This window comes from Gouania willdenowi, chromosome 1, assembly GCF_900634775.1.
Source record: "Gouania willdenowi chromosome 1, fGouWil2.1, whole genome shotgun sequence".
NCBI classification, from domain to species: domain Eukaryota; kingdom Metazoa; phylum Chordata; class Actinopteri; order Blenniiformes; family Gobiesocidae; genus Gouania; species Gouania willdenowi.
Window position 1 is genome coordinate 11,758,487 of NC_041044.1, and position 288,358 is coordinate 12,046,844.

At 39.6% G+C, this 288,358-nt stretch overlaps 7 protein-coding genes and 1 pseudogene across 13 annotated transcripts in view; 2 read left to right on the top strand and 6 right to left on the bottom strand.

The window, feature by feature from the left end:
* The window catches only part of LOC114464557 (uncharacterized), a 21,484-nt gene extending 11,957 nt beyond the window's left edge, over window positions 1-9,527 (bottom strand). Inside the window, exons 1-3 of the mRNA XM_028448902.1 lie at window positions 9,403-9,527; window positions 6,759-7,028; window positions 4,719-5,119 (exon numbers count right to left, since the gene is read on the bottom strand). Of these exons, the coding sequence (XP_028304703.1) occupies window positions 4,719-5,119; window positions 6,759-7,028; window positions 9,403-9,511 (780 nt within the window). The 5' untranslated portion in view covers window positions 9,512-9,527. The remainder of the gene's footprint in view (window positions 1-4,718; window positions 5,120-6,758; window positions 7,029-9,402) is intronic.
* A 9,811-nt stretch (window positions 9,528-19,338) lies between these two features.
* gtf3c1 (general transcription factor IIIC subunit 1) lies at window positions 19,339-59,036 on the bottom strand. 3 transcript variants are annotated; one of them, XM_028451244.1, is made up of 41 exons: window positions 58,949-59,036; window positions 58,617-58,860; window positions 55,950-56,153; window positions 55,687-55,863; window positions 55,457-55,600; window positions 55,250-55,346; window positions 54,840-54,963; window positions 52,953-53,120; window positions 50,758-50,873; window positions 50,632-50,684; window positions 50,210-50,544; window positions 50,041-50,109; window positions 45,793-45,911; window positions 45,566-45,696; window positions 45,317-45,470; window positions 44,833-44,936; window positions 42,197-42,330; window positions 41,562-41,867; window positions 41,336-41,481; window positions 40,353-40,450; window positions 40,167-40,263; window positions 39,891-40,074; window positions 39,699-39,795; window positions 38,171-38,303; window positions 37,981-38,068; window positions 37,816-37,877; window positions 35,787-35,898; window positions 35,527-35,669; window positions 34,311-34,453; window positions 34,147-34,231; window positions 33,948-34,060; window positions 33,791-33,850; window positions 33,620-33,713; window positions 33,307-33,479; window positions 27,864-28,424; window positions 26,412-26,557; window positions 25,943-26,047; window positions 25,094-25,380; window positions 22,845-23,359; window positions 22,581-22,767; window positions 19,540-19,749 (listed from the first exon to the last, which is right to left on the bottom strand). In XM_028451244.1, the coding sequence occupies exons 2-41, from the start codon at window positions 58,835-58,837 to the stop codon at window positions 19,540-19,542; spliced, it is 6,495 nt and encodes a 2,164-aa protein (XP_028307045.1). In that variant the 5' UTR covers window positions 58,838-58,860; window positions 58,949-59,036. The 3 variants fall into 3 exon arrangements, with proteins under 3 accessions (XP_028307052.1, XP_028307045.1, XP_028307059.1); XM_028451258.1 differs by having other exon boundaries at window positions 58,617-58,872; window positions 58,949-59,022; XM_028451251.1 differs by having other exon boundaries at window positions 19,339-19,749; window positions 58,617-59,009.
* A 9,976-nt stretch (window positions 59,037-69,012) lies between these two features.
* Window positions 69,013-140,359, bottom strand: LOC114464611 (axin-1-like; annotated as a pseudogene).
* Window positions 140,360-141,381: 1,022 nt separating this feature from the next.
* Window positions 141,382-182,557, bottom strand: LOC114472237 (axin-1-like). The gene is made up of 13 exons (XM_028461432.1): window positions 182,334-182,557; window positions 179,748-180,435; window positions 170,181-170,374; window positions 169,823-169,981; window positions 163,342-163,476; window positions 163,167-163,263; window positions 158,368-158,505; window positions 157,881-158,259; window positions 153,117-153,294; window positions 152,858-153,034; window positions 152,242-152,541; window positions 151,988-152,137; window positions 141,382-144,382 (listed from the first exon to the last, which is right to left on the bottom strand). The coding sequence occupies exons 2-13, from the start codon at window positions 180,363-180,365 to the stop codon at window positions 144,256-144,258; spliced, it is 2,652 nt and encodes an 883-aa protein (XP_028317233.1). The 5' UTR covers window positions 180,366-180,435; window positions 182,334-182,557; the 3' UTR covers window positions 141,382-144,255.
* A 37,669-nt stretch (window positions 182,558-220,226) lies between these two features.
* On the top strand, window positions 220,227-225,737 carry LOC114464677 (kelch-like protein 10). The gene is made up of 5 exons (XM_028449160.1): window positions 220,227-220,417; window positions 222,304-222,787; window positions 224,132-224,746; window positions 225,121-225,270; window positions 225,405-225,737. The coding sequence occupies exons 1-5, from the start codon at window positions 220,263-220,265 to the stop codon at window positions 225,735-225,737; spliced, it is 1,737 nt and encodes a 578-aa protein (XP_028304961.1). The 5' UTR covers window positions 220,227-220,262.
* Window positions 225,738-229,660: 3,923 nt separating this feature from the next.
* On the bottom strand, window positions 229,661-236,647 carry thumpd1 (THUMP domain containing 1). Of its 2 annotated transcripts, none has more exons than XM_028459582.1 (5): window positions 236,197-236,647; window positions 234,080-234,224; window positions 233,905-233,990; window positions 230,385-230,547; window positions 229,661-230,296 (listed from the first exon to the last, which is right to left on the bottom strand). In XM_028459582.1, exons 1-5 carry the CDS (start codon window positions 236,401-236,403, stop codon window positions 229,893-229,895), a joined length of 1,005 nt encoding a protein of 334 aa, XP_028315383.1. In that variant the 5' UTR covers window positions 236,404-236,647; the 3' UTR covers window positions 229,661-229,892. The 2 variants fall into 2 exon arrangements, with proteins under 2 accessions (XP_028315383.1, XP_028315375.1); XM_028459574.1 differs by having other exon boundaries at window positions 234,080-234,230.
* Window positions 236,648-238,656: 2,009 nt separating this feature from the next.
* On the bottom strand, window positions 238,657-249,881 carry eri2 (ERI1 exoribonuclease family member 2). The gene is made up of 10 exons (XM_028455695.1): window positions 249,746-249,881; window positions 248,619-248,683; window positions 248,438-248,518; window positions 248,228-248,355; window positions 247,977-248,139; window positions 246,808-246,908; window positions 243,993-244,074; window positions 243,813-243,901; window positions 242,081-242,219; window positions 238,657-238,787 (listed from the first exon to the last, which is right to left on the bottom strand). Exons 1-10 carry the CDS (start codon window positions 249,766-249,768, stop codon window positions 238,717-238,719), a joined length of 942 nt encoding a protein of 313 aa, XP_028311496.1. The 5' UTR covers window positions 249,769-249,881; the 3' UTR covers window positions 238,657-238,716.
* A 764-nt stretch (window positions 249,882-250,645) lies between these two features.
* On the top strand, window positions 250,646-259,827 carry rexo5 (RNA exonuclease 5). 4 transcript variants are annotated; one of them, XM_028452506.1, is made up of 19 exons: window positions 250,646-250,713; window positions 252,082-252,408; window positions 252,504-252,630; window positions 252,714-252,825; window positions 253,824-253,952; window positions 254,444-254,532; window positions 255,465-255,580; window positions 255,705-255,843; window positions 255,931-256,025; window positions 256,238-256,340; window positions 256,422-256,513; window positions 257,748-257,856; window positions 257,950-258,063; window positions 258,140-258,268; window positions 258,748-258,840; window positions 258,916-259,246; window positions 259,317-259,483; window positions 259,564-259,667; window positions 259,749-259,827. In XM_028452506.1, the coding sequence occupies exons 2-19, from the start codon at window positions 252,101-252,103 to the stop codon at window positions 259,801-259,803; spliced, it is 2,412 nt and encodes an 803-aa protein (XP_028308307.1). In that variant the 5' UTR covers window positions 250,646-250,713; window positions 252,082-252,100; the 3' UTR covers window positions 259,804-259,827. The 4 variants fall into 4 exon arrangements, with proteins under 4 accessions (XP_028308307.1, XP_028308334.1, XP_028308316.1 ...); XM_028452533.1 differs by having other exon boundaries at window positions 253,845-253,952; XM_028452515.1 differs by lacking the exon at window positions 250,646-250,713 and adding an exon at window positions 250,726-250,896.
* The last annotated feature ends 28,531 nt before the right edge of the window (window positions 259,828-288,358 follow it).

Genomic DNA, 288,358 nt, shown 5'->3' on the forward strand with positions numbered 1-288,358 from the left:
AAAACTTGAAAATGTTAACCATAAAACTACCTGTCTAACAGAAAAAAGCTCAAACTACCAACATTTTTCATTAACCCTCAAAAGAATCATGTTCTCCAGGTTCCTGGAATGAGGCGTGCCCTTTTTGGTCTGAAAATGAGTCATGGTTGTTGGCTAAAGTCTTTTTTCATCATGACGTCATCTTCGAAGGTCCTAAAAGTAATGAGTTCATTTTTAAAATGTAAGGAGTATAAAGTATAGATACTTGTTTAAAAGAGTAAGGAGTAAAAGTAAAAAGTCACCAAAAAATAAATACTCAAGTAAAGTACAGATACAAGAAAAAAGTGATTCATTGGAAGTCTGCGGGGGCATTTTGAACCATATGGCAATCCTATGGAGCCTCGCAATAGTTTTATTTTTAATTTTTCATCCTTTAATTTTTTTTGCATGTCCCATAAGGCACATGTGTCAAACTCAAGGCCCTGGGCCCAAATCCGGCCCTTTAGAGAATCAAATTCGACCCACTTGAGATATTAAAAGTGATAGAAAGAAAATAAAAACTTTTGTAATTTACCAACTAATTCAGTTTGCAGATATCTCAGGCCAAATACAACAAATCAATTTAATCCACAATATTTGCAGAGCTCAGTTTTCCAGTTGTTATATAACATGACGGCAGTCATTTTTAATCTCAAATTGTTGAAAGAATTCTAGATTTCTCCCAAAATCTGGCTTTCAATAAAGGTCCAGTAATATGCTATTTTTCACCCATCTTCATTTGCTCTAAGAACCCCAACAACATAGTATTTGAGGTTTATTTTTCCAAACTCACCTGTTTTCTCGAGTTTTAGCCTCTGAAAAGTCACTTTAATGACGCTTCTAAAAACAGGCTGTTTTGGGGCCTTCATTCATATGTATGAGTAGACGCAGACTTCATGCCTCGTTCTATTAGTGATCACTATAGCAATTGTCTTTTCTATCCACACACTCATGTTATTATTTTCAGCCATTATAGTAAAACACATGGCTATTTAAGCGGCTATTGTGATTGTGAGTCCGACAACTGTGCCTTTTCAATGGTCTGGTATAAATCTTACCTGTCTGATAAATCATTCTCCGTGCAGATGGGGCAGTGGGGTACCACAAGGATCAGTTCTGGGTCCCCTACTGTTTGGCTTGTATATGTTACCCCTTGGGGCGACTTTTAGGAAATATGGTGTTCCCTTTCACTGCTTTGTTGACTATATACAGGTTTACTTGCTATTTAAGGGCTTGAATGGATTTTAACTTTTTAATCACTGAATAAAAATAAAACTGAGGTGGTCCTATTTGGTCATCCTGACTACCTGCCCCCTGGGCTCTCTAGTGCCCTACACTGGCCCCCAGGCTAGGAACCTTGGTTTTTATCATGGATGGTGCTTTTAAATTAGTGAGGCAGGTCAGCTCAGTGGTAAAGTCCAGCTTCTTTCAGCTAAGGCTGCAGGTAAAAGTGAAACCGTATCTGGCCCATGGGGACCTTGAAAAGGTGATTCATGCTCACTGTGGGATGTTGATCAGTCCCTTATGTTAACCCCGACTTCTCCCCAGGCGCTACACCGTAGCTGCCCACTGCTCCTCAGGGAGGGGTTAAAGGCAGAGAACACATTTTGTGTATGTAGCTTTACTTATATGACAATAAATTATGACATATATTCTATATTAAACTACAATGTTAGTTTTACCTGAGAGGTAGTTTGAGAAGGAGGAGCTCCCATTCTTATAGGGTAGGAGGAGCCAGGATTGTCAGGAGGAGGAGTTTCCACCTTATGACGTAATATTGGGGAATAAATCCAACTCGACTGTTAGGAGCTAACTTTTTACAAAATGTGGAATAACAAGGGAAGGAGGAAACCGCACTTTTGAAACTTTTGGCCCTGTGAATGAGGCTAAAGGAATGTATATAAAAATAGCAAAACCATTATATAGCGATTTTTTTCATAAAACTGCCCCTTTAAATTATTCCACGAAATTTCTCCAATTTCCTAAAGTCGGAAATATAAGTGAAGATCCTGTAAGGACTGATATACTCACATATTTTATCATTTTTACGTGGAAGTGCAAACCAGGCCACATTAATGTGGAATTTGCTCTTTTTTTCGCCTAAAATCTGTGCTCCACTTAAGGTCTATGAGTTTAACACCCCTGCTTTAGGGGCTCCTTACCATTCCTATTTTACCACTAGAATAATTATTAAAATGCTGGCCCAGGCTGTACGGCACCATTGAGGACCAATAATTACAGTGATATGATCATTACAAATTATGATGTAAGTCTGTGAACTCTAACCAAATAAAGCTCACAACACAGGATTTAAAGTATTTGGTATGCTTTAGTGAACAAAATTAATATACAACCTTTTGTAACTTGGAAACCATAATTTGAGTTTTCTACTTTTAAAAAGGTTTGCCAATACTTGTTTAAAAATAAATAGGGTTATTAAAGTATTAAAGTAGTATTAGTCATTTGTTGTGTGAAAGGACATGACTTATAGGAACATGTGAGAAACACGTCAATTTTTTCGCTGACGGAAACAGACTTCCTCCTTCGTTTTCCTGTGAACATTTGCTTCTTCTCATTCTAGTATCAGACCCACTCAGTGATTGGTCACTTTCAGCCTCTGAACTCACACTCATGTTTTAAATCCTTTTATTCTTCAGCGTTAAAGTTGTTTCTATCTGACCCTGTTCCTCTTGGGATAATGTGAGAGGAAGCAGATCTGGGGTCAGGGGACATCATAATCTCTATCAACACAGACCAAAACCAAAGATTGGCCTGTGGCTTGTTTCCTACTAACTGTCATGAGTTAGTCTCATTGAAAGGAAGTAACAACAGGAACACTGTCAATTTTTTAAGACATTTTTATTTATTTTTTTTACCAAAATCAAAACAGATTAGTGATAAACACGCAGGTAGAAAAATGTAGGCAGATTTGCATTAGGGATAGCACTTCCAACATTAAAATATGAATAACAGACACTCTTTGAAATAGCAAACTCTATTTACCAAATGTTTATATGTTTATAATGAATAAAATGAGTTTAAAAGCTTTAATCATCATGTAGATCATGGGTGTCAAACTCATATTAGTTCAGGGGCCAAATACAAAGCAGTTTGATCTGAAGTGGGCCACAGATTTTATGCAGGAAAATTAGTATTTTCAACATTATTATGCCCTAGTTTGCACAGATATCGTAATGTTACAGATATCAGTCCCAATAGGGGTTTGACTTAAAGTTTCCTAGATTTTGAGACCAATTTCTATTACATTTTTTATATGGCCAACAATATTGTAATAAATTACAAGTTTCAGGACTTCTATTATGTTATTGGCCATTATTATGTTATTGCTATTATTACATTATTGGCTTCTACATATGGGAAATAGGCATACATAAATAAGTAAATGAAAATATTAAATTTGCATAATAAAACATTCATATAATCAAGCAACAGAGTATCTAGATTGTAATTACTGTTATATTTAGAGCCGGTTTTCATGTTTGTGTAGATTGTGATCAGGTCAAACTGACAGATGATATACGTATATACTGTATTTAACACAATTGTCATTCATGCTGCAGTCTGAGCTGCTGCATGAATGACTGGTAATATGTATTTTACAGTGATTTCAGTTCTATAGGCTTTCATAAAATTCTGTTAAATGAGCAGTGGTACAGATGAATAAAAAACCGAGAATAAAACACACACACACAGGGAATTACAACTGTAAGGAAACATTGATTAAAGCAGGCCAAACAAAAGCATAACTTTCCTGGTAACACATTCATCTCTGACTGAATGTGTATTGCATAACATTCACGGGAATTTTATTAGGAAAAAAAGCAAAGAGCAGCTGCAGATTCTATCTCAGCCTGACAGGAAACACTGAGCTCTTTAAAGCACTGTTTTTGTTTTTTCCCTCTGTTGTTTTCATTTAAGGTTTACACTCTAAGAATTAAACCCATGACCTTCTTAATGTGAGGAAGATGCACTAACAACTGCCACTCAATTTAATTGAAAATGTACGTTTATCACCAGAACATAGACATACTGTAAGGTATGTACTGTTCATACCAGAGATTATCTGTTTAAGGAATCTGTCAGAAACAAATAAAACATCTTAACTCATGCAGCTTATGCCTGGGATCAGCCTGTCCACTTACTTTTAATAAAACCACTCAATTTCCAGAAACCAACCCCCTACTTACAGCAAACAGGAAAGCTGCTTGACCTTTGACCTGGCAGTGTCAACACAATGCGTAACTGTCCACTTGTGATAAAGCAGCAGGATTACATGTCTGTGCCCTGCTTTGAATGGCTTATATGACTTATATGAAGTGATTTGTGTTATTGATAGTATTCAGCCACAGTAAAATAATCAAAGACAGAAAAAAACTGTTCACCAATGATACACATTCACCCATTACTCACAACAATAGAGAGCAAAATGCATAAATGTCTGTGTATCAGTTGTTGATGTCATGGAATTTTTATTTATTAGTGATATGAGAAGTTCAAAGTTAAAACAAACAGGCAAACACATCCTACTTTAAACTTCACAAAATCACAATGATGGATATCAGTGTTACAGTATTACTTATGATTATGATAAAGTTAAAGTAATCTCTGATTATTAATATTCCATGTATATAGAGCACGGCTAAAATCAGACTTGTGATTTTCTAAATAAGAAAAGAAACCAAAAGCATGAGGCACAAATTCAAGCTGTACATCATTCTGCATCCAGCAGCAGTGACCTCTATGTATCTGCTTTCTTTGAATCCAGAAGCATGTGTTATAGAGAAATCTGATCCCTGAAGCACTAAGTCCATCGTAGCTTCACACCAGTACTGGTTTTCATCATCTTCTTCAATTGTTTCCACCTTCAGTTCAAAGGTCTTGGTCACTGGTGTCTTGTCTGTAATGGTGGACGTTAGTTGTCCCACTGTCTGAATGAGGTCACCCTTTCTTTTGTAGAAAGTCACAGTGACGTTTTCAATCGGTGCCACATCATGAACTCCACATTGCAGAAAATACTGGTCCTTCTCCAGTGTTGTGTCGATTTTTTTCTCCAGGTAAATGAACACGAATGCTGGAGGTTCTGTGGAGATGCAACAAGAAAATAGGTATCGTGCTTGTGTAAGACTTGCCTGGCCATAAGAGCCGTACAGCAATAATGCCATATCTCCTGTGCCAAGCAGTGTCAAAACAAAGATTATGGGCGGGGCTCCTGGAGCAGTTAAGACACGCCTAGTCTATTCTATAAAATCTGCAATGTTAACTAGCCACTCATTACTCAATGTACCTCTCTATTTACTCTTCTCTCAATCCAACCTAGTCACCACAGATTTTATAGCCCACAGGAGCTAGTTTTTATAAAAGGCCAATTGCAAAACTCAATTGTAACCCATAGAGGGTAGTCACTCTGACATTTTACAACAAAATATGCCAAATTTAAATACTTTGACTAAAATGTTGAAAGTTGGACCAGGATCAATCAACAGTTTAAAATACCTGGATATATTGTTGAAACATGAACAAGAGGGGGCTTTAAAAGCACAAGTCTGTACCGTATTACACGTCTACCTACACTTGTCGTATTGTCGTCATGTCCGCTCTTAGTTTGACTGATTCGTCTTCACGTGTTTGTCCTGCCCTGCTCAGCCCCCCAGAACTCAAACACCTTTTGAGCGCTTCCTGACTAATGGCCTGTATTAAACATTGAATAATACAATGAGATTAGGGTGGATTCTAGGCTAGTGGAGGCAGGGATCAACACTGCGACCAAAATAGTAGCATATGCGACGATATTTTCAGTGTGTGCGAGTGAAAATTTCATCTGGTCGCATCCATGCGTGAATGACCTTATTTTGAACGGAACGGCTGAGCGCTTCATCACGTCCCACAGAGTGCGCCTCTCTCTCTCTCTCTCTCTTTCGCTCTGCGCTGCAGGTGATGAGAAGGTGCGTGCTCACGCAACTTGGCTGTGGGTAATGCAACGGTGAATGCGCCAAGTATAAACACCCATGTGCTTCTTTGGAGTGCGCGCGCGGTCCGCGAACAAAGCCAGGCATAACAAGCCCTTATCTGAGTGCGCGCTCAGATTGAGGGCAGCAGTAAAAAGGAAGAACGTGCTGAGCGCAGCGATAGAGCGTACACACTCATCAGAATCAGCATGGAGGGGCCAGAACTGATGGACTATGATGCCAGGCCAGATGTTCAGCTGTGCTTCTCCCAGTCCAGGGGAAGAGGGATAGGAGATCCCACTATAAGAGCTGGACCCTCTGAAAAGAATTCCATGGGGTGAAGCAATGCAGATGCTACGTTGGTTATGCTACTGTTAAGTTAATTCAAGTACAGCATTTATTTATTTATTTTTTTTAAATAAAAAAACATGTAACCTGTTGTTATGCTTTTCGCTTTTCTGTTATTTAATTTTGTTTTGTTAGGTCTTTTAAAATTATATAAAAGAAATGTTATTTCAGCCACTGCCTGTTGCAGAAAAACTTATATTATATATATTATAAATAATAGTGACACTAAAACCTGAAAACATTTAGCAAATACTGTATATCTGGAGTCATTTTCAATCTTTACTTCATACAAAACTACGGTACGCCATTTAAGTCAACTATTTATCAGCATGCGTGGCTATGCTGTACTATGCCAATTGTGGAATAAACACTCCAGAATAATACATTGGATTGGATGATGATATATCCTGGCCCATAGTCACTTACTGTACAAAGTCCCAGGCAGGTGGGCACAGCAGTGACTCCCATCATCTTTGGTGTAATAACATGTGGGAGACAGATCCCAATCTGTCATGTTGTTATTTTTCCATAAAATCATGTTTCCATCTTTTTTATAACCCCCTGAAGACACAGTCAAACCAGTTTGCTCATACTGGCAGTCATGCTGACAGGTGGTGCAGCGGAAAGAGGCCGGATCACCATACTCCACCAGCATTCCGGATGGGCTGAACACAGGTTTGTCTGCACAGTCTTCATCTGCAAGAAAGGAAACTGGACTTCAACTGATTGACTATATCAGCGGTTCTCAAACCTTTTAGGCTCAAGTACCCCCTTTCTCTTATTTCTGAATATAAGTACCCCCTTTGTCTGACTACAACAGTTTGCTTAGAAAAGTATTTAAAAACAATGATAAAGCATAATGATGGAATGAATTTTATTTATTTATTCAGTTTATTTCCGACATGGTTACATTCACTTTTTTTTTTTTTTTTTTTTTGGACATGCCGAAAAAGGAGACGAGAGAAGCAGTTTGCTCATCTAGGTCCCGTCCTGTTTTGTACATCGAAAATTTACATGGGTTTACATGTCTCTCTGGTCAAACATTCTTAGGTTGTTCTGAACAGTCCTTTTTTGTGTAGGATTTATTCTCATCTGTAGTCAGTGTTGTCTTTTTTTATTTTTATTCCTCCTCCTCTCTATCGTTGTTTGTGTTGGCCTTGTACCCTGCCAGACGTTGTTTGCATTCCTCCAGTTCAAGAAAAGTTCATCCTCTTTCGAATGAGTGATACACATTTTAAAGAATCTCATTTTGTAAATAAGTAGAATGAAACAGTGTTTTGTGCTGTGGTTCCCAACCTTTTTTGGATCATGACCCTATTTTGATTTCAAGAATTTCTGATCATTTACTTTTTTTTTTTACAGCATTTTAGTTGAACTATATTTAGATTATTTATTTTTTTTTTTAATAAAAGGATTACATTTAAAACACTTTTTCAGAAATTTCAGGGTTGAAAAATCCTGATTTAGTGGCTACTGAATAGATTTATTTATTTTTTAATAGTTTTTATCATTTTCAGTCATCTCACGCCCGGGGTGGGACTAAGAATGACACTTTTTTCGTTAATTTTCCACACTCTCTGTCTCTCATGTACCCCCCGTAGTGCCATCACGTACCCATAGGGGTACAAGTACCCCCATTTGAGAAACACTGCTAAATTCATCAATCAGTTGAAGAAAGAAGAGAAAACATGATCCTTAAATACACAATCTTTATATTGAAGAGGCAATTTAATACCAAACGTAATCGTGATCATTTTTAAGTTTTGAGGAGGCTGGATAAGAAGGGTAATATCTACAGACAAATGTTTGTTTGGTCTACAGGCTTTTCTGTGCAAACCATGACATCACATATGTCTTCATGCATCAGTCCACTTTAACTGCTTTGGTCTTTGAAGAAACTGTGAATTACAGCAAGGAATGCATAATAAACCTTTGTTTTTAGCTTCTAAAATAATGTTTTAATGCTAATGATTCAGGAATAGTTGTGATGACATGAGCAAAATAATCTTTGTGTGTTTGTGTATCTCAGTGGGATGTTTGTATCTTAATGGGTGTCAGCTGAGGGAGTTTCCTCTGTGTGTGTGTTTGACAGGATATGCTCAGTTCCTGAAGGTGTGATGTTGCTCTCAGTTCACATTGGCTACATTTACGTGCAGGGTTTTAAATTAACTTTTTAGATCACCAGTCAGCATGGCTAGTAGATTTTTAAAGTTTTATTCACTTTAATTATCTTCACTTTAAGTGTGGAAAAAGTAATTCAGAATTGAGGTTTACATGAAAAACCGGTTTATTTGGCTTTATTCAATTCCGCTTTAGGTCTGGGCATTGGGAAGAGTTCTGATTGGACAGGGGGCAAACGTGGGGTATTTACGTCTATCAGGAAAAAACACACAACAAACCTTTTCTTTTCACTTTCATCCGCGGAGCAGAAGAGATAGAAGTCCGTACTTTGGTCAATCAAAGCCAGCGGTAATGCAACAGCTGTTCTAACTCCACTATACAGGACGTTGAGTAAAAAATGTACTTTATAATGATCCGCGCATCATTAGTGAAGCTCTGGAGTGGTCAAGATGTGCAGAGCCGTGTAGAGCCGATACCGCCAATGGAAATGTGCCATAAGCAAACACTGTGCACAGCATTACAACTGGCTGCATGATTTCTTAAAAATAGCAGTTTTTCATTGTTCAAGTACTTTACAGGTACTCAGCCAGTGTTTGATGTCACTTTTTAACGTATTAGCTTTTCACAAGTATGATGTAATAACCTAAGATCTTCGATCTTCAAAACCATGTAAACTGAGCTAAGGATGCTGTCTCCATGACCCGAGCACGGATAAGCAGCAGAAGATGGATAGAAACTGAAGAATACCTTAGTTTGGATGATCTCTTTACATAGGACCTACAACTTTTTCCCCTGATGATTAAGAAACCACATTTACTGACCTTTACAACTTTTTCCAAGATTTACTAAACAAGTAGGCATTGCATTACACATATGAAGACAACAGGAGAAATAACAGTGAAAATGTTATTGATGAATAGATGGGTTTGTGAAAATTAATATTACTCACCACAATGAAACACTTCTGAGCTGCTCATTAGTGTTGTAATGGAGGCCATCAAGCAAAGAACTTGGACAGAAATCATCTTCAGTCGCCCTTGTGAAGCAAATAAAGCCATTTGGTTTCAAAGCTGTGGAACTCCAAACTGATCAGACAGGGAGGTTCCCTTGTTTTTGTTACTTAGCTTAAAAAAAAAACTGGGGTTGCGTCATTTTAAAACAGTGAGAACCCAGTGTGAATGAAGATATTTGAGCCTGGTTCATGGTGATAGGCTGAAGGTCCATAACAGAGTGAGAACCCCCACTCACCATACACTTACAGCTTTGTAATGTATGAGAGATTAAGACAAAACACACACATTCTTAGCTTGTGAGCATGAAGAGAGGTCCATTTTGTTACTGTATACACCATTTCCTGATGTGCTCTGAGGCCTGAGACATGACAGATGTAACAGAAAAAAAGAGGGAAGCTAAACTAAAAGCCTGATCAAAACATGATCCTTATAGCTATTTGCAAAAGTTCAATATTTATCAATGAAACAGTTTATCAACACTGTGAAGTTCACTCTACACTTGCATTATATCATCATATACATTTAGTTGACTGACTGAATATACATAGTTTCTTCTTAATCTTTTTTTTTTAAAATCTAGGGACCACGTAACAAACCCGTGCCTTACAAAAATAACTTTAATGTCTGTAATTGTGGCCCAACAGGACAGCTTTATTATCTGCCCATGCACTCATTTGTGTCTTACTTTGCCTTCCCAAAGAGAGGATTAATGCTAGCTGTTCTCAATCAATCAATCAATCAATCAATCTTTATTTGTATAGCGCCAAATCATAACCAATGGTATCTCAAGGCACTTTACAGTAGAGCAGTCTTAAGGACGGACTCTTCATTTTATGGATACACACATATGCATATATACGTATATACACATACATATGTATCCCACACCCAACATGAATTCATCATGGCGGCAAGGAAAACCTTCTGTTAAGCAGCAGGAACCTTGTGTGGATCCCATTCCTATGATGAACAGCCATCCACGTTATGCTGTGTTGGGTGTGTGCAGAGGAAAGGGTGGAGACAGAGTTGTTGAGACTCTGTAACTCCACACTGAAGATCCCACGGACCTGCAAGACAAAAGCCAGAAGGAGTACAGGAGCAAACACACAAGGGAAGAAGCAGACATAGAGGGAGTGTTTGAGAGAGGAATGGGACCCTCTCCGGTCCCTCTCTAACCTAAATGACCTCTCTCTTAACGCCCTCTCCAACCTCTCTCCAACCGAGCATGCCAGACCCCCCCCCCCGGCAGTCTATGCCTATTGCATCTTAATTATGAGCTATGAGCTGGTTCCTAACTAAAAGCTTTATCAAAGAGGAATGTTTTGAGCCTAACCTTAAAGGTAGAGAGGGTGTCTCCCCCCCAAACCGTGGTTGGTGGATGGTTCCAGAGAAGTGGGGCCTGATAACTGAAAGCTCTTCCTCCTATACTACTTTTAGAGATGAATGGAACAACGAGTAGTCCAGCATTTTGAGAGCGTAGTGTTCTGGGGGGATTGTATGGCACTACAAGCTCCTTGAGATAGACTGGTGCCTGTCCATTTAGGGCTTTATAAGTGAGAAGAAGAATCTTGAATTCTATTCTATATTTTATGGGAAGCCAATGCAGAGAGGCTAATACAGGAGTAATGTGATCTCTTCTCCTAGTTTTAGTCAGTACACGTGCTGCAGCATTTTGAACCAGCTGAAGTATCTTAAGCGACTTGCTCGGGCAGCCTGCTAAAAGAGAATTACAATAATCCAGTCTAGAGGTAACAAAAGCATGGACTAGTTTTTCGGCGTCGCCCTGAGACAGGATAGATCTGATTTTAGCAATGTTACGGAGATGAAAGAAGGCAGTTCTTGAAGTTTGTTTTATGTGAGAGTTGAAGGATAAGTCCTGATCAAATAGAACCCCAAGGTTTCTAACAGTTGTGCTTTGTGCCAGAGTAATGCCATCTAGGGCAGTTAGGCTAGCATAGGTTTCTCTAAGGTGTCGTGGGCCCAGTACAATGACCTCAGTCTTGTCTGAGTTGAGAAGAAGAAAATTTTGGTCCATCCAGGCCCTAATGTCCTTTAGACAGGCCTCAAGTTTAGATAGCTGATTTGTCTCACCTGGCTTCATTGATACATACAGTTGGGTATCATCAGCATAGCAGTGGAAGTTAACAGAGTATTTTCTCATAACATTACCAAGGGGGATCATATAGATACAGAAGAGGATTGGACCTAGCACAGAGCCCTGAGGAACCCCGTAGCTTACTTTAGTGTACACAGAAGACTTATTATTCACGTGTACAAACTGGTACCTATCAGATAGGTAGGACTTAAACCAGTTTAGGGCAGTCCCTGTGATTCCAAGTAATTTCTCTAATCTCTCTAGTAGAATATAGTGATCTATAGTGTCAAAAGCTGCACTAAGATCTAATAAAACCAGCACTGAGAGTCGTCCTTCATCTGAAGCCCAGAGTAGATCATTAGTTACTTTAACTAAAGCAGTCTCTGTGCTGTGTTGAGCTCTAAAACCTGACTGGAAGTCCTCGAACAGGTTGTTGTTTTGAAGAAATTCACAGAGCTGAGCTGCCACAACTTTCTCAAGAATCTTTGAAATAAAAGGAAGATTAGATATAGGCCTGTAGTTTGCTAAAGTGCTGGAATCAAGAGTAGGTTTTTTGAGAAGGGGTTTGATTACAGCTACTTTAAAGGACTGTGGCACGTAGCCTATTGATAGGGATATATTTATTGTCTCCAACAAAGATGGGCAGACTAGGGGAATAACTTCTTTAAACAGCTTAGTTGGGATCGGATCTGAAAGGCAGGTCGATGGTTTGGAGGATGAAATAATAGAGTTAAGTTCCTGAAGTCCTATATGTGTGAAACAGTTTAGGTTAGGCCTATTTACATTTAATGGTACAGCAGGCCCAGGTGAAGGCAGGGAGTGGCTAATTTTATCTCTAATCTTGTGAATTTTATCGTTAAAAAATGTCATAAAGTCCTCACAGCTGAGGGCTAGAGGAATCATGGGCTCAATAGAGCTCTGACTTTGTGTTAGCCTGGCTACAGTGCTGAAAAGGTACCTCGGATTATTTTTATTTTCTTCAATTAGTGAGGAGTAGTATGTAGATCGACTATGTCGTAAGGCTGTCATGTATTTACTATGGCTTTCTTGCCAGAGTATTCGTGACTCCTCTGTTTTATTGGAGCGCCACATTCTCTCTAATTTACGGGTTGTTTGTTTGAGTGTGTGAGTTTCAGAGCTAAACCACGGAGCTTTCCTCTGACGTTTAATAGTTTTTTCCCTCAATGGGGCAATTGAGTCCAAGGTGGATTTTAGTAGACTAGCAGAGCTATCGACAAGCAGATCCAGTTGAGAGGGGTTATAATTAATGTTATAGTTATTTATTGGATGGTGCACTGAGTTTAAGGCAGCAGGAATGGCCTCTTTAAATTTAGCCACAGCACTGTTGGATAGATTTCTACTTGTAACTATTTTATTGCACAGTGCGAGATCCTCTAGGATAATGTTAAAAGATATTAAAACGTGATCTGATAGCAGAGGATTTTCAGGGTAGACTTTTAGTTCATTAATATCAAGGCCATATGTTAGAACAAGATCAAGAGTATGATTTAAACGATGAGTAGCTTCATTAATAGTTTGAAAAAAGCCAACTGAGTCTATTAGGGACATAAAGGCTGAGCTCAGGCTATCACTATCTTTGTCCACATGGATATTAAAATCTCCTACTATCAGTATTTTATCAGAACTGAGGACTAAGTTTGATATAAACTCAGAGAATTCTGATAGAAATTCAGAATAAGGGCCTGGAGGACGGTAAATTATCGCAAATAAGACTGGCTGGCAGGTTTTTGATTCGATATGAGATAAATTTAGAACCAGGCTTTCAAAGGAAGTGTAGTTGGCCTTTGGTTTAGGATAAATTAGGAGAGAGGAATGATAAATAGCTGCTACACCACCTCCACGGCCTATGTCTCGTGGCATATGAGTATTTAAATGACTGGGAGGAGTGGCTTCATTTAAACTAACATATTCATCTTGATACAGCCATGTTTCAGTTAAACAGAATAAATCAAAGTTATTTTCTGAGATAAGGTCATTTACTAGTAGAGATTTGGATCTCAGTGATCTAATATTTAATAGAGCACATCTAATGGTTTTATGTTTTGGTGTTTCTAGATTTGAGATTTTAATTTTTTTCAGATTTTTATAATTGATAGCTCTTTTATTTGATTTTATGTTAAAATCATTGTGAAATATGGGTCGAGGGACAGACACCGTCTCCATAAAATAATATTCACCACCATCACAACAGTTGCCATGGCGATGAACACAGCTATCATAATAGCAATGGGAGGGAAACTGTCCTAAGGCAAGCGCAGAGGGGCGTGGAGGACTCCACCTCTGTAACATGGTCTCATTCATGAGATGTCATAAATGTGCCATGTTTTCTGATAGTAGAGATGCTCCCTCCAAAGTAGGATGGATTCCATCTCTTCCTATCAGGTTCGGTTTTCCCCAGAAGGATCTCCAATTATCAATGAAGCCCACCTCGTTTTCTGGACACCACCTCGATAGCCAGCGGTTAAATGATGACATGCGGCTATACATGTCATCACTGGTCAGATTTGGTAAAGGACCAGAGAAAATTACGGAGTCCGACATTGTTTTAGCATAAGCACAAACTGATTCAATGTTCACTTTGGTTGCTTCCGACTGGCGACGTCGGGAGTCATTAGTGCCGACATGGAGGACTATCCTATCAAACTTACGATTACTCTTTGCCAGCAACTTCAGATTTGATTCTATGTCGCCCGCTCTGTTCTGCCTCATATTATAGTCCACACTGATCTGGTTGCAACATTTGTTTGGCTGACAACAAACAGAAGCATGATTGCACTGGCTTACATTGAATTAATTAAAGATTTTTACAAATGTGCAGAAAATATTTAAGACACGACAAATAAGACTATCAGCACAGATGATAAGAATGATATAAAATGCTACCCCACCCCTTCAGCACTCTCTCCTTGTTCTTTTGAGTTATTGTGATAAAACAATAGGTGTATATCCTTGAACTTCTGAGTATGAAAATAAAAAGTTTTAGTGGCAAACTATTATTTACAAAGTTACAGTTGTAAATAATAGTTACATTTACCCAACCTGAGGCTCAAATTCATTAGATTCTTATTCTCAAAAAGAAAAATACAAAGGAAACAATTTTCATTGCGTAAATCACCATATATATATATATATACACAGTATATGTGTTTGTGTGTGTGTGTGTGTATGTGTATATAGATCAGTTGTGGTTGTCTGCTTTACACCTTTGGAAAAATATACCATATGTGTGCTGCTGTTAGAATATTGGATAGTACCTAAAAAGGGCAATATGGTAGCAGTATTGTTGAAGGGTGTGACTTTTGTGAATATTAAAGGGTGGTGTTGTGATTTTTATATGTAAGCTCTATCAAAACATCATATATAATACTAAAGGTTTAGTGCAGTGGTTCATAAACTTTTTGTGCCCAAGACACACTAACAGACAAGTAAAAATCTGAAGACACACCTATTGTACAAAATAGCCGTTATAACACGTGTTATCACTCATATCATGTACAATATCATGGGTGACTGTTCAAGAAAGCGCCCCATTTTCCCTCTCGCTGTTTCTCTGTTTTAATGTTGCCCTACAGCCTTTGTCACAGTCTTATAATTCCCACCTGTGGAACCGTGGGAACAGCGAAATATTGCGTTCTCTATTTTTCTTTTTAAAGAATTATTTTTAGGTATGCATCTGTATTATGAAATTAGTGCATACAAAGTAGTAAATTATAATGTAATTATTTTTGTGTAGTCATGTGTCACGTGTCTTTATAACGTCATGGCTTCCCACACTTGAAAAAGGAAGGACTTAACCAGACTCAGGATTTCACTTACTTTTATACTTTCCAGTGACAAGAAAGAACCTATGAACATAAAACACATTGCAAATAAGTTCATAATTTTTCATCAAACAAAGTAAGTACAAATAAACACAATTTCAGGTAAGTACATTTAATTTGGTAAAAGTATATTTTAAACTTTTTTTTATTAAATCAATGCAGGTAAGTAAGGCAAGGCAAATGTATTTGTATAGCGCATTTCATACACAAGGCAACTCAATGTGCTTTACATGATCAAAAAGTGCAACAAAAAACATTCAACAGCTTAAAATCAATAAGAACATTAAAGTCAGCAAAAAAATAACAAAAAAAAAACCCATTTAAAATCATCAACAAACACATTACATCAACAACAACATGACCAAAAATCTCTCTCTCTCTCTCAATCATACGCAGTAGAGAAAAAAAGTGCCTTTAACTTTGATTTAAAAATGTTCACATTAGATGCTGATTTCAGCTCTGCTGGCAGTTTGTTCCACTTTGCAGCATAACAACTAAAAGCAGCATCACCATGTTTACAGTGAGCTCTGAGCTCACTGATGGATTCTGGACCAAAACCATTTACAGATTTATACACCAGCAGCAGAACTTTAAAGTCTATTCTGAGGCTGACTGGTAGAAAGTGTAAAGACTTTAAAACTGGAGTAATGTGTTCTGACCTCTTTGTTCTGGTTAAGACCCGAGCTGCAGCGTTCTGAACCAGCTGTAGATTTTTGATGATCTTTTGGGGGATTCCTGTCAGACCATTACAATAGTCCAGTCTGCTGGAGATAAAAGCATGGACCAGTTTCTCCTGATCTTTCTGAGTCATCAAACCTTTCATTCTGGAGATGTTCTTTAGGTGGTAGAAGCTGTTTTTGTGATAGATTTGATCTGATGCTGAATGTATGATCTGAGTCAATCAGAACACCAAGGTTTTTGACTTGATCTTTAGCTTTTAAAGATCGAGACTCAAGATACTCGCTGACAGCAGTCCTCTTTTCTTTGTTACCAATGACACCTAAATCTTTTCATGATTTAGTTGAAGGAACTTTTCACTCATCCAGCAGTTCACCTTTTTCTAAGCAGTCACACAACATCTCAATAGGACCATAGTCATCTGGGTTCAGTGATAGATATAGTTGTATGTCATCTGTAAAATTTGTCCTAAAGGAAGTATATAAAGGCTAAGCAGAAGGGGTCCAAGAACAGAGACCTGAGGAACCCCACAGGACAATGGTAATATGTCAGATTCAAAGTTTCCAATGCTTACAAAAAACTTTTCTCTAAATAGGACTTAAACCATTGCATTACTTTTCCATTTAGTCCAACCCATGTGTGGAACAAAATTGTATGATCTACAGTGTCAAATGCAGCACTGAGATCCAATAGAATGAGAACAGATACTTTTCCTGAATCAGTGTTCAACCTTATGTCATCAATCACTTTGATAAGAGCAGTTTCTGTGCTGTAATGAGAACTGAAATTTATCATATTTTGTTGAATGTTAAGTAATCTGTAAAATTGGGGGGTGGGACCAAAACTGGGCCTCCCCTGGGGTCGTGCTGGGTGTGTGTGTGGGGGTGCGGCCTGTGGCTCCTAGCCTGGCGGATCTGCCTCGGGGGTGGTTGATCTGCTGGCCGGGGGTGTCAAGCCCCATGGGCGCCGTGTCTGGTTTGGGCGTCTCGGAGCGCCCTCCCCCGCCGTCTGCCCGAGGACTGGTCGCAGATCGTGTGGCACCGCGCTGCCTTGGGCGGGGTGTGGCTGGTGGCTTGGGGCCCGCTGTCCTCTGGGCTCTGCTGGCATCGGGGGGTGTCTCGTGTCGGCGTGTGGGTGATCGGGGGTGGGGCTCTGCTGGCGGTATTGATGTGGGGTGGCGGTGCCCGGCTGGGGGTGCTTAGGTTTGCCTGCCTATCGGTCCATGGCTGGCAGGATGGCCCTGCTTGGGCGGTTGGTAGCACCCTTTCTCGTCGGGAGGGCCGAGGCCGCTTCCCTGTGGAGGGTGTTGTATCGTGATGCTGTGCGGGCTTGTGCTGGCCCTAGTGCGGGCGCTAACCGCTCTACTGGAAGGCTGGGGGATGTGGCTGGTGTCCGGCTGCGCCTGGGGGGTCCCGCCGTGCTCCGTGTGGCTGGCATGGTTCGGTGGCCATTTACCCTCTCCGGTGGCCCACCATGTGGACGGGCCGGGCTCATACCAGACAGGCCTCCTACATGGACACTTCACTTCACTCACTCCCAGCTGGTCTGGCTCACCCACTTGGTGCACCACACACATATACCCAACCCTTGGGAGGCTGGATGGTGGGGCTGGGGGTGGAGGGGGCCGCCGCCTGTGCTACTAAGTAGTGGCGCGGGGGCCTTGGGGTTGGGGTCGGTGGCGGGATGCGCTGGGTACTCAGCTCTTTCTCGGATATGTATGCGGGGGGCGGTGGCTGCTTCTCGGCCTGGGATCTTTCTATTTCCTGCCTTGCGTCTCTCCTCAGTGCTCCCTTCCCCCTCCCCATCACCTCGATGTAACACTGCTCTCCCTTTTTATATCCTCCCTATAATAAAATGTTTCTTACCCTTCCTTAGGGAGGGCTGGTGATGGTCACAATTAAGCAATAAAATTAATTAATTTATTTAATTGCAACAACAAAACATGCAATGCTGTCTCATGATTGTACTTCTTGTAGTGTTGACCTTTGACAGCATGTGCAGACAAGTGAAAAAAAAAAAAAGCCTGGTATATGCTTGCCTAGTGCAGGACAATGTGAGGTGCGCGCGCCAAAAATAACCTTACCTCGCGCCCGGAGCACTCAGGCAGATTGTCGCAACAGTATGGTTGTCACAAAACCCTACGGCACACCTGGACATGCCTCACAGCGCACTAATGTGCTGCGACACTGGCTTAGTGTGGTTACTTTCTTTGAAAGTAGGTATAGAGCAGTCAGGAGTTAATTGAACCTGCCATTTACTCAGACATGCTCATCGCCATTGTTGCATATAAGAGTCATATGAGGTGTTAAAGGTAAAACATCTCCTTGGGATACTGCATGTTGTCCATCCATTCTTTTTACTTCTCGTCATTTTCGTCTGCTGCTTGACTCCACTTGTATTGCCTCTGCTGTATTTGGCGAAAGTAACAGTTCGAATAGATTTGACAGCTGTCTGGGAGTCTCTCTTACAATATTATTAGTATGTGTGGCATAGATTGTAAATGCATCCAAACTTCAAATGTATGGTCAGATATAACATTTTGCTGGACTTATTCCAGCTTGAGACGCGCTAAGGGAGAAACGCATTGGGCCAGATTTCACAGATAATGCCCACATTTGAGCATCGCCACTGCTCCACCCAGATCGTGCATCTGGACAGACAGCACTAGAATCCGCCAAAACCTTCTGTGTGTAAAAAATACTGTGCCTGAAAATGTAAATCCTACACACAAGCAAAAAGCCACAGTTTTGCAAGTACAGATCACATCACAAGTACGAGTTTTGGAAGTGTTTTACCTGCTCAGATAGCCAGCCAATCAGCACTTCGCTCATTGATTCACTAAACATCAATCAGGCAATCACTTCCTTCTCGCTAGCACCGCCCTTCCTCTTCAGTCATCCAGCATCTAGACTACCAGCGGATCTGCAAATTTTATTTTTCAGTGTTGTATGTGGTTATATTTGTTGATATAGAAAACTATGTACACACTTTTCTTTTGATTTATTTCATTAAATTACTTTTGAAACCTAGATGTAAAAGAGGGTTATTGAACCTCAAAGAAATATTCTGTTGTTCCAGGTTTATTTAATTTAATAAGTTTTTGTTTCTCCCTGAGTTTTGTTTTAAGAAAAATTACTTGTTAAGATCACAGGCATCTATTTACTTTATTTCATTCAGTCAAATTGTGTGTAAAGCACCCTTTGTAAACTTTGTGTGATTGTTCAAACCAAAATACAGAAAAATTTTTAAAAATGGTATAAAAGGAATCAAGATTTTATTTATTTTTTAAAGTTTCAGCACAAGTAAACACCACACAAACAAAATGCAAAAAAAAATATGAATGAACAAAGAAAACCCTGAGAACGTTAGTCTTTAATACAAATAATCTTTGCATCCAAACCATCCAATGGCTGTTATAACCTTCTTCTTCCACACACGCAGGACTCCAGCGATGATGCTCATGGTGTGGTGTTCCAGTGTCGTTCATTGGGTAAAATGTGGCACAGTCGCAGACAGCAACTGATAGTGGGCTCATAATAAATGGTGTCCGGCTCTGGGACGCTCACTTCAGGCCCGCCCGTCGTTTGTTGCACTTGGTGGCCGAACAGCGAAGGTTTGGGACTTTTAACCATCGTCTTCATCTTCACACAGCCCAGCTGTATCAGTGCCTGTGGAAAAGACACAAGATTTGATTCACACAATAGTTTCTAAACCACTAACCCCACAAAAAACTAAAACTACAACAAACAAAAACAGGTTTAACTCATGAAAACATTTCATCCATATTTTTTTTTAATTCCAGCATTGCATTTGATTTCTGTAAAAAAGCTGCTTTCATGATGACCTCAGACCAGACAATTCAAATCCACGACATAGGATGTTTATTTATCACAATAATCAACCTAAGTTGGAGACTTGTGTGTGATTAGCATATGCAAATAATTACTAGGGCTGTCGTCAACCAAGAAAATGGTGATGTAGCGATTAGTCCACCAAAAAAACAAAAAAAAACGGAGAATGAATGAGCAGCTGCAGAGGAGGATGAGGAGAAAGAAAAAGAGAGACAAATTTTTTGTTTTGGTGTTTTGTGGTGCCATTTATGATGTGAAACTGAAACCTACAGGTCCGATAGACATTAGGCATTTTACCTATGTTTTCCTTATATAAATGACACATTTATGTTTCTTTTAGTGGTAAGCCTGCTTTTATTAAAAAACTGTTAATATCAACATCAGATCAGCCCACGGAGAAACAAACAGACACGTCAAACACAGGTGCGCACCACCGCGCCAAAGTCAGGATCTATTAACATAATCCATGTATCAAATATAAGGATAATCCATGTTCTTCTGCAGAAAAGGAATTGATTCAATCATGGATGCTTGTGCTTCAAGCCTGTCTTAATTTATTCTCTCTCTGCTCCGAGGACAGTACACTGCACTGACGCAGAGCTGTTGCTGTACATAGAAACATGTTCAGGCATTAAATAAATAATATTTGATATTTAATCCTTATCACCTATACAGTATAAGTGCATTGCATTTTTTTTTAGTATTGCTGGTCGACCAATGAAAATCTTGGTTGACCAATTAGTCAACTAAACAACCAAGGTTGGCAGCCCTGATAATGACTGTTTTATTGAAGTTAATTTAAGTGAACAAAAACCAAAAAACGTTAATTAATATGATACCAATATTAATTCAAACATATTTCATAATCCACGTTCCTCTTCCATCAAACCTTTGGCAAATCTAGACATTTTCAACATCACACTTTTAATGTATTCATATTCAGAAAAACTATAAACATCCAGTTTTGGCTAAATTTTAGCAGTAATGGCTAAATATTTATTGTATAATACGACCAACTACAATCGATCTCATATCTTGTAACCATTATCACATTAAAAAAGAGTTCTTAAACACAGGAAGACCTAATGCAAGATTCCTTATTAATACAATTATTTTCTTTTTAAAATAATGTTATAAATCAGTTCATCTGTCAACAGCTATCCGCATTTTCTTTAAGAAATTACCTTTTCTCAGTACTTTATAAAGGTGCAGTTAGGATTGACACATCAAAGCTTTTAAATTACAAAACGGCTAAAAGTTAGTTATAGTTTAAAAATAATCTTGGTGACAACCAAGCCTCCTGCCCACTAAAGGTGTATGTGCAGTTGAATTGAACTCTAAACACATTCTCGATGGATTTATAACCTAATTAAATGTAGAACATTCCCACCTTTGAGTAAATAGAAAGTACCTTATGTTAAAAGATTCACCACTAATGGGTATGTGCTAGGGATGGGCGATATAGACTTAAAAAATTATGCTGATCATTTCTGGTATTTATCACGGTAACGATAAAAAGTAAAAACTATAAATATACAAAACAATTCCCAACTTGAAGTGTAAACAGGTTCCTCACAAACTCAAATTAAATTGAATACATAAACACTAGACACATGATTAACAAAGGCTACAATAGCTGCTGACTCAAAGACCTCATGGGCTGATATTTTATAGAATATATTAGTGCATGTGGGTCACTATTAGTGTTATTTCCTCATTTATAATGAAATTATATGATAAAAACACACACATGAAAAGCATAAATAACTGCAATAGTGTTTTTACTGCTGCTGAATCGTGTTTATTTTATATCTGATAATGAGTTACATAAAGTTATGATTGATAAATATCACTGATTTCCCCATAATTAAACCAGATCAAGCTGATAATTTAATAATTCAGTATATTCTGGTGTAATAATCTCAATAGTTACATTAATGTCTAATATAATGGGACTAGCTTTGTCTTGCGAACACGTGAAATATAATTATAAATATTGCATTTCAAAAGTTGGGACGGATGAATAGTGACGCAAGTATTTATGCTAACATTTATTTCACACAAATGGTGTTAAATCTGACCATAAACAAATCTTTGTGGTTTTATGACAGTCGGCCCTGTTCTTTTTACTGGTCTCTTCCTCTTATGAAGTGGTTAGCATTAGCTCAGTCTGTGTTTCGGTAGCTTAGCTTAGCTTAGTTAATTTTAGTTGAGTTTCCAGTTCATAAGTGTTGTGGGAACTTTGGATGGATCTGACGGAGGAACTTGAATTGGTTCACTTTTTGGATGGTTGTCTGGTCTTAACCAAGTAGTGGTCCATGATATATCACTGCACGGCCGTGACAAGCAACGCAGTTTGTGCGTGTGTGTGTGTCCCGTCCCGGGTGGTGAAGCTCCCGTGAACAGCGCTCCGCTCTAGAGAATAATCAGCTGTTGACTAAAAACTTGGGGGCAATTTTGGCCCGTGGAACAAAGTTTTTAGGGGCATTCTTGGCTAAATTGTGGGACAAATGGCTCGTGGCCCTCGCTAATTTTCGACATGAGAATTTATCATTTCTATTGTGGGATAACATACTCTTACCAGTGAGAATGTTTTTGACGATATATCATAAACGATAACATCTTGCACGTTCTTAGCGTGTCCTCACCTGCACAAGATCCATCACCACCATTGGCTGCAGTGTTCTTTTGTAATGTTTCACAAGCATGTGCTGTGTGATCCCAGGCTTAGACATGATGTGGAACATGACGGCCTCCAGCATGCCTTTACACATCGAACGGTTCAGCTTGCCATCGACCATTCTCCAAGGCCGGCTGATGAAGCTCAGAGCTTCACTGCAAAAAAATGGACACGCATTAAACTCTGAACTAACCAACCATCACACAATCAGTTCCTGGCAGGTGCCACTTACTCGTCCTCAGCATAGTGTAAAGAAGAAGCTGCTTCTTCGTCTCTTTTGTCCTCCATCAAAGTCTGTCCATCCTTCTGCTCTGTGGTTTTGTCCATCCTCTCCTCTGTGTCCTCCTCCTCTTTAGATTCTGTCTGCATGGCTGCCTCCTTTTCAGACCCCAGAGGGGTTTCATCACCACTCTCACTGATTACCTGCTTTGGCTCTTCCTCAATCACTTCATTATTTATTTTGTGACTCAAACCATCAGTGTTCCCTGCCTCAGAGACCCTATCCTGGTCCAGAGCAAGTTTTTTAGCCATTGGTTCCTCTGCCTGACAGCGAGTCCCTCTGCAGCGTCTCTTGCGCATGAAGGGTACCCTGTGGTGTTTCAGGTAATCCATGTTTTCTGAGTTTAAATGTGTGCCAGACCATTTCTTGGAGTTTAGCGTTAGTAACCATGGATTAGCATGCTGCATGAGCACCCAGCGACAGCTTAGACCCCCAACACGCACCACCAGGCCTTCCTCTGCCAAGTCCTGGAACACACAGAGGCACATTCTCATTCAGTAGAAACAAGAAGCTTTCACTTAAAGGTCCAGTATTATGCTATTTTTCACCCATTTCAAATTGTTCAAAGAACCCCAACAACATAGTATTTGAGGCTTATTTTCCCAAACTCACCTGTTATCTAGAGTTTACGCCCTCTGAAAAGTCACTTTCAGAGCGCTCCTAAAAGCAGGCTGTGTTTTGGATGCATGCATATGTATGAGTAGGCGTAAACACACAGGCTGCTGCTTTAGCGCTGCTCCAGCGTGTGCATTTATCGCAGCAGCAGTAAATCATTGAGGGGCAAATTCACTAAGATCTGAAATAAAGGGTGGTAAATCAGGCGCGTCCCTAAATCCTTTGGTGGCGCCGTTTCCTCACCTGCTGTGAGGAATTCACTAACATTGCGTCACTAATTGGTGTGCGTGTAGATGTGGTTGAGACCGCCATATTTAAATGAACATTTTGCTCATTCAACATGGAGAGGTGAGGACACAGAAGCACACAATGACATTTGAAGAAGTTGGAGGTGGGTAGACTTCTCTGTCTGTTGCACAAATATTGAATAAACAACTTTAAAACCTAATTATATTTTTCCACCTTAATTTAATGTGGCTGCTCCATCAGATCCTGTAACTTTGCTCTTATCAGTGCATGAAAAACAGGCAGATTTGGACAGAAACCATCCTATTGATCTGTTGATGCCATTGATCTGAGTTAATGCAGCAACAGAGTCTGTCAAATCAGTCGGTCTGAGCTCCTGAGCAGCGATTATCACTCACACTTTCATATGTGAACATTGTGCCATCGTCTCTGCAGAAATTAAGCAGCAGCTCAGCTGTTTCTGGCCTGACTCCTGCCATCAACGCGACAAGAGTTTTATAGTCACAACATAGAGAGAAAGACACAGGAGATCCATGCACCGCATCCACACCAAACTCCACACACGCCGCCTCGGGTGCCCAGCTTTTTCTCTCCCACACACTCTGCATTTTCTTATTCAGTGGCTCTTAATATTGACTATTGTTTTATTTAAATTATTTTCTCATACTAGAAAGGTTAACTGGAGTCTTTTTTACCATCCCCGCTGTGTTTTGTGTAAACATTTACTGTAGCTGATCTTTGCATGTGTGTTTGCTAAAAAAGTCACCGCAAACTGTTCCTGGTTAGATGCACCTACTGCATTAATTTATTTACATGGCACATGAAATAAATAACCTCATAAAACATAACCTTCCTCATGTTAGCTTTCTGTTAGCATCTCTTATTATAACGGGTCAGTTTTGACCCATGCCTTAAATCAGCTGTAAAATACACTACAAAAATTATCATCCAATGAGTTTTTCAGGCTTCCTTATCCATGAAAATATTGGTATTCATATTTTTGGTGTGGTCAGTATACCCCTAGATTAATTTTTAAAAAACTAGTAAAATGATTTCCAAGAGAACTACGTACTGTATGTATAAGCCATAGAACTGTAACACGTTTCCACGGTTTTGCGTTTAATTAATTTGTAATAGACAATTTTTATATAATTTCCATGGCAATTACAATTTCAAAGTCAATTATCTAAATTCAATTATGATTACGACAGCAATATATTTTTTCAATTGTAATTAATTATCAATTACATGACTACAATTATAACTGACCAAAAACCCTGGCTACCACTGTTCCAGAGATTCTTAACTCTGTTCAATAGTTAATATGTAACTAAGTTTACCTTCATGTAGTCGGGCAGGCTCCTGGTTTTCCCACACTGTGGCTTCATCAGGTCAATGTGAGCCTTGTACAGCTCCTGTTCTTCCAGCCCTCCCTCACCAGCTTCATCTAAACTCTTTCTGATCTGTGCACATGCTTCAATGTCCTGCAGGCTGTATTCCTTCTCCTCAATTAAAAACTGCTCACAATCTTTTAGAACAGGTGGTGCAGAGGGGGATGAATGGATGGAGTAAGTGAGGACAGAGGGCAGCAGTAGACCACATTTGTTCAGGTTCAGTGGTGAGGAGTCTGTAAACACATGAACACGTCGTTACACACACAAAAAGCAAAGGCGGTTTGACTGAAGGTGCGTTCAGACCTAAGGCAACTAAAGCGACAGGGAACAGTGTGTGTCTGCGGAGTCGCTGTTGCATCGAGAGGGCTGATCACTTCTTTTCCGGCCGTACGTTTACAGCACTTATCATAGACAGCACCGCTTTTATGGTTTAAATGACAAACTTACGGAGTTACTAAAGGATGAGTTCACTCAGAATGTAGGCTTATTCAAGCGTTTAAATGTTTTAATTTTGCCCCGGGACATTTAGGAAGTGCCCCTCCTGCTGCAGCCTTCTCTCTGGAGCGGGAGGGAGGGGCTGCTGCCTTGGCTCTACAGACAGTGACAGCCGGGGGAGTTGTTGCTTGAAAAGTTCAAATTTTTCAACTTTCAGTGACTAGTCTAGTCGCCAAAATTGCGCAAGTCTTATCGCTTGAAGGGAAGTTGCCTCATTTCCATTGATTTTGAATGTAATCTAGTCTCTTCAGTCGTGTTTGGTGTGAACGCAACTTTAGTCTTGGCTGTGCTGATACTTACCGTCCTCTGTGAACCATTGGTGAACTGGTGTGTTTCTCAGCTGGATGCTCAAAATGCACGACTCTACCACAATGTTATCATTTGGGTTCAGGTTACGTCTGTTGACTGGATACAAGAGGAGAAAAAAATACATTGGGATTAAATGACAAAAATACAAGTGGACCAGAACACACTGACTTAATACTGCAAGTTATCATCTAAATGAAACCTAAAAACTTAAGTTCCTATATTGTTCTTTACAAATGAAGTACCTTGAGTTCACAACTTTGTGTGAATATAATCAATGTGATACAAATTTATTTCTAAAAGATTTTGAGCCCCAAATGCTGACAAAGAGTTTGTAAAACAAAGTTACACATCCAGAACATCATTAGTATTAGTAGTAGTAGAATTAGCAGATTAGTAATCATTAGTATCAGAGCGCACCATTTAGGCAAAGCAATTTTAAAATGAGAAGTAAAGGTTTTACTGATGCCAGGAGAGCAGTAGCCTCGCATTATCAGGTAGTTGGTGTGAGACGCCTGCGTTGCCTTCACTTCCAACTTCTTTCTCACTTCGCAATCATCATCATCATCATCATCATCTTCATCTTCTTCTTCTTCAAGAGCAGCCATACTGGAAAAAAAACATACAAAATAAGCAAAGTTTTGCTAATCTAGCTTTTATCTGTTATTACCGTAGCCTCTAGAGAATAAAACAAACAAAGCATAAAAAAGGAGATTGTATATATATATATATATATATATATTTTTTTTACAAGTACATATCTACACATCCAACTTGTATTCCCTAAAGAAAGGACTACAACAAATCCACTTTGTCAGAAATGACAAGAAATTGTCGTAACACTTTAGTTTAGGAAACACCTATTAACCATTAATTATTTGATTCTTAGTATGCAAATTAGTAACATATTGACTCTTAAATAAGTACTTATTATTGCTTATTCTGCATGGCCTTATTATACAACCAGTAAGCCATTAACTAAGAGTTTTCCCTCAATAACCTTAGAATTATTACTAGTAGTAAGTAAGGAAGTTGTTGTATATGAATTACTATCTCAACATGCTAGAGTTAGGTTTAACATTAACCCTAATCCTAATCCTGTTTGAACTGTGAGACTGCCATTGAGTGTATAATAAGGCACTAATAAGAATAAGGCATTAATAAGTACTTAATAGGCATTGGCATAGGCAAATACTGTCTTGAAAGCTGGTGCTACTAATCTAATTTTTTTCCCTATTGATTGGTTATCTTGTTATGCTTCCTAATCAATGAATATATAGGTTTTAATATTTTTGCTGTTGGCGTTTGAGCCTCCTTTGTGTCGTATACCCCTCGATTTGAATTTTTTTAAATGGTAAAATGTGAGAAAGCTTGATATGATACATATTGTAATAATTGTTAACTACATACTGTATGTGTAGAACTGTACATAAAAAACTGTTTTGCGTTAAATTATAATTCACAATTTTTATCGAATTTTCATGGCAATTACAATTACAGTAAATTAACTGAACTTAATTACAATTTAATTATGATTATGACAGCAAAAGACATTTTAATAAACAATTAAAATTATAAACATAAAATGTAATTAATGATCAATTACGCAATTACAATTATAATTGACCCCAACCCTGACTAACAGTGTGAGATAGAAACCCCTACAGCAGGGGTAAACCCAGTCCTTGAGGACCATTGATCCAGCAGGTTTAACATGTGTCTCTGCTCCAGCATGGCTGAGGGCCAAAATGTCACAATGACAACTAAAACATCAGAATCAGAGTGGCCCTAAAGGACCAAGTTTGGACAACTCTGCTTCAGTCTTTTTTTAGGAATCACACGCTGATACTCTGAAGTCTCTTTGTAGTTAAATTAAATAGTTCATTAAATAGTCATCTTTATATTCACAGCTCACCTCTTCACAACATCGTTGTCCACCAAAGTAGAGTCCACCACCACCACCTGGTTAGGAATGGACACATGTACACTCAGAAGTCCCAGTGACATCAGGCTGAGGGAGACTGCACAAGAGCCCCCAGGAGTGTTCATGCAGATCTCCATCATGTCAGGCACATCTGTCGGAACATCTGCAGCTTCCAGCGGCGCATCCTCTGAGATTTTCTGTGCATCTGATTGACTTGTGAGTTCAGTGTTGTTTTCTACGTCACCTTCTCCCTTCAAATTATCTTCTTCAACCTGACTGAGGGCATTGTCTTGTTCTTTTGGGGAGTCACTTTCAGCCATCTCTGGCTGTTCTTTGGTTCCCCTCAATGTTTCGTCTTCTCCTTTACTTTGCTTTGCTTTTTGTTTTGAAGGCTTTTTGATTTCCAACCCCTGCTCTCCACTATTGGGCCTTTTGTCTGTTTCATGGTATAAAATCACTGAGGAGTTGTCTCCTCTTCCGTTATTAATCAGACTTCGAAGAAAGCAGAGGGAATCTCTGCACAGGGAGGGAGGAAAACGCCATGAAAAGCACCTGTAAGAAGGAGAGTGTGGTCAAGGAATCAGACATTGTTGGTGACGTGGGAAAACATAGAAATCTGTGGAACAACATTTTATTTTACAAAGTTCTTTTTTTATTTATTTTTTATTTAAGTTTTATGACCACAAAAACAACATCAAAAACCTTGCTTGGGTAACAAACACTTCATTTACATCATTAATCAATTGTTCTGCCATTCCGTATTTTGTATTCAGCCCATTTGTACCATTTCTTGTCCATGTGAGCTTCTTGGAGTCACAGTTTGTGAGTTAGTTTTTCCGCTGTGTAGATTTCTTCAACAATTGTCAGTCATTGGTCCTTTGTTGGTGGTTCTGTCTTTCCAGTTTACAAACTTGGTTTTAATGTTTTTTATTATATAATCAGATCCAGGATTTTGTTTATCAAACCTTAAAACAATAAGAGATTACGTAGAAACCAAAAACCTACACTGGTTTCCCCAAGTTTATAAATAGATGTTTTTGTGTGTATTGTTTTTTTTTTTTCTTTGCCAATTTCAACATTAGCCAAACAGCTGCCGAAAACATCATTCCCATGCATTTTTAATCTATGGCCTTGCAAAGATTACATTGTGGTCATGTTGAAATGAAAATTCTAGATGTGTTGCACTAACAGGATGTCACCTTAGCTGTTTTTCTTACTGTAAACTCTAATACTTGAATTGAGATCTTATCCAGCATTGTTTTTGTCTTGGGTGTTGGCCCAAAGGCATCGGCACTGTGATCAGTTATGTAACGAGAACATTTAATGTTAACTCTCTTTTTTGGCTGTTTTATCTCATTGAGATTTTAAGAGTTAGATTCACACATCAAACACAAAACATTCTAAATTAATACCAAATTATATTGAAACTGTTTTTTTTTTTTTTTATTAACTGTAAACACTGACATCATGAGAATGAGACTTGATTTCTGGTTTTTAAAATTCTTAAATTTGGGGTGTTTTAACCAAGCTGCTTTATTTTAAATTAAAATATAAACGCAACAGTATTGTTTTTGCTCCCATTTTTCATCAGCTGAACTAAAAAATCTAAAACATTTTCTATAAACACAAAACACATATTTCTCACAAATATTGTTCACAAATGTGTCTAAATCTGAGTTAGTGAGCACTTCTCCTTTGCAGAGATAATACATCCCACCTCACAGGTGTGGCATATCAAGATGCTGATTAGACAGCATGATTCATGCACAGGTGTGCCTCAGGGTGGCCACCCTGAAATGTGCAGTTTTGCTTTATTAGAGGGTGTAGGGGGGTTGGGGAGGTCGGACGTTGACATCAGCAAACCACTCACCCACACGACGCCACACACACTGTCTGCCATCTGCCCTGAACAGTGAAAACCCAAATTCATCCGTGAAAAGAAAACCTCTCCAACAAGCCAGACATCATCAAATGTGAGCATTTGCCCACTGAAGTTGGTTACAACGATTTACTACAGTCAGGTCGATGAGGACGACGAGCAAGCAGATGAGCTTCCCTGAGATGGTTTCTGGCAGTGTGTGCAGAAATTCTTTAGTTAGGGACACCAATTGTTGCAGCAGCTGTCTGGGTGGCTGGTCTCAAACAATCATGGAAGTGAACACGCTGGATGTGGAGGTCCTGGACTGGTGTAGTTACACGTGGTCTGCGGTTGTGAGGCCAGTTGGATGTACTGTCAAATTCTCTGAAACGCCTTTGGAGACGTCTTATTGTAGAAAAATGAACATTCAATTCACGGGCAACAGTTCTGATGGACATTCCAGCAGTCAGCATGCCAATTGCTAAGGTTGTGAACGATAAACCGATGCGACTGGATATCCGGTTCAACCAGTGAGAGATATGGCTGCATTGGTAGCAGCCTCCTCAATCGATAGGAATTAGCCATGAATTCCAAGATAAATTGGTTGTAGAGTCATGGATCGGGTATCGCAGGTGTGCACTGTAGCTGTTTCCACTCAACGTTTTTGAAGCCAAAATACGGCGCATAGGGGCGCTTCCATCTTGCAAATTTGACATCATTTGGAGCCAAACTCTGCGCAGTAAGATTCGGCGCGAGGAGCCCTGGTAACACGCTTCTGCCCATTTAGAGTACTGCCCTGATGAGACACGCAGCCCAGCTATGCCACAAAATTAAGTATCTTTCCCACTGAAAATTCTACCAACATCTTGTTCGGATATCAGATCATAGAGGTTAGTACAAGTATTAGTAGCTCAAAAAAACTGAGCGGAAAAGTTCAATGGCATGTCGGCTTTCCTTAATGACGCTTATGCTATTCACAAAGAGAGCTACGCAAGACCCGCGGCTGTCAATAATCGTCATATATGATGTAAAATCCTGTTTTTCAACCTCAAAAAACTTATTTAAAACAAACTTCCCAGAAAAATGAGCACTTGAACACAATCTACAGTGATAATAACTAATAATCACAGCAGAGTTTAGGTTTGGAAAAAAATATCTGACGAGTATTTTAGGCATTGTTTAGATAAGAAAGTGGTTGCTGCTTTGTCCTTCCACTCTAGCTCCCAGGCCTGAGGCCACATTTTGAGAAGACCACCAGGTGTCATCATTATAAGGTTATTGTTACACGGTTTGTTTATAGGTGTGTAACTTGTCTACAATGAAATGCTGCATCTTTGTTACCTACCTCTCATGCTCAAAACACTATGCTCAGGCTGAAATATTGCACTTTGTTGTTACTATTCTGTGCTACATTTACCTCTGGGGTTTCCATCTAATGAGTCAGCCAGACTTTTTTTTTTGGTCCTCGTCTAAAAATAAATACAATGACATGTGATTTTGTTGTTCTGTTTTTGTTTTGCCAGTGCCATAAAGCCACAATGCTTGGGGATATGTGGTCTTTACAATATTTTCTTTTCAAATATGTAACTGTCACTTTAGAATTGGCTTCTTTATTTTATAAAATATCTACAACAAATGTTTATTATTATTATTATACATCAATTTTATATAGTGTTGGGGGTCAGTGCCGTGCTCAAGGGCACCTTGGCAGTGCTTGAGAAGTGCCCTGGTACCTCTCCAGCTACCAGAACAACTTCTGTTCTTTTGGTCCATACTGGGACTTGAACCAGCGACCTTCCGGTTCCCAACCCATGTCCCTACGGACTAAGCCACTGGCGCTCAATTTATCGTAGAAACAAATCGTATAGTTCCTACACTGTAGGTCAGTATTAAAAGGATATCTTAACCTGTGTACACATCACATTATCAGATGTGCAACCCTACCAAGTGCACGCTTTTAGACTGATTTGTGAACAATATTTGTGAGAAATAGGTCTTTTGTGTATATAAAAAATGTTTTAGATCTTTGAGTTCAGCTCAAGAAAAATGGGAGCAAAAACAAGTGTTACGTTTATACTTTTGTTCAGTGTAGAATCTAAAACTTCTTCATGGGCTGCACAAATATTCACTAAGCTCCCAAAATTTCAATAACCCACTTATATGTGACACTCTCTCCTTTTTGCATCATCACATTTTACCTGCATGTCACTAGTGTTGGAGAAAATAGTCGCTCAGTGTTAACTGAACCCTAGTAGACAGGAAGTCTTGCAAGGTGTAATTACCAAAATATGAACAATGGTTTGGCACCATTGTAATTACATTGTATAGAAAAGTGTAATGGAAAAGACTGGGTAACTAAGCAATGTTTAGCCAAGAGTGTCCGGGAAAGGAAATGCACATGCACACAGTGTATGCTGAACTATAAGAGAGAACTTTGCAACATACGGTGAACTGTGTCTGTATTCTGACTGTTGTCAAAGCGTCTGAGTAAATTTCTCTGCTGCAAAATAAAATTAAAGTTGTCTGCCTCGTTTTGTTTCTGCATCTTGAACTTACATTTCTTCCACAACACTAATCTAAGAAAAATGTATCGTTTTCTTCTCGAGAGAAGGATAGAATAACGAACAGAGAAACGGTTGACATTAATATTGGAATGGGGTGTGGATGTTCTACAACAATTTAAGATGCAATTTCATTCTAAATCTTTGTCCTCATATCGTGTGTGTTCCATGGTGTTTGAACTTTAACTTTAACCCTCTGGGCAGTGTGGGCACCTTTTAAAAATGTTACACTCTTTGAGCTTAGGTACCAAAACGATACCCTTCATAAACCTGTCATAAAATTGTTGTATACAATTCCCTCCCCCAATTTTTTCACATCAGATGTTTTCAACAACTCCAGACCTAACCATAGATATAAAATGTTCATTATATTTCTGTATTTTTTATGTTTTTTTGTCCTTTCTGTCATAAAAACAAAAATAAATAATATTTAAAAATATTTCAAAAATAAGGTACAAAGTGGAACATTTGATATGAAGTTATTACAGACTTAAGTAGGTCAATATAGGAACATTGATTTTGAGGCATTATTACTCATTGAGTTCTGAACATTCTTTGAGATTAGCTACCAAAAACAGTACCCTTCATAAAAGTGTCTTCAAAATGTCATCTATAAATGTTTTTTCCCCAGTTTTTGCACATCAGATCTTTTCAACAACTTCCGTCCTCAACAGAAATATAAAGTTTTTCATTATATTTGTATGCCTTTTTGTAATAATTTAATGTCTAAAACATAAAATGTGCATTTGAAAAAAAATGCCATCCCACCTAAAACTTGTTTTCCCTTTATTTTAAAAGTAGGGGTTTACATTTATTAGGTATTTTGGGAAAACCACTTTTATAAAGAGTGTCGGTACATTTTATATCTCCTGATCTATACATTTTGCAATAAATATGAACATGACAATATAAGAAAACTCATGTCCAAACTTCATACAATTAGCCTTTACACTGAATGAGATATTGAAAGTTTGGTCCCCAAAGGTGACCCAAGGATTAAAGAAAGACAAACTACCTGTAGAAGGACTGGGACAGCTGGAAGGACATGGGCAGGATGGGCAGAGATCTATTCTTTTTGGGCCCAAACGGCTGACTGACACGGCGTCGGTTGACCAAACCATGCTTCCTGCACTGCAGAAATACCCGACAAAGCAGTTCCTGGTCATACTTGCTGTAAGCGTAGAATGTCTGCAGAAGAAGAAACAACATGAAATAAAAAGACTGTGGGACAGTCCTGAAGGAAAACAGCAGCTTTGAAATCAGAGGTCAACACTGATTGCAACTTTGTAAAATAAATCTATCCTCAATCTCAAAGTACACGTCAGTACCTGAAATGACCTGGTGGACTTCATCTGACTGTTGGTCATGGCCAGAGTGCTCTGGATCAAGTTATGCAACACAACTGAGTGAATGTCTGCCGTGCTGCAATGGAGACACAAGCAGCACATAAACACTCAAATTAAGCATCAGAAAACAAAAACAGCTGCACCAATCCTCACCAACTGAGAGAGTCCTTGGGTGAGATCTGGTTTTCAGTATAGATGGCAGACACACTGAACCTGTAGAAGCCACACACAGTACTTTTAACATCATGCTTGTACAGATCAACCCCCTCCTACCCGTTTTTCCTCCTCTGGTTCATCGTCTTCTAATTACCGTGAAAAAAGCTCCTGTTTGGTGTCTGGTATGACCAGATTACAAGAGCTCATCACAGAACTGAACTTCTGTCTGAGCAGTCGGATGTACTCCAAGAATGCTTTGACACAGTCCTGAAACGAGCAGAGATGCAATTAGTCTATACTTTATCAAAAGCTAAAACAGGAAACTTTATCAGGCCCAAACAAAAACAACATGCTTCCGATTTCTCAGGATCAGCAGGATGGAATTCCTCCAACTGTTTCATCAGGGACTTGTCCTGTGATACTTCAGCCAAGCAGACCCTATAACAGATGTTTAATGAGTCAACATCTCACACTAAATCACAACTGTTGACCATTGTATTCAATAGTTTGTACCAACCTGTAGTTCTGAAGTGTTTGTGGGTTTTTGAAAATGAACCGCGAGCGTCGCCCGACAGCAATAGAGGTTTTATCCAAAGAAGTCTTAAACTCAGCGTGAAGCAGATCTCTCACCACACAGTGAGGTACAAAAGGCCGTGGTAACTACAACAAAATAGAACCCAGAAAGCAATTCTTCAGAGAGCATGACTTTCTCTAGGTTTGTTACCACATTGACATTAATGTGATACTGAACCTATTCTACGGATTAGATTTAAATGTTTGTTTTGGTAAAACAACGCAGACAGGAAATGCTTATGATTTCAAAGATTTGTTTACTCATCAGGATGTAACAACTACTGTCATCATTTTTATTTTACAGTCATGTCATTAATGTAACATTTTATGTTCTCTTATATAAACAAACTGTGGGTGACCGAAATGTCCTTGCATGGTGGCCCACACCAAAAAAAAATATAATGGCATATCTACCAATTAATAACGAATTTTTCACCCTTGTTTTAGTGTACATGATATTAAAAGAAAAGAAAAAAAAAAAAAATATATATATATATATACACACACACACAACACTACTACTTCTAGTTTTTTACTGAAAATTATTCAGTTTATTGTGTCACTGCACTCTGAAATGAGTCTGATATTGACTCATCAAAGTACAGTATTCCAACGCTGCTTTTATGCAGACAGAAGGGGTTGTAAGTAAATAAGAAAAGTTGGAACACCTGTAGGAATTAGTAGCACCAGCTTTCAAGGCTGATTCAACCTTCATTGCTGCAGAACAGCTTTAAATTGTTAACCCACTTCATGTTCCCTGAAAAAGGCCTATTTGTATAATTCTGAAATGTACATTAATTTTCTAGTTTTGAGTAACCAAACCTTTCATTATTTTAACCTCTGGCTGTTCAGTACTTATCTTTGTACCATTCCAAGCTATTCATTGGACTGACACGACTTGAATTGCAATAATTAGGGTGTTCTTAAACCATTTGACCTGTAGTGTGTGTGTGTGTGTGTGTGTGTGTGTGTATATATATATATATATATATATATATATATAAATTTATATATATATATATTGAACCTGATCATGACAATAAAACTGTTTGTACTGAAATATGAAAAATGTAAAAAGGTAAATCAGTAAAACAACAAGTCAAGACTCACTGTGAGAAAAGACTGCTCTTAATGTCCTTTAAACGTGTTTGTGTGTGTACCTTGCTGTTCAGCAGGTGTGAAGCCACACAGCAGAGCATCATTAGCGAGTCTTCCTGCACAGAAAACTGCACACGCTGTCTCTTCATCCTTTTCAAAGCTCTGTGATCAGCCTCGTCATGGGCCTGAGTGCGTTTCATTGGCTCTTCAATGTCCGTTCGCGTGCACACATAAACACACACACAAGCACAGGCACACGCACGCACACACCTTTATTAACTGGAACCTATTGGACTTGATTTGCAAAGCTGTTTTTATTTACCTGCTCTCTTTCTTTTGCGCGTTGCCTTCACAATTTCCTTTTTGGCTCTCTTCGTTTTTTGCCTCTTTCCTTTATATATTTGCTGATTCCTGGTGGCAGGTTCAATTCCCACCTGGTTTAAATGTAAAGACAAAAAAATTTAAATAAAAGAGAAACAGGTGCTTGTAGTATTTTCGAGAATTCAACTTAAAACTTGTTTGAAGAGTAATTAAATTCCCAAACCACATTTTTTATGCTGAAAACAAATGTATTTAATGGAGTAGTTTTGTTAATTGATTCTTGTCCAACTCTTGACATTTCAGTATTTCAATTCAGCCTATTTTGTTGTAAAATTGTAAGAGTGACTGCTGTTGGAGCAGAATTGTGCGTCAAGCTTTTAAACTCATCACTGAACATAAGGCACGAAGAAGTTGTGCTTTTGTCTGCAAGTCTCCAAGTAAACCCCCATCTCTACAGCCTTAATACACATTGAACAGGCCATCAAAGAGCACCCACAAGTAAGATAAGATACGAATATCCGTCCGATATCAGCGAAAGAATGAGTAGCAAATTATATCACCCTGCATAATTTCTGATATAAATTACATTGTTTTTATTGGATTTATTTAAGCTATTTTTCAAGGATCTTCTAATTTATTATTTTTATTAATTTGTAATAAAACTATGTATGATGCATGCTGATATCGTATCGATAGCAGTCGGCCAAGACTGAAAGCTACAATATCCTATCGGAAGTGAAAAAGTGGTGTCAGGACACTCCTACCCACTAAAACTGGGTTTAAAAAAAATCACTCAATGGATTTGAATCGATTCTCCTTTGTATAGCCCGATATTGATTCATCAAAACCTGGAATCAAACTTTTTATTACATCTTGCTGCGTGTAGATTAGTCGTGCGGCGCTTCACACTGCTAGGGGGGAGGGGGTGGGGAGGGCACGTACCGCAGCTCTGCCCAAAAGGTTTTGTAAGGACGTGATTGGTGCTGTTATCACAGCTTTACAGGCTTTAATGGAGGCCGTAGTAACCTGTAGACATTAGTCGATGCTAAAGATAAACAATCATACACACACAGAACCATCTAACACCGTCATTCATTCACACATCCCTGTGTGAACGGAATGTGTTGACACACTGTTACTCTTTTCCTGCTTATGCCCGCCTATTCACCAGCCTTCCAGCCAATCAACACTCAGAACACATGTAAACAAGACGCACATTGTCAGAGAAAGCTGTACGTAAACATGATGCCTTCATGGCCATGGATAGTTGTTCAAGTTTACTGTTCACAGGAATTTAAAAGTATTTTCTTACATTTACCAAAGACCTGACTTATTACACTTTAAGACAAATCAGAATCGTTTTCATTTCTGGATGTTTGCTTTTATTTACAATCATTTATTTATTTTTATGGTTGTGTCTCTTATTACAGTTAGATTTGTTGTGAAGCCACTGGAACATTAGCACAAAACCTTTGTGAAACTCAAAGGAATGAGAATGTCTTGAGTTTACAATGTGTCTGTTGCCACTTTATTTACACAGCCTACCCTGTGCTTTAAATTGATTTAAGTCATTGCAATTTTGTTCTGCTCAGGTCATGTTTAAACGTAAATGATTAATGTAGCATGAGGTTCAATTATTAATGTAAATATTCATAGATTTACTAATGCACCAAGATACAGCTGTAGTTTCTACTATTTGCATCATTAGTTCTAATAAGAATGTCTTCCATATCCAAGTAAACTTGGCACTGTGTGATATCCCTAACTCAATCGAAAATCAATCAAAAGTGAATCGTAAATTGAATCAAGAATCAATTCGAGCCCATTGTGAATCGAATGGATTTGGGAAATTTGAATCGATAACCAGCCCTACTACCCACACACATTAACTAAGATCCTTTTAGAAATTTCAATTCATATCATACTTCATTTTGGACTGTAGTGGATACAAAACATGTAGCAGGTAAAACACACACTCAAGCAGGGGGTCAGCATCTCATCCCAAACCATAAGGAGCTTTCTGGACATACCTCAACATTTCCTAGTAGCAGTGTTTTTTTGGGTGTCACAAAGCGAGGCTTAGCTGATCCTCCTGTAGTTAAAAAAAAAAAATAATAATACATTTTGCCAATAAATCTAACTTTATTTGTAGAAGAGTCTCAAATGTGTCATAGCAGTAAATGTGTGCAGCTTACCAGCAGTCAGTGCAAGCCTGAGAGCATTTTTACTCAGCAGACTTTTCAGCCTGATTTTAGTCTCTAGTGCCTCTGATCCAGTTGGAGCCTTAAAAAAAACAACAAAAACAAAAGCACACAACCCTCAGTTTTCAATTTGTTTCTATCTGTACATGACATGCATGTATTAAGTCTATGTTTGTGTACATACCTTTTTAACAGAGAGTAGGTGACTGGTCCACAGCCAATTACGTTTAAGATGACCAAAGAAATTAGAGTCCAGACCTCCGGCTCCTTTACCATCCCCTGGTATTGACCCGTCATCGCACACTTCACGACTGCCCCTGTGTGAACACACAAACAGGACGTTAATTCAAAAATATGGAAATAAAGGGAAAAAAAACAGCAGAAAAAAATACAAATGTTTCTTAAATCACAGCATTGGGATTCATTATATTTCCCACTTCTTAGAAAAATAAAGTAAATTCAAATTGAAATCCACCTTACCCAACTTATTAACTTTTTAACTTGTGATGTCCTTCTTACTGTGCGACAGCTACAAGGAAACCTATGGAGACTATAATGTAGCCCTGGCCTTCTATAGAGGTGCTTTAATGACTAAAGCAAAGCTAATTGTAAGGGTCACGCCTTGAAGGCAGGGAGAAAAAAAGACTATGTTTTGCTAATTGCTTAAAGAGTTATTAAAACCCAAACCTACTTTTTTCTGCTGAATACATGTGTATTTGGGTACTAAGTAGTGCTGCTGATTTGATCGTATTCAAACTTTTAACATCCTAGTAAAAGTATTTTAATTTTGCATTTTTAGTTGTAAAATGTCAGTCACTGGCCTCTATGGGTTGAACGCCCGCCACTACAATTGAATTTTGCTATTGGCTGAGACAGATTATCGTAACCATCGAGCGTCACCAACTTTCACTGTTTGCACCGCCTCTCTTATAAAAGCTGGGAGGAGGGAGGAAGGTTTCCTCCAATCACAGCTCAACAATGCTCTCTGAGCATCTGAGCAGCTTGTTCCATCCTCTGCTGCGGAGAGGTTCTCCAAAGAACAGATTACACGCTCAAGGTTCATCAAGCTATGTGTGTATGCACAGACATCATGTGTGTATTCCCGTCTGTCTCTGCGTTTACGCGGATGTGCGTGTAGTTCTTGTTGTGCATGTGTATCTTCCTGTGTGTGTAGTGTGAGGTGGTGTTCCAGCCCCTGCTTAGCCATGAGCAGGGGCTGGAACGCCAGTGAAAATAGAGTTGTGGGTGTAGTAGTTGATAACAGCTGTGTAGTTGATAACAGATGCAGTGCTACCTAAGTGGGCATGTCTTACTTGGCGTAAGGAGTAATGCCCATAATCAATGCAGTTTTTAAATTAACCCACTAGTGGCAGGTCAGCAGAAAGTAGGGGTTTAGTTACTCCTTAACGAAACAACAGTGCCTCCCTAACTTTACCCTCCACTAAGGATTGGCTTTTTATGAGATGAACACGTAGACATAACAATGGAAAAGTACAAAGATTGTAAAACATGGTCATTTTAAAGAAAGCTTAGTTTACTTTAAACTATTAAAGAACAAACACATTTACTTTTTCAACATGTTCAGATCTTTGAAGGACGGCCTTATTGGTAATATTCAGACCAAGATTGTGCTCCTTCTTTGATTAGGTACAGTTATTGTTAATTGGATTAATACAATCATATTTTTCCAATAAGATATCCTCTCCACCTACTTGAGCAGGTGTGCTATTCCCACAAAGACGTTGCGTTCCTTAACAAAGGAAGGAGCAGGTTCATCTTCTGAGACATTTCTCTTGCCACGAATTACACCTACAAAAAAACCCCAGAAAAACAAATCCATTTTGGCACTTTGTCAGATAATGAAATGGTGCTGTATGTGTGAGTGAGTGCAGGGTTGTGTTTACCAAGTGGAGTATTCAGGCAGACACACATTAGGTCGAACCAAAAGTTTTCTACATCCTCTGTTGTTCTCAGTGTGTAGTGACGCCGCTCGAACGGTTTGTCCGGTAACTCTGTGATTAGCCAGTAGTGTGGCTCAGCGTTGGTCGTGTCAACAATAGTGGTTTTTTGTTTGACGTACACACAGGTCTGCAACAATGAAGAAAAAAATTGATTGACATAAAACCCCAAATGTCGTACACTAGCAATGCCACAAGAGGACATCAAAGGTTTGACTGTACCTGCTCCTTATCCATGAACTTCTCTCGAGGACTAAACTGCAGAAGACCCATATAAGCCAACCTCATCAGGTTTTCATGAAATGAATATATGTATCTTCTACAAAACACACACAGTCACAAAAATAAGGTTACAGGCTGGGGCTATATTGAGAAGCACAAGCACACGTGTGACGACAAGAAAATCACCGTTTATAAAGCAACTGTCTTCTCATTTTTGCAGGCAGAGTTCGAAGGAGATAATGTTGCTTCAGAGGGTCGTCAAGATATTGCTGCAGTCCATCAACCTGTAGAGTTTAAGCCCACATAAGACTTTTCCTTTTTAAAGTGCAAAAACTTGTGCCAATCTGAAACTAGCAATTATTAGTCATTATCATCATGGCATTCTTTTTTAAAAAATTAACAGTCTATGCTACACCACACACACACATCTTTTGCTGATATGTAGGAGGAAAGAACATCCCTTTGCTGCATCTAGTCTACTGGAAGAAGAACTACAGCAATGAAGAGCAAAGAGTGTGTCAGCATCTGAAAGGAAAAACAACTTTACGTAGCAAAATCACCTTCATGAATAACAATGCAGCATCTCGTGCTGCAAATAATACCTCTCTATCATTGGCTGCTTTGGGGCCTAAAAGGAGGGAAACTCATTGGGGGGGGCATCGTCGCCTAATGTCAACCCTATTGAGAACCTTTGATAATCCTAAAGCATAAGATCTATAAGGATGGGAGGCAGTTAACATCAACACAGATGCTCTGTGAGCTTATTTAGGCCTTGTGCATGAACAAGCATAAAAATCTCCAAAAAAAACTCCCACAGTCCATGGATATAAGGGATTATGAAGGTTATATCAAAGAGGCATGTTAAAAATATTTTTTAAATATGAACTTCTAATGCTGCAAATTCATCAAATGACCAATCAGTTCAAAATCGATAATATAGTAAGAAATCCATTGTGTAATTTTTATTTTTGAAAAAAAAAAAATGGTTATCATTGGGAGGTTTGTTCAATTATACGCAAACTTGACGACTTGTAATATAAACAGAATCACTTGCATTGACCATATAGTAAAATCAGAGACAAATATGATTTGCATACTATTTTGAAAAAGGTGTATGGTATGTAAATCTTGTTTTCAGACTCTCATTAACTGAATGACATGAGGTTCACCTTGTAGTTGATCTGTATGATCTGAATGAAGACAGAGAGAGGCATGCAGAGCAGCAAGTCTCCCACCATAGCCCAGCCTCTACCATAGTCCTTGACTACACGAACTGGAGGGACAAATCTCTTCCAAGAGTCATCATCTGTGAACACTGAGGAAAAAGGAGAAGGAACAATGCAGTCAAACACAGGAACAGTGTTTTCTGTTGCTAAATGAACATCTATTTCTTACCCTGTGAATTTTTGGGTGTTGACTCATATATTGATTTGTTCTCATCCTCCAAAAGGGCATACAAGTCTGTGTGAGGTTTCTGGTCCACGAAGCCACTGCTGCTATTGTCAGGGGATGGAGTTTCTACAGACGTGGAGGCATCTGTATTTTTCGGACTCTGTTCAGCTGGTGTTGGACTGGCAGACTTTGACTTGGTGCATTTTTGCAAGAGTGGGTGCCCGTAGATGATGTACCAGAGGAAGGTGTGAATAACGCGCAGACGATGCATCTTGGGTTGGTAGCCAAGGTTTCTGCTCATTCCTGGGACTGTCAGAGTAGCCACAAAACACCACAGCAAAGTAAAAAGACCAGATGTTTAAAGACAACAAAAAGATGACACATTTTTGATTTTGTCACTGAGATTACAACATTAATTTAAATTGATCAAATAATTCAATTAAGTTGTTTTGCCTTAGGCATTAGAAAACAGCAGCATATAAATGATATGTGATCTCTTTCATGAAACATGAAGCACATAATTTGATTGCTGTTACTCCTTATTTAACTGAAGTCTTCATCAGTCATGCTAGAGAAAATTAAACTACTGATGAGACTTAATGGCTCTTTATCATCTTTGTATGGGGAGGTAATTGCACCTTTCACAGGCTTGAAGTTGTCCTCTTTAAAGAATGCTTTCCTTCTCTCGGCCCTGCTCCTTTGTGTTTTTGCAGTGATCACATCCTCTGATTCTTTTTCTTGTTCTGTGTGTTTCTCCTCAATGGGCTGCTGACTGAGTGATTGAAGAGCAAGGCAGAAGTAAGAGAAACAGAGAATACAGCAGCAGTTAAAATACATTGCTTAGTATTGGTAAAGTCCTCCAAACAAGCAGATTCAGCAGTTCTGTTAATCTGTTGATTTGCAAAGAATTAAACGGCTGATTATTCATTAGCTAAATGCACTCAGAAACGGAGCTTCACTGAATGGGTTTCCATGGTCCAACACCTGCAATCAAACCTTACATCGCCAAATGTGACAAAACCATTGGATGCAGTGGTGTAAAGCCTCAGGCACCAGAAAAAAATTAGGCCATGTTCACTGGGAAAAAAAAAGCTTCCTAGTTTGGCTATCCAACTGTCAGGGATTGGTGCTAAATCATGAGCCTAAAGTTTTGTCAGGACACATATGTTGTGAGTAGTGATGCACCAATACGTGCTCGTCAGGATACGGGCCAGCAACCTCACCGGAGCGGCCGTATCACGATACATTGATTGGTACTAATAACTGGCATAATCATTTCTTTTAGTGTTTTGGTTTTCAATCGTGGTGTTCTCATCCTCAGATTTAGGTTTCGGCCAAAATTTTTCATTTCAGTGCATGATGTGCATAATTGTGATGTTTATTTTCATTGGTTTTCTTTTGTTCCTGAAAGTCCAGTGAAAAAGCTCTTATTGCTTCATGGTAACCATTGTATTTTGGAACATTTGAAAACTTTTGTAAAAGATTTGTACTTTGTGCAGAGGTGCAAAAGACAAAGATGACATATAGAAGAGCAGTGATGTTGATTGTCAAAAAATAAATTAACACCATAATAAGACCAGAATCTTCTTTTCTGAAGATCAACTAAATCAAATTAACTGAGACAATCACTATGAAACTTAAAGCACAAAAATTTAACTTAACTAACACAGTGCAAAATCTGTTGAGAAAAATAAAATGATGCAGATATGTTTGTGGTGTATTGTAAGCAGTTAGTTAACTGGCTAGTTGTTGTTGTAGCAGCAAAACTAGCATTTACTCAAGGGGATCATGGCTGCGCTGAGTCAATGCGTAAAGGGGTCCGCTGACGGCTAGGTTTCTTTTGCTAGTTACCGTGATTTTAAACACAAGTTGTTGATCACAATGTATTGTACCTAACAACATCACTGTGTACTACTAAGAAGTTTGTATCTTTGACCTAGGGCCATATAAAATCTGTTTTATTTTTTCCCAAATTTCGTTTTATTTTTTCCCAAATTCTGTTTTCCACATAAATTTTTTTAATTCCATTTTTAAAGAAACATTTATAATTTTTTAAAGAAAAGATTAGTTTTTAAATCCTATGAGAAAACAAAATAAATACCAATAAAAAAAATAAAAAAAATCATAATAAACAAAAAATTATGCCAAAAATTAAGGGAGACACAATTAAAAGGTAGATATAAATTGTAGTGACATGGATTATTCTGACTGCTCCTTTTTAATTATTTATATGTCATATAAAGATGTATGAGAACAGCATTAATGTCACCCAATTTCTTCTCAGGGATCAATGGTTTACTGAATCTGAGCAAGTTTAATGATTAAGTTTTGATCAACTTAGTTTAAATAAACCTAATTTCAATTATCCTACCTTCTGTAGCTCTGATGAGATGTTGTTAGAATGTAACATTCTAATAACGTTGTTCCAACAAACTTTTATTTTGTAAACCGGAAGTTCCCATAGAAACTATTGTACTTGAGGTAGCTTGCTGACTGTTAATGTGTACCTATAGACACGGACAAATGGCTGGAATAAAAAGAATTAAAGGACAACACGGACTGAGTTATTCTTAGTTAGCCAGTTAACAGTTCAAACACTTAGCAGGGGAAGATGATTTAAGCTGATCACGTTCTCACGGAGTCCCGCGGCGCTACACAAAAAATGAATGGAGCTTTTGGGGGGAGGGCGGTGCACTTAATAAGCGGTCCCAGGAAACATTTTGAAATGAAATCCACGTTAACTGGCTAGTTGTTGTTGTAGCGGCTAAACTAGCATGTACACAAGGGGATCATGTCTGCGCTAAGTTAATGCATAAAGGGGTCCACTGACGGCTTGTTTTTTTTTGCTAGTTACTGTGATTTTAAACATAAGTTGTGTTTCACAATGTGTCGTTTTTCATGGGAAAAATGAGGTGCGTCCCTGGGATGCACGGATAGTGGATTTAGTGAGTCCTTTCAGATTTTTATGCATCAGGGACACAGGACGCGTACCTAGCAACATCACTGGAAGAGTGAAAGAATGGTTTGGATTAATTTAACAAGAACCCGCAGATCTGTAGGCCAGGCTTTAACAGATATCTAAGAATATACTCCACAACAAACTGAATACCTTGGCTCACATTTAGCAGAGGAAGGGTTCAGAAGTGCAGATTTTTCTCTTTTTTTAAAAAAAATAAACAAACTTAAATCTCAATGATTAATCAATGATCATCAATCAGAAAGTGTGATTAAAATCTAGGTAATTGATTATTATATTTTAATATTTTCTACTCACTGAACAACTGAGGAGGAAGTGGTGATCTTGAACCGAACCTGCTCAATAACCTGGGCGACCAAGTCATCATTTGGCTTAATAGAGGGATGAGTTATCATCTCAACCTGTGTGTATAAAGCAACACAATAATGAGAAAGTGGAAAAACTTTGAAGGTTCACAGAAGTACTAAATATTTTTGTTAATGAGTAAAAACCAAAAACATATTCAGAAAACAAAGGAGGGATTAAAATGTCCCAGAGATGCATGTTTTGTTTGTTTTATAAAAGAAAAACTTCAGGGGTACTAAAACGATCAAATAATATTGAATTGCAGTTAGCTAAGGTCTGTGATCCAGCCTCACATTGATAAAGAAACCTCATGACAGTGTTTTTATATTCGATTTCCATAAATCACTTAAGTTCTGTTAACAACTAAATTTCCTCTGTCTGTGTGACATGCGGACTTATATATAGCATATAAAGTGTAAGTTTACTGTGAACACACCTTCTTGCTGATCCCATCCTGAATGACGGTGGTCGTGTAAATCTTAAGCAAGCCTTCCCTGCACAGAGACTGGACGATGCGTGTTAAAGTCTTTTTGCAGCACCTCGTACTAAATCCATACTGCTTCTCCTCATCGTGGATCAGCTTCTGTAGACTTTTTGGAAAAAAGAAAAAACATAATAAAACTTCCCTCCACTTTCAAAGTGTGTTGAAGTTGTTTAAGAATATCAATGTTAAAGACAAACTGACGGAAAGATACTCTCAAGGACTTTCTGGCTGTGGACGGCCTCAACTATCAGGTTCTTCCTTCTCAGCAGGCGATACGTCTCATGGGAGCGCTCCGTGACCTTGTGATACTTTGGGAAATTACCGGTGGGTGACTGAAGGAGAAGAACAGAGCCATTACCTTCACTTCTTATTATTATGATTTACTCTGATCACGAGACAACCAAAACCATTGATCTCGTCACACCCACCGTAAATTCTTCAACTTTTTCAACAATGACAAGCTGATTTTCTCTTGGGTCTTCAGTTGCATTTGATACTTCAGATGAAGGTAAAGATGTAGAACAAGTTGAGCTGGGCTGTTCCTTTTCTTCACAAGGAAGAAGGTTCAATGCAGAGAATGAAAGCAAAACAAAAAAGAACAGCGTGAATGGAACAAATAAACCAAACAATATATTGTAATGAAACGACACATGAGCAATTGGTCGCATTTGTAAGCACAAAAAACAAGTTAAAAATGTTTTAAATATTTAAAGCTAATCAATTAATTAAACACACTCAAAAAAAGGATAGTATGGTAGTAGTTGTAGTTGTAATGTAGCATACAATATTAATAAAAATATAATTAATGGGGGATTATTATTTAGGATTGAAAGCACATGTGTATGTGTACATTTGGGATTAAATTGACCTTAAAAGTGCTTAAAAACAATACTATGTATGAGTTTAACTTCTGCAGATTTTTCAATATTTTTAAAAGAACATGTAAAATATGCAATTTTCCAATAGACCCATTTCAATGTGTACAAACATAAGACATGTGACTGACGTGGGCACGCATACTCGATGGAGAAACCATTTTGTTTACATATGTGATGCTTGAAAAATTGAAAAATGGCAACGAATGAACCGCTGTTAAGGCCCCAAAATTGTTCGAAGTATGTAGAAAGCTTGTCACGCAGCTGCTTATTTAAGGAAACTCACTTTAAGTCACAGGTGAACGATTGCAGGACCCATACAGCATTCCTGAAAACAAGTGGTCATCTGATGTGCGCTCCTGGCCCAATGTTCAATGGCCAGACATTTGTACATATCTGATAGAAAAACCCAGTGTATAGACTAAAAACAACCTAAAAGCATTAAGTCTCTAGATGCTTATAATTTAGGGTGTAACAATACATGTATTTGTATTGAACTGTTTTGGTACAAGATGAGAAAACAGAGCTGGAGGACCCTACCCTGTCGATAAAGTTCCCTGCTTAGGAACACTTCGGCTTCCTGGTGAAATACTGCAACGGAGAAAGACCAGTGGATAAAATGAGGGCAGTGTGCCGACATTGTTCAGCTGAGATCGGGTATGTTTTTTCTGGGAACACGACGAACATGCTAACTCACTTGAAACGGCACCACCCAAGTGCGAATATCACTGCGACAAGAAAGAAAACGACCTTAGTGCAAACGCAGCTGACTTCGGCATTCAAGCAGCCTCTGCCTAGCAATTCAGATCTGGCCAAAGATATAACAACTGCCATCAGAGTCTTTATAGCAGCGGATAAAAGCTGTTAACAAGTTGTGAGCAGCTTATCGTTTTTAAATCATATTTTATGTATTTTTTGTTTGAGAATATTATTATTACCAGGCAGCACTTTACAACAGTACATTATTATTATTATTTTTTTTTTTTACTTTATTTTCATATTCTGTATAATGTTAAATACATTGTTGGTTTACAAAAGTTTTTAATGAACAAGCAAATTTATGTTTTGCATTTGCAACGGTCAGCAGATCTGCACTTACTGCAGACAATGTGGACAAGTAAATTTTTCTGGCATAAAATATGAAGGTCTAAACCAAGGGCTACATGCTGGATCTGTGCTGTACTTTTTGTTTGTTAAAAGCCATTAACAAGCTGTGAGCTTATTTCTACAATATTTGATGTATTCTTTGTTTGAGAATATTATTATCAGGCAGCACTTTACAAGTATTGTATTTTTTTAAACTTTATTTTCATATTCTGTATAATGTTAAATACATTGTTGGTTTACTAAAGTTTCGAATAAACAAGTAAATTTATGTTTTGCATTTTGTTCCATACTGAACCGAAAATGAACCGAACCATGACCTCATTTTTGTGTATCGTTACACTCCTACGTATATTTCCGCGTATTCTGATCAATTTCAATGGATCTCTACATTAAGTCTCGTCCTCACTGTCTCACGTCTGCATATCAGTCCATTTACAGCTTTGTATGGTCACTGTATAACCAGCTGGTCTCTGACAGGTGTAACAATTCTAAAACCAATTGAGAGGCTTTATAAAAAAAGCTTTGAAAATTCTAGACAAAAAACCATCTACATACCACCATTGCAGTATTCTTTCAAAGTATAATCTACTGAGCTTTGAGAACTTCATAAAATTCAAAAATGTAAGTTTTATTTATAAGAGCTTACATGGGTTGGCTCCACCGCCTCTTAATAATTACATTAAATACATGAAGACTGCCTCGAGGACCACTAGGGCCATAAGCAGGGGTGACTGTCAGGTGCCTGCGAGAAAAACTACCTTTGGTCAAAACGTCTTGTCCTACAAAGGCAGCGTTCAGTGGAACAGTTTACCAACCACAGTGAGGGAAGCCCCCAGCTTTAACACTTTTAAAAGTCATTTAAAGGAGTGGCTCGGATCAACCCAGACTTGTGACCACAAGTGATTTGAACTAATATTTATATGGTACATCTTAGGGCTACGTGCAATGCACTGTTGCACTTTAAGTACAGATATTGGAGAAAGAGGCACCTTGGGGCTATGTGCAATACACTGTAGCACTTTAAATTAAAAAAAAAAAGAATAATGATAATTGGAGAAAGAAGCAAATTAGGGCTGTGTGCAATACACTATAGCACTTTAAATTAAAAAAAAAAAAAATCTTAGAAAGAAGCACCTTAGGGCTGTGTGCAATGCACTATAGCACTTCAAATAAATAAACAAATATGAGACAAAGCACATTAGGGCTGTGTGCAATGCACTACAGCACTCTAAATATATATATTTTTTTATTATTATAACTATTTATTTTTTTAATTTCTTTTATTAAAAGGCAATTCAGGGCTCTTTGCAATGCACAGTGGCACTTTAAATAAATTATTATGATAATGTAAATTTATTGTTGCACTCCTGTGACTGACCAACCCTGACTATGTGGAAGTGAACTGCTTTTCTTTCCCCTGTACATTTCTTGGCCCCACGGCATCCTGTCTTTTCTCTTGTGTGTAGTTGTTCTGGTCCCAGTGTTCCATTTACATGAAATGTTACTGTATTCTATGATCCCTATGTTTTTTTTTTTTTTTTTTTGTCCTGTATGTAATCTTTTTATATATTGTTTTGTGTCTTGCCATGTCTTATTGTTAAGTGTAACATTTTATTACATCAGCCTGTCTAGGGACAGCAGATGGAAATTAGCCGTTGGCTACAATCTGGCATATTTACATTTTTTGGAATGTTCATTAATATGTATTGTCCCTACTTAAATAAAGAAATTAATTAATCCAAAAAAACTTTTTACTGGACCCAGAAGGTGATAGCGCTCCGTTCCCTCCCGTTCACCATCGCCTCAGCAGCGATTACGTTGACACGATCGCTTCTGAGCAAACGTAATGTGGTTATTTGGCAACTTTATGTCATTTATTTCTATCTAAACCAGCTGATTTTTACTTTTTCCGGAATGTTTCAGCGCTCTCTCTCTCTCTGTGTGTTTGTGTGTGTGTGTCAGATACGTCAGCTGTCAGCCTCTGTTTGATAGCACGCAAAAATAAGTCTCGGCTATTCCTCTGGAAAGGGTGCCCACCAGCCAGTATGTTGTAAAGTTTAAGTCCTGGATTGTTTGTACTCCTATTTGTGCAATCAACAACGCAACACGATGGCATTATGTTGTTTTTAGAAGAAAAGAAAAGTGTTTCAATCGTTTGCCTAGTACAATACAGTTCTCCGGTTGTTTTGCCCCAAGTCTGCGCGTGCATGCACCTAATTTAGTATGCATGCGTCACATGAAATGGGTCTCTACTGAATAGAAATTGTACTTTAGTGATAAACTACAGTTATTTGCAGACAATAATGAGATGAACTGTGATTTCAGAGCAATCATTAACTCTTGGGTGCTATTTCAGCAGCGTACAGTGCGGCCTAGTGCTCATTGTAGGATGCACGGCACACTATGCGCTACCATGTAAGGCAGCAGAAAACTTTTTCTTTTTTTTTTTTTTTAAATCAGAATTAGGTTCTGGCACAGATTGCAGACCCATTGCCAGTTAAGATGTTTGTATCAGACAGAGGGCCTGTAGCACAAAATCTAAAATTCATATTGGCGTTTTTAGTTTGCAGGCCATGTGAATGCCAACACAGGGATGACTATAGTTGTCTTCATATGAATTTGTGTTGCCTACTGCATGTTAAAGGCTGTGAGCAGTGTGGACTGTCAGTGTGTGGATGTCCCTGTGTGAATTACCTAATGCAGATTTTAACACAGGCTCTTGGGTGTTCTGGGAGATGGAAATGCTGCAGGGTGGGGGTTCATCTGGGAAACACAACACAGCGCTGTAAAAAACTAATAAACTTCCAACTTTGTAAAGCAGCTGAGAAAGTTGTGTCTATTCAAGATTCTGAATAGTACTCACATTCTACTTGTGTGACAACTGGGACAGGAGTGTCAGGATTTGCCTCATTGTCATTTTCAGCTTTCTTTCCTCTTGTATTTATTTTTTTCCCTTCCAACACAACGTCCTCATCCGTTTGCATCTCCTCCTTTCCTTCATTGTTAATTGAATTTGACTTTTTCCTCTTTTTGGCAGCTGGAGATTTCACTTTCCTCCTATCTTTCGGTTTTGAAGTTTGTGGTGTTGAAGGGAGAGGGGGTTGGGCTTTGATCATTTGTGGTGTAGAGGTGTACAGCAGCTTGTTCCGCTCCTGCTCTTTAACAAAAAGCTGGAGTTTATCGCTGGTACCTACCCACCTGTTAAATCAAACAAGAAAATAATAGGTAAAAACCAATGGAATGATGGGAGCTCAAGGTCGTGTATTCTCATTTTCAAGTCCAAACCTGTGGCTGATATATTTAGCAGTTCTTTGTCGACCCTCATCCTCCATAAAGCACTGGAGAAGAAAAACAAACATCACATATAAAAATGACATTTGTGACTAATTATAAATATAAAACCTGATGTACCTTGATCATGCCATCATTCATCAGCTTTCGACACAGCATGCGAGATTCCAGTTTGTCAACGTTCATCCTTAATGAGATATCCCTCTGAGCAATGCCCTTTGGACCAGCAGACAAAACTGAAATTCAAGAAAATGTAAAGACAAAAATCAATGCAATGTTCCACTGTTACCTATTGCCTGCACAGTAGTGCATTAGCTTCAAGGAACCCACTTTTATTGGACAAAAACTTTAAATTATGAGGGTTTTTTCGCCATGAATAATTTTGCCCTAACCTTCACAAATACAATTCACAATACAGTCATATAACTTATCTATTGTAACAAAATTACATTATATTTACAGAATGAGAAGGGTCTGTCTGCGGCTGGGCGTTCCCAATTTAACTCAAGAATGCCCCCATGGGCATTCCTGTTAGTTTTTTATCAACCAATCAGAGGAAGTTATGTGGGAACGACATCGAGGGGGGCAGCATTGCGCAACCTAGCGTACAGCCTGCCGGAAAGCATTAAAGAAGAAGGAATGACATCACTTCCGTAACTTCGGTAAAAGTGAAATGGATTATCACTGCTTATTACAATAATCAATGAACACAGCTTACTCCATACATGTCACTCATCTCTGTAGTAAATATTGTGCAATACTGTAGTAATGTTTCCAAGGACAATTCACGAGTCACTTGACCTGCTGTTTATTCTGTCCATGTCCTTATGCTGCTAATACACAAACAGTCTGCATCACTGTAAACACTTAAGTCTGAACCTACTGCTAATGGCATACTGTACTCTTGGTACTCATATACTTAAGCGCAATTATAGTTTTATAGCCTATACCTCAGGTAACATATTTAAGCACAAAGAGTCAATATATTCCTAATATTTCATGTTTATATTATTATCTTAATTATCTTGTTTATCCTGTTTGAGTGCTCCTTTTTTTATTCCTCTTCTGTACTCTATGCGCTGCAACATTGAAATTTCCCCACTGTGGGATGAATAAGGGTTCTCTATCTACGGACTCTGTACTTGTCATTAATCAGTAGTAATAATGTGAAATACTGTAGTAACTGTAAAATGTGCCCACTCACTTCACTAGTCACTATCTGCTATTTATTTTGTCCATATCTTTCGAAGCCTTCACTGAAAATATTACACTGGAACCCCGATAGGCGGAGTGTAGGGCATATACAATTAGGGCAATTTTATTGTACTTTTTTTTTTTTTTAAATTGAAAACTGTTCAATGCAATATTTAAGTGTTTTAATGTTTTTTCATCCGCCTTAAAAGTGTCAACTTGTTCATTAAAACGACCTTTGTTTTATATCTTCAAATTATATTGTGTTCATTTGTATTTTACTGTTTAGACATTCAGTACATTTGTTTGTTTGTAATGTTTTTATATTTGGTAAATTTATAACTCAAAGCAGTCTCAAAACTGTGTAGGAAGTTATTGTCCACTTTAAACTGGACACATATTGTTCTTACATCAACTTTGTATTATTATTTCCTCTGCTATATATATTAAAAAATACATCCACAGTGACAGGAGGTGTCGCCACCTTGTTTTCTTTACGTATCTGGCAGCCGAACAAGCGGTGGGCGTTCTCGTTCCGTAAACGCCCATTTTTGGCCGCAGACGGACAATATTGGTACAGCTTCACGGGGGCTGATGGTGTCTAACCCAGAGGTGAATATCACTTTATAGAGATTTATTCACATTTATACCACAAAAAGTAAAATTGACCTTGAAAATTATAATCAGTATGAAGAAATTAATTTCACATTTTTTAATTAAAATGATGTCATGTTTAGTTAATTATTTTTGCTATTAAGCCCATTTTTGGAACATTTATGATTTATGATCAAATTTGTTGAGTGATAACAAGTGATGTCATCACAGAAGGAAGAATGAAAAAGATGTCCTGAAGCGTGACAAAAAAAAAAAGAAAGTAGGACTAAAAACCCAAAAAAAAGTAAAACCTCGAGACTTAAATAAAGCGTTCTCCAGTTCTGACTTTAAAGTCAGAATTCAGAGATTCTTCAGTGGCCCCAAGCCATGACTGACCCATATGTACAGAGCAATGCCTCAGAGAGAGGTGTAGATAAGCTTTCATTTGTTTGGACTCATCAGCTCTTTCTTTACCTTAAAAAGACAAAGCACAATGGAGTGTGGACAAAACCAAAAAGCATCACACGTACCAAGGTGGTAGGCCTGTGACATGATATCCCTCTCAATGAAGCGACCATCTGAAGGGACAGTTTTTCTGTCAAGCTCTTCATCCTCATCATCGTCATCGTCATCCTCTGTGACGCCTTTCCTTGTGCATGGCTTTAACAGTTTTATACAGGGCACAAGGACTTTACTGCCTGAAACAAAGTTAAAAAAAATGGATCAGTAAGACTATTATCCTAAAATATACACAGTAGGGTAGGGCATCGAGTATCGATCCCCCCCGGAATCATTCACATTTTTCAAATTCGATTTCTACTTTTGATACGCAGTCCGCAGACCAGAAGCGGCTGCCGAACACCAACAAAGAAGAATCCAAAAGCAGTGGTCTAAAGCAGTGGTTCCCAAACTTTTTGTGTCCAATGCATACCAAAAGAGGCACACCAAAAGACAAGTAAAAATCTGAGGGCACACCTATTATGCAAAATAGCCGTTATAACACAAGTTATCACTCATATGATGTACAATTTCACGGGCGACCATGCAAGAAATCGCTCAATTTTCCCTCTTGCTGTTTGTCTGTTTTAATGTTGTCCTACAGCCTTTGTCACAGTCTTATAATTCCCACCTGTGCAACCGCGGGAGCAGCAAAATATAGCATTCTCTCTCTTTTTTTAAAGAATTGTTTTTTTTTTTTGTTTTTTTTTAAGAATTGAGTTTTCCTCTGTATTATGAAATGAGTGCATACAAAGTAGTAAATTAAAATATAATTATTTTTGTGTAGTCGTATATTGCAATAATAATGTATGTGTCAAGCGTCTTTATAACGTCATGGCTTCTCACACTTGAAAAAGGAAGGACTTAACCAGACTCAAGATTTCACTCGTTCTCACTTTAATTTTTTCTAGTGACAAGAAAGGTGAAAAACCTTTGAACATAAAACACAATGCAAATAAGTTCATCATTTTTCATCAAACAATATAAGGTAAGTACAAATAAATACAATTTCAGGTAAGTACATTTACTTTAAAAGTACATTTTCAACTTTTTTTTTACTAAATCAAATGCAGGTAAGTAATCTGTAAAATTAGGCATTAAGCAAACATAAAACTAGGTCTACTTTTATAACCTGAAACCATTTTCCTTATGTTTAAGTCAAATATGAAAATTACAATTTCAATTTTAATTTAACAATTTCTCAACAGAAATACTTTTATATTATACTTTTTAATACATAAATTAAATATTTTCACTCTGAATTTTATTTGAAAATTGCTATAATTTAAATACCAACTTATTTTAGCCCTTAAGTACATAAACAAGGTTTTAAGCAATTTTTTTTTTTTTTTTCACCATTTTCCTCTTCTCATATAAACAACTTAATGAACCCAGCAAATGAATTGAGCAAATGAATTATACAATGATGTACTGTATTCATATTTTAACAGTCCAGTCATTATGAGCTCACCAGTAACCCTTTGGTTTCAGTCCTTTTCCCATGTGTATTGTGCAGTGCACGTTTCTGCTGTTCTCAGCGCCGTTGTGCATTTATAGGATGACTTTCTCATCAGAGCGATTGCGCTCAACTCTTGAGGTGCGCTGTGAGGTCTTTTTTGGCACGCGCACCTCAAGAGTTGAGCACTCGGAGCTCGGCGCTCGGAGCACTCAGTCAGATCACCGCAACAGTATGGTTGTCACAAAATATGCGATACTGTAATTTTCTATATCAAAATCAAACAGTGCTCAACCCTAACTCACAGTAACTATATATCATTTGTTTTCTTTTTCTGTGGTCCTGTGGCTTTAGAGATTAGATTTAGATTATTGTTGTGTATTGTCCTCAGTGTAACCTATTAATCTTAAAAAATTGCACAATGTTTATTTCTACAAACATAAGTCCTTCTGTGGCACCTTACCATTTTTGTTAGTGCAGGGTCCAGCACCCGGATCCAAATCCTCCAAAGGAACTTTAAATGACTCAATCATCTTGGCCAATCTCAGGTTTCTCAGTGAACGCTTAAAGGCGCCATCCGATATATTCTGAATACAAAAAAAAAATCAAAGCCAAAAACAATAACTCAAAATCATCAGGAGAATGTCAAAGACAGCGTATAAGGCAGGGGTGCCGGACTCCAGTCCTCAAGGGCCGGATTCCTGAGACTTTTAGATGTGTCCACTGCTCCAACACACCTGAATCAACTGAATGGCTCGTTATCATGCTTCTACAGAGCTTCATGACAACACATTGGTTTCAACCAGGTGTGCTGGAGCAGGGAGACATCTAAAAGTCTCAGGAGTCCGGCACCCCTGGTGTAAGGACACTCACGAGTTGATCCTTAAGCGCCATGAATGGGATTGAGTTCCCAGGCATTTGCTGCAGGATGCCGCAGATGTTCTCTATCAACAGGACAGATTTAGTAAGCCTGAAAAAGCAGAGGAAGAAGATCAAAACTGAATTAAGTTCATCACTTTCTTGTATTACTTGTATTAGTTTCAAAGAGAATACAAAAGAATATACAAATAACTATCAAACCTGTTGTTATGGAATCGTTTCAGCAGCAGGAGGAGAGAGTACTGCTCATGCCCAAACTTCCTCTGTCTACAATGACGCTGCATGGTGATCAGCTTGTGTCGAACCAAAGACTTTCTCAAATAGTGAAACTTACGAGGGTCCACTCTGTTCAAAGAGAACAAAAGGTGTTACACACTACAATCAACAAAGCGGTAAGATCACAACTCAGCATTCAGATTTCTGTGTCATACTTGAAGGACGACCCGTGCAGATCCCCTTGTATTTCTCCATGCCAGCGTGACCGGCCCACTTTTTCCAAAATGCAGTAGGAGTCATCTCCAAGTTTCAATTCGGGGTCATTCTCACTGCCAATCAGGGCACGAAAACGCATCATCTGAGAGGCCACAACTACAAGCTTTCGACCATATCTGGAAATGAATGGGTAGGATTGGGAAAAGATTGTGCATCGTGTTGATAAAAAAATTAATAAAGACTTTTGAAAACCCCCACTAACCTTTCCAAAACCTCCTCTAAGTTCAGCAAAGGGACAAGGTTTTTGGAACGAACATGCTTAGTGATGTCTATCCTCTCTTTAAAGAAGACACATGAACCCTGGAGCCCATCCTTGTTTTCTGGAATGATTTTGATGGGATAGATGTCTACTCCCACAGTGGGCTCTTCTATTTCCACATTAGAATCTTGGTCCACGACTTTGTACCTAAAACCACACAGAAAAAAATGTAATTTCTCTATGCAGGGTTCTCACAGTTTTTCACAGTATAGGGGGCATGGAACATTTTGAAATGTATAACCCTTTAAGGGTTACATTTTGTGAAGTAAAGCGAAAGTTGTTTTTTTAATATCTTTGTTACTGCCTTACTTTAAAGCCAAAAGTTATATATATAACATCGTTATATAAAACAATCCTTCTGCTTTGAGGAATTCCCGGCATGAACAACAATTAAAAGTCTTAAACAATCAGTAATGTCCCAAAATAAATGTTTAAAAATCCAAAGAAAAGATTAAAATACATCCTGTATTGTGTTACAAATATCATGTTTATATTGCATATACAGATTAACATAGATTGTATGAGTTAAACTTAGCTTTTAAATGGTATTTGGTTTACTGTGACTGTTTTTTTTTCTGTTCGACTTGCACATGTGGACCAGGGGTTCTCAACCTTGGGGTCGGGACCCCATTTGGGGTCACGAGACACTGGGAGGGGTTTGCCAGATGTCTTTCAGAAAGTAAGAATATTTTTTTTTAACAATTTGAGCCAATTTTTTGCTTATTTTTATCCTATTTCTGCACCGACACCAAACTTGGCATATTGTAACCTAATTATAAGCATTTTTGCTAAATTGCTCCCATTTTTTAGTTCTCCATCAAATTTCAATGTCTTTTCTGCACATTTTTTTCCACTTTCAAGAAATTTTCGGCACTTATTAGCCTTTTCCACCACTTTTCCCACTAAATGTTGACTCATTATTGTCACATATTTCATGCTTTGTCACATTATTTGCCAGTTAAAACTAATTGTTCCTAATTTTTTCTGCCACTTTTAAGCCAATATTAACAGTTTGAATCTCTTTTTTTTTTTTACCACATTTTCTGTCTGTTTTTGGCCACTCTAATTTGTAACTTTTAACCAATTTCTGTGGTTTTTAAAATTTGATTTCACCACATTTTCCACCATTTTTGGTCACTTTAAAACCAAAATTTTTTCTGATTAAAACAAGGACTTAGATCTTTAATATGGCTATATACTATGGTGCAAATAATAATAATAATTAAAGCTGCAAGCAGCGTTGAACGGGCTCTCGCAACCACATGCATGTCGGGAAGTGGGGCATGATGAGGTGTGTTGCATGTCAGGGTGTGGCAGACATTTTAAAGGTTTGAGACGGAGCTGACCATTTTCAAGGATTATACCACAAACAAACTTTCCTGCAATGTTCTGTGAAAATATAATGCCTATGATTGACGATTGGGTTAAACATAACTCATTTTTTGGCATACAAATGAAAGCTGCTATAATTAATAAGCATCTACTGAGCTCTACAAACTCTTAATAACTTCCATAAGAATAGCACATCATCCAAGTGAACAGGCTGCTAAGGAATATTTGAATCTATAAAGATTCAACTTCATGGTCGAGATTGTTTTATAACACAACCAAATAAACATGTATGTTTAATAGGGATGTAACTAGGGATGTAACGATTCACTCAACTCCGATACGATTCGATTCACGATACTGGGTTCACGATACGATTCTCTCACGATTTATTTTACAAAATGGGACTGTAGACAAATGATTGAAAAATATTCCTTTATTTTTTTGGGGGGAAAAAAAACTAGAAAATACTATACTATTTTTCTTTTATTTTTCATTGTCAAAAGAATCTTGAATGAAATAAATAAAGGAATAATACAAATGAAGAAGAAGTCTATTATTTAAATTCTGGTTTTGCAGTAAACAATGCAAAACTGCATAATAGTTCTTTTTCTTTTTAAAAGTGCAACTGAAAATGTATTTTGTGCCTTAACAATTGGACTTTAAAAAAAAAAACAAAAAACATTACAATAGGGTCCCACGCACCGTTGTTGCTCGGGCCCTTGTAAACTAAATGTGGTTATCACAGATTCTTATACCAATGAACTATCATTTTGCAGACTTTATAAATGGACTCCAAAAAGCTCTCCTTTATTGCCCCTTATAGATGGCCCTGTCTCCACATGACTGTTCTTCAATGTTCATGTCTGTGTTTACTGTTCAACCAACTTCAGTTATAGTGGGGGGTTCCCCAGTCTCGGGAACCTTTATTTTGAGGGTCACATGCTGAAAAGGTTGAGAACCACTGTAGACAATAGCACTGTGTGTGAATGGGAAATGGAACCATTTGGTCATGTATGTAGGAGAGATAAATAATAGTCAGAAATAAAAGGTAAATAAAGATGGCGTTGCCAGGCAAGAAGAAAAGCAGGATAGGGAGGAGGTTGATGGATGCAGTGAAGGAAGACATGCAGGCCATTGTTGTGAGAAAGGAGATCACGGGAGATTATTAGAGCAAACATGCAGAAATGAGATAAAAACAAAGTTTAAAGTGTAACAGAGCTGTGCAGACTTTGCATAGCTTCACATTGTGTGCTCTTAACCTGGAAGTATAAAGCTCACCTGTCAACCAACACCACATCCTCTCTGTCTGTAGGCAGCTCGTAGAAGCTCAGGTCGGTGTGGGTGGATAGAAACCTCCATATGAGCCCCTTGGTGCTGTCGTCCAGCTTCAGAGGAAACTTGGGATGTTTGTTTTCCAGTCGTATCCACAGAGTGGGAATAGTTATCCCGTCCAGACCCTCCAACGCCACCTCGTCAGCAATCTCGCTCCATGAATCCATCTGCCGCTTTCATTAGAGTAGCGCTAACATGCTAACTGATTAACATTTGGGGCTTAAGTTAAAGAAAACTTGCTGTCAATGGATGTTTACGAAATGAATAATGTGTCCTACCTTGTTTTATATTTACATCCACGTCTCAACACACAGAAAGGCATTCATTTTTTCAACGCATGCGCGTAGACTACGTCACTTCCTTCACTCGCAATCCTTACGACAGAGCTGCTGGGACTTGATATTTGAATGTAAACCAACCAAACGACTTTTTTTATTTTATTTATTTATTTATTTTATATTCTAATTGTACACATTTAAATGTGTGACTGTTTTGTGGCGTTTTTAATTGTTAATTTAAAAAAAAAAAAAAACAACAATACACAACATTGACAATCAAAAAATAAGATCAATAACAAAACTAATCGTAATTCACTCAAAACATACATTTCCGTAAAATAGGTCGTCCGGATGGAGAAGCGTTGCGCGCATGCGTACGCATATTCATCATAGACATGATATACGTAGAGACTCCTGCAGCACAACAGAGGAATGATGTGCTACACAATTAAAGTTGTCATAAATCGCTCAATTCTCAAGCAATTTTCACGGAGTTTGTTTGTAACAAACGTCAGACATGATAGATAGATAGATAGATAGATAGATAGATAGATAGATAGATAGATAGATAGATAGATAGATAGATAGATAGATAGATAGATACTGTAGATAGATAGAACAAAAGAAACCCAGAAAACGTTCAGATGTGCTCAGGTTTTTATTGACAACATTGCTTAAGGCTAAACATTGCATTTTTTTCAATTATTATTATTGTACACTTGTACTACTACTGAATTATTGTCATTGCTATTCTCATCACGATCATTATATTCTCATACTAGCGTATTATTATTATTATTATTATTATTATTATTATTATTATTAATAATAATAATAATAATATATCATAGTTACTGGTATTCTCATTGTTATTGCTATATTATTATTATATAATAATAAGGTAATGTATATTAATACATTACCTTATTATTATTATTATTATTAGCACCACCTGCAGTCTTGGGGTGTGTGTGAAAAGTAACCAGTCGTCAGTGTCTCATGCCTCCTCATCGATCGCCACATTATTATTATTATTATAACCATTACTATTATTACTGACACTATTCATATTATATCCCGAACATCATCTTTATTATTATTGTAGCCAAAGAACTGAACAAGGAACAACAACATAAACAATAATCATAGAAAACTATATCTACAAGAGTATTTAGTATTTGACTCCCTGTCTCAGTCGGACAATTTGCCCTGTCCCGTCAAAGTCATCTGTTGCCATAAAACCTTCCCGTTTCACTGCCAGTTCCCATTGTCTCCATAAACTACCATCTTTGGGAAACCTTAAACATGTGAGCAATGTAGCCAGAGATAAAGAATTGTCTACAACAAAAATAATTCCATCATTAATTAGGCCTATTATTAGCTCTAATAGATGCTGTATTCTTTCTAATCCATCAATTACTGCAGTGAGTCTGTTCTTTTCTGTGTAGCAGGCTATTGCTAGGGACACTAGATTCATAACATCGATGGTTCTGTCCGTCCTGTCGTTGTTTATTTCACTATAGCCATAGAAACAACCTGCTAACAATATATTAATCCTTACATGACCATGCACCGTTCTCTCCAACAGCACCGTTTCAAGATGGCGGCGCTGCAGACGCGGCCATGTGTCCGGGCTGTCAGATTAGTCCGGGATCCGGCGCGCATGCGCGAACCGCGCAGGAGAAAGTCAGAAATGGGGTACTTAGACCAAAGAAGTATGAGAATCACTGAATTTATTATATAAATGGTTCAAAAGGGAAAAATTATTTTCACTGCATGACATTTCATAAAAATAGCATCAAGTTTGCATGATTATTCTGATATAAATAAAAACATAAATACTTTTAAATGTTATATAGGACTGTGACGAAGTGAGTCTTAAACTCCACTTGTCCCTGTAGTTGAACAGCACACACTCTGTTCCACATACACATTTGCAAAACTACATTCATCCTTACCTGCTCCATGTGGCACCTAAAAGGGGAGTGCTGTCAACATTTCCTGGTTTTATACTCCAGACTGGTGAGGTCATTGTGACCTCACCAGGAGCTACGCCCAGTAAGGGGATGGGCCAATGGGTGGGCCTGAGAATAAATGGCAGGTGTGTGCTTTGTTCAGGGTTGGTCCATTTGTGCTTGGTCTTTGGAGGAAGACACATCATGGTACCAGCACTCTGTAAATGTTTGGGAGGCACTGTAAATAAAATGGACACAGATTTTGCAACTTCCTGCCTGAGATGTCTCTTCATTCACTTTGAATAGCCACTGAAAGCCACACTACCTCACAAATGGTGACAGTGGTGGGATCCAGTTACTGAAGAAGATGCCACCAAAACGCAATCCACATGTGAGTAAACTTAATGAAGTGCCAGAAGAAGACCATGCAGATGGGAGTCAGGAAGGAGCATTGGGAGCAGAGCTACTGACTGAGCATGCCCCACAGCCAACTCCAAGCATGGCTGATATTGCAAACCTGCTCCACAGCCTGGTGAGGAAGCAAAATGAGCATGATGCTAGATGGGAGCAGGACAAGTTGCAGCAGGAGAACCGGTGGCAGTCCATGGAGCGCCGGGTGGACCAGCTCCAGCAGGAGGTGAAAGCAGAGCATCCAGTACAGCAGCCTGTGGTGGAAGGAGCAGCAGCTCAGGCAGGGCCCCCCGTTTTGCCAGCTTTGGTGAGGATCCCCAGCGGGAAAGGTCCTAAAATGCAGCCATATCAAAATGATGAAGACATTGATCATTATTTAACAACGTTCGAGAGAATTGCCACAGCCTGCCAATGGCCAAAGGGAGAGTGGGCTTTGTACTTGGCCCCACTTCTAAATGGCAAGGCACGAGCTGCATATGTGGCTATGGACGTCACAGAAACAATGGACTATGTCAAAGTGAAGAAAGCGGTGCTGGAGAAGTTTGAAATAAGTGCAGAGACCTACAGGATGCAGTTCCGATCTACAGAGGTGAATGAGGATGAAACGCCCAGGGAGCTGCAGTCCCGGCTGAAAGATCTCTACGACAAGTGGATGACACCAAGAGAAAGAACGAGGGAGCAGATCGGAGATGCTATTGTGCAGAATCAGAATCAGAATCAGAATCTTTATTGACCAGGTACAGTTTAGAACAATACGAGGAATTTGACTTGGTAGTTGCAGTGAAAGAAGACACATCAACACACCGGAGCAGCCTTTTGCGGCGCCCACATATTTAGGTGAAGAAGGGATCAACAACAGGAGGAGAGGAGGGGTGAGGGGAAAAAAACTGCCAGTTTGAAACTGATTTCCTTAAACAGAGAAAGCAGTGTGAAACCAGGAAAAAAACCGCCTCTGCAAACATAAATGTAAGCATGACACAGTCAAACAACTCGAGACAAGGCATGTGGGAAGGGTTGGGTGGGAGGTTGGCTGGGGGAGGGGGTCAGGTGGGAAGAACAGCAGGATTCCAGCTATTTGGGGACATGGGCGTGCTGCCAATGGGCGCTGCAACCACGCCTCCATGCAGCTGCGGATGGGAGGTGGGGAAAGATGGCCAACGAGGCATTTGAAGTTGAAGACCTGTAGCTGCGTTACTGACAACCAGATGACGTGTGGAAAAGTTCAGCATCAACAGTTCCAGGTGGGAATGTAGGGAAGGAGCGGGGGTAAGAGCCGCCGTCTGCAGAAACTTCCTGGTGATAAGAGATGAGACAACCTTGGCTTTAGCCTTGGCTAGCTGGGGAGCCGAAAGGGAGATAAGCAATGTGATTTGATACAGGCTATGTCAATTTCAATAGCCTTCTGTCCTGGGTCTCTCTGCTGTAATCCAATGAATGGCCTAGTTTCCACTTCCAAGCCAGGTCTCCAACTTCTCCCAGTTGTTATCCATAACGCGTAGACGATCCAAAAGCAGCTTGCTTTTGATATCGATCAACACATGAGTCTGAGTGTTCAGAGCCCTGCTACATCCTTCAGAAATCACTGGCAGCTTTTCCAAAACAGTCGCCAGCGTAGTACGGACTTTTCGATAGATGAGGAAGCCACCAGCTCCGATCAGCAGCATGCCTACTATCATTATTCCAATCATGTAGATGTCCTCCACGTCTTCCACGGAAAGGATGGACAGACACACAACTCGCCACTTGTTCCAAGGGTCGAGGGTGTATCCAGCCGCAAACGTCCCGCTTGGACATGCGGGTTCACCACCCCCGGTTCTTTTTGTCGAAAAAATCTGATCGATAGCACTGAGAGACCAACTAATTAATTCCATTATTCCGGTTTTGGATGAGTTACAGAGAGAGGCTCTTGTTAGGCTCACAAGACCAGACAAAGCAGCAGCTGGGAGAGAGATAAGAAGGAAGGAGGGAGAAACAGAGAGTGCGACTGTCCTCGTTGAGAGAAGCAAGAAGAAGCCTTGAGAGAAGCAAGAAGAAGCATCCAGGAGCAGGAGCAGTTTCTGAGAATGCTCAACCCAGAGTTGCGCACATGGATCAAGGAGCGCAACCCTCCAACATCAAGAGAAGCTGCAGAGTTGGCAGAAGCATTTCTGTCTGCACGGCGCTCTTTCAAAACTTCTATTTCTACTAGAACCAGTCTATCTCCTCCGTCTCCAGGAGTGAGTAAACCTATGGGTGGGAGTGGGTTTAGAAGTAAAACCCCTAGACCTCAGTTTTCAAACCCCAACCCTAGATTTAGAGAGTTTAAAGACAAAAGCCCTCTGGTCTGTCACTCCTGTGGTCACATTGGTCATTTTAGGTCAGTTGTTTGGGCCCGCAACCTCAGTGTGTCCTAGAAGAGATGTCTCCACCAATTATTGATGAGGAAAGAACTGTCTGTGTTTTTATAGATGACAAACCACATGTTGCGCTGTTAGACTCATGCCGCACCCTCATTAGAGAAGACTGTCTGCCTAAAGATGTCACTTTTAGGGGTAAAATGAAAATTTGGTGTGTTCATGGAGACAATGTGGACTATCCTATTGCTAATGTTAACATCCAAGTTGGGGACCAGCAGTATTTACTCTCAGTGGGTGTTATGTCCAAACTGCCCTACCCAGTTATACTGGGGCGGGACCTGCCCATTTTGCGTGAATTAATAGCAAAAGACAGAGCATCTTCATTGCAGCTATGGGCTAGGTCAGTGGCTGAAGAAGAGGAATGTCAGGAGCTGTTCTTCCCTTCATTAAAGGAAGACCAGTCACTACCAGATCTCGGCCACCTCTCGTCAGACCGGAAGGAGGAGCTACACCAAATCATGGATCCAGCTCTGTTCAGCACAAAACCAGGCTGCACAGATCTCATCCAGCATGACATCAGGCTCCGGGACCCCAATCAGCAGCCCATCAGAGACACCTCATCCAGGATCCCGGCTAAGCTGCTGCCTGCTGTAAAGCAAGAGGTGGAAGATATGCTGGCCATGGGAGTCATTGAACATTCAAAAAGTGAGTGGTGTAGTCCTGTTGTTTTAGTCCCAAAGAAAAATGACCCAAGACAAAGATTCTGTGTTAATTTTTCTAAGCTAAATGCAGTTTCAGCCTTTGATGCATATCCAATGCCCAGAGTCGAAGACTTAATTGAGCGTTTGGGCAATGCTAAATTTCTCACTACTCTTGATTTATGCAAAGGCTATTGGCAAGTGCCATTATCTGACACTTGCAAAGACTTAACAGCCTTCAGAGTCCCAAGTGGGCTTTATCGTTTCAGGACAATGCCTTTTGGACTCCACGGAGCGCCAGCTACATTTCAACGGCTGGTAGATGAAGTCCTTAGAGGTGCAGATGGCCACACGGCGGCTTACATCGATGACATTGTGGTATTTAGTGAAAGTTGGGAAGATCACATGGAACACTTGAGTGATGTTTTTCACAGAATCCAAAGGACCGGACTGGTGATGAATGCCCGAAAGTGCCACATTGCTAAGACTGAAGTGGAGTATTTGGGGTACATCATCGGGGGTGGTGTCATACGACCTCAGGTTAGTAAAATTGAAGCACTCCTGTCCTACCCACCTCCAACAACCAAACGCAGAGTTAGATCCTTCCTGGGATTAGCTGGCTGGTATCGCCGCTTTATTCCGGATTTTTCTACAAGATCAGCCATCCTTAGTGATTTGACGCTCAAGTCAAGTCCAAACAAGATAAAGTGGACCCCTGAATGTGATTCTGCATTTAGAGACCTCAAAAACTGTTTATGTAATGAGCCTGTTCTTCAATGTCCAGATTTCTCCCGTCCTTTCATTGTGCAGACAGATGCATCTGGAGTAGGACTGGGAGCTGTATTGCTGCAGGGTGATGGAGAGTACCAAAGACCTGTGCAGTACATAAGTCGTAAGCTCTTTCCCAGAGAGACAAGGTATTCCACGGTGGAGAAGGAGGCCTTGGCGGTGAAATGGTCACTAGACACTTTAAAATATTACTTGATGGGAGATGAGTTTATCTTAGAAACGGACCATCGAGCGTTACAGTGGATGAACAAAATGAGGGACAGTAATGCAAGAATAACCCGATGGTATTTGTCTTTGCAGCCCTTTTGTTACAGGATCCGATACAGGCCTGGAAATAAGAATGGTGTGGCTGATTTCTTGTCTCGTTCCTATGAGGTCTGAATTTTGTAAGGGGGGGGGTGTGTGACGAAGTGAGTCTTAAACTCCACTTGTCCCTGTAGTTGAACAGCACACACTCTGTTCCACATACACATTTACAAAACTACATTCATCCTTACCTGCTCCATGTGGCACCTAAAAGGGGAGTGCTGTCAACATTTCCTGGTTTTATACTCCAGACTGGTGAGGTCATTGGTGACCTCACCAGGAGCTACGCCCAGTAAGGGGATGGGCCTGAGAATAAATGGCAGGTGTGTGCTTTGTTCAGGGTTGGTCCATTTGTGCTTGGTCTTTGGAGGAAGACACATCATGGTACCAGCACTCTGTAAATGTTTGGGAGGCACTGTAAATAAAATGGACACAGATTTTGCAACTTCCTGCCTGAGATGTCTCTTCATTCACTTTGAATAGCCACTGAAAGCCACACTACCTCACAAGGACTAAAAAACAATACAAAAATAATTTCAATAGACTAAGTAATTTTAAAGATGTTTTTGAAACAGCAGTCGAAGCTGGACAGTCACACCACATAATATTTGGAAATGTTAAATAAAATGTATTACATTGGTGATGTTTTTGTTTTGAATTCGAAGTGAGTGCATATACTGTATATCAACAATAGAAATCCCAGAATGTGTATGCAGAACTACAAATCTATACGGTGCTGCAGAGTGACCTTAGAATTAAGCGTATTAATAATTTACCATTACTAAAATATTGTACAATTAGTCTTCACTGTCCTGTTTCTCCAGCCTAAAAGCTCTACCCATATTCATCCAAGTGCATCCCTACAGCGCTATCCTATATGGACCAGAAGTAGAAGAGGAATAAATTAATATTTGGTTGTTAATTCATTGCAGTAGAGTTTTCCAGTTTTTAGAGAACCTGAAAACTTTATGGAAGTAAAGAACTGTGAATGTATATTGAGTTTCCATTATGTCCTGAACTGTCTGGATGATGAGCATATACTGTATTGCCTAAAATACATCTAAATTTGTCAGTTGTTACCAAAATAATTCAAATAGCAGTCGTACGTAGTCTCACTATAACCTGTTCACTACCAGCTACAATAATGCAAGAGGCATCAGGGCATGAAAAATATTTATAGAACTTTCAATTGGTTTACTCATTCTTTAGATTTTATTTATACTATAGACAAAGAGGTACATCATGCAGATTTCCACACCGTGTGGTACAGAAGGTTTGTACTACATTCAACATTCAAACCTTTGTCCTTATAACTTTAAGTTTATGATGGTACTTTCCTAAAGTCGGGGATTTTAGACTTCATATTGAGCAAGTCACATTTGCAATGTGTGGAATTAAATCAAAACCAGATCAAATGTTTTATTCAACGTCTTTATTATGAAGTACCTTTTTAAAAGAAATGTACAAGTGGAACCAGAACAGTGACATCTTGGCATTGAAAAAACAAAAAACAGAAACACCGTGGACATATGGTGCAGGTCTGAAGACGAGTATGAAATGATAATGTACATATTTACAGCAGAGGGTAGTTCAGAACGGAAAAATGAAAACATTGACTGTAGCTAAAAAAAACAAAAAAAAAACAAACTGAAAACACAAACTTAGATTACAAAGCAAAAGACTGGTTCAATAAACTTAAAAAAGAAAAAAAGATAAAACATGATAAAGGCACTGTTTCACACAAAACAAAGCAGCCGATGTAGTTTGTTTTGTCCATCAAATCTTAATCACAAAGTAAAACGATAAACAAATGCCGTCATTCCACTGTCTCTGGGTGTTCGCACTAAACAAAGACTGACAGTATAATCCAAGGGCTATAGCTGTTTTCACAAAAACATCTCAACAAAATAGATAATTCAACTCATCCGGGGAAAAAAAACCCATTCCTTATAAAGAACATGCTCGGCGGTTTTGATAAAAATTACACTTTGTTTATATAAACAAATACATATCTAAATTTTTTATTTCATATTCAAGGCATAATGGGCTGGAGTTGTGATCCAATCGAAGTTCAACTGTTCTCCATGATCCTAAAAGACGCTTTAGTTTGACCGACACATTCAGTTCCTCCCAGCAAAGAAAAGTCAAAGCTCCATCAGGTCAACAGCTTGAGATCAATAACAACAAAAACAAAACTCTGGCATGATATGTGATTCATTTCTGTTGTTCCTTTGAGGATACAGCCAGCAGACGGGGAACATGAAATTACATTCAGCTTACATAGCTGGTGTGTTAGCAGTGCAACATCTGCACTGCACTTGTTTTTCTAGTTGCAAGGCTATATTACTGCGGTGTGGTACTGATGAAGACAGTTTAACAGACAAGCTTGATGCATTAAATATGGAAAAAAGAAAAGTTCAGGGCTTCACATGTTCTATTTAGCCTGGACTCCGGCTGTGTTCACACCTGTGGAGCAGTTTACAATTTAGTTGCTTAACCCGTGAAACTCTAGAGTGACATAGTTAGGTAAAGAAAAACTAAACTTTCAATGTAAACAATATTAGTTTCAGCTTATTGTGATATTATAATGTGAGTTCACCTCGTGCTTATAGGGGATATAATTAACTTTAAACTGCGTAGGATTCTCTCACCTCAGGGAGACAACATCTCACCTCTGACTGGTCTGTGTTGGATTAAGTTATGATCAGTGCTTAGTTTAAATTAAATGTGAACTCCCCCTAAATCCTCAAAGCTTCCTAGTGAATGTATTCTATATCGAATCCAAAACTGACCATTGATTGGTCAGCCTTTCAACAACTGTGATGAGACATCTTAAAGATCCAACAAATGTATGTAATAAGAAAACCAGGTAAGGTGCTGATTCCCAGGCTTTTAAACTATTAGTTAAACTGACAGCTGCTGATTTCACCTTTAAGATACACTAATTGGAGTGCATTTACTTAACATATCAAACTATTTCATTCATGTAAACTGTAGATTCCTCAACTGCCTACAGCATTTGTGATCAGTGAAGGTGCATGATTCCCTTCAGCTCCTAATGATAAATATTCCATGTGATGCTTGTGAGCGCGCGCGCATTAGACATCAACACACATACGCACACAATATACTCTTTGGCTGAGTTTAGGCATTCACATGAAATTCCGATGAAGAGCAGAGGGGGAAAAGGCAGCTCAACTCCCAACAGGAACAAAACAGCTTTCTTTGTCCCCAGCACCAATTGAAGAGTTTCCGTGGTAATGTAGCAGCATCATAATGGTCTGCGGAGGATAGACTCCTCCAGAGCAGAAGTGGAAGACTACTAGATACTCTCTCATTCTCCCCTCTCCCACCCTTCTCCATCATCACAGTTTAAGTGGAAAACAGGTCAGACATATTTGACCAGCTCTGGTTTACGATCCCCTGTGGTAACACCTGTGTCCTCTGGCCAAGCTTTGTTGCTATATGTGATCCAAGTGTTGACGTAGGTATCCCATGGAAAATAAACATCTTAAAAGTGGGACTGGGCGGGAGCAGCCTCAGCCCGGCCTCCCTTCGGTCACATACTTTTTCCAACTGTCCACTTCATTTCATTTCTTGCAGGTAAAATTCCAATTTATCTCTTCGAACAGCGCTTTTGTTTCTATGCCCATATTTCAGTCAACTTTCTCCACTTTCCCGACAATCTTCTCCTCAAAGATAGGCAGGATGGCATCATCATCACGAACCTCTTCGAACACTACTCCACAGTCAAACTCGTCGCTCACCTTCTTAAAGTAGAACCTGTAGAGGAGAAAAACATTTATTAGGTATTTTTCCCTTTAGTAAAACACTTACAAAAAACAAAAAATACATAATGATGCACTTTTTTACTGGAATCATCTTGTATTTTGATATTGTGTAGTTGAAATTCAGTTGTTTAATTTTAAGGCGTTCACATTTGGTTACAAAAAGCAGCATGTGTCAAAATGTCTTGTAGTTAAATTGTTTTCTTATCAGCAACACAAAAAAAAAAAAAAAAACAAAGGATTAAAGGATAACAGTATCACAAATTGAAGATACATACAAGATGGATCATTTATGAACATTTAGATGGCTTCATTCTACTGAAAAATCTTTTACCAGTCAGATGCTCAATTAAACCAAATGACGTAGTCAACTTAATCTAGTGATATAAAAATAATAGTTAGGCAATTTGGATGTCAGATATATTCCTCTTCATAGATCAAATTGTAGAGACACAGTGAACTTAAAGACTCACACTACGACTGTTGTACACAAACATATGAAGAAAAAAAAATCTAAAATGAATAACTGTTGGAGAATACTTTGTATTAGGATGGAAATGAACTTTTTTGTTCACCTGTGCTTTTGGCTGTTAAATTATAAAATCTAACAGCCAGGGTTGGGGTCAATTATATTTGTAATTGCGTAATTGATAATTCATTACAATTATGACATAATTATAATCGTAACTGTAATTAAAAAATCTGATGTCATAATCAATTAAATTGTAATTGAGTTAACACATGCAGTGCCTCTCAAAAGTACCAATACACCTTGAACTTTTGCACATTTTGTCATGTTTACAACCATAAACATAAAGATTTTATTTTGAATTTTTTTACTGAAAGTTCACACACAAGTAACAAACAACTGTGAAGTGAAAACATAGTTAATACTTTGTGGAACCCCCTTTTGCTGCAATAACAGCAGCAAGTCTTTTGGGTTATGACTCTACAAGATTTGCAGATCTAGAGATAGGAAGTTTAGCCCATTCCTCTGAGCGTTTGTGAACAGCAGTTTTCAGGTCTTTCCACAGATTTTCTATTGGATTTAGGTCTGGACTTTGACTGGGCCATTCTAACATGAATATGTTTTGTTTTAAACCATTCCATTGTAGATTTAGCTTTGTGTTTAGGGTCACTGTCCTGCTGAAAGGTGAATCTTTGCCCCAGCCTCAATTCTCTTGCTAACTCTAGCAGGTTTTCCTCCAAAATGTCCCTGTATTTGGCTCCATCCATCTTCCCAGCTATTCTTACAATCTTCCCAGTCCCTGCTGAAGAAAAGCAGTCCCATAGCATGATGCTCCCCCCACCATATATGACACTGGGGATGGTGCACTCAGGACGATGAGCAGTGTTACCCAGGGTTTCCACTGGATACGTCTCCGCTGCACCACGGCACCGATCCGGTATTTCACCGCCGTCCGGTAATTCACACCGGTTGCGTTTTGAGTGCGCCGCGGTGCGCTCCGGTTGAACGAGTGTGATGTCACGAGACAGAGCAGTTCTCACAATATTTATATAATCGCGCGAGAACGCGGTTAAATGTATTGTGTTATAAACACAACAATGAACAGATAAACAGCTCAGTGTTCCTAACGAAGGAGAACAAGAAGGTTAGACTCTGGATTTGTCATAGACACATTTTTTTAGCAACAGCCAACAGAGAAGAGATAAAACTACATTAAAACATGAACTAAATCAAAGTTGCTGCAGTTTACAGTGCAGTTACAGTATGAGAGGAATCAATATAGTGGATGTGAATTTGTTTTTACACATGACGTTTTGGTGATGTATTTACTTGAAATATAATCTGAAGTGTTTTATTTTGAAAAGTAACCCAATATTTTATTGCGGAGTACGTGCTTAATTTCCCGTTTAGCTTCATTTGCTCTGTGCTGATTGATGCGTCATGCTCCGGTGTCCGCCAGAAATAGAAGCCCTGCGTATATCTGGCGGAGGGCACCGGACTAACGCATCTGGGAAGGAGCTGACACGCACCGCAGCGGACCCGGTGGAAATTAACACATTGACTAAAATGGAAACCTATCAGCTCCGGTGACGTGGCGGTGACGTTCCGCAGCGAAGCCGCATCCAGTGGAAATTGGGGGTCAGGTTTGCGCCAAAGGACCTTCTTCCACATGGTAGCTGTGTCCCCCATATGACTTCTGGCTAACTCCAAACGGGATTACTTATGGCCTCCTTTCAATAATGGCTTTCTTCTTGCCACTCGTCCATAAAGGCCAGATTTGTGTAGAGGACGACTGATAGTTGTCCCATGTACAGATTCCCCCAGCTCAGCAGCAGTACTTTGCAGCTCCTCCAGAGTCATCTTGGGGTAGGGCTGGGCGATATGGCCTTTTAGAAATACCGCGATATTTTTAGGCCATGTCACGATACACGATATATATCTCAATATTTTGCATTACCCTTGAATTAACACTTTGATGCACAAAATCACACCAGTATGATGATTCTATTTGTCTACATTAAAACATTCTTGATCATACTGCATTAATATATGCCAATTTTAAACTTTCATGCAAAAAAGGGGATATCACAACTAAGTCAAAGTTGACATAACTGTATTTATTAAACAGTGAGTGGCTCAAACATAAAATTGTCAACAGAAAGTGCACGTTTTGTGCAAAATTGTCACAGAGACATTTCAAAACAAGACATTAGTGCAGGATGCAACTCACATGGCATTTCAAAACACAAAATTAAAGTGCACCTTTTGTACATAATGCCACTACAATATTTTAAAACAAATAGTGCCCTTTTGTGCATGTTGTCATTAAGATGACATTTCAAAACAACACTAAATTTAAGTGCACCTTTTGTGCATAATGCCACTAAGATATTAAAAAAAAATAAAAAAATAAAAATAAAAAAAAAAGTCCGCGAGTTTAACGGTATGTCATTTTCAACACCGCACAGACTACAAGTTGCGATATATCGAGTATATTCGATATATCGCCCAGCCCTATCTTGGGGCACTTGGTTCCCTTTCTGACCAGTGCTCTTCTTGTTCGATCTGTTAGTTTAGGTGGACGGCCGTGTCTTGGTAAGTTCGCAGTGGTGCCATACTCTTTCCATTTCCGAATGATGGATTGAACAGTGCTCCGTAAGATGTTCAAATCTTGGGAAATCTTAAAATAATTTAACGCTGCTTTAAACTTCTCCACAACTTTATCCCTGACCTCTCTGGTGTGCTCCTTGGCCTTCATGAAGTTGTTTAGTGACCAATACACTCCGACCATAGTTCTGAGGCCCTCACAGAACAGCTGTATATAAACTGAGAGTAGATTACACACAGGTGGCCTCTATTTAATCATTAGGGCAAGGTGAGAACATTCAGCAGTCATTGGGAATGTTTTAAAGGCAATTTAATGCACTCAGAAAAAAGCTGCATGAATACTTGTGCACACCCTACTTTTCACTTTGCTATTTTTAAAATAACTAGTACGGTGCCCGTCGGAAGTATGCATTTATGTGGGAGCATAAGGGGTATATTTGCGGGTGCAAAATGTGGGTGCAATTTTCCTGATTTAATTGTATGGGATATGAGCATGATAAATGTGTTTTTTTATTTTTACTCACTTTTATATTTTTTTGTTTGGTGTATTTTTCTGTATTGTATGTTTTTTGGAGTCATGTGTATTTTTGTATCTTTCTGTTGTGTTTTTGTGCATTATTTGTATAATTACTGTTTTTGTTGCCATTGTTGTGATTCTGGAATCATTTTGTGTATTTTTTTTGTATAAATATTGTTTTAGTATATTTAGTATATTTTTATTATAAATACTGTGTGTGTGTGTACATCCATCTCCTCCGTATGTCTACATCCATCTCCTCCGTGCACGTGCATCAGCTGTGTGTGTGTCTACATCCGACTCCGTGAACGCGCATCAAATAAATAAATACCTTGTGTGTTCCCGTGAATGTTTGAGACGCTGATAATAAAACTCCATAGAAATTGTAGCGCCAATAAGAAAAGTAACAAAACTGCGCAAAACAAAACATAAAGCTCCAAACTACATGAGTGAGTAAGTAAATTAAAGTATTATCTACAATTCGGCTGTCTTTTTTAAAAAAACAAAAATAATTTTTTACCTTTGAACCAAGTGGTCAGAGCTTAGCTTCCATGCACGGCACCACAAAGAATCTGCAGTTTTCCAGATGGAGAATTGAACGGGTCTCTGAAAGACTCACCAGTGGCTGACAGTTTCAAACGATCTATTCAGAGAGCTCCGTGTCTCTGTCTAAACTATCTTCTTCTCTATCGCTCGTGTGTTTACAGCTGCCTAGCAGTGTGTGCAGCGATTGGCTCTGGCCGCACACACGACTCTTGCTCTTACTCTTGAGCTGTGCAGTGAAGATGGTGCGCTAGTGCCCCCTCACACCCTGAGGTCAAAAGCTGAATAGGTATCATTTTGGGGCCGTTCAGAAGTGAAATAAAATTAAAATAAACATTTTGAACTGACCAAATTACTCCAAAATAACAGATACACACACTCAGGGTATTTGGAACCCGTCGACCAAGTTTCAGGTCCAACTCACACCGCGTCGGGGAGATATTTGCTCCACACACATCCACACAGACGTCACTTGCTTTTTATTTAGATTACATTTTACTTTCACTTCACAGTTGTCTGTTACTTGTGTGTGAACTTTCAGTAAAAAATTCAAAATAAAATCTTTATGGTTGTAAACCTGACAAAATGAGCATAAGTATTAGTACTTTCGAGAGGCACTGTATGTAGTTAACAATTAATAAAATATATATCTAAACTGACACAAAAAAGCTCAGACACCCATACCAAAAATAGCAAAATCTATATTTTGGTGTGCTTATCAACAAATATAGATTAATTAGAAGCCTAACAAGGTAACCAATAAGCCTTTTCACACTCTGGAAGTGTGCACACAAGAGAGATAGGAAAGAAATTAGATGATAGATATTTGTTTTTAGTGTATTTTACAGCTGGTTTAGGACCCGTTGTCATAAGAGATGCTAACAGAAAGCTAACACAAGAGAAAGGTTAACTTTTATGAGGTAATTTATTTCAGGGCTATTTCAAAAAATGTCACTTCAATGTCACTGTAATCGTATGCTAACATGGGTAATTGAAAATATAATTGTAACTGAAAAATGTAATTGACACCAACCCTGCTACCAGTCACACTTTTACCAGCCACTATAATATTTAAGCGTTGATGTTTACAGTTACAGTACAATGCATAGACACATATTTTTCATGCTTACGACAAGCATATAGTATTTTCTAATTAGTGTCACGGGTAGCAGACAGGACCCAATTGCAGGACTCAGAGGCAGGATTGTGTTACAAAGTCTTTATTTTAACCACATATAGCACCGACTGACGTGATGAACAGGGCGATCCTCAACCTGGGGTGTGCGGCCGACCTGGACTCCAGACTGACGAGTAGGACGGACCAGACGTGAAAGACTAACAGACCAACAAGGAAGATACACACAGACAGGATATATATAGGTGACGTGATTATAGCAGATTGACTACAGGTGTGGTGCTGACAGGAACGCCCAGAACATGTGACCCTCCCACTAGCTGAAGGTGATCCTCAGCCTAGTCCCTGACAATTAGTAGTTGTTAGCAGAACTGATTATTCAATAATGGGTGTGATACCAATGAATGATTAGAGGGTGAAATTATCCAAAGGTCATCTACTATGAACTAGGTTGTGAGATAACAGGAGATGAAGCCTGAACAGACAAAGTAGTTTAAATTGAAGGATAGAAATCTATAGCAATATCTCCCTGAAACTAAACATGCATTTAAAGTAAAACCACTTCAAATTATTTCACGTTTAACTGCATTATGCAACAAAAATGAAGTGGAAATTGTCCTAGCAAACTCTGCTAAAAATAAGGAAAGAAGTTAGCACAGTTAACTATTAAACACCAAGTCTTTACCAGTGTACATAACAAAAACCTCAATGTCCCATTTCCAAACGTTGCACTATACTACAGATGAAAAACAATACAGGAGGAGCTACCATGTTAAATAAGGTTTATTCACTATTTAATTTATTTTCATTAAATGTATATATTAGTAATCCAGGAATGTTCAACACTTATGGAGAGAATAAATATGTGAAGGCTGACTCTTTGGTAGAGGTGTCCCGATCGAATATCGATGTCATATATTGGTCCGATATTAGCCTGAAAACAAATTTTGGATTCAAATTTCTGGATTTACAGATATTTCATTATTTATTCCAATTCATTTTTTAAATTCAATTGTAGAATACTGTAGATATTATGTTTAAGGTTAACTCATTAATTTGTTTCTTTATTCTGTAATCAGCAGTTGAATAGAGTCATGTTGCACACAAATCGCCAGTTTGTGACAAAAAGCTGAGAAAAACGTCTTTTCTTGCAAAAAACCTATTAGTTATTTTGAAGCAATTTTTTTGCCTTGGGGACACCTCAACATTGTTTCCTTATTTAAAACTACAAAAACAACACAGAGATCGGGCTTTTGATGGCAACATTATTATTATTTTGCTATCTGGGTCAGAGTTCAATGGATTTGTTACTGTATTTAAGGCATTCCTCCAAGTTTCTCCTTTCGTCAGTCTGCACACACGCAACTTCCTCCTCATCCTGGACATGCCAAGTGTCACCGCTCGCCCCGTTTTTTGATCGTTTTCTCTCACCATCGCCACACTCTCCAATACTCGACCAAATTCCACACATGCTCTGGTCGAGTGTGAGCTGCTGGGAACTTCAGCATAAACTCTTGTAGCGTCATTTTATGTCTCATAAACTCATTTCCTCTCCCTCTGAGCTCTGCCCATCACAAATGATCTCTCATCCAAACGTGTGCTGCTATCTGGCTCACAGTTGAATGTTTTGCTGACTGCCTCCCCCGTCAATCACCCCGGTTAGTTGATGGTTTTATCTCACAATAGCAACATTATCAATAATCCACTCAGGTCCAAACATGTTCTGTATTAGTATGTGGAGCTGTGAGCTGCTGGATACTTCACAATATCACTCCGTAGCACCATAATATCCCTCATCCCTGCTTCTTCCTCCTTAGCTAATGGTAGCATCAGTAACTAATCTCACATCTAAAGGTAAGCTGCTGCCACCTTCAGGGCACAGTTGGTTACCACATCACCCCACAGCTTAGATATTGATGAGGGACCTACGCCAGGGTGTATTCTAGTAATCCCCGTGAAAAAACGTAATTGACGTAAAAGTACGTCAATGGCACTGAGTGTATGGATTTGAAATGACGTAAAAGTACGTCAATACATAAATTGTATGTAACCAATTGGTTAATAATCCAGTGGGTCAGTTATTCTCTCCACACTAAAAATTAATAAGTAATTATTATTTTAATGTATGATTCATGCTGATATCGGATCAATGTTGGAATCGGCTGATACGCAAGGCTGCAATATTAGTATCATATTAGAAATGAAATAGTTGTATCGGGATATCCCTCCTCTTTGGTCCAATCAAAAACCTTTAATGTGACTGGATCCAACTATGGAGATGTGGAAAGCTCACTGATATGCCTTAAATATATCGGTGTCATCTGGAAACTATGATTCAAATATTGCAGTTTCCATGTCTTCCTGTTTGTCTCCCTGTTCCCTCATCTGTCTCCATCTCCAGGTGTGTGTCTGTGTGCGCACGTGCAGTGGCACGTAAGTCCAGTGCATTCAGCTGATTTATGAGTAGTAGGGTCGGTCGGGTCAGTCATGTCTTGTCCCAGGGGGTTTATGGTCAGTTTGAGTTTTAGTAGTGTGTTCCTGTCGATTGTCCTATTGAACCACATGCTCTCACCTGTAGTGGCCCTTTTTGGTAAGCAGCTCCTTAAACTGGCCCAAAGTCACGACACGGCCTTTCACTGATGTCCGGTATGGGATTGGCTCTCCACAGAAGTAGTAAGCGACAGTCATGTTCTCACACACTTCAGACTTGTGTCTGAAGGACAAAGAGAGCACCCAGTCAAAACTCATGCACACAAATGATTGCTCAGCTACTTACACATTTAAAACCATACACAAGGAAATGGACTAAATGTGCACCTCTGCTTGGCTTGCTGTAATGCCGTCCTCCTCCTCTCCTCTTCCAGCCTCCTTCTAGCCTCCTCCAGCTGAGTGAGGGGGTTGGGGGCTGGGTTAGGGGGCATAGCTGGGTCCTGGATAAAAGGATGCGAGGGTTGGACCTGGGTGGATGAGGTGCCCGGTAAGGCGGTGGACATGGAGGAGGGGTTGTTGCGCAGCTGGGCAGAGACCCAAGGGTGTACAGCTCCAGGTCGCTCCACAGAGGTCGGACGGGGAGATTCGCTGCTAGTTCCTGTCCTTCTGGAGCTGCTAGTGCTGCCACTGGAAGAACAACAATATTTCAATCGGAGGGTATTTTTGGAATTGGAGACATGCAAAGTAAAAAAGTGGGTAATGTTCATATTATTACATTGTTTTAAAAAGCACCAAACTCAAAGCAATTTTTTTTACAATTATTGCATTATATTTTGAAAAATGTCAACAATGCACCTACAATTTATTTTTGCTTTTTTTTGGCAACAATGCCATCAATTCTGTGTAAATAACAAAAAATCTTGTAATTAGTTTGAATTAAATTTCTAATAATTTCCTAGCATTAGCTAAAATAGGGTTATGGTTACGGCATGTTTACTTATTTATTTATTTTTACCCGTGTGTGGTCTTCCTTTGTCTGTCTCCATCCATCATCCATTGAAGGATCTTCTGGTTTCTTTCCAGATCTTCCAGTGGCACCTGTGTCTCAACGCCACGCCCACTGTCCTCAGCTTTGCCTGATGACTCCAAAGTCTTCTTACAACCTCTTCGTGACAGCGTACTGCCTTTGCTACTGCAGAATGAATCAACACCATGAACACATCTGGTGATCACATCTGCACACAGATTGCTGCAAACCAAACACACATGCTTACCTGTAGCCCATTCCCTCGGCCGTGCTGGCTCCAGCAACCCTCAGCGTAGTTGCGGCTTCTCCCCGTGTACTGGCTGGCTGGATCTCCGTTCCACAGGAAGTTAGCTTGAGACCTACCAACTGCTTCCTCTTGACCGTCTCTTCCTCTGTGGTGGTACAGCGGTTTGTGGTGATGATTACCTAAAGGAGAAATCAGAAAGACTATAATTACTACCATTATAACTGGTTGGTCTAAATTAGGGCACTTAAAAATGTCTGGAAAGAAAAAAAAATTTAAACCTATTTTTTTTAAACTCGATTTTGCAATTTAAAAATAGTTTTTATATACAAATTTTAAATTTCTATTGAATCAAATTTTTACCCAGCCCTAGTCTAAATCATATACATCCATTCCACACACCTTAAAAAACAACCTCTGAAAATAACTTTATACCAACTGCTCACAAAACACCTTTTAATGGAAATCTCTCAATTCATCTATCACTCAAAATACTTTAAAATCTGTCAAAAGACCATAGGTGTCAAACTCAATGTGAAAATGGACAGAACTCTGAAATCGTAGTGTGTTTACAAGGAGCTGCTCCTGCTAACACATTCTTTTACTCTGTAGGGCAGCCTTCACATCTTTAGTGTGTGTTTAGCTTAGAAAGTGGGAATTGGCTGTACATCATGCCAGTGTTGTGCTAATTGGCTGTTACGGGGATTCTGACAATTTCTACATCTGCAAGTTTTTGGCTTAGCTCACCCCCCTGTCCTCTCTAGCTGTGCATGAGCATTATTTGCTCCATGTCTGTAGGAATCCTCTGGTAAATGGGATGAAGAGTTTGTTACAGCAGAACTCTAAATTGGTATTTGAAGATCTCATATTGATACTTTGCTACCAGTGGAAGGCCTAGATGGGGTAAAACCGACCTGTTCAACGTTCATTGGGATAGACTTTAATGTTGCTGGAGATTACATTTTTTATTAAAATCAGATAAAGACATAGAATAAACTTCATAAATTAAAAAATTTCAAATCATTTGCTCGAAATCAAAGGTTGAAATTGGTGCTCGAAAGTTTGTTTTCATCTCCATCGTAAACGCTTATTGACATTTTCAGCATCATAGCACCGCTACACACACACCTCCTCCCAGCTACACATGCACGCCAAAAGACTGACCATCAGCATTTCTTATAATTTACCAGTTTTAGACAAAACAAAATGTGTTACATTTAATTATATTTCTTCTTTGCTGTCCACTCCTTTTCTTGAAAGGATGGTGGCTGCTGTGTCTGTGCGTCAGCTGTGTGCCGCGGTGTGCACGTCAGCTGCAGCTTGTGAAATATAACGTAATTTTGACATCTGAGTCTTTTGGAGCAGATGTCAGCATGTTGACCAGCTCCTGTTCCTACACAAAAACCTAGACACTCCAAAGCCCTAGCTTGATGAACATTAAAAGTTTCAGTTCACTAACTTCAAAAAGTTATGTACAAATTAGGTTTTTTCACATGTTTTTAAACCTCCTTTCTGATGGAGGTTTTATTCCATTTATTTCAGTATAAATAATAATAAATCACTAAATAAATAATGATAAATCAGTGAATGACTGAATGTGATGTGCATTGGTTTTTGGAACTGTGACATATTTTTAGACGTTTAGGATTGAACGTATGTGTTTGGATAATCATGATAATCGTCACTTTAGAATCTCAATACTTGTAAAATCGAATCTTCACCCAAGAATCAGGATTAATTTAAAATCAAATTGGGATAAAAGGGTATCGTCCCAGCCCTAATAAACTACTCCAGGTGCGCTCGAGTATGAAAGCTCTGAGGAGTGCAGACAGTCAGCACGGAGTCTGCTTCGCCTACATTCCACCTGAGTATGTTTGGGCCTTAAAGTAAAAACATTCCTTTGCATCCGTTTTCGGGACCCCACATCCCAATGCAAAAAAAAAAAAATTGTGTTTACACTGCTTACACTCCCAGAGTGGCTCCGTATGAACAAAGGCGATTGCCAGCATTTGTGATCTTGTCTTAGCGAAAGTAATGTTTGGATTTGTTGAAGCATGCTTAATGTATACCAGAAATATAATGTACCACAGCAGTGGAAGTGCGTTACAGCCAGATTGTGGCCTTGTATAATATACTGTATATCAAATGGAAATGCAGGTTGTCCGACGGGCACTAGAAACACTGCAGGGAGAGGCACAACTTTCGCCATCCTAATCGCCAATTTGTTGTGGGCTGGTGTAATCAGCAGCAGAAGTAATATTTAAATGAAACTGCAAACTCATGCTCATGTATTTTGCTGCTTAAATTCTTCACTCTTCTCCACACACACATCAGTCAATACAGCATTACTGATCTACAGCCACTCCTAGGCAGTGAAGGAACAACTGCACATAAAACAAACCGAAACTTAAGAAATAATGAACATCTTGAATGCAGCTTGTTTGACTTCTCATGTCGGGAAACTCGGGTGTAATGAGAACTTGCCCGACTACAGTTTTTGCTTGCCTGTGACAAGTGGAAAAGCATTAATGTCGAGTCTTGACACTATCAAGCACATTACACCACAATAGGTTCTTCTTGGCCACGTTTACATGGGAGATTGAATTCCTCTTTAATAAAAAAAAAAAGTTAAATTCTCTTTAAAGTTTAAGCTGACCTTGTAAACACTTAATTCCAAATGCAAATGTAATTCCGAATTAAACTTAAATCTGAATTAGGTGGCTGGTTTATTCTTATTTTAAATACAAATTAAATAATTCCTCTATTTTGTAAACGTTAAAAGTTAATTCAAGTCGTTTTACGTATGCTCAGCTAGTCTATTTACTTAGAGCCTTAGAATACATGGATTATGGATATAATGAAGAGAGTGGAACATGCAGACATTCACACGGACACAGTACACACGGACACATTACAGGCAATACTAAAACCCGGAGACGGCGTAACTGCGGCCTCGTACTGCATTCCCATGCTGTAATATCACAAAGTTTATTATTGTACCAGTTGTTAGAGCTACTATCTTTACCAAATAGTTATTCCTGGTTATTGTTTTCTGGAGTTTTACTGGGCTATATTTACCGGTAATCAGCGGACCAAAATGAAACAGTATGTTATTGTTGAGCTGCCGCTTCAATCAAAATAAAAGTGAAGACAGTTATCATGTGTGGTCTTCGTTGTTGTAGCTGAAAATAAAAGGTTTGTTGTGTTTTTTTTCCCGGAAGATGTGAATACGTCACGATCACGCCCTGTCCAATCAGAACCCATCCCAACCCACATGCCTAAAGCGGAAATCAATGAAACCTGTTTTCCATGTAAACCTCAATTCGGAAATACCATTTCCATGTAAACACGAAGCAGAAGACTTTAATTCAGAATAACTCATTCCAAATTAAAAACCATCATGTAACCGTGGCCACTGTGGAAACTACTGCTACTCACTGACATGGTGAAGGGATTACCGTAAAACCGTCTATAAACAGGCACTGCAAATTAGCTGGCTGCAAGGTTGACCGAGGATTTCGGAGAGGAGGCTTGACCGCAGTGCTGCGGATGATGAGACAGTGCACGCTCACGGATCTTGGCTGCGGGTAATGCAACAATGAATGCAACAAGTATAAACATCAATGAGCTCCTTTGGAGTGTGCGCGGTCCGCTATGAATGAAGCCATGCATAACGAGTCCTTCACTGAGTACGTGCTCACATTGAGAGCAGCAATAAGACGGAAAAACGTGCCGAGCTCCGTGATAAGAGCGTACACACTCATCAGAATCTGTCTGGAGGGTCCAGAACTCATGGACTATGATGCCAGGCCAGATGTTCAGCTGTGGTTCTCCCAGGGAAGGGGTCTGCAAGCTGCGTCTCTGGGGCCTTATGTGGCCCTTTGACTCTCGCAATGGCTCCCTATAGCTTTAAAACTATTGAAATAGTTATTTTTACAGAGGCTATTAATCATAAATGACAAATAAAATCAAGATATAACAATTTGTTAACCTAAAATAAATCACGTTATGCTATGACTGAGTTTTAACTCCCTGGTAAGATAACTCAACCAACAAAAACACTATTCTGGAAGAAAATATAGATTTTATTTGTGTGGGAACAGATTAATTTAAACTCCAATGTGCCGGTTAAATATGCTTTGTGTGTGGAAAGAAATGAGCAATTAGCATGTGTTGATCACATGGTCATGTATTATCAAATTCAAGTTACTTTTTGTAGCCTTCCAAATACATTAACTAAAAAAAAATTTATATAACATTGTGTTAATGTTCCTTGTAGAGTAAAGGTTGTAAACCCCTGAAAAGGGAAAGAGGGTTACGAGACCCCACTATAAGAGCTGGACCCTCTGAATTTAATTCCATGGGGTGAAGCAATGCAGATACAATGTTGGTTATGCAACTGTTAAGTTAATTCAAGTACAGCCTTTCTACAAAATAAAAATAATCAGAATAAATGTAACCTGTTATGCTTTGCTGTTATTTAAAAAAAAAATGTTACTTCTTTTGAAATTATGTAGAAGAAATGACCTGTTATTTCAGCCACTGTTTGTTGGAGAAAAACATAATATTGACACTAAAACATTTAGCAAATATATCTTGAGTCATTGTCAATCTTTACTTCATACAAAACTACGATATGCCAGTTAAGTCAACTATTCATGAGCATGCATGACTATGCTGTACACTCTCTCCACCCCCGCTCAAAAAAAAGGTGCGACCAAATTCTGTGCTGGTGCGACCAACTGAAAAAGTTAGTAGCACCAGTGCCACCACTGGAAAAGTTAGTGTAGAGACTTGTACCTTTGACCCCAACAGCAGGTAAACCGTGTCCTCCTCTGTGTGGTGGGTAGTGAGGTGGTCCAATTCCTCCATCAGGTGAACGTGAAGATTTGGGAGGAGAGTGTCGACCCCCAACTCCCCCGATGGGATTGTTGGTTGCCCCTGGTGACTGGCACCCTGGCGTCTTCATTACCCGTTGTACATGTTCATCCAAGATAGACTCAGGATCATCATCCAGGGAATCCTCCATGGCAACCAGGCCTCCGTAAGTGTTAGCAGTGGCGTTGGCAGTGGTCTCTGAATAGCGGGCGCCATAGAGAGGAGGAAATGACGATGGGAGGGGGAGTGGTATGCTATGAGAAGACATAGAGGTTGTCATGGAAACATCAGCATCATCCCCCTCTTCTTCCTGTTGAGTAAAGAGAAGATGTTTCGTAGCCAGGAATGCAAAAAATTAGGTCTTTAAACATACTGGAAATAACATCTAGAAAATCTAAGCTGAGGCTATGCACTCACCAGTCTTACTCTTTTAAGCCGCTCTTCAAGTCTTTCCTGAGCCTCTCGCTCTCTGACAACCGTTTCAAGCCTGCTGATGAGCTCTGCTGCAAACCTCTCGGGCTCTACATGGATGTCCTTTGGCATGCGATATGTGCGCTGTGTGAAGGCGAGCAAAAAGTAAGTTATATTCAATAAATTCTAACCTGCAGCTTCAGGTAAAATAATAATGATAAAGTGGCTCACTACCACTGATTATATAATATGTACAATGATAGGAAAATTCAATAAATAAAAATTTAAAGCGTAGAACTAGTAGCATCTCACACATTTTTCACAATAATTTCATATTTTCCCAAATCTTTTATTTTTATTTTTTTTATTTATTTATTCAGTTTATTTCCAACATGGTTGCATTCACAGAAGTTTTGTTGTTTCTTTTTCCATGACTTAGTTCTGAACTGCTAATATCTATTCAAGAACATTAGAATTAAAAAATGAGTGTATTTAATTTAATTTACGGGACATGGGAGAGTTACACGGAAATCACTCGAGATTACGTCTCAATAGGTCCATTAGCATCAATGCTAGCAATCCCACATATTCTATGGCATATTAACTCATTGAGTGCCATTCACATCTATGGACGTGGATTGTGTTTTCACGGCTGGGGTTGCTAGGAGACAGTGTGACGAAGCTCTCCGGTGAATAACGAACTTGTACAATGATGTAGTGACCAACTGGTGATATGTAGGTGGCAGCAGTGCATCTTTGGATGAGAGATCACCCGTGATAGGCAGAGCTCAGGGGGAAGAGGAAAGGAGTTTACAAGACCAAAAATGGTGCTACAAGAGTTGATGCTAAAGTTCCCAGCAGCTCACACTCAACCAGAGGTTGTGTGGAACCTAAGTGGACTATTGAGAGTGTCGCGACGATGAGATAAAACGATCAAAAAACGGGGCAAGCGGTGACACTTGGCCTGTCCGGGAGGAGGAGGAAATTGCGTGTGGGGAGAATGACGGGGGAGAGACTTGGAGGACAGCCATCAGTAAGAAAACCATTCAAGTCTGACCCAGAGAACAAAATAATAATAATGTTGCCATCAAAAGCCTGGTCTCAGTGTTGTTTTTGTAGTTTTATAGTAGGAAACCAATGTTGAGGTGTCCCTAGAGCAAAAAATAAATAAATTGCCTCAAAGTCGCTAATAGGTTTTTTCGGAAAAAAGCCATTTCTCTCGGCTTTTTGTCACAAACTGGCGATTTGTGTGAAACTTGCCTCTACTCAACTGCAGATTACAGAAGAAAAAAACAAGCTAGAAACAAAATTATTGTTTCAGATGAAAGTAGAGACTTTAATCTTTCAGATTCTGGTTCAGATGTCAGATTGTTATAGGACAAAATATTCTGTGGGTCTTTAAAAATCAGTCAAAATGTTACTACATTTCAAAAACTTTATACACCTTCAATCACACATTTTCTGGTTAAAAAAAGCAAGTAACTGAGTAATATTGTACCAATCCACGCAATAACATATTTAGGACACACATTACTTATTTGCAGCCACGTTGCATTGAATGCACATTTTCAGGCATTTCTAAAAGCTTGATACTGATGCTCCCAGACTCGTATCAGCAGCATGCGAACTAACTTACCTAGAGAGTGAAGCACTTTCAATTTGAGATAGCGCTTAACATATTTGAGATCAATATATTTTAAAATTTAAATACAGTAGTCCCTCATTTATCGCGGGGGTTACGTTCTAAAAATAACCCGCAATAGGCGAAATAGTCAACTTTATTTTTTACAATTATTATACGTTTTAAGGCTATAAAACCCCTCACCACACATTTTATACACTTTTCTCAAACAGGGATTAACATTTAGATGTTGTTTAAACACACTAACTTCAAACCTTTGTAGATTTTAAAACATAAACCTGTTTTCAAACCTACAGCACTTCAGTCACACTGCTAGCGATCAGATATTGATGCCGAACGCATTCAGAGTCTTTGTTGACGATGACATCAAGCCAACACGGACACTGGTCTGTTCACCCATTCAACCATGGAGTAGAAGCTGTGTGTGACCACCTGGAGCTGTATGACACGGCCTTTATAACCGGGACTGGACTAGAAAGGATTTGGCGTTGAGGAGAATCAGCGAGGAGGTGGTAGTAGCAGGTAAAAGTTCTCTCTGTAGCACTGAGCTAGGATAGCATTAGCCGCTAATCACTCCGGCTATTTTCACTGGTGGATTATGTTTGTGAAAGGAGAAAAAAGAAGCACAGCTCCTCACTTCAGCAGGCAGTGAAACTCACCGAGTTGGATGTGTCGCTGGTGGTTAGCCAATAAAGGACGCAGAACACAATGCGCGTTCATGCACCGCAATATAGCGACGGACTACTGTAAAACAGGCTGTACTTCCAAAACAGTAAAAGTATTCCATGACTTTTCAAAACTGGAAAACCAGTTTTTCAAATTCCATAACTCTTACAGGAATTTCATGACCGTGGGGACCCTGCTAACTAAAAAAATAAAAAATAAATAACGGCATTCCTTTAAAAAAAGTGAGTGAAATTGCTGCAGTTGTTAGCTGGCTCCCGATTGGCTGATGAGCACAGAAACTGTACTTGAATCTGATTGGCTGAAAGCACATGAAAGGACCTAAAGAACATTGCAGCCACTTCTTTTGACTTTCATTGTTGTAGAACAGAAGCCAAGATGCAGGATCATGAAAATTATCACAAGGCTAGTAGGGTGGTCAATGAGGGAATGATGAATTCAACAATGCAAGACTCACAATGCCCTTCACAAAATCATTACGTTCAGTATCGACGAGTACAGACCCATGAGCAACTGAATGCTTTTAACAGGGAGGCCCCTGCTCATCTACCAAGAACCAATGATGGTTTAGTCTATTACAGCCAGCAACACCAACTGGTGAAGGCACAGCCAACGGCACCACAGGAAGTAGGTCAGCAACCGTCAGTGCTTCAGTTGTTCCTACGTCCTGACCGACCTGTAATCCTGGCACCAGAAGCTCAAGCTTCACGAGATAATGAAACCCCAAGAATTGTGTATCCAGGCTCTGTGACCACCCAACCAGTGGCCGCCCCGCCAGTGGCCGCCCAGCCAGTGGCCGCCCCACCTGTAGCTGCTCTGCCTGTGACCGCCCCACCTGTAGCCGCTCCGCCTGTGACCGCCCAACCAGTGGCCACTCCACCTGAAGCTGGGCAGGCTGACACGATGCAGCATCTCCGTAAACGGAAACGAAAAGAGAAGTGCCACCACAGCTTGACGGAGGATGAATCGGAGAAAAAGAAACGTCGCTTACAGAAAAACAAGGAGGCTGCCCATGTGTATCGAAAAAAGCAGAAAGACTTATTCAAATACTTGACAGATCGTGCTGCCATGCTGGAAAAGGAAAACAATACTATGATGGAGGAGATTCAAGCCCTGAAAGCAGTCTTAACAGCAAATACTAAAGTATAAATGCTTTACAAAAAAAATGACAGAAAGAGGGCACATGGTGGCTTAGTGGTTAGCACATCTGCCTCACAGAAAGAAGGTCCTGGGTCCACCCTCCTCCGGCTGTGGCAGGAATGACAGATTCAACCTTTGATTACCTTTATATTTTTTTATTCCAGTTGCAGACATTGGGCGCACATGGAGCGGTGGTTAGCATAACTGCCTCAGCGAGAAGGTCCTGGATTCAAGCCCTGTGGTGGACACTTGGGTTCTTTCTGTGCGGAATTTGCATGTTCTCCCAGTATATTGTACCATTGATTAAAGAGTCTAGATTGCCCTTCGGAGTGAATTGCTTTGTTGACCACAAGTTTTTGGTTATTTTTGCAGCAAAAAGCCTCAGGCAATGTGCTCTTTGACTGCTGCGTTCCCACTTGAGTCACATTTGAAAAACATCAAAAAACACAAACCCATCGGAATTTTTATTTTTTAATGCACAGATTGTTCATTGTTCCCAGCCCTCAGCTCAGACTATCATGTTTTGCTGCTCCTAATCATGGTACCATGATCATTCACACTTTAAAGGCTTGGAAGAAATTTGGATCCTAATTAATAACGATACAGTAGGTGTAAATGTTTGGGCATCCCCATTTCATTTTTATTTTTTTTAAATCAAGATTAAAAGGCAATCCGGATCCAATCCAGATGAAACTCAAGTGTGGTAATTGATATGATACATTTTGCCAACAAGAGACAAGGATTTTCTCATTTTTGAAAAATCCAGAATCACTATAATACATTTCTAAAAGCTTGATATACCATTCCGACCATTGACGCTCCCATTCTCGTCTCAGAAGCGTGCAAACAAACTTACCTGGAGAGTGAATTTGTGAGCTCTCGTGATTCCCGCTCAATGATGCTGCCGGTACGCAGCACTTTCAATTTGAGATAACATTTAACATCTTTGGGTCAATATATTTCAAACATTCAAATAAAATAGGCTATATTTCCAAAACAAATTATTCCATGACTTTTCAAGACTGGAAAATCGCTTTTTAAAATTCCAGAACTCTTCCAGGAATTTCATGACCGTGAGGACCCAGTCATAGCTGAAAAATTTAAAATCAGTGTTTGCATATATTAAAAAGTTTAAATCGTATGAAACATTTTATCTGCACCTAAAAATGCCAACCAACCGACACTGCAAGGGACATCAATGTACAAAACTTAGTCTGAATGCATCTTAACAGAAAAGTTATCTCATTGGAAGGTTGGATAAAAGAGGTAAATACAGGTACATCTAAAAAAAAAAAAATTGAATATCATGAAAACTCATCAAAATTTCAAGAAATAAAGGCTTGAAATATTTCACTCTGTGTCATGAGCCTATATCATATCTGGGTTTGACTTTCTGAAATGAGTGACCAAAAAGATGAAACTTTTTCATAATATCCTAATTTTTTTTAGATGTACCTTTACTACAATATTGCAAAATTATGTTGCATTATTAAATTATATTAACATAAATTCTACATGTAGAAACTTATTTTTTGAACAAAATGGTGGTAGTAGCAGGCAAAAGTTCTCCCTGTAGCGCTGAGCTAGGATAGCATTAGCCGCTAATCACTCCGGCTATTTTCACTGGTGGATTATGTTTGTGAGAGGAGAAAAAGGAGCACAGCTCCTCACTTCAGCAGGCAGTGAAACTCACCGAGTTGGATGTGTCGCTGGTGGTTAGCCAATAAAGGACGCAGAACACAATGCGCGTTCATGCACCGCAATATAGCGACGGACTACTGTAAAACAGGCTGTACTTCCAAAAAAGTAAAAGTATTCCATGACTTTTCAGAACTGTGTGGTGGCAAAATTGATTAATTATGTATACTCATATATTTTCTTTTTGATCTCATTCAACTTAATACCCCAATTTGTAACTTTCCACGCCTGTCTGATGTCTTTTCCTCCTCCTGCAAAGTCAGTGGACCCATACTCCCATGATACAGCTTCTCTAAAGGAATGTCAGTTGGCCTCAGTTTAATCTCGAAGGCCAGAGCACGTCCAAACCCACCCCAGACATCACATACACACACACACACATCATATACACACACACTCACTCACCTACACACACACTCACTCACACACCCACACACATCTAACTTTCACCCCGACATCGGAGGTGTCACCTCCGGCAGACTGACCTCCCCCCCCCCCAATCTCTTCTTTGTTGTCTGTGGAAGGGGGGAGGTGGGACAGTGGGGTATAAATGTGTGTGAAAGGAACTTTTGGGCCCTTCTCCTTCTTCTTCTTCTTTGCGCCCTCTCCTTTGGCCAGAGGAGATCACTGCTTTGTCTATCCCGCTTTGTACCTTTTTATTTAGTTTAGATTAAATCATTTTTTTTATTGCTTCATCATCTCTCCTGACTGGTCTTCATCATTTATCACCACAGAGTGTGTTTTCAAGTCAAAGACGAGGTAACCGTAAATTTCACCGTAACAACTGGAAAACCAGTTTTTCAAATTCCATAACTCTTACAGGAATTTCATGACCGTGGGGACCCTGCTAACTAAAAAAATAAAAAATAAATAACGGCATTCCTTTAAAAAAAGTAAGTGAAATTGCTGCAGTTGTTAGCTGGCTCCTGATTGGCTGATGAGCACAGAAACTGTACTTGAATCTGATTGGCTGAAAGCACATGAAAGGACCTAAAGAATATTGCAGCCACTTCTTTTGACTTTCATTGTTGTAGAACAGAAGCCAAGATGCAGGATCATGAAAATTATCACAAGGCTAGTAGGGTGGTCAATGAGGGAATGATGAATTCAACAATGCAAGACTCACAATGCCCTTCACAAAATCATTACGTTCAGTATGGACGAGTACAGACCCATGAGCAACTGAATGCTTTTAACAGGGAGGCCCCTGCTCATCTACCAAGAACCAATGATGGTTTAGTCTATTACAGCCAGCAACACCAACTGGTGAAGGCACAGCCAACGGCACCACAGGAAGTAGGTCAGCAACCGTCAGTGCTTCAGTTGTTCCTACGTCCTGACCGACCTGTAATCCTGGCACCAGAAGCTCAAGCTTCACTAGATAATGAAACCCCAAGAATTGTGTATCCAGGCTCTGTGACCACCCAACCAGTGGCCGCCCCGCCAGTGGCCGCCCAGCCAGTGGCCGCCCCACCTGTAGCTGCTCTGCCTGTGACCGCCCCACCTGTGGCCGCTCCGCCTGTGACCGCCCAACCAGTGGCCACTCCACCTGAAGCTGGGCAGGCTGACACGATGCAGCATCTCCGTAAACGGAAACGAAAAGAGAAGTGCCACCACAGCTTGACGGAGGATGAATCGGAGAAAAAGAAACGTCGCTTACAGAAAAACAAGGAGGCTGCCCATGTGTATCGAAAAAAGCAGAAAGACTTATTCAAATACTTGACAGATCGTGCTGCCATGCTGGAAAAGGAAAACAATACTATGATGGAGGAGATTCAAGCCCTGAAAGCAGTCTCAACAGCAAAAACTAAAGTATAAATGCTTTACAAAAAAAATGACAGAAAGAGGGCACATGGTGGCTTAGTGGTTAGCACATCTGCCTCACAGAAAGAAGGTCCTGGGTCCACCCTCCTCCGGCTGTGGCAGGAATGACAGATTCAACCTTTGATTACCTTTATATTTTTTTATTCCAGTTGCAGACATTGGGCGCACATGGAGCGGTGGTTAGCATAACTGCCTCAGCGAAAAGGTCCTGGATTCAAGCCCTGTGGTGGACACTTGGGTTCTTTCTGTGCGGAATTTGCATGTTCTCCCAGTATATTGTACCATTGATTAAAGAGTCTAGATTGCCCTTCGGAGTGAATTGCTTTGTTGACCACAAGTTTTTGGTTATTTTTGCAGCAAAAAGCCTCAGGCAATGTGCTCTTTGACTGCTGCGTTCCCACTTGAGTCACATTTGAAAAACATCAAAAAACACAAACCCATCGGAATTTTTATTTTTTAATGCACAGATTGTTCATTGTTCCCAGCCCTCAGCTCAGACTATCATGTTTTGCTGCTCCTAATCATGGTACCATGATCATTCACACTTTAAAGGCTTGGAAGAAATTTGGATCCTAATTAATATCGACAGTAGGTGTAAATGTTTGGGCATCCCCATTTCATTTTTATTTTTTTTAAATCAAGATTAAAAGGCAATCCGGATCCAATCCAGATGAAACTCAAGTGTGGTAATTGATATGATACATTTTGCCAACAAGAGACAAGGGTTTTCACATTTTTGAAAAATCCAGAATCACTATAATACATTTCTAAAAGCTTGATATACCATTCCGACCATTGACGCTCCCATTCTCGTCTCAGAAGCGGGCAAACAAACTTACCTGGAGAGTGAATTTGTGAGCTCTCGTGATTCCCGCTCAATGATGCTGCCGGTACGCAGCACTTTCAATTTGAGATAACATTTAACATCTTTGGGTCAATATATTTTAAGCATTCAAATAAAATAGGCTATAATTCCAAAACAAATTATTCCATGACTTTTCAAGACTGGAAAATCGCTTTTTAAAATTCCAGAACTCTTCCAGGAATTTCATGACCGTGAGGACCCAGTCATAGCTGAAAAATTTAAAATCAGTGTTTGCATATATTAAAAAGTTTAAATCGTATGAAACATTTTATCTGCTCCTAAAAATGCCAACCAACCGACACTGCAAGGGACAGCAATGTACAAAACTTAGTCTGAATGCATCTTAACAGAAACTTTATCTCATTGGAAGGTTGGATAAAAGAGGTAAATACAGGTACATCTAAAAAAAAAAAAAAAATTGAATATCATGAAAAGTCATCAAAATTTCAAGAAATAAAGGCTTGAAATATTTCACTCTGTGTCATGAGCCTATATCATATCTGGGTTTGACTTTCTGAAATGAGTGACCAAAAAGATGAAACTTTTTCATAATATCCTAATTTTTTTTAGATGTACCTTTACTACAATATTGCAAAATTATGTTGCATTATTAAATTATATTAACATAAATTCTACATGTAGAAACTTATTTTTTGAACAAAATGGTGGTAGTAGCAGGTAAAAGTTCTCCCTGTAGCGCGGAGCTAGGATAGCATTAGCCGCTAATCACTCCGGCTATTTTCACTGGTGGATTATGTTTGTGAGAGGAGAAAAAGGAGCACAGCTCCTCACTTCAGCAGGCAGTGAAACTCACCGAGTTGGATGTGTCGCTGGTGGTTAGCCAATAAAGGACGCAGAACACAATGCGCGTTCATGCACCGCAATATAGTGATGGACTACTGTAAAACAGGCTGTACTTCCAAAACAGTAAAAGTATTCCATGACTTTTCAAAACTGTGTGGTGGCAAAATTGATTAATTATGTATACTCATATATTTGCTTTTTGATCTCATTCAACTTAATACCCCAATTTGTAACTTTCCACGCCTGTCTGATGTCTTTTCCTCCTCCTGCAAAGTCAGTGGACCCATACTCCCATGATACAGCTTCTCTAAAGGAATGTCAGTTGGCCTCAGTTTAATCTCGAAGGCCAGAGCACGTCCAAACCCACCCCAGACATCACATACACACACACACACATCATATACACATACACACACTCACTCACCTACACACTGTGGGGGGCGAAATTATTAGTTAGGCTTAATAATATATTTACTCATATATTTTAATCATTAAGCCTTGGGTAACTTTCCATTGTGTGATTTTCATGTCTTCAACTTTGCCGGGTCAGACTGCCTTGTCCAAAGCACATGATATCTCCCCAAAACAATAATCGCACAAGGACGCATAGGCACTCTGTGTGCGCACTCACATGCTCACACAGTCACATGTCACACATACACACGCCATACACATCCATTCACACACACAAACACACACACACACACCTCCGTCTCTATGACAACCGGCAGATACCATAACTGGTTGTTTAGACCCAAAGAAGAAACTGTCTTTCTTTTTCACCCTCTGTCCTCACCTCCTCCCTCTCCCTCTATCTCTATGTCCTGGGGGGAGGAGGGAGGGGGACTGAGGGGAATATACGTGTTGGATTAGAACTGTGGGTCACTCGATCATCGGACCTCCGGCCGGGACGGTCACTTCTTTTGTTCCATCTTGTACTTTTTTACTTAGCTTTATAATAAACTTTTTCATAAAATCATCAATGCTCCGACTGGACTCCATCATTCAACCAGAGCAATAAATCATGTCTCCAAATGAGGTCAACCGCAAATTTTGCCGTAACAATTGGCGATCACGAACAGATCCATCTTCTGACTGGACCACGAACCATCGGTTGAACCTCAAACACCAATTTGGACTATTAAGGTAAAGCTTCCTATATATATATATATATATATATATATATATATATATATATATATATATATATATATATATATATATATATATATATAAATTTTCATTTACATATATATTCGCTCTGTGTTGACAGAAAGGTAACCAGTCAAGCATTGTATTGATTTTCAGCTTTGATCTTGATCCTCAGCTGTTCTGTGTTTTGACAGTGAATAGACTGCCATGAGAAAGGCTCAAATGGTTGAAGTTCTTTGCTTTATAATGCTGTGGGTTCCCTCTGTTTTTCTTCGGGCTTGGATATTTTGCTTAGGCATCAAATACGGCTGGTCATTATTTACTTTGGTTTTGTTCAGGCACCCACGGACAGCCTGTGAGGTCCTGACCATAAGATAGACAGGCAACCAAGGTTTCCAAAACACCCCGCTGCCATGTATTGAGTTCACCTCTGTACCGAAAGCAAAATAGATTAAAACCCCGAACCTAACCTAAATTGTGTTTCTGTGAATCAAACAGATGAAGAATCCAATAAACAAATAATATATGCATACGCATATACAATCTTGGTATGATGTGAACTCAGATCATGCTTTCGGTGAGTTTTACTTCTTTTTTATCTTTGTTTTTATTTTGTTTGAACGTGTGAATGGTTGTTTGGCTTTAATGCTTTCATTTGGACGAGTGTCAGCTTTTGGCTTCAGTGCGCCTTGGGTTTTTTTTTTTTTTGGTTTTTCTCTCTCGCAGAGAGAGTCTCTCACACACACACACACACACACACACACACACACACACACACACACGCACAAGAGAGAGAGAGGGAAGCACGCACGCACGCACGAGAGAGAGAGAGGCAAGAGAGAGGGAGAAGTCACACACACACACACACACTCAAAGGAAAGAGAGAGGTAGCGCCCCTCACTGGCCAGTTTAGTGCACTACACACTTGTGACACAACATTGTGATTTCTCACTTCTCCCCCTGCCTACAGAATAGTGCCATTACACACAGACACTATTTTTATTTTTATTTTAAATTTTATTTTGATTTCATGTTTGATGGGTTCACTCTAGAATGACCATGAGCAACACACACTCAAACACACACACAGATGAATACAGTATTTCATTTTATTTTATTTTAATATTACTGTTATCATCATTATCATTTTTTTTTATTATTCTATTGTTAGTTTCTGTTGGCTTTGCGGTTGTCCCTCTGAAACGACATCTTCAATGAAAGAAATCACCTTCAACTCTTATGCAAATAGACCAAGCATCAGAAGAGGACCAAGCATCAGAAGGAAATGGACAATCAAAGAACTCAACTCCCATTCAGCAAAGCAATGCTGAAATAACTCGCTCAGTCCCAAGTCAACTCTTCATCGTCTATGAATGGGCCGCATGCCAATGCTGGGATTAACACATCCTGCCCCATCATCAAAGACTGAGAACCTGTGGGCGTCGGAGTGGACACTCCCCCACCAATGAGTTGCGAGTTAAACGCCACGATTACTGCCTGAATGATGGGCAGCAACTGCAGACTGGTCACACGTCTGCTGGAATATCTTCACCAAAAAAAGACACTGTTTCAAAAGCCACAAGGATACCAAGCAACAAGAAGTCCACCACAGCCTTTGGTGGTAGTGCTATATCACCTTAGCCTTGAACTTTGGCATGGAGGGGGACAACTAGCAAATAGCCAACAAGCTTCTCCTTCGATAGGACAATACTAACCCCTCTATCTTCTGACTGTGCACTAGATTATTTTGTTTTCATTTATTCTCTCACACGCAGACAGACCAGACATACAGTCACACACCCACATTCATAACTATGAGAAACACAGGACCACCAGAACTTCACACAGAACCCTTCTGTTTGCCACATGAGACCATGTGTGCCCATCATTTATCTTTGCTTTTATTCATTATGTTGCTCATTTATTTACACTGCTTTTGCCTTTATGAGAAAAGAACAAACAAAAGGGAAGAAAATAATGTTACTGATAAGGTTGTTTTTGTTTGCTTTTCTTTCATTTTATTTTCTTGTTGAGGGGAGGCCCCCCACAATGCAAGTTATGGTTACATCCGCTGAAGAAAGAGCCCTCTGTTGCCTCAGCTTTTGGAGCTGAAGTTTTAATTTTTTATTCTTTTATTGGCCATGATTTTTTTTTGAGCTCACACGTTTTTCTCCTTTGTTATTTCTGAACGATTCTTCTTTTTCTCTTTTGTTTTTACTCAATTTCAGGAAAATTGAGACAGAGATTGAGGACTGCAGCCTCAACCAAGTTTACATTTTGACATTTTTGACCGATACCCTTGTAAACAATCTGTACCTTACTCTTTTGAAGCTGCTTGCGACAGACAGCCTAGTTCAACATTCATTGTTTTCATTTTGCGCGCCTCCTCCTTACCGCGTCGGACTGTCTTGCCGGCCCAAAGCCACTCGACAGCAAGGGGGGGTACCAAATTTTTCCTGAGAAAAAAATGTCCTATTAGTTGCTATGAGTACATAGGCAATTACTTTTCAAGCAAGAAGTCCTGGTTTAATGTGCAGAAAAAGGATAAACCTTGCTAGGGAAAGCGCTCTTCGGGGGATAGTGGTCCACCTGATTTGATACATGCTTGGTAACCGAATACCGTTCTGAACAAATTTCTACGTTCCCTTAGAGTGAGGGTTATTAGAGGTTGCGTGCTCCGTTGAATAATCTTAGAGGCGCCCAAAAAGTCCTGACAGTTCTGCGTTGGTGGTGTTTATAATTCTCCTGCTAATTCGGAGGGTTTTTATATCTCCGGAGTAACGAGTGGTCGAGTTTGAAATTCTCCCAGCTTTATATTTTAAATAAAGTCACAGGTTGAGAGGTTACCCTTCCCCCATACTCCTCCCAGCTTTATATTTTTCTTAAAGTCAGAAGTTGGAAGGTTCCCCTGGAAATTCTCCCAGTTTTATATTTTCATAAGGCCAGGTTGAGAGGGTCTCCGGCTAATTCAGATATTTGTTTTAAGTTTCTGGAATTTGCAGCTGTTGAGAGTTTTCCCCAGGTTTGGTACCGGGGTTGAGTTTGTTGAGTTAGACACGGCCGTGCCATTTCTGCCTGATCAGCAGCTAGTAGACTGTCAGTACTGCAACGGGCAATACTCTAAGTGTAGACTCCGCCAGGGCGGAAGTAAAAAGGAGCGTACCTCTTAGTAATCAGATGATACCAGTAAAAAGCAATTAATTAACACTAAAAGGTTGCCAAGCAAGGGGGGCAATAGGAGCTCATTGACCCCGAGAGACGAGGTGGACGGGCTATCACCGCTGGTGGGTTAGATGAGACCTATATTCTACTTAGACACTATGCAGCAAAACCTTGTGAATGCATGGACGTGAAAATTGAGGCATGAACATGTGCGGTGCATGAATGACTGAATGATGACACGTTACGTATGCCTGAGAGAACCGCGTTGTGAGTGCGAATGTGCAGTGGACGTGTCATTGAGTGATTGACCGATGAATGGCTGTTCGACTACACATCTTCCTCTGTTTCGCCTTCCTTTCCTCCTGGGTTTTGATGCACTAGATCTTCTCCCTGTTTTTGCCAATTATGTAGTGGGGTGTTCAGAAAACACTGCTGCTTGTTAAAAGAACTATGGTTTTAGGCCTTGGGCCTTCTAAAAAGTTTACCAGGTTTTAAAGGTTATTTTTCTGGGTGTTTAAAAACACCAAACGACGTTTTTTTATATATGATACCACTTTCAGTGGAATGACTGGTTTTGACCTTGACTGACCTTACTGTTCATGTTCAGTGTCCATGTTTTTGTTGTTATATGTGTATACTCATTGTTGTGTGCACTTGTCTATGTCTTCGTCTTAGTTGTTGTTATTGTGTAGTTTTTTCCAATATACAGGTCGCTGGCTGTATACTCAAAGGAGACGAATCAAATCCAACTAAAGAAAAGAGATATTTTAAATTATTCATTTAAGTCTTAATGTTTTCCTCTCTTTTTGTTTTTGAGTGTTTCCGAATAGAAAATGCCACCGCCTTCTCGACTCCGATCCTTCCTCCCCCAGCCGCCATGCCTGATCACTGCTTCTTATGATGAAGGATGAGAATTAAAGGGAAGTATTGTCCATAACTATAACTGGGAAACAAAGGGGAAATAGATTGAAATAGACACGTGACAATATGACATATTGTGGATGTTCTAACATAATATCTATTCCAGAGACTACAGAGACTTCCAATCCAACTGCGGAAGTGGGGACAGATCTTCAAATTTCCAAAAGGAGCGTACAGTTGACCCAGGCTTTGACCTTTTAAGGCTGAGGAGGAGGAGGTCGAGGAGGCTGGAGGGCACAAAGGCAGGCGGACACAAGAGAGAGGAAAACAGAGACACATCCAAAATGATCAGATAAGTAATTTTCCAATGATATTTATCATATGGTTTTAAGAATCCAAATGCATTCTTATGTAAAAAAAGGGAAGGGAGGGGCCAACGTCCCTCTGATTTATATTTTATCATAGAAAATAATATACCCCAAAACCCTCCAACCATTTTCTTCTTGTTCCACCAGCACTTAGCGTGCAAGACCATAAAACACCTTCACTGGGTTTAGACACTTTTAAGGGAAAAATTAAGTGTTCTCAACATTGGGTTGGTGGCCCAATCTGGGTCGCCTGAGATTTAAAAAGGGTCCTCCTGAAATTCTTGATAATTGATTGATATAAGAGATAGTTTAAAGTTAAGTAACTTCCAAGCATTTAAGGAAGCTCTCCAAACCGTGCTGGGGCTCGTCACTCCTACGAATGGGATAAATACAGAGAGCAAAAGACAATATTGATTGTTCGACTCAACTTAACTTTAATTCTGTCTAACCTTAAAGGGCCAATAGTCTTGCTAAACTCTGGTTCAGACACAGAATAGGAGACACTTTTGCCACCAATTGACCTTCAAAATTAAGTAAATTACATCTCAAATAATAATTATGAGGGAAAATAATGAAATAAATGAACTGACAAATTCAGCTCTATAAAAGAATTAGGCTATGTAATCAGGTGTGGAGTGTTAACATTATTCAGAATAAATAAAGGATAGAATAAGATTTCTCCTTCACAAATTAGAGATAGCAAAGAAAAATAAACAAACAATTTAAATAAATAAATAACATTATTTATTTATTTGGTTAAACTTATTTAGCTTTCTCACATCTCCATGTCTCCCAATTGTATGTATTCATCTTGAGAAGACATGTAATCACACTCCACACTTCTCCGTCCGACTTGCATGTCCTTGTAAGCAGTGGTTCTCAAATTGTTGCTTCTCACCAGGTAAGTAGACATACCACAGTTTGAGAATCACTGCAACTCCAGCTCTGCTTCTTCTTGCTCCAGGAAAAGAGAATCGAATTAATACTTCCTGCTTTTCTTTCAGCCTCATATTTTCCCACTCGCGTGCGAATGCTACAGATAACATTGAGCTAGCTCACTAACCCACACCTAACCATTGTGTGATTGTGCAGCAGCACCTTTTAGGATCTGAAAATCTCTCAGATCCTGACCTCTGACCTGTCTCTGCCTTCCTGGCCATACTAACTATTCATTTAGTTAGTTAACTAAACCTAACACCCCTAAACTTTTATTTTATTTTATTTTATTTTATTTTATTTATTTTATTTTATTTTATATTTTATTTTATATTTTATATTTTATATTTTATATTTTATTTTATTTTATTTTATTTTATTTTATTTTATTTTGTTTTGTTTTGTTTTGTTTTGGTGTTTTCCCCCCCCCTTCTGTTCAGGTACCAGCTAAAGCCTACCAGGTACCAGGTACCAGCTAAAGCCTCAGTAGTGGGATCGCGCCTGTGTTCAGGTACCAGCCAATCCCAAGAGTTTTGTTTTGGTGTTTTCCCACCCCCTTCTGTTCAGGTACCAGCCGATCCCAAGAGAGGTTGCCAGGTGTGTGGAGACTACCCTTCCTCAGACAACAACCAATCATCTACAACGCCGACCGGAAATGAACGACCCACACGGCAGTGAAGGTCGCGGAGCGAGCCACGTGGATTCACGCATCACACTCCAGGAAGGTGCCAACATCACCACTGATCGTGGAACCGCAGTAAGGAGCGTTTCCTCTTTTCTGGATTAGGAGCAGTGTTTTGAGGAGCCTTTGTTTGCCTTGAAAGTTGCAACGAAAGGCAGAAAAAAAAGACCCCGGGGTTACAAGCTAATCTTTCTAACGGGGCATATGGTCTGTTGAAACCTTTGAAATCTAACCTTGAGGACATCGTGGGAGATCACAAGCATTTTCCCGCTGTGATTGAAGAGGTCACGAGCCCCTCTGTTTATGCCACAGGAGCAGGCTGGAATTATGCCACTATTCTGTCGTTTCATGTCACTCGTGTTCTGGTCATCGATTGGCACGATGGTCCTGTCCGGTACCAGTCCAGTACTCCTCTGGCTCCTGGCCTCCAAGGGGGCAATCGAGGACACTGGACTTGAACCAATGAATACAAGTGTTGTTCCTATTGTGAATGCTTCTTTTTACAGGGTGACTAATGCAAGCAGAAATAAACGTTGGATAAACGACATCGTCCTGCATGACACTTTAGCTGCGACCGATGTCACTCATCCGTTTTTCAAGAACACCTGGTACCGATACGCGCACTATCAAGCTAAAAGTAGAGGCCTATCCAACTGTTATGTTTGTTCTTACATGCCTGTGTCATCAACACACCCCCGCTTAACCGCGATACCAATGGATGCTTCCGACTCCTTTTGTTATTTGTCTTACTCTAACTTCGGCATGGGGGACCCCAACCGTTGTTCTAAACCGCCAGTAAAAAACTGACTACACTACGCGATGACACATCTTCCGCTATGTATGTAGATTACACGCGATCCACACTTTTTCCCTTCTGTTTCGCCAGAAACGGAACTCGCAAACTAGGCCAGATTCCCGGTCACAATTGCAATTTTACTTAGTCCTGAATGCGACACCGCACATAATTTGCACACATGTGCCCACGTTCATACACCCGGGACTAATAGCACGTTTAATTTAGCAAACGGTTTTGACTATGCTCAACTATTCCCCTTTTGTCACGAAGTAAATGCAAATCCCACACTCCTTTGGACTTTAATCCACACGACGATCTGGGGTACGACTGCGCGTCGAAACCTTAGAATACAGGTTTAAGTCCTTCGTTAACGCGTCATTTTTGGCCCTTACTGGCCTCTCGGGGGGGAAATCACGAATATACGCTTAAGGGTCCCACAAAGTAGAATGGTCCTAGACCTACAGACCGTGGCCAAAAGAGGCGTTTGCTCAATGGTAGGTGCATCTTGCCACGCGACGCCATGAACAAAGACCGCCACGTCCTATAACCCTTCCGCCGCCGGAAGTCCAGCCTGAAGTGTTTATGATGAGTGTTTTTGATGTCTCAGATGATGACTCTGCTTACTGATGACACCTACATATGTTTTTGTTGCTGTGCTGTGCTGACATTTATACCATGTGTGTTTTTGCTACTAGTGATATATATATATATATATATATATATATATATATTCCATATTCATTGATTACCAATGATGTTAGTTGCTAAGGATATTTGATTTTATTGTGCAGATGGTCTTGTCTCACGTAATATTCATTATGTGTTCATGGGGTTCTTTGCCCTCTCCTCCTTTTTCTTGCTCCGACTTTGAGGGATGCCTGTGTCCCCTGGGAAAAAAAATAATGCTTATATCCATAGTGTTATAACGGTGTCAATATCATTTGTCCTACGGACCACGAGGTTGCGCTAGAATTACACTAATTTTGATTAATGTTTTATGTGTTTTGGGCTGTGCTTTGCTAAAGTTAAACAACTTACTAACTAATTTCGTTTTTTTTGTGTTGGACTTTGTCCAAAAAGAGTGGATTGTGGGGGGCGAAATTATTAGTTAGGCTTAATAATATATTTACTCATATATTTTAATCCTTAAGCCTTGGGTAACTTTCCATTGTGTGATTTTCATGTCTTCAACTTTGCCGGGTCAGACCGCCTTGTCCAAAGCACATGATATCTCCCCAAAACAATAATCGCACAAGGACGCGGGGTATAAATGTGTGTGAAAGGAACTTTTGGGCCCTTCTCCTTCTTCTTCTTCTTTGCGCCCTCTCCTTTGGCCAGAGGAGATCACTGCTTTGTCTATCCCGCTTTGTACCTTTTTATTTAGTTTAGATTAAATCATTTTTTTATTACTTCATCATCTCTCCTGACTGGTCTTCATCATTTATCACCACAGAGTGTGTTTTCAAGTCAAAGACGAGGTAACGGTAAATATCACCGTAACAACTGGAAAACCAGTTTTTCAAATTCCATAACACTTACAGGAATTTCATGACCGTGGGGACCCTGCTAACTAAAAAAATAAAAAAATAAATAACGGCATTCCTTTAAAAAATGTAAGTGAAATTGCTGCAGTTGTTAGCTGGCTCCTGATTGGCTGATGAGCACAGAAACTGTACTTGAATCTGATTGGCTGAAAGCACATGAAAGGACCTAAAGAACATTGCAGCCACTTCTTTTGACTTTCATTGTTGTAGAACAGAAGCCAAGATGCAGGATCATGAAAATTATCACAAGGCTAGTAGGGTGGTCAATGAGGGAATGATGAATTCAACAATGCAAGACTCACAATGCCCTTCACAAAATCATTACGTTCAGTATCGACGAGTACAGACCCATGAGCAACTGAATGCTTTTAACAGGGAGGCCCCTGCTCATCTACCAAGAACCAATGATGGTTTAGTCTATTACAGCCAGCAACACCAACTGGTGAAGGCACAGCCAACGGCACCACAGGAAGTAGGTCAGCAACCGTCAGTGCTTCAATTGTTCCTACGTCCTGACCGACCTGTAATCCTGGCACCAGAAGCTCAAGCTTCACTAGATAATGGAACCCCAAGAATTGTGTATCCAGGCTCTGTGGCCACCCAACCAGTGGCCGCCCAGCCAGTGACCGCCCCACCTGTAGCTGCTCTGCCTGTGACCGCCCCACCTGTGGCCGCTCCGCCTGTGACCGCCCAACCAGTGGCCACTCCGCCTGTGACCTCCCAACCAGTGGCCACTCCGCCTGTGACCTCCCAACCAGTGGCCACTCCACCTGAAGCTGGGCAGGCTGACACGATGCAGCATCTCCGTAAACAGAAACGAAAAGAGAAGTGCCACCACAGCTTGACGGAGGATGAATCGGAGAAAAAGAAACGTCGCTTACAGAAAAACAAGGAGGCTGCCCATGTGTATCGAAAAAAGCAGAAAGACTTATTCAAATACTTGACAGATCGTGCTGCCATGCTGGAAAAGGAAAACAATACTATGATGGAGGAGATTCAAGCCCTGAAAGCAGTCTCAACAGCAAAGACTAAAGTATAAATGCTTTACAAAAAAAATGACAGACAGAGGGCACGTGGTGGCTTAGTGGTTAGCACATCCGCCTCACAGAAAGAAGGTCCTGGGTCCACCCTCCTCCGGCTGTGGCAGGAATGACAGATTCAACCTTTGAATACCTTTATATTTTTTTATTCCAGTTGCAGACATTGGGCGCACATGGAGCGGTGGTTAGCATAACTGCCTCAGCGAGAAGGTCCTGGATTCAAGCCCTGTGGTGGACACTTGGGTTCTTTCTATGCGGAATTTGCATGTTCTCCCAGTATATTGTACCATTGATTAAAGAGTCTAGATTGCCCTTCGGAGTGAATTGCTTTGTTGACCACAAATTTTTGGTTATTTTTGCAGCAAAAAGCCTCAGGCAATGTGCTCTTTGACTGCTGCGTTCCCACTTGAGTCACATTTGAAAAACATCAAAAAACACAAACCCATCGGAATTTATTTTTTTTAATGCACAGATTGTTCATTGTTCCCAGCCCTCAGCTCAGACTATCATGTTTTGCTGCTCCTAATCATGGTACCATGATCATTCACACTTTAAAGGCTTGGAAGAAATTTGGATCCTAATTAATAACGATACAGTCGGTGTAAATGTTTGGGCATCCCCATTTCATTTTTATTTTTTTTAAATCAAGATTAAAAGGCAATCCGGATCCAATCCAGATGAAACTCAAGTGTGGTAATTGATATGATACATTTTGCCAACAAGAGACAAGGATTTTCACATTTTTGAAAAATCCAGAATCACTATAATACATTTCTAAAAGCTTGATATACCATTCCGACCATTGACGCTCCCATTCTCGTCTCAGAAGCGTGCAAACAAACTTACCTGGAGAGTGAATTTGTGAGCTCTCGTGATTCCCGCTCAATGATGCTGCCGGTACGCAGCACTTTCAATTTGAGATAACATTTAACATCTTTGAGTCAATATATTTTAAACATTCAAATAAAATAGGCTATATTTCCAAAACAAATTATTCCATGACTTTTCAAGACTGGAAAATCGCTTTTTAAAATTCCAGAACTCTTCCAGGAATTTCATGACCGTGAGGACCCAGTCATAGCTGAAAAATTTAAAATCAGTGTTTGCATATATTAAAAAGTTTAAATCGTATGAAGCATTTTATCTGCTCCTAAAAATGCCAACCAACCGACACTGCAAGGGACAGCAATGTACAAAATTTAGTCTGAATGCATCTTAACAGAAACGTTATCTCATTGGAAGGTTGGATAAAAGAGGTAAATACAGGTACATCTAAAAAAAAAAATTGAATATCATGAAAAGTCATCAAAATTTCAAGAAATAAAGGCTTGAAATATTTCACTCTGTGTCATGAGCCTATATCATATCTGGGTTTGACTTTCTGAAATGAGTGACCAAAAAGATGAAACTTTTTCATAATATCCTAATTTTTTTTAGATGTACCTTTACTACAATATTGCAAAATTATGTTGCATTATTAAATTATATTAACATAAATTCTACATGTAGAAACTTATTTTTTGAACAAAATGGTGGTAGTAGCAGGTAAAAGTTCTCCCTGTAGCACTGAGCTAGGATAGCATTAGCCGCTAATCACTCCGGCTATTTTCACTGGTGGATTATGTTTATGAGAGGAGAAAAAGGAGCACAGCTCCTCACTTCAGCAGGCAGTGAAACTCACCGAGTTGGATGTGTCGCTGGTGGTTAGCCAATAAAGTGTAGGAGGATGAGTTATTATTAATGGGTTATATAACTAAGAACATTAATTATGATTATTAATATTACTTCAAATTTTGCGGGGTGCCACTCCTTTTAACAGGAGAAATATGTCTAAGTTTTTAGACTAAACTCATCAATGTGAAACCAGGGAAAAGTGAATTCTAACAGCAACATCTACACCATAATCACAGCTTTAATGAATCAGAGGAATCAAAGATTATGTTTAACCTTTCATTCAAAAGTCAACAATTAACACAGTCAAAATATCAATTGAAATGGGATAATTAAATCATGATAAAATGCATTTCTAGGCTAATAAAAGTGAGGATTATATGTAATAAAGTGAAATCACTATTCTAGGAGAATGCTAGTCTACTAAATATTGAATAAAAATGCAGGATACATATTCGAATAATAAAATCATAAAATCAAAGAATAAAATCATAAAGAGAGCTCATAACAAAGAGAGGAAGACAGACAGGGGAGACGAACAAACATGAATGAGATGAACTGTGTGTGGAGCATGTTGTTGAGTGTGTGTAAGTTTGTAGTTATGGAAGTATGGATGTGATCTATTGTGGATGAAGGGCAGCGCGTCTTTTTTTTAAAAGAATTTGGAGACGCCTTTTGGAGGAGGTGTCTTGGTTGATCATTCTGAGATCATATCGGTGATTGGTCAATGTTTCTGCTTTGAGCTTGTGGGTGTGTCTCAAGTGTGGGTGTGTAGTGGAATGACAGACAACAGAGGGAGTCCCTAAACATAAAAGAAATCCTAATAATTCATTCCACATATTTCAAAACATCTTTTCAACATCATATCTTAATATATCATCTATCATGAAACAGTTGGATACGACACGACTGAAAAATAGCATAGTTAGTACTTAATAAACCTGAATGTCAAAATTCAAGTTAAGGAATTTTCCTTATCATATGGTTAACATTCAGTACCTTGAACTAAGCTTTGTGATGTTTTCTAGTATTTCAAGCACCTTTTAAATGATAAACACTTTAAAATAGCATTCTGTTGGTTATTGAATTACATGAAAAGAGTGGCATAGGACAGACACTATTTGCATTTTCAATTTCAGCAGGAACCCGTAACAATAATCCTTTCTTTTGTGACTTTCCAGTCAAGCACATGTTCTTTGTTCTCATTTGAGCAGGAGAGCTAGTGTTATTCCAACGTCCTGTGTGACCAGTGGTTTGGGTTCTGGAGGTGACAACATCTGCAGGGGGTCGGAGCCCAGAGTTTGAAAACTTAGCATGTAAACATTGACTGACTGTTTCCTTTTGATCGTAATGTAGCAGAGAGGTGATATAGGAGGAAAACTGTTGTTGGATTCTCCTGTTCTTTTGTTCGGGCAGGAAGAGGGAGAAGATCCCCCTGTGGGGCACGTTTGCATTTCACAGTAGGAGACAGACTCTCTGACTCCATTGACTGGTGAAACTAATATCACAAAAATAATCAAAGATCAACTTGGAGGGTTTGGTTCCCTACATAATCCCCCTGTTGATAAGGTTTCAATGCTTTGAAGCTCTTATCAAAAAGTTCTTTTGAGGAAACAAAAGAGGGAACGAACCTTCAAGTTGAAGAAAACTGGAAACTGGTAAAGGTGTGTTGAGGTCCTCACACACCCTGACGAAAGTTCAGGAGTGACAAAAGTCCAACGTCCTTGTTGGAAATTGGAGGTGTTTTCCCCTGTCGGGTAGGGAAATCACTCTCACCTTGATGTTGGGATGAGCAGCATTGCCAGGAAGTCAATACTGGAGGCAACGCTGGGAGGTTGAAGCGAGAGCCCTTGGTGGTTGAGGCTGGAGCCCCGGAGGTTGAAGACTGGAGCCCCTGGAGGTTGAAGACTGGAGCCCCTGGAGGTTGAAGACTGGAGCCCCTGGAGGTTGAAGACTGGAGCCCCAGGAGGTTGAAGACTGGAGCTCCGGGAAGTTGAAGACTGGAGCCCTTGGTGGCTGGCGTTGGAGCATTGCCTGTTGTTAATGCCCATGGGCCATGGAGGTAGGAGTAGGGCGACCATGGAGTCGATTCTGGGGCGCCGCTTGGCAGTGAGCGCCAGTGGACCAGGGAGGCAGACTCGGTGTGTGTACTATATGTTGCTATGTGTCCCTCAACAATGCTCGGTGCGAACATGTAATTTGGGATCAGCAGGATGGGGTAACATAAAAGTGTACACATAAACACATAGATAGCGTGGTATCGGTCAGTTACTCCTGGTGCACATCAATAAGACAAACACAACGCATGCAGGGTATAAAAGAATCAAATCTAAACACAAAAATAAATCCCTAAGGGATCTTAAACTAAATGAGAGAAAAAGAAGAGCTTTCTTTTGCTCTAACTACATTAGGCCTGTGCCTATATAATGAGACGAGTTGGTGGTCTTTGTAGCGGGGTTAGCTTGGTTTTGACTTTGACTCCTCTGTGTCTGGCGCAGGGCATGTCATGGGCATGTGCCAATATCACCCCCCTTTGGTTCTGTGGGACAACGAATGCATGCGTTTGGGAGTCTGCAGAAACATGGACCAAGGTGCCCTTGGCTATCTGTAATGAGCGACGGACAGCGAACAGATGGCTGGGTGTGGAGGCAAAGTCAGAGGAGACTTTTAACGTTATTGGGTCATTGTCGGTGGAAGCGGGTTTTACCGGTGCGATGACCTGCAAAGACGTTGGGGCGTCGGTCTCAGGAGCAGCATGAGAGCGTGTGCTAGCATTCGTTGACACTGGGTGGGGTTCAGGGAGCTTGGGTGGGTCAAAGGACCAGGGTGTCCCTGATAGCGCCCCCTGTTTGGCGAGAGCATCGTTGATGTGTTGGTTCTGAAACGCAAGACCATCGGTAGCGAGGGGGTTGTTGGTTAACGCGCACAGGGAGGTACTTCTGGTCGTTAGAGTACGGTCTACGGTTTTAGTAGCCGGACGCATTTGGGCCGGAGACCGGCTGGGGGTCTCCTTTAGAGCCTGACGGTGGTTCAGTTGGTAGCACTGAACTCTGTCGAGTGAGTCATGCTGCAGCGGCAGTGGCTGCCTGACTTGGGCCCAGATTTTCAGATTTTGAAAGTCAATCAGGGGCTGAAATCGGTTGAGCAGATCGATACCTATGAGAAGAGGAATCTGGTTGTGGTCTGAGATGTAAAACGGGTGTAACAGAGATAGCTCACCTATGGTGATTTGAACGAGAGCCCTTTTTGTGATGGTAGTGGCATTGTCGCCATAAGGTTCAATGTCAATGTGGCAGTCTTGGAGTATCAACCTTAGGTTGGCCTCCTTGGCTAGGCTGCGCAGCTCGTTGAATAGTTGGGCTGACATGAAGGATATGTCTGCTCCAGTGTCAAGTAAGGCTTCATTGGTAAGCACACCTTCAAAAGTGGCTGATATATAAAACTTTCGGGCGATTCCTCTTTCGTAGAGGTCGCACAAGAATTGGTGAATTGGTGGTTCACCCTCAATGGACTGATGTCCTCCGGATAGGAGGCGGTCTGGCGAATGTGTTTGCACCAGCAAGACAGCACTAGGTGGATCATCGTCATCTTTTCGTTTTGATTGTTTTGGTTTTTCATTGGTTTTGTCATCTCTCATTTGTTCAAACATTTGTTTCATAATAGATACCATATCTTTAGCCATTTTGTTAGACAACTTTGTTTTTAAATTTTCTGTATCATTAGATTCATCGTCTGATTTTGACCTGTTCGGCGACTGGCTGTAGGACCGTTTCTGATTCATGTGGTACCGAGGTTTTGAGTGTTCGTTTCTGGGCGGAGGTGTTCGGCGGTCGTTGTCGTGTCTTTTCCACTGGTCAGAACGGTCATTATCAAACCACGGTGGGCGCGATCGGCGATCCGGATAGTGTTGGTTGGGGCGAAAATTTTGGTGTTGAAAGTTTTGCCTTGGAGCATAGTCGCGGTTATTGGCTCTATTTTGGTAATGTTTTGGTCTCGTACCATGGTACGGTTGCTCGGTGTGTGGTGGAGGAGGTTGTGGTGCTTGCGGTGGAGGCATTTGAGGAATGTCGGGTGTCTTTTTTGTGCCTTCCAATTGCAGCGAGTGAGAGTTATTCTTTACCGGGAACATTTCGCGAGGTGTGGATTTTGCCGAATTTTGTTTGTACAAGAGGAAGCCTCTGATTGCAAGATCGCGAAGTTTCTTACTGGACATGGTGTATGGATCTGCCGTGACGCCGAGATGGGTGCTCGTGTGGTGATGAAGGTTTCTGAGGAACAGTTTTTTGAACTGCTCTTCTTCCTCCATACCTGGGTCATTGCGATTACCAAAGTATGCCTGTAGCAAGGTGTGGTAATATTGTTGGGGTGATTCGTTTTTCCCCTGTTTAATGGTGTGGGCATAGTCGAAACCTGTTTGATGAAGTGCGTCAGAAAATTCATCCACCAGGAGGCGGCACAGTGTTGTGTAATCATTTCTGACCTGAGGTAGTTGACGTTCAATGAAATCATTAACAAGCCTGCTCGAGGTTGCTTTGATTAGGTAGATTTTATCTTCAACATTAGCCATTGGATAACTTTTTAGATAAAAATCAATGTCTCTCAAAAATGCTCTAGCATTTTGGGGTTCGTCGAACTTTGGTTCGAATGTCGGAATGTTTCTGGCGATTTTATCCAGGTCGCGGTTGGACGGTCGATTGCTATTAGGGGGCTTGGCGGGCGTCGGTCCGCCGTCAATAGGAGGGTCAGCGTAGGCATCCCGGGGTCTCCTTGGGTGACGCGGACGTACCGGTGGGTCGGTGGTGCGCAGGACTTGTCGAGTCACCGTCGGAGTCAAGATCGCCATCGGCTTCCGACATTGACAATGATGAGAGAGCCTGCCCGAGCTCACGTCTTGCGTCTAGGAGCTCTCTCCTGGTGAGGTTAAATTGTCGTTGAACCATAGCAGTAGCTACTTTACCATCAGCTACTTGTTGTAATACATCATTAACCCTCTCTCGTTCTGCGTCTAATTCCTTAGAAAGCAGTTTAGTTTTGGCTTTTGAGGCTTTGATCTCCCCTTCTGCCTCAAGGAGGAGTTTCTTCCCATTATTTGACTCTTGTAGTTGTGCGTCTAATTCCCGGGTTGTGGTGTCGAAATCATGTTCGAGAACGCGTATCTTATCTCCGAGTAGCACTTTGGATTTTTCTAATTCTTTATTCTCAGTGATTAATTGATTCACTTGATCTTCCGCTTTTTCTAGGTAACTCACACGCATTTGGAGCAATCCATTTTCTTCACGTGTTTCTTCATACTGGACCGTGATGTTCGCATTCCTCGATGGCTTCGAGTTGAGCGTCGCGTTCGCTCTCGAGGATTTTAACCCGATTGTGTTCGTATTTTAACTGGGCGGAGAATATTGATATTACAAAGCCAAGCTGTTTAACCAGCTCCTTATCTTTCAGTTTTTTTGAAACGGCTGCGGTGACGCAATCGGCCAAAAGGTCTCCTAATTCTTGAGGAGGGGATTCTCGGATTTTGGCATCAATTGTGGATTTGCCGTACCCTAAAATTTCTGTGAGGAGGAATTCTAAGTTCAAGGCTGGATGGTGTTCTGAGGAGACAGACATGTTGATTTGTTGTGGGTCAAAATCGTACGAAGAATTCTAAAGAATTTCAAAATTTCAAATAATTTCAAATAAAAAAAATACAATGGTAGTAAATTGTTTTATCTTATTTTGTGTGTTCTTAGCAATTCACTGTTTGGTTAATAAAACTGAGTGGTAAACTTGAAAAAGTTTTTTTTTGTGTATTCACTTTAAATAATTGTTCTTACTCAATCAAGAATTGTTCTCAACTGATCTAAGACTTTTATTTAAATCGACTTTACCTTAATTCAATTTTGTTGAATTAATCAACAGGTATTTTTAATCAATTAAGAAAAAATGTTTTTATTGAAATTAAATTCAAATCCTATTGAATTTATTTTAATCAATAAATGTTTTCCTCAATTAATTTAAACTTTAGTTTAAATTAGCTTTACCTTGATTCAGTTTCTTTAGATTAATCAGGTGTTTTTAATCAATAAAAAAATTCTTTTTTTTTTTTTTTATTGAAACCAAATTCAAATCCTATTGAATTTATTTTAATCAATAAATGTTATTTTTAATTAATTAAATTCTGTTTTAATTTATCAGCTTTTATTTCAGTTGTAATTTTCTTTAGGTTGATTTTTAAGAATGGTTTGTGTTTAAATTCGGTTGTGTTGAATTTAATTACCTTAATTAAAACTGGTTTAACTTTTATTAAACTTATTTTAATTAATAAATCCTTCTTAAATTAGTTGCTTTCATTTAATTAACTTCCTATTCAATTTAATTGTTTTTAATCAAATTGATTTAGTTTTAACCACACTGGATTAATCATTTAGTAAAATGTGTATTTTACTTTAATCATTTATTTTATTTATTTAAACTCTGTTTTAGTTTAATTTTTTTGGTCAAAGTGGTTTAAATCTTGTTAAACCTTGAATTTAGTGCGTCAATTGTATTTAAATGAGTTACCTTAGTTTTAATAAGATTACTTTTTAATGGCTTAACTTCTGTTTAGTTTATGAGCATTGTGTGTGTGTGTGTGTGTGTGTGTGTGTGTGTGTGTGTGTGTGTATGTGTGTGTGTGTGTGTGTTTCTGAGAGATGACAAAATCAGATCGAGCACATTTAAAACCACACGATTTCAGCAAAATGACGGTAAAGACAGCTGTGTCGGAGCACAGTTGTCAAGCCAAACGTGTCTAGAAGACACGCTGTAACTTAAATGTGTTAAAAAGGCCACACTGGGCAAGTTAGGTTAGCTGGATGCTAGCCGTTTAGTAGCAGGCTGCTGCTGCTATGCTGAGGCTCTCGTTAGCCTGTTATTAGCGAGCTCACCACGAGGGGCAGTCGCGTCTCAAAGAGGGACAGGAAGGCCTGTCTTCGTCTAAGCACGGCAGCTTGACACACTTGCTTCCGGTTTCTGGAGCGTTCCACACGTGTTCCAACCAAAATGAGCTAATACAACGATAGCTTGTCCGTTTTCAGGAAACAGAAGATTCAGACGACTTACACTTTGTTTGCGTCGGCAGATACTAGAGTTTCAGAGCTCTTCGGGGTAGCAAATTCCTAGTTTGCAGTGTCTCTGCGTATCTTTACGGGGTTTTCACAATTCTGGCAACTTACTGTTTACCTTCAGACGTCACAGTCACTGACGGCACAGTGTTAAATTTCAACTTTTTCGGCACGGCGTCCTTTCATAACATTAGCGCTTTAAACACAAAGACACGGCGGCCTTATTTATTCAGTTTCTAAGCATTAGCGCGGCGGCTTTGCTTAAAATACAACATTGGTCTGGGCGCGGCGGCTTCCGACCCAATCTGGCAACATGGAGTGTTCAGTTTTTTAGACCGGCTTTTGATTTCAATGATTATTCATTAACGCTGTGTTCATGGCTTCAGCTGTCCCATCTGCGGGCGTGCCAAATAAATATGTAGGAGGATGAGTTATTATTAATGGGTTATATAACTAAGAATATTAATTATGATTATTAATATTACTTCAAATTTTGCGGGGTGCCACTCCTTTTAACAGGAGAAATATGTCTAAGTTTTTAGACTAAACTCATCAATGTGAAACCAGGGAAAAGTGAATTCTAACAGCAACATCTACACCATAATCACAGCTTTAATGAATCAGAGGAATCAAAGATTATGTTTAACCTTTTATTCAAAAGTCAACAATTAACACAGTCAAAATATCAATTGAAATGGGATAATTAAATCATGATAAAATGCATTTCTAGGCAAATAAAAGTGAGGATTTTATGTAATAAAGTGAAATCACTATTCTAGGAAAATGCTAGTCTACTAAATATTGAATAAAAATGCAGGATACATATTCGAATAATAAGATCATAAAAATCAAAGAATAAAATCATAAAGAGAGCTCATAACAAAGAGAGGAAGACAGACAGGGGAGACGAACAAACATGAATGAGATGAACTGTGTGTGGAGCATGTTGTGAGTGTGTGTAAGTTTGTAGTTATGGAAGTATGGATGTGATCTATTGTGGATGAAGTTGCTGATGAAAGTTCATTCAGGTACCTTGAAGATGATGTCAGGGTTGGACCTGGAGGTGCTGTTTGAAGCAATGCAGCAGGACTAAAAATAAAATGAAATAAGTGAAAAGGTGGGGAAGGGAAACGCGTTGAGTATGGAACGCCAGCGTCCCAAAACTAAAGTTTCGGGCAGCGCGTCTCTTTTTTTAGAAGAATTTGGAGACCCTTTTGGAGGAGGTGTCTTGGTTGATCATTCTGAGATCATATCGGTGATTGGTCAATGTTTCTGCTTTCAGCTTGTGGGTGTGTCTCAAGTGTGGGTGTGTAGTGGAATGACAGACAACAGAGGGAGTTCCTAAACATAAAAGAATGCCTAATAATTCATTCCACATATTTCAAAACATCTTTTCAACATCATATCTTAATATATCATCTATAATGAAACAGTTGGATACCAGACACGACTGAAAAATAGCATAGTTAGTACTTAATAAACCTGAATGTCAAAATTCGGGTTAAGGAATTTTCCTTATCATATGGTTAACATTCAGTACCTTGAACTAAGCTTTGTGATGTTTTCTAGTATTTCAAGCACCTTTTAAATGATAAACACTTTAAAATAGCATTCTGTTGGTTATTGAATTACATGAAAAGAGTGGCATAGGACAGACACTATTTGCATTTTCAATTTCTGCAGGAACCCGTAACAATAATCCTTTCTTTTGTGACTTTCCAGTCAATCACATGTTCTTTGTTCTCATTTGAGCAGGAGAGCTAGTGTTATTCCAACGTCCTGTGTGACCAGTGGTTTGGGTTCTGGAGGTGACAACATCTGCAGGGGGTCGGAGCCCAGAGTTTGAAAACTTAGCATGTAAACATTGACTGACTGTTTCCTTTTGATCGTAATGTAGCAGAGAGGTGATATAGGAGGAAAACTGTTGTTGGATTCTCCTGTTCTTTTGTTCGGGCAGGAAGAGGGAGAAGATCCCCCTGTGGGGCACATTTGCATTTCACAGTAGGAGACAGACTCTCTGACTCCATTGACTGGTGAAACTAGTATCACAAAAATAATCAAAGATCAACTTGGAGGGTTTGGTTCCCTACAAAAGGACGCAGAACACAATGCGCATTCATGCACCGCAATATAGCGACGGACTACTGTAAAACAGGCTGTACTTCCAAAACAGTAAAAGTATTCCATGACTTTTCAAAACTGGAAAACCAGTTTTTCAAATTCCACAACTCTTACAGGAATTTCATGACCGTGGAGACCCTGCTAACTAAAAAAATAAATAACGGCATTCCTTTAAAAAATGTAAGTGAAATTGCTGCAGTTGTTAGCTGGCTCCTGATTGGCTGATGAGCACAGAAACTGTACTTGAATCTGATTGGCTGAGAGCACATGAAAGGACCTAAAGAACATTGCAGCCACTTCTTTTGACTTTCATTGTTGTAGAACAGAAGCCAAGATGCAGGATCATGAAAATTATCACAAGGCTAGTAGGGTGGTCAATGAGGGAATGATGAATTCAACAATGCAAGACTCACAATGCCCTTCACAAAATAATTACGTTCAGTATCGACGAGTACAGACCCATGAGCAACTGAATGCTTTTAACAGGGAGGCCCCTGCTCATCTACCAAGAACCAATGATGGTTTAGTCTATTACAGCCAGCAACACCAACTGGTGAATGCACAGCCAACGGCACCACAGGAAGTAGGTCAGCAACCGTCAGTGCTTCAATTGTTCCGACGTCCTGACCGACCTGTAATCCTGGCACCAGAAGCTCAAGCTTCACGAGATAATGGAACCCCAAGAATTGTGTATCCAGGCTCTGTGGCCACCCAACCAGTGGCCGCCCAGCCAGTGGCCGCCCCGCCAGTGGCCGCCCCACCTGTAACTGCTCTGCCTGTGACCGCCCCACCTGTGGCCGCTCCGCCTGTGACCGCCCCACCTGTGGCCGCTCCGCCTGTGACCGCCCAACCAGTGGCCACTGCGCCTGTGACCTCCCAACCAGTGGCCACTCCACCTGAAGCTGGGCAGGCTGACACGATGCAGCATCTCCGTAAACAGAAACGAAAAGAGAAGTGCCACCACAGCTTGACGGAGGATGAATCGGAGAAAAAGAAACGTCGCTTACAGAAAAACAAGAAGGCTGCCCATGTGTATCGAAAAAAGCAGAAAGACTTATTTAAATACTTGACAGATCGTGCTGCCATGCTGGAAAAGGAAAACAATACTATGATGGAGGAGATTCAAGCCCTGAAAGCAGTCTCAACAGCAAAGACTAAAGTATAAATGCTTTACAAAAAAAATGACAGAAAGAGGGCACATGGTGGATTAGTGGTTAGCACATCCGCCCCACAGAAAGAAGGTCCTGGGTCCACCCTCCTCCGGCTGTGGCAGGAATGACAGATTCAACCTTTGATTACCTTTATATTTTTTTATTCCAGTTGCAGACATTGGGCGCACATGGAGCGGTGGTTAGCATAACTGCCTCAGCGAGAAGGTCCTGGATTCAAGCCCTGTGGTGGACACTTGGGTTCTTTCTATGCGGAATTTGCATGTTCTCCCAGTATATTGTACCATTGATTAAAGAGTCTAGATTGCCCTTCGGAGTGAATTGCTTTGTTGACCACAAATTTTTGGTTATTTTTGCAGCAAAAAGCCTCAGGCAATGTGCTCTTTGACTGCTGCATTCCCACTTGAGTCACATTTGAAAAACATCAAAAAACACAAACCCATCGGAATTTTTATTTTTTAATGCACAGATTGTTCATTGTTCCCAGCCCTCAGCTCAGACTATCATGTTTTGCTGCTCCTAATCATGGTACCATGATCATTCACACTTTAAAGGCTTGGAAGAAATTTGGATCCTAATTAATAACGATACAGTAGGTGTAAATGTTTGGGCATCCCCATTTCATTTTTATTTTTTTTAAATCAAGGTTAAAAGGCAATCCGGATCCAATCCAGATGAAACTCAAGTGTGGTAATTGATATGATACATTTTGCCAACAAGAGACAAGGATTTTCACATTTTTGAAAAATCCAGAATCACTATAATACATTTCTAAAAGCTTGATATACCATTCCGACCATTGACGCTCCCATTCTCGTCTCAGAAGCGGGCAAACAAACTTACCTGGAGAGTGAATTTGTGAGCTCTCGTGATTCCCGCTCAATGATGCTGCCGGTACGCAGCACTTTCAATTTGAGATAACATTTAACATCTTTGGGTCAATATATTTCAAACATTCAAAAAAAATAGGCTATATTTCCAAAACAAATTATTCCATGACTTTTCAAGACTGGAAAATCGCTTTTTAAAATTCCAGAACTCTTCCAGGAATTTCATGACCCTGAGGACCCAGTCATAGCTGAAAAATTTAAAATCAGTGTTTGCATATATTAAAAAGTTTAAATCGTATGAAGCATTTTATCTGCTCCTAAAAATGCCAACCAACCGACACTGCAAGGGACATCAATGTACAAAATTTAGTCTGAATGCATCTTAACAGAAACGTTATCTCATTGGAAGGTTGGATAAAAGAGGTAAATACAGGTACATCTAAAAAAAAAAATTGAATATCATGAAAAGTCATCAAAATTTCAAGAAATAAAGGCTTGAAATATTTCACTCTGTGTCATGAGCCTATATCATATCTGGGTTTGACTTTCTGAAATGAGTGACCACAAATATGAAACTTTTTCATAATATCCTAATTTTTTTAGATGTACCTTTACTACAATATTGCAAAATTATGTTGCATTATTAAATTATATTAACATAAATTTTACATGTAGAAACTTATTTTTTGAACAAAATGGTGGTAGTAGCAGGTAAAAGTTCTCTCTGTAGCACTGAGCTAGGATAGCATTAGCCGCTAATCACTCCGGCTATTTTCACTGGTGGATTATGTTTGTGAGAGGAGAAAAAGGAGCACAGCTCCTCACTTCAGCAGGCAGTGAAACTCACCGAGTTGGATGTGTCGCTGGTGGTTAGCCAATAAAGGACGCAGAACACAATGCGCGTTCATGCACCGCAATATAGCGACGGACTACTGTAAAACAGGCTGTACTTCCAAAAAAGTAAAAGTATTCCATGACTTTTCAAAACTGGAAAAACAGTTTTTCAAATTCCATAACTCTTACAGGAATTTCATGACCGTGGAGACCCTGCTAACTAAAAAAATAAAAAAAATAAAAAACGGCATTCCTTTAAAAAATGTAAGTGAAATTGCTGCAGTTGTTAGCTGGCTCCTGATTGGCTGATGAGCACAGAAACTGTACTTGAATCTGATTGGCTGAGAGCACATGAAAGGACCTAAAGAACATTGCAGCCACTTCTTTTGACTTTCATTGTTGTAGAACAGAAGCCAAGATGCAGGATCATGAAAATTATCACAAGGCTAGTAGGGTGGTCAATGAGGGAATGATGAATTCAACAATGCAAGACTCACAATGCCCTTCACAAAATAATTACGTTCAGTATCAACGAGTACAGACCCATGAGCAACTGAATGCTTTTAACAGGGAGGCCCCTGCTCATCTACCAAGAACCAATGATGGTTTAGTCTATTACAGCCAGCAACACCAACTGGTGAAGGCACAGCCAACGGCACCACAGGAAGTAGGTCAGCAACCGTCAGTATTTCAATTGTTCCGACGTCCTGACCGACCTGTAATCCTGGCACCAGAAGCTCAAGCTTCACTAGATAATGGAACCCCAAGAATTGTGTATCCAGGCTCTGTGGCCACCCAACCAGTGGCCGCCCAGCCAGTGGCCGCCCCACCTGTAGCTGCTCTGCCTGTGACCGCCCAACCAGTGGCCACTCCGCCTGTGACCTCCCAACCAGTGGCCACTCCACCTGAAGCTGGGCAGGCTGACACGATGCAGCATCTCCGTAAATGGAAACAAAAAGAGAAGTGCCACCACAGCTTGACGGAGGATGAATCGGAGAAAAAGAAACGTCGCTTACAGAAAAACAAGGAGGCTGCCCATGTGTATCGAAAAAAGCAGAAAGACTTATTCAAATACTTGACAGATCGTGCTGCCATGCTGGAAAAGGAAAACAATACTATGATGGAGGAGATTCAAGCCCTGAAAGCAGTCTCAACAGCAAAAACTAAAGTATAAATGCTTTACAAAAAAAATGACAGAAAGAGGGCAAATGGTGGCTTAGTGGTTAGCACATCCGCCTCACAGAAAGAAGGTCCTGGGTCCACCCTCCTCCGGCTGTGGCAGGAATGACAGATTCAACCTTTGAATACCTTTATATTTTTTTATTCCAGTTGCAGACATTGGGCGCACATGGAGCGGTGGTTAGCATAACTGCCTCAGCGAGAAGGTCCTGGATTCAAGCCCTGTGGTGCACACTTGGGTTCTTTCTATGCGGAATTTGCATGTTCTCCCAGTATATTGTACCATTGATTAAAGAGTCTAGATTGCCCTTCGGAGTGAATTGCTTTGTTGACCACAAATTTTTGGTTATTTTTGCAGCAAAAAGCCTCAGGCAATGTGCTCTTTGACTGCTGCGTTCCCACTTGAGTCACATTTGAAAAACATCAAAAAACACAAACCCATTGGAATTTTTTTTAATGCACAGATTGTTCATTGTTCCCAGCCCTCAGCTCAGACTATCATGTTTTGCTGCTCCTAATCATGGTACCATGATCATTCACACTTTAAAGGCTTGGAAGAAATTTGGATCCTAATTAATAACGATACAGTAGGTGTAAATGTTTGGGCATCCCCATTTCATTTTTATTTTTTTTAAATCAAGATTAAAAGGCAATCCGGATCCAATCCAGATGAAACTCAAGTGTGGTAATTGATATGATACATTTTGCCAACAAGAGACAAGGATTTTCTGATTTTTGAAAAATCCAGAATCACTATAATACATTTCTAAAAGCTTGATATACCATTCCGACCATTGACGCTCCCATTCTCGTCTCAGAAGCGGGCAAACAAACTTACCTGGAGAGTAAATTTGTGAGCTCTCGTGATTCCCGCTCAATGATGCTGCCGGTACGCAGCACTTTCAATTTGAGATAACATTTAACATCTTTGGGTCAATTTATTTTAAACATTCAAATAAAATAGGCTTTATTTCCAAAACAAATTATTCCATGGCTTTTCAAGACTGGAAAATCGCTTTTTAAAATTCCAGAACTCTTCCAGGAATTTCATGACCGTGAGGACCCAGTCATAGCTGAAAAATTTAAAATCAGTGTTTGCATATATTAAAAAGTTTAAATCGTATGAAGCATTTTATCTGCTCCTAAAAATGCCAACCAACCGACACTGCAAGGGACATCAATGTACAAAATTTAGTCTGAATGCATCTTAACAGAAAAGTTATCTCATTGGAAGGTTGGATAAAAGAGGTAAATACAGGTACATCTAAAAAAAAAATTGAATATCATGAAAAGTCATCAAAATTTCAAGAATTAAAGGCTTGAAATATTTCACTCTGTGTCATGAGCCTATATCATATCTGGGTTTGACTTTCTGAAATGAGTGACCACAAATATGAAACTTTTTCATAATATCCTAATTTTTTTTAGATGTACCTTTACTACAATATTGCAAAATTATGTTGCATTATTAAATTATATTAACATAAATTCTACATGTAGAAACTTATTTTTTCAACAAAATGGTGCTAGTAGCAGGTAAAAGTTCTCCCTGTAGCACTGAGCTAGGATAGCATTAGCTGCTAATCACTCCGGCTATTTTCACTGGTGGATTATGTTTGTGAAAGGAGAAAAAAGAAGCACAGCTCCTCACTTCAGCAGGCAGTGAAACTCACCGAGTTGGATGTGTCGCTGGTGGTTAGCCAATAAAGGACGCAGAACACAATGCGCGTTCATGCACCGCAATACAGCGACGGACTACTGTAAAACAGGCTGTACTTCCAAAACAGTAAAAGTATTCCATGACTTTTCAAAACTGGAAAACCAGTTTTTCAAATTCCACAACTCTTACAGGAATTTCATGACCGTGGAGACCCTGCTAACTAAAAAAATGAAAAATAAATAATGGCATTCCTTTAAAAAATGTAAGTGAAATTGCTGCAGTTGTTAGCTGGCTCCTGATTGGCTGATGAGCACAGAAACTGTACTTGAATCTGATTGGCTGAGAGCACATGAAAGGACCTAAAGAACATTGCAGCCACTTCTTTTGACTTTCATTGTTGTAGAACAGAAGCCAAGATGCAGGATCATGAAAATTATCACAAGGCTAGTAGGGTGGTCAATGAGGGAATGAAGAATTCAACAATGCAAGACTCACAATGCCCTTCACAAAATCATTACGTTCAGTATCGACGAGTACAGACCCATGAGCAACTGAATGCTTTTAACAGGGAGGCCCCTGCTCATCTACCAAGAAGCAATGATGGTTTAGTCTATTACAGCCAGCAACACCAACTGGTGAATGCACAGCCAACGGCACCACAGGAAGTAGGTCAGACACCGTCAGTGCTTCAATTGTTCCGACGTCCTGACCGACCTGTAATCCTGGCACCAGAAGCTCAAGCTTCACTAGATAATGGAACCCCAAGAATTGTGTATCCAGGCTCTGTGGCCACCCAACCAGTGGCCGCCCAGCCAGTGGCCGCCCCGCCAGTGGCCGCCCAGCCAGTGGCCGCCCCACCTGTAGCTGCTCTGCCTGTGACCACCCAACCAGTGGCCACTCCGCCTGTGACCTCCCAACCAGTGGCTAATCCGCCTGTGACCTCCCAACCAGTGGTAACTCCGCCTGTGACCTCCCAACCAGTGGACACTCCACCTGAAGCTGGGCAGGCTGACACGATGCAGCATCTCCGTAAACGGAAACGAAAAGAGAAGTGCCACCACAGCTTGACGGAGGATGAATCGGAGAAAAAGAAACGTCGCTTACAGAAAAACAAGGAGGCTGCCCATGTGTATCGAAAAAAACAGAAAGACTTATTCAAATACTTGACAGATCGTGCTGCCATGCTGGAAAAGGAAAACAATACTATGATGGAGGAGATTCAAGCCCTGAAAGCAGTCTCAACAGCAAAGACTAAAGTATAAATGCTTTACAAAAAAAATGACAGAAAGAGGGCACATGGTGGCTTAGTGGTTAGCACATCCGCCTCACAGAAAGAAGGTCCTGGGTCCACCCTCCTCCGGCTGTGGCAGGAATGACAGATTCAACCTTTGAATACCTTTTTTTTTTTTTATTCCAGTTGCAGACATTGGGCACACATAGCATAACTGCCTCAGCGAGAAGGTCCTGGATTCAAGCCCTGTGGTGGACACCTGGGTTCTTTCTATGCGGAATTTGCATGTTCTCCCAGTATATTGTACCATTGATTAAAGAGTCTAGATTGCCCTTCGGAGTGAATTGCTTTGTTGACCACAAATTTTTGGTTATTTTTGCAGCAAAAAGCCTCAGGCAATGTGCTCTTTGACTGCTGCGTTCCCACTTGAGTCACATTTGAAAAACATCAAAAAACACAAACCCATCGGAATTTTTATTTTTTAATGCACAGATTGTTCATTGTTCCCAGCCCTCAGCTCAGACTATAATGTTTTGCTGCTCCTAATCATGGTACCATGATCATTCACACTTTAAAGGCTTGGAAGAAATTTGGATCCTAATTAATATCGATACAGTAGGTGTAAATGTTTGGGCATCCCCATTTCATTTTTATTTTTTTTAAATCAAGATTAAAAGGCAATCCGGATCCAATCCAGATGAAACTCAAGTGTGGTGATTGATATGATACATTTTGCCAACAAGAGACAAGGATTTTTTCATTTTTGAAAAATCCAGAATCACTATAATACATTTCTAAAAGCTTGATATACCATTCCGACCATTGACGCTCCCATTCTCGTCTCAGAAGCGTGCAAACAAACTTACCTGGAGAGTGAATTTGTGAGCTCTCGTGATTCCCGCTCAATGATGCTGCCGGTACGCAGCACGTTCAATTTGAGATAACATTTAACATCTTCGGGTCAATATATTTTAAACATTCAAATAAAATAGGCTATATTTCCAAAACAAATTATTCCATGGCTTTTCAAGACTGGAAAATCGCTTTTTAAAATTCCAGAACTCTTCCAGGAATTTCATGACCGTGAGGACCCAGTCATAGCTGAAAAATTTTAAATCAGTGTTTGCATATGTAACAGACAGCATGGGGCCCCCTTCTCCAATAGTGCCACTTCCTGCCTCATGGTGCAAGTGACCTACTTAAGTCTCCCCTGCACCTGGCGATCAGTCTTGTCTGCTGCTGGCTGGTGACAGGTGTGCTTTTAACTTCTTCCTCATTTGAGCATTTTAATCTGTTCTTAACTTGCCTTTCTGGTTTTAGAGCTTCTGTAGAACTCCGGTGGCAGCTAATTTCCCCCGTTTCTTATTGCAACTCTAAGGTGGGACAAGCATACTTTGTTTGTATTTGTTGTATTTGGGTTTTAATGTTTGTTTCCATTTTAATTGCAGATTTTAGCCTGCTACTGTTTTGTTTAGGGTTCATGTTTAGGGTTTCTTTTTGGTTGAATTAGAGCTTATTTTTGTATCATTTGGTATTTTTTTAGAAATCCTTAACTCTGCACCAGTTATGTTTAGCAGTCCCTGGGTCTTTTAGTCTTTTTCCCTTGGGTGTGCTTGGGAGGGGGAATTGGCCCGTTCTATTTCATCCCTTCTGACCGCCAGAGGCGGTGCTTCAAGCACTGAATGATCATTCTTGCGCATGCGCAGGTCGAGAAATTAATAACAACAAAGTCACCTGTGACCCACGTGAATCTATAAAGTCACATGACACCGGAAACACAGTCCCTTTTGTTCTTCTCGCGTATGGTCGAGTGTTGCTCTTCTAAACGGACTCCACATACTGCTGTAGTCTTTTTGCGGCTCACTGCTATCGGCCCGTGACCTGTGGTGGGAGCTGCGAGCGCGTCTCGCCCTCTTGGGCTGCGTGGGCTGCTGCTTCGGAGTGGGTCCCTGGTGAGTACTTTCCTGTTGCCGTTCACGGTGAGGAGTGGGCTTGTGTGTCTGGTGCCGTGTTCGGCGTGATTTTTTTGTTACACGGAGTACAATCAGCTGCTTGCTTCCGCACGACGCTGCCGTGTTCGGCTTCCTCGTTGCTGGTTAAGATAATGTGACTGCAGCCGTTTTTCGGCTTATTTTTTATTTTTTTCTTTCTTCTTTCTTCTACCCGACGTTGCCGTGTTCGGCCTCTCGGTTTTCTTTTTTTGGTATTGTTACCGGCTATCGGCAGTGGTTGTTCCCTGCTCGCTTTATTTTTTTGTTGACTCCACCAGTGACGTGTTCGTTCGGGTGGGTCTGTTTTTTGTAGCGTTTTGGGTCGCTATTGGTCTGTGACTCGACCTGATCCGACGTCATGCTGGCCTCTCCTTGTTGTAAGGATTGTTCGGCGCCGCTGGATTTGGACGACGGGCACGACCGGTGCGCCTCGTGCCTCGGTGTGGACCACCTTCGGGACGGCCTCACCGACGCGGCGTGTGTGGACTGTCGGGTAATGCCGTTGTCCTTACGTAATACCCGGTTGGCCACGTGCGAGGGTTCTACGTGCTGGCCGCAGAGGTTGTCTTCCTCTCTGCTTCCGGATGGGCAGGCCACGGTGGTGGGGTGCTCCGCGGCGGGAGCCGCCCCCTCCGCCGCACGGAAGCGCTCCACTACAGGAGCCGCGGTCTCTGCCAGAAAACGATCCAAGGTGGGTCGTCCATCGGGGCTAGCGGTGAAGGTCGACCACTTGTCTTCGGAGCTGGCCCAGATGAAGGCTCTCCTCCAGTCCCTTCACGGAGCTGGTCCTGCTCACGGGGTGGTTGTGCAGGGGCATGAGGACGAGGCGTCTTTTCACGACCAGGACGTCCTGTCTGTGGCAGCGTCGGACTCGCAATTTCGGGATGCCGACCTGCATTCGCCTGAATTGGCGGACGTGTATACAGAGGCATCTGAACTGGGCACTTGTGTGTCTGATGTCTCTGCGGGGGATAGTGAGGGCTCTGCCATCTCCGCCATTCGTACTGCGCTGGCGCGCTTGCACCTGGACGCCCCCCCTGCGCAGTCTACTGCCTCAAGTGCCTTTTTTAGGCGGCAGGTTTCGTCCACCTCTTTTTTGGTTCCCCCCTCCGCGGAGTACGTCGGTCAGCTCCATGCCTGCTGGACCGACACTAAGGCATATTCCAAGCCTACTGCCGATGGTAGGGCGCTTGCTTCCATGCAGGAGGCGCCAAAACTGGGCTTGGATCGCATGCTGGCGGTCGAACCGGCAGTGGCCTCCCTTATTGTGTCTCCAGAGGAGGCCCTCAGATCCGATGCGAGGTGCCCGCGCCCTCAGTGTCGGGCCACTGATGAGCTTTTGTGTAGAGCTTATGAGGCCGGGACTCGTATGGGGCGTATCGGGAATTCCCTGTCCCATTTGCTGCTGGGACTGGCTGCGTCACTGGAGGATGTTGATCTAGATTTGCCTACGCAGGGTCTTGTTGACACTTCTCTGCAGGCTTTTGCGTTTATGTCGAGGGAGCTGGGCCGCCTGCTCTCCACTCTTACGTTGGCTCGGAGGCAAGTCTGGCTGTCCCAGTCTCCTCTGACCGTGTCCTGTAGGAGGACTCTGCGGGGTCTCCCGGTCCACCCGGGGGAACTCTTTGGTTCGGCGGCAATGGAGGCTCTGCACCGTACGGCACAGGCCACCCAGACGCGTCAGCAGTTGGCGGGCCTTCACCGGCGTGCACCTCCACGGGCGCCTGCGCCGGGTCCACCCCCAAGGGTTTCCCCTCCCTCGGCGGATCCCTTTGCTGTTCCTCGGCGACCGCTTACAAGGTCTGACCATTTTCGTGGCGATCGACCTCGGACGCAGGCCGCTCGTCTGCCCCGCATGGAGCGACAGAGTCGGCAACCCTCACGATCCACTAGGGGTCGGGGGGGACGTAGGTGAGATCCGGGGTCCGGGGGTCGGTTGTTTCACCCTGGAGCAGCTCCGTTATTGGGCTGCCCACACCCGGGACGTGGGGGTGTTGAACATATTGTCCGGGGGTTACAGACTAAAGTTCCGCCGCCGACCTCCCGTTTCTGGCCCAGTCCGGGTCACACACGTCCACCTGGCCAAGCCCAGGTGTTACGACTCGAGATTCAAACCTTGCTGGACAAGGGTGCGATCATGCCTGTGGATCCCCTGCAGGATCCAGGGGTTTTTTATTCCAGATATTTTCTGGTCCCGAAAAAGACCGGGGACCTACGTCCCGTGCTGGACCTGAGAGGTCTCAACATGTTTTTAAAGGTGTTATCGTTCCACATGTTACGTACCACGGAGGTGCTTCGCACTGTATCGAGGGGCGAGTGGTTCACCAGCATCGATCTGGAGGATGCGTATTTCCATGTCCCGATCGCTCCTCCTCATTGGAAGTTTCTACGCTTCGTTTTTCAGGGCCGCCATTTTCAGTTCAGGGTTCTCCCGTTCGGTCTCTCACTGTCGCCCCGCGTATTCACGCGGGTTGTGGCAGCAGCGCTGGCCCCATTGCAGGCACGGGGGCTGAAGATACTGCCTTACCTGGACGATTGGCTCATTTGTGCACCATCGCACGCTCGGGCTGTTCAGGACACGGAGACTGTCCTCGAGCACGTACGACGGTTGGGGCTCAGGGTCAATCTCCCCAAGAGCAAGTTGAGTCCAACCCAGGCCACGGTTTTTCTGGGGGTTGCGCTCGACACGGTCTCCATGATGGCTCGGCCTTCCCCACGGCGGGTCGAGGATATAGGGGAGACCCTCTCCGCTTTTCGCGGGGCCGGGAAGCTCCCTTTTGCCAAGTACCTTCGGCTCCTGGGCAAGCTGGTCTCGGTTGCTGGCGTAGTTCCTTTGGGCCTGCTTCGCTTACGCCCCCTGCAAATCTGGCTGAACGACCGGGGTCTGGATCCGTCACGGTGGGCACACCGACGGGTGTTGGTGCGGGTATCGCATCGGTGTCTTGTGGCCCTGACTCCATGGCGGGACAGATTCTGGCTAGAGCACGGCGTCCGGCTGGGAATTTGTCCGGCACGGAGAGAAGTTGTTTATACGGATGCGTCGTCCACGGGCTGGGGTGCGACGTGGCAAGGCCGAGTGACCCAGGGTACGTGGTCCCCTCAATCGAGGCGGGAGCACATAAATGTTTTAGAGCTCCTAGCGGTGCATTTGGCGCTTCGCCAGTTCCTGCCGTATCTGAGAGGCCGACATGTTCTGGTGCTATCAGACAACACCTCTGTGGTCTACCACATCAACCACATGGGGGGAACCAGGTCGGTCAGGTTGACGGAGGTGACGGCTCGGCTACTCACGTGGGCGTGGCCTCGGCTGGCGGGCTTACGTGCGGCGCATTTACCGGGTCCGCGGAATCAGGTGGCCGATTTCTTGTCTCGCCATGCGTTGCCGCCGGGAGAGTGGATGCTCCATTCGGAGGTGGTGGAACGGATTTGGGGGGCCTTCGGCAGGGCAGAGGTGGATCTCTTCGCTTCGAGGGAAGCCACCCATTGCCCTCTCTGGTTCTCTCTGGGGGACGTCACCAGCCCGATGGGCCGCGATGCGCTGGCGCACGACTGGCCGCAGGTCCTGCTGTACGCTTTCCCGCCGTTGCCGCTCATTTTCCCGACGCTTCTCCGGGTCCTTCAGGGGGGACACCGGCTCCTCCTGGTGGCCCCATTCTGGCCGGGGAGGACATGGTTTCCGCTGCTGCACAGGCTCTGTTGCAGCTTGCCGATGCGTCTCCCTTGCAGGGGGGACCTGTTATCACAGATGGGGGCTCGGTATTACACCCCGATCCCGATCGCTTACAGCTCTGGGTCTGGCCGCTGCACGGCCGGGCGTAGATTTTTCTGTGTTTGGCGGTGGTGTGGGCCACACGATTTGCAATGCACGGGCGCCGTCCACACGCATGTTGTATGCTAATAGGTGGAAACTGTTTGCCAAGTGGTGCGGTGACCGTGGGCTGGACCCTGTATGCTGTCCTGTCCCTTCGGTTCTACAGTTTCTGCAGGACCTCCTCGACAAGGGGCGGTCTCCTTCTACTCTGGGGGTATATGTGGCGGCTATTTCATGTTGGCATGTTGGGGTGGATGGTGCTACTGTCGGTGTCAATAAGACGGTCTCCCTGTTTCTGAGGGGTGCCCGGAGACTGCATCCCCCCAGACGCCACGTGGTGCCTTCATGGGACTTGGCTGTGGTGCTCGAGGCCCTGGGGTCTCCGCCTTTTGAGCCATTGGCAGAGGTGAGCCTTAAATGGTTGTCCATGAAGACTGCGTTCCTCTTGGCGATGGTCTCGGCTAAGCGCGTGGGGGAGTTGCAGGCGTTCTCTGTTGAGGACCCCTGCTGCCAGTGGAACCCAGATGGTTCAGGGGTTACTCTCTGGCCTAATCCATCTTTTATCCCCAAGGTTCCCTCTGCGACCCCGGTCGGCCCCTTACGTCTTGCTCGTTTTGACTCGGGCTCTGGCTCTGAGCATCTCTGCCCGGTCCGTTCGCTGGCCGCTTATCTGCGTGCGACCGCGGCACTACGCAAGTCGGGTCAACGGTTTGTGTGCTTTGGGGGACCCCGTGTGGGCCTTCCACTGTCGAAGCAGCGTCTGTCACACTGGGTTGTTGGTGTCATTGCTGAGGCTTACGCCAGGTGTGGTCGGCGGCTGCCCACAGGTGTGAGGTGCCATTCCACCAGGAGCATCTCCACTTCCTGGGCTGCACAGGCGGGGGTTCCACTGGAGACTATATGTGAAGCAGCGTCATGGACGTCTTCGAACACCTTCGCCAGGTTCTACAAGGTGAACGTGGCCGCTCCACATCCGTTGGAGGGCGTCCTCCGTCAACGCCGCTCTTGAGCGAGGTGAGTGACTTTTGGTTCCGGGGATTCGTCGGGACCTTGTTGATATTAGTCATTCAGTGCTTGAAGCACCGCCTCTGGCGCTCAGAAGGGATGAAATAGAACGTAAGTTACGTATGTAACTATGGTTCTATGAATCCCGAATGACCGCCAGAGCGTTCAGTCCCTCGGAATCTTCTGTGGTTACGCGAGAAGATTGTGGGTCTGTGTTTCCGGTGTCATGTGACTTTATAGATTCACGTGGGTCACCGGAGGTCACAGGTGACTTTGTTGTTATTAATTTCTCGACCTGCGCATGCGCAAGAATGATCATTCAGTGCTTGAAGCACCGCCTCTGGCGGTCATTCGGGATTCATAGAACCATAGTTACATACGTAACTTACGTTTTCTGTTTTGCACTTGGGATTTTTGTTATTTAGTGTGTTTGTGAGTAGCATTGTTTGTTTTGTTTGGGGTGGGGCTTCCTCCTCTCCAGCCATTCTTGTTTGGTTCTTTTCTAATATTTATCTGCCTTTTTTTCAGATTTCGTTTGGTTCTGGCCCAGGGGCTGCAAGGTTTTACCTTTTAATTGTACTTTTAATATGGCCATGTTAACCTACACTGTTAATCTTTAGAAATAAATACTTTAATATTTTAAGCTTACTCCTGGTCTTTTAAATAAACCTTGAATTGCATATATTAAAAGCACTGTCTCTGCTTTTTTTTTACAAACGTATCTCCGTGTCCTTTGGTTTTATTAGTGCTTTAGTTATTTATGGTTATTGATTATTTTAAGTTAAAGTACCTCAGGTCACAATCGTGGCGTTGTCGACAGGACTTTGTAACAGAGACATGTGTTTTTAATTGTGTAATTTATTGGTGCAGTAGTGCATAGGCTGTGGGCTTAGTAGCTAAATACAAAACAGTAGCAGGCCCGGCGTTGGACCGTGGCCTGGCCTCTACCTGAATCTACCCTGTGACTACTTGGTTGATTCTGCTTCTGCTCTCATCTCCATCTGAAGTAGACATGGATGCCGCTGAAGCTCAGGAATTGAGGGATCTGGTGAAACGACTACAAACGGACAATGAACTTTTACGACAGGAGCGAGCAGCTGCTCAGGAGGACCCTGGTGAGGGTACTTCCTCTCGGAACTCTGCTGGTAACCCTACTCGACGCACCTCTGGCCATGGACACTCTACTACCGGTGAACGTATTCTTTACATTCCTCGGGAGCGTAAATGCCCCACTTTTAGAGGGAGTACGGGCATTGGAATTAATGACTGGGTCGAGGAGGTACGGGTTAGTATGCGGGCTAGATACCTTTCGCCACTTGACCAGGCTTATTTTATTTATGATCATATTGAGGGAGAAGCAAAGGAAGAAATTAGGTACAGGCCTGAAGCCGAGCGGGAAAATCCTGAAACTATTCTGAGAACTTTGCAGGAACTGTATGGGTGTTCAAAATCATACGTTGCGCTTCAAGAGAATTTCTTTTCTAGAAAACAGCTGGAAGGCGAAACACTTCAAGAGTATTCACATGCTCTATTTTGTTTAATGGAAAAGGTTGCCAAAAGTGCTCCAGGTGTGTTTCAGGATTCAGCTGTTCTGTTAAGAGACCAATTTGTTGAGCATGTACTTGACCCATCTTTACGTAGGGAATTAAAGAGTCTTGTTCGGTTACACCCTGGTTACACTCTTTTAGATGTGAGACGTGAAGCAATTAGGTGGGAGCAAGAGGGCCAACCTTCAGACCCTAGGGGGCGCAGTCTGTCCGTACCATCATTTTGTGCCGTTCAGTGCTCTCAGGCTAGGGGGACTGGGAGTGTCCCAGTCACATCTCAGGGTGACCTAGCCGAGCTTAAAGAATTGTTGTTTAAACAACAGGAGCAGATAAACCTGCTAATCCAAAATATGTTGCCGTTACAAAGTAACAGACCCCCTAGTTTTAATCGAGGTGGCCCACTTATTTGCAGACAATGTCAACGGCCCGGTCACATTGCCCGAAACTGTCGCCAGCCACAGCATAGCCAGAGCACGGGGCCCCCCTGTCCTCAACAGGGGCAGGCCACATCAGCTCGTCAGCAGACGGAAAACTAATTCCTTCTGTGTTGCAGAGCCACATGGCAGAAGGGAATGACACTGGCTCCTCTGGCCCTAGCTTTAGAAGCAACATTGCAGTTTCAAAACTCATAGGAACTTGTCCCACTGTAACAGTGAGTCTGGGTGGGGTGGAATTGGAATGTCTCCTTGACACAGGATCTATGGTAACAACCATCACTGAAAGCTTTTTTGCTAGCAACTTCAAGGAAAAGTTAAACTCCTGCCATTGGCTTGAGCTCCACGCAGCTAATGGGTTTCACATACCTTATGTTGGCTATTTGGAGGCAGATGTTGAGGTACTAGACAAGATTGTACCAGGTCGTTGTGTTTTAGTGGTGCGAGATCCTCCCAACAATTTGCCCCAACCTAAGGTCCCAGGCATTTTGGGCATGAATGTAATCAGAGAATGTTACAACGAGCTTTTCCAGCAGCATGGCCCCTCACTGTTCGAACTCCCTGTTGTGACAGGAGCCGCTTCCCCCTGGTTTAATGCGTTTCAGCACTGTCAGAGAGCCCAGGTAGAGGGAGAGAGCCCTAAAATAGGCATGGTGAGGGTACAAGGTCGGAGACCAGTGTGCATTCCTGCAGGTACAGTTAAGATTGTCCCGACTACATGTCCTCAAGGCAGGTTTGGTCCCTTAGAGTCTGGCCTTTTTGAACCATTGACCAATATGCGTTCTATTCCAGCAGGTGTGGTCATAGCCTATGCTATGGTCGCGGTACATCAAGGCACGGCGTACATCCCAGTGTTAAATGTAGGCACCACAGATACTGTGCTCCACCCACGCATCCCCATAGGCATGTTGAGTCCAGCTGACATTGTGAGTCTACCAGTCTAGTTTTCCACTAGCGACGGTGATTTGGGTTGTACAAACCTCATTACTCATGAGATCCCATTGCTCGATACTGCACCTGTCAGACAGAGGTTTAGGAGAATACCCCCCTCAGAGTATGAGGCAGTTAAGGCCCACATACGACAACTACTCGATAGTCAGGTGATCTGGGAGAGTAGTAGCCCCTACGCCTCTCCTATTGTGATTGTCAAGAAGAAGGATGGCACCATACGCCTCTGTGTTGACTACAGACAGCTCAACAGCAAAACACGCAGAGATGCCTTTCCGTTACCCAGGATTGAGGAGTCGCTGGATGCATTGTCCGGTGCAAAATGGTTTTCAACCATAAACCTTGCTAGCGGCTATAATCAAGTCCCGGTGGCCGAGCACGACAAAATGAAAACTGCGTTTTGCACACCGTTTGGTTTATTCGAGTTCAACAGGATGCCATTCGGCTTATGCAATGCACCTAGAACTTTCCAAAGGCTAATGGAGAGAATGTTTGGATCCCAGCACTGCCAATCTTTGCTTTTATACCTTGACGATGTTGTTGTTTATTCCACCTCTATAGATGACCACTTCCAGCGTCTGGGTGCTGTTTTGAGCCGGCTGCAACGAGAAGGCCTCAAGGTAAAGCTGTCAAAATGTGACTTCTTCAAAAAGGAAGTGAAGTACCTTGGCCATGTGATTTCTGCCGATGGAGTGTCCACAAACCCCGACAAAATTACCGCCGTAGCTGGCTGGCCTCGTCCTACCACTACAACGGAATTGAGATCCTTTTTAGGCTTTGCCAGCTACTATCGGCGGTTCGTCAATGGCTTTGCAAAGATGGCAGGCCCTCTCCACCAGCTGATTGCGGAAATGCAGAGAGTACAAGGGCGATCCAAGCAGCAACTTCTGGCAGCCAGCTGGACAGGGGAATGCGAAAAGAGCTTCAATGTCCTCAAAGCTACCTTGGTGAGTGCACCTGTTCTTGCTTATGCAAACTTTTCCCTGCCATTCATTTTGGAAATTGATGCTAGCTTCGATGGGCTCGGAGCCGTGCTCTCACAAGAGCATGAGGGTAAAGTGCGGCCAATAGCGTACGCCAGTCGAGGCCTCAGACCAACGGAGAGAAACATGTCAAATTATAGCTCCATGAAATTAGAGTTTCTGGCATTAAAATGGGCAATGACCGAGAAATTTCGTGACTACCTCCTTGGCCAAAAATGCACAGTATGGACAGACAATAACCCTCTTAGTCACTTGGAAACGGCAAAACTGGGGGCAACAGAACAGCGGTGGGCAGCCCAACTAGCGTCGTTTGAATTCACCATACGTTACAGGTCAGGCAGAACAAATGGTAATGCTGATGCTCTGTCGAGGTGGCCAGCGTCAGAGACACTGGAGCAATACCTGCCTGGTACAGCCATTCCACCAACGCTTCCGAGACCTGTACCTTTTAACTCTGTCCTCCAGGTAACCCAAGCCGCCATCTCTGCCTTTCCATCCCATTCAGCAGAGGAGTTGATGGCCTTACAACAAGCTGACACAATACTAGGGACGTTTTTAACATTCTGGCGTAACCAGAGACGCCCGGATCGGGCCGACAGAGCTAATCTCTCCCCTCAGGTGCGGGAGTTGTGTCGACAGTGGGACCGGCTACAGGAGATGAACGGGGTGCTGTATCGCCACACACAGAGGTCGGATGGAGGCGAGGACCTGTACCAGCTGCTTCTACCAGCCTGTCCAAAAGAGGAGGTACTTCAGCAGCTGCACCATGGACATGGCCATCAAGGCCTGGAAAGAACTACAGATTTGGTAAGGCAGAGATGCTACTGGCCCCTTATGCACAGGGACATTAAGGATTGGGGCCAAAGTTGTGAGCGCTGTACTCTCGCAAAGGCCTCAGTTCCTCGCACTAAAGTGGCCATGGGTCATCTGCTGGCGTCCAGACCCAATGAAGTGTTAGCCATTGACTTTACCTTACTTGAACCTTCACAAGACGGTACAGAAAATGTACTCGTAATTACGGACGTCTTTTCCAAGTTTACACAGGCTGTTGCTACGAGAGACCAGCGAGCGTCGACTGTGGCTCACATCTTAGTGCAGGAGTGGTTTTATAAGTTCGGTGTCCCGACACGGCTGCATTCAGATCAGGGCAGGAACTTTGAAAGCACTCTCATCAGCCAGCTCTGCAACCTCTATGGCACCCAAAAGACACGTACCACCCCCTATCGTCCTGAAGGAAATGGTCAGTGTGAACGCTTTAACAGGACGCTCCACGACCTGCTAAGAACTCTGCCCCTCGAGAAGAAACGGAACTGCGAGACGGAGGAGAATGAGGAAGAGAGTTTCTATGTGGTCACCAGGCCACCCATTGGAGAGGCAACCACTTCCACTGAGCCCTTACAAGCAGGTACCCCCCTTCATCCTAATAACCCGCCTGTCTCTGAGCCCTCAGGAGGTTCTTCAAGTCAGCCTCCGCATCAGCTCCCAGAGGGCCCTAGGAGGACAACCCGGGCCACAGCGGGTCAGCACCCGAACCGGCACCATCTCCCTGTCACGGCATCTCATAGGTCAGGTGGGGCTGCTGCCTCCCGGGTCAGTGGTGCCAGTTGTATGGTGAGTGCTTATTTTAGGCCCTGGGACTAGCCATGGTATCACTGGGACGGTGATGACAAACTGGGGACAGATTATAGCAGACAGCAGGGGGCCCCCTTCTCCAATAGTGCCACTTCCTGCCTCATGGTGCAAGTGGCCTACTTAAGTCTCCCCTGCACCTGGCGATCAGTCTTGACTGCTGCTGGCTGGTGACAGGTGTGCTTTTAACTTCTCCCTCATTTGAGCATTTTAATCTGTTCTTAACTTGCCTTTCTGGTTTTAGAGCTTCTGTAGAACTCCGGTGGCAACTAATTTCCCCCGTTTCTTATTGCAACTCTAAGGTAGGACAAGCGTTTTAATACTTTGTATTTGTTGTATTTGGGTTTTAATGTTTGTTTCCATTTTAATTGCAGATTTTAGCCTGCTACTGTTTTGTTTAGGGTTCATGTTTAGGGTTTCTTTTTGGTTGAATTAGAGTTTATTTTTGTATCATTTGGTATTTTTTTAGAAATCCTTAACTCTGCACCAGTTATGTTTAGCAGTCCCTGGGTCTTTTAGTCTTTTTCCCTTGGGTGTGCTTGGGAGGGGGAATTGGCCCGTTTTCTGTTTTGCACTTGGGATTTTTGTTATTTAGTGTGTTTGTGAGTAGCATTGTTTGTTTTGTTTGGGGTGGAGCTTCCTCCTCTCCAGCCGTTCTTGTTTGGTTCTTTTCTAATATTTATCTGCCTTTTTTTCAGATTTCGTTTGGTTCTGGCCCAGGGGCTGCAAGGTTTTACCTTTTAATTGTACTTTTAATATGGCCATGTTAACCTACACTGTTAATCTTTAGAAATAAATACTTTAATATTTTAAGCTTACTCCTGGTCTTTTAAATAAACCTTGAATTGCATATATTAAAAGCACTGTCTCTGCTTTTTCTTTACAAACGTATCTCCGTGTCCTTTGGTTTTATTAGTGCTTTAGTTATTTATGGTTATTGATTATTTTAAGTTAAAGTACCTCAGGTCACACATATATTAAAAAGTTTAAATCGTATGAAGCATTTTCTCTGCTCCTAAAAATGCCAACCAACCGACACTGCAAGGGATATCAATGTACAAAATTTAGTTTGAATGCATCTTAACAGAAACGTTATCTCATTGGAAGGTTGGATAAAAGAGGTAAATACAGGTACATCTAAAAAAAAAAATTGAATATCATGAAAAGTCATCAAAATTTCAAGAAATAAAGGCTTGAAATATTTCACTCTGTGTCATGAGCCTATATCATATCTGGGTTTGACTTTCTGAAATGAGTGACCACAAATATGAAACTTTTTCATAATATCCTAATTTTTTTTAGATGTACCTTTACTACAATATTGCAAAATTATGTTGCATTATTAAATTATATTAACATAAATTCTACATGTAGAAATTTATTTTTTGAACAAAATGGTGGTAGTAGCAGGTAAAAGTTCTCCCTGTAGCACTGAGCTAGGATAGCATTAGCCGCTAATCACTCTGGCTATTTTCACTGGTGGATTATGTTTGTGAGAGGAGAAAAAAGAAGCACAGCTCCTCACTTCAGCAGGCAGTGAAACTCACCGAGTTGGATGTCTCGCTGGTGGTTAGCCAATAAAGGACGCAGAACACAATGCGCGTTCATGCACCGCAATATAGCGACGGACTACTGTAAAACAGGCTGTACTTCCAAAACAGCAAAAAATAAATAACAGCATTCCTTTAAAAAATGTAAGTGAAATTGCTGCAGTTGTTAGCTGGCTCCTGATTGGCTGATGAGCACAGAAACTGTACTTGAATCTGATTGGCTGAGAGCACATGAAAGGACCTAAAGAACATTGCAGCCACTTCTTTTGACTTTCATTGTTGTAGAACAGAAGCCAAGATGCAGGATCATGAAAATTATCACAAGGCTAGTAGGGTGGTCAATGAGGGAATGATGAATTCAACAATGCAAGACTCACAATGCCCTTCACAAAATCATTACGTTCAGTATGGACGAGTACAGACCCATGAGCAACTGAATGCTTTTAACAGGGAGGCCCCTGCTCATCTACCAAGAACCAATGATGGTTTAGTCTATTACAGCCAGCAACACCAACTGGTGAATGCACAGCCAACGGCACCACAGGAAGTAGGTCAGCAACCGTCAGTGCTTCAATTGTTCCGACGTCCTGACCGACCTGTAATCCTGGCACCAGAAGCTCAAGCTTCACTAGATAATGGAACCCCAAGAATTGTGTATCCAGGCTCTGTGGCCACCCAACCAGTGGCCGCCCAGCCAGTGGCCGCCCCACCTGTAGCTGCTCTGCCTGTGACCGCCCCACCTGTGGCCGCTCCGCCTGTGACCACCCAACCAGTGGCCACTCCGCCTGTGACCTCCCAACCAGTGGCCACTCCGCCTGTGACCTCCCAACCAGTGGCCACTCCGCCTGTGACCTCCCAACCAGTGGCCACTCCACCTGAAGCTGGGCAGGCTGACACGACGCAGCATCTCCGTAAACGGAAACGAAAAGAGAAGTGCCACCACAGCTTGACGGAGGATGAATCGGAGAAAAAGAAACGTCGCTTACAGAAAAACAAGGAGGCTGCTCATGTGTATCGAAAAAAGCAGAAAGACTTATTCAAATACTTGACAGATCGTGCTGCCATGCTGGAAAAGGAAAACAATACTATGATGGAGGAGATTCAAGCCCTGAAAGCAGTCTCAACAGCAAAGACTAAAGTATAAATGCTTTACAAAAAAAATGACAGAAAGAGGGCACATGGTGGCTTAGTGGTTAGCACATCTGCCTCACAGAAAGAAGGTCCTGGGTCCACCCTCCTCCGGCTGTGGCAGGAATGACAGATTCAACCTTTGATTACCTTTATATTTTTTTATTCCAGTTGCAGACATTGGGCGCACATGGAGCGGTGGTTAGCATAACTGCCTCAGTGAGAAGGTCCTGGATTCAAGCCCTGTGGTGGACACTTGGGTTCTTTCTATGCGGAATTTGCATGTTCTCCCAGTATATTGTACCATTGATTAAAGAGTCTAGATTGCCCTTCGGAGTGAATTGCTTTGTTGACCACAAATTTTTGGTTATTTTTGCAGCAAAAAGCCTCAGGCAATGTGCTCTTTGACTGCTGCGTTCCCACTTGAGTCACATTTGAAAAACATCAAAAAACACAAACCCATCGGAATTATTTTTTTAATGCACAGATTGTTCATTGTTCCCAGCCCTCAGCTCAGACTATCATGTTTTGCTGCTCTTAATCATGGTACCATGATCATTCACACTTTAAAGGCTTGGAAGAAATTTGGATCCTAATTAATAACGATACAGTAGGTGTAAATGTTTGGGCATCCCCATTTCATTTTTATTTTTTTTAAATCAAGATTAAAAGGCAATCCGGATCCAATCCAGATGAAACTCAAGTGTGGTAATTGATATGATACATTTTGCCAACAAGAGACAAGGATTTTCTCATTTTTGAAAAATCCAGAATCACTATAATACATTTCTAAAAGCTTGATATACCATTCCGACCATTGACGCTCCCATTCTCGTCTCAGAAGCGTGCAAACAAACTTACCTGGAGAGTGAATTTGTGAGCTCTCGTGATTCCCGCTCAATGATGCTGCCGGTACGCAGCACTTTCAATTTGAGATAACATTTAACATCTTTGGGTCAATTTATTTTAAACATTTAAATAAAATAGGCTATATTTCCAAAACAAATTATTCCATGGCTTTTCAAGACTGGAAAATCGCTTTTTAAAATTCCAGAACTCTTCCAGGAATTTCATGACCGTGAGGACCCAGTCATAGCTGAAAAATTTAAAATCAGTGTTTGCATATATTAAAAAGTTTAAATCGTATGAAGCATTTTATCTGCTCCTAAAAATGCCAACCAACCGACACTGCAAGGGACAGCAATGTACAAAATTTAGTCTGAATGCATCTTAACAGAAACGTTATCTCATTGGAAGGTTGGATAAAAGAGGTAAATACTGGTACATCCAAAAAAAAAAATTGAATATCATGAAAAGTCATCAAAATTTCAAGAAATAAAGGCTTGAAATATTTCACTCTGTGTCATGAGCCTATATCATATCTGGGTTTGACTTTCTGAAATGAGTGACCACAAATATGAAACTTTTTCATAATATCCTAATTTTTTTTAGATGTACCTTTACTACAATATTGCAAAATTATGTTGCATTATTAAATTATATTAACATAAATTCTACATGTAGAAACTTGTTTTTTGAACAAAATGAACAAAGTACTGAAAAGGGGTTACATGCACTGTTGAGTAGGTTGGTGCACTCACAGGTATATGAGGTAGGGGCACACGTCCATTGGCTTTGGCACTTTCATGCATCTCTTTACGATGTTGCTTCCGGTATCTGTAAGGAGGAATACCATCTCTACACACACACATACACACACAGTCAAAGAGATGCAACAACTAAACAACGGAAGAACAGGCTTTACTGTACACTTACACGCTGCTGTCGGTCAGTGACAGTGTGTCTGCATCACTCGACATACTCTGCTGTTCACTGTCATTGGCACTTGTTGCTGGAGCCCGAGCATAGCCCATGTTGGCATAGTATGGGTTAATCGGCTCCTTACAAGGTCTGGGGAAGATTGATTAAAACCAAATGGACATTAGATTTATTACTTTACACTCATTTTAAATGCCTTGGAGTTTACTGATCATCATTGAGGGGAAATTGGGTGACATTAATGCTGCTCTCATTTATATGACATAAATAATTAAAAAAGAACAGTCAAAATAATCCATGTCAGTACAACTTATATATACCTTTAAATTATATCTTACTCATTATTTTAAATTACATTTTTATTCTTGAGATACATTTTTGTTTATTTATAGCATTCTTTTTTATTGGTATTTACTTTGTTTCCTCACAGTAAAACTTATATCTTCCTTTTAATTGTATCTTACTTTATTTTTCGACATAGATTTTTGTTTAATTATGTTTTTTTTTTTTATTTATTAATATTTTGTTTCCTCACAGGAATTAAAAACTAATATTTTCAGAAAAAAAAAAAAAAAATTCTAAAAAAAACCTGAATTGTAAAAAAAATTATGTGGAAAACAGAATTAAAATAAAATGCATATGCATTTAAATGTATGAAATATTTTTTCACTATCTGTCAGAAAAATCGCAATTAGGTTTTTTGTCAAAATCGTGCAGCCCTAATAGCATGCCTGTTCTTTTTTCAGAGGCAAACCCTTAAAATTAGATAAGTCAGTTAAAGCCCCACGCCAAACGTCACACAGGGACCTTTATTAACAGAGGTGTAGAGAACAATATCAAAATGTATTAAAGAAATTATGTGCATTTGTGCACATTTTAAAAAACAACTTCAGCTGACCAAATCATTGTACAGTATTTTTATTATTATTATTAACTATCAATTTTTGTATTATTACTGACAATTGTGAATTTATCAGATACAGAATATATAAACAGTTGCCACTACTAAGACACGTGCTGTAATGATGGCCTTCTGAGAACTGTCCCTTTAAGGGCCATGGTAACGTAGGTCAGAGTTGAGTCAGACCTGCCTTCTTCCTGATCCGTACGGAGCGCATGGACGGAGTTTAATGTTACTTTACTGTCACCGTCCATTCTGAAGCGACATAAGCAGTGTTTGAGCTTTCCCTGCATACAATAAACGTGCAATGTGATGGTAACGAGTTGTTTTGAGTCCTGTTTACAATGTTATCGACCCGCGTAGACCTTCGGATCTCTACGGCACACACAGTGACACTCTGAAGCCAAACCATTGCCAGATTATTTAACCATTATTCTTTTTTTTTTTTTACTAACCAACTCTTCGTTGGCGGACTCTGTCTCAATGTTGTCACTTCAGAGGTGATTGAGTGGAGGAGGGGGTGTTTCGTCTGCGTGTGTGTTGAGTTTCACTCAGAGGGACAGAGCGGGAGAGAGACGGGGCGGGGTTAAGATAAACAGAGGAGAAAAAAGGCATACTGGCAGCTCTACGGAAGAAACTTTTAATGCTATGTGAATTTTATCAATATTACGATATAGTCCTATATACTGTATATCTCATAAATTAATATATCAATATTTATTAAAAACTCGATTTGTCGCCCAGCCTTAATTCCACCACTCCTTCCTTCCTGCAGCTGTCAGAGTGTATAACCTGAACATTGGCAGCCAATCCACTGACAACAGTCAGGAATTCTAATGTGAATATGTATACATTGTTTTTTTAATAGTTTTTGTATATGTATATATTCTGTTTTATTGTGCAGTTTCCTATCTGTACTGTGAACGGACCCATGTATATATATCTTCTGTTTATATTCTGCTGAAACTCTGCAAATTTCCCCTTTGTGGGATGAATAAAGGGATATCTTATCTTATGTTATATGTCATCCAACGATAGAAACGCCGCAGCTCTCGCCGTTCACGCGCACACACACGGCTCTGCTCGTCACAGCTTACCTAAAGCTGTGGTGCAGCGACACATCATGTACCGCTACTTGGTTAATACGAGATACACACCAACAAAGTGAACCGGTCTAAGTTCCTCCATCAGATTTACTCAAAATTCCCACAAACATGTTAACAGAGATGAACCTGCAGCAACAATTATGAACTGGAAACTGGACTAAAGCTAACTAAACTAAGCTATCCCACTGAAACATCAGACTGGGCTAAGAGCTGATGCTAAGGACTTCATTAAAGGAAGAGACTAGTAAAAATGATGTCTTACTGTCACTAAACCACACAGAACCACTGACTTACTTTGATACGATTTAGCACTTGGAAGGATAAAAGCTAACATGTCACACATTGTGTGAAATAAATGTTAACATAAAACTAACGTCACTATTCACCCGTCCTGACTTGTGAAACACTATTACATGTGTTCACAGACAAAGCTGGTCCCATTAGACAATAATGTAACTATTGTGATTATTACACCTAAATATCTTGTTAGTGCTGCTCTCAGTAATTAACGAATAAATCATCAAGCTTGATCTGGTTTAAATATAGGAAATCAGAGAGATATTTATCAAACATAACTTAATGCTAATCATTATGAGATGTAACATAAACAAGCTTCAGCTTTTTTTTTTTTTAGAAAATAATTTAATTATAAATGAGTAAATAAATGAATTGCATACAGTAACACTAATAGAGTGACACACATGCACAAACATATTCCATAAAATATCAGCCCATGAAGAATAGCCCTTAGAGTCAGCAGCTATTGTAGCTTTTTTTAATGTTATGTTATTATTAGCTCTAATAGATGCTGTATTCTTTCTAATCCATCAATGACTGCAGTGAGTCTGTTCTTTTCTGTGTAGCAGGCTATTGCTAGGGACACTAGATTCATAACATCGATGGTTCTGTCCGTCCTGTCGTTGTTTATTTCACTATAGCCATAAAAACAACCTGCTAACAATATATTAATCCTTACATGACCATGCACCGTTCTCTCCAACAGCACCGTTTCAAGATGGCGGCGCTGCAGACGCGGCCATGTGTCCGGGCTGTCAGATTAGTCCGGGATCCGGCGCGCATGCGCGAACCGCGCAGGAGAAAGTCAGAAATGGGGTACTTAGACCAAAGAAGTATGAGAATCACTGAATTTATTATATAAATGGTTCAAAAGGGAAAAATTATTTTCACTGCATGACATTTCATAAAAAGAGCATCAAGTTTGCATGATTATTGTGATATAAATAAAAACATAAATACTTTTAAATGTTATATAGGACTAAAAAACAATACAAAAATAATTTCAATAGACTTAGTAATTTTAAAGATGTTTTTGAAACAGCAGTCGAAGCTGGACAGTCAAATCCCAGAATGTGTATGCAGAACTACAAATCTACACGGTGCTGTAGAGTGACCTTAGAATTAAGCGTATTAATAATTTACCATTACTAAAATATTGTACAATTAGTCTTCACTGTCCTGTTTCTCCAGCCTAAAAGCTCTACCCATATTCATCCAAGTGCATCCCTACAGCGCTATCCTATATGGACCAGAAGTAGAAGAGGAATAAATTAATATTTGGTTGTTAATTCATTGCAGTAGAGTTTTCCAGTTTTTAGAGAACCTGAAAACTTTATGGAAGTAAAGAACTGTGAATGTATATTGACTTTCCATTATGTCCTGAACTGTCTGGATGATGAGCATATACTGTATTGCCTAAAATACATCTAAATTTGTCAGTTGTTACCAAAATAATTCAAATAGCAGTCGTACGTAGTCTCACTATAACCTGTTCACTACCAGCTACAATAATGCAAGAGGCATCAGGGCATGAAAAATATTTATAGAACTTTCAATTGGTTTACTCTTTCTTTAGATTTTATTTATACTATAGACAAAGAGGTACATCATGCAGATTTCCACACCGTGTGGTACAGAAGGTTTGTACTACATTCAACATTCAAACCTTTGTCCTTATAACTTTAAGTTTATGATGGTACTTTCCTAAAGTCGGGGATTTTAGACTTCATATTGAGCAAGTCACATTTGCAATGTGTGGAATTAAATCAAAACCAGATCAAATGTTTTATTCAACGTCTTTATTATGAAGTACCTTTTTAAAAGAAATGTACAAGTGGAACCAGAACAGTGACATCTTGGCATTGAAAAAACAAAAAACAGAAACACCGTGGACATATGGTGCAGGTCTGAAGACGAGTATGAAATGATAATGTACATATTTACAGCAGAGGGTAGTTCAGAACGGAAAAATGAAAACATTGACTGTAGCTAAAAAAAACAAAAAAAAAAACAAACTGAAAACACAAACTTAGATTACAAAGCAAAAGACTGGTTCAATAAACTTAAAAAAGAAAAAAAGATAAAACATGATAAAGGCACTGTTTCACACAAAACAAAGCAGCCGATGTAGTTTGTTTTGTCCATCGAATCTTAATCACAAAGTAAAACGATAAACAAATGCCGTCATTCCACTGTCTCTGGGTGTTCGCACTAAACAAAGACTGACAGTATAATCCAAGGGCTATAGCTGTTTTCACAAAAACATCTCAACAAAATAGATAATTCAACTCATCCGGGGAAAAAAAACCCATTCCTTATAAAGAACATGCTCGGCGGTTTTGATAAAAATTACACTTTGTTTATATAAACAAATACATATCTAAATTTTTTATTTCATATTCAAGGCATAATGGGCTGGAGTTGTGATCCAATCGAAGTTCAACTGTTCTCCATGATCCTAAAAGACGCTTTAGTTTGACCGACACATTCAGTTCCTCCCAGCAAAGAAAAGTCAAAGCTCCATCAGGTCAACAGCTTGAGATCAATAACAACAAAAACAAAACTCTGGCATGATATGTGATTCATTTCTGTTGTTCCTTTGAGGATACAGCCAGCAGACGGGGAACATGAAATTACATTCAGCTTACATAGCTGGTGTGTTAGCAGTGCAACATCTGCACTGCACTTGTTTTTCTAGTTGCAAGGCTATATTACTGCGGTGTGGTACTGATGAAGACAGTTTAACAGACAAGCTTGATGCATTAAATATGGAAAAAAGAAAAGTTCAGGGCTTCACATGTTCTATTTAGCCTGGACTCCGGCTGTGTTCACACCTGTGGAGCAGTTTACAATTTAGTTGCTTAACCCGTGAAACTCTAGAGTGACATAGTTAGGTAAAGAAAAACTAAACTTTCAATGTAAACAATATTAGTTTCAGCTTATTGTGATATTATAATGTGAGTTCACCTCGTGCTTATAGGGGATATAATTAACTTTAAACTGCGTAGGATTCCCTCACCTCAGGGAGACAACATCTCACCTCTGACTGGTCTGTGTTGGATTAAGTTATGATCAGTGCTTAGTTTAAATTAAATGTGAACTCCCCCTAAATCCTCAAAGCTTCCTAGTGAATGTATTCTATATCGAATCCAAAACTGACCATTGATTGGTCAGCCTTTCAACAACTGTGATGAGACATCTTAAAGATCCAACAAATGTATGTAATAAGAAAACCAGGTAAGGTGCTGATTCCCAGGCTTTTAAACTATTAGTTAAACCGACAGCTGCTGATTTCACCTTTAAGATACACTAATTGGAGTGCATTTACTGAACATATCAAACTATTTGATTCATGTAAACTGTAGATTCCTCAACTGCCTACAGCATTTGTGATCAGGGAAGGTGCATGATTCCCTTCAGCTCCTAATGATAAATATTCCATGTGATGCTTGTGAGCGCGCGCGCATTAGACATCAACACACATACGCACACAATATACTCTTTGGCTGAGTTTAGGCATTCACATCAGACACAGGCCAATACACTCAACATGCCTCATATTTGAATAATAATGGCACAGGCTGAGCAGGCAGGCTAGAAGGCAGGCACATAGACTGAGCTTGGAGTTCTACAGCTCAACTCTGGATATAGTAGACATAGTTATTAGCTGTTCATGATACTTTTGAGAACAACATCCTGTCATGTGAATTAACGAGTAAAAAAAAGGTAAATCCTTTTTTGCTTTAAATGTAATGCACAGGAGGAGAGGTACACACTTAAACAGCTCAGGATGGAGGTGCAGTGATGTGTGGTGGGAAAAAGAGACTGCCCCGATGAGAAAGAGAGAGACAGAGAGAGAGAGAGAGAGAGAGAGAAGGCTTCTACCCTCAACACAAATGATAAATCAATAAACAAATGAAATATGACAGAAGTAGGGTGCAACGTTAAGTAATAGTACCTGCCCTGTACACAAATGATTCTAATAAAAGGAGAAAAAGTAGCTAAAACCCTCATCTTATACAACACGTAGCTTTGGCAAACAAGTTATGAGAGAACTGTTGTGTGAACATGTTTATGTGAGAGATCTAGGAATGGAGAATTGACCATTCTCTCTGTTTTGAGGCTATAAAGTCAACAAGAGAAGTGCGTTCCAAAGTTCCACACCTCCTCCGTCCTCTCCGATGAAGAGCAGAGGGGAAAAAGGCAGCTCAACTCCCAACAGGAACAAAACAGCTTTCTTTGTCCCCAGCACCAATTGAAGAGTTTCCGTGGTAATGTAGCAGCATCATAATGGTCTGCGGAGGATAGACTCCTCCAGAGCAGAAGTGGAAGACTACTAGATACTCTCTCATTCCAGCAGTCTCCCCTCTCCCACCCTTCTCCATCATCACAGTTTAAGTGGAAAACAGGTCAGACATATTTGACCAGCTCTGGTTTACGATCCCCTGTGGTAACACCTGTGTCCTCTGGCCAAGCTTTGTTGCTATATGTGATCCAAGTGTTGACGTAGGCATCCCATGGAAAATAAACATCTTAAAAGTGGGACTGGGCGGGAGCAGCCTCAGCCCGGCCTCCCTTCGGTCACATACTTTTTCCAACTTTCCACTTCCTGTTCATTTCTTGCAGGTAAAATTCCAATTTATCTCTTCGAACAGCGCTTTTGTTTCTATGCCCATATTTCAGTCAACTTTCTCCACTTTCCCGACAATCTTCTCCTCAAAGATAGGCAGGATGGCATCATCATCACGAACCTCTTCGAACACTACTCCACAGTCAAACTCGTCGCTCACCTTCTTAAAGTAGAACCTGTAGAGGAGAAAAACATTTATTAGGTATTTTTCCCTTTAGTAAAACACTTGCAAAAAACAAAAAATACATAATGATGCACTTTTTTACTGCAATCATCTTGTATTTTGATATTGTGTAGTTGAAATTCAGTTGTTTAATTTTAAGGAGTTCACATTTGGTTACAAAAAGCAGCATGTGTCAAAATGTCTTGTAGTTAAATTGTTTTCCTTATCAGCAACACAAAAAAACCCAAAAAACAAAGGATTAAAGGGATAACAGTATCACAAATTGAAAATACATACAAGATGGATCATTTATGAACATTTAGATTAGGGATGTAATGATTAATTGTAAGGCAGTTAAAAATCGATTCATAGGTATCACGGTTGATATCGATTTTCTGACAATTGAATCGCAGTACTTTTTTTAACCAGCAGAGAGCGCTATCCAGAAGTGTTGGCGGCGGGCGGAGTCTGCTAATACTTTCTTTCTGGCTGCCTTCTACTCTTAAATATGTTCATAAATGATTCATTACCCCTTTAACACCGAAAGAATATTTGTAATATTACTTGAATATCTGTAAAAGTCACGTTTTTCTATTAGCTCTGTCTGCTAGCATAGCTTATCTTCTTCACTGCAAGATATCTGCATGCCAACCAACCACTGGGTTACCAGCGCCCTCTGCTGGTCCAAACAAATATGACGTAAATCAGTGCAATGACGGTTTTTTTTTTTTTTTTAAAGTCCAATTGTTAAGGCACAAAATACATTTTCAGTTGCACTTTTAAAAGAAAAAGAACTATTATGCAGTTTTGCATTGTTTATTATAGAACCAGAATTTAAATTAATAGGCTTCATTTTCATTTGTATTATTCCTTTATTTATTTAATTCAAGATTTATTTTGAGGTAAATTGCATTGTTTTGAATAGTTTATCAAGGAATTCTTTTGACAATGAAAAATATAAGGAAAATAATACAGTATTTTCTATTTTTTTTCCCCAAAAATTTTTTTGTCTACAGTCCCATTTTGTAAATGAAAAAAATGTGAGAGAATCGTATCATGAACCCAGTATCGTGAATCGAATCGTATCGGGAGTTGAGTGAATCGTTACATCCCTAATTTAGATGGCTTCATTCTACTGAAAAATAGTAGTCAACTTAATCTAGTGCTATAAAAATGATAGTTAGGCAATTTGGATGTCAGATATATTCCTCTTCGTAGATCAAATTGTAGAGACACAGTGAACTTAAAGACTCACACTACGACTGTTGTACACAAACATATGAAGAAAAAAAAATCTAAAACTGTTGGAGAATACTTTGTATTAGGATGGAAATGAACTTTTTTTGTTCACCTGCGCTTTTGGCTGTTAAATTATAAAATCTAACAGCCAGGGTTGGAGTCAATTATATTTGTAATTGCGTAATTGATAATTCATTACAATTATGACATAATTATAATCGTAACTGTAATTAAAAAATCTGATGTCATAATCAATTAAATTGTAATTGAGTTTACACATACAGTGCCTCTCAAAAGTACCAATACACCTTGAACTTTTGCACATTTTGTCATGTTTACAACCATAAACATAAAGATTTTATTTTGAATTTTTTTACTGAAAGTTCACACACAAGTAACAGACAACTGTGAAGTGAAAACATAGTTAATACTTTGTGGAACCCCCTTTTGCTGCAATAACAGCAGCAAGTCTTTTGGGGTATGACTCTACAAGATTTGCAGATCTAGAGATAGGAAGTTTAGCCCATTCCTCTGAGCATTTGTGAACAGCAGTTTTCAGGTCTTTCCACAGATTTTCTATTGGATTTAGGTCTGGACTTTGACTGGGCCATTCTAACATGAATATGTTTTGTTTTAAACCATTCCATTGTAGATTTAGCTTTGTGTTTAGGGTCACTGTCCTGCTGAAAGGTGAATCTTTGCCCCAGCCTCAATTCTCTTGCTAACTCTAGCAGGTTTTCCTCCAAAATGTCCCTGTATTTGGCTCCATCCATCTTCCCAGCTATTCTTACAATCTTCCCAGTCCCTGCTGAAGAAAAGCAGTCCCATAGCATGATGCTCCCCCCACCATATATGACACTGGGGATGGTGCACTCAGGACGATGAGCAGTGTTACCCAGGGTTTCCACTGGATACGTCTCCGCTGCACCACGGAACCGATCCGGTATTTCACCGCCGTCCGGTAATTCACACCGGTTGCGTTTTGAGTGCGCCGCGGTGCGCTCCGGTTGAACGAGTGTGACGTCACGAGACAGAGCAGTTCTCACAATATTTATATAATCGTGCGAGAACGCGGTTAAATGTATTGTGTTATAAACACAACAATGAACAGATAAACAGCTCAGTGTTCCTAACGAAGGAGAACAAGAAGGTTAGACTCTGGATTTGTCATAGACACATTTTTTTAGCAACAGCCAACAGAGAAGAGATAAAACTACATTAAAACATGAACTAAATCAAAGTTGCTGCAGTTTACAGTGCAGTTACAATATGAGAGGAATCAATATAGTGGATGTGAATTTGTTTTTACACATTATGACGTTTTGGTGATGTATTTACTTGAAATATAATCTGAAGTGTTTTATTTTGAAAAGTAACCCGATATTTTATTGCGGAGTACGTGCTTAATTTCCCGTTTAGCTTCATTTGCTCTGTGCTGATTGATGCGTCATGCTCCGGTGTCCGCCAGAAATAGAAGCCCTGCGTATATCTGGCGGAGGGCACCGGACTAACGTATCTGGGAAGGAGCTGACACGCACCGCAGCGGACCCGGTGGAAATTAATACATTGACTAAAATGGAAACCTTTTAGCTCCGGTGACGCGGCGGTGACGTTCTGCAGCGAAGCCGCATCCAGTGGAAATTGGGGGTCAGGTTTGCGCCAAAGGACCTTCTTCCACATGGTAGCTGTGTCCCCCATATGACTTCTGGCTAACTCCAAACGGGATTTCTTATGGCCTCCTTTCAATAATGGCTTTCTTCTTGCCACTCGTCCATAAAGGCCAGATTTGTGTAGAGTACGACTGATAGTTGTCCCATGTACAGATTCCCCCAGCTCAGCAGCAGTACTTTGCAGCTCCTCCAGAGTCATCTTGGGGCACTTGTTCCCTTTCTGACCAGTGCTCTCCTTGTTCGATCTATTAGTTTAGGTGGACGGCCGTGTCTTGGTAAGTTCGCAGTGGTGCCATACTCTTTCCATTTCCGAATGATGGATTGAACAGTGCTCCGTAAGATGTTCAAATCTTGGGAAATCTTAAAATAACTTAACGCTGCTTTAAACTTCTCCACAACTTTATCCCTGACCTCTCTGGTGTGCCCCTTGGCCTTCATGAAGTTGTTTAGTGACCAATACACTCCGACCATAGCTCTGAGGCCCTCACAGAACAGCTGTATTTATACTGAGAGTAGATTACACACAGGTGGCCTCTATTTAATCATTAGGGCAAGGTGAGAACATTCAGCAGTCATTATGAATTTTTTTTTAAAGGCAATTTAATGCACTCAGAAAAAAGCTGTATGAATACTTGTGCACACCCTACTTTTCACTTTGCTATTTTTAAAATAACTAGTACAGTGCCCGTCGGAAGTATGCATTTAAGTGGGAGCATAAGGGGTATATTTGCGGGTGCAAAATGTGGGTGCAATTTTCCTGATTTAATTCTATGGGATATGAGCATGATAAATGGGTTTGTTGTTTTTTTATTTTTACTCACTTTTATATTTTTTTGTTTGGTGTATTTTTCTGTATTGTATGTTTTTTGGAGTCATGTGTATTTTTGTATCTTTCTGTTGTGTTTTTGTGCATTATTTGTATAATTACTGTTTTTGTTGCCATTGTTGTGATTCTGGAATCATTTTGTGTATTTTTTTGTATAAATATTGTTTTAGTATATTTAGTATATTTTTATTATAAATACTGTGTGTGTGTGTACATCCATCTCCTCCGTATGTCTACATCCATCTACTCCGTGCACGCGCATCAGCCGTGTGTGTCTCTACATCCATCTCCTCCGTGCACGCGCATCAGCCGTGTGTGTGTCTACATCAGACTCCGTGAACGCGCATCAAATAAATAAATACCTTGTGTGTTCCCGTGAATGTTTGAGACGCTGATAACAAAACTCCATAGACATTGTAGCGCCAATAAGAAAAGTAACAAAACTGCGCAAAACAAAACGTAAAGCTCCAAACTACATGAGTGAGTAAGTAAATTAAAGTATTATCTACAATTCGGCTGTCTTTTTTTAAAAAACAAAAATAATTTTTTACCTTCGAACCGAGTGGTCAGAGCTTAGCTTTCATGCACGGCACCACAAAGAATCTGCAGTTTTCCAGTTGGAGAATTGAACGGGTCTCTGAAAGACTCACCAGTGGCTGACGGTTTCAAACGATCTATTCAGAGAGCTCCGTGTCTCGGTCTAAACTATCTTCTTCTATCGCTCGTGTGTTTACAGCTGCTTAGCTGTGTGTGCAGCGATTGGCTCTGGCCGCACACACGACTCTTGCTCTTACTCTTGAGCTGTGCAGTGAAGATGGTGCGCTAGTGCCCCCTCACACCCTGAGGTCAAAAGCTGAATAGGTTTCATTTTGGGGCCGTCCAGAAGTGAAATAAAATTAAAATAAACATTTTGAACTGACCAAATTACTCCAAAATAACAGATACACACACTCAGGGTATTTTGAACCCGTCGACCAAGTTTCAGGTCCAACTCACACCGCGTCGGGGAGATATTTGCTCCACACACATCCACACAGACGTCACTTGCTTTTTATTTAGATTACATTTTACTTTCACTTCACAGTTGTCTGTTACTTGTGTGTGAACTTTCAGTAAAAAATTCAAAATAAAATCTTTATGGTTGTAAACCTGACAAAATGAGCATAAGTATTAGTACTTTCGAGAGGCACTGTATGTAGTTAACAATTAATAAAATATATATCTAAACTGACACAAAAAAGCTCAGACACCCATACCAAAAATAGCAAAATCTATATTTTGGTGTGCTTATCAACAAATATAGATTAATTAGAAGCCTAACAAGGTAACCAATAAGCCTTTTCACACTCTGGAAGTGTGCACACAAGAGAGATAGGAAAGAAATTAGATGATAGATATTTGTTTTTAGTGTATTTTACAGCTGGTTTAGGACCCGTTGTCATAAGAGATGCTAACAGAAAGCTAACACAAGAGAAAGGTTAACTTTTATGAGGTTATTTATTTCAGGGCTATTTCAAAAAATGTCACTTCAATGTCACTGTAATCGTATGCTAACATGGGTAATTGAAAATATAATTGTAACTGAAAAATGTAATTGACACCAACCCTGCTACCAGTCACACTTTTACCAGCCACTATAATATTTAAGCGTTGATGTTTACAGTTACAGTACAATGCATAGACACATATTTTTCATGCTTACGACAAGCATATAGTATTTTCTAATTAGTAGTTGTTAGCAGAACTGATTATTCAATAATGGGTGTGATACCAATGAATGATTAGAGGGTGAAATTATCCAAAGGTCATCTACTATGAACTAGGTTGTGAGATAACAGGAGATGAAGCCTGAACAGACAAAGTAGTTTAAATTGAAGGATAGAAATCTATAGCAATATCTCCCTGAAACTAAACATGCATTTAAAGTAAAACCACTTCAAATTATTTCACGTTTAACTGCATTATACAACAAAAATGAAGTGGAAATTGTCCGAGCAAACTCTGCTAAAAATAAGGAAAGAAGTTAGCACAGTTAACTATTAAACACCAAGTCTTTACCAGTGTACATAACAAAAACCTCAATGTCCCATTTCCAAACGTTGCACGATACTACATATGAAAAACAATACAGGAGGAGCTACCATGTTAAATAAGGTTTATTCACTATTTAATTTATTTCCATTAAATGTATATATTAGTAATCCAGGAATGTTCAACACTTATGGAGAGAATAAATATGTGAAGGCTGACTCTTTGGTAGAGGTGTCCCGATCGAATATCGATGTCATATATTGGTCCGATATTAGCCTGAAAACAAATTTTGGATTCAAATTTCTGGATTTACAGATATTATGTTTAAGGTTAACTCATTATTTGTTTCTTTATTCTGTAATCAGCAGTTGAATAGAGTCATGTTGCAGACAAATCGCCAGTTTGTGACAAAAAGCTGAGAAAAACGGCTTTTCTTGCAAAAACCTATTAGTTATTTTGAAGCAATTTTTTTGCCTTGGGGACACTTCAACATTGTTTCCTTATATAAAACTACAAAAACAACACACAGATCGGGCTTTTGACGGCAACATTATTATTATTTTGCTATCTGGGTCAGAGTTCAATGGATTTGTTACTGCATTTAAGGCATTCCTCCAAGTTTCTCCTTTCGTCAGTCTGCACACACGCAACTTCCTCCTCATCCTGGACATGCCAAGTGTCACCGCTCGCCCCGTTTTTTGATCGTTTTCTCTCACCATCGCCACACTCTCCAATACTCGACCGAATTCCACACATGCTCTGGTCGAGTGTGAGCTGCTGGGAACTTCAGCATAAACTCTTGCAGCGTCATTTTATGTCTCGTAAACTCATTTCCTCTCCCTCTGAGCTCTGCCCATCACAAATGATCTCTCATCCAAATGTGTGCTGCTATCTGGCTCACAGTTGAAAGTTTTTCTGACTGCCTCCCCCGTCAATCACCCCGGTTAGTTGATGGTTTTATCTCACAATAGCAACATTATGAATAATCCACTCAGGTCCAAACATGTTCTGTATTAGTATGTGGAGCTGTGAGCTGCTGGATACTTCACAATATCACTCCGTAGCGCCATAATATCCCTCATCCCTGCTTCTTCCTCCTTAGCTAATGGTAGCATCAGTAACTAATCTCACATCTAAAGGTGAGCTGCTGCCACCTTCAGGGCACAGTTGGTTACTACATCACCCTACAGCTATTGATGAGGGACCTACGCCAGGGTGTATTCTAGTAATCCCCGTGAAAAAACGTAATTGACGTAAAAGTACGTCAATGGCACTGAGTGTATGGATTTGAAATGACGTAAAAGTACGTCAATACATAAATTGTATGTAACCAATTGGTTAATAATCCAGTGGGTCAGTTATTCTCTCCACACTACAAATTAATAAGTAATTATTATTTTAATGTATGATTCATGCTGATAACATATCAATGTTGGAATCGGCTGATACGCAAGGCTGCAATATTAGTATCATATTAGAAATGAAATAGTTGTATCGGGATATCCCTACTCTTTGGTCCAATCAAAAACCTTTAATGTGACTGGATCCAACTATGGAGATGTGGAAAGCTCACTGATATGCCTTAAATATATCGGTGTCATCTGGAAACTATGATTCAAATATTGCAGTTTCCATGTCTTCCTGTTTGTCTCCCTGTTCCCTCATCTGTCTCCATCTCCAGGTGTGTGTCTGTGTGCGCACGTGCAGTGGCACGTAAGTCCAGTGCATTCAGCTGATTTATGAGTAGTAGGGTCGGTCGGGTCAGTCATGTCTTGTCCCAGGGGGTTTATGGTCAGTTTGAGTTTTAGTAGTGTGTTCCTGTCGATTGTCCTATTGAACCACATGCTCTCACCTGTAGTGGCCCTTTTTGGTAAGCAGCTCCTTAAACTGGCCCAAAGTCACGACACGGCCTTTCACTGATGTCCGGTATGGGATTGGCTCTCCACAGAAGTAGTAAGCGACAGTCATGTTCTCACACACTTGGCGTTTCCCAGACTTGTGTCTGAAGGACAAAGAGAGCACCCAGTCAAAACTCATGCACACAAATGATTGCTCAGCTACTTACACATTTAAAACCATACACAAGGAAATGGACTAAATGTGCACCTCTGCTTGGCTTGCTGTAATGCCGTCCTCCTCCTCTCCTCTTCCAGCCTCCTTCTAGCCTCCTCCAGCTGAGTGAGGGGGTTGGGGGCTGGGTTGGGGGGCATAGCTGGGTCCTGGATAAAAGGATGCGAGGGTTGGACCTGGGTGGATGAGGTGCCCGGTAAGGCGGTGGACATGGAGGAGGGGTTGTTGCGCAGCTGGGCAGAGACCCAAGGGTGTACAGCTCCAGGTCGCTCCACAGAGGTCGGACGGGGAGATTCGCTGCTAGTTCCTGTCCTTCTGGAGCTGCTAGTGCTGCCACTGGAAAAACAACAATATTTCAATCGGAGGGTATTTTTGGAATTGGAGACATGCAAAGTAAAAAAGTGGGTAATGTTCATATTATTACATTGTTTTAAAAAGCACCAAACTCAAAGCTATTTTTTTTACAATTATTGCATTACATTTTGAAAAATGTCAACAATGCACCTACAATTTATTTTTGCTTTTTTTTGGCAACTCTGTGTAAATAACAAAAAATCTTGTAATTAGTTTGAATTAAATTTCTAATAATTTCCTAGCATTAGCTAAAATAGGGTTATGGTTACGGCATGTTTACTTATTTATTTATTTTTACCCGTGTGTGGTCTTCCTTTGTCTGTCTCCATCCATCATCCATTGAAGGATCTTCTGGTTTCTTTCCAGATCTTCCAGTGGCACCTGTGTCTCAACGCCACGCCCACTGTCCTCAGCTTTGCCTGATGACTCCAAAGTCTTCTTACAACCTCTTCGTGACAGCGTACTGCCTTTGCTACTGCAGAATGAATCAACACCATGAACACATCTGGTGATCACATCTGCACACAGATTGCTGCAAACCAAACACACATGCTTACCTGTAGCCCATTCCCTCGGCCGTGCTGGCTCCAGCTCCCTCAGCGTAGTTGCGGCTTCTCCCCGTGTACTGGCTGGCTGGATCTCCGTTCCACAGGAAGTTAGCCTGAGACCTACCAACTGCTTCCTCTTGACCGTCTCTTCCTCTGTGGTGGTACAGCGGTTTGTGGTGATGATTACCTAAAGGAGAAATCAGAAAGACTATAATTACTACCATTATAACTGGTTGGTCTAAATTAGGGCACTTAAAAATGTCTGGAAAGAAAAAAAAATTTAAACTTATTTTTTTTAAACTCGATTTTGCAATATAAAAATAGTTTTGATATACAAATTTTAAATTTCTATTGAATCAAACTTTTGCCCAGCCCTAGTCTAAATCATATACATCCATTCCACACACCTTAAAAAACAACCTCTGAAAATAACTTTATACCAACTGCTCACACAACACCTTTTAATGGAAAGCTCTCAATTCATCTATCACTCAAAATACTTTAAAATCTGTCAAAAGACCATAGGTGTCAAACTCAATGTGAAAATGGACAGAACTCTGAAATCGTAGTGTGTTTACAAGGAGCTGCTCCTGCTAACACATTCTTTTACTCTGTAGGGCTGCCTTCACATCTTTAGTGTGTGTTTAGCTTAGAAAGTGGGAATTGGCTGTACATCATGCCAGTGTTGTGCTAATTGGCTGTTACGGGGATTCTGACAATTTCTACATCTGCAAGTTTTTGGCTTAGCTCACCCCCCTGTCCTCTCTAGCTGTGCATGAGCATTATTTGCTCCATGTCTGTAGGAATCCTCTGGTAAATGGGATGAAGAGTTTGTTACAGCAGAACTCTAAATTGGTATTTGAAGATCTCATATTGATACTTTGCTACCAGTGGAAGGCCTAGATGGGGTAAAACCGACCTGTTCAACGTTCGTTGGGATAGACTTTAATGTTGCTGGAGATTACATTTTTTATTAAAATCAGATAAAGACATAGAATAAACTTCATAAATTAAAAAATTTAAAATCATTTGCTTGAAATCAAAGGTTGAAATTGGTGCTCGAAAGTTTGTTTTCATCTCCATCGTAAACGCTTATTGACATTTTCAGCCATCATAGCACCGCTACACGCACACCTCCTCCCAGCTACACATGCACGCCAAAAGACTGACCATCAGCATTTCTTATAATTTACCAGTTTTAGACAAAACAAAATGTGTTACATTTAATTATATTTCTTCCTTGCTGTCCACTCCTTTTCTTGAAAGGATGGTGGCTACTGTGTCTGTGCGTCAGCTGTGTGCCGCGGTGTGCACGTCAGCTGCAGCTTGTGAAATATAACGTAATTTTGACATCTGAGTTTTTTGGAGCAGATGTCAGCATGTTGACCAGCTCCTGTTCCTACACAAAAACCTAGACACTCCAAAGCCCTAGCTTGATGAACATTAAAAGTTTCAGTTCACTAACTTCAAAAAGTTAGTTTCTGATGGAGGTTTTATTCCATTTATTTCAGTATAAATAATAATAAATCACTAAATAAATAATGATAAATCAGTGAATGACTGAATGTGATGTGCATTGGTTTTTGGAACTGTGACATATTTTTAGACGTTTAGGATTGAACGTATGTGTTTGGATAATCATGATAATCGTCACTTTAGAATCTCAATACTTGTAAAATCGAATCTTCACCCAAGAATCAGGATTAATTTAAAATCAAAATGGGATAAAAGGGTATCGTCCCAGCCCTAATAAACTACTCCAGGTGCGCTCGAGTATGAAAGCTCTGAGGAGTGCAGACAGTCAGCACGGAGTCTGCTTCGCCTACATTCCACCTGAGTATGTTTGGGCCTTAAAGTAAAAACATTCCTTTGCATCCGTTTTCGGGACCCCACATCCCAATGCAAAAAAAAAAAAAAATTGTGTTTACACTGCTTACACTCCCAGAGCGGCTCCGTATGAACAAAGGCGATTGCCAGCATTTGTGATCTTGTCTTAGCGAAAGTAACGTTTGGATTTGTTGAAGCATGCTTAATGTATACCAGAAATATAATGTACCACAGCAGTGGAAGTGCGTTACAGCCAGATTGTGGCCTTGTATAATATACTGTATATCAAATGGAAATGCAGGTTGTCCGACGGGCACTAGAAACACTGCAGGGAGAGGCACAACTTTCGCCATCCTAATCGCCAATTTGTTGTGGGCTGGTGTAATCAGCAGCAGAAGTAATATTTAAATGAAACCGCAAACTCATGCTCATGTATTTTGCTTCTTAAATTCTTCACTGTTCTCCACACACACATCAGTCAATACAGCATTACTGATCTACAGCCACTCCTAGGCAGTGAAGGAACAACTGCACATAAAACAAACCGAAACTTAAGAAATAATGAACATCTTGAATGCAGCTTGTTTGACTTCTCATGTCGGGAAACTCGGGTGTAATGAGAACTTGCCCGACTACAGTTTTTGCTTGCCTGTGACAAGTGGAAAAGCATTAATGTCGAGTCTTGACACTATCAAGCACATTACACCACAATAGGTTCTTCTTGGCCACATTTACATGGGAGATTGAATTCCTCTTTAATTAAAAAAAAAAGTTAAATTCTCTTTAAAGTTTAAGCTGACCTTGTAAACACTTAATTCCAAATGCAAATGTAATTCCGAATTAAACTTAAATCTGAATTAGGTGGCTGGTTTATTCTTATTTTAAATACAAATTAAATAATTCCTCTATTTTGTAAACGTTAAAAGTTAATTCAAGTCGTTTTACGTATGCTCAGCTAGTCTATTTTCTTAGAGCCTTAAAATACATGGATTATGGATATAATGAAAAGAGTGGAACATGCAGACATTCACACGGACACAGTACACACGGACACATTACAGGCAATACTAAAACCCGGAGACGGCGTAACTGCGGCCTCGTACTGCATTCCCATGCTGTAATATCACAAAGTTTATTATTGTACCAGTTGTTAGAGCTACTATCTTTACCAAATAGTTATTCCTGGTTATTGTTTTCTGGAGTTTTACTGGGCTATATTTACCGGTAATCAGCGGACCAAAATGAAACAGTATGTTATTGTTGAGCTGCCGCTTCAATCAAAATAAAAGTGAAGACAGTTATCATGTGTGGTCTTCTTTGTTGTAGCCGAAAATAAAAGGTTTGTTGTGTTTTTTTTCCCCGGAAGATGTGAATACGTCACGATCAGGCCCTGTCCAATCAGAACCCATCCCAACCCACATGCCTAAAGCGGAAATCAATGAAACCTGTTTTCCATGTAAACCTCAATTCGGAAATACCATTTCCATGTAAACACGAAGCAGAACACTTTAATTCAGAATTACTAATTCCAAATTAAAAACCATCATGTAACCGTGGCCACTGTGGAAACTACTGCTACTCACTGACATGGTGAAGGGATTACCGTAAAACCGTCTATAAACAGGCACTGCAAATTAGCTGGCTGCAAGGTTGACCGAGGATTTCGGAGAGGAGGCTTGACCGCAGTGCTGCGGATGATGAGACGGCGCACGCTCACGGATCTTGGCTGCGGGTAATGCAACAATGAATGCAACAAGTATAAACATCAGTGAGCTCCTTTGGAGTGTGCGCGGTCCGCTATGAATGAAGCCATGCATAACGAGTCCTTCACTGAGTACGTGCTCACATTGAGAGCAGCAATAAGACGGAAAAACGTGCCGAGCTCCGTGATAAGAGCGTACACACTCATCAGAATCTGTCTGGAGGGTCCAGAACTGATGGACTATGATGCCAGGCCAGATGGTCAGCTGTGGTTCTCCCAGGGAAGGGGTCTGCAAGCTGCGGCTCTGGGGCCTTATGTGGCCCTTTGACTCTTTTGCAATGGCTCCCTATAGCTTTAAAACTATTGAAATAGTTATTTTTACAGAGGCTATTAATGATAAATGACAAATAAAATCAAGATAAAACAATTTGTTAACCTAAAATAAATCACGTTATGCTATGACTGAGTTTTAACTCCCTGGTAAGATAACTAAACCAACAAAAACACTATTCTGGAAGAAAATATAGATTTTATTTGTGTGGGAACAGATTAATTTAAACTCCAATGTGCCAGTTAATTATGCTTTGTGTGTGGCAAGAAATGAGCAATTAGCATGTGTTGATCACATGGTCATGTATTATGAAATTTAAGTTACTTTTTGTAGCCTTCCAAATACATTAACTAAAAAAAAATTTATATAACATTGTGTTAATGTTCCTTGTAGAGTAAAGGTTGTAAACCCCTGAAAAGGGGAAGAGGGTTACGAGACCCCACTATAAGAGCTGGACCCTCTGAATTTAATTCCATGGGGTGAAGCAATGCAGATACAATGTTGGTTATGCAACTGTTAAGTTAATTCAAGTACAGCCTTTCTACAAAATAAAAATAATCAGAATAAATGTAACCTGTTATGCTTTGCTGTTATTTAAAAAAAAATGTTAGGTCTTTTGAAATTATATAGAAGAAATGAAATGTTATTTCAGCCACTGTTTGTTGGAGAAAAACATAATATTGACACTAAAACATTTAGCAAATATATCTTGAGTCATTGTCAATCTTTACTTCATACAAAACTACGATATGCCAGTTAAGTCAACTATTCATGAGCATGCATGACTATGCTGTACACTCTCTCCACCCCCGCTCAAAAAAAAGGTGCGACCAAATTCTGTGCTGGTGCGACCAACTGAAAAAGTTAGTCGCACCAGTGCCACCACTGGAAAAGTTAGTGTAGAGACTTGTACCTTTGACCCCAACAGCAGGTAAACCGTGTCCTCCTCTGTGTGGTGGGTAGTGAGGTGGTCCAATTCCTCCATCAGGTGAACGTGAAGATTTGGGAGGAGAGTGTCGACCCCCAACGGGATTGTTGGTTGCCCCTGGTGACTGGCACCCTGGCGTCTTCATTACCCGTTGTACATGTTCATCCAAGATAGACTCAGGATCATCATCCAGGGAATCCTCCATGGCAACCAGGCCTCCGTAAGTGTTAGCAGTGGCGTTGGCAGTGGTCTCTGAATAGCGGGCGCCATAGAGAGGGGGAAATGATGATGGGAGGGGGAGTGGTATGCTATGAGAAGACATAGAGGTTGTCATGGAAACATCAGCATCATCCCCCTCTTCTTCCTGTTGAGTAAAGAGAAGATGTTTCGTAGCCAGGAATGCAAAAAAATTAGGTCTTTAAACATACTGGAAATAACATCTAGAAAATCTAAGCTGAGGCTATGCACTCACCAGTCTTACTCTTTTAAGCCGCTCTTCAAGTCTTTCCTGAGCCTCTCGCTCTCTGACAACCGTTTCAAGCCTGCTGATGAGCTCTGCTGCAAACCTCTCGGGCTCTACATGGATGTCCTTTGGCATGCGATATGTGCGCTGTGTGAAGGCGAGCAAAAAGTAAGTTATATTCAATAAATTCTAACCTGCAGCTTCAGTTAAAATAATAATGATAAAGTGGCTCACTACCACTGATTATATAATATGTACAATGGTAGGAAAATTCAATAAATAAAAATTTAAAGCGTAGAACTAGTAGCATCTCACACATTTTTCACAATAATTTCATATTTTACCAAAATTTTTATTTTTATTTTTTTTATTTATTTATTCAGTTTATTTCCGACATGGTTGCATTCACAGAAGTTTTGTTGTTTCTTTTTCCATGACTTATTTCTGAACTGCTAATATCTATTCAAGAACATTAGAATTAAAAAATGAGTGTATGTAATTTAATTTACGGGACATGGGAGAGTTACACGAAAATCACTCGAGATTACGTCTCAATAGGTCCATTAGCATCAATGCTAGCAATCCCACATATTCTATGGCATATTAACTCATTGAGTGCCATTCACATCTATGGACGTGAATTGTGTTTTCACGGCTGGGGTTGCTAGGAGACAGTGTGACGAAGCTCTCCGGTGAATAACGAACTTGTACAATGATGTAGTGACCAACTGGTGACATGTAGGTGGCAGCAGTGCATCTTTGGATGAGAGATCACCCGTGATAGGCAGAGCTCAGGGGGAAGAGGAAAGGAGTTTACAAGACCAAAAATGGTGCTACAAGAGTTGATGCTAAAGTTCCCAGCAGCTCACACTCAACCAGAGGTTGTGTGGAACCTAAGTGGACTATTGAGAGTGTCGCAACGATGAGATAAAACGATCAAAAAAACAGGGGAAAGCGGTGACACTCGGCCTGTCCGGGAGGAGGAGGAAATTGCGTGTGGGGAGAATGACGGGGGAGAGACTTGGAGGACGGCCAAATTACAGTAAGAAAACCATTCAAGTCTGACCCAGAGAACAAAATAATAATAATGTTGCCATCAAAAGCCTGGTCTCAGTGTTGTTTTTGTAGTTTTATAGTAGGAAACCAATGTTGAGGTGTCCGTAGAGCAAAAAATAAATAAATTGCTTCAAAGTCACTAATAGGTTTTTTCAGAAAAAAGCCATTTCTCTCGGCTTTTTGTCACAAACTGGCGATTTGTGTGAAACTTGCCTCTACTCAACTGCAGATTACAGAAGAAAAAAACAAGCTAGAAACAAAATTATTGTTTCAGATGAAAGTAGAGACTTTAATCTTTCAGATTCTGGTTCAGATGTCAGATTGTTATAGGACAAAATATTCTGTGGGTCTTTAAAAATCAGTCAAAATGTTACATTTCAAAAACTTTATACACCTTCAATCACACATTTTCTGGTTAAAAAAAGCAAGTAACTGAGTAATATTGTACCAGTCCACGCAATAACATATTTAGGATGCACATTACTTATTTGCAGCCACGTTGCATTGAATGCACATTTTCAGGCATTTCTAAAAGCTTGATACTGATGCTCCCAGACTCGTATCAGCAGCATGCGAACTAACTTACCTAGAGAGTGAAGCACTTTCAATTTGAGATAGCGCTTAACATATTTGAGATCAATATATTTTAAAATTTAAATACAGTAGTCCCTCATTTATCGCGGGGGTTACGTTCTAAAAATAACCCGCAATAGGCGAAATAGTCAACTTTATTTTTTACAATTATTATACGTTTTAAGGCTATAAAACCCCTCACCACACATTTTATACACTTTTCTCAAACAGGGATTAACATTTAGATCTTGTTTAAACACACTAGCTTCAAACCTTCGTAGATTTTAAAACATAAACCTGTTTTCAAACCTACAGCACTTCAGTCACACTGCTAGCGATCAGATATTGATGCCGAACGCATTCAGAGTCTTTGTTGACGATGACATCAAGCCAACACGGACACCGGTCTGTTCACCCATTCAACCATGGAGTAAAAGCTGTGTGTGACCACCTGGAGCTGTATGACACGGCCTTTATAACCGGGACTGGACTAGAAAGGATTTGGCGTTGAGGAGAATCAGCGAGGAGGTGGTAGTAGCAGGTAAAAGTTCTCTCTGTAGCACTGAGCTAGGATAGCATTAGCCGCTAATGCTCCGGCTATTTTCACTGGTGGATTATGTTTGTGAGAGGAGAAAAAGGAGCACAGCTCCTCACTTCAGCAGGCAGTGAAACTCACCGAGTTGGATGTGTCGCTGGTGGTTAGCCAATAAAGGACGCAGAACACAATGCGCGTTCATGCACCGCAATATAGCGACGGACTACTGTAAAACAGGCTGTACTTCCAAAACAGTAAAAGTATTCCATGACTTTTCAAAACTGGAAAACCAGTTTTTCAAATTCCATAACTCTTACAGGAATTTCATGACCGTGGGGACCCTGCTAACTAAAAAAATAAAAAATAAATAATGGCATTCCTTTAAAAAAAGTAAGTGAAATTGCTGCAGTTGTTAGCTGGCTCCTGATTGGCTGATGAGCACAGAAACTGTACTTGAATCTGATTGGCTGAGAGCACATGAAAGGACCTAAAGAACATTGCAGCCACTTCTTTTGACTTTCATTGTTGTAGAACAGAAGCCAGAATGCAGGATCATGAACCTGACCGACCTGTAATCCTGGCACCAGAAGCTCAAGCTTCACTAGATAATGGAACCCCAAGAATTGTGTATCCAGGCTCTGTGGCCACCCAACCAGTGGCCGCCCAGCCAGTAGCCGCCCCACCTGTAGCTGCTCTGCCTGTGACCGCCCCACCTGTGGCCGCTCCGCCTGTGACCGCCCAACCAGTGGCCGCTCCGCCTGTGACCTCCAAACCAGTGGCCACTCCACCTGAAGCTGGGCAGGCTGACACAATGCAGCATCTCCGTAAACGGAAACGAAAAGAGAAGTGCCACCACAGCTTGACGGAGGATGAATCGGAGAAAAAGAAACGTCGCTTACAGAAAAACAAGGAGGCTGCCCATGTGTATCGAAAAAAGCAGAAAGACTTATTCAAATACTTGACAGATCGTGCTGCCATGCTGGAAAAGGAAAACAATACTATGATGGAGGAGATTCAAGCCCTGAAAGCAGTCTCAACAGCAAAGACTAAAGTATAAATGCTTTACAAAAAAAATGACAAAGAGGGCACATGGTGGCTTAGTGGTTAGCACATCCGCCTCACAGAAAGAAGGTCCTGGGTCCACCCTCCTCCGGCTGTGGCAGGAATGACAGATTCAACCTTTGAATACCTTTCTATTTTTTTAATTCCAGTTGCAGACATTGGGCGCACATGGAGCGGTGGTTAGCATAACTGCCTCAGCGAGAAGGTCCTGGATTCAAGCCCTGTGGTGGACACTTGGGTTCTTTCTATGCGGAATTTGCATGTTCTCCCAGTATATTGTACCATTGATTAAAGAGTCTAGATTGCCCTTCGGAGTGAATTGCTTTGTTGACCACAAATTTTTGGTTATTTTTGCAGCAAAAAGCCTCAGGCAATGTGCTCTTTGACTGCTGCGTTCCCACTTGAGTCACATTTGAAAAACATCAAAAAACACAAACCCATCGGAATTTTTATTTTTTAATGCACAGATTGTTCATTGTTCCCAGCCCTCAGCTCAGACTATCATGTTTTGCTGCTCCTAATCATGGTACCATGATCATTCACACTTTAAAGGCTTGGAAGAAATTTGGATCCTAATTAATAACGATACAGTAGGTGTAAATGTTTGGGCATCCCCATTTCATTTTTATTTTTTTTTAAATCAAGATTAAAAGGCAATCCGGATCCAATCCAGATGAAACTCAAGTGTGGTAATTGATATGATACATTTTGCCAACAAGAGACAAGGACTTTCACATTTTTGAAAAATCCAGAATCACTATAATACATTTCTAAAAGCTTGATATACCATTCCGACCATTGACGCTCTCATTCTCGTCTCAGAAGCGGGCAAACAAACTTACCTGGAGAGTGAATTTGTGAGCTCTCGTGATTCCCGCTCAATGATGCTGCCGGTACGCAGCACTTTCAATTTGAGATAACATTTAACATCTTTGGGTCAATATATTTTAAACATTCAAATAAAATAGGCTATATTTCCAAAACAAATTATTCCATGACTTTTCAAGACTGGAAAATTGCTTTTTAAAATTCCAGAACTCTTCCAGGAATTTCATGACCGTGAGGACCCAGTCATAGCTGAAAAATTTAAAATCAGTGTTTGCATATATTAAAAAGTTTAAATCGTATGAAGCATTTTATCTTCTCCTAAAAATGCCAACCAACCGACACTGCAAGGGACATCAATGTACAAAATTTAGTCTGAATGCATCTTAACAGAAACGTTATCTCATTGGAAGGTTGGATAAAAGAGGTAAATACAGGTACATCTAAAAAAAAAAATTGAATATCATGAAAAGTCATCAAAATTTCAAAAAATAAAGGCTTGAAATATTTCACTCTGTGTCATGAGCCTATATCATATCTGGGTTTGACTTTCTGAAATGAGTGACCACAAATATGAAACTTTTTCATAATATCCTAATTTTTTTTAGATGTACCTTTACTACAATATTGCAAAATTATGTTGCATTATTAAAGTATATTAACATAAATTTTACATGTAGAAACTTATTTTTTGAACAAAATGAACAAAGTACTGAAAAGGGGTTACATGCACTGTTGAGTAGGTTGGTGCACTCACAGGTATATGAGGTAGGGGCACACGTCCATTGGCTTTGGCACTTTCATGCATCTCTTTACGATGTTGCTTCCGGTATCTGTAAGGAGGAATACCATCTCTACACACACACATACACACACAGTCAAAGAGATGCAACAACTAAACAACGGAAGAACAGGCTTTACTGTACACTTACACGCTGCTGTCGGTCAGTGACAGTGTGTCTGCATCACTCGACATACTCTGCTGTTCACTGTCATTGGCACTTGTTGCTGGAGCCCGAGCATAGCCCATGTTGGCATAGTATGGGTTAATCGGCTCCTTACAAGGTCTGGGGAAGATTGATTAAAACCAAATGGACATTAGATTTATTACTTTACACTCATTTTAAATGCCTTGGAGTTTACTGATCATCATTGAGGGGAAATTGGGTGACATTAATGCTGCTCTCATTTATATGACATAAATAATTAAAAAAGAACAGTCAAAATAATCCATGTCAGTACAACTTATATATACCTTTAAATTATGTCTTACTCATTATTTTAAATTACATTTTTATTCTTGAGATACATTTTTGTTTATTTATAGCATTCTTTTTTATTGGTATTTACTTTGTTTCCTCACAGTAAAACTTATATCTTCCTTTTAATTGTATCTTACTTTATTTTTCGACATAGATTTTTGTTTAATTATGTTTTTTTTTTTTATTTATTAATATTTTGTTTCCTCACAGGAATTAAAAACTAATATTTTCAGAAAAAAAAAAAAAAATTCTAAAAAAAACCTGAATTGTAAAAAAAATTATGTGGAAAACAGAATTAAAATAAAATGCATATGCATTTAAATGTATAAAATATTTTTTCACTATCTGTCAGAAAAATCGCAATTAGGTTTTTTTGTCAAAATCGTGCAGCCCTAATAGCATGCCTGTTCTTTTTTCAGAGGCAAACCCTTAAAATTAGATAAGTCAGTTAAAGCCCCACGCCAAACGTCACACAGGGACCTTTATTAACAGAGGTGTAGAGAACAATATCAAAATGTATTAAAGAAATTATCTGCATTTGTGCACATTTTAAAAAACAACTTCAGCTGACCAAATCATTGTACAATATTTTTATTATTATTATTATTATTATTATTATTATTATTATTATAATTAACTATCAATTTTTGTATTATTACTGACAATTGTGAATTTATCAGATACAGAATATATAAACAGTTGCCACTACTAAGACACGTGCTGTAATGATGGCCTTCTGAGAACTGTCCCTTTAAGGGCCATGGTAACGTAAGGTCAGAGTTGAGTCAGACCTGCCTTCTTCCTGATCCGTACGGAGCGCATGGACGGAGTTTAATGTTACTTTACTGTCACCGTCCATTCTGAAGCGACATAAGCAGTGTTTGAGCTTTCCCTGCATACAATAAACGTGCAATGTGATGGTAACGAGTTGTTTTGAGTCCTGTTTACAATGTTATCGACCCGCGTAGACCTTCGGATCTCTACGGCACACACAGTGACACTCTGAAGCCAAACCATTGCCAGATTATTTAACCATTATTCTTTTTTTTTTTTTTTTACTAACCAACTCTTCGTTGGCGGACTCTGTCTCAATGTTGTCACTTCAGAGGTGATTGAGTGGAGGAGGGGGTGTTTCGTCTGCGTGTGTGTTGAGTTTCACTCAGAGGGACAGAGCGGGAGAGAGACGGGGCGGGGTTAAGATAAACAGAGGAGAAAAAAGGCATACTGGCAGCTCTACGGAATAAACTTTTAATGCTATGTGAATTTTATCAATATTACGATATAGTCCTATATACTGTATATCTCATAAATTAATATATCAATATTTATTAAAAACTCGATTTGTCGCCCAGCCTTAATTCCACCACTCCTTCCTTCCTGCAGCTGTCAGAGTGTATAACCTGAACATTGGCAGCCAATCCACTGACAACAGTCAGGAATTCTAATGTGAATATGTATACATTGTTTTTTTAATAGTTTTTGTATATGTATATATTCTGTTTTATTGTGCAGTTTCCTATCTGTACTGTGAACGGACCCATGTATATATATCTTCTGTTTATATTCTGCTGAAACTCTGCAAATTTCCCCTTTGTGGGATGAATAAAGGGATATCTTATCTTATGTTATATGTCATCCAACGATAGAAACGCCGCAGCTCTCGCCGTTCACGCGCACACACACGGCTCTGCTCGTCACAGCTTACCTAAAGCTGTGGTGCAGCGACACATCATGTACCGCTACTTGGTTAATACGAGATACACACCAACAAAGTGAACCGGTCTAAGTTCCTCCATCAGATTTACTCAAAATTCCCACAAACATGTTAACAGAGATGAACCTGCAGCAACAATTATGAACTGGAAACTGGACTAAAGCTAACTAAACTAAGCTATCCCACTGAAACATCAGACTGGGCTAAGAGCTGATGCTAAGGACTTCATTAAAGGAAGAGACTAGTAAAAATGATGTCTTACTGTCACTAAACCACACAGAACCACTGACTTACTTTGATACGATTTAGCACTTGGAAGGATAAAAGCTAACATGTCACACATTGTGTGAAATAAATGTTAACATAAAACTAACGTCACTATTCACCCGTCCTGACTTGTGAAACACTATTACATGTGTTCACAGACAAAGCTGGTCCCATTAGACAATAATGTAACTATTGTGATTATTACACCTAAATATCTTGTTAGTGCTGCTCTCAGTAATTAACGAATAAATCATCAAGCTTGATCTGGTTTAAATATAGGAAATCAGAGAGATATTTATCAAACATCACTTAATGCTAATCATTATGAGATGTAACATAAACAAGCTTCAGCTTTTTTTTTTTTTTAGAAAATAATTTAATTATAAATGAGTAAATAAATGAATTGCATACAGTAACACTAATAGAGTGACACACATGCACAAACATATTCCATAAAATATCAGCCCATGAAGAATAGCCCTTAGAGTCAGCAGCTATTGTAGCTTTTTTTAATGTGTCTAGTTTTGATGTATTCAAATTAGGGATTCATTCAACTCCCGATACGATTCGATTCACGATACTGGGTTCACGTTACGATTCTCTCATGATTTATTTTACAAAATGGGACTGTAGACAAATTTTTTTTTGGGAAAAAAACGAGAAAATACGGTACTATTTTCCTTTTATTTTTCATTGTCAAAAGAATTCCTTGATAAACTACTCAAAACAATAAATCTTGAATTAAATAAATAAAGGAATAATACAAATGAAAATGAAGCCTATTAATTTAAATTCTGGTTCTATACTAAACAATGCAAAACTGCACAATAGTTCTTTTTCTTTTAAAAGCGCAACTGAAAATATATTTTGTGCCTTAACAATTGGACTTAAAAAAAAAAAAAAAAACGTGATTGCACTGATTTACATCATATTTGTTTGGACCAGCAGAGGGCGCTGGTAACACAGTGGTCGGTTGGCATGCAGATATCTTGCAGTGAAGAAAAGAAGCTATGCTCGCAGACAGAGCTAACAGAAAAACGTGACTTTTACAGATATTCAAGTAATATTACAGATATTCTTCCAGTGCTAAAGGGGTAATGAATCATTTATTAACATATTTAAGAGTAGAAGGCGGCCAGAAAGAAAGTATTAGCAGATTCCGCCCGCCGCCTACACTTGTGGATAGCGCCCTCTGCTGGTTAAAAAAGTACTGCGATTCAATTTTCAGAAAATCGCCATCAACCGTGATACCTATGAATCGATTTTTAACTGTCTTACGATTAATCGTTACATCCCTAATTCAAATTAATTTGTGTTTGTAAGAAACCTGCTTACACTTTAAGTTGGGAATTGTTTGATTTATTTATTTATTGTTTTTATTTATCATAATTTTTATTGTTACTGTGATAAATACCAGAAATTATCAGGATATTTTTTTTAGTCTATATCACCCATCCCTATTTGACAGTGTTATTTGCTGTTGTGGAATACAAGGGTTGTTTTTCTGTAAAACGTGTTCACCTGGATGTCCAATTTAATATGTTCCCACACTGAACATTTTCAGCCTTTTCTTAGTGCAGTTATTCTCACTTTGGTCGTTGTCACGTCTTTCCAAGCTTCCCGATGCTAAAAACAAACTCTCTCTGCTTCGCTTCCCCCTCCTTCTTCCTTTGCCTGTGTGACGTCAGCGTGTGCGTCACACAAAAATTACCCATGCGACTCACCAAGTTTTGAGCTGTAAAATGTATATTAAACGATTCCTCGGGACAGAAAAAAACCTCTATAATTTTTAAATGCTTTTTTTTAGAACCTTTTTGTTTGTTTTATTGCCTAGCTTGAAATTGAATATTTTCATACATAATCGAGTTACTTTAGTAATTTGAGGAATTGTATTAAACTAGTAAGTTATAGTACCATTTGATAGTGTTGTGGTGGTCAAGACCGGTCTTGGTCTCGAGACCAAATTTTAAAGGTCTTGCTCTTGCCTCGGACTCTGAAGCATTTTGACTCGGTCTTGTCTCGGACTCGGGCTGCCCGGACTCGGGATTTTCCGTCAAGACCGTTCGAGACAAGCACTAATTCCTGCTATTTTTAAACTTTTTTATAATGTGATAACAACACGGAGAAGAACGGGATAAAATAATCCTTTATTCATTATTTAATCCACCCCGTACAATGACCGCAACCTTCCCTAATGTGACTGAGTGATGTGTGTGACACACTCATACATGTGTGGCTACGGTGTCAGGTTGGACCGCGGAGCGCAAAGGAGATATGAACTAATCACCGGTAAAAATCCCAGTAAAACTCCAGAAAACAATCACCAGTAATAAATATTATCTCCCTGGTAAAGACAGTAGCTCTAACAACTGGTAAAATGATAAACTGATGATATTACAGCCTGTGAAGGCTGGATAGGGGACGCACTTACTCTGCTTCTGGGTCCTAGTGCCAGCCGAGCGGTGAAGCCTGTTCCGCTTACCGTGTTTACTGAGGTCCGTGTGTGTTTAGTAAGTCCGTGTGTGTCCGTGTGAAAGTCTGCATGTTTATGCATCTGTCCATCCACTCTTTTCATTATATCCATGTCTTTTAAGGCTTTATTACATAATGTCGGCTGTAGTCCGGGCCGCCGCCATCTTGGATTATGTCGTCACCAGCGCGTCATCGCCGCAGAGTTGCACGAGCATAGAATGAGTCAAATAACTGTAAAGAGGTCTTATATTAGTCTATTATCTTTTTAAAGTGGTTTTTTTGTGGCTTTAGACTCCAATTACATTTATGTATATAATATGTTCCCCACAATATAAACAGGTTCACAACATAATTATTTTTATAGTTTGTTTCCACTGTATCCAGAATAATAATAATTCTCTTTTTTACACTGCTGACAACTTGTTTGTAGTTTTATTTCAGAAAGTTTCACTTTTACAGTTACAGTTGGAAACCTTTGTTAATTGAATATCCTAGTTATATTACAGTAACCAAATTAAACTATATCAACTAAGTGAGTTAATAAAAATAACCTGTGTAAAGGCTTTTTCAAACTAAAAAATTATCTTGTGAAATCTGTGACCTGTTGACCTGCACAACTGAAAGAATCAGAATCGAGAATCATTATTTCTTGGCAGAAATACTTTTAAACACTTGCTGTACATTCAGCTGACATAAAAATCTTGTTTTCAAATATGTAGAATAATTGTGAATTTATCAGTAGCAGTAGTAGTTTTAATATTTTAGTTAATTTTTTTCCAGGCAACTTTTTTTTCCGTCAAATGTATTTAAAATAAACTAAAATTAAAGAGAGAATGTTTTTTAACTGTTGAACCTTGTCATAATTTTATTTATTTATAGATTTTTTTAAATTGAAAAAAAAAAATGTTTATGGTCTTGGTCTCGGCTTGTCTCGGTCTTGGTCTTGACTCTGTCTCGGCTCCCGAAAGTCTTGGTCTTGTCTTGGTCTCGGTGCATTCTGGTCTCGGGCAAGTCTTGTTCTCGGATAGTGCGGTCTTGAACACAACACTACCATTTAAAACAATAGATAAAATAAAACACTTGTTCTTATGCTGTTGTACTCTTTTACATGCAGGCCATCTAGACCAGAGTACAACCAGGTACAACCATTACTTTGAAAAACTTAGGTTGTAACAGTTATTCTGTTACTTTCACACTTTTTGTTTATATGTTCAAAAGAAATTCAGGTGTTATTTACAAAGAGTGGTATTTTAAGCAGCAAGTAGTCTTGAAGACTAAATTGGCTTAATTTATTTGTCCTGGCTGATCAAATAATTTACTTTCATGTTAATATTCTGTCATTTCAGAAGTTTTGAACAACTTCTTTGTAGTTGACCTTTATTTAAATTGATTTAATAAAACATCACAAAAAATACACATTTGATTGTTTATTTGTGACACAAGGAAGTAATCCAAAAGTAATGTAACTTAAATACTTTATTGACACAAATTAAGTAATGTAACTTGTTACTTTTAATTAACTAGTATTTTTTAACTAATTACTTTTTCAAAATAACTTACCTAACACGGTCTATGACCAATATGTTGACCTATCATGATCTGAGGCAAAAATGATTTAATTTCTTTGTGAAGTTTCTCACTTTAGACCACAGCATATGATGCATGAGCTGCATGTAATTAATGAACACAAGCACAAACCTGCATTCCCTGCTGTCCGGCTTCCTCCTGTTGGCTGAGGCTCTCTGCGGTGCAGTGTGCATTAGCAGGCTCTGAGTTAACCGACCAGCTGGTGTATCACCACAATCTTCATCTTTCTCTTCCTCCACTTCCCTCTCACCTCCTCCTCCACCACCACACCTAGGATCAAAATTAGCATTTGAAGGTTTGGTCCAATAATCAGAAACATCTTGTTACTGCCGTGTGCATGCTTCAGTGCTGCTGCACAGAGAAAGGCTCATCTGGGATAGACCTGTCCAATGCAGTTCAATCTTTCCAGATCACAGGCCCTGTTAAATCAAGAGTAAAGTAGCAACACAAAGCCATAAGATCTTCTCACCTCCACTCCTCATCCTCAGTGAGTGTGGGCAAGTAGCCCGGCACAGTCTTTGTCTGTCCAGAGGAAGGGCTCTGATCACTGGGATTAGGTTTGGGGCTCTCTCCTCCTGTTCGAGTGTACTCCAAGTAGAGATCGGACTTGAGGAACAAAGGGTAGGTGTTCTCCTCCATCATAGCCTGAATCTCCGTCTGAGCCTGGAATACACACATACACACACACATAGTAGTCACACGTTGACTTGATGTCAAACTAAATTATAGAATATTTGAATTTAGGGGTGTCCTGATCCAATATCAATATTGGTCCTATAACAGCCTGAAAACGAATATCAGATATCGGATTCAAATTTCCAATTTTTATTCAATTGTAGAAAACTGTAGGTATTATGTTGAAGGTTAAAATGTATGTAACCACTTAGTTAATAATAAATGGGTCAGTTTTTCTCATACCTACTGTTACTATTGTTCTCTGTTTGAGTAACATCACTTGATCGAGCCTTTTCTAACATTCCACACGACAAAATAAGTAATTTTAATTTTCTTATTAAAGAAAAAAAAGTAATAAAAGTATGTATGACTCATGCTGATATCAGATCAATATCGGTATCGGCCGATACGCAAGGCTGCAACAGTTACAGGAAGTTACATCTGGTTGGTTTGGAATCATGTCCATATGAAACACCTCAAGGTTCATGGAAAAAAAACGACCTGACAACATGGCCAGATCTCCAATGGCCTGCTATTTACGAGTAGCTCATTAATGCCCTGGCATCTACACAATGGAGGAGATGAGGACTTACAAAAGCTTGGATGCATATATTTTCTTTAAAGGAGACATATCATGCCTTTAAGTCCTTTTTTTTTTTTTTACATATAAATCATTATTGTTATTTACAGCTTACCAAAGTGCTCTGTTCGTCATCTCCAAAGATAGAAGGAATTGAACCCTCAATCAGACGAAGTCTTTCGGCAAATCCTTCTTTATACTGGCGGAGGTTGCAGAAGCAGTCATCTGCTTCGCGCTATCGCGCACAATAATGTGCGCGAAGCACATTATTGTGTGCTTCGCGCACACAATAATGACCTTACCCACAGATGTGGGTACATTTCCGTGAAAAATAAAACTCAACCAGGCACTTCGAAAAGGTTCTGATGCTGGGAGACGGTGTAATGAAGCGTGTGGGTTACGACATCCAACAACCGAACATTTTGATTTCTCCTCTCGTAACTTCGGCATCCTTGAGCGTGGACTACAAAATCACAGCGAGAAATAAAAATGGCGGATTGCTCGAAGTGTTGGGCCTGGAGTTGATGTACTAATTTGGCAGTTCCGCTTCAAATACTGTGACGTAATAGTTCAAAAAACGTAATAGAGAATAGAAAAATCAAAACAGATTGAAAAATATGACCAAAACAGAATATAAAGATATCTACGGAGCACCTGAAGAGACTAATTTGATTTTTTCTGTACTTCTAAACAATCTAAATATACAACAAAATGAATTTAAGGGCTAAAAAAGTGGATTTAGCATGATATGTCCCCTTCAAGGTAGGCTTATGTATGTGTTTCTGTGTCTATAAAGGCCTGTGTCATTGTGATAATTGGCTCGTTACGCGTTGTGGCTATGCTAGGCTAGCGCCGCTAATAATATAATAATACAGCCTAAATTAAAACATAAATGGGTATATGAAGCACATTTGTTTATTTAATATACCTACAGTTCATATACAAGTCAACGCATTGCATATTTACTGTTAATTTCACGTTGCTTGTCTTCAAGTTAGACATAATAGCCATAAACATTTCAGTCATTACTGAATAAATTACAATTTAAATGTAGGCTAATTCATAATCAATGTCATAAAATCAGTCAGGAAGAAATTAGATCCCCAAAATACACAACCTACCATTAACGAACTGTCTACTGCAAACATGCGACCACTTTGATTTTGGGCCCCATGTACCGTATTTTTCGGACTATAAGGCGCACCGGATTATAAGGCGCACTATCGATGAATGGACCTGACTATTTTAATACATAAAATAAAAGAAATAAAATAGTCAGATAAGTCAAACTTTATTTAACTGTTTCAGTGAACTTTAAGAGATCTTTACGCTTGGTTTTCATATAATGAAAAAAAATTCTCAAAACTTTTCAACCAAGATTTGTGTCACAGTTTATTCTACAACAGTTTAAGGTTGATGTTTAAATCATAGATCAGTGTACAAAAACAGTTTACTGCATTCAGTCTAATCCGGTGTGTTATTCGAGATTACTCCCTTATATTCAGCTTTGTATGTTTTGGACACAAGCAGTGGAAACAACCTTGAGTATAAATGACGTAGCTGAATTTGTCTCCTCCCACAATTCATGACCGACTTTAGGACATTGCAGACATATTCAATTGAAATAATTGGCCTGAATTATGATAATTTATTCCATGTACTTCATTAGTAAAGTAACTAGTAACTTACCAGTACATACTTTAGAGTTGACATTACAGAAGTAGCTCAAATCTAGTAGCCTACATTTAAACCATTTCAAAAATACAATGTAAAATAAAAACAACCAACAAATACATTAATTTTTCTTACCAGATACATAAAGGGACAATATCGATAAAAACACTTTTTTCACAAAATGTAAGTGCCTGTTTTAGACAATAACTTCAATTAATTTTTTTAAGCAGAGGCCATATTTGTGAAAGTTCTTTTCCTCCTACGTGCTTCTGAACCTGGAATAAGTGCAGCTCTTCTATAAGGGGAAACATTATATTGCAATAGAAGTTTGAACTCAGTTACAATTTAATCTACACACACTCAAAATATTGCAGAACAGACTCCCAGAAATAATCTATCAAAACTGACACTGTCACAGGGAGGGGGCGTATCACACAAGCACCACAAAGGATTGATCATTAGCATTTCAACACTGATGACAGATGATGACGACGACGACTAATCATTTCAATGCAGGAATGTAAGGTTAATAAAACCAGGCTTTCCACACAAACAAACGTTAATATGTGGGGAAAAAGAGAGATTTTAACTGTGTCTCAGACAGAGGAATGTGTCCAATTTTCACGCTGCACTAATGTGATGAATAATCTGATCAAATCAACCTGTTGCATTGTTTATAAACTAAGGCTTTTCAAATTAAAAGTGCACTTTATCATTTTCACGAATTTTAATTACATTTACAAGCGTTAGGAAAACTCCATGTTCCGTGATTTCTAAACAGCCCAAAAATAATGACATCATGGCCCAGTCCCTCCTTTTCTTCAGACCGCCTTCATTCATTGGTTGATTTATGCACGGTGGCCGTGTCAGGAGCCTGGACTGGAGAATAATGGACACTAAACGCAACCGATCATATAACTTTGACAGTATTAAAAAATGTGTAATCATGAAATTAATTGTATGTCATGATGATGAAACTCAGCAATATTAAATCAATTTCTACACAGCTTAAAACTGTTTAAGTCGCTTTCATATGTCGATTATTATAATGATTTGTTTATGTTTAATGTCCACTTAATGTATTTTGTATTAATGGTAGATGCAGATGATGCTATCAGCAATTCCTGTGATTGTTGGCACTCTGATCAAAAGCAAGAAACTGGGTCCTGGGATCACAGCACAAATTAAAAGGCAGACCTGGGAACACATTGCCCGGCAAATCAATACGTTGCTCCTTCTCTTTGTGTGCACAAGCAACCAGTATGAGAAGCGCTGCTACATGCTGAAACCCAAAACAAGAGCGGAGATTGCAGCACACAAGCAAAGTTTTTCTCAAGCAGGTGAATATTGTAAGTTACCATTAAGGCTATGGCTGCTGATACTGATTACTTTCATATTAATAATTGTGTGAGGCTGTAATAGACTAATTGAGCTATCTTTTGACAGAGGTTGGGACAGACCCAAGTCATCACTGCTACCCTGTTGCATTTTTTCCATATAGGTATCGCAAATTTGTGATGCTCTTTTTTAAAGGCGTAATTCCGTTACTACACTGTGTGGGAAAAGTACACTGATGAGGTCAACCACAAACATTATCCCCGCATGATCAAGCCGGTAGCGTGTCATTCAGTCACTGAGAATAGTTATTGTGATAAGGGAAGAATTCTATATCTTTTTCTGAGTTAAAAGATAAAAGGTTTTAGTGGCAAATAAGCCAGAAAAAAAAAAAAGATGCTCAGGTTGTCAAAGGAATTTCTTAAGTCCATCTAAGTCTAAATTGTATTTTAAGTGTTGTAAATAGGGATGTAACGATTCACTCAACTCCCGATATGATTCGATTCACGATACTGGGTTCACGATACGATTCTCTCACTATTTATTTTACAAAATGGGACTGTAAACAAATGATGACTGAAAAATATTCCTTTATTTTTTGGGGGGAAAAAAATACTGTAATATTTTCCTTTTATTTTTCATTGTCAAAAGAATCCCTTGATAAACTATTCAAAATGCAATTTAACTAAAAATAAATCTTGAATGAAATAAATAAAGGAATAATACAAACGAAGAAGAAGCCTATTAATTTAAATTCTGGTTCTATAGTAAACAATGCAAAACTGCATAATAAATCTTTTTCTTTTTAAAAGTGCAACTGAAAATGTATTTTGTGCCTTAACAATTGGACTTTAAAAAAACAAAAAACAGTCAGTGTACTGTATTTACGTCAAATATTAGTTTGGACCAGCAGAGGGCGCTGGAAACTCAGAGGTCGGTTGGCATGCAGATATTCTAGCAGTGAAGAAGAGATGCTATGCTAGCAGACAGAGCTAAACGTGACTTTTACAGATATTCAAGTAATATTACAGATATTCTTTCGGTGCTAAAGGGGTAAGAAATTATCTATGAACATGTTTAAAAGTAGAAGGCGGCCAGAAAGAAAGTAGTAGGAGATTCCGCCCACCGACAACACTTCTGGACAAGAAAAGGTAAATTTCTGCTGTTAAAAAAAAGTACTGTAATTCAATTTTCAGAGTATTGATGTGAACTGTGATACTTATGAATCGATTTTTAACAGCCTTACAATTAATCGTTACATCCCTAGTTGTAAGTGGGTATATATGTTGCTATCGGCTGCCCTCTCCTCTCCCTAAAGGACATTTACAGGGCCCTATAAAATCTGTTTTATTTTTTCCCAAATTCTCTATTTTCCACTTTCATTTTTTTTTATTCTGTTTTTTTTTTAATTTTTTTTAGAAATATTTGTAATTTTTAAAGAAAATATTCATTTTTAGCTCCTGAGAGGAAACAAAATGAATACTAATAAATAAAAAAAAAAAAATGTATGTCAAAAATAAAATAAGATACAATTAATTAAAAGGTAGCTATAAGTTGTAGTGACATGGATTATTCTGACTGTTCTTTTTTAATTATTTATATGTCATATAAAGATGTATGAGAACAGCATTAATGTCACCATATTTCCTCTCGGTTTACTGAATCTGAGCAGGTTTATTGATTAAGTTTTGATCAACTTAGTTTAAATTAACCTAATTTAAATTATCCTATCTTCTGTAGCTCTGATGAGATGTTGTTAGAATGTAACATTCTAATAACGTTGCTCCAACTGACTTTTATTTTGTAAACTGGAAGTTCCCACTGAAACCAAAAGGGCAAAAGGCTAGAATAAAAAAAATAAAGAACAACACGGACTGAGTTATTCTTAGTTAGCCAGACACAACAGCTCGAGCACTGAGCGGGGAAATATGATTAAAGCTGATCACGTTCTCACGGAGCGCCGCTGTGGTAAAGTTAGACGGGAACTGGAGGCTCTGTATTTCGGAGTCACTAATGATTTGCGTTGTTTTAGAGGGTGTTAGTGGTGGTTTAAGATGAGTTTAATGCACCCAGGACAAGAGGAGGGAGGGCGGTGCACCTAATAAGTGGTCCCCGGAAACATTTCCCCATAAAAAAAATGTTCTTTGCCCCAAAGTATTCGTGTTTCATGTTGATTCTGTCCATTTCCGCATTTAACCATTTTCATTGGTCGATTCCGTGATTCCGTCTGTGATTCCGCAGATTTTATAAGGGCCCTACTCAATGATTATTGATGGGATGTGGGTCAAACTGTAAAGTTAAAATACTTGTCATATAATTTTTTTTCAAACCTAAACTCTGCTGTGATCATTACTTATTATCACCCTACATTGTGTTCAAGTGCAAATTTTTCTGTGAAGTTTGTTTTAAATAAGTTATTTCAGGTTGAAATATGAGATTTTACATATATTACAATGATTGACAGCCAATAATTGGGCAGCGCGCTCAATGGGCAGGGCGTGTTACCAGGGCTCCTCCTGCAGGACCTTACCACACAGGAACCGTGTGTCTCGACTTCAGAGTTGATAGAAAATAAGTCATATTTCTTTATAAATTAGCATTTTATTTTTCAAAATGTTAAATATTAACCATATGTGACTGTTGTTGACTTTGGGAGGTTTAAAATAGCATGATATAGATCCTTTAAGTACAGCTTTCACCCTGGCTTTCATCTGTTTGGCATGTTGCCCTCTGGCAGACGCTACAGGTCTGTCAGAGCACGGACAAACAGATTCAAGGACAGCTTCATCCCCAAAGCCATAGCCACACAGAACCTGGTCATGCATTGACCGCCCCAGGTCCCACCTTTGCCACGCACACAAACCATTTCGTACTGTGAATATTATGTTTTTATACTTCTGCAATAGTTTACATTCTGTTCTGTGCAATATTTATATTTTTGCTATAGTTTACTTCATTCATACTGTGCAATATTTATATTTTACTAGTACAGTGCCCGTCGGAAGTATGCATTCATGTGGGAGCATAAGGAGTATATTTGAGGGTGCAAAATGTGGGTGCAATTTTCCTGGTTTAATTCTATGGGACATGCACATGACTTCATCATCACTTTTATATTTTTTTGTTGGGTGTATTTTTCTGTAACATATGTTTTTTGGAGTCATGTGTATTTGTGTATCTTTTTGTTGTGTTTTTCTGCATAAATGTTTGCTGTTTTTTTGTTACTTTTTTTTTGTAATGTATGTTTTTTGGAGTTGTGTATTTTTGTATAATTATTGTTTTTGTTGCTATTGAAGTGTAATTCAGGAGTCATTTTTTTGTATAAATATTCAGTTTTGTGTATTTTGAGCCATTTTCACAATGTAATGTATGTTTTTTTAAGTCTAGTACAGTGCCCGTCGGAAGTATGTATTCATATAGTGGGCGCTTAAGTAGAGTTGTCAATTATGAGCATAATAACAACATACTCTAGCATTATAAAGGGGTACATTTGCAGGTGCACAGTAAAATAGCGTATGCAATTTTCCTGGTTTAATTCTATGAGACATGCGCATGATGAATGTGTTGTTTTTTTTTTTTAAATTCATTTTTATATTTTTTTTGTTTGGTGTATTTTTCTGTAATATATGTTTTTTGGAGTCACTGTGTGTGTTTTTTGAGCCTTTTGTATATTTTTGTGCATTTCTGTTGTCGTTTTGTGTACTTCCTGTATAAATATTGTTTATTGTTTTACGTCATTTTTGCATTTTTTGTATAATTATTGTTTTTTATTGCATTTGTAGTGTGATTCAGGAGTCATTTTGTATCTTTTAGTGTAGTTTTTCGCATCTCTGTTGTCTTTTGTGTATTTTTTATATAAATCATTAGTTTTGTGTATTTTGAGTCATTTTCATATTTTTGTTGTTTGGTGTGTGTTTGGGGGGGAGGGGGGGTGAAACCATTCTAAATTCATGCGTACCAGTCCATCCACGTGTACCTGCCTAACTTTCACTAAACTTATCTATTGTCAGTAGTTAGGTGTAGTGGCAGGTGTGACGTGTGTGAAGCTGCCGCAATCATCAGGTGACCTTCACTATGTAGCAACATGTAAACACTTAGATTTGACTCAGAGCGTAACACTGCAGTCACTACCACCCTATGGACGGGTGTCGTGACAGACTGTAACCAGACTAAATGGTGGTCCGTTATACACTCACATACCTGCACGCATGTCACGTAGACGGTGATCGATAGTGAAGCGCACCTGATCGATGTGTGTGTGTGAGACTCTCTACCTGGACTCTAATCTCCTCCGTTGGGTCTCACACATACGCCGCGAAGAAATGTGCAGCTTTCAACACAGCAGCCATTGCCGTCAATAACTTCCGCGTGAGGTCTGTCCGGTCTAAATAGCGTACGATCAAGCTAACATGAAAATAAACGTTTTGAAACATTATCACCAATAAGGAACAGTAAGAAGTGTGTTTCCTCAAAAGAGAAGTCCACGGGAGCGCACTACCACGCTACGGACGTGTGTCGTGACACAGACTGTAACCAGAGTAAATGGTGGTCCCTTATACAGCTTCCGGGTGAGGTCCGTCTAAATAGCGTTAGGTCAAACTAACATGAAAATAAACGTTTCGAAACGTCATCACCAATTAAGGAATAGTAAAAAAAGAAAAAGTATGTTTCCTAAAGAGAAGTCCACAGAAGCTCTGGCACACACCGGAAGTGAGCTGTGCTGTGAAATAGATATAGATGGTGCGCTAGCGCCCCCTCACACCCTGAGGTCAAAAGCTGAAAAGGTTTCATTTTGGGGCCGCCCAGAAGTGAAATAAAATTAAAATAAACATTTTGAAATGACCAAATTACTCCAAAATAACAGATACACACACCCGGGGTATTTGGAACCCGTCGACCAAGTTTCAGGTTCAGGCACAGGCACACGCACACACACCTTGAATTATAGTATAGATATTTCTGCAATAGTTTCACATTTCATAGTGTGCAAATATTTATATTTTCATATTTCTGCAATAGTTTACATTTCATACTGTGCAAATATTTTCTTTATATTTCTGCAATATCTATTCAAAAGGTACTATGCTGCTACCTGTAAATAATTCCTACCATACATAGCCCATCTTACCTTAATTGGGTACTTAAGCCAAATAATTTTGTTGTACAATTATATAATGAAAATAAAGGCATTCTATTCTATATGTAAAACTATGTACACTTTATTATATACTTTTGAAACCTACATGTAAAAGATGGTGATTGAGTCTCAAAGAAATATTCATGGATTTTCCAGGTTTATTTGATTTAATATTTTTTTTTTAAGAAAAAGGACTTATAAGATCATAGGCATTTATTTACTTTATTATTTTATCTGTGGAATAGTGTTGTATGCCACCCTTTGTAAACTTTGTGTGATTGTCTGTTAAAAACACTTAGGTTTAGGATGTTTTGTGAATTACTTTTATCTTACCAAGGAAAAATGTGAAGACATTTGTAAGAACGACATCACTAAGAGCTACTTTTAGCCTTAGGTTGCTTTGTGAATACAGGCACAGGAATCTAGGAAAACTTCTATGCACTGTCCTGTATCAAGATAATTAATTTCACAGTACTTTTTAATGTGGATAAAAAGTTACTGAAGCGATACTGATTTAATTGTTCTAAATTATCAATATCATCCTTGAATCGTATCGACAACTATGAATCGAATAGTTAAAACAAATCATTACACCCCTAATTTAAATTAATAAAGAAAATCATTATTTTGGTTACCTGTTCAAACATTGCAGGGTCTGGATGTGTCTTTCCCACACAGTCTCTGATGAAGCTCTTGGTGGCTGCTTTGATCTGCCGGGAGACAATCCCACTTCCATCTACAATGTACTTCCTGTAGATGGCCTTGGCCAGCTTTGCCTTCTTGTCTTGGTTGGTCTTTCTGAACCCTGAGCAGGCAAACCAGAAGTCCAGGAGGTCTGCACACCCTTCTTGACATAGGAAGTTTCTGAACAGCTGGATGCCTTCCTGGTCGTCAAGAAGAGAGTGAAGCGACTCGGCCCATTTCAGGTACGGTGGAGTTGGTGAAGCTGAGCCCTCTGGTTCATACCCCAAATCCAGGTCAGAGCGGCGTGGCGTTGCAGACGAGGAGGAGGGCATGTAACCCGACAGGTCCCCCATTTTAGATGAAGATGGTGCAGGGTAGCCCAGGGTTTGGGAATGGGTGGTGGGACGAGCATTGACAGACTGGATCGGAAGATCCACATCAGACCCCTCCTCACCAGGAACTGGGGGACGTGGAGCATCCTCAGTAAAGTGGGTAGGGCCATTAAGAGGGGCCACTACCCCACCACCACCCCTGTACCCCATTCCAGGTAATTCTCTGACAACGCTCATGTCTCTGATTACACAAGGAAGAGGTCAGATCTTCCTTTGTGCCAATGACTTTGCTGGCAAACAATTCAACCTGGAATGAAAACAAGGAAACCAGTTACTTTGACAATACATGCACAATACAAGCAATGCATAACTAAATGAAATGCACTAAACCAACTCACAGTACATTACAATGTGGGAAGAAGGTTACAAACATTTAGAAAGATGACAAGGCAACAAACAGACTGAAGATGTGATATTATAATGCAATTATTAAAAAAAAAATATATATATATATATATTAGGAACTAAATACACACAATATTGTAAACGTTACATCCCTTTAACCAGTGTTTCTCAAATTGGGGTATGCGATGGCACTACAGGGGGTACTTGAGAGAGAGAGAGGAAATTGAAAGCATTAAAAATATGGGGTTTGAGGTTTATATTTAGTTAAAAATGATAATAACAATTTTAACATGAACTGAAAATCCAAAGGTCAGGCTTGGTCCCACACCAGGCGGGAGATGACTTAAATGATAGAAATTACAGAAATACATCTATTCAGGAGGCACTAAATACTGTTTCATTCCACAAAATAGGATTTTTTTTAAATGTGTGTTAACATTTACTCATTCCATCATTATGCTCTATAGTTGTTTGTTGTTGTTTTTCTTATATGTCAGTGTATAAGATTAAGTGACCAGGGGAGGGGGGATAGACAACCACCAACACCAACTGAGACACAAAACAGTAAGCCAAGAAAAATCTTAATAACAAAATGTAGTGATCAATAACAAAGCAGCTTAAACAAGTTGCAGTGGGGACCAGTTTTTGGTCGAGGAGATTATCACTGACATGTCTTGGTTTGCAGTGGCTATGAAAAAAGTTCTTGCCTTACAGCTGAAGTGTTGGTGGAGAGGGTCAGAGTATGTATGGGGTTGATTATCAGCTTTTAAGACGACAGTTCCATGCTCCCAACTTTGTGGGAAGAATGTTTGGAGGGTGTCATTTCCCCTATTAACCCAATACTCAAATTTTGCCCAAGTCAAGGTCCATGTAGACGTGGATGAACAAGTTTAGTGTGGAGAGAATTTAGCAGCTTGCAGAAAGGGATCTCCTTAACCATTTAAACAAACACCTTGGAGCTTAAATGATGTGGAGAATGACTCTGTGAAAATCGGTCAAAACTGCTTTCAATCACAAAATATAATAATAATTAAAAAAAAAATCTATTTCTTTTTCAAAAAAAATTAAGAAAGAACCCCCTTCTAAGCAGAGTTAAAGCAGATGTTGCTGTATATGGTAGATTTATATCGCAGCGACAGATCAGGAATGGCTTCGTAGTACACTGAAGGTCCAATGAAGTAAATTCAGACATCCTAAAAGTTAAAGCGGAACAGTTATTACTTATTCCATACACAGTCGGTCGCTTAAGGTGAACTGACGTTTCAGTCTGGTCCAAACCAGTTCTGATCCGAGTCTTCCAAAGTTTTGAAACTTTTTTATCGTTTTGTTGACGCTTCAATGCTGCCTTTACCGCCTGTCCTCTCGAAAGCTGGACATCATTTCTCAAAGCAGTCACTAAAGTGGACGGGCTCAGACAGCTCGCTAGCCTTGCAGCAATGCCACCAGCACTGCCAACTCTTTGAAGTGAGAATCTCATTCATCTTGGCCTGCAAAGACGGTGGGGGATGGGTGCAGAAACAAACTCTACAACCACACAAGACGGGCCTGTACCGTAAAACACTCCAACATTGGCACAAACTACCGATTCAGCCACACAGAGGAAACTCATGTCCAAGTTACGCAAACTTTGTGTGTGGTTAAGCCAAAAGAAGCAGATGAATTGCGATCAAAGCATACAAGAAAGCCAGGGCACGTTTTCCTGCCTGCTCGCACAGTGCTGGTTTGGGTTAGCATGTTAGCTGCTAGCCGTTAGCTTGGAGCGTTCCCGTCCCATGTTATCCACTAAAGTGCGCGACCTACCGTCTCTGGAAGGCCGGTCCCCGTATTCTGCTGCATTGGGGATTCTGGCGCGAACAGTGGGCTCCAAAACGCATCATATGGATAGCTTTCAGGGATGAAATGTAAAAAAAAATAAGCCGACGTCTTGCCCTTAACTCCCCATGGTGGTTGGTCTCAGAGCAATAATACAGAGCGAGAGGGTACGTGCGTGCATGCCGAAGTGGAGGACGGCCCTAGAACTGCGGCCAATAGACATTACACACACACGCGCGCGCACACACACGCAGAGAGAACACGTTTCTTCTACAGACAACACAGCAAACCTATCACATATCATCATATTCTTGGAAGTCACAAGTACCCACACCAATAACAGACCATTGTTTGTAAGACCATTGTTTTTAACTTTCATTAGTAAACTTGCCTTTTACGTCAAAATAGTTATCAAAGTGTGGGGAAAAAAATAAATAAATAAATAAAAATAAAATAAAAAAAAAATATATATATATACACATTTGGCTTTACGCCAATCTGATCCGCTGTATATGATCGGCCGATATTTTGCATTTTATGCAATTAATTTAATCGGCTGTAATGTCTTAATTCGCAGATTTGATCAATGACGTCATTGTCGTGATGAAACTTTCTGTAGATGCTCGGTTTGCATTGTTTTAGCCATCTCAGTTACACCAAAGACTTGTTTGCTTTACGTGACATGGCTTTTTTTCACTCACATTTGTGCACAACAGTGAAAACCTATGAGGGAATGGCAAAAATGTCCATCGATTGGAACAAAGCGGCTGTGTTGGGATTGGAATCAATGCAACATTTACAAAAAAAGAGCTTTTGGTACCACTCCGTTTTCTCCCACAGTGCAAAAATATACATTAGGTTCTATTTCATAATATTTTGTGAGATGTCTTATGGGATGCACTACCATCTGCAGCCCTCAGAAGCATTTTTCTCAATCTGCCAATCCTGATTGGCTGGTGAAACGTGTCCATCCGCCAGGGACACTCCCACCTCCTATGAGAGGAGGTGGCGGATGGGCACATCATTCAAACACCTATTCTCACTCTCAAGCATATCTTGCATCTTCTACCACCTCAACTGTCCACAGACGAATCTTCTTTAGACTCTGTCGACGGACGCTAATAGGACTGGACACACTTGCTTTGTGGACCACACCAGGTCAAAAAAAAGCCAGTGCTTACCATGCCTCCGCTTGGTCGGCGCTGTCCCCGTTTGACGCCACACCATGGTCTCGAATCTCCGGGCATTGGCACACCAGCCGACTGCTCAGCTCCAACGCTGCCCCCAACATTCCTGACGGTCCGGTGCACGTTGGCCCACCTCGTGAGGGGTCACACTCCAGTGGACTGCCCAGCTCCACTCTCGACACACCATGGTCCCGAGGTTCCAGATGCCAGCTCACCAGCTGTCGTCTCGAGCCCAACACTGCCCTTGACGACTCCGGTTTGGTGCACGTTGGTCCTCCTCGCGGACGTTCACACTCCAGTGGATGGCCGGTCTCCACACTTGATGCCACACCATGGTATTCGAGCTTCCAGACACCAGCACACCAGCTGTTGTCTCGAGCCCAATGCTGTTCCTAGACGTTCGTTTACGCTTTGGTGCACGTTGGCCCGCATCACGCAAGCCGCCACGTGGTAGCATTGGGCTATCCACCTGTTCTCCCTGCCTGCTCCAACGCAAAAATGGAGGCCAAGGCTCCTCTCACCAACGGGCCGGGAGGCTCTGAGGCACGCCTCTGCCAATGCAGAAATAAAATCTCCAGCAAGGACACACACCGGGTCTGCTCGAGTTGTCTGGAGCTGGAACGTGCCCTGCTGGCTGTCAACGTCCCCGGCTCAAGTCGACAATGTATGGCATTCAACACCAAGACCAATACCACTAGAGCGTCAGGCGAGCCTGTCCGAGCAGGACCCATTCCTTCCTCCTCACAGTGTCCCCGCCGCAGCGAGAGAAGAGGCGAGCACCCTCATGGACACCACAGCGGCACACGGTTCCAGCTAGGGCTCCCAGCTCAACCTGGCTGCTCTCTCACCACACAAGAAGGATGTCCTCATGCTGGACTGGAGAGAGGATGACGGAGCCTCCGCTGACCTCATCGTATTGGGGGAGGCTGAGGAAGATGACACTTACATTACCCTGGACGAGCTGCCTGCCGCCTATGTGGCCTCTCAGGAGGAAGATGAGGGATCCGCACCTGCCTCACCTCTCCCAAGCCTGGTTATGGTGAACGTGTGCAAACTTTTGGCACAATTGGAGACGGAGGCCAGAACGCACTAGCGTAACCTTTTACATCACCTATCCGATCTAGGTTTCGTGATAAACGCGGAAAAGAGCATGTTGTCCCCTGCACAGGAAATAGTTTTCCTGGGACTGTTCCTGCACTCAGTGATTTCACCTTGTGCCTCTCAGCGGAGCAGATCCACATGAGAGATTTCCAGCTGTGGGTGGCCTCACATGGGCTGAGTTCTGTGCATCATGGTGCATGGAGAGTGTTGGTTTCGTCAGAGTGTGGTGCGGCTTTGCGCCACTGGTGGGTTTGATGCACTGTGTACCCATGGGCATCATTATGAACAGGAAGGTGGTCTCCACAGACACCAGCCTGATGGACTGGGGTGGGGTTCACGAGGGCCGGTCTGTGAGGGTCCGCTGAAATGCGACCTCCAGCGCTCTCGCATAAATTATTTGGAGCTCTCAGCGGTGTTCCTCTCGCTGATACGCTTCCTTCTGTCTCTCATGGGACATCATGTGCTGGTGAGGATGACAATACCATGACCAGGGCGGGTTGCGCTCCCATTGGATGCATATGCTGGCACGCCAACGGATCCTGTGGAGCTGTGTTCATCTTCTCTCACTGAGGGCGATGCACATCTCGGGGGTCCTGAACACAGGTGTGGACCTGTTGTCCAGGGACGCTGCGGTATACAGGGAATGGATGTTACACCTGGAGGTGGTGCAACAGTTGTGGGCCCATTACGGACAGGCCAAGGTGGACCTGTTTGCAGCGGGGGCAAACGCGCAGTGTGCAATATTTTTCTTCCTGCGCAGCACGGACGCTCCCCTCGGCGTACACGTACTAGCGCAGGGTTGGCCGGGCGTGCTTCTTTACGCATTCCCCCCGTTGGCCCTGATACCCCCTACTCTGTCCAGGGTGATGGAGCACGGCCATATACAGATACTGGTGGTTCCATAATGGCCTGCCATGCACTGGCTGACGGAGATTTACCAGTTGATGTGTGCTCGTCCCTGGCAGCTCCCGCTGCGCGGGGGCCTGCTGTTGCAGGTGGGGGGCTCGATTTTCCACCCGCACCCAGAGCAGCTGGTGCTGTGGGCTTGTCCCCTGAGTGGCTCAATCTGTCAGCCATGGGACTCTCAGAGTGTGATTTCCACTATACAGAGTGATCAAGGCCCCTCCACTAGATCTCTTCATGATTGCAAGTGGAGGGTACTTGAGGGATGGTGTCACATCCCCTTTCAGTGCCCGGTGGGAGTGATTTTGTCATTCCTGCAGGATCTGATTGACAAGCACAAAGCCTTTTCCACTGAGAAAGTGTATTTGGCGGCGATCGCCGCCTGTCATGCAGGCTTTTAAAAAAAAACAGCGAGCCAGCACCCACTGATCAGCCGGTTTTATGAAGGGAGCGTCCATACCACTGGTACCACCGTGGGATCTGGCTGTGGTTCTGGAGGGACTTAAACGTCCCCCTTTCAAACCGCTGGGGGAGACGGGCCTGAAATTTGCCTCTCTAAAGACTGTTGTGTTATTGGCTCTGGCGTCAGCTAAGCGGGTCAGTGACATCCATGTACTCTTCCCGGGCAATGTGAGAATGATTTTGAAGCCCAACCCGGCCTTTGTGCTGAAGGTGGTGGGCTCATGTTCTCCCATTGACCTGTTGGCCTTTTCTGCCTCACAAAGTGAGCAGTGGCCTCATGTGCTGTGTCCTGTTCGTGAGGTTCGCATTTACATGGACATGACAAGGAGCTTCAGGAGTAGCAATCAGCTGTTTCTCTCCTGAGCTAATCCCTGTAAGGCAGGGGTGCCAGACTCCAGTCCTTGAGGGCCAAATTCCTGAGACTTTTAGATGTGTCCCTGCTCCAACACACCTGGTTGAAACCGATGTGTTGTCATCAAGCGCTGCAGAAGCATGATAACAAGCCATTCAGTTGATTCAGGTGTGTTGGAGCAGGGAGACATCTAAAAGTCTCAGCAATCCGGCCCTCGAGGACTGGAGTCCGGCAGCCCTGCCGTAAGGGGAAACCTGTTACTAAGCAACACCTGTCACACTATGTTGTGGAGGCTATTTTGCTTTGGCTTATACGAGTCAGGGTCTGCGGCCGCCTGAGGGTCTGCGCGCACATTCGACTCGCCACATCCTGGGCTTTGTTCAGGGGAGTGTCTGTTCAGTACATTAGTGCAGCGGCGAGTTGGACCTCGCCTCTCACGTTTGTCCGATTTTACATGCTGGACGTCTCCGCGGTTTTACTGTTCTAATGTGTACAGACTTCTGCCCTGCAGGCTGGTCTTCGCTCAATAAGCATGTCTGCAATACAGAAGCTACCACATCCCTTAGTGAGACATCTCACAAAATATTATAAAATGGAACTGTAGATTATTTGCATAACCCCGGTTCTATGAGTAATATGAGTGAGATGTCTCACCAGACCACCGTTCTTGCTTGGGAGAGTAAGAAGAGGTTCTTATTTTGAATGATGTGTGTCCGTACGCTAAGGACAATCCCACTTCCAATAAGAGGAGGAGGCAGACGAACACGTTATACCGGCCAATCAGGATTGGCAGATTGAGAAAAATGCTGAGGGCTGCAGATGGGAGTACATCCAATAGTGAGACATCTCACTCATATTACTCATACAACCGGGGTAATGCAAATAACCTAAAGTTACTAAAAAAGAAACCAGTGCCCATCATCAACACCAGCAGGCCGACAGGAAATAGTGGCTAAAGAAGCTAAATGAATAAACACATTTAGAAAGCCCTTTCCAAATAGTTCCTAGTTGTATGATATTTTTACCATGACAATTTTTATGACATTATTGACACATTTATGTATAGATGAAGCATTTTTAATGCTGGGAACCAGTAAAATTTGACTTAGTGGATTATTTAAAAAGGTGACTATATATTTTAGAGATGCACAATGTTGGATTTATGACTGATATGCAGATATTTTACAATTAATTTGTCCAATAACCAATACAGATACTTTCCCACACCTAATTACAAAGTTTGCATCTAGTTTCTGGAGTAGAATCAACATAGTGAATTATTCTGCATACTCGTTATCATGTTTGTTCGCTGGGAAATGCAGACACAAGACAAAGCTCAAATGAATGTAACCTTTATTTAACATTGTTCTATTTGAGTGGTAAAATGGCTTCTTTACTAGATCCAAGCATTTTGTCAAGGGAAAATATGATCCAAAAATATAAAACCTTTTGGAAATCAGTAAATTCAGTGAATAATTGTAGTTTGAGATTGTTGAGTGCCTTTTCTCTCCATTGATTTACAAGCACTGCAGTCTGCTCCACACACACAAGAGGGCGGCGCTTAGTCATACCTCTCCACGGGCAATGAGGCGTCTATGTACTGTATATGATGTCTATGGGTTGATCAAGGAAGCAAAGCCTGTTATTTTATTGGTTATTCATAAAATAATTTTAAAGCCAATATCGACCGATACAGATAATGTGTCGATATTATTGTGCATCACTAATATCCATCCATTTTGTGACGCACTCGCTTCTTTAGCATCACTAATATATTTGTCAGTATATTTCTAACTCATTTATCATTCAACTTACCCAGACAACATTTTGGACTTGTTGTGGAAAAATATTTTGAATTGTCAAAAAAAAAGTATACAATGGGAGGAACTCTCATATGACTGGGTGGAATCAAACCGACAGTCTTCTTATAGAGAGGCAGTTTCAACACCCTTCCCCCAAGCAATCCATAAGGCTTCCAATGAATTTTATGAATGAATAAACAAAAGGAGAAAAGAGAATTATAGCAATTGGCAGTGATTTGTTTATATATAGTGACTGAATTCATGTAATTCATAGCTATGTTCATAAGCTAAATTTGATATTCAGCAGGTTATTGAATTTAAACATAGACAAATGGAGATCTTCAAACTTTGTCTTTTTTCTTTCTACCAATAATGCTTTGCTTGTGTAAGGAAGTACACGGCTGATATCTATCACTAAAAACTAAATTCAACTTTTTGCTGAAAAAAAGGCTGAGATCATCAGCTCTGGATTGATTAATAATAATAATAATAATAACAACAATAATAATAATAATAATAATATAATGAAAACAACAACAACAACAACAACAACAACAACAACAACAATAATCATCATCATCATCATCATCGTCATTATTATTATTAATCCATCCATTTTCCGATCAGCTTTTCCTTTTCAGGGCTGCTGGAGCCTATCTCTTTCTGATTTCTTTGGGTGTTAGGCGATGGCACACCATGGACATTATAATAGTTATTATTATTGACATTCAACTTGTCTGTATTATACTTATTTGTATAATACTTGTTTGTATTTTTGTGATTGTATCAAGGGATAAAGTAATCCGATTGTATCAGTAATATAAAAATTGACTGACAATTTACTTATTACTTAATAGGGGCTGATGACCAAATATATGCTCAAAATCAAACAAATACACTAGATAGAAATGAATAGGTAGTGCCGATCCATGGAAATATTCCAGTGATATGTCTGGTTACTGGTTGTACATATCAGCCTGTTCATTTTTAGAGGCAACGGGATTTCTTGATTCAAGTAGCCTTTATTGAATTTACCAGTATTAGGCTACATGATCTGGATGACAATAAAATAAGTCAAATATTAACATTAACCACTGGACTGGTAAAAAAAAGAAAAGAAAATGGTTAGGGTTAGGTAGAATTACATTAGAAAGGTAGAATTAATCTATAGTAATAAATAGAAGACTTTTTTTTTTTTTTGCAATACTGCAACCTGGCTACAATGCTTACAAATGAGCTGTTGTTGGTTAAAATGAGAATTACACAAACTGTACAAATAAGGGAAATTGAAACTAAAATGCTTCCCTGAGAAAATAAAATCTCAAATTAAAATATATTGTATTTGTATTATTATATAACTTATAAAGCTTAAGGGTGTTTAGAAAAATAACAACTCAAAAGGAAATACAACTGAAGCGGCTACACAGATTCAATGTAAAGAACACCTTTAAACAGTTTAAATGTAAGAATAAGCTCAAGCAATTTACATAGAATAATGAATGAATAAAACAGCTTACCTTAGCGATGGCAGATCGTCTGTGTGAACAGAGCCCATCTCAGATGGTAAATGACTGGTAGAACAAGCACGCAGCTTCCAACTGTGCATCACCGGCTTGACACTTGTCTCCACCGGGCTGTCAGTCATTCAGGAGCACTGATCTGCCACCAGCAGGCATGTTGCAGAGTGGTTGTGTGTGTGTGTAAGTGTGCCTATATGTGTGTGTATGTATGTGTGTGTGTGTGTGTGTGTATAAGGGAGAGAGAGACGGGGGGGGGGGGGACATAGACAATTAGACATATACCTGGAAAGTGTCCATCAGCTGTTGTTAAATGTCATCCATCACAACATTTTGTGTTACATCCATGTATTACATAATTATTCTATTTATTGCGTCGTCTTCAACTTTTTATTTTCTGTGTGTCTCTCAAAGACGTTTTATCTATTTATGTTGCTTTCCTACAGTTGTTTCTCTTTTGTTAAATCATTCTCTGATTTTATTTTGGTCTATTTATTGCTACTGTGATGACAAAATCCCCCTATTGTGAGACTCTCTTTCAAATACATTTTCCAAGAAAATATGGTACAAAAGACACAATGAGATGCTGATCAACAGATTAATAGTATGTAAAACTGATGTTTTGTCTTCTTTAACAAAATAAGGTATAATTGCTATAAACTAACTATAAAACTATAATCCAATGTCAAATCATTTGTAAGGTGCAAGGCAATGATGAATAGGGTCAAAATAATTCAAGAAATAGTGACATTCAAATGCTTTTATTTTGAGCATACAGGAGCTATGTTTTCATTGCATTGCATTGAGTATTGAAAAGTGCAGCTTAAATGTCCTAAAACATATGACAGCAGAGAGTTTAAAGGAACAGGGTACTCATTTGTCATCATAATTTTTTTTCTTCTAAAATTGTGATTGTGTGTGTGTGTGTGTGTGTTTAACCTGCCTCCCAAGCTCCTGTCAGGCTTGCTGTCCCAAGTGGAGAAGATCAGGGTCCGGTGGCTCTGAGGTCCAGACACAAGCCCCCATCTTAGGCTTCTCCTTGGACCGTTTCTCCATGAAGACCTGAGCCTAATAAATAATGATCAAAATCATACACATTAATACAAAACAGACTGATTTTTCTTCAAACAATATCATACTAATGCTCAGTTAGACAATTGGAATTAGGTAATGAGGTATCAATTTAGTACAGTTCATCAATTTACATAAATAATGAGAATGGTTGAAGTGCTCTAAAACTTGTCAAAAATTGATTGTTCACAGTATTTTATTGGTTTTCCTTTGGTTATTTGAAGTCCTGTCAGTAATGCCACAGACAAAATTGTCCTTTAATGTCTCCAATGTTACAGCAAGTGGCAGTGGCAACATAAACCTTTGAATGACTTTGGATGGGTTTTAAATTACAGGTAATAGTAAAAATGTATTTATTTGTTAATGTATTTTTAAAACTGATTTCTTTTTGTTGATATAATATGACAATCACGTGCCACTGGAGCAAACTGTACAGAAAAGTCTTCATTTTTCCAAACAACAATCCTCTTAGGCGTGCAGGTCCTTTAAATTTAGGAAGCTGGTTAATCTGCTTTGTGATTGTTTAGCTCGTCTTACTGTCCATAAAAATAATTGTTCCACAATCCCCACAAGCATTTTTCTTGGCTAATTACTCTGACTTAAACTCAATACAGCTAAAATTATACACAGCATGGAATCAAACCTAAATAATTGGCAAAAGGCCTCCGAACTCAATTGAGTAGCTCATTCAGAATGACTTAGAGACATTATGATGGACAGTAATCATGAGTCATTGTTTAGAAAATAACACGTTGGAATGACAGCCTTAAGAATGACCTAAACATGGTTCATTATGGAAATGTATTCACCTTACTGCAGCCATAATCCACAGCAGTCAACACAGGGACACAGACACGCACATGCACCATGCACACGCGCATCCATGCACATACACAGGCAGAGTGCAGGTTCCTGTGGCAACAGGCGGGTGTTGTTATGTCTGCCGCAGTACCCCCTGAGACAATGAGGAGACAAAGAGTGAATACTGACGAAGATGAACTTGACCTTTACAGTGTCTTGGTGAGAGGTGGGTGGGGGGCACGTTGGTACTTATGAATCTATAATGATTCTTGACTTTGTGTGTGTGAGTGTTGAAGATGTCTAAGCTGAGGAAAGGTCATTGCACAAAGGAGGTATACTATCTATCTATCTATCTATCTATCTATCTATCTATCTATCTATCTATCTATCTATTTTGTAAATCTGTCCTGAATTGATAGGCTTCTCCCAGGAATCTTGACTTCCTATTAACATTTGCATAACAGTAAGTCAATTTCTCAAAAGAATTCAACACCATGGATTACCAGCAAAACCCAGTCTTTGGCTCAAAATCCATTTAATCCCTAAAAAGTAAATATTTGTGTCAATGAACATGTCAGTGCCATCCTAATGACAAGTCCTTGTGTACGGTAAATATAACAGTGTACTCTGGAGGGATGTTCCGATGTAAACTATGGATAAAGTTTGGATGTAAATTGTAAATTACACCTTAGTGTTTGTGCTAGATTGATTGCAAAAGACTGGACAAGATTCACATTTACACCTTTACAGTTTGTATTGTAATTTTTGACAGACCTTGTTATTTTGTGACACTGAAAGGGACAATGCAGAACTGCATAGGGAAAAAAGCTAATGTAGAAATGTGAACTTATAAAGATAGTTTTTTGAGGGAAAACTGTACATGCAGTTATCTCATCAGGAATGCTCATACTATATGTCCATGGCCTCCTTTGCCTCCTCCTCTGTTTCTCCTCCCAACTCCTCCATGACACGCATCCTCACCCTCTTCCACTTCTCCTTTTTAGCTGATGACTCCATTAAATTCCTTGTCCTTTCATTAGCATTAATTGTAACATTGTATTATGCTCCGGCTGCATATACAGTTGCTTGTTGTTGGTTCATGAGATGCATCTTTGAGTCATTTCAGAAAACTGGTAAATCATTGATTGATCCAGTGCTATACACATTTACCTTCGTTAGAGGAAGTCAAGATTCACCTGGAAGCAACAAACCAATTCAGGACAAATTTAAAAAAAAAAAAATATTTAAAAAACTGCTTGACATATTATGAGAACATGTTCAACTGTTTTCCATGAATAGACCTATACGATGAACCAATGCCTAAATGTTGTGGAGGGTGAGACTAAAAAAATTCTATATTTTTGTTTATTTGCATAGATTACCAATCGAACAATCAAAACAAAGTAGGAAAAAGACTTAATGTATATATATTATTTTTTGTAACAGGATTTGGTAAGTCAATTGATCATGACTTTTCTTTTTTTTAAATTTTTTTTTAATCTAAACAAGGTGTAGGGGAGACCGTGGCTAGTTGTCACACTTTTTACACTTATATATTTCTTAGAATCAATGCATCACATAAATACAAAATATGTACCAAATGAAAGACCAAAGTCTCAGGTATATATTTTGTATTCATGTCATTTTCATATCTTGTGCCAGTGCAGAGTTAAGGGCAATCAAATAGAGTGTGAACATGTGACATGTTGTCCCACAACCGGCCGGGTAAGTCATTAAATGGGGAAAGATGTCACACTGATAAAATAAAGATAAAATAAGGACAAAATTATTTGTTGTTCTTTTTTTTACTTAAAAGTGAACATTGAAATCAGGCACAGAAAATGTTTATCATTTTGCTTGAAAAAGTCATTGACCATAGTCATTTGACAGACGTTAAAGGGCCCATGTTTTGCTAAATCAACTTTTCTGTGCTTTAAACATCATAAAAGTGCCATTTGAGCTTCATACACATGCCAAAAGTGTTTTTTACATTGATTCCCTCAATCGTTAGTTAGAGGGTGATATGCTCCATTCTTGCTGCAGGCTGAGCCCAAACACCTCGCTCAATCAATCAATCAATCATTCTTTTATTTGTATAGCGCCAAATCATAACCAATGGTATCTCAAGACACTTTACAGTAGAGCAGTCTTCAGGACGGACTCTTCATTTTATGGATACACACATATGCATATATACGTATATACACATACATATGTATCCCACACCCAACATGAATTCATCATGGCGGCAAGGAAAACCTTCAGTTAAGCAGCAGGAACCTTGTGTGGATCCCATTCCTATGATGAACAGCCATCCACGTTATGCTCACTCCAATTTGATGACGAAGCTCTGTGCCGTGATTGACATGTAGACAGACACGCCCACGAAGGTGAGCATTTCAGCTTGGCTACGGAGTGGGTGGGAGGAGGGCGGGTCGTCGTCTTGCCCTACGTCACCGTATGGGCAGGAGAAAGTCAGTGTCCCGTCAATAGACATGCCCGTCAATAGACACGCCCACTCATCTCCCAGTGTCGACCCTATCAGCCATGTCGTCATTTCAGCGCTCTCTAAGAGCCCCGCAGTTGAGCACTACACCAAACCCAGCACCTACCCCAGCCCGAGCAGACAAGACAAAGCAGGCCTCATGCCCGTGTCTATTGACGGGAGAAAGTCAGTGTCCCATCAATAGACACGCCCGTCAATAGACACGCCCGTCAATGGACACGCCCGTCAATAGACACGCCCACTCATCTCCCAGTGTCGACCCTATCAGCCATGTCGTCATTTCAGCGCTCTCTAAGAGCCCCACAGCTGAGCACTACACCAAAATCCCAGATTTCCTCAGTCCAGTCTGGTGCCCGCCCTATCCAGCGTTATGTGAACCGCTGCCATCGTCGTCTCCTGATGACTCACGATGGTGTCAGTGATCCTACAACCATCAGGCTCTAGCACCATATTTTCTCTAAAGCCGAGTGGAAACGTACGAGGCTAAGAGACCACCCCCGAGTGCCCATCACTATCTCAATTGACATTATGGTGGGCATTAGAGGCAGCACCAGTGACCAGGGCTCGGACATTCAGGCGACAGTATCCGCCATCGCTGACACCGGTGTGCAGTCAGACCTTTGATCACTGGAGGAGTTCCTGGCCTGTGGTTTCACATGTGACAATCTGCGCCCCATCAGCCTGAGCCTGTGAGCCGCAAACCGCTCCTAATAGCAATTGAAGGGGCATTTTTTGCCAGGCTCTCGAAGGTCCCCAGCAGTGGTGTAGTGACATCCTACCGATCCATGGTGTATGTGAGCAGCTCTGTTCGCGCCATGTAGCTCTCCTATGAGTCACTGCTCAACCTTGGCCTCCAGCCTGTGAACTTTCTGTCCATAGACGGGACAAAGCGTTATCACTTGGCATGCCACCTGAGCCCGTGGCCTGGCACCGTCTCTCAGGCTGGGTGGAGGTCCGTAGTTCCTTTTGTCAATAGACTGGAGAAGTTTTCAAACCAGCATATCCGGCCGCTCTGGCGCCGAGCATGGGTGGCTAACGAGGATGCCCTCCGGACCAGTATGGCCCATACTACAGAGTCCCTGCGTGCCCACTCAAGGCCACTTCGCCCATTGGCCCTCGGTGAAATGGTTTTCCTTCAGAATCAACAGGGCCCGAGCCCCCACAAATGGGACAGGTCAGGGGGTGGTTGTGGAGCCGTTGGATCATGATCAGTATTGTGTTAGGGTCGACTGGTCAGGGCACCTGACCTTGTGCAATCGGCGGTTCCTCCGTGCCTTCACGCCGGATTTGCCCTGCGCCAGTCTGCGTCACGCTGCAGTGTTACTGCCACCAGTGTCTTTGGAACTGGGGCCCCAACCTGCCCACCCGGGTCCAATGGTCCCCTGTGAGGTCGCTCCACAGGTGGATGGGCCTTGTGAATCTGCGTCGGACGCCCTCTCTCCACCGCGTGGTGGTGACCATGTTCCTGCGGCCGTCAGCCCGCCCTTCTCGCCCTCCGCATCTCCGTCCCCGCCTTTGCTTCCTCAGCCGTTGCTGTCGGGCCGCGCAAGGAGGCGGCCTAAGCGCTATGAGCCGGACTCGGGCCGTTGGGTCAGTTTGTAGCTTTATGGACTGGGGGGGATGCCAGGTTTACCACCGAATACTAGAGGCCACTGTAGGCCTGTGCTTTGTTGGTGTCTGAGTTAGTCAGGAGGCATCCATGTTTTCTCCTGCTTCCCACCTGCTAGGACGTGTTTGTGAGCTGTTCCACTTATTTCATGTGAGTTCGCCTTTTTATATTTGTTCTCTATGTTCTTGTATATGCTTTAGCTTTATGTAAAAGTTATAAGCTTCTGGTTAGCTGCACATTTGTATTCGCAGGGCTCATTCATCTCTGTCATTATAGCCATAAGTGTATTTCTTCAAGTGGGACGCAAATCAGCCCGTTTGTGTAAAGTTTCTCTGAAAGTGACTTTTCAAAGGGTAAAACTCTGGAAAACAGGCGAGTTTGGGAAAATAAACCTCAAATACTATGTTTTGGCGGTTCTTAGAAGAAATGGCGATGGGTGAAAAATAGCATGACATGGGACCTTTAACATAAAAATATTATGCAACATGCACTGGATTAAAGTCCTTAGTAACTGCTGGCACGCAGGCTATGGCTCTCAGCCTCAAATGCTTTTGTTTTTCTTAAACACAAAATTCCAGATTGATTTGAATTACAAAAAAGAAAGCATTGGTTTATTATGAAAACACATGTGACAATTAACCCCAAAATGACTGAGACATGTTGCCCCAAACTGCCATGTTTGCTAATGCTAGCTCTAGCTTAACGTTAGCTTAAAACAGAACAATGATTGAGGTATGACAGGAGGCCTCAATCTCTCCTCTAGCAAGTCCACATGTGTCACTGTTAGGATTATTATCTGAAAGAAGCTTATTTTGAAATATATGAAGTTTATATTTTTTACTTTGGGTTGTGCAAAATTTTTAATTGGTGTTCATCTCACCTCACAATGTGCTATTCTCTTCCCAAACAGGACATTACACGTGGCCATGTAAAGGAAGAAAACTAGTATTCCACTTTTTAGTTGTGCCCTTTGGTGAACAAATATTTGCAATGTGACAACTTACCCGTGCGACAACAAGCCCCAGTCTCCCCTATTTGCTCCTAAAATTGGAAAATAAAAAAAAAAAAGAGATGGAGACTGGTAAAGCTAAGATGTCTTGCAGATGTTATAGTTTTTTCAACTCACACACACAAAGACCTATATATTAAATAAAAAATTGAATTCTACCTTATACATCTTTTCTGACTTTCAACCTATACCAGTTAATTTCTAAACTTTCCCTTTTTGTTTTTAGCATAAATATATTTAATAAATCTCTATTATATCTTCAATTTGTATATATTTCAATTAATCATTGTCTGACCTGCTTATACTCTGTATTAGGTTCAATAAATGTCCATCTTTTTTAGACTGTAAGGGGGAAAAAAACACATTTACTCATTTATTCATATACATAATAACCTTTATTTATACAAGTAGTTTCATTGAGACAACAATATCTGATTTTCAGGAAATACGTTTTATGTTTAAGAATGACTCATCACTGTTTTCATCTCTGCTTTTGGTTCTGTTATTTTGAGAATTTCATTAAAATGACAACTTCAGTCAACCTTAAGTCAGACTTCAGTACTTCACGCTGTTTTCAGCAAATACATTTTATTGTTTTTAACAATGAACAATTAAAGAGTCAATACATTTATATTTACAAAAAGTTTACAAATTGTGCTAAATCATCAGAAAGTCAATATATAGATTTTTTTTAAAAAAAGTCTACTTTAGGCCAGCAGTGTTGCTTGTATAATTCCAGCCAACTGTACACTTTAGCAGTTGGAAGGACAATTTCTTTGATCGCAATGACTCTACATGATGTGATGAATTTCCTGTAATCTGATTATGTGGTTTTTGGAACTAGCAAATACACCCATTTACTCTGTGAAAATTAACAAACAAAGAACCCAATGAATCTCTGACTTTAATAGGGAAAAAACATTTCCAGTAGAGACATGAGTCAATTATTATTTCTTAAATCAAGGCAGCCCCCTTGGACTACTGAGACAGAGCTTTTTGTCAATCTACTGGTCCAGCTTAGGGGTCTCCTTTGTTCCAGCTGCCAGGGCAGATTTGGGCGCCCGTAAGAAGGCCTGTCAGAAACAGGCTTATCTCTTCGGGGCCTCCCGGCACAAAGGCCCATTTAGATACTCACAGAGAGTGAAATCTTCATTATATACATCTTGAAAAAAAAAACCAACTAAGGCATTGTGAGAAAATTATTTGACAACTTTGGATAGTTTTGTTTAATGCTGCTTTAAGGATGTAGAGAAAAATCTCATAGAGTACATTTTACACATCATCTTGATGATGATCAATATTTATCCATTGGAAATTGTGAAATGGAAATTTCTGATCAGTTCATGACAATTATTTGTAATATTAGCTGTTCAACAGTCACACTGTGACTTGTGTGGATCACATTGAAAATAAGCTAATATCAACCATTTCTCGTTTATCTTCATAACACAATTATTTTTTTTAGTATAAAGCTCCACTGACAGTTATCTGAGAAAATTGCAGAAAAAAAAATCTATTTTATCGCCTTATCCTCCCATTCGTTCATCCACCCGCCCATCCATCCATCTGCTGGCCTTTCCCAGCCATGGCTGTGTAAGTGTCAGTATATCTGCCATGGCGTCCTGCTGATGTGTATTGTGGAGGGCCTGAATACTCCAGTTACCAATATGGCCTGCACCAATACTGGATTAGCCACAGTGGATTAGCCGGCTGCCCTCCTGCTGCTTATTCAAATATTGTATCACGTATTGTCATCATTGCGGCAGAGCACTGGACGAGCGACCGAATAAGAGAAAAAACACGAAAAATTGTCTTTGCAAGGATTTTCTTCCTCGACAATGGCGGTTGATTTCATCATCGAAACATCGTGAAATTTGGACCAGTGAGATTTTTTGGGAGAAATTGATTTTAAAGCTTGCAGGAGAGTGCTTGCAAAAAAGGCAAAAAAAAAGAAAGATGGGAATATGATAAGAGGCAAAAACCTCAACTATAGCCAAAAACAAGCATGAAAGCTTGCCTTGATCTTTGATACATGGTGTTTGCCTTTTTTCCTCTCTCCCTTTCTCGCTTTCACCCTCACACATACACTTGGGAGTCAAGGCAATTGATGTGCTGCCTTTGATGGCAAAGAGGGGCCTACATTAACAGCAAAAAAATCTTGATGAAAGAGCCAGGGGAAAAAAGGAAATGAGTAGAAAATGTGTTGTTCGAAGGGAAACTCCTGACAAATATTTATTATAAAGTGATGGTAATGTCGCATCAAGCATTGTGGGTGTTGATTGTTTAATGACAGTGGAGGACAGACTTAGATAGATGGGGAGCTTACCGTGCTAGCCCGATGGTACTGATGACTTGGGTTGGTTTGGTGGTGCCAGCTTGCTATGATGGCAGTCATCCCTTTGAAAAAGCAGCGAACACGTCTTCTCCGTGGCTCAGGTTCTTTCCGATAATTCAAAGGTCTGGAAGCCAGTGGACGTCCCATTGTAGATGCAGTCGCCATATTGGTCCCGTTGTTGTCTTGGATATCCTCTCCTGCGTCTTCATCCCTCCCTTTCCTCTTTGATCATACCTCCCTCCCATTGCTCTCTGCCGTATGACATCATCACGCAGCGGTATCGACAATCATCAAAGAACCTCTGGGCAGGACTGTGTGTGTGCCTGTTGGTCTGAGCGTTTGAAAGGGGTGTAAATATGGAGCATGAAGATAGCTGTAACCTCCCCACCCACCCACCCAGACACCCCACCCTACACTTCTTGTATCCCTTGTTCTGCTTTCACTGCAGATGGAAGGTTTATTAGTCCAACACAAAACTATGGAGGCATACACCCACCTCAGAGGAGTGTATTCTGAGGCCCCCTGCTGAGCCTGCTGTGTTTGATGATGATTTACTTAGAGCTTTATTCACACCCAAAGTTTACTTTTTAAAGTTTTTTTTTTATTTACCCCCATTATCTATCTTTTCAAGCATTCCAAGTATGACAAATGTACTGTTTGTTGAGGTTTGTAGCAAATTGACCAGAACTTCTCTCCTCCAATTGATCTAGCATCCCTCAGAGTTGGGTTTGCCACCCCTCCCTCTTCGCACTTTGACTCTCATCCCCGGCTCTTTTCCTCCTTCCCTTTACAGCTGGTCCGAGTACCATTTCCAATCCTGTTAAAAGTTGTATGTCCTCTTTGAGGGACCCTTCTGTTAGTCTGTCATCTGCCTAAAAATCACAAATACATGTATCACTGTGTTGCTCTCTATCTTTGGATGGCAGCTGCTTTCCAATCCAAACCAAAGAGATGTTCTTCAACAAAACAAACAAGATTAACAAAAGAATGTTCTGTGTTTGCCAAAGAAAAATGAATCAACAATAATAAGGCCTTATAGCATTAAAAAAAACTGAAACTTAACAATCACAACATTGAAGTTATGGACAAGTTGCATTTTTCTCTTCATTTTTAATTACATAACTAACCCTATTTTATTACTAACTTAGCTGTAACACATGTTAAATGAGCTCATTCATGCTTTTTGTTGATAATTTCCGTAGGACAATCAGAAAATCACAAGTCTTTTATTTAAAGGTCACTTTGACAATAAATATTCTCTCTCAGTATATCTAAATTGATTACACTTTTCAACACAGATTCATAATGAAAACAACCTTTTTAGGTCTTAAAAGTTGTTTACACTCAAAAACAACTTAAAATTGATACATTAATTTTTAAATCATCAATTATCCCATATTGATTGTAACTGCTACATACATTTAATTATAATTTTAAAATGTTGCTACTCAATAACAACATTTTTGGTATAAGAGTGACGTATTATTAATGAATAATTATGGATTTTAAACAACAATCATGTCTTCTATCCATTCATGACAAGAGTATTTGTAAGGCTAAACAAATTCAACTCATGTTAAAAGTAAAATTCTTATTATTATTTTATTTTATTTTTTAGAAAATAATGGTAATCCACATAATGACACATTAAACACCCAATATGTTTAGTAATCAAAGAGTGGCATTACAGGTTAGCATTACACAAAAACATGTTTCTAATTAAAGACTAAAACCACAACAATATAATCCTGTGTGAGACTAGCTTTGTTTACAGGAGAGCTAATGTCAAAGGTGCAAAAAGTAACTAACCATTAATATTGTTTGAGCTGATTTGTTAACATGATTAAGAGTTGTTAACGTGGAATATAGGATGTATAAAATGTGATGTAATGTCATCTGATTCTGCGAAATATCACTATTTTCCTTCCCTTTTGTTTTTGTTGCTGCTTGAACATACTCTAAGTCATTGCTATAAGACCTCCAAGTCTTACTTGTTAAGACAGTCTTGATCCAAATCTATATGTGATTTATTTTGTTAGTGAGGAACTGTAGCAAGCACTTTACATCTTTTTATAGTTACTAAGTTGATGACCATGTTGGGCCTCCTGATCTTCCTCTCCCTTTGTTTTCCTTTCAGATCTGCTCCCTCTATACCCCTGCACAACCTTCCCTGTCCAAATTATTTTCAAGGTTCTTGTGAGCATTATACTGATGAGTGTCCCTCTACACAAAAAGACATTTGGTGATATTAAAAGTAGCCCACTGCTACTGATGATGACTGGTGAAAATTGTGCTTATGCCTGTGTTTGTACATGTGTCTGAGTGGAGTCCTTACACATAAACGAGCTTTCTCCACTTCTCTTTTCATTTGGTTTTTCCTTCCCGAAATTTCCTTTTCTTAACTTTAATCCTGAAAAAGCCTTAACATTTACAATCACATGACAATTCATTTGTATTCATAAAGCAGCTTCATCTCTATTATGAAAACTAATTTCCAAACATTAATAGACCCCCTGGAGCCCACTCCTGCGCCCAGCCCCCCGCCCCCCCTCCCCAAGGTCAATCCACGAAATCAGCGTACTGACTGCCCCTTCCCGCAGGGCCAAAAAAGATTGTTTGGAAATGACTTAAGCACTCTTGGTTTACCTGAAGGATTTGTGGATTCACAGCTAATGGCAACAAGCTGACAGGCTGTGTAGGGTTGATAAGCAGTTCTCATTATTGTGCCCCATACACACATTTGCTGCCACATTCATACAACAAACTACACACAAACACAATGCATACAAATAAGTAAAACAAATCAGAGGTATATTTTTGCATTTAATGATGTGAACACATAACAAAAGAGATGGACAGCTGTAAACTGACACATACCAAGACAAGAGACGTTAGCAACCAGAGAAAGGATTCATAACACAATAACTTTGCAGTAAAGCACAAGTTTGGCAAGGCTCATAATTGCTTTTCCTCACAGTCGACACATAGGTCAAACAATATGGTCATTCTTTTAGACCATAATTTGCTAATCTATTTTCTTATCCATGTGCCAAAAGCATAAAATGTAATTTCCACTACAACAACATCATTATTCCAGGTATTAAGAAATGCCATGTTTCCTATGATTTGCATAGGTTAGCCAATGTTTCCACATTTACATTAAGAGCTTCATGAGGATTCAAGCCCTGATTATAATTTATTATTCTAAATCCTGCCTTAAGGAAATGGCTATTTGAAAAAAAGGCAACAAGACAGTTATGGATGTTAGTTTAGACAAACCTGACACTTTTCTCAAGATACTAAATTGATATTGGAAAACTAAACATTCATGATTATCAACCTACGCTAAACTTTGTATTCCACAGATTGCTACAGCCTCTCTTAGGTGGCAATTACACCTTAGGCCAAAATAGAGATTCCAAATCAACTTAACATGTGTTTACTCACTGCAGGAGGAAAGCACAGTTCATAGAGAAGAATCAAAGCAGAGTTTGATAAACAAGCAGAAGATATTTACATTCTTTGTGCAATGTTGTGAATAGGTGAGACAATATATCGTGCAACAATATAACATCACAGAATCTATAGTTGATGTTATGAGTGGTATATTGATACTACAAGGGGGTGAGGGGTGGGAGGGGGGAGCAAACCTTCCGATCCCTGCTACATCTGTCCTAAGCAAGCATGTTTTTAAAAATGCAGGACACAAAGTCAGTGCCCAAAGGTCAATACTTTTGCCAGAAAATTACAATTACAACTTAATTTAGATTTTATCCAGAGCACCGTACAACAGAAGCAGCCGGGGTTAAGGGACTGCTCAGCATCCCAGAGTGATTACCAAGATTGCATTGGATTGGTGACCCTTCGATTACCAGCCTGCTTCTTAAGTTAATGTGTTGATAGCCTGCTTCATAGTACAACTGGTCTGGATTGCTAATGTTTGGTTTAGTGAAGCCCAATAATGGAGAGATATCCCAGATATATTTATTCGGCTTCATGAGATTGGGCAATGACAGCCAGGTATCATCATAACCATCAAAACACTATAAAAAAGCTTACATTAATTTCGAAAAAAAATAGCACAAAAAAATATTTTTGAATGACACCACTCACCACCTGCTACCTTTATCACAGATTAAGTTATGCCTGTAATCATATTAGATACACACATCAGAGATTCTGTTTTATTTTATTTATTTATTTATTCAGTTTATTTCCGACATGGTTGCATTCACAGAAGTTTTGTTATTTCTTTTTTTTGTTTTGTACATGTCGAAAAAGGAGACGAGAGAAGCAGTTTGCTTATCTAGGTCCGTGTCCCCTGTTTAAAACACAGAAAATTTACATCAAAGCTTGTCTCTCTGGTCAAACAGTCTTTGGTTCTTCTGATCACAATTACAATTTTTTTCTTTTTTTTGTTCTTTTTTATGTTGGATTCATTCTCATCTGTAGTCAGTGTTGTCTTTTTTTATTCCTCCTCCTCTCCATCGTTGTTCGTGTCGTCCTTCTTCCCTGCATATTTCATTCCCAGCCGTTGTTTGCGTTCCTCGTGTTGTTGTGATCTTCTGTTCTTGAAGATTGAGTCAATTGTGTTCATTGACCAGTTGATAAATTCCATCTCGTCGATGTGTTGATCACGTATTCTTGTAAGAATGTGTTCCGAGTTTTTTCTTTATATCTAATCAAGTTTGCAGCTTGTTTTGTCTCTACATCAAGGCTATTCCAGCTGTTAATAGCTCTATTGACAGTGTTGTATTTTCCAATGTTAGATTTAACCCTTTCTTGTATAAACACATTACTATGTCTTAGTTCATAAGCAGTTTGTTTGTATATGAAACGTTTTTGTATTTGATATGGGAGTGTTTTAAGAGATGCCCTAAATGCTAGAATTTGTGTGTTGTAGTGTATTATTTCTTGCAGTTTTAGGTATTTGGCCTTTTCAAATAGTTCATTTGTGTGTGCGTTGTGTGGTGCTTTATATAGAATTCTAATTGCTTTTTTTAAGTTTAAATAAAGGTTCAAGATACGTTTTGTAGGTGTTTCCCCAGATTTCTGAGCAGTAATTTAAATGTGACCCAATAAGGGAAGAATAGATTGTCTTAAGTGATTTGGTATGTAGTATTTGTTGTAATTTCCATAGGATGTAGCTGCTTTTGGCAACTTTGTTTTTAACTACTTGTATGTGCTTTTTCCAGGTCAGTTTCTCATCTATCCACACTCCTAGTGCTCTATATTCTTTTACTTGTTCAATTATGTCCATGTCTAGTTTCAGTATAATGTTTTCTTTTACTTTTTTATTTCCAAAACTGATGAATTTTGTTTTGCTGACATTTAGGGCTAGTTTATTTACATTGAGCCATGTTTGGATTTTTGATAGATCCTCATTCGTCGTTTCTATTAGTCTTAATGTCTTTACCTGAGCATAGGATGGTTGTGTCATCTGCAAACAGCGTTAGTTTGAGGCAATTTGAGACTTTGAAGATGTCGTTTATATATAGAATGAACAGTTTTGGCCCTAAAATCGAACCCTGTGGCACACCACATTGTATGGTTTGGCATATTGATATGTTTTGTTCAAAGTCAACATATTGTCTCCTATTTCTCATATAACTTTTAATCCAGTTTAGGGCGTTGTGCCTAATGCCGTAGTTTTGAAGTTTTTCTTCCAGAATGCCATGGTTTATTGTGTCAAATGCTTTTTTAAGGTCCAAAAAAATGCCGAATACAAATAAATTATTTTCTAATGCATCTCTTATATTTTCCGTGATGTCAGTTATAGCCATTGCTGTTGAACGTCCTTTTCTGAATCCATATTGGCCTTCATGTATGATTTTTGATAATTGTGGTAATATTGAAATAGGTCGATAATTGGTGAAATCTTGTTTGTCTCCACTCTTGTGGATCGGTCTGATTTTTGCGATTTTCATTTGGTCTGGGAAAATACAATTTTTGAATGAGAGATTGCTGATATATGTTAGTGGTGGTGTTATTTCAGCTGTTATAGTTTTTAGTAGACTCATAATTAGATTATTAATGTCTCTGGATTTTTTTGAATTACAGTTTGTAATGATTGCTTTCACCTCTGCTTCCGTTACTTCTTCAAGTATTAAATACCTATGTTGATAGATTCCTCTCCCAGTCTCCATTCCAATATTTATGAAGAAATTATTAAGTTCTGTGATTTTTTTCCTGTTGTATTCCTTTAAGTTGTTTATTATAAAGTGATCTGTGGCTTCCTCTTTGCTTTTAAGCATAGTTATGGAGTTTATAAATTCCCAAAGTTTTTGATTTTTGTTTTTATTTTCCTTTAATTGTTTTTCATAATATTCTCTTTTTTTTTTCTCTTAGGAGAGTGTTGACTTTGTTTCTGTATTTTTTGTATCTAGTTCTGTTTTCAATGTTTTATCTTTAAGGTATTTTTTATATAATGTATATGCAACTAGCATAAATATGGAATGAGGATAAGTGAACTAAAAGATGAATGTAATTTACTCTTTTACATACAAACACGATTTATTTAGTAATCCGAATCAAAATGTGACTTAACCCAAACTGTGTGTCAATGCTTCCCACAAGTATGTTTGCTTTATATAAACGGTCAAACAATTCAATGTCGGTAAAAATAACTTTCAGCTGTGGGACAATTTACTCTTTATTGTTACCATAACAACAATGCATTAGTAATGAATGTGAAAATGTGCATTGGAAACATTGTCCATATTACATCATCATGTCAGCTGTTATCTTGTCGACAATGAAAATTTATTTGCGATCCCTTGTGTGGGTTGTTGCAAATAATGATCATTTTAAACAACATTTCTGTGATGTCACCTAGGGTAGAGTAATTTACACCACAATTGAGGAATTATTATTTAAAAAAATTAAAAGAATTAAAATCCATAATTCAGACCAAAAACAACACTGTTGTTGCAGAAAAATCAGGAACTTATGCTGCGTTTACACCGGATGCATCACGAAATGTCTGTACGTCCAGATTACATACAAAGTCAATGGATCAATGCATCCCAGATGCGAAATCTTTCCTGTGCGGCGGTGCAGTGCGATCCGCGCGTCAAGTGCGTTGGCCGTGCGGGAGCGCTCCCGATTTTACGCATATCTGCACATCTGCAAGAGTTGAAAATATTGAACTCCTGTGGCTGTTTCGCAAGACGAAAACCAATCAAAGTCTTTGTTGACAATGACGTCAGGCCGTCAACATGGACACTGGTCTGTTCACCCATTCAACCATGGAGTAGAAGCTGTGTGTGACCAGCTGGAGCTGTATGACACGGCCTTTATAACCGTGATCATACCAGGAAGGATTTGGTGTGGAGGAGAATCAGCGAGGAGGTGGTAGTAGCAGGTAAAAGTTCTCTCTGTAGTTTTCATCTTTGAAAGTCAGCACCGAGCTCGGATAGCATTAGCTGCTAATCACACCGTTTTTTTCACTGGTGGTTTATGTTTGTGAGAGGAGAAAAAGGAGCACAGCTCCTCGTTTCAGCAGGCAGTGAAACTCACCGAGTTGGAAGTGTTGATGGTTGGCGGGTCTTTGCTTCAGACGTGCGTATGAAGCGAATGGGGACATTTTTTGTATGACAGATGCGTCCGGTGCCGCAGAAGACGCATTCGGTGTGAATTGTGTTTTTTTTATAAATGAAAGAATGAATGATCACATAAAACAGGACAAGGATATACAAAGCTATCAAGCATTTACAAGTGTCAAGAAGTGGAGTGACGATAATAATCCAGAAACTCAAAGACAGCCACACAGTACAGAACAAGTCTGGCAGAGGTAGAAAGTGAAAGTTTTCAAAGCCCTCCTGAAAGAAAACTAGTGAGAGATGTGAGAGACCCCATAACAACTGCCAAGACAGTGTTGAATGACTTGGCCACACCATGAATCGTAGTCTCTAAGAAGACAATCACAAAAACTCCACTTTTGAAGGAGACATATATATATATGATTGGCCTGCACTTAAATTACATTGGAAATTTGAATATGTGGGGTGACCTAAAGAAAAACATCCATAATAGAAGGCCATCAAATCTAGAGGAACTTGAGAAGTGACAGAGACTTGTTGAAAACTGCAACAATTGACTTCAGGCTGTTATCCAGCAAAAAAGATACACAATTGATTATAAGGATCTGGAGAGCCAATAATTTTGACCCTTTGTTTTTTTGGTGGAATATTCTAATTTGTGTATGCAAACTAATGTATACATTAAAAAAAAAAAATAACTAGGATGCGTAAAAAAGCTGTTAAAAATTAGTTGCTCTGTTTAAAAGCACTTGGGAAATACTTTTAAAACAATTACATTTTTGTGGGGGGGGGGCTAATAAATCTTTCCTAAAGGATGTCATCATCAAATGAAAGGATTGCATTTATCCAGTATCTTCTTTCCTAAACAGCTGTCAGAATTGCACCAACCAGGATTTTCTAACAATGGGCAGGTCATTTTCCAAGAAAACTGATTGGTCAGGAGGCGGGACTTTTGTACTCAGATCTTATCTACTTCATAACCTTCATTACCACAGTGATTTACCGCGGTAGGAAGTTAGCCAGCATCCTAGTATAGGACACACCAAGTAACTCCTGGAAGTTAACGTGATGAGATGAAATCCAGCTTTGTAGTACAGGCCCTCAGTGCTTCCCATGTATTCCTGCTTGAGTCTCCACCTCCCAGTGATGTCAGCTGAGTGATTAGCTGTCTTATGTTTTGTACCCAGGTGTGGCCCGTTCCCAATCAAGCCTTCCCACCATTTAGCTGAGTGGATAGGGCACATGGTGGATTAGTGGTTAGCAAGTCTGCCTCACAGCAAGAAGGTTCTGGGTTCAAGCCCTGGGGTGGACACCTGGGTCCTTTCTGTGTGGAGTTTGCATGTTCTCCCCGTGCTGCGTGGGTTTCCTCTGGGTACTCTGGCAATCCAAAAACATGACTGCAAGGTTGATTGGAGTCTCTAAATTGCCCATAGGAGTGAATGTGAGTAGTGTTGTGGTAGTCGAGACCGGTCTTGGTCTCGAGACCAAATTTTAAAGGTCTCGTCTCGGACTCTGAAGCATTTTGACTCGGTCTTGTCTCGGACTCGGGATTTTCTGTCAAGACCGTTCGAGACCAGCACTAATTCCTGCTATTTTTAAACTTTTTTATAATGTGATAATAACACGGAGAAGACTGGAAGAATGACCGCAACCTTCCTTAATGTGACTGAGTGACGTGTGTGACACACTCGTGTGTGTGTGTGTGTGGCTACGGTGTCAGTTTGGACCGCGGAGCGCAAGGGAGATATGAACTAATCACTGGTAAAACTCCAGAAAACAATCACCATGAATAAATATTATCTCCCTGGTAAAGACAGTAGCTCTAACAACTGGTAAAATGATAAACTGGTGATATTACAGCCTGTGAATGCAGTACAGGAGACGCACTTACTCCACCTCGGGGTCCTAGTGCCAGCCGCCCGATGAAGCCTGTTCCGTTTACCGAGGTCAGTGTGTGTATATTGAGTCTGTGTGTTTATTAAGTCTGTGTGTGTCTGTGTGAAAGTCCGCATGTTTATTCCTCTGTCCATCTACTCTTTTCATTATATCCATGTCTTTTAAGGCTTTTATTACATAGTATCGGCTGTAGTCCGGGCCGCCGCCATCTTGGATTATGTCATCACCAGCGCGTCATCGCCTGGACTCAAATAACTGTAAATCAGAATCAGAATCAGAATCAGAAATGTTTTATTTGCCATGTACAGTTTTGAGGACAGTACAAGGAATTTGACTTGGTGGTTGGTGCACAAAACAAGCAACAAAAAGAAATAAAAGAAATAAAAACAGAACAACAAAGCACAACCCAGCAACAATAATAATAATAATAATGATAAATATAAAGGATGAGGGATAAATAAAGGATAGATAGAGGATAAATAGGATAAATATAAATATAAATATATATATACAGTGCAGCAGGTATCAAGCTGGTGGAGGTGGTGATCGGGTGGGGGGGGGGGTTCAGTGGGTGACTTGGGGTGTGTTCATGTGGATGGTGGCAGAGGGAAAGAAGCTGTTTTTGTGTCTGGAGGTTCTGGTCCTGATGGACCGAAACCTCCTACCAGAAGGGAGAGATTGAAACAGTTTATGACCGGGGTGGGAGGGGTCGGCCACAATCTTTCCTGCACGCCTCAAAATCCTGGAGGCGTACAGGTCCTGGAGGGAGGGCAGATTGCAGCCGATGACCTTCTCTGCAGAGTGGATGATACGCTGCAGTCTGGCCTTGTCCTTGGCCGTAGCTGCAGCGTACCAGATGGTGATGGAGGAGCAGAGGATGGACTGGATGATGGAGCTGTAGAAGTTCACCATCATCTTTGTTGGCAGACTGAACTTCTTCAGCTGCCGCAAAAAGTACATCCTCTGCTGAGCTTTTTTGGTAAGGGAGCTGATGTTCAGCTCCCACTTGAGGTCCTGAGTGATGATGGTCCCCAGGAAGCAGAAGTACTCTACAGAGCTCACTGTAGAGTCTCCCAGGGTGAGGGGGGTGAGGGGGGCTGGGTTCTTCCTGAAGTCTGCTATCATCTCCACTGTCTTTAAAGCATTGAGCTCCAGGTTGTTCTGGCTGCACCAGGACACCAGCCGGTCTGTCTCCCACCTGTAGTCGGACTCGTCTCCATCAGCGATGAGACCGATGATGGTCGTGTCGTCTGCAAACTTCAGGAGTTTGACCGACTGGTGAGAGGAGGTGCAGCTGTTGGTGTACAGGGAGAAGAGCAGAGGAGAAAGAACACAGCCCTGAGGAGATCCAGTGCTGATGGTCCGGGGAGCAGAGATGGTTTTTCCCAGCTTCACGTGCTGCTTCCTGTCAGACAGGAAGTCTGTGATCCACCTGCAGGTGGAGTCTGGCACGTTCAGCTGGGAAAGCTTGTCCTGAAGGAGAGCTGGGATTATTGTATTAAAAGCAGAGCTGAAGTCCACAAACAGGATCCTGGCGTAGGAGCCTGGGGAGTCCAGGTGCTGGAGGATGAAGTGGAGAGCCAGGTTTACAGCATCGTCTACTGACCTGTTGGATCTATAGGCAAACTGCAGGGGGTCCAGGTGGGGGTCGGTGATGTCCTTGATGTGGGAGAGCATGAGGCGTTCAAAGGACTTCATGACCACAGATGTCAGAGCGATGGGTCTGTAGTAAAGAGGTCTTATATTAGTCTATTTTCTTTTTAAAGTGGTGTTTTTTTTGTGTCTTTAGACTCCAATTACATTTATGTATATAATATGTTCCCTACAATATAAACAGGTTCACAATATAATTATTTTTTATAGTTTCTGTTTCCACTGTATCCAGAATAATAATAATAATTCTCAACAAGAACTATTGATTAATTTGTTACATGACTTTTCCAGGGTTTGACTTTGTTTTATTTAGTTTCACATCTACCTGTAGCTCTATGTTTTTTTACACAGCTGACAACTTGTTTGTAGTTTTATTTCAGAAAGTTTCACTTTTACAGTTACAGTTGGAAACCTTTGTTAATTGAATATCCTAGTTACATTACAGCAACCAAATTAAACTATATCAACTAAGTGAATTAATAAAATAACCTGTGTAAAGGCTTTTTCAAACTAAAAAATTATCTTGTGAACTCTGTGACCTGTTGACCTGAACAACTCAAAGAATCAGAATCAAGAATCATTATTTCTTGGTAGAAATGCTTTTAAACAAAACAAAAAATCTTGTTTTCAAATATGTAGAATAATTGTGAATTTATCAGTAGCAGTAGTAGTTTTAATATTTTAGTTAATTTTTTGCAGTCACCTTTTTTGTCCGTCAAATGTATTTAAAATAAACTAAAATTAAAGAGAGAATGTTATTTAACTGTCAAACCTTGTCATAATTTTATTTAGTTGTATATTTTTTTAAATTGAAAAAAAAAAGTTCTTGGTCTCGGTCTTGGTCTTGACTCGGTCTCGGCTCCCGAAAGTCTTGGTCTTGGTGCATTCTGGTCTCGGGCAAGTCTTGGTCTCGGATAGTGTGGTCTTGAACACAACACTAAATGTGAGTGAAAGGTTGTCTGTCTGTGTTGCCCTGCGATGGACTGGTGCCCTGTCCAGATTGGAGATTGGCACTGGAAAACCCCCGCGACCCTGTAAAACAGGAGCATGTTAGAAAATGGATGGATGGATGGTTGCTGGATCATTGTGGATGTTACCCTCATCATGTGCTGCTGTGTTTTGTCTCCTGCTCCTTTAGTTTTGTTGGATTTTGGTTTTTGCTAGTTCTTTAATTAAATATGGACTGGTTATATGAATGCTATGCCTGCCTCCAACTCTTTCTGCACTTTTGTCGTTCACCACCACATCCATCCGGTGTGACATCTGTTGTGGGTGGTGACGAAGTAGAAAGGACAATGTACTTAGAATGTACTATTCTCAAAAATCAAATGTGCTTGGAATGTTAAGATATGAGCGAGGGGGTTCTACTTGCATTTGTGGGTCCGTATCAATGTCACTTTGGACCAAGGGTACTTTCTATCTTAAATACGTTAGTATGGTTTAATTAAATTGACAACTAGACAAAATCTTTTAAATACCTTATTTGGAAACATTTATTGAGAAAAAAATTGTTTTCAATTTTTTTAATGTCTGAGAAGAAGTCTCCCTAATACATTGGAGGATTTTGGGTTCCTTCTTTCCGCATGGTGAAATGCCCACATCTTAACAATTACATTTATTCTGAGAACACATTGTCTAAAGAGAAAAAAAACAAAAAAAAAAAACAACTTGCTCTAAACTTGACTTGAGTTTTAGGTACAACAAATAGGTATAAATACAATGCAGTATTAGTAAATAACACCAGAGAGTTTAATTGCAGTCCTGTATATAAGGACCACTAAAAAATGTGCAGAGTTCTGGACAAGGTCTGACGCTGAACAGCATGTTTATTCGCTTATAACAAGTGAGAAAAAGCTGCAGCCATTAGAGGGTTGAGGGTATTGTGTGGTTAAAGTGAAACAAATGAGACCCTGGAGAGTGCTACTTAGCCACTCATAAAGGTCAGATATGGTACCACACCAGTGGATGCTAATCCTGACCCAGGGGACTTTGTGCACATGCGCTGGTGGATGTAATTGTTTCACAGCTCTGTGACATTTAAACCTCAGTGTACAGTCCTGTGTGGCAGAGCAGTGCTATTGGCTTTAGTGTGGGTGTTTTTGTAAACAAAAATGGATTTTTAAAAATATATATACATTTCAGTTTGTTTTATTTTTTGAACTTAGTCTCAAACTTGAAAAGCCCATAAAGGGTCCAAAGGCAAATAAAAGCATGGCTAATTTTCCAGTTGTAATATTTTGTCTTTGTTCCTTTAAAAAAATATTGTGATGAAGCAGGATTGGGCCTGGAACAAAAACGGGCATTACAGTGCCGAGCTATATGACCAGACTTTTGACAGCGATGACAGGTAACACTATTGGGACTCGAAGACCTCGGTGGCAGTAAGGGCCTGGGTAATCTGTGCAATGCATGTGAAAATTCTTGTAAAGTTTCCCCCTCTAACTGTCTTCTGGGAAAAAAAAATCTTCTTGCAACCAAATGTAAGGTTTCTGACACCCATATAGCTCTTTTAAAATGTTAAACAGTTTCAGGGTTCTCACGTTCTTCAACAGTTCTGTACTTGATCTCACACACAAAAATGCAATAAACTTTCAACACCAACAAAACTTTACCAAACAAGGTGAAGTTTAGAAAATGAAAATATTAACAAACTTAAGGTTAGTAACTCAACCAAAAACAACCCAAATGTTAGACAAAGATTAACAAAATCAAGCTAATGAGCTAAACCTCACTTCATTCAGTTAAAGTGCATGGTGCCAAGTTTAGTAAACATGATTTAAGAGCTTATTTGAATATGATTTGAGAGCTAATTTTAAAAAGCAGTTGCCAACTGTATAAAATAACATAAGAGTTAGCCTCCTGAACATCTACACTTAATAAAGAACCAGTAAGACAAAAGCTACCTTCCACATCCTCCAATTCCCCCTCAATGCAAACTCCATCGATAACCTAACCCAGGGACAGGGCAACAATAAGTTATTGAGTACATTAATACCAAAAAGCTTGAAGAGACTAGTACTCACATTTAGCATCTGACAGTACAGCCTGGGAGCCCCGAACACGCAGACACTACGGCATGCACACCCGCTTCTAATCCTTCTAATCAGAGGATGCGGTTAAGAAAGAGTCCGGTAGACGGGGATGATGCGTTCATGGGATATATGGGCAACTACCACACTCAAACCGCCTGGTTACAAATGTTTACACAAAACACAGTGGAGAAAAAAGAATCCAGTTAATCTTTCTAGTATAAGAAAATAATTTGAATAAAGCAATTGTCAATATTAACAGCCACTGAATAAGAAAATGCAGAGTAAAGACAAGTGTGTGTGTGAGGGAGAGATAAAGCTGGACACCCGAGGTGGCGCGTGTGGAGGCTGGTGTGACTGCGGTGCAGAGAGGATGCTGTGCGCTAAGATCCATGATGTCGGTGCGGACGCACCTCTAAAGTGAGCTCCTGTGTCTTTCTTTCCATGTTTTGACCGTAAAACTCTCGTGTCGGTTGATGTCAGGAGCGTCAGGCCAGAATCAGCTGAGCACTGCTCAGGAGCTCAGACCTGCTGGATGATGCTCAGTGGATCATATTCAAAAGGTGCTGATCAACTCATTGACAGACTCTTTTGCTGCAATAACTCGCATCAACAGATCAGTAGGACAGTTTTTGCCCAAATCTGCCTATTTCTCATGGACTGATAAGAGCAAAGTTACAGGACTTGGCGGAGAACCGACATAAAATTAGGGGGGGAAATATGATTAGGTTTTAAAGTGGTTGTTTTTTTTTTCTTTTTCTACATTATTAACTAATTCAGTGCCAGCCAATTTCAAAATTTCAACCTCCTAAGTGCCATCTGTTTTAGAGCATTTTGACTGATTTTAAAAGACACAGAAATTTTGTACCATGACAATCTGAAATCTGATTGGCAATCAATGATCTTGGCCATGAATGGAATGTTGCTGATTGGTTTATAGTTAGCCAGTATAGAGGCATCCAGTGTTCTCTTTTTTAACAGCGGTTTCACAGAAGCTACTTTCAGGGATTTTGGTACGGTGCCTGATTGGAATGAGCAGTTAATTATTTGACACAAATCAGTGGCAATTGACTTTACAACAGTTTTAAAGAAGTTTGAGGGTATTGTGTCAAGGCAACACGTTGATGAATTCAGCTGCTGAACAGTTTCCTCTATTGTTTTTGGGTTCACTGTAATAAACTCTAACATTGTAGTTGACTCATCCCTCAGTGGTTGAAGCTGTTCAAACTTTTAGTTATTTTGCTGGTTTGTTCTGATATTTGACCTTATTGATTTTATTTTTTCATTGAAATATACAGCAAATTCATTGCATTTTCCAGCTGACAGTAATTTATGGGCTATCTCATCTGGGGGGTTGTGAGCTTTTCAATTACAGAAAACAATGTGTGAGAGTTGATGACATTTTTGGCAATATTTTAGAAAAGTATTGCTGCTTTGCTTTGAACAAGCCATCATTGAATTTTCGCAGACTTATTTTGTATAGTTCGAGATGAATTTGTTAGTTTTGTTAATCTCCATTTACGTTCAGCTCTTCTACAGTCAGATTTCAAATTCTGCATTATCTCAGTCCTCCTCCAAGGTGTTTTCTATATGTTTGGTTTTCTCTTAGTTTTGATTGGAGCCACCACATTTATGACATTACAGACTTTTGTATTAAACTCATCCAGAAGATCATCAACTGTCTCAGCATCCAAGGTTGGTGTCATTGCTATGGCTTCCATAAACTGTGTTGTCATTCATGTACCTTTTCTTTAAACACACAGAAGTAGATGTTACAGTCTCTACATAAAAAAAGACACAGAAATGATCAGATAGAGTCTCATATCAACAGCAGAGATATCAACACCTTTAGAGATAACCAGATCCAAAGTGTGACCTTGAGTGTGTGTCGGACCAGTCACATGTTATATAAGACCAAAAGTATCCATTAAAGCATACAGTTCTTTGGCAGTATTGTCCATATTATTGTCTACATGAATATTTAAGTCACCTGTTATTATTAAAAAGTTGTATTCAGTGCATACAACTGATAGCAGTTCAGCAAACTCATCCATTAATTCTCCAGGATATTTTGGGGGTCTATAAATGACTAAAAACAGAACTCTTGAATCACCCTTCAGTAAGAATGACATATATTCAAAGGAGATAAAATCACCAAATGTTATTTCTTTGCACTGAAATATTGATTTAAAAATGGCAGCAACTCCACCACCTTTCCTGCAAGTACGACACTGATTGAAATAAAGTCTTGTGGTGCACTTTCATTGAGAATGGTGTTACTGATACCATCATTCAACCACGTTTCATTAAGAAGTAAAAAGTCCAAGTGATGTGTCAAAATAATATCATTAATTAGTAGTGACTTGTTAACAAGAGATCAAACATTAAGAACAGCTAATTTTAAAGACTTTACTGGAGACACTGGTGGACTTTTTGGATGACATGTTATAGGAGTCAAATTTTTATCTCTATTAAGCTTTTTGCTTTTCTTTAATTTATCAATTTTACCTGTGTTACCTGTCACCACATGAATTAAAGAAGCTGCATTAACTCCATAGGGCCCTGACTTTTTCTGGTTGTCCCTAAAAATAGAGGTATTGCAGTCCGGACCCAGCACAGATCAGACCTGTGTCGCTCTAATTTGAACACAGCTGGCTTGAGGAGACGAGTGATCCTGGGCCTGGTATCGTCAAAGAGGGACGGGTGGTGCAGATTGGTTCTTTAGAGGAGATAAAATGGGACCGTGGTGGGGTGAAGGGTGGGGTGTCATTCTTGTGCCAGCCACAACCAGCTCGTTCATCTGGGCAGTTCAATCCAAGAAGGCAGGGGTAGGAGAGAAGCTTGATGAGGTGGAAGTAGGTGAATTTTGGGGTGAAGCAGGTGGGTCCTGAGATGTGGGGTTTGGGTTGACCTCTTCATTTTGATTTCTTGCTGGAAGCTCATCGACTCCATGTTCTTTCCTTGTTGTTTTGTTCTCCGATGGTACATGTTGTCCTCTGTCTTTATCAGGACTGATAGCAGCATGACTGGTTGGATGTGAAAAGTTTTACTCCAGCCTTGTTTAGACACAATCCATCTGCTCTAAAAAGATGACGACGTTCCCAAAAAATAGGAACATTTTCTATGAAATTTAGTGAAAGGGCAGCACAAGCTGAAGACAAAAATTTATTCAAAGAGTAAATCCTTGAGAATTCCAGAGTTCCTTTGCGGACTGGAGGTATCGGGCCACTGATGAACACTTTAGGCTGTAAACAGCTCACAGTTTTTAGCAGATGGGTGAAATCCTCCTTTAACACCTCAGACTCCTCCTTGGCTAAATCATTTAATCCAAAATGAATCACAACATTTTTCAAATGTGGGTAATCTGCAACAATATGCAAGATTTTTTCAGCCAGGTCTGATACTGTGTCATAAGGTAAGCAGATCACTTTCACGTTGCTGCTAAACATCTTCTGAGCATCTTTAACAGAAACGGTCTCCCACTATCAGTGTGTGAGGTTGTTGCTTTGGCCTACCATGTCGCTTTTGTTTTCCTGAAGCACTTTCAGTTTTCGGAGTTCCAGAAGGTTCTGTGTTGACCTCATTAGAGCAGATCTTAGGTCATCCAGCAGTGGGGCAAATCGATTACCCAGTTCTACATGAAACTGGGTTTGTGATTTGGTGATACTCCTGCCTTTAACACTTTTGTGCCTGGGCAGACAAGGGAGTTGATGTTGAGGCTGCAGTCTGCGAAGCCAGTGCAGGCCAGTCCATCTCATTATTGATATCAGGGCGCTTTGCTTGGCCCGTTAGCCATTCTCAACACTGTAGGATGTTGAGAATGTCCCTCACTCCCTGGGCGCCAGGGGTTAAATGCAGATAACAAATGTTGTACATGTGTAAAAACCAATATGACAATAAATAAAGGTGAAAGCCCTGATTCTTCTTCTTGTTGTATACTTGAAAGTGTACTTTTGTAAACTTAAAATTAGTATTAAATACGTATACTTTATAGTGCGCTATAAGTACATGGTCCATAGTATACTTGCTATACTTACAGTATACAGTGAAACTTGTATATTACATTAATTCATTACACACAGACTGACATATTCCAAATGTTGATTTCTTTTCATTTTGATGATTATAACTGACAACTAATGAAAATCCCAAACTCAGTATTTTAAAAAATTAGAATATTATTTCTAGAAATGTGGGCCAAATGAAAAGTATGAACATGAAAAGTATGAGCACTCAATACTTAGTTGGGGCTCCTTTAGCCTGAATTACTGCAGCAATGCGGTGTGGCATTGAGTCCATCAGTCTGTGGCACTGCTCAGGTGTTATGAGAGCCCAGATTGCTCTGATAGTGGCCTTCAGCTCTTCTGCATTGTTGGGTCTGGTGTCTCATATCTTCCTCCTCACAATACCCCATGGGTTTTCAATGGGGTTAAGGTCTGGTGAGTTTGCTGACCAATCAAGAACAGGGATACCGTGGTCCTTAAACCAGGTACTGGTAGCTTTGGCACTGTGTGCAGGTGCCAAGTCCTGTTGGAAAATGAGATCTGCATCTCCATAAAGTTGGTCAGCAGCAGGAAGCATGAAGTGCTCTAAAACTTCCTGGTAGACGGCTGCGTTGACCTTGGACCTAAGGAAATACAGTGGACCAACACCAGCACATGACATGGCACCCCAAACCATCACTGACTGTGGAAACTTTACACTGGACCTCAAGCAACATGGATTCTCTGCTTCTCCTCTCTTCCTCCAGACTCTGGGGCCTTGATTTCCAAAGGACATGCAAAATGTACTTTCATCAGAGAACATAACTATGGACCACTCAGCAGCAGTCCAGTCCTTTTTGTCTTTATCCCAGACGAGACATTTCTGATGCTGTCTCTTGTTCAAGAGTGGCTTGAGACAAGGAATGCGACGCTGAAACCCATGTCTTGCATACGTCTGTGCATGGTGGTTCTTGAAGCACTGACACCAGCTGTTGTCCACTCTTTGTGAATCTTCTCCACATTTTTGAATGGGTTTTGTTTCACAATCCTCTCCAGGTCATGGTTATCCCTGTTGCTGGTGCACATTTTTCTACCACATCTTTTACTTCCCTTTATCTCTCTATTGATGTGCTTGGACACAGAGCTCTGTGAATAGCCAGGCTCTTTAGCGATGACCTTTTGTGTCTTGCCCTCCTTGTGCAAGGTGTCAGTGGTTGTCTTTTGGACAACTGTCAGGTCAGCAATCTTCCCCATGATTGTGTAGCATACAGAAGTATACTGAGAGACCATTTAAAGGCCCTTACAGGGCACCCAGTGTTTTCAATATTGAACCTCTTCACAAAATTCAAATTTTCTGAGATACTCAATTTGGGGTTTTCATTAGTTGACAGTTATAATCATCAACATTAAAATAAATAAACACTTGAAATATGTCAGTCTGTGTGAAATGAATGTATACATTATACAAGTTTCACTTTTTGAATGGAATTACTGAAATAAGCTTTTCCATGATATTCTAATCTTATGACCAGCACCTGTGGTGGAGCCATTTTAGCAGCAGAGGGTGCTCTAGGAGTGCCTCTTCCTTTTCAGCCATAAAAGGAGGCTGTAATGAGCGTCAGGTATGGCGCTAGAGAACAAACGGTTTTTGACGCGCTCAACGTGCTATCGACACCATGCAGAATGGGAGCATTGTGTGAAGTTTTACTGCTATTTCATACCCTGCAATAACTACATCATTCTGGTTTTGGACATTACATCTGCTCATCTGTACAATAAATGGATCGGCATATCCGACCGGACATCATCTCTTTTGGTATTTAATTTTTTATATATTTTTGGTAACAATAACAACAACAACAGTGTCACTACAATCTGTATATCATAAAAGTAATAATTTCTGAAAAAAGTCTGCGTGCTGTCTGTGACTTATAATTAGGTATTTTAGTTAATAAAACCCCAGAAGACAAAATCTTGGCGGTCACCCCCTCCAGCTCCAATCACAGGATTTAGAGAAAGGAGGGGTGAGCAGAGCCAACTAAGAAGACTCCTCATTGGCTGCCGCAATATATAGTGAAACGCGTGCACGGTGCTAACTTGTTTTCAGTAAAGCATGGCTGCCAAATACCCACCAGGAAAGATCGCTATACCTGTGCTTGCTGTTACTGCATATACTGCTAAAAAACCCAAAAAGACAAAATCAGAGGAAGAAAAGAAAGAGATGCTTAAATGCAACTTCAGACTGTCAACCTATGGTTGTGCACGTCATGGTTCAAGATTCAGGTAGTGCAGCTTTAAAGAAGTGTGACGGACAGCCATCTTGTGGGGGCCCCCCTGGTGGCTGCGGGGCCCTAAACAGTCGTTCAATCCGTTTAGTCATGGAAGGGCCGGAATATATATTCTGCTCTTTTGTGTGTCTTTGGAGTGATTTGAGTACTTTTTTGTTTTTCTTGTTATTGGAGGTGTGTTTTGAAGCAATTTGTGAACTTACAGTATGTGTGTTTTGGAAGTCATTTTGTGTATTTTGTTGTCATTTTTTGTGTGTTTTTGGAGTCATTCTGTACATGTTTGTTTATAATTTTGTAAGTGTTTCTGTATTTTCAAGGCAGAGTGGTTATTATGTGTTACATGTAAATATGTTCAACGTGCTAGATCAGAGATGGACAACTTGGGTGAGGAATCATAATCTTTGATTTGAGGGGGCACTGGCCCCTCTTGCCCCTGCTTAGAGCCGACCCCGACTGCGGGCCCTGGGGCCATATGACTCCAAAAACACACAAAAAGACAACAGAAATGCACAAATGGCAACAAAAACACACTAAAGAACACAAAATAACATATATGTATGTCTGTATTTTTGTTGTTATGTTTTTCTGTATTTCTTTGCATTTTTGTTGTCTTTTTGTGTGTTTTTGGAGTTATTAGGCCCCAACCCCCCAGTTGCTCATCTCTGATCGAGAACATGTTTACATGTTCTAGTGGTAACCACGGTTACCTATGTTTAAATTACTAGTGACGTAAAAGAACCCTTCAAATTCTATGATTCTTTTATTCTTGAAGGTCCATTCCAGCATTCTACTGTGATCCTCTGACAAGGCTTTGCATACCCTTTGTGTTTGACGAAACAAGACGAAACATTGAGAAAACTTTTAAAGTCAAAATGGCTAATGTCAAAAGAGTGAATTTCATGATGTCAGGCTCCACACCCAATGAGCTTCGCTTAAAGGGACGTTTGTGTGACGCTGTCATCATAGTTGGAGATGTGCAGTTTCTGGTGCACAAACTCATCTTGTGTTCCTGCAGCATTTACTTCAGGTGAGTGAATTATAATAATAATATAATATAATATTTAGGCTAAGCAAGCTTAGCTTATTCTTTTTTAGAAGCTCGCTTGGCAGCACTCGGGGCAGTAACAATTAAAAACTGAGTTTGATTAAAATGTATACAAAAATACAATGAAAAAAATATTTTGTAAAAGCAATGTACCAAATACAGCTGCTCACTTCATCAAAGATCCACAATAAAAAGCACATTTAGTGGTGCCAGTCAGTAGCACACAGAGCTTTTCTGTATTTATAGCTCACTTTGTTCTTTAGAACAGTGGTTCCCAATTCAGGGGTCCCGATGTGGAAATGAAGCTCTAAAACCTGACTGGAAGTCCTCGAACAGGTTGTTGTTTTGAAGAAATTCACAGAGCTGAGCCGCCACAACTTTCTCAAGAATCTTTGAAATAAAAGGAAGATTAGATATAGGCCTGTAGTTTGCTAAAGTGCTGGAATCAAGAGTAGGTTTTTTGAGAAGGGGTTTGATTACAGCTACTTTAAAGGACTGTGGCACGTAGCCTATTGATAGGGATATATTTATTGTCTCCAGCAAAGATGGGCAGACCAGGAGAACAACTTCTTTAAACAGCTTAGTTGGGATCGGATCTGAAAGGCAGGTCGGTGGTTTGGAGGATGAAATAATAGAGTTAAGTTCCTGAAGTCCTATATGTGTGAAACAGTTTAGGTTAGGCCTATTTACATTCAATGGTACAGCAGGCCCAGGTGAAGGCAGGGAGTGGCTAATTTTATCTCTAATCTTATGAATTTTATCATTAAAAAATGTCATAAAGTCCTCACAGCTGAGGGCTAGAGGAATCATGGGCTCAATAGAGCTCTGACTTTGTGTTAGCCTGGCTACAGTGCTGAAAAGGTACCTCGGATTATTTTTATTTTCTTCAATTAGTGAGGAATAGTATGTAGATCGACTATATCGTAAGGCTGTCATGTATTTACTATGGCTTTCTTGCCAGAGTATTCGTGACTCCTCTGTTTTATTGGAGCGCCACATTCTCTCTAATTTACGGGTTGTTTGTTTGAGTGTGTGAGTTTCAGAGCTAAACCACGGAGCTTTCCTCTGACGTTTAATAGTTTTTCCCTCAATGGGGCAATTGAGTCCAAGGTGGATTTTAGTAGACTAGCAGAGCTATCGACAAGCAGATCCAGTTGAGAGGGGTTATAATTAATATCATAGTTATTTATTGGATGGTGCACTGAGTTTAAGGCAGCAGGAATGGCCTCTTTAAATTTAGCCACAGCACTATTGGGCAGATTTCTACTCGTAACTATTTTATTGCACAGTGCGAGATCCTCTAGGATAATGTTAGCTGCTACACCACCTCCACGGCCTATGTCTCGTGGCATATGAGTATTTAAATGACTGGGAGGAGTGGCTTCATTGAAACTAACATATTCATCTTGATACAGCCATGTTTCAGTTAAACAGAATAAATCAAAGTTATTTTCTGAGATAAGGTCATTTACTAGTAGAGATTTGGATCTCAGTGATCTAATATTTAATAGAGCACATCTAATGGTTTTATGTTTTGGTGTTTCTAGATTTGAGATTTTAATTTTTTTCAGATTTTTATCATTGATACCTCTTTTATTTGATTTTATGTTATAATCATTGTGAAATTTGGGTCGGGGGACAGACACCGCCGAGAACAACACCGGCATAACTAACACGCTTGCGCATAACGAGGCTTTGACACGCTGGCATTAACCTGCTCACATGGGACCGTGAAACTTTTACACAAGCATTTGAAAATGATTATAGAAGAGAATAAAAGTTAATGTCACTGTAGAGATATATGTTGCATGTCTTAGAAATGTTTTCTTCCTCACTAATCCCACTTATCTCTCCTTCTTGACCCACAGCAACCTTTTCTTGGACGGTTCAAACAAGGAGCGTAGGGTGTTTGTGATTGACGATGTATCTCCTGAAATAATGGAGCAGATCATTGACTTTGCATATACCAGCAGTTTTACTCTGAACAACGACAATGTTTTTGATCTGATAATCGCAGCTAATCACTACAGTATAACGAGCCTTGCTGACATCTGCTCTCAATACCTGGAAGATCGTCTGTGTCCAGAGAACTGTGTCAGGGTGTGGCAGGTGACCAATACCATTGATTCTCCCGTCCTGCAGAAAAGGGTGTTTGGCTTCATTTGTGATCATTTTGAGGAGGTGATGGAATTAGAGGAATTTTTGCAGCTTGAAGTGGATGACCTGGCTGACATCCTGGGCTGTGATGGACTCAATATACAGCAGGAGAGCACAGCCTTTGAAAGCATCTTAAAGTGGATTGCCCACAAGCCTGATGAACGACAAGACAAAATCACTACTCTCTTATCAAAGGTATAATTGTATTTTTTTTTTTTTTTTAATCACTTGAGCTTTTAGACAGTGTTTTATTTGTAAAGGGGAACTTGAAAGCTCATAACTATGAAAGATGGAAGGTAATCTTTAAAACATCTTTAGAGTGGCCAACCAGCAGACTATTGTAAGCATAAATGAAAAAATGAAAGGGTGATAACAAAAATGAAAATATCTCCTAGAACAATATATTTTCATTTGATTGCTGATTTAGCAATAAAAAAATCATTTTAGGAGTCGCTGCTGTTGCTACTTCAGGGCTCTACACTAGTGCCACCACTGGAAATTCTGGAATTTCGTCGCACCCTTTTTTTTGAGCGGGGGAGGGGTGTGTGTGTGTGTGTGTGTGTGTTTACAGCATAACCATGCATGCGCTGATGTATGTGTTTTATTTTTGTCCAACAAGTGGCTAAGTTTTGGGTCAGTGTACAGTCATGGTTAAGGTCTATGGATATTGTTTTGTGAATCACACCACAGAATATTTTGTTATGTGTTTTTGAAGATAAATGAATCAAATGTATGTATAAAACACTTTAAGAATAGAGTTTATCATTCGTATGCTACACTCAATTATAGCAACAAATAACAATAGAATAACTGAGCATAAAGGGTCTATGTTATAATTCTAGATTGGATTAATCTCCGTTAGCTGGCTTTAATTAGCCAAACATTCCCTACATCGATCGTCAATCAAAACACGCTAATTTAAGCCAAGTGATTTCACCCTGAAAGGGGTGGAGATTGCAGCGTCCAACCAATCACTGGAGAAAACCAGATGAAATTTTCACTCGCACACACTTCTCAGAACATGAAAAGCTCAGTTAGATGGATTTCTGAGTGTGTCCTAACCCAGACCAGCCCCTAAACAAACCATACCACAGAACTCACTCACATGTGCTGTCCCTTATAGGAGAAAAAGCCATAAGTGACACATATTGTGCAGCTGTTTAACAAATGTGCCTGTGTGGCATTTTACATCAGCAAATTTAACCCAGACTTTGAGTTAAAAATATCAAAATTAATAATTGAGATAAGAGTTTTGGTCCATATCGCCCAGCCCTACTTAGCAACAAACGTGAGAGAGTGAGCTTAGATCTTGATCTAAAAAGTGGATTAGAAGCTGTATAACGAGCTGAAGACACTCTTCACTGCAGACATCCCGAGGGTGTAGATGAGCTAAAGCATTTTGCTAAAATAAAAGGAGACCTGTTGAAACACACAGCATTTTATTTAAGAATAAACCTTGAACCCAGGCATAGAAATTAAAAATTGTGTTTATATGTGAATGTTTTAAGGCTTTTCTAATGATTCCTTCTTGCTGTTTAGGTGCGACTGGGGCTGTTAAGTCTCACTTTCCTCCAGCTCACCGTGTTAACCAACGATGTGGTGACGACAAACGCTGATTCCAACCTAATGGTCCATAATGCCATCAAAGACATGAGTGAACTTGAAGAAGATGCTCCACCGGGAAGCTACCTTGAAATTGCTCTCCCTCGTTTGCCAAACGTCATCCTATTGGCCACTGGAGGATGGACTGGTAACACGCCAGCTAACACCATTGAGTCCTATGACTTTAGCACTAACTGCTGGTTCAGAGGCCCACTGTGCACACTGAAGCATTCCGTAGCTCAACACGGCACCGCCTTCCTCAATGGAGATCTCTACATTGTGGGGGGTGAGAACAGTACACATTACTTGAGCAGTGTGTACAAGTTTCCGTATCTCACAAACACTTGGGAGGAGGTGGCACCAATGCACCAACAACGCTGCTATGTGAGTGTGGCCGTGCTAAATGAGCGCATTTATGCCATGGGAGGCTATGATGGAATAGATCAACTGAGCACGGCTGAGGTCTACCAGCCTGAAACTAACCAGTGGACGTTCATTGCTCCCATGAACAATAGTAGGAGCAAGTCCAGTTGCACCACGCTGAGAAACAAGGTAGGTGTTAGTAGTTGTTTCTCTTTGTAATACTAGCATAACAGCACTAAGTTAAACAAGATTTGGGATGTAGCAACCTTTTATGGATGCACTAAATAATACAGCAGTAATGCAGCAGAGAGCCAAGAAAACCAGTTCAAAGAGATGTCAGTACTGTTCTACAAATCTAATAGCTTTTATAAATTTGCTGCAACACACCTGCATAAAACAGACAAAGAAGAAGGATATATCAATATTTGAGCTTTTTATTTTTAACTTAAGCTTTTTTTATCTGTTTTCCTTCAAAGCCAACGTTGATTTTTTGCGGTAGTCTCTTGTGGATGTTTTGAAAAAAATAACCAAAGCTTAACAAACCTTTCTTTTCTTGCCCTCAGATTTACATTTGTGGTGGTTTCACGGATGGACATAGCCAGGTAACTGCTGAGCGTTATGACCCCAGCACAAACCAGTGGACACTGATTGCCTCCATGAGCACGGGTCGTTGTAGACTCAGTGTGGTCGCATATATGGAACACATTTTTGCTGTAAGTATACTAAACATGACATGGCTTTAATGAGTTAAAACATTATGTTTTGAATGTTCGAGCGCTAACTAATGTTTAGACATTGCGGATCTACTTTTTACGCAGATGAGTGACTGGTTTATATATGTCCACAGGTTGGTGGATTCAACGGAAACCGCTTTCTGTCTTCTGCTGAGGCTTACAACCCAGTGACCAACACTTGGTGGGATGTCTGCAAAATGTTGACACCCCGCAGCAACTTTGGCATAGCAGTCATCAACAAGCGTCTCTTTGTTGTCGGTGGTAGAAACAGAACCATAAGCAACCGTGTCGAGTGCTACGACGCTACCACAGACTCCTGGTCCCGCGTGTGTAAGCTGAAAACACCCCGCTATGGCCTGAGTTGTTGCTTGCTGTCTGGACTTCCCCACATGGAGAAGTACTCTGGTCCCCGTCACATTCTGCCCAGCCATGGCAACGAAGAGTAGCCCATGGATTTCTGAGTGTGTCCTAACCCAGACCAGCCCCTAAACAAACCATACTACAAAACTCACTCACATGTGCTGTCCCTTATAGGAGAAAAAGCCAAAAGTGTCACATATTGTGCAGCTGTTTGTTAATAAATGTGCCTATGTGGCATTTTGCATCAGCAAATTTGACCCAGACTTGTCTTTCTGATACAACTTTATTGAGTTAAAAATATAAAAAATCAACATTGTATTTTGCCATTTTGAGAAAGAGTTTTGGTCCATATCGCCCAGCCCTACTTAGCAACAAACATGAAAGAGTGAGCTTAGATCTTGATCTAAAAAGTGGATTAGAAGCTGTATAACGAGCTGAAGACACTCTTCACTGCAGACATCCCGAGGGTGTAGATGAGCTAAAGCATTTTGCTAAAATAAAAGGAGACCTGTTGAAACACACAGCATTTTATTTGAGAATAAACCTTGAACCCAGGCATAGAAATTAAAAATTGTGTTTATATGTGAATGTTTTAAGGCTTTTCTAATGATTCCTTCTTGCTGTTTAGGTGGGACTGGGGCTGTTAAGTCTCACTTTCCTCCAGCTCACCGTGTTAACCAACGATGTCGTGACGACAAACGCTGATTCCAACCTAATGGTCCATAATGCCATCAAAGACATGAGTGAACTTGAAGAAGATGCTCCACCGGGAAGCAACCTTGAAATTGCTCTCCCTCGTTTGCCAAACGTCATCCTATTGGCCACTGGAGGATGGACTGGTAACACGCCAGCTAACACCTATGACTTTAGCACTAACTGCTGGTTCAGAGGCCCACTGAAGCATTCCATAGCTCAACACGGCACCGCCTTCCTCAATGGAGATCTCTATCTCCATTGTGGGGGGTGAGAACAGTAAACATTACTTGAGCAGTGTGTACAAGTTTCAGTTTAAACCTGTTCAAAGAGATGTCAGTACTGGTTCTACAAATCTAATAGACCCTTGAAATTGACGTCACGGCACATTGAATAAGCGGCATCTTGAAAAATGACAGCCCTATACGGATGCACCTGCGGGGGTGTGTTTACTTGAATAAGTGTTGGTTTTTTTTACTTATTAAAAGCAGCCCATGTACTAAACAATTGTCGAAGGTCGTCTTCGTTTGGCCTCAAGATGTCGGAGGCCACGGATTATGTTGACACTCTACCAGAAGCTGGTCAGAGAAGTCGGTACAAGGAGAAACTGATTCTGATTGGTGGGAATGACCCGTACAACGTTCCTGTTGACAAATGGAATGAAGATGTCTCGTATCCTGACATTGTGAACTACCTCGTCTTTATGGGGTGCCAAGTGTAAAAATTTACTATAAATGTTGTATCTAACACATTTTCATTATTTATCTTACTTTTCTCATATTTAGCACATTTTCCTACATTTAACCCAACATTCAACCACATAGAGGTTACATTTTTTAAATTTAATCTAAATATTTAAATCTAAATGGTATATGTTATATCTAAATGATAAGTCTATATCTAAATTTTAAATCTAAATTTAGTGTTATATCTAAATGTTATATATCATATCTAAATGCTAAATCTTATATCTAAATGCTAAATCTTATATCTAAATGCTAAATCTAATTGTCAAATGTTAAATCTGAATGTTAATTGTTAAATCTAAATGTTGAACTTAAATGTTTCGCACCTATGCTAATTGACCCCGCCCCTTGTAACCTCAACCAATACACAAGCAGAGACACGCACAGCCGATCCCACCCACCTCTTCACCCTTCACCGATGCTTGCCTGGGTGATATGCATGACTGGTTCTCTACGTACGGCGGAGATTGAGCGCACGGTCATGGCAGGTGTACATAAGATTTAACATTTAGATATAAAAATTAGATAGAGATTTAACATTTATATATAACAGACCATTTAGATTTAAAGGTTTTTTTTTTACCTCCATATATGTGGTTAAATATTGTGTTAAATGTAGGAAAATGTGGTAAATATAAGAATGTGTTAGCTACAACTTTCATACAAAATTTTTACACTTGGCACCCCATACATCTTTACTTCTAGCTCATACACAATGGACAACATGAAAAGTTTCAAGGAACTGGAAGCTTACAACCAGTTTGTGGCTGGATTTCATCATAGCATTTCAAAATAGATCAGCTCACTTGGATCAATCCAAATAAAACAATTTAGTTTAGTTAATTTCCTGAAGAAACACTTGTGTATTCCACTCCCAGCCGTGTTAGAACATCCAAATACAGCGCAAAACTTTGCTATCGCTGTGGGCTCTCTGCTTCGCTAAAACATTTCCTGCGGTGGCTTGTTCTTCCATCATGGCAGAGGGCTGTATATCATTGGCATGGGTCTATAGCTTTGCTGAAACACCTGCATAAAACAGACAAAGAAGAAGGAAATAAACATTTTAGCTTTTTTTTTTTAACCTGTTTTCCTTCAAAGCCAATGTACTCTGGTACCTGTCACGTTTTGCCCAGCCATGGCAAAGAGCCCTTGTTAAAGGTCTAGGACCCCTGATGCTCTCCATACAAACCTGCAAAGTTAGTCCATCTAAACCCGGCTGTACGGCAAAAATATGCACACATAAAACTCAATCAAAGAATACTTTCATCAAAAAAAAACCAGAGTGAAGTATGCTAAATGTAATAACCAAAGGTCGTCTAGATCAGATGAGAACTTTGAAACAATACACATGGTTTATATATAAATATTGAGCACAATGAGTTTCTTGTCCATAAGGTCTTTGCAAATTGTAGGGAATCATTACAGAAAACAGAAGAAAGGGCAATTTACATTCTGAAATGGGAACAAAAATCATTCTAAATCCTTTTCTCTTTATATAAAATAAGACATCAATAACACACACAAATACCCCAAATGTATTGGACAGTATCACCCATTTACAGCTATTTTTCTACAGAAAACAGGTGTCTAAGTGTAGCACATTATCTGGTGTGATTTCAGCGTAACCCTCCCAGCTTCTGTAGGTAATTTGATGCATATAAATACATAATCAGTAACAGATGACTACATTAACCCTATTTAGCATGTTTAGTACAATTTCAGGCCATATATTAGCCTGTAAAGACACCTAAATAGGAAAAAGACTATAGAAAAGAAACAAAACCAAAGTAGGTAAACTGAAGCGGAAATGGATCAACACTGATATACAGCCATTATCCTTGGATATATTGATGGGTTTCTCTATTTTATATGCGCTCATGTTGATAATCTGACTTGGAGAAACAATGGATAGCACAAATAATAGATTAGAAAATGTATGGCTGTTGGTAGCGAGTCATCTGAAATGACTTCCATGTGAGACTGTTTGTCTCTTCATAAAAAAAATAATTTAATCAGGAATGGTTGGATGTAGAAATGTAACAAATTACTTCTTTTAGAACGTACAAATAAAATTAGCGGTTTAGAAAAATGCTCAAAAATGTACGAGTACCCATAAAAGCAACTCATTTACTGTCATGGTCCGGTGTGGGTGTGGACTCAAATGCAGAGAGAGAAGGCAGAATACAGGACACGAGGAGGGAACACAACGTACAATGATCCCGCAGTCATACTGTGTCCAAGCACTCAGCTAAATAGTGAGGGAAACTTGATTGGGAACGGGCCACACCTGGATGAAAATATGAGGAAGCTAATCAGTCACCAACCAAGCACACAGACATCACTGGGGGGTGGAGCCACAAGCAGGAATACCTGAAACACAGACAAGAGTTAAACTAGAACACAGAATAAACAAAGACTCAGAACAAAAGTGCTAAGCCCAAACAGAACCTGACGATTACAGGAACTTGTAAGCCATTACTTTCACCTCTAGTATTAGACACCATTCTTGGTGCTTGCAATTCAAATTCACCACGGGTCCCTTTTAATGGAAAAAAAAGAGCACACAGGAATTTTAATTTGAGAGTGAATTTGACAATGAGATTTAATGAAATCAAGAAAATGTCAAAAACAAACTATTCATTTATGCAAATGTTTGAAAAACAACATGTCTGCACACAATGCAATGTGTAAACTAATAATAAAACTATGTCAAACAAAACGGGGCTTATTTTGAAAATTTAAAATGATAAAATTACTCTAAAAGATAAAGGCAGTTTGAAAAAATAGCATTTTCTTAAGCTCTCATTTTCCTCCAGTGTGGCCACAATCAGTCTCTTTGTCCTGCTGTTGTGCTGTTTCTTCCCTCGTGCTCTCTTTTTCACCATCTTCTCCTGGATCCCGAGTCTGCTGCTCTGTCTTGTTCACATCGGTTTCTTCTTCATCATCCTCCTCCTTGCTCACTTTCTCGCCCTCCTCTTCTCTATCCTGTTTCTGCTGCTCTGTTGTGTTCACCTCCGTTTGTGATGAGGTCACATCAGGCTTGGGGGCATCTTCTTTCACTACCTCCTGCAAGTTGTACTTTTTGTACAGTCTATAGTCTTTCACCACACTGACGCAACACACAGCCTTGATGACTTCTAGAATGATGGTGAGCTCCGGGTCTGTCAGATTGACTTTGTTTTTCTTGTTCAGCCTCCCCACAATTTCTGTGATGGGATAAAAACAAAACAACAACAAGCTTGTATTATTTAGCAATAAACTACAATATGTAGAGTTACATGTCATGGGGCCAACCTGGAATAACCCGGAGGATGTCGTCTCTCTTGTTGTGGCTGCTGTTGCGAGACTTGAAAGCAATCTTGTAGGTAGCACAGTTTGGCTGTTTGAACCAAGGCTCCAGGAAGGTGGGCAAGTATCTCAACATGTCTTCTTCAAAGGCCCGGCACGTTCCAGTAACCTTAGGGAGGTAGAGACATGGTTTACCAAAACAGACAACACAACACATTGGCTGCACGTCCACATAGACTTTTTGTTTGTATAGGACATTTCATATACAAGGCAATTCAATGCGCTTTACATGATTAAAAGTGCCACATTTAGAAAACATTAAACAGAGTTTAAAATCTCACTCTCAGTCATAAACAGTAGAGAAAAGCTTAGGTTTTTAAACTTTGATTCAAAAATGTTGACATTGGGTGCTGATTTCAGCTCTGCTGGCAGTTTGTTCCATTTAAGTTAACTAGTTATACAAAGACAACCCAAACTTCTGTTTGCTACAATAACATCATAAAACAGCCTATAGATATTGGTTGAAAACAGTGTATGTCGCTATGTGCTACATCTGCTTTCACACAGGAAATTGTGTTTATATTCCACCTCAGAATATCGTCTAAGTGTTAACTTTGTTGGCCATCAGGAACTTTTGTCAAAAACTAAATGTTAAACAACACGTTGACTATTTAAAAACAAATAAAATACCATTGTAATTGGTATGTCAAGAACTTTTAAATATCTTAAACAAATAAAACAAACAATTAAAGTAAAATGGACTCTGGCTCTATTAGCAAAAAACTGCACTTTAATAAATATCACAAACAAAATCAATAAAATAGACTCCATCACTATTAAGGAAAAAACCCACTCAAATGCAAAACCACACGACCTCTTCTTGTTTCTCACAGGCAATTCATATTGTTGGTCAAACGTTTGCAGCATTTCTCAAAATGCTCGCTTTTCGACTGTATTTAAGGGCAGCATCTCTTCCACAATGTAGCGGACTACACTTTAAGTGAGCACATGCCATTTTGTGCTGTCCCGTTTATATTCACTCTGTCAACCAAACGCCTCAGTCAGCGTTGACTATCGGAACGAAGGCTCTGCATCGCTAGGTGCCGTTTTTTCCCCCAGCTGGGAACTGTGTCGGGTGGTTATGCTTTAGGTGGACGTGCAGGTTTGTTGTGATGACCATTTTTGCTGCCACCACTTTTGAGCAAAGTCAGCATACGGGGTCGTCCGTCTCAATTGGCTCATCATGGTCATTTGGTTTGAAACCGAAATATTCCCATACCGGTGTTCTGTGACCTTTGGCTTGGCAATCTTTTTTCCCACCAAATGACTCCGATGTTACCTTGCTTTGTCTTCACGAGGCTCACTTACCGCTCAGTGTGAGTATGATAATGACCTTGCCTCCCCCCACAGAGACAAAGAGTTTGGATGACTAACATGAGTTATTCAGCCAGTTTGGAGATGAAAGACAGGAAAAGAAAATGTCCATGCATATGGCAATTCATCGAGGCCGACAAACTTATCGAGTTCATTTTCATTTATCGTCCGGTTAATTGATTTATTGATTATCAACCCAGGCCTATGTGACCATGATGCTAAGTGCAAAGGCTGCAAAGAAAATAAAAAATGTTTTCAAAAATATTATACCATGTATGGACAAAGCCTTAGTCCAAATGGAAATAATAGAATAACTGGGTAAGAAGAATGTGTGTTGACCATCTTATTGTAAGCTTTTATTTCGCTGTCAGATTCAGGACTAAAATACAATGAGGACATTTCATGAACATTATGATTCTCGCTCTTTAAACTCACGCGCTGATCTCCATCCATTTTGAGACTTCGCAGGGCTCGAGACTGCGACCAAAATGGTCGCATATGAGAGTATATTTTCAGAGTGTGCAAGTGAAAATTTTATCTGCTCGCATCCGTGCAAGTGCGTATGGATGACCTTATTTTGGACAGAGCGGCTGAACGCTCAGTCACGTCCCTGTGTATTCAGTGGTTAACTGATACTGAGATTTCCCATGGCCGAGAAGGCATCATGGTTACGTGCAGCTTTCTCTGCCAATGTGTGTCTTTGTTTACTTGTGTTCTGAGTGTCGATTGGCTGGGACGCTGGGGGAAAGGGGGGCCATAAGAGTGAACAATTCTGTTCCCATGGTAGTGTGAATGTATGACGGTGAAAGACGGTTCTTTGTGTGTTTGATTGTTTATTTTTGGTGTGTTACTACGACCTCCATGAAAGCCTGTAAAACTGATAACGGCCCGAGTCAAGTCAATAAAACACCTTTTGGGCTGCGGTGTGTGCGCGCCCCCCTCCTCTTTCCCCCCTTGCTGCGCGAGGCACCACGCTAATAATCTACCGGCTGCAATACGTTCAATAAAATAATAATGTACTTTTACTTCTGGCTCGGACCTACACCTTAAGTTAATGGGTCAGGCTCGGGTCGAGATTTATGCCTGCAGGCCCGGGTGTGGAGACGGTGTACGCTCACACAACTTGGCTGCAGGTAATTGAACGGTGAATGCACAGTATAAACACCAGTGAGCTCCTTTGGAATGCGCGCAGTCCGCTGTACGTGCTCACATTGAGCAGCAGTAAAAAAAAAAAAAAAAGAGGGCCGAGCACAGTGATAGAGCGTACACGCTCATCAGAATCTGCGGCTCTGGGGCCTAATGTGGCCCTTTGACTTGAAATTACATCTTTTATCTCTGCACGGAAGTAGAAAAAAGCTAAGCGGAAGTAACATAAATTACTTCCACTTAGCTTAGGAAAAGAAGTGAGATTATGGCGCTATGAAGTGATATTGTGACGTATCCAGCAGCTCACAGCACCACATACTAACACAGAACATCTGTGGACCTGAGTGGATTATTGATAATGTTGTGATCGTGAAATAAAACCATCAACTAACGGGGCCAAACGGGTCATCCCTGCGTGTCACGGGGGGATGACAATAGGTGACATGTAGGAGGTAGCAGCGCACCTTTGGATGAGAGATCATCCATGCTCAGCAGAGCTAAGAGGAAGAGAGGAAAGGAGGAGTTGCGTGTGTACAGACTGACGGGAGAGAAAGTTGGAGGAATGCCAAAATACAGTAAGAAATCCATTTAACTCTGACCTAGATAGATAAATAATAATTTTGCCATCAAAAGCCCGGTCTGTGTTTTTTTTTTAGTTTTATATAAGGAACCGATGTTCAGATGTTAGAGTTGTCACTAAAGCAAAAAAAAGCTTTAAAGTCACTGACAGGGTTTTTTAGAAAAAGGCTTTTTGCTCTGAAGCTGAAGATTTGTGTAAAACTTGTTCTATTACAAAAGAATGAAATGAGCCAGAAACAATTTTTTTTTGAAGAAAGTAGAGGCTTCAATCTTTCAGAATCTGGTGTCAGATTTCAGATAGTCATAGTAGAAAATATTCTGTGGGTCTTTAAAATCAGTCAAAATGCTCAAAAACGGCTGGCACTGAGGGGGGTAGAAAATCTGAGAATGGCTGGCACGGAATGAGTTAATGATGTGTAATACTTACTGGCAGCATTCGAAGGATTGTGCGGGACTTGCTCTTCTTAGTGCTACTGATATCAGACAGGATGTGATGAACTAGTCTGTCAGATTCTGAACAAAGACAAAAAAAACCCCATTACCACATCAGCAGTGAAGAATACAGAGTCCCACTGACCCGTGTTTCATTCAAACCATCTCACCCAGGTTTTGTGTCCTGATGAAAATGACATTGTGCGCCCCACTGTCAAGAGCCTGGAATCGCTTCACGTGTTGAGGTCCAAAGGATCGCAGCTGTGCAACTTCTCTCTGCAGTGCATCATCAACATCCTCCTCTTCTGCAGTGTCCTGTACCTTTAATAATCAATATTCTTATAATTTTGTATTATTCTTACAATGCAATGCTTCCACTAGTCTATTGAAAAGGCAAAGTGATAAAATCTAATCAAAAAACAAAGATACTATGCAATCTCCATTTGCAGGGTCAGTGGATCCCTATATTTCATATAAATGCTTCAGTGAAGAGTTTAAGGGGCAGAGGTGGGTGACCAGTGACCACCGTATGAAAGGTAAGTAATCATGTGGAAGGCTTTTAGAAAAAATATTATGATAAACACATCATTATTATGTACCGAGGAACATTTTGGGTGGCTTGTTCAATAACAGAGGGGTTAGCAGTTGGAATCCTGCTCTATCCCAGTTGTTGTTGTATCCTTGGGCAAGGCACTCATGAATTGTGCATGTGTGTTGGTGGTAGTCAAAGGGAACATAGATGCGCAATGGCATGATTTCTTCTGTCAGTTTGCATCAGGGCAGCTGTGGCTACAATGTAGTTTACCACCACTGGTAACGCTGATGTACATGAATAATGGTTTATGTAACGCGCTTTGAGACTAATCTCTTGGTTCCCAAAGTTGGGTATGGGTACCCCGAGGGGTATGAAAATTGTCATGGGGGTAGATGAATGAAAAAAAAAAAAAAAAAAAACAAGAATATAAATCGATCAGCAGTCAGGGGCCTCCATGCATTGCCACAAAATACACACTTGCCAATGTAAGACTGCCCTCTAGTGGTGACAGACTACATTGCTTTACCAATTTAAATTCCTTACAGATTCTTCTTCTTTTTTAATCATTATATATTATTACTCAACTGGAATACAGGACTACTTTGTAGGTGACATTACATCAGTGGTTCCCAAACTTTGTGTCGTGACTCCACTTTAATATTGCAAATTTTTGGCATCTCCAGAGATTTGTTTTCCTTTCTTTCTTAAATTAGCTTTAGATACTGTTTGTTGCTGCCAGGATTAGTGCACAAAGTGACAAGATGTAATAGGGATAGACTGATATGGAATTTTAGGGCCGATACCGAATCAGCCTTAGCCGATGACCGATACGTACAGCCAATTTTCTTGAGCCAATATTTGAAGCTGATACAACTTTTGCTCTTTCAATTTACATAATATAAATTACACAATGACGACAAAAAATTGTACTAGTCTCATTTTTTTTTTTAAAAAAAAAAAAAAAAAAAAAAAAAAAGGAACATTTATTGAAACTAACAAAGGTGAGGTAGCACGACATGTGAAAAATATTTAACAAATATTAAAAACAGGTGATGTCAAATATTTCTGCTCTCTGTAAATAATGCAGATCGGCGAACGCAGCAGCACGCATCGGCCAATGCCGATACACGTAAAAAACGCAAAAATTGGCCAATAATATCCAGGTGTATCCAGCTCAGATGTTTTTAATACAGTTTATACTGTTTTTCTACTTATTTTATTTGAGCTATTCACATTTGAGAAAGTGAAAGTTTAGAATACAGTTTAATATTGTTTTGAACGTGGTGTTATAATTACAAAAAGAATAATAATTAAAACATATTTAATTAGTTTTTTTTCTATTATTTAAATTCCAGGTGACCCCACATGAGTTCATGACCCCATGGTTGAAAACCACTGCATTCCATTATGTTTTTTTTTTTTTTTTTTTTTTTTAAGTGTGCAGTAGTGGTGGGGGAGTGGGGTTCATGGCTTCAGGTTAAATGTCTGAAGGGGTACAGGAGTGTGAAAAGTTTGGGAAACACTGGTCTAAAGGTATTTGTTAAATGCTAAATGTCACTATGATCTTTGAAATTCATATTAATAACTGATTTCGGGCTCCTATTGGATGGCCTTCCTGATCAGCAGTAGCAACAAATGCTTAAACCCAACTATGTTAAGTGTGCGTCATGGTTTGATGCTTTTCCCAGCCTGGATGTGATAGATGTTTGTTTTAGGCTGTGATGTAGAAGTGTGTACAGCAGGACTTCTCACCCCCTCAGGGCCGAACAACTTGTCTCCGTACTCGTTGAGCAGATCGAGGGCCTCTGCCATACACTTCTTCTGGTTATTGTTGCAGGTGATGAGGATGCCCTCCATGCCCACCTCCAGCTCCCGGAAGCCCTTCCACCGCTTATGGTAGTGTCCGGACATGTACTGCTTCTTGTTTCGTTTCCTTGATTCATTACACCCCTCGGACATGTTGCAGATTAGCTTCAGAAGCACGATAAGAACCAATCGATCTCCGTAGTTCTCCCAGGTAAAAAAAAAACGTTTCAAGCGGCAGCTGCACTGAAGTTAACCTGTGTGGAGCTCACAAACACAGTCTGCTCTCTAACACGTGTCTGTCTGACTCAACATGAGGACGCCACAGCTACTACGACATAAAAACAGGCCTAATGCGCGTTCGTCGTCTACGGCAACTCAGAAGGGACACGTTTCCTCTTCTTCTTCTTCTTCTTCTAATTACTTCCGGCAGGTGGTGCACTGCTAAACTCAATGCTGCCCCCCACCGACGGTTATCGCCTGCTTCGCTCAGCGTAATCTGTTCGAAAGGTGCATTTCACAACACGATTTCACGCGTTTTTTTAACCTGCAAACGCCATACATGTAGGTATAAACAGGATAAATGGTTTGCCGTATTTTAGAATTCACAGTGGGCTCCAAACAACAGTAAAATAATAATCTGACGTGTCATGATACTAGGTATTTTGCGAAACACTCGCAAAATAAATTGTATATACATCATAAACATATACATATAAATACTAATAAATGACAGAGAAGCAAATTGTGTGCTACTCAGCTATTTTAATAAGTTGAAAAATGAAGAAACAATATATGCATTTATAAATCAATATATAAGACATTAAATAACGGAAAATGCATATGATAAATAATATCAGGAAAAAAAATGAAATACAATTATTAATGATAGATACATTTATTTATTTATTTTGTGAAATCCTAAAAAAAGAGAAAAGATAAACATTAGAAAACTAAACACCTCCCCAAAACATTTTTTACACAAATAATACAGTAGTTTTATGAATGTTTAAATCAGCTGAAAGCCCTGAAAAAGGACTGTTTTGCAAAGCTTCTATAATTCTTGTATTCCCTTATTTTCAGAAGTACAGACACAACCAATGACAAGTTAGAATGATGTTGTCGATGCCAAACTGTGTCTCCTAAATGCAGGGGCAGCTCTTGGAAATCTTGGTTAGGGGGGCAATGCAGGGGCACAGACTCGGATTATGGTGGCACACTAAATTTCAAATAATAAAACAACCACTTAAAATCCCAGTTATTAATACTGCTTACCCTGAATTATATAGCTATTTGCAGCATGGGCATTTCCCTTATACTGTATGTTGAAGGAACAAAACGTGTTAAACATCTAAAGAAAAAACAAAAACGTGACATGGCGTTAATGCTATGAAATAGTTTATCGTATCTGTGTGTGGATCAAATTCCAGCTGTGAAACTTTCTACCAGGTTTAAATCTCATTAGAGATTTCAAATAAAAGCACATAATTCCACTTACATACAGTATTATTTGATCCTCAGGCCCTCGTCTGTTGTAAAGGTTTCAGGAGGGGATTCTCTGTCTTTTTCAAATGTTCAAAATACAAATTATAAAAAAGCAAAACTCAATGTCATAAACTCATCCCAAAAATTGTTGTGCTCATAATCAGAAACCCCCATTTGGATAATTTTCCCTCAATACTTAAGTGTCAAGAAAAATTAAAGCCTTAAAATGCTTATTAAAAATGGAACCAGTTAAAGAGAACCTTCGACACATACATTTCAGTCTGTTTTAAGAGTTCCTCCTAGAATCAAAGGAGAACTTTGTCCTTTTTATATTTAGGTAGGAAAAAAATCATTTTAGATATTTAGTCATTTAAGAACAGTATTGGTTATTGATGTGAGAAGTTACATGGCCTTTTCTGTAAATAAATAAATTAAAGTTTCTAGAAGCAATTAATTGGTTGATACAACAACATCCAGTTACTCCCACTGTCGATTGAGCGACTCCCAGTTAACTAAAACATTTAAGACATTGGGAGAAAAAAAAAAGGCATTTCTTTCTTTTGTATGAAATTGTAAACTAATGAATTTAGCTATAAGATTCACAAATTAACCCTGGATGTGAATATTTTTTCAAAGGCACATTACATTAACCTCATCCAAAATATTATATACAATTACATTGTGGCTAATACAGTGGCAAGCACAAAATAGCATGAAAGTTATTTGAAAAATAAGCCATAAATCATGGTTCAGCAGCAATATTTTTTGTTAAAAAAAATAATTCAGCACAATGTGAGCCTGATACAGAATATATAGTCCTCATTGAAGCTCATTTCAAGACCTCAGTAAAACAAACTACTTCCTCATTGTTGCCATCTAATGTTTTATTAAGTTATGCACACATGTACTATTAACGGTAACTCTGTTCATTCAGTTTCATTACAGTGACTTATCCTGACTGTTCACCTTTCTAAACAGGCAGCTTCAATAAAGCTTTGCGGAGCATCCAGACACCAGTTTCATCATCCCGCCAGCTGTGGCTGCATCTGGACTGGCTGCCAACAGAGAACAAAATCCACACAAAAAACAGAACAAACTTTCAACTCTCAAACAATAAATGTGGTATAAAACTTTACATGTATTGCACAAATCAACATTTCAACATTCAAAAATGCTAAAAAGCACTGGACAATAATTAATATTAAAATAAGTTAACTTAAAATTTTTAGAGGATTAGCCCATGATTGTTGCATTAAACATTCAATACAGTATTCTAAATGAGTGTGTAGCATTCTTCTACGGGTAGGTGAAATCATAATATGGCAAATTATCTCAAGATAAGCATCATCAGACCCTTTAATTACAATTATGTTATTGCTAACAGTTAATAGCATGTTGACGTTATTTTTTTAAGACTTAAAGGTCCTGTACTACGAAGCTGGATAAGTATATCCGGGATATCTCTCTGTTAGCGGGCTTCACCTAACCAAACATTCTCTGTCAGAGAGCCCCTGTACTATGAAGCAGGATATAAACACGTTCACTTAAGACTTAAGGTGATTTCAGCCTGTCAACATCTGCGGTCCAGTGACAGGCGTCTGACCAACAAAATGTGTAGAGCAATTTACGTCAATTGAGGAATAGTTCTTTAAAAATATAAACAATTAAAATCCATAATTTAGACCAAAAACAACACTTGTACTGCAGAAAAAGCAGGAAGAAAAGAATGCAGGTAGGAAGCGGCCAGCACTGTTAATACTGTACATAAAAGTGTGAGATTTCACAATATTAATCCATGGGATCATGCTCTGATCAGTTTCACTTTATTACACCACAGATGTGTTTCTATTGAGGTAGTCCTCCTCAATTTATCACACACACACTGGGAAGAAATGCATTGTTTCACAGTGGTATGTTCCTGCTGATGCTGTCTGTATCACATGTATAAATGAATGAATTAATCCCTCCACACACAGAGAATCCCAGACACAGGTTTCATCAGCTGACTGTAGATCAGTCCATCAGATGTAAATCTATATCTTTCCTAAAGGATGTTATTATGCTATTAATCATAATAGGCCATTGTTAGAAGATCTGCACCAACCAGGATCTTCTAACAATGGGCAGGTCATTTTCCAAGAGAACTGACTGCTTTTGTACTCGCTCAGATCTTATCCAGAAAAAAAACCTATGTTCCTGACCAGGTTATGTGTTCAGCAGAGGTGTAAAGAGTACTGATATATCCTACTCAAGTACAAGTAAGTAATACATTAAATACACACTTAGAAGTAAAAAGTAGCAAAATTAAATAGTACTTAAAGTAAAATTTACTTGTTACTTTCACCCCCCACATTTATTGTTGGTAATAAATCTTGCCACAGTTCCGTTGCATACAGTAAACATCTTATGTATAAACTTAAAAAAGAAGAGACCAAATCTTTGCACAACTAGAACTTAATTTATGTTCAACAAAAGCATCTGTATAAAATAAAAGGTTTATCAAAATGTAATTAAAAAAATCAAATAACACCAATGAATTAAATTTAAAATAAATTCTCAGGCTCTGAGTATAGCTACATTCATGAACTCTAAAACTGAGAAAATAACTTCCATTCAATGCTGTTTTGGCACGGTGCAAAACGTTTATTCTGATTGGTCGGCTATGATGTGATGCATTTGATTGTTGTCTGGTTATTTCTTTTTTGTAGTTTCACAATGTCTGTTGATAATTTTAAAACAAAAAATAATTTACTCAGTAACGGTTGGGTGTAGAAATGTAATAAATTACTTCTTTTAAAATATACTTAAGTACAAGTACAATTACTGATTTAGAAACACACTCAAAAGTACAAGTACCCATAAAAGCAACTCCATTAGAGTAACGAGAGTACTTGTAATCAACTACTTTCACCTCTGGTGTTCAGCCTTAGTTACCATGGTGATTTAGCCCAGTAAGAAGTTATCCACACACAGAATAAATCCCTGAAGTTAGCGTGGCCCAAAATGCATTGGAGCAGAAATATGTATCACTAGTAGCTGTTTCTTTGGGCTGACCTGCTGTGTGGAGGGTGGAGGAAGGTAGAGTTGATATTACAAAGTGAGACAGAGGATCTGACAGCTGGAGCAGCCACAAAGCTGCTCATCCTGACTGCTGACTCCCACTTAAAAAACTGGCACCCATTTCTCCCTGTGCCGCTTCCTGAGCGACGAACAGGACAGCAGAAGAAGCCTCGCCCATGATTTGGCCCACCATTGGACACAAGCTGCCGCTTGGCTCGGCGGCCACATGTGCAGAGAGGCGCTGTGACCTTTTGTGCTCCACTTGCACAGATGAAGGATCGATGAGTGCAGGAAGGGAGTGCGTTGGTTGACACTGAGCTGAGGACGTTGTTGGGAGTGCGGAAACGGTCACGTACAATATCTGACTGAGGTTTGGTTGTCTCATTGTAGATGGTGAAAGATGGTTTCAAAGAGTTCTTATGAGTCTTGTGCTGTGTGATGACTGGGTGGGGCCGTGCAAAGGACGTAGTAGGAGTAGACGTCTTTACTGGCACAAATGGTTTCAGCATGGGTGGCAAAACTGGCCGTGTTTCCTCATTCACACAAGACTTATTAGTCTTTTGTAGAAGTTGGCGACTGGATGTCATTTTTGTTTTGCTCGTTACGAGAGCAAACGAGAGCTCAGGAAAATTGTTTGACCTTGAAGTCATCTGATGCTGCATCAGTTCATCTGTGTAACTGGACACATTCTCTTGGCATCTTGATATCTTTCCAGGTTGACAATTTTCTGATAATTCATTGCAAAATGTGTACATTTTAATACAGTTGTCAGCAACAGCAATTTCACCTAAATTTTTGTTTATGGGGGCTTGACCTTGTGATGGATGTGAGTCATCCGTATCCTTCCACTTGCATGCTCCACCCTCAGCAGACTCGGCATTCCATTCTCTGTAGGCTTCACCACTCTCGTCTCCCGCCAACATTACGTCATCATAAGAACCACATCTTTCCGCCGTTTCCACCACAAATTCTGCACCCCGTTCCTCGTCTACGGCTCCTGCAGCGTTCCCCGTTTCCCAGGCCTGATTTGAAAAGCAGCCGACAGTGGTTGTGCACAGAACGAGTGTGTTGTCCGCATTGTGAGCTGAAGTAGAGTTTATCATGTACGAGGAGAGATGCTGAGCAGAGTTCCTTGCTCTGTCTGATCTCCTGCTGCCTTCACATAATGGTTCGTTCAAACCATTCAGCAACGTTTTAGGTGAGATCAGACATTGGCACTTTGACTTTCCAACAGCACAAAGAAATTTATTCATTACATATTCTTTGGGGGGCTGGACTTTTTGATCACCTGTTAAAGCAGGATGAATGGATGATGATGGCTTGCTTGGATTGACAGTGTTTTCCTTTTCATCTACAGTGACTTGTTCCTTCTTGTAATCAGTAGAACATGATGTTTTTCCTATCAGGGATTTTAGTCTCGCTGACGTCTATGAGGAAATAACAAATGACATCATAAAGAACTGCAATATGCAACACATTTAATTTGACTAAAATGAAATCAAATTAAGAAAGCATGCTGCAGATTTTCTAAAAGCGAAATGCAAGTTGTCAAAATATGATTTAGGAACCCATATACTGCACATTTTGATAACAGAAAGGTTTGGCCCAATAAATTCAAAGCAGTATAATTTCAAATATCCACACTTTAATACATTTGAAAGTATTAAAATTTAAAAAAATTCCAACAATCCAATTGCACTCTAAACTTAAAATAGTCAACTCTTCCCCACCTCTTCCATTGTCCTACCCTGAGTCCCTCTTCCTTGCTCCTTTCCTTCTCACCACAGTGTAACACTGCCTTCTCTTTTTTATTCTCCCTTTAATAAAGTGTTTCTTACCCTTCCTTGGGGTGGGCTGGTGATGGTCACAATTATGCAATAAAATAAATGTATTTATTAAAAAAAAAAAAAAAAAAAAAAAAAATGTTTATTCTGGATTATAAATATCCAGACTGCAGTGCAGAAAATAAACAACATTGCTCCTTTTGTTAATCAGTGTCTTGTTTGATTTTTTAATCAACTTGAAACCTTTGCTGGATGATTGTGGCCTGTAAAGCTTTTGTTTCAATTGACACTCAAGAGCAAAACACTTGGAAGCGATTTGCATTCTGCATAATGTCTTTTCAACTACATTTGTCCCTTTCAGAAATGATAAGTATCATTATACAGCCAATCTACTATAATCAACATGCCTATAAGTAGCTTATAGAGGTCACATCATACTGCTAAATGAAACATTCAACGAGCCAAGAAATGCTTTCCTGTCGAAAAAGTTCAAATCAGATTTGATACCAAGTTGTTTCAGCAGGTTCACAATTTCAATAAAAAACCCTCTGTTACCTGTAAGAACATTGTAAATTTACAAAAAAAAAAAAACAACAAACATTGTCTTACATTTAGTTAAAAGTTGTGAAAAAAAGTTGTGAGATACAGGTATTTAACAAATCTAACATGCAAGGTACTGTATATGATGCCTAATTTCTACCATCAATTTAGAAACTAAAAAACTGTCATCAAATACATTTTAAATAGATCCAGAAATGTAAATATTTAAAAAAAAAAATCAGTTTCTGCTGCCAAATAATGACCTGTCTATGTGCGATGAACGTTAGTAATTTGACGCCAGCTTACATCACATATAATGAAATAAAGAATAGTGTGACCACCTAATGTAAACTTGTTCAGTGCTAAATGAGTTGGCCTGTGTCGAGGAATGACTGTTATTAATGAATCATTCCCACAATCATGTTAATAACCTTCATACCACATGTTCAATTACATATGTAACAATATGTAAAAGCTGTTTCACTATAATGTGAACCATAATGTATTGTGTAAGAGCAAATGTTATTTTTGTTTATTTTAAATTATCTTGCAATCCAATCCAGCCTTTATTTATTTTTTTAATCTCTATAACATTGCTTTGCGTGGACCACAAACAAGTTTTTAGTGAGACTGATGAGAGGAGCAGGTGTTTCAGGAGTCTTTACTGATTAAGGTCGCTGTTGGGCGAACACTCACCGACTGCAGGCTCCTTGTAATTCTCATCACACACCCATCGCTCATCATTCGTGCTGCGAGCCGGGCTGTGTTACGAGAATCATCGAGACCTGAGGAGGCAGAACGACTAAGAAATGATTTAACAGCACAATGATAATACTTTAGAGTTAATCTAATCTATAGACTGTATTAAAGTTTTACCAGAGTGCTCTCTCCCAGAAAACTGTATTCCTAAATCTTGAAGTGCCCCATTTAAGCCTTTAGGTTTTCTGCTGTAAAAGAGCTGAAAGAAGTAGATCATTAGATAAAATCATAAAAAATTAATTTTTAACAGATTACTAACTCAAAGGAAAATAAAACCTTGATCAATAAGGGTAAAAACATAATTTTAATCAATTTAGACCAAATGAGTGGAGAGTTAATTTGCCAAAATGTAATACATATTTATTGAAATGATGTTGCAAATATTCCAGCATGTACAAACGTTTGCCTCTTGCTAAGCAGTGGTGGAGCGAGACAAAGACTGTTTCTCACACAATGGTGGCACAGACACAGAAGTCATTTTTTCTAATACTTTGCTACTGTATGAGGTAAACCATTGTGGGGAAAATGCGGTCCATTCACAGCATGTCCAGAAACCATGATGCACCACAACAATATACCAGTACATAATTGTAGAGGTGGGAATAAGTCACTGCTTCTCAAGTCATGTCACTAAGTCTCAAGTCAAGGCCACTCATGTCCAAGTCAGGTGAAAAGTCCTCAACTCAAAAGGTCCAGTGTTATACTACTTTTCACCCATCTCCAATTGTTCTAAGAACCCCAACAACATAGTATTTGAGGTTTATTTTTCCAAACTCGCCTGTTTTCTGGAGTTTTAGTCCTCTCAAAAGTCACTTTCAGAGCGCTCCTAAAAACAGGCTTTTTTTGGGCCTTCATGCATTTGCATGAGTGGGCGTAAACACAAACGCTGCTCAAGCACAGGAATAGTCTATTTAAGATTGTTTTCTCCAACCGCTGTGTTGCATTGGGTCACAAACATAAAAAGTGATACGAGGCGGTATAACGGCTACAAAAAGTGAAACTGCTCTTTGGTTTATTTATATACTGAATTATCTCTATAGTGAACATAAAGATACTGTAATATCAACCTGCCTTCACTATGTTTATTTTACCTCTGAGGTAGTTTGAAAGGAAGGAGCTCACATTCTTATTTGAGTAGGAGGAGCCAGGAGAGTCAGGAAGAGGAGTTTCCGCATTGTGACGTATTGACCCTTTAATTTACAAGTCTTAACAAGTCATGAGTACCTAATGTACCCCTTTTACAGGACAAGTTTATTCAACTGATATAAACAATGAATTACTTGTACACATTTGTCAAATGATAGCGATATAATCTGACAATGCTTTTATAAACAAATCAATCCAGCATCTTTTTAGATTTAAAAATTTCCTCTGTTAATCAAACAAACAATAATCATACTGGGAAGTAGAACCAGATATACCTTTTCCTTATCAATAATTAATCGCACTATAATCTATGAATCCAAAGGATATCAATCTTGGAATCATTTTCTCTGTTAGTGTCAGCCCAGATTTATGCTTTCAGCTGCTTCCTGTTAGACTGTCAGTTTGTTTAAAGGTGGACTTTCTGATGGTAGCAGGGGTTTGAGCAGACTTATTGCTCATTAATAACAATAATTGCATTTTATAAAACCTTTTGTAATTATTTTAACACTTGAAGTCAAGTCTTCCCGAGTCAATGAACTCAAGTACGAGTTAAGTCATTTGTTTTCGTGATTTTGTCAAGTCGAGTCTAAAGTCATCAAATTAGTGACTCATCTCTGCTACACCATTGTATAGCCGTTGGACACGATGGTGAGGAGATTTCTAGAATTTTTATAAATAGATGGTGACTATGACTAAACATCTTCCTCTGCAACTATAATTGACAAAAGTAATGAAGCTGTTCTCAACAGGCCCACCACCTCCTCCTCCTCCTCCTCCTCCTCATCTGCCCTTTTCTTCGACTTATTTGAAGGAAAATCTGAAGAGTCATTGTGGATCTTCATAAAACTAAATTCAATCTACAAAATGTGATAAATGATATAAATGTGAGCTCAGATTTACCCAATGAAAGTTTGAGAATTGGTCTATGTAACTAAATGTAAATGTGATAGATTTTCTGATCTCTATTATGTGGCTTATACTATATTAAAGTCATCCTGTGGACTTTAAACGGAAGGTGCCGCTCTAACAAGTTAGAGATATTTCTATAAAATAAAACAAGGTGGATACAAACTAACACACTTTTAATTATGATAGTGGTCGGTATTCAAGTTGAAGTATCAACAATGCTACCATTTGTTTTAGCTGGAAAACGACTTGTTTGAGTTGTGCGAATAAATCATATCACTGAGAAAACAACCATGCACATCAATTATTCTGATCATGGAATGGAGGAGGATGGCTGATTTTTTAATTCTCTTGGTTGTATCCCTGTTGCCAAGTTATTGATGATAAGTTCATTTTGATGCCTAATCAGTTTAATGGACTTGTTTTAATGCTTAGACAAAAAAGTTCAGGATATTCATGTGGCTATAATCTGCTTCAAACTCAAATGTGTGTTTATTGCAACATTGTAACAACTATATAGCACACCTTTTTATTTTGCAAATGGTTGTGCATTCACACAGACAGATGTTGTTATTGCTATACACTTTAAATTAAGTTTTGATAAATTTTTCATTCGGTTTATTCTGCTTGGAATATATTTAAATCTGTGTGGTACCTATCACAATAGGAAGGCATTTATTAAATGTTCAGATAAATTTTTTTATCATATGATGATAAATCATGATTAATCAAGATGTGTGAAACTGACCCATTTTAATCTGTTAATACAAAGATATATATTGATACATAAGACTTTTCTCAAAGCACAATGTCTGGTGTGATTAGCCAATTTGGAAAAAGACTATTAAAAAAAAACTTACCAAAAATAAAAACCACTCACCCTGTATGTGCTTCTTAGGTCTATCCAGCTGTTCAGAACATCAGGCTTATGAAGCTGCTTGCGTTTGCACTCATACTGCAAACAAACTCCAAGGTCCCAGTCTGATGGAGGCACAACAAATTACACACCTGCTTGTAATTATTTTCATCATTTAATTTGCTGATTGTTGGGGGTGGGGTTGTTAGAGACTTTAAAAGCCATAATCTACATTTTTGGACTTTTAATTCTTATGTATGATTTTATTCTGTCCTACCCGTGTTTAACTTAGTGATTTACAACTGCCAGCCAGTGAATAACTCCATGTTTAATTCTATGTCTCATATCAAAGCACATGTATCCATTGTTGTGTGATATATCATGTAGAACATCCTAAATGATAACACTGCTATATTTGAGCAACTTTACTCTCTCATTCTTTAGGTTACAAGAGGCTGCTGAACATTTCCAGCTGCATTTTAGATTGCAGCAGTTCATGTATGGTACTGCAGCAAGAGTGAAGCAGAAAGCGGCCGCCGGCCTGATTTTATTATTAATTTACAACAATAAACGATGAGTCAACGCAATTTTTTGCAATCAACATCAATTATATTACTAATCATTTTATGCATTGTTGTTAATGTTACACACATTGTGGTTGGCACAAATCTCGAGATGGTCTATATAATGAATTGTATTTTTTCTTTCACCCTCAGCAAGAATCTCAAATTCCGCCTATTAGCGGTGTCCCAATCCGATACTGATATCGGCCCGATATCAGCCAGAAAACGAATATCGGATTTTATCGGACTGCAAAATCTCCGATATATGTTTTATTATATTTATTCAATTGTAGAATACTGTAGATATTATGTTAAAGGCTAAAATGTATGTAACCAATTGGTTAATAATAAATGGGTCAGTTTTTCTCATGCCTACTGTTGCTGACTATTGTTCTCTGTTTGAGTAACGTCACTTGATCAAACATTTTCTAACATTCCACACTACAAAATAAGTAATAAAAGTATAGATGATTTGTGCTGATATCATATTAATATCGGTATCGGCCAATACTCAATGCTGCAATATCAGTATCGTATTGGGAGTGAAAAGTTGTATCGGGACATCCCTACCGTCTATGTAGCTAAAGCTGTCCATTGGCCAATGAAACAGACAAAACAAAAAACTTTTACCTGACCAAGTGAGAAAAGTACACATGTTTTCTGTGGCCGATGGAGCAGAAGTGTTGCGTTGTTCGTTGGGGAAAACCACTCCCATCGTATGCTGCAGGGTTTGCAGCCAGCGGTTGAACTGTGACAGACAGATGTGAAGGGGAATCCCTGCTTCAACTTGTATCTGTCAAACAGAGGAAGGAGTCCAGATGTAAACTAAAAGTAAAAACACACAGTGATGCCAAAAAAGGGACAGAAGTGGACACAAGCACCTGTGTGATTCCTGTTAATTCGGTGCAAAACTCGGACAGAACTGGATGCTCTTGAGGTTGAACGTAATTGTGAAACTCTGAGTCAATCTCCCCTGTGCGAGTATTCAGAAGGACCGCAGGGAACTCAACTGGAAGAGAAATGACAGGTTGACGGGCGTTGACAGCAACAAGTTGAAAACATTTACCATTTACTATAACTCAGTCACTTACTGATCTCCTGGTTATAGTTGTTTTTTTCCCTCCAGCAAGTGGATTCAAAGTCGATCACAATCAGGTATGAAAAAATCTGATCTGAATGAAAAAAACAATAAAACAACAACAACAACAACAGTAATCCAGACTATGAAAGGAAATGTTTACTGCATTTAAAACAAATTCAAAACACACTAACTTGAGCCAACAGTCTTCTTTGGGACAGATGAGGACTGATTTCGCCGTTGCAACAGTCCCAATTCCCTGCAGAGAGTTAGGTTAAAAAAAAGGCTCAAATATTATTCATAATAAATTATTAATGCATTTTAACTATAGGCAACTTCTTCAGCGCTGAAAAATAAAAAGTAAAAAAAAATGTCATAATAACAGCAGCAACAACAAAACAAAGATTAAAACAGACACTGCAGTTGTGGTGAGAATGAGTATATGCAGGTTTAAGTCACAAAGGAGGAAGATTATGAATGGATTTATAGATGACGGGGAAGTATTTTGTATTAAGCAACGTGTGATGAAAAGCCAGTGGCGCTTAAAAATTAAAAATGACACGTAACAGAATAAACCGTTAATTTAATTTGAATATTCTCACACAGGAATGCAATAGCAAATATTCAGTATTAACTGGTTTCATTGTCAAAGCAGACTGGCAGAGAACAGCTTCCTCTAGGTTTACTCACAAATACCATCTAATCAGTTTATAGTATCCAGCTTTTCACCACTTTACATGTGTTCTTCGAATCAGTGTAGATAACTATTTCTAATGACAAATTATTGCATTGCATGTCCATAATTGTGAAAAATGCAATCAAAAAATTGCAAAGATGGTTGTCAATATCACTTTTATTATTATTAGGCATTGAAATATGAATCGTCAGCCATTTAAATGAATAAACATTGATTACTGTTCATTGTATCAGTTTTTTTAAACAACAGTTAAACTTAATATTTACACATTAAAGGCTTATCTTATTCTCAGCAACAGAAAACTATGCAAAAAACATTAAAAAATAAATAAATAATAACAATAAAAACATTAGCACTTTAGAGTATATCTTTTTTTTTTTTTTTAAATCCTTAGAATATATGACGCTTTTAAATGCAATGATCGAATATTAAATGTGCAAATATTTGTAACCAAATGAACTGTCACCTTTTTTTTCAGAATTCCGTAAACAAAACGAGATATTTCAAACTAAATGTGTTTTTAGGTGTGTGCGGTCTGAGCGCTGTTTAATAGAATAACATTCATAATCAGCTCTTCCTCTTTGTCTTATCCTGAATCCTAACATGTAAAGTGAACCTACTCACCTGGCCAGTTTCTTCGTGGCCATTGTAGTTTTATAAATCCGAAAAAGCAGGAAGGCTTAAATTTATTTTAGAGGCTGTAGGAGAAAAATGTGATATTCCTCCTGCTTCACTTGGACAGCATGAGACACGGCGCTACTTTTTAAAGCGAGACTGTGAAAATGTCATTTCCGGTCGCAACTTTTTTACTTCCGGTATATCATCTTGTTAAATTATTTATTATATTTTTCAGTTACTGCATTTGTCCGCTGTAACTGTAATGATGCCATCTTAGGCAGGTCTGCCTTGTAAAAAAAGAGCTTATAACCTTAATGGAAAAAACCTGGTTAAAAAAAGGTCAAATAAAAACATTATGTCGTTTCCGATTTTTTTTTTTCATTATGCAAACAGATGCAAAAAAAAAAAAAAAAAAAGACAAAGTGTACAGTTTTTTTTTTTTGAGGATGTATTATTGTTTGATATCATAAGATATATACCTAAACGTTATTTCAGTAAAAAGAAAAGAAAAGAAAAAAAAAAATGAAAAAATTGGGGAAAAATGTTTAAATCATGATGTAAATGTTTTTATAGACTGAAAAACCCACACAATGAATTTGATAAATTATTATTCATTTGTGCATTCTTTTCCCAATTGTGGGTCATTTTACAACTGTATAAAACAGGCAAATCTAGTTTTCTACCTGAACATTAGATATGTTACCTCCTTCAGAATTACCTCTTTCTCTGGAAACCTTGGTGTGCCTTAAGTCATTTCTCACAATAATAATTACTCTTGATAAAAACTAATGAATTGCTTCCATACATTTTGAGATTATTTGATAAAATTCGTCCAAAGAAATGAAAAATAAAAAAATGTTATCAGTCTGTGCTCGATTAGTTTCGTCTGTAAGTCAGTCGGGTCAATCACAGAACAGTACACGTGGTCGAACGTGCAGTCAATCCTGGAGAACTGTGCGGTACTGTACCTCATGGTATTATTTTCTATAATTATACATATTTACTGTGTGTGTACACTCACAATATTTTGACGTTTTACTGTGGATATGGGAATCATCTGCCTGTCCTAAATGACTTGTTAGTGTAGGATAGACACTTGTCTTTATGCGGAATTTTAACTTTACAAAAAAATGTGACTTGCAACAATAACAATAACGGTAAGAGTTTCTTTCTTCTCAGCCACTGAAATAAAACATTATAGAAAGGTTCATGATTGGATAGATATATAGTGAGATAAACAGTCTGAATGTTTTTAAGTAGTTTTGGGGCGATAATACTTATGTATTACTATGATATTAAGGTTACAGCGAAAGTCTGAACTTGTTAGGTTTAGGGCGACAGAATGAAATGGTTAGGTTTAGTGCTAAGGCAGTGGTTCCCAAACTTCTTACAGTCCAGCTCCCATTCAGACACTAACCTGAAGCCATTTACCCCCTACTCCTGCACACATAAAAAACATAATAATGTAATGCTGAGTTTTTCAATCTGGGGGTTGTGGCCCCATGTGGGTTCGTCTGGAATTCAAATGGGAAAAGAGAGAGAGAGAAAAAGTTGTAAAACCACTGATGTAAAGTCACATACAATGTTGCCTTATAATTAAAATGGTCTATATAATATATATAAAAAAGAATAATAATCTGTAACCATGGGTTGTCTTACATCAGCTAATGTTTTAATTTGTGGTAATGCATGGAGGCTCCTGAGTGCCGGCCAATTTATATTCTAGTTTCCAATTTTTATGCTTGTAGTTTTTAAGCTACTGTGTCCTTTTAATTATCTATAACTAATATAGAGGTATATAACAAGGTATGAAGATCCAGACATTGGCCTGTTTTCGTGAACCCTTGAAACAGTTGTGTTTAACTATTTTAGTAGATCAACAGTTTCTCAAAGATTTAGCAACTCGTCAGGGTCAGTTTGACCATATCTCTATCATGCCATAAATACATCTGAGTTGCTTCGTTTTGTTGCACGTCTTCACATCTTTTATAACTCTTTAAAATGTATTTTACTTGTTTTATCACGTGTGCACTTACAGGAACTTATTTTAAGCAATTTCAAGTTCATGTTATTTGTGTAAAATGAAGGCAGTGTCTATCCGTACGGTTGCCGTATCAATATACCAACATTCTATCCGTACGCAGCACCCCTCATTGGCTAGTTTAGGTCACGTGACTAAAACTAAACCTAACCGTAACCTTAACCCTAACCCTAAAAATTGTTGCGATATAGGGTTATAACATAACCCTTAGTGTACTTTGGTAAACGTACCAATAGCACCGGGGGTTGTTAACTTTGGTTCATGAAACGTGCTCGACTTAACATACTTATTTTACTCCCAGTAGGTGGACCAGCTCTAACATGAAGCCACAGTCGTCATCATTATCATCGTCATCGTCATCATCATCATCGTCATCACCTCCAAAAGCATCAGCAGGACCGAACAACAAGAAAAGAAAACTAAATCTCAGTGCTGTCCCAGAGAAGGTCAAACGGGTAAAAGGTGAGGTGTCTGCTCACACTGAGCAGTCGCAGCACGGAAGTCTCTCTCGACCACCGAGGGTCTCAGTGCTGCCCGATCACCAACAGCAGCCAATCACGTTCCAGGAGCTAACAGAGTTGCTGCAGTATGCTGCTTTGGGAAAAACTGGTGGCATCACACAGCCAAGGTGAAGTCTGTGGAATCAATCACATGTTTGTTATTCTGTAAAGAGCTTTTACTGCTTGCCATTATAACACAATTGTTCTTCTTTCGCCCCTCCAGCTGGTGTCGTCTTCACAGGCAGAAAAAGGTTAGAGGAGTAAATATAGCAATAGTAGAGGGCCTCACGCAGAGTCACTTTTATAAACACCTCCTCTTACTGCCACACCTCAGGACCAAGTACACCACTGTAAGTCATGAAAGGGAACTGAAGAACTCTGACATGACTAATCCAATGTGTGGAAATGAATAAGATGTTATTTTATTTTACAGAGGGTCACATTCACACCATCAAGTGACCATGTAGCGTCTGATATTTTCAACAGTAAAATTCCCAAACCGGATATTTTGGTCATTCCCAGAGCTGACGCAGACGTGCCAAATGGTGGGTTTATTCTACAGGTTTACAGACATCATATGCATCTCGTTACCAATGAAGGAAGCTTCATGTTTTTGAATGCTCATATTACTTTACAACCGTTCACTCATACAGTATACAGTAATATAAAGCTATAAAGAAACTAGCAAGTCAAGGGAAATGAAAATATGCTGAATCCAGTACTTTATACAGAGTTCCTACAGCTTCAGTCAAATTCAGTTCAATACTTTTTAGGACTTTTTAATGCCATTTGAAATTACATTTAAAACCAACTTCACAGTAAAACAATTGTGGGGAAAAAAATGCAACATCAGTTACATTGGGTTAAGGTACATTTTTTCCAGTGACTAGTGCAGGTGCCCCAAAGTAAACACACAAAAAAACAGTTAAATACATACAAAAGACTGACTAAGAGAATCAAAATCTGTCCAAAAACACACAAGATGACTACAAAAATAGCCAGAAATCTGTAAAACAACAACAACAGAAAAAACATAAACCATTCAGAAAAATCTTCATTGAACAGGCAATTTTTTGTTAAATTTCAATTTCCCCATGTTGTTGAAAGTTTCTACAAGCATGACACTCATCTGTCCCAGTCCTGCCGCAACCACGTCACTGTTTTGTAGTTGGTTTTGCTGTCGTGATTGCTCAATGTTACGGTAAATTATATATTTAAAACCAAAAAAATAATGTTACCATTTATTTTGAAATGTGAAACTAATTACAATCATGATATCATACTTATGTGTTCAAATTTAAGACATTTTATTGACAATTAAGGCCTTAGTTTTAAATTTTTGAATTTATTGCCTTTTAAGACTTTTTAAGGATCCGTGGGTACCCGGTATATAGAGTTTATTCACCCTATTGGGGTAAATAAACACTATAAATATTGATATCTTTCTAAATTAATTTTTAAAATGAAGCAACTTTATGAAATTTGCTGTCATAGCAGCCTCATCCTGTGCTGTATATATGACCACAGTCATGAACTCTCCCAGGTTTTATTTTTTCTGCTGCAGCGCTGAAATTTCATCCAGTGATCACGACGTTTGGAACACAGTGTAAAGGGCTGACGGGCTACCTTCTCTCCCAGGAAGAGCAGATTAAGAAGCATTTCCCAGTTAAAGGTGGGGAAGCATTTCACATTTTATTAAAGTGGGAAAATGTATATATACTCAGTGAGAATGACTAGGTTGCTTTGTTTGCTTCTGTGGAAATGTTTCACTTTGTTTTTCAAATGCAACCTTTTCATTGTGCTGTGATAAGAGCTGTGGGTGCCTTTGCATTATTTATGAATAAAATGTTATAGAACTGAATTGAGCCCAACCTTCCACGCCAATTTAGCTGGAATTAGCTTCAGTTCCATGCACTCATGAAATGTATTACGAAGTTTAGAAGATGGATTCATAGTAGAACGATAACTCTTTATGGCTTTTCACACAGTTAAAAAAAAAAAAAAAAAAACTCTTTATAAATTACATGTTTTAAATACTCGTGAAATTGTCCCCTAAAGATTTTAGTTTTTGAAAGATTTTGTTTACAATGTACAAGCTTTCTGAGAATAAAATGTGAGGTTTTTCAGTGTTATTCAGTTGCCTGTGTGTTGCTTTCCACACAGGAATGCCTGGATTTGAGGACTTTGTGTGCACGGACAGCATTGATCATGTGACTGACCACAGTCCTTTGTTTGGCCTCGACTGTGAGATGGTGAGATCCTGTTAGTTACATTGTTTGTTCCCATTTATAACCAGTTATATAGCTGCTCAAATATAGCCAATAATCCATCCATCCATCCATTTTGTGAGCCCGCTTGTTCCTGTTTTCAGGGTCATGGGGTATAGCTAACCAAGTACTTAAAAAAAAAACAACTTGCTGGTAGATATTGATAGTGAGAATTATTCATAAGTAGATTGGCTGGCATTTGTTTTAGTTTTAAAAATCCAACGTTTTCCAACGGAATCACCACTAGAGGGCAGTGACGCACAATTATAGAAGTGGTTCATTTCTAGCACAGTAATTTAATCCAGTAATATACCAGCATGTGTTTATCCTAATTTCAATAACATTTTAGGTCTACCTGATATTTTATATAAATACATGCATATTTAGTTTTTTGTTGATTTTAGTGTGATCTAAATAATACATTGATTGATTGGTTGATTCATGTCCTTATTTTGAACATATAAAATGATAACAAAACAGTTTAAAAAAAAAAAAGCAATGATGAATAACAATAGTACAAATAGATAGATAGATATAATCCACAAACACCTAAACCTCTCAATTTACATGTGTGAAAAGGAGCAGGAAGAAGTGTAAACATTGTAAATCCTACCCCTTTGTGCACTACCAATTTAGTTTTTTAAATACAACAAACAATACAATGCAATTACTATTGCAACAACACATCATCAGTAGGGTAAAACTAACCTGTCTCACGACGGTCTAATCCCAACTCACCCATATGTCATCATACATACAATCTACATATTCACAAATAGTCCAGAGCTAAAATCAGTCTTTGTTTATACATTTGTTAATGAAAGAACTGGGCAGTGTTTCCTGATTCCTGTCTTTTCCTGGCAGCTATCTCAGTATTTTATTTATCCGTATACCTATGTGTTTGTGCTGTGTTTCAGTGCCTGACAGAGAAAGGATACGAGCTGGCTCGTGTTTCTCTGGTGAACAATAGTGGGGTGTGTGTGCTGGATGAGCTGGTAAAGCCTGAGAACCGCATTTGGAACTACCTCACAAGGTACAAAGAACTGCACACTTTGTTTTTTTTAAAAAAGTTGTTAATTGAAATTAGCAGGTGTTATGAATATATGTGTGTCACCTAACATGCTTTGATAGTCAATGTCTTGGCTCCTCCTCCTAAGGTTCTCCGGCATCACTGCGGCAATGTTGCGACCAATCTCCACCACTTTACGAGACATTCAAAGCAAGCTCCTGAAGTTGTTGCCAAGGGATGCGATTTTGGTGGGACATTCGCTTAACAACGACCTTCTAGCTCTGAAGGTGAGCGGTTTGTGACGTGGTGGATTTTTTCACACTTAAATGTTAATCTTTTGACCATTATTGTTTAATGTTGTGTCCAATCTAAAGCTCATCCATCCACATGTGATCGACACGTCACTGCTGTATAAAAAAGACTTTGGACAGCGGTTTAGTCTCAAGGTTCTGGCTGAGACGGTGCTAAAGTAAGTTTAGGTTTCAGGCTCTTGTTTGTGTCTCTCTCATCCCTCACTGCTCAAAGGGAATGTATGAAGGTAGCTTGTAGAATGTGATGTGAGTTTATGTATAAAAAAATCCACACATGTGTGGATTTTTAATACATAAGCTCATATCACATTCTACAAGTTCTCCCATTTTGCAACATATCTACCTTCATAGGAATGTTCTCGTCTGACAGGAAGCAAATCCAGAACGGAGAGAAGATGGGTCACAATCCGACCGAAGATGCTCAGGCAGCCCTGGAACTAGCTCAGTACTTCATCCAAACAGGACCACGTCAGGTTGGGCCACTGTCTTCTATTTAAAACACAAACATATGTGCACAAATAGAAGAATATATGAATATCAGTCCTCTGGCTTAGGTTGTAGAGCTTCATCTAAAGGAGCTTTGGGGCTATACAGTGGAAGAGGATTCGTCTGACCACACCCAGCCTGAATCTGCACCAACTGAAAGGTCCAAAACATTATAATCTGTGTTTTACTTACAGCACACTAACTGATTTTCCTTTGGTTTGGTTTGTTGGTCAGTCAGAGCATGCACAGTCTACACTCTGGTCAGACCAGTGGAAAAGGGGCAGAAGCCTTATGTTTAGGCAGGAGGTGGGATGCTCCTCCCATCTACACTACATGCTTCTTTGACAGCACCATCATTTCATTTTTTTCTGTTGTAGCACCAGGAGTAGCAGACCATGTATTTACCAGTGTCTGCTCATTCAAAAAAATAAGTGCAGTTTGAGGCTTTTGCTTTCTTCTCATAAGGAATACACACACAAAAAGTTTATTCACTAACAAACTTGACATTTTCTATATAAACTACGCTTAGAAAAAGAAAGAATCATAATTAAAACTCATCAAATGAATGTCTTATTTTTAAGCTGCATGAATGAAAAGTCATGGTTGGATTTTTTTTTTAACATTAAAGATGGCGTGTTCATCCACTGTATGAAATCACTTCAAATCATTGATCATCATAGATTCTGATATTGTTGAAAAGACTAATGTTGGAGATCAGCACTCATGTTGAAATAAATCTACATTTTGAAGCAACTCTTGCTTAACATGTGAGGTTATAAAAAGATGATTTTTATAATAATGGGTCACAAGCTAAAGGGGGCCGGTTTGAGACATGAAGCTCCAGACCTGAAAATTAGTCATTGCACAAAATAAGTAATGTATATATATATATTTTAAAAAATTACAATATTAAAATAACTTTTACATTTTAATTTGAAATATACGTTTATAAAAATTGAAGTTAAAATTATAAGCGTTTCAAACAAAACTAAAACTAAACCTAGGTTTACGTGTGTGTCCAAATAAAATATATACAGTACCAATGTTTTGAAGAAATTATATTTCATTTTTACAGTTACTAAGGGTTCAATGGATGCACTGCTGAAGCTTGCAGACTTCACTACCTCTAATAAGGTTATGAAGCACTGCTTGGATTCTTAAAACAGTGTGTGAATCACTGCACACTGTGCAACTCCAGTAGATTTAAACCGTCCCTTCTAAGTTTAACAAAACTACAAAATGAACAATTAAATGAACAAGACTACAGTTACACACTAATCTTTTTTATTTGTGTTAACCATATACCCACTTTAGCCTTAGTCTTTGACTATTCTTCCACCTCACAGATCACTTAAATATAATTCTGATTATTATGCTCTTCCTGTCTCGTGCAGCTTTTCTGATGCCCTGCAGGCTCTTGGTCAGTCAGTGGCGTATTATGGAAAACGTGACGTAGTAGCAATGGATCTATCCAATCAGAGGTGGTACAGCTCTGACAAAGAGGTGAGGAGCAAGGAGATTTTTTGTTTTCAACTGAAAATGTTCCTCCTTTCATCCTTTTGCTTGTGCATACTTTCTCTTTCTCTCTCCATGCAGATGCTCAAGTCTTTCCGGGATCAAACCACGTGTCCCTTCCTCTCAGTCCTCCACTTTTATTCTTTCTCAAAACTTGTGAAGAAGAGCCGACCCCGTCAGCAGCAGTGTCCCAGTGTGAGCTATTCTTTCTGAACATGCATTCCTGTGCAGAGCGTGTTTTGTGTTTATAGTGTGTGTGTTTGTCTCACAGGTGTGTGTGGCTCTTCAGGACATGTGTGTGGTGTTTGCCGGGCCTTTCCTCGCAGGGATTTCTGAGAGAAAAGTAAAGAGACTGTTTTGGTGTTGCGGGCCAGTCCGAACTGTTAAAATGCTCAATGGAGTAAGTTTGGAAGCATTTTTTGTATTTTTATTGTGCTTCGAGTCTTTCTGTAAACACTAACAGCTGTAGTTCACAACCTTTTTTGAGTCATGACCCCATTTTTAATATCACAAATTTCTGGCGACCCCAGAGACATTATTTTTGATCACGTTTGTTATACAGGATTAGTGCGCAAAGTGACAAGATGTGCCAACTCAGATATATATATTTTACTACATTATTTTTGAACGAGAATTGTATTTGAGAAAGTGAAAACATGGAATACTTTTGTTTGTAATTGTGTGTGGTAAAGATGAATAATTATATAATAATAATTAAAAGTAATGTATAGATATATAATTTTTATCAATTACTAAACATTTCAGGCGACCCTGTTTTATTTCCAGGTGACCCCAAATGAGGTCATGACCCCAAGGTTGAAAAAAACTGACTTCCAGCATCTTGTGCCATGTTTATTTCTAATTACTTTCACCCTGTAGGTTCATGCAAAAGTAGAGTTTAAGCTGCTGGAGGGAGCGATGTTAGCTGTGCAAACAATGAATGGAATCATTGTCCAAGGACAAAAAATCAAGGTACCCTTTTTACCCTCTTTATTTTATTCCATTTTCTCTGGGTGGTTTATAATATATGTGTTTTCTGTGTTGTAGGTGCGGAGGCCTGTGCATGAGTCCATACTAGACCTGGATGTGACCCTGGATGTTTTAATGAGTGACTCTTTGAACATCTGTCAGCTCTACGCAGTAAAACTAAAGGCCAGAGAGGTGGAGACTTTCTCACCAAACCTCAGTGGAAATAAAGCACCAGCGTTAGCTAATGGGGCGTCATCATCAGAAACACAAAATAAACACGTCCACTCCATTACTGATGAATCAGAAATGTGCGAGGCAACCCTCAGAGAGATGTTTGCTCCCTTTGGTGCCGTGCAGTCAGTGCGTCTGCTCTCCAAACCTGAAAAACAAGCAAGGCATGCATATATAAGTGAGTAAGCAGTATTTGCATCATCATATATTTCGATGAATCTGTATGACTAAGTGTTTTTGATGGACAGAGTTTTGGAGCCCTGATGGTAAACAAGCAGCACTCAGTGCCTCTGAGGATCTACGAATAAAGAACTACCTCATCTGCTCAGCGCTGACTCCGCTCCACCTACCCTCATGGGTTACTATGACAACAGTGAGTTCTGGTCCAGATGAAATAGATGATGAGACAACAAAGGTGAACAATAGATTGGACTCCGACAGTTTTTTTTTTTTTATCTGAAGTGACTTCATATTAAATATTTGCTGTTGCATCAGGAAGTGACACAGACGCTGAAGAAACTGGACCGGAGTCTGGGAAAACTTTTCCAATCTCTTCCAGGAAGTACCCTGTCTGTGGTTCTGCTGCTCGGTCAAACCAGGTAAGAATTTGGGAAATTTTTTTGAGCTTTTCACCTAAAATATCTGAGACAGTTGTCATTATTCTTCTCTTTTCTTCACAGAACAAACGATGACCATCCAGGTTTGTGTTTAATAGAAGTCACACAGGAGCCTTAAGGAAACAAGACAGACACATCTGGAATTCATCTAACATAAGAATTGTAATTGTTTGAAAGATTTTTACATGGATTAAACATGTATTATCTATTTTCCATGTGATTTCTTGTTTTATCCTCAATTAGGAACCCTCATTAGTAGCATTGTTTTAATCAACAGAACTGCATCTGATTCATTTTCATTTGTATGAAGGAGCATATGCTGCCATCTAATGTTCAGGCTCTTGATTGCAATCAATTGAACAACTGATTTTACTCAGATTGCAAATCCCCCAAAACAGCAACATCCTATGTCATTAAATTGTCCCATGTAGAGTTAACACACTGGTTCCTTTGTCAAAAATGTGAAGCTTCCATCTATAATTGATTATTTAAAGCGTGACACAGACTTGGCCTGAGACTTTTCAATAAAAAGTAAACCATTTCTTTTTATTGATGGTGAAGCTCAAAAGTGTTTTAAAATAAAAATAAACTAAGAAAAGGGAAAAAACTGGATGACTCGCATATGTAATTTTTTACAAATATGCAGGTTTTTTCTTGCAAAAAAGAAATCGATTGATTGTATTGCATATTTGTGACCATCAGTGGCCCTCCTTTAAGAAGGGTACTATATTAAAGACTTTATTAGGGAAAATACTTAAAAAGAGCCATTATTGTTAGACCAGAGTGAGAGGGGTAATGAAAAGGTTAGTGTGTGAAAGATCAGTGGAGCAAGTGTAAAAACGTGTGTACAGAGAACAGTGAAAAAAAACAAACCGTTTGACACATACGAACATTAATCAATGAAGTTAAAAGTGTAGATCATCCCTTTTGAACATAATCAATAGACCTTATTGAAGTTAATTATGTGCCTTTCTTCTGGGGCAGCACATAATGTAACATCTGATTTTCACCACAATCTAGCAGATAGATAAGTGTGTACGCAACAAAAACCACTCTGAGATGATACCAACCCCAGGCTCAACAAAAAGCTGTTTATCACTTCTAAAGGTTCATAGTTTGACTCTAGGTGCAGGATTCTCAAAAGTCTGAAATGTGAATAAATAAACTGACTAGACTAGAATAGCCTTTGTATTATAGTGATCCAGCAACTTTAATCCAAATATGTGAGAAATGATAATTTGATTTTGTGCATATATACAAATTAAAAGCTAATCTAGATAAGGAGGGAGTTAGATTATAAAGTTTATTATAAACTTGTCGACTCCCACATTGTTTCTGTGTTCTCAACCTCAGGGACGGAAGAATATCACCCACTGTACTGCTTTGCTGTGAGACTCAAGGTCTTGAAACCTTGTTGACGAAGGTCTGAGTCACACAGAAAGAACAGAACATGCTTTCAATCATGACTCATTGAAATCTGAGGTTCTTATTTATTGTTCATATGAATTGTTTAGCTCTTAAACTGGACTTTTGAGTGTTTGGCACTTGATTCTAAGCTATTAGCATTTAGAAGTGATCAACAGCCTTCAGTTGGGTTTGGGGTTGGTATTTTCTAGTGGTGCTTTATAAAGCAACTTTAACCAACACTAGCTAAAAAAAAAGCCCCCTTCATTGTATTCATCCTTTAGTCCAGCCATTCTACTTCATTCTAGTGGTTTTTCTGCCAGTGAAGTCATCGATGACATTGTTACATTTCCTCAGTGAATCTGAAGAGGGGGAAAAACAATGTGAACCCACTCGCTTGTGTATCAGTCAAACCAAGTCATAGGATATGCATGATGTGATTAGATAGATTAAATATTTAGATATTTATAAATATAATAAAGGCACAAATTTAAGATGTAGCTCATAGCAGATAAAAGTAGATGAGTTATTTATTATTTATGAAGTAGATTGACACAGAACACTAATAAAACACAAGTTTACATATGGAATACAGTTTTACTTAAAGTAAAAAGGTCTCGGCTAAATTAGAAATATTAACTTTCTTCTTGATAATTTATGCATCTGTAATATGTTTACCTATCTATAGATCATGTCAAGTCATTTATATATACTGTATATATACATAGATTAAATAAATACACTCCTTACATGTACTGTACATAATAATACATAGTTCTTTTAAAATGACATTAAACTACAATGTAATAAATTAATAGACCGCTGTTGAAATGCAATCAATGTTTTTGTTAAGCTAGTATTTTATCTGTTTCTGTTTAGCACTAGCTGCTAACATGCCTTAGCATGGTCGCTCTGCTAGCTTGTTTGACTATCAGGGATATCATGGAACACTGGCTAATCCACATTTTCCTCCTCTTCTTTCCTTTTTTTTCTTCCCTGGGCACCAGATCATTAGTGTGGTTACGTTTTATGGAGTTCTTTATTTCAGGTTTGGTTATTGTGATTAATTGTAATAATAATAATTGTAATTTTAATTATAATTGTAAAAAATTTCAGTCACAATAATTGTAATTAAACATGAATAGTTGAAGATGTAATTGTAATTGAAAAATGTAATTGACCCCAACCCTGGTGCCATATCATACTAATACAACACCACACCGCTCCTTTTTACTTCTCGTCTCCCTGCATCAGAGTGAGTTTGCATTTTCTATGTTGTGTGTTTAGACCATCTACCAGTAAATCCCACTGAAGGACAACAGTCATTTATCTCTGGGATTTATAAAGACAATCCCCCCCCAGGCTGCCACACTCAATTTATTGACAGATGAACTTTATGTCAGGAAATGTCCTCTTGAAATGGTAGAACATAAAAATGCTCAAAGGCTTTGTGAGACACATGAAGTCAAAGGACAAAGAGAAAATGAATGTCTTGTTATTTAAGCTTCTGCACTAGCTGTGAGTGAAACACTTCATCATGTTAATACCTCACTTAAGAATGAAAACTGAATTTAGCACCCAATATGAATAAAATCAAGCAAAGTTCACAACATTTTAATATAATAGCACTAAAAAAGAAGGATAAATCAAAATAAAAAAAAAATGTTTTTTCAAAAGGCAAGAAAAGCCTTAACCATGTGGTATTTTTTTAAATAGCAGTGCAATTAAAAAATGTTTGATTTGTTGGCTGCAGTCATGATGTTAATATGTCAATCCACCACATCTCATAGACGGTCTATCTGTTCATTGTTCTCACTGGAGGCCATGTGAAGTTAACTAACTTCAGAAAACCAGTTTGAGATGGTTAAAGCTTTACTGGTCATAAAGGGATGAAGGACTTTTTGATGTAGTTGTAGTGTATCATTATAAATATTGACATGTCAAAGTTTCCTCAGTAGGTTTAAATATGTTTTCAGTTGTGGTGTAAGCTATAGTGTCTTTTACATTCATAAGCAAAGTAAATAAATACTCCATGTCAATAGATGGAAGTTGGTAGGTAGCCCATAAACCACCATCCCATGGCAATAAAAGCAGCCATTTTATTTGTGCTATACATTGGGAGAATGCAAATGAGCACCACAATCAATCAGTCAATCACATGTTTAATTATAGAGCACTTTTCATATATCTACCTATAAAAGCAATTATACCTCTTATGCTCCCACATGAATGCATACTTCCGACGGGCACTGTACTTGTCTACCTATAAAAGCAAGGGAGGTCTGTGTGTGTGTGGGTGTGTGTGTGTGTGGAGCAAATATCTCCCCGACGCGGTGTGAGTTCGACCTGAAACTCGGTCAACAGGTTCCAAATATGTGTGTATCTGTTATTTTAGAGTAATTTGGTCATTTCAAAATGTTTATTTTAATTTTATTTCACTTCTGGACGGTCCCAAAATTAAACCTATTTAGCTTTTGACCTCAGGGTGTGAGGGGCGCTAGCGCACAATCTGTTAAGAGACGACTTCCGGCATCCGTCTTGGTGAAACAGATGAACTATGAATCAACTGCTATTCATCCACGTTCCAAATACCCCGAGTGTGTGTATCTGTTATTTTGGAGTAATTTGCTGAAGCAAAACGGTCAAAACATTAATTTTATAATTACGGCTTCCTCGGTATCAGCGTTTTTGTACCACTAAAAGTCATTAAAGTTAATATTTCATGGTTATTTAATATTATTCCCGTGATTCCAAACTTCCTTTAAATCTCCGGTCATGGTGATGCTGCTTTTAGTTGTTATGCTGCAAAGAAGTGGAACAAACTGCCAGCAGAGCTGAAGTCAGCATCTAATGTGAACATTTTTAAATCAAAGTTAAAGGCACTTTTTTTCTCTACTGCATATGATTGAGAGAGAGATTTTTGGTCATGTTGTTGATGTAATGTGTTTGTTGATGATTTTACTGATGATTTTAATTGATTTTACTGATGATTTTAAATGTTCTTATTGATTTTAAACAATTGAATGTTTTATCATGTAAAGCACATTGAGTTGCCTTGAGTATGAAATGCGCTATACAAATAAATTTGCCTTGTCTTGCCTTGCCTTGCCTTATGCCCATAATTGACAACTCTTCTTAAGCTCTGACTATATGAATACATACTTCCGACGGGCACTGTACTCGACATACATTTATACAGAAAAATACACAAAATTACTCCTGAATCACACCACAATAGCAACAAAAACAATAATTATACAAATATACACGTGACTCCAAAAAAACATACATTACAAAAAAATTTAAATAAAAAAAAAAACAGCAAACATTTATGCACAAAAAGACAACAGAATGATACACAAATACACATGACTCCAACTAACACGTTACAGAAAAATACACCATACAAAAAATATAAAAGTGATGATGAAGTAATGCACATATCCCATAGAATTAAACCAGGAAAATTGCACCCGCAAATATACCCCTTATGTTCCCACATGAATACATATCCGACAGGCACTGTACTAATATAATTCAAAGTGCTTTACATTATTAAAACCTTGCATGATACAATAACAAAAATACCCCACACTAACAATTCACAGGAAACCCCACTGTAAAATGCAGCTCAAAGTGCTCTCACAAAGACAAACAAAACATCCACCCCGTACTAACCCCGCCCACCGCACACTGACACACAGGTTAAAATAAGGACGATGGCACATGGCTGGGTACAGAGGATCTAAGTAAGGAGACATCACAAGGACCCGTCTGCACCAGGGCGACAAGACAGAGCCCCCGGCACAACAAAATAGCAAAAGCCATTTACCATCACTGAGGGCCACAAGACAGACAGCACCACAGCAGCCACGGCCCATCACATCCCCTAGTACAGAGGGCCCCCTCAGAGGAAACACTGGGATAGTAATCCTAAAAGATAAACCTAAAACTACATAAAAGAACAATCTGAAAAACTGTAAAAACAACATAAAGGATAACAATCCTAAAATCAATAAATATTTAGTTAAAAGCTAATTTGAAAAGGTGAGTCTTGAGCCTGTTCTTGAAAATATGAACATTCTCTGCAGCCCTGAGGTTCTTCGGCAAACTGTTCCACAGACGGGGGCCGTAAAACTGGAACGAAGCCTCACCGTGCGAGCGTGTCCCGACTGTCTTTTTATGGTTAAAGCAGTTCTGAGCGATAAGAAGGCCCAAGACCATTAAGACACCTAAAAACCAATAAGAGAACTTTCAAATTGATCCTGGAACACACGGAGAGCAAAGGCAGACATTTTAAAATAGGTGTAATGTGTTTCCGCCTCCTGGTCTTCATCAGGACACGTGCTGCTGAATTCTGTAATAATTGTAAACTTGAAATACTCTTTTTGGAGCGACCAGAAAGCAGGGCATTACAGTAATCAATCTGACTAGTGATTAAAGCATTAGCGTCTTCGTGTTGGCCTGACATTTATCAAAATATTTATCTTCTGCTCTCCAGTTTTGTTGGCTTGAAGTTCTTCTAGTTTTATGTGAATCGTGTTAATCGATACCTGGGCTGCTTACACATACTGGGACTGCCAGTTACAACAGCATTAATAATCTAATGTAAGTATCATCATGGACACATAACCAGTCCATTATCGGGGCAATAGTGTGGAGTAGAACAATCCAGCAGTGACATCAGCACTTCTGTCTGAAGTCATTCATTAACATAGCAGGCCTCAGACCGTGGGGTGTTAATAGAGAAAACTCAAACATGCAGGGAAACAACACTGTCAGCCTCTAATCAGAATGGAATCCAGACCTTTTATTAGAGACACAATGAACATCTGTTTTATGCAGTTTGTGTTTTCTCATCATCATTCTCTTTGATTTATGTTTGCTTTTTATATCTGATGTGTATTACAATGACAAAACCATTACGTTTACAAGGCCTACCTCCCTGATTTTTAAGATCTGCCCACTCTGCCTTTTCCTTAATCATTCCATATTTGGACTCAGACATAAGGACTAATACATAGGCAGAAACATGTAATGTAATTCAGCATGCACTTATCCAAGTCCCTTCTAATATCTTGCTATGCTGCACGGCATTGAAGTTAGGCTTTTAAGTTTCCTGGTCCGTACTCTGAATGTTGATTGTATCTGCTACATTCTTAATGAGTATATTCAGCTGTGATGGCAGTGCAGTGAGTGATAGAGAGAGAGAGCGGTTTCTATATCTACATTTTGTATTGTGAGGTGAATACAAAATCTCTCCTTTCTTGGAGAAAATGGAGAGATACATGTTTATTCCATTGTAATGCTAAGTTGACATTTTGAACAGTACAGAATGTAAATAGAATGCTTTCTTTGTATTCAAGGAAGCGAGTCAAAGGCTTCAGCATGCAGGTTTATTCCCACTTGGAATGTAAAACTCAAGAATTACATATTTTCTGAATAAAGCTTACAAATATGTAGCATTGCATTTTATTTTTTTTTACATTTGTCTCCAACCAGCTGCACTAATCTTTAAGGGCTTGTACTACAAAGGTGACTAAGAATATGCTGAAATCTCTGTTAACGGGCTTCACCTAACCAAACATTCTCCGTCACAGAGCAGCTGTAGTACAAAACGGGATATAAATACATTCACTTAACCTAGGTGATTTCAGCCTGGCTACGTGCATGCTCCAGTGAAAGGGGTGGAGATTGCAGCGTCAGACCAATCACAAATACGGAGAAATTGGAGAGCAACTGACGTCACAATTGAGGAATAATTCTCTAAAAATATGAAAAATTAAAATCAATAATTCAGACCAAAGACAACACTGCTACTGCAGCATAAGCAGGCAGGAAGGAATGCTTAAATTAGTGAGATTATACAATATTCATTGGAGAAAACGGACGCTGATCCGTTTCACCTTACGCTTAGGCCCAGATCATGTCTGTGGCTCTAATGCTGCATTCATACAGCTCAGCCTACATCATAAAGTGGAATATATTTGGGCAGGTCATTTTCTAAGAAAACCTGATTGGTCAGGAGGCGGGACTTTCATACTCGCTCAGACCCTAGACATAACCTACTCCCGACCAGATAAGTCGTTCAGCATAAGTTACCACAGTGATTTAGCCCTGTAAGAATTTAACCATCGTCGCAGTACAGCACACACGAAAAAAATTTAGCGTGATATGAGGAAATCCAGCTTCGTAGTACAAATTACTCTATTTTGGTATAAACCAGGGGTATTAAACTCCAGTCCTCAAGGGCCGGAGTCCTGAGACTTTTAGATGTGGCCCTGCTCCAACACACCTGGTTGAAACCAATGTGTTGTCATCAAGCACTGCAGAAGCATGATAACGAGCCATTTATTTGATTCAGGTGTGTTGGAGGAGGGACACATCTAAAAGTCTCATTACTCCGACCCACGAGGACTGGTGTTGAATACCCCTGGTAAAAACAAATCCCTCTTAACAACCTTGCATTCTTATCATCATCAGTTTAATGTTCTATTATTAAGTAAATATAAAACCGCTTTTTCTTCTCAAAAACTTTCATGTTCTTCCCTCCAGGTTCCGTCCTATCACTGCTTTAGCTGAGTTACCATGTGTACCATAGTTCTCTTGTAGTTCATATTGAATCTTGATGGATGTTTAAACAAGCTTTTATAGATCTGATGCGGTTATTTAATGCAAACAAGATTCCACTCAAACAAATTCCATTATTAAAAGATATTATTAAAATCTTTGGGTGTGGAACTGATATTTAGATGAGGCAAGAGATCTTTAAAAGCTAATGAAGCCCAAACCAAAACTTAAGTCACTGAATTAGGCATGTCTTGTGTCAGGATGGTAGTCTCTAAAATACCTATAAATTCATTACATTTATTCAGAAATTCAAAACACATATTTATTTTATTTAACTTTTATTAAACCAGGAAGTGTCATTGAGAATAACAATCTTATACATGTAATATTATCAATCAGTAGGTTTCAAATCCATAACATGAGAGCTCTCAGGGAACAGATGAGCTTAACTAGAGCCTTTTTTTAGTGGGTCAGAAAATCCCTGGCGCTTACGGCTCACTGAATAATTAATGATCAGTCAATGCCATCCTTCCTTTATTAAAATTGTGCCCTTACTCTTTAACATTTTCAGAAAAAATTCTTGGACTAAACCTGAGGAAAAAACTTTTCCTGTCAAAGAAGTGAGGCACTATAAAGGTTCTTACAGCTTTGGCTAATAGAGTGTAAAACAGTGTACCTGATTGTAAAGGATGGCTCATCATCGGGCCTTCTTATGAGCTGCATTAGTTTCAGGTGTGTTGGAGTAAAGAGGCATCTGAAATATGCATTACAGTGGTTCTATATTATTAACATGAATAATATTAAGTTATTTTACTCAAAGCTGTCTTTCTCAATGCTCAAGGATACCTTACAATAAGAAATAAAAAACATTATAATAGCAGCATCAATAAAACAGGCCTGGTCTAAACCACTGGTGATAAACTCATTCAGATGATTTCATTGCCTTCCTGATGAAACACATACAATTGCAGTCCGTAGCTCATTGTCAGCCCTTGTCCCTAGCTTGATAATGACACAGCAATTAGACTTACACACATCTGTACAAAGTGACATGTAAAGCCTGCAGAACAGCAGCCCTTTGAATACTGTCCTCCAGAACACTTTGATGCAGATCAATAATAATCACTTCACACTGAAGGAGTTTGACAAGTTGAATCATTATACTATTTAGATCAACTAATTCATGCTTATTTCAACTAGTCATGAATGCTGACTTGGAAGTATTATTCTGTTTATTCTTTAATGACGTAAGCATTCTCGGTTTATAGGCAGTAATCCATGGCTTTAGGTCTAATCTATTTTAGGTTCAAATCTTTTCATAATCAGTTTTACAATTTTGACATAATCTTGCTAACAGACGAACAAACAAACGAATAAATGCAGGTGAAAATATGACCTATCTTTCCAACTTTTAGACATGACTGGTGATTTTGCATGACTACCACATGGGGGCGCTGCCCCGCAAGCATTAGGATAGTCTTTTGACAGGACACCCATTGACATAAAACATTCTTTTATTTTGTAGGTGCTTGAGCTCAACCTTTGCCTTGACCTTTGCGGTCTTTCATTTTTCACCTCAACCCTCAATTTATGCCTTAAACCCTAAACACGTTTTAAAAAAAACTGTGCAAGTGCTCTACAACATAGAAATTCTCATGATTTTTGTTGTATATCCAAATACACAAGCAAACACAGATATATGAGTTTTGAGAAAGCTTAATTTCCACTGCTTTAATCCTCCCTTTCCTTTCCCTTCTACTTACAGCCAGTCAAATAATCAACATGGAGAAACCACAGCATGGGGCATTGGGCCGAGCCACAGAGTGAATAAAAGAGTGAAACATTAGTCCGGGTGAAAGATGAGTGTTTGAGAGATTGAAAAAAGAGCAAAGAGGACATCATTAGCATCTGTCAATGAAGTGTGTCCATTGTGTACTGATTAACTAATGGACATCTCCACAGTCAACCTCTTTTTTTCTTCTTTTTTTTATTTTTTAAAGTAAAGCCATTGATGTGAGGCTGTGGGAAATGAAAGGGTGAGGAGGGCATATTGAGAATATTAGGTGAAGGTCAAGGCTGGAAGTCTGCAATCCATCTGGTTTGAATCAAAGCCAGAAACACGGATGAGAAAGAAGTGAATGTAATGTGCCTGAGTGGTTCAATACACACACAAAAACACCTGCATGAACCACTAAGATTGAAGCTGCTATGTTTGTGACTGGCTCAGACAGACGTATTATTGCTCTCCTAATCATGCGTGAGATTAGGTGGCAACACTTTAGCAAAAAAAAAAAAAAAACCTGCTACTGGCACGTGTTGTGCCATTTCTTCCCACACACACACACACACACACACACACACACACAGACAGACACACATTTCCTGACACCGTTTGAGCTGGTCCTCTGGTGAATAGAAAATGATTTGCTTTCATGCCAAATAGAGGGATGAATAAGTGTGGTTTATCTCACTATAATTGCAGGGTAGGGACAGGAGAGGAACAGAGACGTGGCTCTGAAAGGGATGAAAGTTTTTCAGAGTTGTGCAACTGTAACTGATAAGTCAGGACAAAGGCAAAATTGATGATTTCGAGTGGGAAGCTTTGCAGAGTGTCTCTGGTGTGGTCTTTGTTCAAATTGAACTTGTGTGAAGATGAGGAGTTTGAAATAGTGAACGTCGCTGACTCTCAGCTGTGAGGAGGAGGAGGAAACATCACCCTGAGGTTTATGCTTATTTATGTCACCAAGGAAGATGAAACCATCTCATTATTTTCAGAGGTGTAAAGACTACTGTATAACCTAAGTACTGTTACTGGATTAAAATTGTATTCAAGTACAAGTAAGTCATACATAAAATAGTCAAGTCATAAATCTTGCCACGGTTCCCGTAAACATCTCATGTATAAACTTCAAAAAAGAAGAGACCAAATCTTGCAGAATTTGATCTTAATTTGTTTTCCACAAAGGCATCTGTATAAAATAAAAGGTTTGTCAAAGCGTACAATTAAAAAAATAAAAATAACACAAATTAATTCAATTTGAAATAAAAAAAAATGATCAGGCTCTACGTATAGCTACATTTATGATCTCTAAAACTGAGAAAATAACCTCCATTCATTGCTGTTTTTGGCGCAGTGTATTATGTTTAATCTGATTGGTCGGCTATGATGTGATGTGATTGTTGTCTGGTCATTTCATTTATGGTAGTTTCACAATGTCTGTTGATCATTTTAAAACAAAGAAATATTATTTACTCAGTAATTGTTGGGTGTAAAAATATAACAAATGTTATATGATGTACTTAAGTGCAAGTAAAATTACTGATTGAGAAATATACTCAAAAAAGTACAAGTACCCATAAAAGCAACTCAATTACAGTATCGTGAGTATTTGTAATTTGTTACTTTCACCTCTGATTATTTTACATTTCAAATACGAACATCTGCAGTCGATTCAAACCCAAACCTTTTCCAGCTGCTTGGAAAGATACAAGATTCATCATTCAACGATACAAGCGTAGAGCAGAGGAGCAGAGGACACCGGCTGTAAATTCTCAGAATCAAGCAATAAATGACTTAACGCATGAGCGTCGGTTGCCACAACAGGGTCAACAAGACCTTAGACTGCATTTAATTAGCAGAGCAGGTCAGTTGAGCGGTGTTACCCTGACCTCCGTTGGAAGGCACCCTGTGCCAACTGGAAGAGCAGTTTATTGTTATGAGCCTCAGGCCAGTAGGAGCAAGCTTTACACAAGCTTTAACTGACTAAGTGCAATAATTGCAACTCTTGCATATTCTTGTGTTTTTCTTGTTGTACACACGTAAAATATCAGCACAATACAAAGCAAGCGAGCATTTTTCATTGGAAGAAGAGCTTACACAGTCTCATTGTTAAAGCTTCACAGCAGGGTTGGGGTCAGTTATAAATGTAATAATAAATGAAAAAATTGGTTGCTGTTGTGTTTGTAATTGAATTAGATAATTGACTTTGTATTTGTAATTGTCATGGAAATTCTATAAAAACAGTCAATTACAATTTAATTAAATGCAAACCTGGTGAACCATGTTACAGTTCTATGTCGTACACATACGTAGTTAATTATTATTAACACTAGTGCAATGCCCATAGGAAGTATGTATAGCTATAGAAAAGTGGGAGGTTAAGTAGCTTTTTCATGGATGGACAAATGAGGTTGTGTTTGAAGGTGGGATGTCAGGGACATTTAGGTTTGTTGTGAAATATGTAGAGTGATAACTATTGTTTTCATATATTTTGGCTTTGAGCAAGGACTCTGTAGGGAATTGAACCCCATCTATTCCGATTACAGTTTGTTGTCCTCATGCATCCGGATCTCCTCAGACCGGAACAGATTCGGTCTGGACCCATTTTGTCATTAATTAGTCAGTTTAGATTCACACGTAATTTGTAAAGCATTTATGAAATTACTTGCATTTATAGAGAGATCATTTATTAACGGTATCATTGCAGTCCAAACAAATCCGACGTCGCACACCCTGGAACCAAGCACCAGCCATGCGCACGTTCTGCAAGCAACAGTCACTGTTGAGTTGGACTGATGACATTTTCACTGTAGAGTAGGACCAATGTTCTAACTAATGTTCTAACTGATGGCATCATCACTGTAGAGCTAGGACTGACGTCACTGTAGTGCTAGGACTGATGACATCATCACTGTAGAACTAGGACTGATGTCACTGAAAAGCTAGGACTGATGACATTTTCACTGTAGAGTAGGACCAATGTTCTAATGGTCTAACTGATGGCATCATCACTGTAGAACTAGGACTGATGTCACTGCAAAGCTAGGACTGATGACATCATCACTGTAGAGCTAGGACTGATGTCACTGTAGTGCTAGGACTGATGACATCATCACTGTAGAGCTAGGACTGATGTCACTGAAAAGCTAGGACTGATGACATCATCACTGTGCTAGGACTGATGTCACTGAAAAGCTAGGACTGATGACATTTTCACTGTAGAGTAGGACCAATGTTCTAATGTTCTAACTGATGGCATCATCACTGTAGAGCTAGGACTGACGTCACTGTAGTGCTAGGACTGATGACATCATCACTGTAGAACTAGGACTGATGTCACTGAAAAGCTAGGACTGATGACATCATCACTTGGTCCATCGACTCAGGAGGTGGGGCGTGGGGGTGGGGCGTCCAAACAAATCCGACGTTGCACACCCTTAAACCAAGCAGCAGCCATGTTGAAACTCTCAGGTCAGTCTGATCTTGATCCACAGATATATTTGAGGAACACACAGACAGACAGAGATTCTTTTATAGAGAGATATGTTTCAGATCAACTTTTCCTGTCAGTTCTCTTGAGGATCATTTTACTACAACATATTTAAATTATATATATATATGAATTACGTTTTAATAAGTTATTTATTTTAGGCTCAGTAAATGTGATTAATTGTAATTGAACTTTAGTAATTGACAATGTAATTGTAATTGACTTTAAGGGACAAATAATAATTGTAATTTTAATTGTCATTGTCATTGAGAAAAATTCATGTCAACAAAATCATAATTGAGTTGTAATTGAACATGGATAATTGAAGACGTAATTGTAATTGGAAAATGTAATTTACCCCAACTCTGCTTCACAGTAACAAATCTTTAGAATGATTAAGGAATAGAAGGAGAACATTTTAAAGGTGATCCAGGACAAACCAGTACCAGTAACTTCCAGTTTCTCTTCATAATGATTTTCCAAACAACTGATAGAAAAAAGTTTATGGTTTTTGGGAAGTACCTAATTAAAGCATGCCCAAGCTCAGACCTTCTCTGCTTGCTCTGTCTGTCTATAAAAACTGTCTGTGGTATTTTCTTAAGCGTTTTGGCCTTTCAGAGTTTAAAGAAAACTAAACTAAGTGAACCAAAGCAAAACACAGCAAAGAATAGCACAAAAACAAAACCCATTCCAGTATAAAATGTCAAAGCATAGAGAATAAAAAGTATAGAATATGTTGTCATAAGATATTCTAATGTAAGGATGATATTTATTCTATTTAATAGTACTATCTAATCATTTTTAATTGAGCTGTAGGTGTTGTAGTGGTGTAAAAAAGCTCTTTGTGGTGTATTTGATCTTTGCAAGGATGTTGCATGTTGTTCTCAGCCCAATAATTTGACACCTGTCTTTAATGAGTGTGTCAGCTGCATGATGGCACAGTCATTGGGGGCGTGTGGACAGACTATGGTCTGTTCAATGCAATTGGGTATGTTGGAACAGGGGGACCACTAAAACATGCAGTGCAGAAGCCCTCGAGGAATGGAATGACCCACGACTGCTACAATCCACAGTACAACAGGCTGGTGGTCAGATACTTTACTGACTGCTGGATGTAAAGATAAATATCTTAAAGTCTTTAAGAACCCAGTTCGGGTTTGGAAGAGGTCAAGGAGATGATACGCGAGGGTCTACGAAACCTATCTGCTGAGATAAAGTCGTTGGAAAAGACGCTGGAAAACTCACTGGAAAACCTACAAAGCGAAGCAAACGTACTGAAAGAAAAGAATGAAAGAAATGCTGAAGTGATAAAATTGTTGAACGCCAGGGTTGAACAGCTGGAACAAAAGGAAAGAGAGAAAGATGTCATCATCACAGGCCTAAAGATAAAACCCAGGAGTTACGCGAGTGACGAAGAAACAAAATCGATTGAACAACAGGTCATTGACTACCTGGAGTCGAAGGACATTGTCCTGAACCCTGACAACATCAACTCCTGCCATCTCCTGCCAAAGAAAAATGATAACAGAGCTGTAAAAATAACCTTCACAAATATGAAATTCAAAGGAGAACTACTGAAGCAAGGAAATAAACTGAAGCAAGGAAATAAACTGAAGGGAACGAAGGTGTACATCAATGAAAACCTAACGAAACAAAATGCAAGCATTGCGTGGAAGGCACGCCAAATAAAAAAAGGAGGAAAAATTGTGAGGATGTGGACAAGAAACTGCAGGATTTAGACCCAGATCTATATAAACACTGGAAACAAAACTCAGACTGTGATTATTTTACGGAGACTGAATTAAATGTGGAAACCAAGAGTAAAAAAGGTCTGTCATTTATTCATTTCAATTGCTAGGTGGTGGGGTGATTAAAGATTACATTAAATTTAAATTCAAAGTGTTTATTGTCATATGTGCAGTTAGAAACACGTTTTCCTGTACAATGAAATTACTACCTTGCTTATGAACTAAGATATAATACAATGAAATTACTACCTTGCTTATGAACTAAGATATAATAATGTGTTTATACAAGTTAAATCTAACAGTGGAAAATACAACCCTGCCAATAGAACTAACAACAGCTGGATTAACCTTGATGTAGAGACAAAACAAGCTGCAAACTTGTGTGTCCAAAAGAGACATTCCCGGGTGGTGACATTATGGATGACAAGGGAAAAACCTTCCAAACACCTTCGAAAGAGGAACTATTCTTGAACTGGAGGAATGCTAACAACGTCTGGCAGGGAACAAGGCCAACACGAACAACGATAGAGAGGAGGAGGAATAAAAACAAGACAACACTGACTACAGATGAGAATACACAAAAAAGGACTGTTCAGAACAATCAAGAATGTTTGACCAGAGAGACATGTAAACCCATGTAAATTTGCGATGGTAAAACAGGGGACGGGACCCAGATAAGCAAACTGCTTCTCTCGTCTCCTTTTTCGGCATGTACAAAAAAAAAAAAAAAATGTAAAAAAAAAAAAGTGAATGTAACCATGTCGGAAATAAACTGAATAAATAAATAAAGTGACTTAAATTTTCATTTAGACAGATATGGTTTATTAATGTTGATAGTTAGGAAAAAAAAAGCAATGCTGTTTTATCTATGGTGATCTCATGAAGAAAATGTTGTGCTTCAGCAAAGAAACTCTTCAAATGATTTATTTGTATTAGAAATCCTTCCAGTACTATAATAGGTCACTTTTCTCCTAGTTGTACTCAGTCTGTATAAATGCTTATTTTAATCCATTGCCTTGGACTTTAGCATGTAATTGTTTGGGGTTGACAGAGTGGGCTGTGATTGACCTTACTGACCTGCATAAGATGAGGTCAGTGCCCCACATTCCAAAAATACTAAATAAACTATCTCCACGTTTGTACTGTGTATATAATCTAAATATGTTATCTCTTGGTGTGTATCAGTATATTTGTTTCAGGTTCCTCTATTCCAGTTGTTCCCAAACTTTCCACAGTCCCGTACCCCTACAGACATTTAACCTGAACCCATGTACCCCCTACTCCTAAAAAAATAAATAATGTAATGCAGTGTTTTTCACCCTTGGGGTTGTGACCCCATGTGAGGTCACCTAGAATTCAAATGGGATCTCCTGAAATGTCTAATAATTAATAATAATAAAAAAAATACTGGTTAAAAATGTATTTCTTTAAAAAATGTTTTAATTATTATTTTGCAAATTATAACACCACACGCACAAAACAATCTTAAACAACTGTATTCTATACTTTGACTTTCTCAAATATAAATCTAGTTCAAATAAAATATAAAGTAAGTATAAAAATATCTGAGCTGTCACATCTTGTCACTTTGTGCACTAATCCTGGCAACAACAAACAGTATCAAAAGCTAATTCTACAAAGAAAAAAAAAGTCTCTGGAAATGCCAAAAATGTGTGATAATAAAATGAGGTCATGATCCAAAAAAGTTGAGAACCACTGATGTAATGTACATACAATGTAGCCCTGCGTTAAAATGTGTCTATGAATTTTACCTATCCTGTTGAGAAACAATATTTAGTAATAAATAATAATAATAATCATTTAGCTAATGTGTGATTTGTGTCAAAATGCACGAGGGCTCCTGAGTGCTGGTCGATTTATATACATATATATATACTTTCCAATTTTAATTTCTTATTCATGTACTCCCTATGGCAATTTGCATACCCCAGGGGGTACCCGTACCCCACTTTGGAAACTTAGGCCCTATTTTATTATTAGGATATGTACTGTTATTCTGTAGCGTCATCTTCTTCTGAGGAAATCCTACTTCTCATGCGTGAACAATCACCAAATTTTGCACTAAGGTCAAGAATCATGCCAAACTGCCTCATTTGCAAAAACAAGCCAGTCGTCTTAAAGGTAGAGCTAAAGAAAGCCTCTAAAGTTGAAAGATTTAGAAATTCACAACAAATTAACCATATGTGCTTCCGATTTGAAACTTTCACAAAATGTAGCCCCAGTACTAAAGATACTTTCTTTCATTTAAACCTTTTGCAAATTGTGATGTTTAGCACAGTTTCCCCCCCAAAAAAACTGTGCTAAACATCTAAAATCTCGCTCCACAATTTTTGCTCCTTTGACACCAAACTTGCTACAGCACATCTTCAGTCTGTTTTACACAAACAATCCACCTAAACCAGCCTAAAATGTTTAACCAAAAATTGTAATGTAAACCTATAATTACGTATGTGTATGTCTATACTAATACATTTTCAATGTTCATCAAGTTTTGGAGTCATTGTAGATGATGTTTGGAAAACATCTGAATTTTATCTCTAAGAACTGAATTTTTAAAAATACATTTTTACAGCATTTTGAATTTCACTCCCATGCACACATTTGGAGTCAATACACAAAAAACATTTTTAAACATCAGTTTTTCCACTTAAAGCTGATATCTGGTGTTTCTGAGAAACGTCTGGGTTGTCCCGCCCTAAACCGCTCCACTTCCTCCCACTGCATCTCCCAAGCTAGCGGAAGCCGCGCCTCTACTTTTCTGCTTGTGCATCGCAGAACATAACAAGGTGGCATTGGGTTGCATTGATATAGGTCTATGGGTCAGGTAAGAGCCAAAATCATATTTAACTGTTTCTGTTGTGACGCGTGGCCTTGTTTCCGTGCACAGTTCTACATTCACCTTGATTGACAGTCTCAAAAACAGGAAGTCGAAGCCTATTGGCTCGGTGCACATGGCGATCGTTTCTATTTGTATAGGAGTCTATAGGACAAGGGAGGGACTTATATACATTAATCTATATGAATGACCACCGTCAGTAGACAATAGTAAAAGACTAGTTAGGTATTTTAATGAATTTCAAAAAAATCATACATAAACATAGATTTCTCAGAAACTCTGGATATCAGCTTTAAGGAGCCAATAAATCATTGTTAAAACAAATGAACAACTTGTGCTGTACAGATGCAATGCAGTTTTTATTTTTTTTGTCTTAATAACTTAATTTTTGACAACCATGAAACCTGCCTTTAAACTTTGACAGCTGCTGTTTTGTACACAGGTGACTGGCTTAGTCAATTAGTGAAGCTACATGTGACACTTTCCTTTTCTAATTAGTGACATAGAGAATGTTCCAACATAAAATAAATGTGGATAATTTTTTTGATTAACTTATTGATTTATTGACTAATCTGCAGCTGTAGAATTCCTATAATGAAAGAGAACTGTATATGTACCGCAGAGCTTTTTGGCAAATTTTAAGGCGATTTTTGACTCTTGCATCTATTTTTTTGGATCAGGCCGAGTCTTTGCTAAATCGTGTGTCATGCCTCGTGTTGGTGTAGTATACATGGGTGTAGTATTTGTGGGGTCACGAGAAGCGATTAACACCTCACGACACCCGATCAGCAATCGTATAGTCGTAAGAAAATCAAACCTGTTTGAAATTGTGGTCGCTCCTCGTGAAGGTATCGCACTGGTAAAGCAGTGTCACGAACCACGGACCGGCTAACCTCAAACTCTCACACTGCATACTGCCCACGTCTGTCCAGCCAGTTCCTGGTCCATCACATCGCCGCATGTTCTTTTTTAAAGCTCCTTTTGCTGAGATTTGCGAGTGTTTCTCCACTTCTGGGTTCTTCTTCTTCCTCTTCTTCCGTTTTAATGACGACACTTCAGAGTTCTTCTTTTTCTTCTGATTTTTTTTGCCTGACAATGCAATATGGTGGATTGCTATGGCGTGGTGGACGTCTGTGCTCTCTGAGTGCTTTCTAGTCTAATACTGTTGCACCTTTTCTAGTTTTTAATGAGTGAAAGTTTTTTTTTTTTTTATAACCTGTTGCAATCCCTTCATCAATCTTTTATAACTACTTAGATTCACAGCCTGAGTGTATCAGGGTACATCCTGGACAGGTTAACACAGAGACAGACACATATTTAATCTGATGGTTCAATCAGAGACTTACATTGACCCAACACATCTTTGGACTGTAGCAGGAAATTAGAGTTCCTGGGGAAACAAAGCCACAGTCGGGCAGAAATAAACATACTTTTAAGAAGACGAACATTTCTGTTCATAATTTTTTGTTTGATCTTATGTAATAACATTTTCTGAGACACAATTTGGGGTTTTTATTATCTGTAAGTCATAATCATCAAAATTTCAAGAAATAAAGCAAGAGAGTCCAGCTGGACCCCTCTCAAATAAAGGCTTGAAATATTTCACTCTGTCATAAGTCTATAGTCTATAATATATATATTTTTTTTACCTTTTTCATGATAGCCCCCGTACTACCTGCATAAAAACATACATGCACAACAATGTCCCTACAGGGAGACAGGGGTACTGGCTTTTTGTTGGTACTGGCTATTCCACTGTCCAGCGTTTGGTAAAATCTTTGCATTAGAAAGAATCATCTTTCTGTAATAGTGGGAGCGCTTGAAAATCACCATTTCACATCAATCAATCAATCAATCTTTATTTGTATAGCGCCAAATCATAACCAATGGTATCTCAAGGCACTTTACAGTAGAGCAGTCTTAAGGACGGACTCTTCATTTTATGGATACACACATATGCATATATACGTATATACACATACATATGTATCCCACACCCAACATGAATTCATCATGGCGGCAAGGAAAACCTTCTGTTAAGCAGCAGGAACCTTGTGTGGATCCCATTCCTATGATGAACAGCCATCCACGTTATGCTGTGTTGGGTGTGTGCAGAGAAAAGGGTGGAGACAGAGCCGCTGAGTCTCTGTAACTCCACACTGAGGATCCCACGGACCTGCAAGACAAAAGCCAGAAGGAGTACAGGAGCAAACACACAAGGGAAGAAGCAGACATAGAGGGAGTGTTTGAAAGAGGAATGGGACCCTCTCCGGTCCCTCTCTAACCTAAATGACCTCTCTCTTAACGCCCTCTCCAACCTCTCTCCAACCGAGCATGCCAGACCCCCCCCCCCCCTCCCCCCCGGCAGTCTATGCCTATTGCATCTTAATTATGAGCTATGAGCTGGTTCCTAACTAAAAGCTTTATCAAAGAGGAATGTTTTGAGCCTAACCTTAAAGGTAGAGAGGGTGTCTGCCCCCCGAACCGTGGTTGGTAGATGGTTCCAGAGAAGTGGGGCCTGATAACTGAAAGCTCTTCCTCCTATACTACTTTTAGAGATGAATGGAACAACGAGTAGTCCAGCATTTTGAGAGCGTAGTGTTCTGGGGGGATTGTATGGCACTACAAGCTCCTTGAGATAGACTGGTGCCTGTCCATTTAGGGCTTTATAAGTGAGAAGAAGAATCTTGAATTCTATTCTATATTTTATGGGAAGCCAATGCAGAGAGGCTAATACGGGAGTAATGTGATCTCTTCTCCTAGTTTTAGTCAGTACACGTGCTGCAGCATTTTGAACCAGCTGAAGTGTCTTAAGCGACTTGCTCGGGCAGCCTGCTAAAAGAGAATTACAATAATCCAGTCTAGAGGTAACAAAAGCATGGACTAGTTTTTCGGCGTCGCCCTGAGACAGGATAGATCTGATTTTAGCAATGTTACGGAGATGAAAGAAGGCAGTTCTTGAAGTTTGTTTTATGTGAGAGTTGAAGGATAAGTCCTGATCAAATAGAACCCCAAGGTTTCTAACAGTTGTGCTTTGTGCCAGAGTAATGCCATCTAGGGCAGTTAGGCTAGCATAGGTTTCTCTAAGGTGTCGCAGGCCCAGTACAATGACCTCAGTCTTGTCTGAGTTGAGAAGAAGAAAATTTTGGTCCATCCAGGCCCTAATGTCCTTTAGACAGGCCTCAAGTTTAGATAGCTGATTTGTCTCACCTGGCTTCATTGATACATACAGTTGGGTATCATCAGCATAGCAGTGGAAGTTAACAGAGTATTTTCTCATAACATTACCAAGGGGGATCATATAGATACAGAAGAGGATTGGACCTAGCACAGAGCCCTGAGGAACCCCGTAGCTTACTTTAGTGTACACAGAAGACTTATTATTCACGTGTACAAACTGGTACCTATCAGATAGGTAGGACTTAAACCAGTTTAGGGCAGTCCCTGTGATTCCAAGTAATTTCTCTAATCTCTCTAGTAGAATATAGTGATCTATAGTGTCAAAAGCTGCACTAAGATCTAATAAAACCAGCACTGACAGTCGTCCTTCATCTGAAGCCCAGAGTAGATCATTAGTTACTTTAACTAAAGCAGTCTCTGTGCTGTGTTGAGCTCTAAAGCCTGACTGGAAGTCCTCGAACAGGCTGTTGTTTTGAAGAAATTCACAGAGCTGAGCTGCCACAACTTTCTCAAGAATCTTTGAAATAAAAGGAAGATTAGATATAGGCCTGTAGTTTGCTAAAGTGCTGGAATCAAGAGTAGGTTTTTTGAGAAGGGGTTTGATTACAGCTACTTTAAAGGACTGTGGCACGTAGCCTATTGATAGGGATATATTTATTGTCTCCAACAAAGATGGGCAGACTAGGGGAATAACTTCTTTAAAGAGCTTAGTTGGGATCGGATCTGAAAGGCAGGTCGATGGTTTGGAGGATGAAATAATAGTTATAATAGAAATAATAGAGTTAAGTTCCTGAAGTCCTATATGTGTGAAACAGTTTAGGTTAGGCCTATTTACATTTAATGGTACAGCAGGCCCAGGTGAAGGCAGGGAGTGGCTAATTTTATCTCTAATCTTGTGAATTTTATCGTTAAAAAATGTCATAAAGTCCTCACAGCTGAGGGCTAGAGGAATCATGGGCTCAATAGAGCTCTGACTTTGTGTTAGCCTGGCTACAGTGCTGAAAAGGTACCTCGGATTATTTTTATTTTCTTCAATTAGTGAGGAGTAGTATGTAGATCGACTATGTCGTAAGGCTGTCATGTATTTACTATGGCTTTCTTGCCAAAGTATTCGTGACTCCTCTGTTTTATTGGAGCGCCACATTCTCTCTAATTTACGGGTTGTTTGTTTGAGTGTGTGAGTTTCAGAGCTAAACCACGGAGCTTTCCTCTGACGTTTAATAGTTTTTTCCCTCAATGGGGCAATTGAGTCCAAGGTTGATTTTAGTAGACTAGCAGAGCTATCGACAAGCAGATCCAGTTGAGAGGGGTTATAATTAATATCATAGTTATTTATTGGATGGTGCACTGAGTTTAAAGCAGCAGGAATGGCCTCTTTAAATTTAGCCACAGCACTGTTGGATAGATTTCTACTTGTAACTATTTTATTGCACAGTGCGAGATCCTCTAGGATAATGTTAAAAGATATTAAAAAGTGATCTGATAGCAGAGGATTTTCAGGGTAGACTTTTAGTTCATTAATATCAAGGCCATATGTTAGAACAAGATCAAGAGTATGATTTAAACGATGAGTAGCTTCATTAATAGTTTGAAAAAAGCCAACTGAGTCTATTAGGGACATAAAGGCTGAGCTCAGGCTATCACTATCTTTGTCCACATGGATATTAAAATCTCCTACTATCAGTATTTTATCAGAACTGAGGACTAAGTTTGATATAAACTCAGAGAATTCTGATAGAAATTCAGAATAAGGGCCTGGAGGACGGTAAATTATCGCAAATAAGACTGGCTGGCAGGTTTTTGATTCGATATGAGATAAATTTAGAACCAGGCTTTCAAAGGAAGTGTAACTGGCCTTTGGTTTAGGATAGATTAGGAGAGAGGAATGATAAATAGCTGCTACACCACCTCCACGGCCTATGTCTCGTGGCATATGAGTATTTAAATGACTGGGAGGAGTGGCTTCATTTAAACTAACATATTCATCTTGATACAGCCATGTTTCAGTTAAACAGAATAAATCAAAGTTATTTTCTGAGATAAGGTCATTTACTAGTAGAGATTTGGATCTCAGTGATCTAATATTTAATAGAGCACATCTAATGCTTTTATGTTTTGGTGTTTCTAGATTTGAGATTTTAATTTTTTTCAGATTTTTATAATTGATAGCTCTTTTATTTGATTTTATGTTAAAATCATTGTGAAATATGGGTCGGGGGACTGACACCGTCTCCATAAAATAATATTCATCACCATCACAACAGTTGTCATGGCGATGAACACAGCTATCCTGATAGCAATGGGAGGGAAACTGTCCTAAGGCAAGCGCAGAGGGGCGTGGAGGACTCCCCCTCTGTAACATGGTCTCATTCATGAGATGTCATAAATGTGCCATGTTTTCTGATAGTAGAGATGCTCCCTCCAAAGTAGGATGGATTCCATCTCTTCCTATCAGGTTCGGTTTTCCCCAGAAGGATCTCCAATTATCAATGAAGCCCACCTCGTTTTCTGGACACCACCTCGATAGCCAGCGGTTAAATGATGACATGCGGCTATACATGTCATCACTGGTCAGATTTGGTAAAGGACCAGAGAAAATTACGGAGTCCGACATTGTTTTAGCATAAGCACAAACTGATTCAATGTTCACTTTGGTTGCTTCTGACTGGCGACGTCGGGAGTCATTAGTGCCGACATGGAGGACTATCCTATCAAACTTACGATTACTCTTTGCCAGCAACTTTAGATTTGATTCTATGTCGCCCGCTCTGGCCCCTGGGATGCACCTCACAATGCCCGCTGACTTTGCTAGCTTCACGTTTCTCACTATGGAGTCGCCAATTATCAGAGTTTGTTCCCCGGTGAGTGTGTTGTCCTCACAGAGGGGGGAGAACCTGTTTGAGACGTGAACATGGTGGTGTCCCGAGCGGCTTTTTGACCTTCGACTATGCTTACCACGGACAGTAACCCACTCATTGCTGGCCGGGGGGGAGGCTAAGCTAGAGCTAGCACGGTCCGCACCGGCTAGGTCCTGCTTGCTAGCTTCGGTTTTGGTATCAGGGGTGCGGAACCGCTTCTCCAGATTGTTGATCCTCGCCTCCATATCTAACAGTACGCTACACTTTATGCAACTACCATTGTCCCTAAAGGAGGACGAGGAGTAACTAAACATCTGACACACCGGGCAGGAGAGCGGAGGGGAGGAGAGAGAAGCCATAGGTGCTAAATTTAAGCTAAGCTAAGCTAAGGACAAAAGGAAGTTTAAAGGAGATTGTACTGCCTATAAGAGGCGAGATTGCTTTTTACTTAACCTTCGTACGTTTAACTGTACGGTAAAAATTAAAACAAGTGTTTTCAAGGCTAAAATATCAATGACAACAAGTTTGATTAGAGTTAGCAGAACACAGTAGTAGAGCGCTGCAAGCAGCGGTAGAGCGTAAACAGGAAATGATCGATACGTCACCACGATACGTCACCACGTCAGCACGTCAAGGCGTCAAGTACATTTGTGCACATTTAGTTATTTCTTTTAAAATCAAGGCCAGCAATGATGTAAACATAGTAAGAATACTTAATTTACTCTAATAACAGTGGAGAGTTGTAACAAAAGTTGACACAGCTGACCAGCTCATAGCCCAAAGGCACAACATGCACACATTTGTGCTTTTATTTTGAAACACTCATTCCTAATGAGTAAGATTATTAAATAATTGAAAAAGTAATGAATCATAAATACTCCAGGTGCACGCTTTAATGGATAAATAACACGTTACATCATCATCATTATTTATTCATCTTTAATCATTATTGCTTTATTTTTTGTCAACATTACAACCAAGATTAGAATCAGTGGAATTTGGACCTTATCCCAGTTTGCTCTTGGGGGAGGATTGGGAACATCATCGAGAGATCACAGCGCTAAAAAAAAAAAGACACTCTGGTCAACTGCACGGAATCAGAAATCGTATCCTTTTGGGAAGAGGCATTGATGCCAGCACAGTCAGTTTGATGTTCAAAGCAGTCATCATCAGAAAGATAAATAAACATGATTTCAAAGCCTTTGAATGTGCCATGGTTGTTGGGCCCACACAGGATGATTGCATATACCATCATTTTTTGTTCTAAAATCATTCAAACTGGTTGTTTACAAACCTGCAGCATATGCATGATGAAAAAGACCTGAGGAGGGTTTATGGCACTGTTTTCATTCCGCGCCCCAAAGCAGTTACGAAAGCTTTTCGTACACACAAAGATTGAATTTAACATCTTGATGAGGAATCATGTCCACTTAATACACTGTAATGCAATGCAGATTAATTAACGTAGGATTCTATACCCATATCATTATTTACAATAACAATGAGCTACACACTCATTTGTCAATGTTTATTTATAAAGACAAATATGAAGCTTTAAAAACAGGCTGACAGACCCAGTGGCCACATAATGACAATGACAAATGGCACTTATCTAAGACTTTGGTTGTTAGTGTTGCAGAACAAATGATCAGAAAAATGCAAAAGCATTTGTTTGATTTAAAGCTGGTATTAAATTCAAACAAAAGTAAAACTGACATGACAGTAGGATTAAACTGAAATTTCAAAGCTACTTTAAGAGTATTAACTACTGTATCTTTAGCCACCAGCCAGTGTTGCTGGCTACTATTTAATACAAGACATGCATTAAAAAAAAAAAAAAAAAAGAAAAGAAAAAACAACAACTTATTTTTAAGCTTTTGACTCTGACGAGCGTTAAAAAAAAAAGGCTGGCTTAATGTGAATTAAAGTCTGTGTTGGCATGTTTGTGTTTGTGCTCTATTTTTTTGTTGCTTCATTTACCTGCTAATCAATCATTTCTGACCTTCAAAGACAACAAGATAGATCACATTGCTGCATCAAAACAAATTAGCTTAGGTTCAGTCTCTTATAATGGGATGTGTAAGTCCCAGACATTATTTTGCTCTTGTTGCTTTGATTTTATGTGGAACTGTAGAGTTTACATTGTGAGTGAATTACATTTTTTCGAGAGATGCGTTTAGCTGTCTGAATGGCTTATTTACTGTTTGATGCACCCAACAAGTTGGTTTTTATATTAACATTGAAGTAACAAAGACATCTGCTCATGCTGACAATTCAATGTGCTCACACAGATCTACATTGTAATCAGCAGCAGTTCCTTTAGGGTCCTATTTACCCCCATGCATGTAAGTCAAAAAAGCCGCGCAGCTGTGCAGATTCTGCCCCCGCGCTATTCTCCCACTATGCGAATAAGTCCAGTACCCCGGGAAGGTGAAACATTATGTTGCACTTTGGATGTTGTTAAAATCTACACCAAATCTTATTAGTTTCAAATCAATTCATGCTGCCACTGTCATATTGTTTTTTCCATTTCCTTTTTATTTTATGGACAATATTATAAAAATGATTAAAAAGGATATAATTATCCTTCTCTTTCCACTGCACATTTATTGATCTGAAATTACTACAAATGGTTTGATGATTATCAATCAGCCATGTGGTCGCTTCATTGGAGACATCATTCAGTGAGAAGAGAATGCTACATCTCAAGGGGTTTTCCTCAAATAAATTTCAATTTCAATCAGCACAAGTACGCCAAAGAAGGATTTTCCATTGGCATTTCTAATATATTCAGCATTTTTAAATATACCAGTTAAAGAGGGGACAAAACTGTATGTATTACATTTTAATATATATGAAATATTTTATCCCTACCTTCCACCTCTTGACCTGGGAGTGCGGTGAGTGCTGCGTCGGAGAGGTGAGCAGGAACCCACACCTTGACATCGGCGCATTAGCGCCACCATCTTCAACGGTTCGGACACATATTTAGAAATTATACTCGGCTTCAAGTCTGGCTCGTTTACATCACTGCCCAAAGCAATGAACATTTTAAATATAAAAGAGCTTATTATTTAGGAAGCCAATGGGCTTGTTTCACTGGATGCAAACAACATCTCTGTCTAAAGCATGTTGCTCTGCAAGATTGCAGACACGGTCAATGTCCACCTTGCATTTTTACCCCTAAACCTGCAGCGCATCACACTCGTGCAGGCTTTAGAGCTCACAGGCTATTGCTGACAAATGATGAATAAACTTTATACGACTTCAACAAATAAGGTAACCTTGCCTGCAAGATGGATTCCCCCGGTGTCCACAAATACAAGAATCCATCTTGTGCTGTTCCGCCTTTGCCTTTTGAATCCGAACCAAAACGGTTAGAACCAATCATGAGGCAGTGTTGTGGTTTAGGGCGGGATATCCGGGTGTGATGAAGGCAGAAGCGCCGAAGCAAAACTGGCGCATGCACAGTTGCGGGGGAGGGAACTAATTGGGCTACCGCTATTAGCATAGCTCCGAATCAAAATAGAAAGATGTCGACACAGGAGGATGTTAACGTGCCCTTAACTCTCATACTCGTGTTGCAAAAATGGTAAAAGTCACTCAACGACATAATGACCGCAGCGTTACTATCCCAAAAAAAAGTTTTCACCAGTGGAGACTTGTTGTTGTTGTAGCAGCATCTCTGTGGCGCATGCCGATGGTGACATCATCATTTGTTAACGTATGATTGGCTAATACAAATCAAGGTGGACAGGCACTTCGCCCAATCAGCTTCAAGCATTCTGTTCATGTCCAGACACAGACACAGACCCAGACTGATGTGGAGAACTCGAGTTAGAGGGAGGGGCTACACATCAATCTGGCTCTTGCCAGGTTACAAATAAAACTCCATGTTCCATGATTTAAAGACAGCCGAAAAATTACATAATTTCCCAGTCCGCCTCCGTGTGAATGAAGAACATCAGACCGCCTTCATTCACAGACTTACTTGTGATGGTAGAATACAAGTAGGAGATACATGCGTAACTACATGCGCTTAAAAAAACGCTTAAGCACAGATGGGAGAACATGGCCCCATGGGAGAATAGGGCACATAGTGAATAACGATGCACCCCCATGTTTGGAGGAGTGTTGTCCATTACACATGGTGCATTAGCTGGCTGTTCCCTCTCAGGTTTATCAGAGCATCAATCAATCATGAGGATATAGTGGAACAGCATGTCACTTTGATAGTTGAAGATAGTTCATCTTACAGAGAGTCAGAGAAATACTTGATCATTCTCTGGTCGTGTCTGCAGTGTAACCTCGGTGTAGATCACAGGTTTTATTGTTAGTCTTTTAATCAGCACATTGCAAAAGATGACATGGGCTAAATGATGAGAACCCAGCTGGAAGTAACTGGTCTGGGTTGACCTAAATATGTATGCACTGGGGCAATTCCCATGACTCTTTGTGCTCACAAGTTAGTCTTTCAACATTTTCTCTGTCCCTGATTAGAGCCACCACTGTTGTGTCATCCACAAACGTCACAATATCTTTGGTGGCAAACCCAGGGGTGCAGTCGTGTGTCATCAGGGTGAACAGGGGCTCAGAACACAGCTCTGAGAAAGCACAATGACTGTGGTCTGGCTGTGAAGAAGTCCAGCACCCAGTTAAACAAGGGGGTGTTGAAGCAAAGGGGTCTCAGGTTCCCTACCAGCGGTTGAGGAGTTATAGTATTAAACAGGGTTGGGATCAATTATAGTTGTAATGGCGTAATGGATAATTAATTACAATTATGGTG

Coding starts and splice junctions, on each gene's coding strand:
- rexo5 (XM_028452506.1), top strand. CDS start 252,101: ATGAAGCCACAGTCGTCATCATTATCATCGTCATCGTCATCATCATCA. Junction 252,631..252,713: donor TCAGGACCAAGTACACCACT/GTAAGTCATGAA, acceptor TTTATTTTACAG/AGGGTCACATTCACACCATC. Junction 254,533..255,464: donor TTGGCCTCGACTGTGAGATG/GTGAGATCCTGT, acceptor GCTGTGTTTCAG/TGCCTGACAGAGAAAGGATA.
- eri2 (XM_028455695.1), bottom strand. CDS start 249,768: ATGGCCACGAAGAAACTGGCCAG. Junction 248,684..249,745: donor GCCACGAAGAAACTGGCCAG/GTGAGTAGGTTC, acceptor AACTCTCTGCAG/GGAATTGGGACTGTTGCAAC. Junction 248,356..248,437: donor CAACTATAACCAGGAGATCA/GTAAGTGACTGA, acceptor TTTCTCTTCCAG/TTGAGTTCCCTGCGGTCCTT.
- LOC114464677 (XM_028449160.1), top strand. CDS start 220,263: ATGGCTAATGTCAAAAGAGTGAATTTCATGATGTCAGGCTCCACACCC. Junction 220,418..222,303: donor TCCTGCAGCATTTACTTCAG/GTGAGTGAATTA, acceptor CTTGACCCACAG/CAACCTTTTCTTGGACGGTT. Junction 225,271..225,404: donor ATATGGAACACATTTTTGCT/GTAAGTATACTA, acceptor ATATGTCCACAG/GTTGGTGGATTCAACGGAAA.
- LOC114472237 (XM_028461432.1), bottom strand. CDS start 180,365: ATGAGCGTTGTCAGAGAATTACCTGGAATGGGGTACAGGGGTGGTGGT. Junction 153,295..157,880: donor ACCTGCTGTTGGGGTCAAAG/GTACAAGTCTCT, acceptor TTTCTCCTTTAG/GTAATCATCACCACAAACCG. Junction 144,383..151,987: donor ACCAAAAAGGGCCACTACAG/GTGAGAGCATGT, acceptor TCTCCTCTACAG/GTTCTACTTTAAGAAGGTGA.
- thumpd1 (XM_028459574.1), bottom strand. CDS start 236,403: ATGTCCGAGGGGTGTAATGAATCAAGGAAACGAAACAAGAAGCAGTAC. Junction 234,231..236,196: donor AGTTGTTCGGCCCTGAGGGG/GTGAGAAGTCCT, acceptor TGATTATTAAAG/GTACAGGACACTGCAGAAGA. Junction 233,991..234,079: donor CATCAGGACACAAAACCTGG/GTGAGATGGTTT, acceptor GTCTTTGTTCAG/AATCTGACAGACTAGTTCAT.
- gtf3c1 (XM_028451251.1), bottom strand. CDS start 58,837: ATGGATTCATGGAGCGAGATTGCTGACGAGGTGGCGTTGGAGGGTCTG. Junction 55,864..55,949: donor TTAGAGGAGGTTTTGGAAAG/GTTAGTGGGGGT, acceptor ATTCATTTCCAG/ATATGGTCGAAAGCTTGTAG. Junction 37,878..37,980: donor CAGGCTTGCACTGACTGCTG/GTAAGCTGCACA, acceptor TTTTAACTACAG/GAGGATCAGCTAAGCCTCGC.